The 288,358-nt window shown below is 43.3% G+C and overlaps 2 protein-coding genes and 1 long non-coding RNA gene across 3 annotated transcripts; all 3 read right to left on the bottom strand.

Moving 5' to 3' along the window:
* Positions 1–35,729: 35,729 nt before the first annotated feature.
* On the bottom strand, positions 35,730–38,121 carry LOC146079540 (uncharacterized). The gene is made up of 3 exons (XR_014474597.1): positions 38,098–38,121; positions 36,337–36,447; positions 35,730–35,974 (listed from the first exon to the last, which is right to left on the bottom strand). It is a non-coding gene; the product is annotated as an uncharacterized LOC146079540 (long non-coding RNA).
* A 4,448-nt stretch (positions 38,122–42,569) lies between these two features.
* NRN1 (neuritin 1) lies at positions 42,570–51,134 on the bottom strand. The gene is made up of 3 exons (XM_083187985.1): positions 50,852–51,134; positions 46,305–46,449; positions 42,570–43,780 (listed from the first exon to the last, which is right to left on the bottom strand). Exons 1-3 carry the CDS (start codon positions 50,904–50,906, stop codon positions 43,546–43,548), a joined length of 435 nt encoding a protein of 144 aa, XP_083044111.1. The 5' UTR covers positions 50,907–51,134; the 3' UTR covers positions 42,570–43,545.
* Positions 51,135–118,120: 66,986 nt separating this feature from the next.
* On the bottom strand, positions 118,121–260,619 carry F13A1 (coagulation factor XIII A chain). The gene is made up of 15 exons (XM_083187984.1): positions 260,587–260,619; positions 254,604–254,774; positions 251,601–251,789; positions 228,259–228,510; positions 225,285–225,403; positions 220,243–220,350; positions 217,399–217,573; positions 211,908–212,046; positions 205,548–205,651; positions 199,849–199,937; positions 186,255–186,408; positions 144,523–144,810; positions 132,513–132,673; positions 122,535–122,671; positions 118,121–119,489 (listed from the first exon to the last, which is right to left on the bottom strand). The coding sequence occupies exons 2-15, from the start codon at positions 254,761–254,763 to the stop codon at positions 119,339–119,341; spliced, it is 2,226 nt and encodes a 741-aa protein (XP_083044110.1). The 5' UTR covers positions 254,764–254,774; positions 260,587–260,619; the 3' UTR covers positions 118,121–119,338.
* Between the last annotated feature and the right edge of the window lie 27,739 nt (positions 260,620–288,358).

The following is a 288,358-nucleotide window of genomic DNA, read 5'->3' as shown; positions in this document are numbered from 1 at the left end:
GCATACTAGGGCTGCTTCTGTGTCATTCAAAAGCAGCCCCCATTAGCAATCATTTTACTTCTAGCAAAATCGGAGTCCTTGTCCTTGATGTGGTTTTTGATCATTTCGGGTGATCCTTAAATTATTATTGCAAAAAGCACTGTAAATTATAATTATTGGAGCTAAAATCTAATAGGCACCATTTTTCTTCACATTCCGGATCACTGATCCTCAGATGCCAGGCACTTCTCGGGGTTATTCAGACTTGATCGCTGCTGTGCGAAATTGCAATGGCCTGCGATGTCTGCACATTCAATGATTTTGACCCTTCCAAAACTCAACGACAGATACAGGCTGATCAAGGCTGATCAAGGCTGGAGCGGAGGTCACACACCTTCCCTCTAAGTGATTGGGCCTGCCTTAGTTTTTCCTGAGACTCCCTGAAGACGGCAAGTTACCACCCACAAATGAAGACTTCTTGTCAATCAAACTGTGGCCAGTTTGGGACTAAAAACAAATCACTGAATTGTGTTGCTGTTTGGCGTTGTGGTTGCGTGCTAAGTTCCATACGAGCCATTCGATCATTGATCCACTTTCGAAAATTTTCACAACAGCGAACAGCTCTGAATTACCCTCCTCTTGAGCCTTAACTATTGAAAGAAATTATAAGTATGGCTAAATGCAAGATTAAAACATATTCTTCTCCTTTAAATAATGAATAATTGAGGTTTTTATTTTTTCTTCAAATGTTCTGTCCCTTAAAATGCTAAGCAACTGCACATAAATAAACATGGAGAACTTAAAGCAGTAGGGTGCACACAGCATTATTTGGTTTCCATTTGCAACAATTTGTTACAAATACAAAGGATTTATATGGAAAAATACACACTGTGCTCCAATTCACATCAGGAACCCGAACATAGCAATCTAAAAATGCAAATAGACCTGCTGTAGTTTATTAATCACAGCAATAACAAATGGTATTTCTGTTCTAGTTAATCTTGGTCATAGCCACTAGAAATGATGTTCTAAGCGAATAAATTGACAGATCTCGCTTGTCAGTAGAATAAACTTGTTTATTTTTACATCTACCTGGCAATACTTGTATATCTTCTGTAAACTGATTTAAATGTTCTGAGCTCTATCAATTGATAATCAGAATGTCTCTATTGGAGACATTGGGGCAGTATACTGGAACAGCAGGGGTTAAATTGGGCTGCAATGGGGCAGAATTGCGTTGTGTCAGTTGTTTTTGGAAGCAGAACACTTTCTGGCTCTGCTGGCCCACCTTGCCAGGCCACAGCACTTCAATCAGTGCTGTAGCTGCCTGATTGAAGGAGAGGAAGGGGTAAAAGCTGTGTTGGGGAAGAGCTGCATTAGGGAAACATGTGAGGGAAGAGCTGTGTTAGAGGGCAGAGCTGCATGAGGGATAAGATGTGTGAGGGAAGCTGTGGCAGGAGGAAGAGCTGTGTGAGAAAGAAGATGTTAGAGCAGTGGTTCCCAAACTTTTTGAATCACGGCACCCTAGAGCATCAAAATATTTCCAAGGCACCCCTAGGCCAAATGTTTCTTAGAGAAATTCAGAAAAAAAATATTAAATTAAGTGCATTGTGTGTATATGTCACAGTTATCTGGTGAGGGACAGGATTTGCTTCTGTTTGTCCACATATATTATGATTGGCAGCCACAAGCACTGGTTTTGCCTGGTACATTGACCATAAATATTATGACTTGATCTTGGTCCACCAACCCAAGGCACCCCTGCATGTGTCCTGAGGCACCCCAGGGTGCCTAGGCACACAGTTTGGGAACATTTAGGTAAGAGCTGTGTCAAAGGGAAGGGCTGTATCGGAGAAGAGCTGCTTGAGGGAAACTTGTGTGAGAGAAGAGATGTATCAGGTGAAAAGCTGCGAGAGGAAGAGCTGTGTAAGCAGAGCCGGCCCTAGCCAATTTTATGCTCTAAGCAAGATTTTGGTGTAGGGTGCTATGGAGGGAGTAGTGAGATGCAGGGCACTTGGGAGGATGTAGTGTGTTGCAGGGCGCTAGGAAGAATGCAGTGAGACGCAGGGTGCGGAGGGAAGATGTAGGGGGTTAGTGAGGAAGTAGTGAGACGCAGGGCACAAGGGAGGATGTAGTGAGGCACAGGGCATTAGACAGATGTAATGAGATGCAGGGTGCTGGGGCAGATGTAATGAAATGCAGGGGGTGGGAGTAGTGAGACACAGGGTTCTAGGGAGGGCACAGTGAGACTCTTGGTGCTATAGAGAGCACAATAAAATGAAAGGGGCAGGGAAGGGCACATTGAGATGCAGGGTTCTAGGGAGGGTGTAATAAGATGCAGGGCACTAGGGATGGCTTAGTGAGACACAAGGAGCAAGGGAGGGGAAGTGAGATGCAGGTCGCTAGGGAGTTTGGTCTTTTATGCAAGATAAGATATTTGTTTTCTGTTTGTTATTATTGGAGAAAGAATGTGGGTGCAGCCCAATGTGGGTTGCAGGCAGGACGTGGCATTCAGAGGAGTGAGGTGGCAGCAGCAAGGAGGTGTGGGTGTATTAGGCATTAGGGGGTGCTGGCACCCCCCTGTAAATGCCTATTATTTGGAACTGAAAAAAGGGGCCCAGTGTGACAAAAGGGGTATGGGTATGACCTCTCTAAATAGGTTGTATGAACTCCTAAACCTGCAATCACACATGGACCTTCCACAATATTAAACACTTTGACCCACACAGCAAAAACTTTAAACACATTGCCCCACATAGGATAAAAAAATCTCAAACACATTGGGCCACACAGTAAAACTTTCAAACACAGTCTTGAAACTCCCAATGGAAATGCTTCTGTACCACTGTGCTGATTGATTACAGCTGTGCAAGTAGCTTCCTGGCATCCACTGGCTGCACATCACTGCTGACCTGTGACAGGGTCCTCACATCAGTACTTGGAATGCTGAGGCCTCTGATGCTGTCAGAGGCTTATTACAGGGACACTTGTTCTTAAGTTGGTCACGATCAACCAGTTGGTGTTCTGCGAGCTAACGGTAGACTATGTTTAATGTTTTGGCATGGTCTGGTCAAAATAGAATTCATGGATGCACAAATTGCACTAGTTCCTGGCTCTAGGTAAAAAGGAAACAGGGAGTATGTGACAGGTAAGTAAATAGCTGGGGCCTGGTAGGGGCATAAGCTAGATGATAACAGTACAAATGTCCTCCCTTATAGCACGCTGTTCCTGTTAATGGTGCAGCACATACAGGGCCTCCGACGGGGGGTCTGGGGGTACTTGAGTCCTGGGCTCCGTCGCTCTGACAGAGGGTAGGGCCCGGGCAGCTCTATCCCCAGCACCCCGCCCCTTCACTTGCCTTCTACATTGCTGCTGAGCAGCGGCTGGCCACACCCACACCCCCTCATTCATCCACCATTCATTGCGGCACACAGGAAGCCGGGACTCAGAGCCAGACCACACAAGAAGCTGCCCTCCCCACTGCGCGCAGCATTCACGATCTTTGCCACAACCTGGAGTGAGAGGAGCTCATATATCCACTGCCCACCAATATATATATATATATATATTTTTTTTTTATTTATCCACTGGCCACCAATATATATATATTTTTATATATCCACTGCCCACCCATGTATATATTTTTATATATCCACTGCCCACCAATGTATATAATTTTCTATGCCCACTGCCCACCAATGTATATATTTTTATATGCCCACTGCCCACCAATGTATATATTTTTATATGCCCACTGCCCGGCACCAATGTATATCATTTTCTATGCCCACTGCTCACCAATATTTATATATTTATATGCCCACTGCCTACCAATGTTTATTAATAATAGGTGGTAATGTATAGATTACTGGCGCAGCCCAGCATTGTATATGTTACCGCCTATTATTAATAACCATTGGTGGGCAGTGGTGTTTAAATAAATATACATTGGTGGCAGTGGGTATATATATATATATATATATATATATATATATATATATATATATATATATATATACATTTTGGTGGCCAGTGGGCATATACAAATATATACTTTGCTGGGTTGTGGGCATAGAAAAATATATACATTGGTGGGCATAGAAAGATATACACATTGGTGGGCCAAAATATCTGACTAAAATATATATATATTTTTAACAATAGGGGGGCCTTCCTGTTTTATCAGTCCTGGGACCCACAATTTCTGATGGCAGCCCTGAGCACATACTCTAATGTTCCCCCCCCCCCCCCCCTGATGAAGTCCAGACATTACAAAACGGGTTGGGCATGGTTCCAGCATCGACGCACAGAAGCTTGGTCCTGTTCCAGGAGATACCAACAGCACATTTAGGACTGGTCCAGTTCTCCTCTTGCTCTTGTGGTGGATACTCCGGACGACATTGTATGCTGGCAAGCTGTACAGATATAACCTTGCATATATGTGAGCATATTAACTTAGTGAAGGTTGTCTGTATCATTTCTTATTGTGCAATTTTCTTTCTTTTTTCCACACAGTTTCGGTATTTGGAGGCCGTGGATGAAGCAGTATTACATGTTTCATTAAGGACAGATAGACATAGTCATACCCTATGACTGTGCGGAATCGAACTGTAAGTATTTCTTTATATATTTATGGTACTTGTGTATTAGCAGGGCGCCCACTAAGCTATTTGCTTAGTGGACTATTCTGCGTAGTGAAATCGCATCGCATGCAACTTTTCTGTGCAATGCGATGCGATGTAATGTGATTTTTCATTGTATAATATGCACCCATGCACACCCTCACTATCCACGTCACCCGGAAGCGTGGCGAGTGGACGCGGTTACGCATCCTCCCGACATTTTCATAACCCCACTATCCACGTCGGCGTGGAGTTGATTTTATAAAGTGTGGCGAGTGCAGCGAGGGGACGCGTAATACATGTAAAGTAATCCATGTTCCCTCATGGGGCTTGCTGCGCTCGCCACGCTCCGGGCTCGGTGGCTCGCTGCGCTTGCCACACTTTCTAAAGTCAACTCCACGCCGACGTGGATAGTGGGGGTATCAAAAGGTCGGGAGGACGCGCAACCGCGTGTGCTCGCCACGCTTCGGGGTGACGTGGATAGTGGGGGTGTGCATGGGTGCTTTTAAAATGAAGTAACATCACATCTCATGATATGGGTGCTTATACAATGAAAAATCGCATCGCATTGCACAGAAAAATAGCATGCAATGCGATGAGATTTTCCTACGGTGCCATACGTATGTAAATTGGGCGCCCTGCAAATACACAAGTACCATATTTTTATATAAAATCCAGCAGTCGGCACTCAATAGTTACGGTATATTGGCTAGGTGCTCTCTGTGAACTCCATGATCAAACACAGAGTTAATGTACAAGCATAGTAGACCTTCGGCTTATGGCTTGAAAAAACCCCCACTGTATTAAAACATTGAAACGTTGCATTAAATTGCTAATGAGGAGGTGTGGGAATATCTTTCTCTCTATATACTGTATATATATAATATATATAATACATCATAAAAGTACAGTCAGGAACTTGGCCCGCCCCTCCCTTCCAGGGAATGAGGCCCACCGGCTAGTCCATCTCTGGCTACAGGGGCGGTGTTAGTTTCTGGCTCCAGGCTGCCGGTGATTGCTAGCACTCTTCTAGGTTCTGGCTGCAGCTAGATGATAATTACTGGTACAGTACAACATTAGTTCCTTGCTGTGAGCAGCTGATAAGATAAAATTAAGCAATACAGTTAACTTCTATCTAGAATTATGTAAATGTTCCTGACTGCCTGGACATTTTATCAAGAACACTAATATTTACTGGGTATGTATGTAAGGAAAGTTCTCATTATGCAGTCAGAATGTATAGAAAAATATGCTACAGCCATCATTACTGTCTAACAATTATCACCTACTGCTGTATGGCTCATTACTGCACACTTTGAAACTGCACAGCGTTACCGTGGCATCAAATAGACCTCTATCCCAATGCTGAATACTAGACTATATAATGGATGAGGAGAGGCAGTAGCTCAGGAAAGAGACACAGGGTGTTTATTTAAGATGGACAGGTCAAACGGGTTGGGATCATTTGGTCTATTGCATTATGGTAGAAAGTCATTAGGTCGAATCCATTAGGTCGACATGCTAAAAGGTCGACATGATTCTAGGTCGACATGGGAAAAGGTCGACATGATTCTAGGTCGAAAGGTCATTAGTTCGACAGGTCATTAGTTCGACAAGGTCATTAGTTCGACATTGTCTATGTCGACATTCACAAGGTCGACATGGGGTTTTTCACTGTTTTTTTACCTGAATGTCAACACAATCGACATGGACACAGTTTAAAGTGCACTGCATCCCCTCGCATCGCTCGCTGCGCTCGCTATGCGTCGGGCACGGTGCCTCGCTACGCTCGGCACACTATTTTATTCTCCCACCACGCCCTAGTGGATGGTAGGGCATGAAATACCGCCTGTCGGCACATGTTGGCTCAAAAAACAGTGAAAAACTCCATGTCGACCTTGTGAATGTCGACATAGACAATGTCGAACTAATGACCTTGTCGAACTAATGACCTGTCGAAATAATGACCTTTCGACCTAGAATCATGTCGACCTTTTCCCATGTCGACCTAGAGTCATGTCGACCTTTTAGCATGTCGACCTAATGGATTCGACCTAATGACTGTCTACCATAATGCAGTAGACCAAATGACCGCATCCCGATTTCCTCACTGTCTGCGGGCTCCAGCATAGAAACAAAGACTTTAATGCCAGATAAGAACAACTTGGTCCATCTGCCAAACCTTCTCCTTCCCTCCATCACCACCTCATAACAGCTGGGACTTGCAGTCCACACATGGGACACAGAGCAGGGTACAAGGGGACACCGCTAAAAAATCCCCTTAAGGATTTGCATGAGATTCACTGATATGGTAATGGCATACATCCCAACTGTTCCTATTTATTGTGGGACAGTCATGATTTTTTGTGACTGTCCAGTGGCCCACTCGGGGCCAGCAATATTCCGTGGTAATGGGGGCAGTTTGGAGTACATCCTGCTACCCGCATCACTGGCCATGCACCAACAGCGGCAAAAACAGGACATGGCCTCGCGGGACTCAGAGTGCTGCGATAATAGGCCATACCCTCTTACAGCTAGGCCACACAACCTATTTTTGGGCACGTGCCGGCGGCACATGCATGTCTCTCTATTTCTCTTACCACAAAGTTGGGAGGTATGCATTGGCAATCAACATCTAATGGGAAACCCTAAAAACCATAGTACTGTTAGTACAGAAGGCTCTGAGAGCCCATGAAATCTAGCAGATAAACAAAATATTGATATCTGAATATTGAGCTATCTAACAATGTAATAAAAAGTGTGTATTCACACCTTTTTCACAATATTTTCGTATAATCTGAATATACTGCAGTAAAGGGCTTTTGGAGCAGTTTTTGTGAAAAAAATGCTCCAAACCCTTTAATCCGCATCTTTTTTAATAACCAGATCGCATTTTCCATTCTTAGAATGTCTGGCTGAATTTATTTATGAAACAAATTGTAAAATAAATACCTTTGTGAACCCTGGACACGGGGATGGGCATATATTCTGATATCCACTTTACACACAGGCTGATTAGAGTGTAAAAAAAATTATATTCACCTACTAAAGCAGGGCTGGGCAATTGCGGCCCTCCAGATGTTAATGAACTACACATCCCAGGATGCTTTGCATTAGTTTTGCTACGTGGCCATGCTGAAACTGATGCAAGGCATGCTGGGATGTGTAGTTCATCAACATATGGAGGGCCGCAAATGCCCAGCCCTGTACTAAAGTATCAGTGAGGGCTACCAGTTATCAGGGCTCCCTCCTAGACCTGTGATGCTGCAAAACAGGAGCTCACTTTAAAGCACCAGAGGTCACAGCAGCAGGGAGCTCCAATGATCCAATGATCAGCAACTCTCCAGGAGCTCCGATCACCGATCCACAGTGTAGGGTTGTTGTGGCAGGGAGGGGGGGGGGGGGGGGACATCGTTGGTGGTGGTAGCTGTGCTGACGTTGGATGGTGACGCAATCACTGCATGTAATCGGGTATTTTTTTCGGGAAAAATACAGCAATTTGGCTGTGGTGAGGAATCGCATGGACAGAGCTTTCTCGCAAGCTATGTCCCTGCATGCGATAATTAATAAATGTGATGGGTGCTGATGGTGCTAAATCAGCCCTGTAGTCACTTTTTAATTGATGTAAGGTATTAAATATTTTTCGTTTATATGCTCTTGTGCTTTGCTCTCCTTTGTGGTTTTCTGCTAGTGCATATAGTGAAATGGTTAAACACGCTGGCTCTTTACAGAGTGATATTGTGTATGAGTCATTAGGCACAATAACATTACATGCCTGTGTTATTGTGCATGAATAATTCACCGAATTAACATAATTTACCTAATTACATTTAAATTTAATAATGTATAAATAAAATACTTTTCTTCAACCTAAAGGTCAAGCTGATTAGAACGCTAATGCATTTTGTTTACTTGCCTCTATAAAAAGGTCTTAAAATGTGTCCAAGCCTATCGCAGTGTTATTGGAGCATCAGAGTGCTGTATGGCTATACATTGTACAACACTGTACAGGTTAAATTGATACCTTATCATTGACTCCTATTTATCATCTATGAACTTTAGTGTTTATCTTCAATAAAACCTACTTTGGTTTGGAGTTATCTTGTGGACTTTTCATTCTGGAAAAATGCCCAGTGCCTTTGGCTGAGATCAAGGATTGCCACTACAAGTTATTTATTTATTTAAACTCCACACAGACTTAGGCATTCATCCACACTCACCCCACTTATCTAAGAAATAAAGACGCGTACAACTGAATGGGCTTAAAGGGGACGGCTTATTTATTTTGAGCAGGGGCGGCCTATTTGAATCTAACTAAAATTTATGTCCCTGCTCTAACTAAGGTGGCGGGCAAAGAACGGCATGCAAAATAAATAACATTGCTGGAAAATAACAAAGTAATAAAAATAACAAACTCCGGATCTAAGGGCCAATTGCCCTTAATTGCCAAGGACCGGCCACCTGCCAGCGTCCAAGACAACGGCTCAATTATGAAGCGGACTTTTCAAAAGGGGCCAATTGCCCTTAAGGCCAGGGGGTTGATCTTCTGCTTCTGACCCTGACCTCGCAAATAGCACTAAGGCAGAGCTCACCACTCTGCCCGAGTCATCAAAAAATTGGGCCATCTGCCCTAAACTACAAATGTCCGCAAGAATTTATGCTATCCGAAGTAGATGATCGTTAAGGTCCAGATGTGGGCCCACCTGGATCGGTGATGCCCACATCCCGACATCAACCACCAGCTAAGTGTACATACAGCTCTAATTTAATTACCGTTCTTTCCGCCAAGACAAAATAAGCCGACAACAACTAAACGAATAATGCAGACTACTTCTCAACAACTAATTCTGACTAATAATTGGGGCGGGCGGGAGGGCAACGTTTCCTGAAGCAAGAGGCAGAATCTTCTGGAAGCAAGAACATCACCCCATCAATCTCCACCTCTGACCTCAACCAGCCTATCCTGAACCGTCATTCAAATCAGCCAACCCGTCAATCAAGACAAGCCGAACCCCCAGGCCCAGATCAAGTGTGTGAGCTAAGAATTCCTGCCAATAGCCAGGTGAGTTTATGCTGTTTTCAGCCAGACAAGCTGGCTTCTACAGTCTATTTATTTATTAACAGTTTCTTATATAGCGCACACATATTCCGCAGCGCTTTTCAGAGAATATTTGAACATCCCCATCAGTCCCTGCCCCAGTGGAGCTTACAATCGATGTTCCCTACCACATGTGCACGCACTCACAGACATTCTAGGGTTAATTTGTTGGGAGCCAATTAGCCTACCAGTATATTTGACAGGCGGTATTTCATGACCTACCATGCACTAGGGTGTGGGTGAAGAATAACATAGTGTGTCCGAAGCATGGCGAGCCATGTGAGGGGACGCGGTGCTACGTTTCAGTGACCATGTCGACTGTGTTGAAATTCGGGACAAACAAAATGTGAAAACCCCCATGTCGACCTTTTGACAGTCGACCTTCCCCATGTCGACCTAATGTTTGTGTCAAACTAATGACACTTTAGACCTAACCCATGTCGACCTTATTGCATGACGACATAATGGTGTCGACCATCATGCTGTCTACCCAATGATCCATACCCCCCTGCACTCAGTTGCCATTTTAAGAGAGAAGTAATTCTCTAACACAGCAGACAGGTAATGATGTCTATATGAATTCTGAATTCCTGCTCTTCTAGAGACCCCAGGCAGCTTCATCTCCGCTGAGCTTCCAGCCACCTGGGGCTTTCCGTGTAAATTGTTATAAAAAGAAAAACACAGCGCTGTTGGATAAAGTGTAATTGTTACTTTTAAATAAATGAATAATGAAGAACTGTTGATAAAGATCTTGCATATAAAAATATATAAATAGATATAAGCAACTTATTCTTCTAAGAAATATTAATTAATTATAAAAAATGAAGAGTGAATATGTACTTTTGTTCAGTAGTACTTTCTTTTACTAGTATATACATATTACAGTAGCAGTGTGTGTGTGTGTGTGTGTGTGTGTGTGTGTGTGTAGATATATATATATCTCTACAAACACACACACGCACTGCTGGAGCGGTCCAGAACGCTGTTCCTGAAGTTCAAATGAAAAATCACGGCTTGCGAATCGGCGGCTAATGGGAGACGGCCGTGGTGAGCCAATCAGCACTCGGCTCAGCTCCCGGTGTCTGACATCAGACGCCGCCGAGAGGATGCAGAAGAGGACAGCACCCAGTCTGCGGAGTGCAGGAGCGCTCTGAAGGCAGCAGACAACACGGCAAGAGGAAGGAGACGGCGGTGGTGGAATTTAGAGTTCCGGTGGCCGCTGGCCAGAAGACGCCAGGATCGCCTTCTGGAGATAGAATGGAAACGGCACCGCCACTGGCCAGGATGGGCCAACAGCAGAAGAAGAAATATAGCGTCTGCCTCTGGAGAGGCCAGCGGTGGTGAAAAGAATTAGAGCTGATGAAGCTCCCCCTTGTGGCCTCTCCCAATGTCAGGTAGGTGGCCTCAGTACCACCTACCCCTTACCCTAGATCACTGGGTATTCGGGCATTAGGCCCATGGGCAGAGTCAGGCCATTCCGGCCTGTGGGCACTTTAGTTGGTCCCTCCTGGCCCATGGCCACTTGATTGTTGGGCCCTTTTGGCCTGTGGCTATTGTAGGTGGGCCACTTCTGGCCCCATGGCTCCCCAATGCCCTTTTTGTCAGGAATAAGGCCTGAGACCCAGCATCCAAGTGCTAGGCCCATGTCACAGTAGGTCAGGCACTAGGCCTGTGGATTAATTAGCAAAGCTTTAGGCATGAGGCCCCTTTAGGTCAGGCTCTAGGCCTGTGGGCTATATTTTCAGGCACTAGGATTTAGGCCTGGGAGGATTGTAAGTGACTCAGGCACTAGGCCAAAGTCTCTTGTGTGGTTATAGGCAGGCACTAGGCCTGAGGCTGCAGACCAGGAATTAGGCCTGCCGGTGATTAGGGGGTTCTAGGCCCAGAATTGTGATTCCTCCCATAGTAAAAAGTTTCCCATGGATGGTTGGGGTAGGAGGTAGACAAGCTGTGTGGCTGTCACTTCTCTGGTCCACAAGTAGGTAATGGGAATATTTACATTTGTGTAAGAGCTGGCTAGCTCTAGGTAGGGGTGTATAAAGGCAGCATTATAAAGGGAGGATCCGTCACTTTTGCTTGCACTGTGATTGTTATTGTGTATGTTATGTTCTGTGCAGGGTATCCTTGTTGTAGTACTGACAGTCTGTGTTGCACAACACACATAGTCAGTTTGAGGTCTATATGATGTAGTTAGTTAGTTCCGTGCCACACTGGTGAGTTTAGGCCCTGCACAGCATTGTTTTTGTTGTTGTTGCTTCTGTACAGAACCCTGTAAGGGCCATCATGGAGATGTAAGTTTAGTGCCGGCAGGGCTGGACTGGCCATCTGGCACTTCTGGCAAATGCCAGAGGGGCTGATGGTCAGCTGGGATGATTTCTTCTTGCAAGGTGGAGGCTCTGCCTCCCGATCGGCGCACAGAGAGAACCACTGGACTCTCTGTGTCGCCGCTGAGGTCCTGGAGAGAGGACGGAGGGAGCAGGATGGAGGGTGCATTGGTCTGTGCTAAGGAGGAACTGCACTCACCACCTCTCCTTCCTAATAGGTGTTCGTATCCGGGTGCCGGAGTTTACCAGGACCATGGTTCATCATGGCCTGAAGGTGAGAGGGTGCGATGCCAGGTAAGTGGTCAGGATACACCTACACGGCAGAAGGCATCACACCGCACTACCACCACCTCTCTCCATTCTTTTACATTTCTCCTTGGTTGCCCTCATGCATCTTTCACAGTATACTTTTTCTTAATTATCCAGGAATGACACATTTATATGTTTTTTAAATTATATAATTGACTACTATAAAGTCTCATTGGTACATTAAATATTCATGCAGAGACAGTATACCCTTTTCTCTGCAGGCCATCCATTCAGAATGATTTCTTTTATCACTTTCATTGTTTCATGCATTTCTTTTCTGATATGCTCTTGTCATATAAGATATACTGGGAGAGAAGCTACCGATCAATAATGTATGCTTCTATCTCTGTCTATCTGATTTCTTCAACTTTTGTCTACAATACGAGAAAGCAGCTTGGCAATATCAATGTATGTGTAAGGACAGAACAGCCATTGAACACTATTTCTATAGTGATAAGCATCATCTGGCGTGTAGTCAGATTCCACTGAGCATGCTTTACCACACACACACATTGTAAATAATGTTCACATGCATAAGTAATTGTTAGTAGCACTTCGGATATCTGGGCTTCACCTGTTTCAGCAGTATGTCAATGTTCTAGTAGTTCTTTATGTCGCAGGCTGCCATGTTTCATCATGCTCTTGCAGAACCTAGGGTACACTGAAAACTATCTTCCAAAATCTTGGCTACATTTTGCTGGATCAAAGATTATAAATATGTATTGTTTTATAATTACTTGTTTTAAGTTCTTCCAACTTTTTTCTTGTTCATGTGATTATGTATATTTAGCTTGTCCATTAATCATGTACTGTAAGTGCATCTGACTTTTTCTGAGAGTTGGGAAACAAACTTTCCTAAATAAGTGATCATTCCCAGGAAGCTTCAGATGTCAGCTTTATCTTTGGACACTCTGTTCTCACAATGGTTGCTATTTTCCTTGGGTTAGGTTTACCACCTTGATTTGAGACCACTTTGATCATAAAAGTTTTTCTTGCTTGCAAGTTATCCATTTTGAGCTTTAGGTTCACTTTTCTGGTAAGTTCCATCATTTGTCTTAATTTGGAACCATGGTCTTCCTTTATATAACCCCAGATAATGATATTATCCATTATTATTTTAGCACCGGAAGTATGTTTTTGTCACAACTGGGGGTTGGTGAACCCAAGCATGACCTAGGTGGTTAGCTGAATACCAATGAAAATAGTTCACAGAAGCAAGTGAACAGTGAAGGAAGTTTATTCAGACAGTGGTAAATGATGGTACAGGTAAATACTTGAGAAGGGGTGTATACTTTAAGGTCAGAGTTATACTTAAGGCAAAGGGAATACTTTAAAGGAGCCAAAGACGTGATCAGGATACTGGACCGGACTTGGAGAACACAACTGGAGACGGACTTGGAGAACACCACTGGAGATGGACTTGGAGAACCCCACTGGAGACGGACTTGGAGAACACCACTGGAGACGGACTTGGAGAACACCACTGGAGACGGACTTGGAGAACACCACTGGAGACGGACTTGGAGAACACCACTGGAGACCTACTTGGAGAACACCACTGGAGACGGACATGGAGAACACCACAGGAGACAGACTTGGAGAAGATCACTGGAGACGGACTTGGAGAACATCAATGGAGACGGACTTGGAGAGTAACACTGGAACCGGACTTGGAGAGTAACACTGGAACCGGACTTGGAGAGTAACACTGGAACCGGACTTGGAGAATACAGCAGACTTTGAAATGAAGCAGGTAGAGGAGTATGGGTGACTTGTACCTGAGAATGACCAAAGGACTGGACCAGAGACAATAGAGTAATACAGCAGATTGTAGAATGAAGCAGGTAGTGGAGTATGGGTGACTTGAACTGGAGAATGAGCAGAGGACTGGACTGGGGACAATGGAGTAATAAAGCAGACTGTAGAATGAAGTCTTGACACAGCCAAAAGCAGGAGCAGGTGAGAAGGTTCTGGAAACCTGGAAGCTGTGTGGAAGCATGCTCAATCAGCATCAGACCTGATAAGTGACGATGCACAAGGCAATGACTGCTAGTCTGAGCTGGACAGTTAAACCCCTTGGGCTACACTGATTGCAGGGCATGGCAATAGGAAACTGCAAGAACTGGAAAGGATTCAGAATGAAGCAATCAGTGCGAAATAGGAAACTTGCACAATTCCAGCAGCATGATGATAGCAGGTAACTGAATAATTAATGGCAGCAGAAGATCTCACACATCTAGGAATTCCACAGGTGCTAATTATTAGCAATGCACAGTCTCTCAGGAAACATGATGGCAGTTCCTCGCTGTGTAACCCCCACACCGACCGCTCACCCTATTCAACGCCGCAGGGAAATCCTCGCTGTCAGAGGACGGCGAGGATTCCCCAAACAGCCAGGCTTGCAGCTAATGAAGGGAGCCCGCTGCATTTACCCATGAGCCTTGCTGTTTCAGCGGCCACATACGCCATTTCCCCCTCGCTCCAAAAACGTAGCAAGGGGGAAACAGCGTATGCAGGGGGGTCAGTTGATTACTGACCCTACTCGTTGTGACAGCTTGCTCCAAGCATTGAATACACCCCTTAATGGCAATCAAAGGAAACTAGATTAAATGCACGAAATTGGTTTCATCTAGCAAAATTTGTCAAAATCCTGATTTATTTTTTTACTAAATCATTTTGTTACTGTACAGTATGTATTTATTTATTAACAGTTTCTTATATAGCGCAGCATATTCCGTTGCGCTTTACAATTGGAGACAGTGATACAACATACTGGGTGAAATGTAATAGGATGGGAGATTCAGAAAGTGAGAGATTTGGTAAGAAATCTCCAGGGTTTTTTAAAGCGGAAATCATTTACACGGCAAAACCAGTTTGGTTTTGCCGTGTAAATGATTGCCGCTTTAAAAAAACCTGGAGATTTCTTACCAAATCTCTCACTTTCTGAATCTCTCATCCTATTACAATTCACCCACTGGGTATTTACAGTTAGTCAAAAAAGTAGGAGAGCCCTGCTCGCAAGCTTACAATCTATAGAATTGTTCTATAGAATATTTCATCCCTCTTTGATAGTTTAAATTGTTCTCTGTAATAGATTTTTTAAATCTCCTGGACATATCATTAGCTGTAATTTTTTCTTTTCCCAATTATAAATGAAATCTTTTTTCTACCATGCCAAGACCTCCATATGGTTTATTTCCTTGTGTGACCCTGTGAACGGGTTAATAAATCAAATACTTATGTAGAGTCTATAGTTGATAAATACAGTATATGCACGTGTGAGTTAAAAAACCATTTTATGGTCATATATTTACACATAGGTGAAATGAGTGGGTGTGTATAAGAACAAGTATTTATAATTCATATAAGTATAATATAAAGTGCTTTGGGATCTGCGTTCAGCAGGAGGGGATGAGGAAGCAGCAGTCGGGCGGTAAGTAAAGGGAGATGAGGGGCAGGTGGAGGGGCCCGGAGGGGCCCAGATTGGAAATCAGTCCTGTGCCCCAAAATTCCTAATGGCAGCCCTGCTCCTGCATCATACCTATTCTGTCTTGAAATAATGTTCCTGTGTTTGGTATGGTGATATGTTCTAATGGTCTATAGCATCAGTGTCAGCAAGTTGTAATGGGAGGTTAAATACTATGTTCCTGTGTAACATATTTGGTAAATGAAATACTGTTATGCTTTTACATGTTTTTACACATATGTGTATCCTACATTTGGTGAAACATGGATGGAAGGAAGGAAGGAAGATACTGTAGATGTACTACCACAATAAAATAGTACTTGATAAGTATTAGTAAAATGGTGTAAGTGGTGAGTTGTAGACAGTACACCCTTTAGTGTTATATGTTTGTTAGGGTGTTAATATAGTTACAGTATATAATAATATATGAATGGTTTTCCCCAAGTAGGCCTATTTATACTAAATACTTGGGTGGAGGCAGTGGCATTAAATATGTACACCCTTTTTAACATTGATGTAAAGTGATATAAAGAATCAATTATATTTGGCAGCATTAAGGGGGTTATTTTGGTTCACTCTTTCTGACAAAATCCTTCTTAAGGTGCGTACACATGTACAGATTTTTCTGTCTGATCTATCTGGTGGGATCAAAAAACTGGAAATGTATGGGAGCAAATGACAATCAAAAATTGTTTCCAAATGCTTGAAAACAGACAGTGATCAGTCAGACAAATTGTTTAAATCGTTCTGATATAACAAATTTATCAAAGCATAAATTTTTTTCTGTTTTCCTGCATTTGGGTGGAATTTTTTTGATTGTTATTTACTTCCATACATTTCCAGGTTTTTGTCCCCACCAGATAGATCAGACTCAAAAATCTGTACGTGTGTACGCACCTTTAGATGGTAAAATCCAAGTGCACTGTGGGTGGGGCAGATATAACATGTACAGAGAGAATTAGATTTGGGTGAGTTATTTTGTTTCTGTGCAGGGAAAATACTGACTGCATTATTTTAACACTGCAATATAGATCTCTCTTCGAAGTAAAACCCCACCCAAATCTAATTCTCTCTGCACAAGTTACATCTGCCCCACCTGCATTGCACATGGTTTTGTTCATCTAAGAAGGAATTTGTCAGAAAGAGTGAACCAAAATAACCCCATAAGTGAGGTATTTGAAGTAAATAAAAAAAATGGCACAAGTTAAGCTCTTATTGATACTATGAAGCCTGTTTTAAAAGCCACAATTTTGGTTGCAGCTTAAAGCAGAAATGAATATGTATAGCATCATTGTCACTAAGGATAAACAGTTACAGTATTTCACTAAGCTTAGTAGGACCTGCAACATAATATAATTAAAAAAAAAACAATGTAAGGGAGACAAGACAAACTGTTGAAGAAAAGGGTAACCTATGGGTCTAATTTTAATCTAAATGAGGCAATAAAAGTGTAAATATATATATAAAAAATATATATATATAATATGCATTTGAAATGACTAAGGTGAAGTGGTTGTTATTGGTATTGATGCTAACTCATAGCACAATTCTAAAGGTAAGCAAATGTGATCTGAATGGTTATGCTAATATTGGAAGCATTCTGTGTATTCTAATAAGTACCTTTTTAAAATCCACTTCAGCCTTATAGGTAACGTCAAATCTCACTGCAGAGTTTTAACTATCCAAAGCTCTATCAGAAACATTGTTCAATATTTTCAATAATATGCATAGGCAAACGCTGCACAATAGAGCTGCCACCACACCATGCCGTGTAAGGGACAGAGCAGAGCTGCTGCACATGCCCAGTGTACCAGCTTATTCTACCACATTTACTGTATGTGTGGATCTGAGCCCTCAAACATTGCAATGGACCAGGGAGTAGCTACCAGGAGGAAGAGACAGGAGCCTTACCATGAAGTGGGGAATTGTGAGGTTAGTGCAGTACTGGTTCTGTTATGTTTGTGTATGTTATTTATTATAATATATTTAACCTTTTCCTGACCACTTATCTTATTTAAATGTTTGAAACAGCCTATACTATAGACCAGGCGTGGCCCACTGAGTTGTTTTGAGTGGCCCGCTGCTTGCCGCCTGTCATTGCCGTGTAAAAAAAAAACCTTCCGCGCTAGTCCCCTTTGCATGTGGGAAGCGACAGAGGTGGATGTGCAGTGGCTGGGATAGGCGGGACTGTGCGCGGACATGCGCATTGTGTATTTCCTGACGCCGCGCACCCGTCCCTCATGCGCCCTTTCAAGGAAGAGTGACAGCCGCCGCCAGCTCTCTGGCGGAGCTGTTGTGTTTCCTGATACCTCTGCCAGGGACACTGAACATCTTGTGACATTGCAGAAGATTCAGGCAGGTTTCTTAGGGAAGGGGGAAGCTGGCTAAATGCAGTGCTAACTACGGGGGGGGGGGGGGGCTGGCTGCAATGGGGGGTGGGCTGACTGCAATGCTTTGCTGACTATGGGGGGGGGGGGGGTGAGCCGGCTGCAATGTTGTGCTGAACATGGGGTGAGTGGGCTGACTATGAGGGGGGGCTGTGTGGTGCTGACTTTGGGATGGCTGGCAGGCTGTGCAATGTGGTGCTGACTATGGGGGGCAATACTGGGGCATTTTGTGAGGGACACTACTGGTGGCATTTTATCAGGAACACTACTGTTGGCATTTTAGGAGAGGCACTGCTGGGGGCATCATATGTTTAAGCAGGAGTATTGGGGGCATTATAGTGCAATGGGCATCATGGTGTGTGGCATAATGTGTAATGGGCATCATGGTGTGTGGCATAATGTGTATTGGGCATTATGGATAAACAGTCTATATTGATTTAAGTAGCCTGTCATTGTTTGTGATTTGTGAGGCATACTAGGTCACTGTGTGGGCCTTCATGTTTATATGTCACTGTGCGGCCTTTAGCCAGCCAACTTAAGTGTGGAAGGACAACAACCATTCCTGCTGTAACCAATGTCTGGTCATGCAGGTTGCAAAAGTGAAATGTCAGGTAATGGTTTTCCTGCTAGTTCACACTCTTATAATTAGACCGTGCCCCTTATAACTTGGCCACACCCCTTTTGGGGATTTCTTCAATATAATATTATGTATGGGGGAGCTGCATTTTTTTTCTGTTCGCACTGGGACCCTAATTGTCTAGAAATAGCCCTGGTGCTGACTATATATTGGGGGTGGGGTTTATGTGTATGGGCAGCTGTGCCAACTATGCATGCGGAGGCTGTGCTGTCTATCTATAAAGGGCTGTGCTTTATGGGGGCTGTGATGTCTATCTACAAAGGGCTGTGCTAAATTCCACAGTAGAGATTAGTGGCCCTCGGGTTTCGAATTTTTCGTCGTAAAGGTTGAAGACCCCTGCTATAGACCATCTGTACTGATAAACATAGGTGTGCACACATTGAGTGTCAGGGGTGCACAGGCACCCCCTAGTGCTGTACCCCCACCCTTATGAACACCTCTGCTGCTAACAATACCAGCAATACCCTTAACCAAAGACTTTTGCTTTTTAGAACTGTATTCCATTTAAAGAAGCACCCACCAATCAATTATATGTGTGTTTGCATTGTTACTTGTACTAGACCATTGTTATATCACTAAATACCTGCGTCATCCATATATGTTTATGACTGTATTTGCATGTACTGTTACACAGATTAAAACTAAAATAGGCAGGAGATTTTGGTGTGGCTGAGAGACTTTTTATATTGTAGCGAGTGCCAATAGATGATGGAAGACATACCTGATTGGTTGTGTTAAACACGCCCAATAGGTGGAGCTATGCACACTCCATTGAGAATGCACCCCCTAATAAAATGTGCTGCGCACACCTATGCTGATAAATGTTGATACTATATTCCATATATAATCAATATTATATTATATATCAATATTATATATATATCAATATTATATATTAGTGTATAAAAAGACTAACTTTCAGGGCTGTTACCACTCCCCCAAACTCCTGTACTTACTTCAATGCACTGCAGAGTGGGAGATTCTGATATATCTAGTGGAGGAAGGACTAGAAAATAAATAAATATATAACCTATATAATTTCCCCAAAGATGCAAAGGAATAGAAGTAAAATACCCATGGTGGGACAGGGGAGGAGGAGGGGAACAACCAATTAACCCCTTGAGTGGTATGCCCGGAAATTTTCTGGGCTCAGCTGCGCTGCCGCAGACGGCTGTCCCGGAAAATTCCCGGGCATAACACTATGCAGTAGGTGCACGCCAGTGGTGCCTCCATTGGAGCACCACTGGCACACTACCTTTAGGGGTCCCCCCCTCCGTCACACCCCCACCCTCCTGTTGGTCCCCCTGGGTCCCTCTGCTCCAGCTAACCCGGTGATCGTATGCCGAAGCTTCCCCGCTGCCAGCCGCAAAGCCGCCAAGAAACATCCCCGAGCCTGCCACCTGTCTGATGACTGACAGGCGGCAGGGAAGTTTGTCGTACTAACACCGGAGCGAAGGTGAGGGGGGGGGGGGAGCGGCTTCCTATGATCTGTGGTGGGTTTTGCTCGGGCAGGACAAACCTGCCCTGGTAGTTAATATTAGACAGCACAATAGTAGAACACAGAGAGTTATATGGATATTTACATCCTGACTGCCGATATGTCAAATATAAACTGTTTTAAATAAAAGTTGTAAATTGTAGTGTGGAAAAAATATAAAATAACTTTTAAATGTACAATGGCTTTCTAAGGGGGTCATAAGCAGGCCATCCCATGTATTAATCAGGCCAAAATGCCCTGAGACAATAATAAGGAGTATGAAATGAGGCTTCATGTGTCAGTAAGAGTAAGATTCCAGCCAAAAACCTGAAAAAATAAGGCATCCAAAATGAGACCATCTTAACAGTAAAAATGGCAAAGTACAGTATGTAGTTATCAATCAGAGATTGTCTGGCATAAACTATAAGGATCAACCATCAAATTCATAGCTTGGGGGCTACAGAAAAGGAGTAATAGGATCCAGTTTGTCCCCCAAAAGGCCCTGAAGCAGCCCACAAGAGGTCAGTACTGAAATCATCTTCATCTTCATGTTGCAGCTCAATTAATGTGTTAGTAAAGAGGCATGATTTGAGGTTTTCAAATCATCTTCAGAAGAAGATGAGTTCATCCCCCCCAATGATCTCTAAAGAAAGATTGGGTAGCATCAGCGTCACATGGTCAAAGGTCACACTGCATAACATACCGGCCGCACCCTGTACCACCCCCCCCCCCCTCCAAGTGAGTAAATGTGCGGGGTGGCCGGGTTTGGAGGTGGTGTTTTCTTTTTGTAAGGAAGGCCAATCCTGATAATCCCAGCCAGGTGTGTCCTGATGTATTTCGCGGTGTACTTTACATGCAGCTTTACATAGGGATGCTCAGTGCATTTTGTAGGGGGTGCACCATCAAAGGGGTGTGTCTAGTACCACCTATTGGGCATGTCTAAAACTGCCCATTTGGTGTGCCTAACACCACAAATCAGGTATGTCTACCATTATCTATTTATCTTCATTTTTAAATGCTGCTGCTAGGCTGATCTTCCTTGCAAGACGCTCATCGTCTGCTGAGACGCTCTGCCAGTCCCTCCATTGGTTGCCTGTATACTACCGTATTCAATATAAAACACTTCTTCTTGCATATAAAGCTATTAACCATACTGTACCAGCATATATCTCTGCACTTATCACAAAATATCTCCCATCTCGACCACTACGCTCTACACAAGATCTGCGTCTCTCTTCTGCACGGATCACTAGCTCCCATTCACTATTACAGGACTATCATCGGGCTGCTCCCATCCTATGGAATGCCCTTCCACGCACATTAAGACTCTCCACCAGTCTCCAAACTTTCAAGCATTCCCTGAAAACTCACCTCTTCAGGCAAGCCTATCATATTTAAGTTCTACATGCATAACCCTCCGAGGCACTTATGTATTATATAGCTTTTCTTCTGGACTTGCAACTTTGTGGGACTGCTATGCTATTACTGGTGCCTGTCCTTGTGTTTCCCTCCTATGTCCCTATAGATTGTGAGCTTGCAGCAGGGCCCTCCTACCTCCAAGTCTGTTGTTGCCCAGTTTGTCTTATCACTGTTTACTATTGTAAAGCGCAACGGAATCTGCTGCGCTATATAAGAAACTGTAAATAAATAAATAAATAAATAAATGGCACTAGCTACAATATAAAACATCTCTCAGCCACACCATCATCTCCTGCCTATTTCAATTTGAATTTTCTTATTACTCTGTGTAAAAGTACATGCAAATAAAGTCAAAACCATATATGGCTTACACATGTATGTAGTGAAATGACAATGGAAAAACACACATAATTGATTGATTGGCGCCCCTTTTAATGCAATACAGTTCTAAAAAGCTAAAGTCTTGCTGGTATTGCTAGCAGAAGGGAGGTGTTCATAATAGTCTGCACAGCATTAGGGGGTGCCTGTACACACCTAAAGGTGCCCATACACGTTGCGATTATCGCATGCGTTTTGAACTTTTAAAGTTCAAAACACATTGCATGTGGTTATAATCACACTGTGTACCTGCGGGGATGCGATGCGTGTCCCCGCAGGTACAATATTGTATAGTACAAAAAGTATGTGCAGGCAGTACTTTTTGTGCTACATCGCATCGCACAGTACACATTACACATCGCATCGCATACAAGAGGAAAAATCGCACATCACCGTTGTACAGTACAAAACGCACAGCACACAAAATCGCAAGGTGTATGGGCACTTTAACAATCAATGGGCCTGATTCTAGTTCACTTTCAAAAGCAAATTCTCTCTCTAATGGCCAAAACCATGTGCACTTCTAGTGGGGCAGATGTAACATGTGCAAAGAGAGTTAGATTTGGGTGGGGTTTGTACTTCAAACTGATATCTATATTGCAGTGTAAAAATAAAACAGACAGTATTTACCCTGCAAAGAAACCAAAATAACACCCAAATCTAACTTTCTCCGCACATGTTACATCAGCCCCACCTGCAGTGCACATGGTTTTGTCCATTAAAGAGAGAATTTGCTTTTGCGAGTGAACCAGAATAAGGCCCAATGTGCATTTGCCTATACAGCTTTATCCAATTTACTTAATTTCTGCCTCTGAAAATGTAGATATGTTTGTTCTTTTGTCAATAGATGTGCTCAAAAGCTTAATGTGTGCCATACTAAATTTGATGAGCAATGTCTCAATGGGCCTTATTCAGATCTGAGCTCAGTACACATTTGTTCGGAAAATGGGCAAAACCATGTGCACTACAGGTGGAGCAGATGTAACATGTGCAGTGAGAGTTAGATTTGTGTGAGTTATTTTGTTTCTCTGCAGGGTAAATACTGGCTGCATTATTTTTACACTGCCATTTATATTTCAGTTTCAGCACACCCCACCCAAATGTAACTCTCTTTGCACAGGTTACATCTGCTCCACCTGCAGTGCACATGGTTTTGCCCATTTTCCGAACATATGTGTACTGAGCTCAGATCTGAATAAGGCCCAATGTGACATTGTTTTTCAATAGAAACATTCCCAACATTCAAATTTCACACCACACTTTCATACTACAGTAATTGGTATGCTGGTTCAAGATCTATTAGTTTGAACTAATTAATTAGTAACAATTTGATGTTGACCATTTGTCTTTTCTGCATAGCAATCAACCAATGATGTACGTACACAACAATGATGAGTTCATTTTTCTCCTTCCACTTCTAGTACAAGCCATATTCTGTTTTAGAGTGTATAAAGTCATTGTGGTTTTGACACCTGGTGCACTAAATAGCCTGAAAAGGGGACATAGCCTCTCTCTGCCAGTAGGGGCCACATTTTTGTCCCCTACAATGATTCTTTCTATAAATGCATTTACTTTGTAAGGCTCCATATAAATCTCTCCAGCAAACTCACCATTTAAGAAGGCTGAATAAAAGTCCAGTTGTTACAGCCGTAAATCATACCTAGTAGACATAGCAAAGACCATACGTAATTTATCACCAATAGTCAATGAATGCTTTCTGGATGTAAACCTCGGTTAACAAGTCTGGCTTTGTAATGAGCAAGCACTTTCATCTGTGTTCGGCCTGTCTACACTGGTCAATATGTCACTGTCATTTAAGGCTGTAAGTTCCTTGTCTATCACTGATTTCCACTCTTGCCAGTTTCTGCTTGAATTTAATAATAGTATGGTTTGAGGTTGTCTACCTTGGCTTCTCGTAGAGCTCCTGCTCTGTGGCTGATCATTTGCACCTGTAGTCTAAGTTTCAAGGAGATAGACTTGAAATATAACTTGTGTCTTGTTTCTTTAGGGATATGGGCATAGAGATGTGGACACAGAGATTATTTACACTTGGCTTTTTACTAGGCCATGCCTAGTCATACTTGTAACATTCTCTATGATTTTCATGAATTAAAAGTTCCCTCTCATTGACTCCAACTCCATGTCCACTAAATCTAATGGTTCTGTAGCTCTGGACACTGGCTTTAGAAATGGGCAATGAGTTTGCTTACCCTTCATACAACCTCAATACTCTTTTTTACATTTAATGCTGTCTTATTATTTATATAAAACTTGTTCTACATTCTGATCCCTTAAGTCCTACTTTGTGACCCTTGAAGCATTTGTACTTGAGCAATTTAGTTTTAATGCCCTTTGCTAAAAAAATAGAATTCTCAGCATTGGTCTAAACAGGAATGCATTCTTGAAACTGCAGTAGTAGACAATGGGCGGTATTCAATGAGGCTGATTCGCCATGTTTTTATGGCGATTTTGTGCTGTAAGGCGAATTTTTGACTAAAACGGTGAATCACCCTATTCAATGACCAGATGGCAAATACATTTCAAGGTTTTTTTCGCCATGATTCACCGAGTAGCAATCGCTATCTTTTTATGGTGAAGTGGAATGTGAACTTTTAAAATAAAGCGTTTTGTTTTTTACATTTGGTGTCAAAAAATCAGGAATTTTATTCTGCGGAGGGGCATGCTATTTTTATTCATGTGCTGTAAGCACATGAATATATATTTCATTTAAAAAAATGGTACTCTTTACTTAGAAGGGCGCCCACGATTTTGATCGTGGGCATCGTTAGTAAAAAATCTCGGGCATCTCGGGCATTGAATGCACTAAAAAATCGGGTGCGATCAACCGACGAGATGCCCGAGATTTCCCATAGGGAACAATGTTAAATGTCTCAATTGACCCAATTTTCCTGTTCAATGCCTCAATTGACCCGATTTTTCCATAGGAAACAATGTTAAATGGGCCACAGAGGCCAAATAGGCACCCTGAAGTGTATAATGGCCACCCGAATTGTTAACGCCACCCCACGATCAATGTCAACCCGATGCGTGGCGAGCGCAGCGAGCCCGCGAGGGGCGGCGGTACGCGTCCTACGACCTTTTCATACCCCCACTATCCACGTCGGCGTGGAGTTGAGAATAGAAAGTGTGGCGAGCGCAGCGAGCCACCGAGCCCGAAGCGTGGCGAGCGCAGCGAGCCCCGCGAGGGTACGCGGACAGCTGTGAAGCCCACGAGGGGACGCGGATACCTGTGAAGGTATCCGCGTCCCCTCGCGGGGCTCGCTGCGCTCGCCACGCTTCGGGCTCGGTGGCTCGCTGCGCTCGCCACACTTTCTATTCTCAACTCCACGCCGACGTGGATAGTGGGGGTATGAAAAGGTCGTAGGACGCGTACCGCCGCCCCTCGCGGGCTCGCTGCGCTCGCCACGCTTCGGGTTGACGTTGATCGTGGGGTGGCGTTAACAATTCGGGTGCCCATTATTCACTTCAGGGTGCCTATTTGGCCTCTGTGGCCCATTTAACATTGTTTCCTATGGAAAAATCGGGTCAATTGAGGCATTGAACAGGAAAATCGGGTCAATTGAGACATTTAACATTGTTCCCTATGGGAAATCTCGGGCATCTCGTCTGTCGCATCGCACCTGATTTTTTAGTGCATTCAATGCCCGAGATGGCCGAGATGGGCGCCCTTCTAAGTAAAGAGTACCAAAAAAATATATATTTATATATATTTTTTTACACAGACCAGCCAGCAGGGGGCCGGAGCCGAGCCGCTCATTAGATATTCATATATTCACTGCACCCGATCATTACATATGCATGATCGGGTGTATTGAATATACCCGGTCCCCTGCTGGCACCCCCGGGGGGCAGCCTGTGCTGCCTGGCACCCGGGGAGCCCACCTCCCCCCCACAAACGTTCTGGGGCAGGCAGGGAGACTTCCATCTCCCTGCCTGCTGCCGTCCTCGTGCTCCCTGCGGCATCGCCGCAGGAGTTAAAATTCGCCAGTCAGGGGCAGTGAGCCCCTGACTCGTTGAATACTGGAGCCGGCGAGGCTCCGGAACGCAGCGAGCAGTGGCGAATGTGCAGCGAATCCTAAACAGGATTTGCTGCACATCGCCAAAATGCTCATTGAATACTGCCCAATGTCTATTAATAGCTTGGCACTGCATGTCTCCAAAGATACCATTAGAAATTAATCGTCTGTTTTGCTACATCACCATTGCAACCTCCTAATCATTTACTTGGATGCCTACTGATAAACAGCTACCTAGCTAAATATGAGTTCACATTCTTGCTTAGTGACATACAGAGTGCTCCTCAGTTTAATTATTCTTATTATTCTTTTGTCTTAAAAACACAAAGCCACCCACATTGTGTGTGCTGTCAACTTCCCATAAATAAGGGAATACACATACGCTCCTGGTGGCTGATTGCCCATGCGCAGAGTACTACCTGGAAGATTTTGTAATAAAGACAACAGCCTGGACAGTATACTTAGGATATTAGAATATTATGAGAATATGCACCATTTGAACCCTTGAAAAATCCCTAAATGGCACAAAATGCATTGGGATACTATCTTAGAACGTTTAATAGAATTATTTGCAATTTTTAGTATGATGGGATATAATCTCCTACACTGTACAGCCCAAGACTCAATATACAGACAGGCATTTACCAGCATTTTAAGGAATAAAGTATTTGTAGTGTACCTAGTTTCAGTACATATTTCGGTACTTGTGTATTATCACAGAGCCCATCACGTAGTTTGCGTAGTGGTGTATTGAGAATACCAATACACCACTATGCTGGCTACATAAACTACAAAACTTGTTCTGGAGCTGTGATAATACACAATGCTTCATATCCCCACTATCCACGTCATCCACGTCATACTCCCAGTATCCACGTGGGCGTGGAGTTCATTTTATAAAGTTTGGCAAGCACAGCGAGCCACTGTGCTCGAAGCGTGGCGAGCGCAGCGTATCCGCGTATCCTCGTGGGGCTCACTGCGCTCACCACGCTTCGGGCTTGGTGGCTCGCGACACTCGCCACACTTTATAACCATGTGATGCTCCCCCAGCAGCACTACACTGAATTTGAAAATTGCCAAGGGGGACTAATATTGCTCGTTGCCAAAGGGGACTAATATTGCTCGTTGCCAAGACGGGACTAATCTTGCTCATTGCCAAGGCGGGGTAATCTTGCTCGATGCCAAGGGGGACTAATACTGCTCATTGCCAAGGGGGATGAGCTCGTTGCCAAGGGGGACTGATCTTGCTCGTTGCCAAGGGGGACTAATCTTGCCCGTTGCCAAGGGTGACTAATATTGCTCGTTGCCAAGGGGGACTAATCTTGCTCGCTGCCAAAGGGGACTAATCTTTCTCGTTGCAAGGGGGACTAATCTTGCCCGTTGCCAAGGGGGACTAATATTGCTGGTTGCCAAGGGGGACTAACCTTGCTCGTTGCCAATGGGGACTCCCTCCCCCCCCTCCCCACCCGGCCGCCCACTCCCTGCTCTGTCCGGCTGAGCTGCCCCACTGTCCGCAGCTATTTTTACTTAAGTCTCCCACTGGACTGCTAGCCAGTAGGTGCTTACGGTCTAGCAGCCATCAATGCTGCTTCTGATTGGCTGCTGGACCGCAAGCGCCTATTGGCTAGCGGTCCAGCGGCAGACATAATGTGACGGACAGGGATTCTGAGCGAATCCGGGCAGAGCAGGGAGTGGGCAGGGGAGGGAGCAGGGGAGCGGGCTGCATGGCTCCGGTGCCCTTTGATGAGCTCATGCTTCGCCTTCCCTAAATTACAGACCATAGACTACAGGGTTACAGTAAATAGCACACTATTGCCACTAAGATGCATAGGAGAGCACAAGTCTCGACAACATTTATATATTTATACAACATAGTATCCTAGAGCACTATCTGTGCCTGTAATAGAATAGACATGCTGCTCTACAGCTACACCTATGGTCTCAATGATTTTATCTACATCATCTAGGTTTGGGTGCTCCCCAAGAACACTGGTGACCCTTCATAACTTATTTTTTAAATGTATCTGCAAGGTACATTTCCATGTGACATAGGGCCTTATTCTGGTTCACTTCTTCTGGCAAATTCCTCCTTAGATGGACAAAACAATGTGCACTGCAGGGGGGCAGATGTAAAATGTGCAGAGAGAATTAAATTTGGGTGAGTTATTTTGTTTCTGTGCAGGGAAAATACTGATTGCTTTATTTTTACACTGCAATATAGATTTCAATTTGAAGTAAAACCCCACCCAAATCTAATACTCTCTGCACAAATAACATCTACCCCACCTGCAGTGCACATTGTTTTGTCCATCTAAGAAGGAATTTGGCAGAAGGAGTGAACCAGAATAAGGCACATAGTCCTATTAGCCCATTATTTGGGGAAGCCCATACTAGGCCCTACATTACATATTTTCTTAATATGAATAAAGGACTTCATACTTTTGTGCCCCTTTCCCACTGCAGCCTTAAAACGGTATATTGCCGATTTTTGAGGGCAAAATACCATTTAAGGCTGCAGTGGGAAAGCGCCAGAGTTGAAATACCGTTTAAAGTTAAACGGTATTTCAACCCGTTTTCAAAGCAGAGTCCTACATGGCTAAATAACGTTTAAGAGGCAGTGGGAATGCCTCTTAAACGTTATTTAGCCTCCAGGCAGTCCCAGTGCCTGATGAAACCTAGTAGTTCGCACTTTGTGCATGTGTAATGTGTGCACGTGCATACTAATGAGCCGCTAATTACATATGCGCATATGTAATGATCGGCTCATTAGTATGCACGTGCACTCATTACATATGCGCACAGTGAGAACTATTAGTTCTCATCAGGCACTGGGACTGCCTGTACCCTGCATGGACCCTGCAATGACCCCCGCTGCCTCCCCACTGCCCACAGGTAAGTACAAGGGGAGGGGAGGTGGGGGCACAGGGCAGGCAGGTAGGGGGGGGGGGGTTAGGCACTATTTACACTGCGGGGGGATTAGGCACTCTTTACACTGGGGGAAGGGGGGGGGTTAGACACTCTACATTATACACGGTTCACTGCAATGGGAATGGTACTTAAATGGTATTTAAAACGGTAATCTGCTGCAGTGGGAATGCTAATACCGTTTTAAATACCATTTAAGATTACCAGTACTTTAAACTGGTCTGCAGTGGGAAAGCAGCATTATTTACACATATTTTTATTGTGTATTGCTGTAGCTGTTTTCTAATGGTATTGTTATTCTTCACACACCAGTATACACTGTACATCCAGTAGTGGCACTTGCCCTTTAAAAGTGAGCAGTGGTGACACAGTGGTATTGGTGTTGCATTCACTATATACTGTAATACAGTCTGGTGAAATGAGACGCTCAAGGACACGTCCTTTTCTAATGTGGGACAAAGAGAGAATACGTGCAGAGATGGTGCACATGCTCAGTAAATCTCTTTAGTCAAAGGTTGTGTTATGCTATCAGTGCAGAGAGGGACAGGGAGTCGGGTGGAGAGTTTGTGGGCTAAAAACTGTCACAGCTTAAAGTGAAGTAAAAACTGTCACAGCTCAAAGTGAAAGTACATTGCAGAAGCCATCATTTTTAATGGGCTTTTGGTACTCTTTACCTAGCACGGCGCCCATCGCGGCCATCGCGGGCATTGAATGCACTTAAAAATCGGGTGCGACGCGACCGACGCGATGCCCGCGATTTCCCATAGGGAACAATGTTAAATTTCTTAATTGACCCGATTTTTCTGTTCAATGCCTCAATTGACCCGATTTTTCCATAGGAAACAATGTTAAATGGCCTACAGAGGCCAAATAGGCACCCTAAAGTGTGAAATGGCCCCCACAATTGTTAACGCCACCCCACAATCACGATCAACGTGAACCCGAAGCGTGGCGAGCGCAGCGAGCCCGCGAGGGGTGGCGGTACGCGTCCTACGACCTTTTCATACCCCCACTATCCACGTCAGCGTGGAGTTGAGAATAGAATAGTGTGGCGAGCGAGCCAACGAGCCCGAAGCGTGGCGAGCGCACGCGGATACCTGTGAAGCCCGCGAAGGGACGCGGATACCTGTGAAGCCCACGAAGGGACGCGTTTACCTCGCCATGCTTCGGGCTCGCTGCGCTCGCCACACTATTCTATTCTCAACTCCACGCCAACGTGGATAGTGGGGGTATGAAAAGGTCGTAGGACGCGTACCTCCGCCCCTCGCGGGCACGCTGCGCTCGCCACGCTTCGGGTTGACGTTGATCGTGGGGTGGCGTTAACAATTGTGGGGGCCATTTCACACTTCAGGGTGGCTATTTGGCCTCTGTGGGCCATTTAACATTGTTTCCCATGGAAAAATCGGGTCCATTGAACAGTAAAATCGGGTCAATTGAGAAATTTAACATTGATCCCTATGGGAAATTGCGGGCATCGCATCGGTCGCGTCGCACCCGATTTTTACTGCATTCAATGGCCGCGATGCCCGCGATTTTTTTACCTGCGATGCCCACGATCAAAATCGTGGGCGCCGTGCTAGGTAAAGAGTACCGGGCTTTTCACTAGTTCACAACAATGATAAAATATAAAGGATGTTTTTACCACCTAGTCCAACCAATTTGTTATTTAGATAAATAATAATGCAATGTGGAATAGTGCTTTTCAGTCGAGTAACAACCGAATAATATCACTCACAAAGAACAAAACAACTATTTTCAAATGTGTTTGGCTGTGTTATTCTAGTGACCTGTTGACTGCATCACCCAGTCGGAGTCAAATATAGCAACCGTAAACAGAATAATATATCAGGAGCTCAAATTCCCAAGGCAGAAATACATGGATAAAGAGATTAAAAGACAATAATAAAAGTACCTTTCACCTCTGCTGTCTGTGTGGGAACTATTCTACCCTGCAAAGTTAACATGGACATACAAGAAAGGATATGTCATTCAAAACTATTCCTATTAAATGATAAATAATATATTAAACATAAATTCAAATACATGAGCACAATATATTCAGCAATAATTAGTAACATAAGTTTTCTCCTTCCATTTGTAGTTAACAGTCAAAGGTGAATTGGTGAAATGTATTCAAATCTACATTGTTAAATATGATAATATTCCCAGGACAGTTCTGTTTTAAAAACATTAGTGTGTTCTGGTATCCAATATCATCTGAGTACTTAACGATTGAGGGCCAGCTAAATGTTTCACTTGAGACAGCATACAGGATTACAGCATACAGGATTACAGCATACAGGATTACTTCCATTTGTGACTAGTCAAGAGTATGACATTTCAAGGGTTGCAGAATAAGGTTAAAAATTGTTCCTAAGTACAAAGTGCTGTGGTAATACAAAGCTGCGTGGTAGTTTGCATAAGGTGATGGGCACTGTATAACATTATTCTTACCTATTTTAACTTCTCCATTGCGGTAGAAGCATGGAGGTTCAACCTGAATGGAACATCAGGGGATGGCAACGGACCACTAACTTCCATTATGTCAATTTAGCCCCATTCCCTCCTGAGCACCTATAAAAGCTTGTGATTATCTCTTGCCCGCTTTACTAGGGTGTGGGAAGGATGCAGGAGATAAGCCCGCTCTTCTGTGTTTGGAGAGGATGGGGGGGGGTTGCATGAAAATCAGGAGCCTCTGGCAACTTCTGGGAGAGTAGGAAAGTATGCCTATCAACAAACAAACAATTTTTTATAAAGGAGCATGAAATGGCAACGGATGTTTCCTGAAGTTAGGTACTGAACTTGGGGCTAGGCACTAGGGGGATGTTAGGGTTATGCGGCAGCAGGGGTGGGTGAGAGTAAAATTAAGGTTAGGGGTAGTGTAAAAACTTACCATGATGATGCCGATTTACATCATCTATATACTGTATATATGACTAGTATCCGTTTGTGTGTCTCCGAAATACTGTCATCTGTTGGCAGCGAATGAAGCTACATCTCTTTCTCTCTCACACATGCACAAACAAAGAGGCAATCACAAGGTAGCAGACTAGCTTTTGAAGCATTTGCTTCAAGTGGGCGCCCTAGTATTGAGATAATAAGCAAATATCCTGAAATGAATTAAAGTGTGCTTACTGTCAGCCTTAGGTTCAGCTATGGTGAGAAACACAATTTGTCTATGTCACTTCTGACCTGCAGCCTCCCTCACTAACTTTGCTGATCACGTTGACCAGATAAACAGGAAATAAAATTGTGAAGGTAAGAGATGTGAAAAATGATGGAAGAGAGAGAGTGGCTGAAGTAATCAGTGGCTTGCTGGAGCATACAGTATGTGGGAAAAAGAGGGTAAAGAGCTAGTAAGGAAGGAAGAAAGTTTTATTTATATAGCGCACCTTCTCTAACAGAACTCAAGGTACTTTACAGACACCAAAACAACGCACATAGGGGCTGATTCTGGTTGACTCGGTAAGCTGTGAGGATCGCAGCTTACCGAGTGCCAGATAGCCCGGCAAGCCGCCCTGACAAAAAATACCCCTCGCCGCCGTTTCCCCTTGCAACCATGCGAGGGAATGTGCACCAAAGACATATCCCCTCGCATGCGTCCGCTACAGGAGAACTCCTTCGATGGTCGCTGACCATCAAATGATTTCTCCAGGGCTCGTAAATAAAAGTCAGTGGAAATTAAGACGGGGGGGGGGGGGGGGGGGGGCTGATGTCATAGGACAGCCTGTCCTATGACATCAGCTGACTGCCTCCGGCACATATTGACCTGCCCACATTCCCACGGGAACGCCCAGTGTTTTCATAGGGACACCACTGGCAACACCCGACCCCACCACCGCACGAAACCGGCCCTTCCCGCTCCCTGCGAATGGCTCGGCGACTATGCAAGTGGCCGAAGCCGTTCACAAAAGGGGATCCGTACATGCACATAAAAGACCATGCACGTCCCCCCAACCATCAGAATGGGCTGAAGTCGCTCCATTCTGAAAGGATGGGAATGATCCCCATAATACATAGGATTTGGGGAGTACAGCAATAGATAAGTCACATAGACCTAAAAGAAAGCCTTGAAAGCACAGTAGGCACAATGCAGTGTTGGTACAGACATTTTGGATAGTAGCTTCCACAAATTTGTATTCCACTCTCACAAGGTTGCAGGAGAGGCAGCCATCTTGGGTGCACTCTGTAGGATTACCCTGGGTGGAATAGGTTACCCCTAGAAGAAATGACACAAAATGGGGTGATTGCAGTGTAGAGCAGGATCCAAACAAGACAATCAGGTCCATTTATTATTTATCCCATCTAAAAGTGGACCAGATGAGGCGGCCATGTTGGGGACACCACGAAGGTCACACTGTGGGATTTGAGCCATATAAGGATCCAATGCACATATGGGAAAGTGGATGCTTATGAAGTAGTATGATACATCTATGTGAAGAACATCCCGCCCACAGAGGAACCATCCGAGGCAACCAGTTGGATTGCACTGCGTAGTTCACTGCTGGCAGGGTGTGCAATTTGTGGAGGTACACATTACAGGAATAGCACACTGTGAGGTGGAAGTACACTGTTGGAGGGGGAAAAAAGGACATGATAAAAACACCTTTGAGGGGGACCACACAAGGGGGATAATTTGGGAATCATTATTTTGATGAAGTCATAAATGTCCTGGTCTCATGGGAGCAGTACGGGGTGAGAAAGTGGACAGAGCTCTCTGAGGAAGCCACTGTTGTGGAGAAATGCGTTAGGGTTACTGTTGGAGACCCACTTTTATTCTGCTGGTGAAATGTTGTACTTCTTCCACTTACAAACCAGTCTTCAAATTTATGCAAATTTATGCTAACTGGTCGGAAGTCGATTACATATGGGAGACTGGGCCAGGACAGTAGGATTTATGGATATTTGAGAGCCTTACAAAAACTGAGTCTGAATTACTAAATAAAATGGATGGTAACTATATATGCCTTAAATTATACACTAATACTAATCCTTTTTGGAAATGACTAACTTGAGCCATAATTGGATCCATTTTTTTATATTAATTGCATGCAAATAGTGGCTAAATACTAACAAAATTACTGAATTAATCTGCACCTTCATGTTATGTCTGTGAATGTTTTGTTTGCTGCTTATTAATGTCAATTATTTATATGTATATCTATGTTTTATTACATTTTTATCTATTTGGAAAAAAATAAGTAGATTTTCATTCCAAGCGCAGGCTCTCTTCTCTTTTCTTCCATGTTTTTTTCCATGAGGGCAGAGTATCCCCTCAATAGACTGCTGCTTGGTTAGTCAAACCATAAGCGAACCCCCATTCCTTTTCTGTTAATATAATATCAGTACAAAGTCAAACAGTTGCGATAGCCTGCAGTAGTATTCTGAATAGGGTTACCTAATATAATAACAGTACAAACAGCTGCGATAGACTGCAGTAGTATTCTGAATAGGGTTACCTAAAATAATAACAGTACAACAGTTGCGATAGTCTGCAGTCATATTCTGAATAGGGTAACCTGTTGATTAACAGAGAGAAAAGAAGTTAATTCACAATCAATATCCAATTAAGTTATAACATAAAACGCTGGTATAATGCTGCTATTGATTTTAATCTGACCTTTTCTAACTAGACCTGGGCAGTTCAGTCTTTCCCATTGGGCACAATGGGCAGTTGCCCAGGGGGCCAAGGACCTAGGGGCCCAGCCCAATGGGAAAGACGGCAGCCAGGGTCTGGGTGGCGGGGATCCGATCATCCTCGCTGGGGGATCCGGGCAGGGGGATCAGGGGCGGCGGCTAGGAGCCTGAAGCGGCGAAGCGCTATTTGCCAGCGGGGGTGGGAAGCCTACTGAATTTGAAAAGACTGTCCGGAGACTGATTGGCTGAATTCAGCATCCGACCAGTCTGTTCAAATGCATCAGCACTTCCCACCCCATCGGCAAATTGCGCTGCGCTATCACTGTGACCAGTGCAGATCGCACACAGTCAGCCGCCGCCTGATCTGTCACTGCGGACCCAGCAGCTGGTGCTTCACTCCCGGCTGCGGCATGACAGGGTGCTGGCCTCCGGCTATGGCACCAATAAGATGGCTCTGAAGTACCTCAACCAGGACTATGAGACACTGAAGGCGGAGTGCCTCCAACCTGGGACCCTGTACAAGGACATCTCATTCCCGGCCATACACTCCTCCCTGGGGTTCAACGAGCTGGGAAAGAACTCATCCAAAGTCCAGGGGGTGGTGTGGAAGAGACAGACAGTGTCACTGCTACTCGGTGCCTTCCTCTCCATCCCTGCCTCCCTCTCCATCAGTGTACCTGTCAATCAGTGTGTCTCCATCAGTGCCTCCCTCTCTCTATCAATGTGTGCCTCCATCTCTCCCCATCACTGCTTGCAGAAGAAAAGCCAATGACATGCACATTCGAATGAAAATGCAAACCAAACTTGACAGTAATTTAGCAGCTCTCTGCAGTATGATGGCGGACCGCCTACACAGTGGTGTCAAACTCATGGCCCTCCAGTTGTTGTGGAACTACACGTCCCATCATGCCCTGCCACAGTTTTAGAAATCCATTATATAAAATATGTGGCAGGGCATGCTGGGACATGTAGTTCCACAACAGCTGGAGGGCCATGAGTTTGACACCACTGGGCCCTACAGTATTACTTCTCACTAGTGCTGTTCTGTAGCTCACTAGTGTATATTATTTGCATGTTGCACAGTAAATTGATGTCAAGCACTTTAGAGCAGATGAAATACTTTATTGGAGAAAGGTCTGATGGCATTGGCGAGGTCAGAAGTGCTTCTTTCTCCAAACTTTTCCAGTCCTGAAACCAAGCAGTCTTTCATCCAGTGAGGAAGGTACAGGAGCCTGGTCCTTATTGGCTGACTGGCATGTTCTTAGTTATTAAATGTGCTCTGTAGAAGCGATATCACTTTAGAATTAACTTTCATTAGAAAAACATATCTACAATTGGCAAATCTAAATAAAAATTAAAAAGCCATATATTCCATTCATATATCATTATGTTAGCCTGGAAACCTTGTTTAAGCAATAAATATGGAACCTCTCCATAAACCAATTAAAATGGTATTTTCTTCAGAATAACGTACACTGGTATCTCTGCTCAAACAGTTTATCACAGGGTAATAAAAGAATAGTATAGATAACTACTGCACACACTAGGAGCTGCAATAACGGTACAATCAATGAGGTGTCACCTGGCATATAAACTAATCATTACATAACAAAAAACTGTGTGATTTTATTGTAAAGTCACCTTGACAAAGACTTTCATGTTGAACCGCTTTGGTGGATGAGACAGGAGACTCTTTTCTACAGGACTTTGTTCCGCTGGAAGATCTTTTGGGATTATCTGGAATCCTTAAAACTGCAAAGCATGTTATGCTGTTACTCAAATGTGGTACAGTTTGGAGACTGGTTTGTTTGATTTTATACTGTGAAAATAAATCTGAATTCCTATATCTTTATGAATTATCTGGTCTATATATTTAGATACTACTTGCATTCTAGAGTAAAGGTCCAGTTGAATCAAAGGGACATGCAATGCCTCTTTTCACCTATAGAGGTTGAGTGCAATTAAGGAGACTTCCATCACTTATATTTCACAGTACAGGTTGAGTATCCCTTATCCAAATATCCGTTATCCAAATCATTCCAAAAACATAGTGTCCAAAATGTCCTTTTTTTGCTGAAATCATACTGGGTACATCTGTAACTGCCACTACTGGGGAAATGATATGTAACTGGCACATAGGGCCAGATGCGCTAAGCTTCAAAAGTAATAAAATGGAGAGTGATAAACCAACAGCCAATCAGCTCCTGCCTAGCACAGTATGTGACATGTCAGGTAGAAGCTGATTGGCTGGCTGTTTATCACTCTACATTTGATCACTTTTGAAGCTAAGTGCATCTGGTCCTAAATATGTGCAAGAAAATGATTGCTTGGCATTCAAGTTTAGTGTCTGAGATAGTACACCAACTTTTTTTATGTTTTAAAACCGCTTCATGCACAAATAAAATATATTTTGTGTGTATTTCATGTGTTTGATGTGCTTATACAACATAAATAAATAGATACCTCATTCTAATATAAAAATATTCCAAAATACAGAATATTATGTTGTCCAACATGCTTCTGGTCCCGAGCATTTTGGAAAGCGATACTCAACCTGTATTATGCTATGAGACATAGGTCTCTTTCTGTTTACATGTTACAGACTCATTTAATGTAATGCCCCTTTCCCACTGCAGCCTTAAACCGGTATATTGCCGATTTTTGAGGGCAAAATACCGTTTAAGGCTGCAGTGGGAAAGCGCCAGAGTTGAAATACCGTTTAAAGTTAAACGGTATTTCAACCCGTTTTCAAAGCAGTGTTTTAAACGGTAATCTACCGTTTAAGAGGCAATGGGAATGCATCTTAAACGGTATTCTTAATGTAAACAGGCTACAATTCAAGCGATTGGTTGTTTCCTGTGTTGTGACACTCCCCACAACCCTGAAAAGCCCATTAAAGTCACAGGCACTCATTTGTGCTGTAAAAAACGTTTTGAAGAGCTAAAACGTTTTACCTGCAATGGGAATGGTACTTAAATGGCATTTAAAACTGTAATCTGCTGCAGTGGGAATGCTAAATACCGTTTAAGATTACCTGTAACTTAAAACGGGTCTGCAGTGGGAAAGCAGCATAAGTTACTTCTTTCAGTTTATTCCTGTGGCTATATGTGAATGGAGCTCTATAAGTCTTTGTGGCGATTACATATGACCACACATTGGGGGAAATTTACTAAGATGTGTATTCTACTCCACATGTGATGTTGCTATGGGCAACCAATCATAATCTACTTCTTATTTATTGAGCACCCGCTAGAAGATAATAGACAGGATCTGATTGGTTGCCCATAGCATCATTACATGTGAAGTAGAATACACATCTTAGTAAATTTCACCCAATGTGTTTTGTAAAAATAAAGAAGACACTGGTTTGTATTGTTACCACTTTTTTTTATCACACTGTACCGATTTTTACTTTTTCTTTTCCTCATTCATCCCTTCCATGAAACTGGCCACTAAAAAAAAAAGAGTCATATCATCTGTTTTTTTTGTTAACATATGGCAGTGTGCATTTTCAATGTTACTATTATTGTGGGTGCTCACTTTTACATATTAATGGATTCATTTATAAATGGTAAAACTCATTGCGCATGCTAAACCTCATTGTAAAGGATAAATGATGGTCCAGCCAATCAGTCCAGTAACTGTTTTCTGTTCAGCTCCTAACTGCAATGTGCCTGCAAAATTACAGTTTGGTGCTGATTTATCATATGCAAGTTGACGAGTTTTATCAGTAACAATGGGGCAGATGTATTAAGCCTTAACAAGATATAAATGCAAGGGTGATAAGGAGAGATAAACGTCCAGCCAATCACCATGTTACAGGCTGTGTTTAAAAAAAACTAGTAAGGAGCTGATTGGCTGGACGTTTATCTCTCCTTATCACCCTTGCATTTATCTCTTGTTAAGGCTTAATATACTGCCCCAATGTGTTTTATCGCTCATTAACAAATGAGCCCTAAAGTCTGTAAAATCAGAAGATATAGGGGCCCATTTATCAAGCAATATTTGCGGCTAAATCCGCAAATATTAAGAATCACCTAAATGTATAACAGGGGACTAAATGTAAAACAGGGGACCGCAAATATTCGGGGGTTAACCGCAAATATTAAGAATCACCTAAATGTATAACAGGGGACTAAATGTATAACAGGGGACCGCAGCAGGAATCTCCGATCCCTGCTGCAATCCCCCCCCCCCCCTGCAGCGCCGCCGGCCGCATCCCCCATAGGTTTCTATGGGGGATGCGAAGCTGCCTGATGTATCAACATCGGGCAGCCCGGCATCGCAGCCCTGGGCTATCACCATTCTAATGTGGCGATAGCCCGTTGTAGCCTATGGCTACATATCGCACTGCCCGAGCGGCAGTGCAGTCAGCGGGGGGGGGGGGGGTCAGCGCGTAACCGCGCATGCGCAGACCCCCCCCCCCCCGACTTCCGGGTGAGGGCTTCGCAGGGACGGGCTCCTTTCGGAGCCCACTCCCTGGCAGATGATACATTTGGGCGTAATATTCCGCCTAGATCGCATTGTAAATGCGATCAATGATAAATGGGGGCCATAGACATTTATGTTCCCGCTAATGAGTCAGTTCTGGACATAAAACCCCTACAGTGGTGTTTAGATAAAACAAAAGGTTATAATAACATATGAAACATTAAAAGGTGAAAACACATTGTCATAGACTAAACAGATTATAGAAGGAAATGATTACTGGTTGCATTCAGCAGAACGTTATTCACATCATCACATTTTGCAAAGCAATATCTCAAAAGCTAAAAATTGGGTCTTTGCAGATGCAACTCTGCCAACATTTAAGCGATTCAGCTGTCAGCATAATATATAGTATGTGTAAATGTAGTGCCAGCATTACCCATGTGACCTCTCCAGCAGTACTACCCAAGGCAGCAGCTTCAGGGAGGATGGATGACAATGCTGAGCGCCTTTACTCTGTACACAGTAAGATTTTATTTACAGCTGGATATCAGGTCATGTGCAGATGACATGCTGGAATGCATTTTCAAGGACACAACTGAACTACAATAGCTGTGCAAAATGTCAGAACCTGCCTTGACTGGAAATAAATTCAGAAACACGATAACACTCACAAATCTGTAGCCTCATACATTACAATGAGAGAGAGAGAGAGAGAGAGAGAGAGAGAGAGAGAGAGAGAGAGAGAGAGCGAGCAGAAAATGGATAACAGTTGAGTTTTGTAATTGTGAATGGAAACCCCAAATTACTTTCTATTTAAAAAAAAAAAGAAAAAAGGACAGCGAGCCCCTTTCACATTGCAGTTTTAACACGGCATATTGCCGATTTTTAACTGCTTTAAAACGGTACCAGCTGCAATATGAAAGCTCCACAGTCAATTTACCGGTTACAAAATACCGGTATTTTGAAACGTGTTAAAAGCAGGATCCTACACGTTTCAGAGCCTTTTTCCCTGCAGTCTGAACAGCTCAGAAACGGTATTTGCTACAAATGATAACCACACATTATCCCCGCCCACAAGCAGGAAAAAAACATTTAAAATGACATTGTATGGCTTTCTATGGGTGAAACGGGTTGAATCTGAAGGTACAAAAATGGTATTGAAACTGCAATATACCTTTACAACATGCAATATGAAAGGGGTGTAACTGGCTTTTGACCCATTTAAAAAAACGTTTACAAAAACGAGTTGAAAGCAGTTTTTTTGCAATGTGAAACCAGCTTCAGAGGCACATAAACCTGCTTGGAACGTGTTTCATTTCCAGCACAATTAGCACTGTGGGCATGAGAAGTGCAGCTCTAGACTTGCGAGTCCCCTTGTACTGCCTGTAATGAGATCCAGGGTGTGGGAGAAAGGAGGGTGAGAGTACTGTAGCTTGACATGATTCAGCTGAAGCTTCTACTTTGCCTCGGGCTGCCGGCTAAGGAAAGGAGTCTGTAATATTGGCCAACTGCTTCTTTAGAAAAGGAAAGTACTGTAGTGCTTATTGGTTTAGTGGGAAGGTCCCAGAGGACAATGTGCCCTTATTTCTGAGCCCTGCTACTTATATTTAGTTCCGTTATATAGAAGCAAACATATGCACTACAATGGCAAGTATTCTCCAGTTACCACATCTTGCAAACACAAGGAGAGAATATGGCAACAACATATAAATGCATACTAAATTTGTGTTCTATTAAACTGCACTACAATTATTGCTTATATAAGTACAGTACTGTTATTTCGTCCTCGCAACATGGAAATATTTTGTTGTTATACATTTAAAATAATATTTAACAATATGTTAACCAATATAAAAAGTGCATCCATTACAACAACTGCAGAACGACACAGCACTGTCCTGGGAAATAACAGTTCTTATATAGAAGTAATCTTGTTATGTAAAGGTGACTGTGCTTCCCTGTGACTCTGCATTCTGCCTGTGGCTGGGTCTGTGCAGGAACATTCGCCTGGTAATGAGAGTCACATCTGCATTATAACAGTGAGACAAGATTTCCCAGGAGAATATATTTTTTCATTGAACATTTTTTTTTTAAATGCTAACAAGATTGACATTAAAATCGAAACATGCTACAGCCGGGTGTGAAGTAATATGCATTTCACCCTTCGTTTCTGTTAATATTTCATGTAAGGTGGAACATATCCGTGCAGTATCGCTGTGTACAAGATGTGCCTTAAATACTGCATACTGTACGTGAGCTATATTTAGATACATGGGTATCATTAGGGGGATGTGAAATCACATGAGCTCACAGCGTCGTTCTCACTCAGAAACACCCTTTAATGCTGGTATCGCGCAATGTCCCTATAATAGCATTGAATATAAAATAAATAACTATAATGACACATTAAAACCGGTTATCTCATGATTTCATTCGGATTCAGAACGTGCTTGCTCCGAGTATACCAATGTGATACAATACATTGAAAGGTCACCTATAAATATCACAGTATTGAACTAGTGAATCCTTATCTGCTTTAGCGCATAGTGCAGTACAATACAGATATTTGTGTGCATGGTCTTCATCTTACCGACAGTGTCATCTTAAGCTTCCAAAGAGATGGCTTCCTTTGTTATAATGCATTTATGGAACAGAAGCCTCCAGAGAGTTGCCGAATGAAATAATCCTCTTGTACTTGATGTATAGTATGCTAGTTTCCTTTTGAGTACATACATGTGACTTTATAGAAAGAGATGGGATTTATTTTTTGATTGAATAGATGAAAAAAATACAGTTAATGGACATCAAGAAAATTGTAAAGGATCAAATGGCATTTTGTTGGTTCTCTCTGTCTGGTGCTGGCTCTCACTGGTTAAACTCACAAAGGTTTGTGTTGATGCTTTGATGTGTATACACAAGTATACTTCCCCTAGACATCAGAGCCTATAAACAGAAAAGGTTAGAGCATTTTCCTCTGTTAAATCAATAGTGCTAGTCTCCTCGCAAATTCAGCCGAGGTGCCTTATTAATTATGAAACGACTCATCTGATCTCAAGAACTGCCAGTATACTGCTGCACCTTTGCAGACTTGATAGTGGTGACCTTTTGTTCAACAAAAGCTGTTTTCCCCGCACTCTCCCTGTGTTATTGTGCACCCCCCACACTCTTACCCATTTCTCCCTACTTCACTGTCTCTGTCTTGCACACCTTATCTCGGTCTCTGTCCCCCCCCCCCCCCCACCCCTCTCCTCCTTTCCCCAATCTGTCATCCTCTCTCTTCCTACACCATTATACCCTAGTTATATTCTCTGTTGCAGTATCATGGAAAAATCTACTGTCATTATTTAATATCTGCATTCACTGTATATAACAACAAATATCAGCAGTTTTCCATCCATAAATGTCATACATTTTTATAGTAAATATACAATTATAATAAAGGACACGTTTTTGAAACAATAATTTTATTTAATATCTCATACTATACTTTGTAGCAAATATTTTTTTGCTGATTTGGGTTTATAATAAACTTTATTTTAAATTACATTTATTTATTTTAAAATCAAGGCTCTCTTTTTTTTCTGTCAAAATGTTGTACTTTATAACTATTTGTACGATTATACATTTACTCTCCCGTTTGTGGTTTACACTGTAGGATACTTCATAATATGTGTAACACCTAAATCAAGGGGAAAAAAATAAAGGCAGTGAACTTTGAAATATATGTTGGCAACAGCAGGTAAAGCTACACTCCCTCAGCAGTCCATACATCATACCTGCCCCATCAGTAACGCATCCAGCCATTCACTGAGTAACCAATGTATCAGTGTTCCCCTTGATAGATACAACTTATCATTGCTGCAGGTAGAGCTGTTCTTTCCTTCGTTACATCATTGTATTCTGATGAGGAAACCATGATACGGTGTGGAGAGGGGCTATGGTGAACATTAGAGATTGTGATTTGACCATATGTTTCACAAGTGAACATCTACAGCACATCTTCCATATGTGACAGGTACCTTGGCATTTTTCGGCATGTTGTTTATTCAACGATGAGCCCGTTTCCGTTTCTGCCTCTTATTAGTATTATTATTAATATTATTATTATTGTTATTATTATTATTACTGGTTGGCCGAGGGCCTTTCCTGAGTTTCTTTTGCAAAGAAATATAGGGCTCTATTTTGCTGTGTGAAGATGTAAAGCTGAGGTCCGGTTTTGGCTGTTGTTGCTCACTGTTTGGTAACATTTGGCAAACAAAACGCAAATGAAAGAACATTATTTTTCTTTTCCCACAATCCTAGGAGGTTATTTTTGAACGTCATAGAGAACACAACGTCCCCGGACAACGGATAGGTGTTTCCTCTAGAAATCCAGCAGATGGCGAGACTAAAGCGAGGATTCCTGTAGCTTTGGGTCTACTAGAAGAAGATCCAGTTAAGTAGAGCAGATAGAGACACCATGAGCAAAGGCAGGATGGCTGGATGAACTGGTCGAGGGCTGGCTGATCCACTAGATCCACCGCACATTTGGAACAAGCTGCCTTCAAAGTTGAGTTTTTTGGAATCCTTTTTCAGTTTTTCCCACATGTCTGCAGCCCCTTCATGACAATCTGCGAACACGGTGACAGCACAGACATGAAACTCATTCCAGTATCTAGATGAAAAATCATAAATGGACACTATTAGTTTAATGCTGTCCTTCAGTCCTACAGTACATTCAGTGGCTAAAATAATAAAATATGTAGATTTGATCCCTCAAAAAAAATCGTGATGTAAACAGTTTAATCTGAAGTATGTCATGTTGGATAGTGGAACAGAAGAGTGTTTAGCAATGGTTCCCAAACGTTCTTGACCAGGGCGCCATAGAATATCAGCAATTTTTCAAGGCACCCCATGTCAAAAAGTTTCTTACAGCAAATGATGCTTCCCTATCACCCTCAGCTTCAGGTTTATGTGGTTGGGAACAGTACAGATCTAATTGTCCATACATTAAATGATTGGTAGCCACCAGCACTGGTTTTGCCTATCACTTTGAGCATAAACAATTTGTTTTGGTTGCGGACCCCCAACCCTAGTCACCCTTGCAAATATCCTGAGGCACCCCAGGGTGTCTAGGCATGCAGTTTTGGGAACCACAGGTGTATAGGTTAAGTGCAATGCTTGTGTTGAAATCTGAACATACTTAGGTTAACCTTATCCCTACTGGTATAGTAAAGGATTCTGTTGCATAATGTATCTACATACATACAGATAGATAGATAGATAGATAGATAGATAGATAGATAGATAGATAGATAGAGCTATTATCTATATATAATGCACATTCATCAATTGGCTCTGTAATTAATGAGCATCATTGTTTGAAAGTGACATTTCTCAGTAATACATCCTAATTCATGCCAAGCTCTGTTCCTCGTGTAAAATAAAAATATTGGAAGTACAAGATATGTGAAATGGCCATTGTACATATGTACTAGCAAAACCAAGTTACAAATAAGTTTTAATGTGAGTGCTATTAAAACCACATCTGATCATAAATCTCTATGAAATCCGTGTTTATTCACAAATACATCACTACAAGAAAAAAAAAAAACTTTATTAGTCATTCCTCTTCGGGTTTATGTAGAAATAAAAACCCTCGATTAGTTGTCCAAGTGCTCTTCTGAGCTATATCATACCAACTATCCTATCGATTGTATGGCAGCAGAGTCATAGCATCTGCCATTTTCAGCATCTCTCTATTAGACACGTGGCATTCCTTTCAGTTGTGGTTTATCAGCTTAGATCAAATTGCACTGTGTAGAATTATGTTCCAAAACCAATATATCTCAAGGAGTCAATGATATGCACGCGTGTATTCCCACTGGGTAAGAGGTTTAAAATAGCTCTCTGACCCGTGCATCCCTTTATCTACAGATCTGTAATCTCGCCCATGTTTTCCCTCCCCTCTCTTCCTCTTCCACCCTTTCTGCGTGTGCATGAGAGTGTGTTTCTTTCCCTGTCTGTGTACTTTCTCCTTCCATGCCATGATTTATACTTAGCTCCTGTGTGCCTTCATGTAAAATAGTCCCACAGAATCTAATTTATGAGCACTCCAAGTATGATTTAAACCATAATTTTCTACATTCGTAATAAATAATGAGATGTTGAGATGCTAGGGAAGCTTAAAGTGTCCCTGTTACAATATATCGCCTGTAATTGCATTTCCCACAGGAAAACTAGCTCTTCCATAAATTATTTTCAAACACAAAATGAAAAAATGAAAAAAAAAAAAAAAAACCCATCACTAGCTTTGGGCTTTAATATATAATGTTGTAAAAATAATGGTAAAATACATAAATTCGATTTACTATTTTATTTCCATAGTTATGTCAAGCGAGCAACAACAATAATAATATCCTGATTTTTTTTTTAAATCACATTAATGTCTTTTTATACACTAATCAGTGTAAATTTAAAACAGAATACAGTAATTCTAACAATTCTAACCTGTATATCTTGGGTGCGTTTAACATTCATTTAGCTAAATCAATCACTATACTATTTACTATATACAAATATTACCAATAATTGACTTTGAATTTTGTTTTTACGATTCATTTACACAAGTGCAATCGTTCTGGGAACTTGTAACTTTAATTAAAAATATATTAAAAATGAATGAAATATTGCATAATTAGCCTCTCTAGAGTATGATGAATGAATTCTGAAGGACCCCACTAGCGACATATTCTACTAGAAATTGTCCATTTTAGTTTATCTGGTCAGGAGTAGCTCTAAACATCCCTCGGAGGTTAATATAATATGATAATTGTAATATATGTGCATTGAGTGCATGGATTTGGTCGTTTCATGCTTATATGAAATGCGAACTTTCACCGTACAAACGTATTTGAAATGGCAAATCTTGCATTTAGGTTCTGTGGTTGGTGCCTGACTACACACTACCTACTCATTCTAGGGATGTGGGGAAAGGAATTGCAAATTCATTAAGAGGGTAACTTAAAGTCAATAACTGAGTAAGTGTGTGTGTGTGTGTGTGTGTGTGTGTGTGTGTGTGTTGCACTAGAGCCAACTTCAACGTCTGATTTGGGGGCGGCGCCATATAATGTAAGGTACAGCAACTCGTCATTCTTAAACACAATAAAGGGAAATCAAGCTAACATTTGGGAACTTACGAGCAAATGGTGTTGAGGTTTTTCTCTTCGTCCACACCTTGCGAATAGGTTTCCATTTTATCGCCCATCGCGAGCAAACAGTTGGAGAAGCCCTTAAAGACCGCATCGCACTTGTCTGTCGCCCTCACCGCCTGCAGCAGGTATGCTGGGGACAGAGATCAGCACCACGTCAGTAGGACAGCTCCACGCTGAGCACCCAGCTTATACTCAATGACTCGGTCACACATGTATCATGTCATTCAGGCTGTTGCTTATTGTAAGCGTACAACAATTGATTTGCATTCCCCAATTCATGACAAACTTATTTCTAGACATGATTTGAACTTTTGTCCTTTAATTTCAGGTCCCACAGCCATTGTATGTGCAGTAATGTTTCGAACAAGTCTCTAGATATTTGAGCAAATTGCCGCATGCCTAATTGCCACACATTCTATTAAAAATGATAACTAATTATAGTTCGAACAAGAAAGTGTCATACTTTCCATGGGCCAGATGCACTAAAGTGATGAAGTGGAGAGTGATAAACAACCAGCCAATCAGCTCCTAACTACCATGTTACAGGCTGGGTTTGAAAGATGACAGGTAGAAGCTGATTGGCTGGTTGTTTATCACTCTCCACTTTATCACTTTATGAAAATGAATGCATCTGGCTCCTTAAATGATACTTATTTTTGTGCCCTGCAACAATATTCTGTACTGTATCGATATATACTGTAGAGGAATAGGTTACAAAGCGGGGAAGTACATAGTTAAACGCCCTTTATGGAGTGAATCCTTCTCATTTATCTACTGTATATGTAATAGAAACAAATCCGAATCTGCTTAAAAAGAACACACCAGGCATGAATAAATCATTGTCCTTAACATCAAATAACTGCTAAAGGCAGGTGTGTGTGTGTGTGTGTGTGTGTGTGTGTGTGTGTGTGTGTGTGTGTGTGTGTGTGTGTGTACATCTGAAAAGTGAATATTCCCAGCGTCGCGTATTTTATTAAGAGGTGATAAAAGATATTACAAAGATAAATTCCCTTGGATTCTACATAGAGACGCCTGGGCTGTACAATAGATGCTGCAGTGATCAGACAGAGAGCCATCTTTCAGGGGGGCGGGGGTTCTGTTTTTTAGATGCAAGCTATGCTGTGATATTTCTGTGTGTTTGTGTGTGTGGGTCTGTGTGTGTGTGTGTGTGTGTGTGTGTGTGTGTGTGTGTTACCACGAGAGAAACACGAACGTTATACACATACACAATGAACATTTTGCTGAATGTGTAGTGTTTCTAAATATATAACAACAGCACAATATCGATATTAAATTCTAGCTTTTGTTTTCCATTTCCTCTAGCAAATGCACCCAGGCAGCTATCATTAAATATGCATGCACACATTACCACATTCCTTTCATCCTCTGCTCTACCAGACTCCAGCTTCTGTAAAAATCACAGTACTGTAAAAGCAAACTGGTATGGTGATTACGTCCATGGTCTGCAGTGTACACACACCGGACATCCATTGTGCACCCTCTACACAATATATGTGTATAAGATTTAATCTAGTGTTGTCCCTAAAGAATATATATTTTAAAAAGCTCACAAGCTCTGATTCATTAAATGCTTTTAAAACGAGTGTTACTTTAATTAAATCCCCTTATTATAGTGCAAGGTGTCGCAGGTTCGCATTAAGTGGGTCATTAATCTAAGTTTACAGGCCATCCTGGTGCCACACAACTGATCAATAAATAAAAGCCAGGGTGTTTAATTGCTAAAGCGATAGTGTAGTAAATTAGGCGCTAGTTTATGGATACAAATTTGCAGCCACATTATACAGCCATCAGAACTGGGCGTCCAAGACAGAGATAGATATGATCTGTAAATCCATTCTAATAATTCAAATTGGTATCTGCAAGTCTTGGAAACAGACACCCAAATGTGTCAAGATCAAAAAAATCCAGATATAAGAGTGAAGGTGACACCCTCTTCCTATATGTGTGATATAGTGTAGGGAAACTACAGCCCCCTCCCTGTTACACTGCTTGTGTTGCTGAAGTCTGGCTATTGCCATCATGATAGTATGTGACGATGAGTGTGTGAGGATGGCACACTGCAGCTATTCAACCATCAGCCTTAGACCAACAAATCAACAGTCCATGAATATGGATGCAACACAAACAAACAATCTAGATAAACACCAAATGCTCAACCATCATGATGGAGTATTATCCACAGAAAGACTTCTATAAATGTACTGTGTTGTGCGCATGCGCATCTTTATGTAGCATACTAGTTCACTGGACTTCATCGTCTTTCAGACATTTTTTTTTAACTTAGTTAATTCAAAACAAAGATATTTAATGGATCACACCCTATACTGCTAATGGGCAATTGATTAGGCAATTAGGTGGAAAAGAGTACATGCACCTTCAGATTGCACCTGAATTGCGGATATGTCATTGTTTTAGTTGCACACACACCTTGCAGCTAGAGTCAAATTGGCACTTAAGATCGTGCCAGCTAGAACGTTTCTTGCCAATGTAACCAATAATCTTCTTCGGAAACTAGAGGCAAAGGGACTACTTGACATGATGTATATGCCTACATACTGTATGTTGCATTAGGGCTAGTCCAGGAAAAAAATGCATACAATCATTTCTGTTTGGGTTTTACTGTCTGCATAGTGCAAATCTATCCCCTAAAGCAGTACCCTTGTGCAAACCAAGCAATGAATGCGTCAAAAAAAAATCACTTTACAAATCATGAAACGAATACAATAATAACAGTGATGGCAAATTCTGACAATACAACTTCCAATAAGAACGTTAATACTTTAGTTCTCAGAAACACACACAAAGGGCTCCAGATAAGTTTATTTTCCAATACTAGGATTTCCTTTACAAGATAAACATGAGTGCATCATTTCCAAACATTTCACCGAGATATACACAAGAATATCCGTATTCATATAATAATGGATTTTGCATGTTTCAGCCTATTTTAAAAAAATAATTTCGCCCAGAAAAAAGCTTTGCCTTTATAATTGTATATATAAATAGAGTAAATTTGCATATCCTGGTGGGAATAACTCATTTTTAAAACACCAATATTGTTGATTATTAACAATTTGTATTAGAGTATACTGTATAGTGTAACACACCATAAGGAAGCGAAGAAGTGCTCTGATCTGATCTGTTCTCAGATCCCAGGCACTGCTCCTTTTGTGCAATTAGCAAGCATTCTCAAATGTGTTGATGTCGGCATGTATAGTCGCTAATGTCATTACTGGTGTAAAGTCAATTCTGACGCCTCAGATCAAAGTCACAAGGGTGCCTGGATTCAACAGATCAGGATAACAACTGAGGGACGATTCCATCTCCCTTTCACCGCACATCAGCTACCTGCGCTTAATAAACAGCTATTTTTCTCACTTTATTGTCCCTGGGCTCATTAGCCGGGATTATTCTGGGAGACTGTGCGTTGTTAAGCACCCAGGCTGTCTTAATTGTGTCTTCATCTGTATACTTGTTTTTTTTTTTTTACTGGAAGTGCTAATTAAAATTTTTCTTTTCAGTCAGCTGTTCACTAATGTCCAAGGCCGTGTGGCAAAAGAAAACAGGTTCCCTTAACGGCAATGGAGGGGTGCATTGTTGTATTAATGCAAGAGCTTCTGTCAGTGGGGCCCATTTAGCACAGGGTTACAGAGATGTGCCAAGTGCATCCGCTGTCGCAGTGAGGTGACTGAATTTATTCTTGGGCAATGCTTATGGTCCACGGTCACTACAGTACTGTATCTGTGCAAATTACAATGGTCTGTCTGCATCAGCTAGGCTTGCATACAGTATATCCCTACGGCCATATATATATATATATATATATATATATATATATATACATACATACATATAGATGAACAGCTCCTCTATAAATATACGTTAACAATTCGGTACAATGAACACATATTAAGACTGATATATATATATATATATATATATATATATATATATATATATATATATATATATTTAATTCACATGCATATTGTTTAGTCTTAGAAGCACCTTACTGTGCTCTGGTTTACAAGCATGAATTGCTTTAAAGCAAGTACCCAGTATCCAGTATATACATGACAGATAAACAGATTTAGATTTGTATATACCAATTCTCGAAAGTCCAATAGACCATACTTTAATTGTATTGCAATCGTGTAAGCGAATATATATATATATATATATATATATATATATATATATATATATATACACACACACACGACATTCATATATTTTTAAATATGTCGGGTAAAACAAGTAAGAAAGCTTGCAATGTATATGATAATGCACATTGTATTGAAGAATACATTCTACAATTAAATAGTCGCTTCATTGTTATTTCAAACGAATCTTTTCTTGTTATTCTGCAGCTAAATCCATGCTGTCAGATTCATATAACGGAGCGGAACAAATAATGGGTTTATCTGACTGATATTTCTGGGATTCCATTCTAAAGGGATTTTATGGTTATTAGACAAACACAGGACATACAGAACTGAGCAGTCACTTACCTATCTGCACAGCAAGGACCAGTAGAATATATCTTCCGTTCAGATTAACTCCCATCCTACATTGAATAAAACCATTGGAGATTGTAGATTTTAATGTGTTACTTGGGAAATCCTGGGTGGGGATTGAAAACTAGGCATTGCAAACAAGTTCCAGCAGCTGACACTTTGCAGAGCCGGAGAGAGAAGGGAGAGGAAAGGGAGAGAGGAAGGGAAGAGCCTGGGATGGGTCACACCATTTGGAGAGGGGATGATGGCGAACAGCCCACGCCCACTTGCCCTTGCCTGGGACTGACATGAGGAGGCTGGCGAAGAACTACTTGCATTTATATGTGCGATGGAAGAGGATAGCCATTTATAGTCATCGGAGGCTGAGATCCTCCAGATATACCCACATTAATGAGCTGCCAGGGTGAGCACCCACCATACCTTGGACAAAATAGGCCGTCCCACTTGGGTGGAGGATGGGTTAACATTACATATGAGCTATAGAGTATCTGATATTTCCTCATCTTTCTGGATAGTCAAACTCTGATAATTTCACAGTGCTGGATTTACTAATAAGTATATGACAAATGTGTGTGTAGTCATTAATACGGAGATACATAGAGTCATCTTAATAAGATAATTAGGTTACAACTTATTCTGCAGCATCGGGCAACTCGATTTTCTTTCCAATTTTTATGTATATCTAAAAACCAAAGGGTTTAACCAGTTCATTTCAGGGGCATTTTTTAATGCTGCTCTTTAAAAATATATTTTTTTTGTCTGTATCTAGAGATAGTGTTATAATCCCGCTCATCTATCCTACTTTTTAAGTACTTAATATGTATATTATGTGTCGACACCTCCAATTAGCCCAATGTGTAGTAGTCTGCACATAATGCTCTTAGTAAAGGGATCATGTAAAGAGGCAAAGGCGATCAAGGTGTGCTGCAAGTGAGCAGATTACAGGGAACAGGTTGGTGTGATGGGAGCCGGTGCCACTACAGGGAATTGCTGCCAGTGACAACCCTGGCTCTCAGAAGCTCTCAAAGATACCCCCCCCCCCCCCCCTCCTGTCTGGGAGCTGGGAGGAGCTGATGGCAAGATGATGTAATCGATCTCTGAATCCCATCAACTTACTTTATTCCTTCATGTATTTGTACTGCTTAGTCTTTCCTCTCGTCCTTGTGGTGCTGTGACATACTGCGCTTTATCTCGGTGATGGCCAATGTATAATGTAAATCTATATATCTATCGGTCTAGCTGTGTAATTAGCTGTCTGTCTGCGCGTCTAACAATGGAACAAGCTGCCATTATCTCCCTCTGATGACATAAAACAATAATTCATAACTAATTTTAAGAATGTATTACTTAAATGTACTATATATTCCACTTTTGCACTCTATTACCCATATGATCCACAGTGATCTATTTTTCACTCATTCTCTATTCTCAGAGTTCTCCTTGATCCTCCAAAAGTCCCTGGTCCCTCTCCCAGACCTGGCTCAGGCACTTCCCGCACAGAAGCCTCTACTGTGACGTCAGGGAAAGCACCTGCCCAGCATCCTAATGCTGCTTCCAAACTAAGGAGACCTGATGTGGTATACTCGTCTTCTGTTGATCGCTCACTGTCGGGAAAGCTAAAGTGGAGGGGGAGCCTGTGTGGGAGGAGGGGGAGGAGGAGGGAATCCTTCCTGATCAAAATGATAAAGCACTTTGTGCTGCCAGCTTGACGTAAGGATGCAGCACAGGTAATAAGAGTAGAAACAAATGCCCTTGAGCAGTTCGCATCCTCCTACTCTCCTTCCTTAGTCACTGGTCTACAATCTAATATGTTTCCTTTTTCTTACTGCATTCCTTCAAATGTCTAACTATCTGTCCTTGCAGCCCAGATGTATTTATTCTGCATTCTGCATGCAAACCCTCATCTTCCTCCAGTGCCCGTCACTGCTCACGAATCTGATCTTATGTGAATGAAGATTGAATCAAAAGCGCTGACACCATTAGATAATGTCATCATAAAATAACATCTTAAAAATTCCATTATAGTTTAGTATGTTATTCTTTCCATGGCTCTAAATAACGAATTTTGCTATATATCTGTTGTTTGTTTGGTTGCTGTTCCTCGTTTAGCTCTGCTCACATACAGTATGATGTTATCCTAGTACTCATTTGCTTAAACCTCTTGTGTCCTCTAGTCACAGCACATCCCCAAAGCTCCCACTGCCGCATTGTACTAGTCTCGTCCTCTCCCTTCTGGTGCAGTCTAGCTGCTCACAACTAATTAAGTCCCAGGACAGAGCTGCAAGTAGCATCTGTTTCCTCTGGGCTGTCTTCAGATATTCAGGGATCTGTATCCTTATAGGTTTTGGCTTAGAGGTTTTAATCCTATTAAATGATGGTGTAAGTTACCACAACCAGACCATTCTACAGTATAACATGTATGCATTGCTTTGTGGTCACTAATTTCCCCTAAACTTAGTTTAATCTGGAAGACAGGAGTGACATAAGAAAACAGAAATAGCATGCTTGCTAGGCAGGTAGCATATAGTTCTGGTCAGAAAAAGAAATCACAATACGATTAATACATATTGATGTATGAGATCTTTATGCTATCAAAATCAATGTCCAGAAACTGAACCAGGCAAATTATTATGGATTATCTAAAATGGTGCAGCCCATGCGAATGTGAAATACAAAAAGGTTTTTTTTTTTTTAAACAAACACATATTGCTTTGACTGTGCCAGTAACATTAAATGTCCTCTAATTGTTTCGGGCAAAGATTGTTTGTTCTCTAAAAGAGTAATTTTCTAATCCTTGAAAAATGTTGCTTTCCCTATTAGTAACTGATATCACGCACAGGGCAAAATAAACCAACATTACTTACCAATGAATAAGTGCAATATCTTACAGATTATTATTAAGGACTATAAACACATTTCTGATATGGGGTGGATTTAGGAGTCAGATGACATCTTAGGCACATTATTACCCCCCCCCCCCCCCCCATGAAATACTGTCACTGCCTCCATCATTTCAGGGCCATACTGGATTCCTCAAGACCACCAAAGCAGCCCTAACCTAACCTCACTATAATCTCCCGGACCGCAATTTGCCGCCCATTGTCCCAGTCCCACCAGTTGCAAGATAAAGTATTCAAAAGATAAGTCGTAATTGCAAAAAAAATCAATAAAAAAATCAATCACCTAGCCACATTGTCTTGGTGTGCTGCCCCCCAGCGAGTGACACCCCTAGGCACGTGTTTTATGTGTTTAGTGGGAAATCCACCAATGTTTCTGATGCATTCATGCAACAGTACTGGTGGATGCGTAAACTTGTGTGAGTTTCCTCTGTAGTAGGGGTGCCAAACCTTTTTCATCCAAAAGCCACACTGGAAGACTGTACCCGTTGGAAGGGCATGCAATAAATTGTTGCAGAAATGTAAAGTTGTAGAATTGAATACATAGCTTGCTTCCAAGTTATTTCTTACTTTCAATACTATAAAGTTCCCATGGGGATGGGAAGTTACCAAGTTTGTGCAAAAATATGCTTAATAGGGCACAATGTGATGCATTATACAGGATGTACAATGATCCAACACTGTAACACATTTGGATCGCCCCACTCTTATTTAAAGTATTTCTTTCCCCCACGCCTGACCTGTAACATTTATCTATCCTGAGACCCCTTTATTTTTCTGTCTTCTTGTACAAATTCCTGCAATATATTCACTTTCTGGCAGAGGTAGACTGGGATGTACAAGGGCTTATCCTGACCTTAGTCACTTAATATGGTAGACAGAATATGGGGTACTTATGTATTATCTGGGCTCCCATGTTAAATGCACCCCATTTTTTCATACCCCTACTATCCAACTACGCATGGAGTTGATTTTATAAAGTGTGGCGAGCGCAGCGAGCCACCGTGCCTAAAGCGTGGCGAGGGGACGCGGTCTCATAAGAAAAACGGGAGCCCAGATATTACATAAGTACCGAATATGGGATTGGGCAATTCATTTCTGTGTACACAGTACTATAAAATTGCTATTCAGTTCAATTAAAGTTGAGACCTTTATTAAAGTAATACGATGACTCTGGGGATCAGCAGCACTGTATATTTCACAGACTGTGGTGGTGGATTAACCGCTAGGTGACCTAGGTGGCTGCTTAGGGTCCATTTGTTTTAGCTTACAGCAGGGCCATCTTAATGCATGGGCTTACTGGCCTGCTGCCTAAGGGCCCCACAATTCTAGGGGCCTTCGAGCAGGGGTTTGCTGCTGAGTTTCCTGTGAGGTTAGTAGAGATTGCTGCCCAGCTGTAATTATTATGAATTACACAAACTCAAAGCTGCTGGGCAACACTCTCTACTGGCCTGCAGCCAAACAGTTAATTACTTTCATCATGCTAATTGCTGGATGCTCATAGTAGGTGAAGAGAAACTGCAGGAAGTTATGATTTTTTTTACTTTAGTAGGTGGCACAGTGCATTGCTTTCCTAGGGCCCACAATGCCGTTAAGATGGCTCTGCTTACCAGTGTTAAATTAAATATTAGCTAGCCTATTAGGTGTTAGTGGGAGGGGTTTTAGAGAGTGTATAATTAGACTGGTAGAACTTTCGTCTCCCTTTTCTCTAGTTGTGATCCCAGAAGATCAGGCCAGCTAAGTGGCACACAGAGTTGCTTCTGTCATGTAGGATTGCTTTTCTTAATTCAATTCTGTTTCATGGACTTCCTCTTCTTCTGTTCAACAGTCATAATTTAGCATGTCAGCCATCCCTTGCCGGTTTTTCCACCCTACCTTTTCCCTGACTATAGGTCCCTTGTCCCTGCTGCCACCCACCTTATTGCTTGGTAGAGGCCATTTTAGAATCCATAGATAATGGCTGCTGTATCTCTGCTTTTTCCACCATGTGAGGCATTGAGGGGCAGCTTCTGGATGCTAATGTACACACTGCTGCTCCTGACAATAGGCAGGGGGCAGCTGTGTCTCTCAGTTTGGCCCTATTTCCTGTGTCCTTCAGGAACCCCAACTTATTTTCATTTTAAGAAACCCAACATATTTTCATTTTAAGAAACTTTCCCAATGTCTGCAGCCTCCCTTCCATGGCTTCAGTGGCTGGAGAAGGGGGAAGCCCTTTAATAACCCTGTTTACTCTGCTGCTAGGTTGGATACTACTGCACCCAGTCCTACCCAGTCCTTTCCTCTTTTTGCATTCATTTATATATTAAATTAATGTAATTATTTATGTAATATATAAAATGTAATACATTTGCTGTTTAGATTTTTTTTGTGTATATATTTTTTTTAAATTGTATGTATATATGTCAACAGGCAGGCTTAATGTTGATGGGCTGGATTTTCGATAGATAGATTGACAGAGAGACAGACAGAAAAAAGAGAGTCACTAGGGATAATTCAATTGTTTAATGGGCACAGAACAGAACTATTACATTTTTGGGATTCCCCACTATTTTTACGTACACAGTGTGTCTATGTATGTATGTATGTATGTATGTATGTATGTATGTATGTATGTACATACCATATTCACTTATGCAAAGAACTAGTCAGTCAATCCTGTGGCAGCAACTTAATGCACAAAAGCAAGCAGGCATGTCGAAGAGGTTCAGTTGTTGTTCATATAAACTTATATATATCTAGATCTAAGTGACTTTAGCTGATTGTTGGTGCGAGACTGTTTTTTTTTTGAATTCCACAGAACCTGATGCAAGCTTGTGATTTTGGTACACAACAGTCTATAAAGTTTACAAAGGTTCATAAACATTGCAAAATTGTTAATAAAAGAGATCAGAAGACATTTGTCAGACTGGTTGACACTGATAATAAGATGACAGTAACTTAGATAACCATGTGTTACGACAGTGGTATATAGAAGAGTATTGTCATGCCTGAAGGTTTTGTCTGACCTGGTCCAGCGTGTAATCCCCGGAGGCCTGATAAGATTCCTCCACATTCATAAGAGACAATCAATGGGAGAATGTGAGCGTGGAGCTAGAAGGTGCAGCGCAATGATAGGTCACAGTCTTTGAGAATAGAACTCCAGTGACCGTCTGGAACTAGAACAGATTCTGGGAATTGTCTACAACTGAATAGAGATGCAGAAATCGTCTTGTACCAAATGGAAATCTAGTAATGGCTGCAACTGAATGGGGATGAGTTATTGTCTAGAACCGATGGTGACTAATGATAGGGAGGCTCCATTGGATGTCTGTAGACAAGAGAAGGTGCTGAGTACTGCTGCTGGGAACCAATGTTGGTTAGTACAGATTTTACTGTACTAATCGCTGTTGCTGAGTACTGCTGCTGGGAACCGATGCTGGTTAGTATGGATTTTGAACCAATGTTGGTAGGTACCAATGATGAACGCCATGAGTAGTAGATACTGAGGTGGTACATCGATATATCAAGTACTGAGGTGGATTGCAGAAGTAACAAGTACCAATGGTGGAGGCCAATGTTGAATAGCATTGATGTTAGAAGTATATCATCTGGTACAGGTGGAAGTTAGGAACTGGAACTGAAGAAATCAGGTGGTGCAGGATGGAAACTTGCATAAAGTTCTCTGCAAAGATGAAGCAGGTTAACATTCTATCAAGTATAGCACAAGACACCCTGGGCTTCGGGAATACGGGTAACTCAATCAGCAGCTTCTGCAGGTATATGGCCATCTTGTAAGTTGGGGCCGGCCTGTTCAGACAGGTAGCTGTTGGCATCAGAAGCAGAAGTGAAATCTTTGGTGGTGTCACCTTCAAAGAGCCTTAGAAATGCTGGGTAAACAATGCAAATTTCCTTTTGGATCTAAACAGCATGGCACAAAATCTCCTTACGGGCATGCGTCACCTCAGCCGAATAAATCTTGAAAAAGAAATATCTTAGCGTTATCTAAAAATGAGGTCACGTTGCCTCCTGGAGGCCGCCCATATAGCTTCCTTGTGCAAGAAGTTAATGCATCTGAAAAGTACTCCCTGGGTCTGCTCCCACATGCTGCACGTGCTGGGCACAGGCGATGAGCCTGTTTAACAATCATATCCTGGCACTGATATGAAATCTGTAGCATTTCAGGTAGGGAAATTTTGAAGGAATGTATATAAATCTGGCCCTTTAAGGGATTCAGCCAAACCTACAACCCGCAGGTTGTTCCTTTTTGACCTGTTCTCCAAATCGTCAATCCTCTTCTGTAAGTCATGATATGAAGTTTGGAGGTGAGAAGAGGTGGTTTTAAGTGTGGAAACATCATGGAAAAGTTCCCCCACTCTGCACTCAGTGGTGTGTTGTGCTTGACATCCTGTATAGCAAGATTAAACTTAGCTGCCAGCGCATCCATTAATTGTGCAATAGTCTCCTGGATGGCTTTTACCACCTTCCCATAGGTGAGTGGAGGGTCCTCTGTGCTCACACGGGAAGTGGGCGGAGAGAAAAGTGAGAGAAAAGTACCTGTGTGATTTACTGGGACAGCGGCGCGGTGGCCATGTTGGATTTAGTCTGTAGTTTGGCAGCACGGCTTTTCTGTGTCTCCCATGGCATCTGTGGGGAGAGCAACCTCTCAATCTACCACAGGAGCTGTACCAGAATGCGAGGAGCAAGGTGCGCCGGGCCTTGGAGAGGTGTGTGATGCTGGAGAGTCGGCAGGAACCGGAGCTGCAGTGGAGGTCACTAGTACCGCGGTCTCCTACATCGGCACCGGAACCGTAAGTCAGGAGAAATATTGTTAAATCAACTTACTGTAATGTTTTTTTTTCTCAGAACACTGTAGAACAGGGGCTCTCAAACTATTTGCTCTGGGACCCCATCAGACAATAAAATATATTACAGAACCACAGCAAGTTCCTGCAGAATGGTCACAACACACGTGTGGTCTGAGACTGCACAAGCATGGCAGCATATGGAGGCACAAAATGGGTATATGGTCATTAGGTCGACATAATTTTGGTCAACATGCATTGGGTCAACCATCGAAGGTCGACAGGCCTTAGGTCGACACATGCAAAAGGCCGACATGGCTAAGTTTGACAGGGTCAAAAGGTCAACATAAGCATTAGGCCAATAATGGGAAGATCGACATGAGTTATTCACTTTTTTTTGAGCTGACAAGCGATACAGTATGTCATGACCATATGTGGGATGTGGAAGGAGAATAGAATAGTGCCCGAAGCATGGCTAGCGCAGTGGGCCATGCGAGGGGCTGCGGTGCACCGATACAGTGTCCATATTGACTATGTTGACATTCGGGGCAAAAAGTGAAAAACACATGTCGACATTTTGACGGCTGACCTTCCCATTGTTGATGTAATGCTTATGTCAACCGTTTTAAACCCTGTCGACTGTATCCATGTTGACCTTTTGCATGTGTCGACCTTCAGTGGCAACCCAATGCATGTGGACCTTAATTTGGTCCCAATGACCCATACGCCCCCAATATGATGTGAGGAGTCTGAAGTAACAGACAATTCAACTGATTTTTTAGACACCTTGTATCACTGACTGAGATATTAGAGTCATTGTCATCGTCAGCCTGACTGTCAGCAGCATGTAGTTGGGACCCCATGCTGATATGGTTGTGACCTACTTTGGGGTCATTACCCACAGTTTGAGAACCTCTGCTCTAGAGAATAGAGCCAATCTCCTCGACCGCATCTCTCCTGCATTTAATATACAGTATATTAGAATATAATTTATTGTATGGAATTGGTCACACAGTGTACCCTAGACTGATGAACCCATCCTTTAATATCTAAGATAGAGCAGTATGTCTTGGACAGAAGAGGCAACATCAAAGATTATTTTTGGCTCAAGGTCCCATGGGGGTCTTAAGATGACTCTGGCTAGAATAATGGTGGTGCTTCAAGTTCAAACAGGCTTAACTTCAGGTTACAGGATGTTCAGAATGTACTTCTGTTTTGACTCCAGTAGAGAAATCTTTTATAAAATTAATGGTGCTCCTCACAGTGACATGATAGCTGCATGCCCATTTCCATGTCTGTATGTATACAGGGTTGCCTACTTTTAAAGTCTCCTCTCTGGGAGAAGCTGGAGAGGAGACTGTCAGCAGCACTAAGGGGGGTGGGGCCTGATGTAGATGTCATCAAGGTGCACCCTCCAGTACTGCAAATCCCGCAATTTGCGGGTCTTCGAGGGGGGGGGGGGGGAGTCTAAACGATGCGATTTGTATCTTTAGCCCTGCCCCTTCCCCTGAAAAGCCGCGAATCGCAGTCATTTTGCCGCCCTGGGAGGGTTTCCCACCTTTCTAGGGGGGCTGGAAGGGGGATCCTCCCGGAATGGCATTAAGGGTAGACAACCCTGGTGTATTATTACAGAACACAAGTCACTTGTTTTCTTTTTTTCTTTTTTGGGCTTTACAACTTTCTGTGTAATAGATTTCCAAATAGGAGATTTCACAGCAATGCCTATAATTCTTTGTAATTTATTCCCAGCAGCATGTTAAAAACTGCAGTCCACAGCAAGACATTTGCTAGGATGAATTATAATTATTGTTATTAGATTTAGTCTACTGAGCAGTAGCCGTATACATAACACTCCATGTAAAAATAAGAAAAAAATAATTTATTCAGTACTGTATGTACAGTAAGTATAGTTTTAAATAAACCATCATCATGGGGTTCAAAAGATGATTATTTAAAATGAATATTTCCCTCTAGGCATTTATTAACTGGGCATAGGCTGTCTTCTGCTATCACTCTCCTGTGTGGTGCTCCAAACGGTGATTAGAATATAAAAAGGAAGAAGTTGATGATTTGTATATGAAATGAAATCAGCTGAGTCTCATTTTCCTTACTGTGCTCATTGTAAAAAAAAAATATTGGATACATTTGTAAACTAAAACTCAGAAAATAATAGATTAAATACAAATAATAGAGGCTTATGGTTTATAAACATTTAAACTGTTCAACATCTGTGCAGTATAAATGTCTGATTTTGTATTTGTTTTTGTATTTGTATCTTAGTATCTTGTCTAGTTACTTGCTATAAAGCATCAGAAGAAATGGGTATGGGTCATAGGGTTGACAAGAGGAAGGTCGACATGTATTAGGTTGATCACTGGCTGTTGACATGCATCAAGGTCTATATGTCTAAAGGTCGACATGGGGTTAGGTCAACAGGGTCATTAGGTTGACATATGCATTAGGTCAACATGAGCAAGGTCAACAGTCACCTTGGGGTTTTTCACTTTGATTTATCCTGAATGTCGACACAGTCAACATGGTCACTAAAAAAGTGCATCCCCTCGCATGGCTCACTGCGCTCGCTATGCTTCAGGCACTATTTTATTCTCCCGCCACACCCTAGTGGATGGTAGTGCATGAAAGACCGCCTGTCGGCACATGTCAGCTCAACAAAAAGTGGAAAACCTCATGTTGACCTTTTGACTGTTGACGTAGCCCATGTCAATCTAATGCATGTGTCAACCTAATGACCCCATCAACCTAACCCAATGTCGACCTTCAGACATGTCGACCTTTATGCATGTCCACCTTCCTCTTGTTGACCTGTTGACATTGAAATAAATAATAGTGATTATTTATGACATTTTCAGGAGTAGTTTTTAGAACCTTTTGGATATTAAGGTGGGTATTTATTTATCAAAGCTTGGAGACAGATACACTTGTATCAACCAATCATCTCTAAACTATCATTTTTTAAACACTCTGTAAAATGTAAGGCTGAAGCTGATTGGATAGTACTTTATCTCTCAAATATTATATCTCCTGGAGCTTTCATAAATAACCCCATTAATATTTAAAACAGAGGAGGTTGAAAGTACACAATATTATATTGAGTCTTTCTCTAACAGACTTATTTATCGTCTTGTATTTTGTACCATCTGTGGCAATCCACTCTGAGTGCCCCTGTGCCCTCAAAAAGGCTTAATGGCAGCCAATGCTGCTATTAGGAAAGACTGCAGCTTCATAGACACTGCAGGGATGTGAGGGGTTAACAGACCCAGCTCACATCCACGTGCAGAGAACCTGACATTCCCCTGATTGGCTGCCCTGGAGTGTGTGAAGACAGGAAGCTGAGAGGTCAGGGGTCAGCCAGCAGAACGGGACAGAGAAAACTTGCTGCAGTGGAGAGAAGGCAGAGATTGTGCACAGAGAGAGAGAGTGAGAAGACATGCTTGGAGCAGGGAGAGGCTCAGGCAGAGAGAGGAGAAAGCCCAGCAGCGTGTGTGCAGTGAATGGAGAAGCTGTTCCCCTGTCCTGCACTGAAGAGGAGATCAGGTGCTGCTGATAGGTGCCAGGCAGAGTGAGACCCAGAGAGGAGTGAGAGACCCTGAAGAGTCATGACCAGCAGGAGCTGGCATCTGCAGCTGAGAGTTAAGGTACAGGAGCTCCCCTACCCCCAGACTGGCCTGCACCCCACATTGGCCCACTTTACCCAGCTATTGAAGTGGCTCTCCACTGCATAGGGGACAACTGTTATTGGGGTGCTGATCACCCTGCGACATTACCAGCCCAGAGACACCTGCAACGCCCCTCTGGCTGCATGCCAGATTTGCCACCACTGCCAAGCCTATATCTACAGCCTGTGTTGTATGTCTAGCAGGGAGTTGCCCTAGGTAACGGGGACTCGCCTGTACCCCGCTATAGGGGACCATTAATATTTTCTGGCCTTTATATAGTAGTGTGCACACTAAGGTAGGGCCTACCCTTGTACTTGTGAGGATCTTCCTGCGTGGGACCGTTTCTTCATTGACTGTTTTCCTTGCACCAGGGACTATAGTTCAGTATAGTGTTGTATGTGCAGTATAGTGTTATATGTGCAGTATTGTGTTATATGTGCGGTATAGTATTCTAGTGATGTCATATTATTGTCTTTAATATTGCTCTGTTTGATGTCATTGTCTTTGTGTTTTTTTTATCTTTCTTATTGATGTTTGCATATGTGTACGAGTATATCACAGCGACTAGTGCAGTTGTTTTCCTTTAATAAATATTTGTCGCTGCTAACCGAAGTAGCGTTGTCTTTTGTGGGTCCCTTGGGTTGTGCCGTTCCCTGCCACAGGTTCTCCAGCAGAAGCCGCAAAGAATCCAGAAGCCGCCGCCGTCACCAGCTCCAGATTAAGGTACGCCATCTTGCACCACACCGAACAGGGGCACTGTCACACTTGGCGTCTACGAACAGGATTGCACAAGACCCCTGTGAACGGCAAGATGTGGCGATCGCAGTACACAGAACCGCAGGAGATGCGAAGAACCGCCACTCCACCAGCCCAAGCCAATCAGAACTCGATTGGGGCCATCATCGGAGCGATGACCGAAATGACCAGGATGATCCGTGAGATGCGTCAGGAATGGGCGGAGGATGAAAAGGAAAGACAGCAACGTGAATGTGGCGGAAGGCGCAGACAGAAGCGGAATCCCACATGGAGGTCAGGACAACTACCCACTGACCGAACCAATGTATGCCCACAGACCGTGAGAAGACACAGGACAGGAGGTCCACCGGCAGTGTTTCAGAACACGGCAAGAGCATCCGGTGTGATATCGTCGAGGGGTAGACCACGAGCCAGCCCAAGAAGAATTGCAGGTCGTGTCCTGTGGTTTGATGTACCACGCGGGTATGGCTTCATTAAACGCGCAGATACCGGCCGTAGCGTGTATGTGCACTATACCGCCATCCAGCATGCCGATCCCCAAAATAGCTTCCGGAGCCTGAGCAACGGTGAGGCTGTAGAATTCGAATTGACAAGCGGGAAGAAAGGCACCAAGGCCGCCAACGTGACCGGGCCAGATGGCACACCAGTGCAACGTAACAGACGCGCTCCAGAGCACTATCCACACCATCGAGAGCCTCCACCGTACTATCAGCAAGAGTACAGCCATGGTGGAAGTAGAGCCGAACCAAGGGAGATCAAGTGTGAGAATGAAAGGGTTAGCGTCAAACGCCCTCGACCAGGACAGATGCCCCGCCCACCAGAACCTGAGATCACAAGGACAAGCGAGAAACCGGTCATGTGGAGTGAGGCAGTTCACCAGAGGCAGCAAGCAGTGACTAGGCCTCAACTTGCAGAGCCAACAAGAGAGTACGTCCCTAGAATGGATGATGCCGGTTACCGAGCGGCGAACCTAGGGCCAAGAAATGTCAGAATGGCTGAACCGGAGAGAAACTCCAAAATTGTGGTCCATATGGCTGTGACAGAGACCGTGGAGCCATCAGAAGTGGAACCAGCTATACCGTTGGCTGAACCCAAGGCCAAGATAGAACCAGCAGAGAGAGTTGAAAAGGCTGAGACCTGTTTCATCAATGGGAAGCCTGTAACGGACGGCGAGTACACGACCATCTCCGGGGAAGAATTTGCCTTCCAGATACAGCAGGCGATTCTGCGATCCAAGAAGCAAGATCGAGAGGCGAGACGTGCCTAAAGCTGAGTGCAAGTCGTGAGAGTGGGCGCCATCCGTTGACAGCAGTGGAGAAGCTGGACCGCAGAGGGATGGAGTCCTGTGGCGGAGGGATGGTTGACCCGGGGAGCCCACATTGGATATCAGGTGATAGGGAGGCAGTAATTTGTATTTGTGGTGAATGTATGTGTACTCACCTGTTTTCTTTCTCGCCGTTAAATGTCTTGTCATGGACATTGAGAGGTTTTTGGCAGGAACCTACTGACCCAGGTTAAGTTGCCTGCGGACAGGCAAATTTCCAGCAGGGAGGTATGTGGCAATCCACTCTGAGTGCCCCTGTGCCCTCAAAAAGGCTTAATGGCAGCCAATGCTGCTATTAGGAAAGACTGCAGCTTCATAGACACTGCAGGGATGTGAGGGGTTAACAGACCCAGCTCACATCCACGTGCAGAGAACCTGACATTCCCCTGATTGGCTGCCCTGGAGTGTGTGAAGACAGGAAGCTGAGAGGTCAGGGGTCAGCCAGCAGAACGGGACAGAGAAAACTTGCTGCAGTGGAGAGAAGGCAGAGATTGTGCACAGAGAGAGAGAGTGAGAAGACATGCTTGGAGCAGGGAGAGGCTCAGGCAGAGAGAGGAGAAAGCCCAGCAGCGTGTGTGCAGTGAATGGAGAAGCTGTTCCCCTGTCCTGCACTGAAGAGGAGATCAGGTGCTGCTGATAGGTGCCAGGCAGAGTGAGACCCAGAGAGGAGTGAGAGACCCTGAAGAGTCATGACCAGCAGGAGCTGGCATCTGCAGCTGAGAGTTAAGGTACAGGAGCTCCCCTACCCCCAGGCTGGCCTGCACCCCACATTGGCCCACTTTACCCAGCTATTGAAGTGGCTCTCCACTGCATAGGGGACAACTGTTATTGGGGTGCTGATCACCCTGCGACATTACCAGCCCAGAGACACCTGCAACGCCCCTCTGGCTGCATGCCAGATTTGCCACCACTGCCAAGCCTATATCTACAGCCTGTGTTGTATGTCTAGCAGGGAGTTGCCCTAGGTAACGGGGACTCGCCTGTACCCCGCTATAGGGGACCATTAATATTTTCTGGCCTTTATATAGTAGTGTGCACACTAAGGTAGGGCCTACCCTTGTACTTGTGAGGATCTTCCTGCGTGGGACCGTTTCTTCATTGACTGTTTTCCTTGCACCAGGGACTATAGTTCAGTATAGTGTTGTATGTGCAGTATAGTGTTATATGTGCAGTATTGTGTTATATGTGCGGTATAGTATTCTAGTGATGTCATATTATTGTCTTTAATATTGCTCTGTTTGATGTCATTGTCTTTGTGTTTTTTTTATCTTTCTTATTGATGTTTGCATATGTGTACGAGTATATCACAGCGACTAGTGCAGTTGTTTTCCTTTAATAAATATTTGTCGCTGCTAACCGAAGTAGCGTTGTCTTTTGTGGGTCCCTTGGGTTGTGCCGTTCCCTGCCACAGGTTCTCCAGCAGAAGCCGCAAAGAATCCAGAAGCCGCCGCCGTCACCAGCTCCAGATTAAGGTACGCCATCTTGCACCACACCGAACAGGGGCACTGTCACACATCACCTGACAGAGCCTTATGTTTTATGCCAAGGGATATCTTTTGTCCCTCTTTTGCCCTGCCTTTTTTCTACATGTTGTATCCTGTCTCTAATACTTCTGCCTTCTCTGTCTCCCTTAACCCCAAAGGATGCATTTTCTCCATTAGCTTATTGTCCCTCATTGATGACAGTGTTAGCTGAAAACAGGGGTGCACTGGAAGACTCTGCGCACATCCTCATCAGGGGTGGCAACTGTAGTGTGCAGTCACAGATCACCCAGGCCTGGGTTTGTTGGAGGGTCAGCAGCTGAGGGGTCACAGATGCAGGCACACGTAGAATTTTTTCTTTTGTCCTGAGTATTATTCAGCTCTGTCAATTCCTAACTGTTCATTCTATAAAACATGTTTATTATGCCTATTTAACAAAAAAAAAAATGTTGCCAAGATAGCTGTTCAATATTTGACAGAAATTTTCTGCTTCACTAACCAGTCTGGTCCCTTTGGCACTTTGCACTGGATGTCTAGATGTGAAATATGTAGAAAATAAAAGGAAAAAAATATTTAACAAAAGAAGAAAATGCTTTGATAAATACCATCATCCATCATTTTGGAGTATGGTTCTCTCAGAAGAAATGAATGACTGTCTTACACTTACTGTACAAAATATAAACAATGGCGGTTATTCAGACCTGATCACATGGGCCCTTATTCTGATTGACGCGTACTTTTCCGCATACTTTCGGATCGCGTCTTTACGGCGTCTGCGCATGCGTGGAGAACGCAACGCGCATGTGCCACGCCTTGACTCCGTACCTGTTCGGGCAAATCCCGTACAAAACTGTTCACCGCAATCAGTCGGGAAATATGGGCGTATTATGGGCGTCATGCGGAATGACACATGGGCGTAGTTTCAAAGTGGGCAAAACGGGGCGGAAACATGGGCGGACACGGGGGAGTACACTTATGTTGGGGGGCGTGCATTCGGATACCACTCCGAATGCACGCGAACAAAAAGGGAAGAAATGTGCGGTGTCCAAAAGGCTACTATTGCTTTGCGGACACCACTCGTTCCTGCGGTAGGCGAACGGACCGCCTAATGACTACAAGCATTAACACCTGAACCCAATAGAATCGACTCCTTTACTCATTACTCACTAATAGGACGCTTGTCAGTGCTTTAATTGAAAACATTGCTGCTTCAAGGAAACCTTACTAATCACCCACATATGCTGTACTTGTCACACACTTTAAACCTGCTAACAATGGACATGACTGAATATTAATACTAGCAATACACATGTGTATTCGACATGTACTAATGAAACCACACAATTTTTGTAAAGTAAATAAATTTATTTATATACATTTCACAGTCAATGCCACTGTGATGCAATGACAAAAAAATAAAATAACCCCCCAAAAAAAACCATGGCAGGAATGTACCAAAATAAATTATAATACAAAACAAATATAATTGCACACAGATGGACTCCAGCACCTCCTATGTGCCACTGCACATGCAGCCAGTGGGAAATGAGGAGGCTGCTGGCCCTTCTACAGCAGGGCAACCTGCACCTGACCATTCTACAGCAGGCCAACCTGCACCTGGCCCTTCTGCAGCAGGGCAACCTGCAGCTGCCTCATATGCACCATCAGCAGAATCATTTGGAACACAACCGGGGACTTAGCAACATCACTTCAAGTACAGCTGACAGTAATGGCAGGCAAAAGAGGGCAACAGGGGAACCAAAAAGGACATTTGAAGCAAGGGCTCATCTGGTTACCCTCAGCACGTGATTGGACACAAGAAGCTGACACACACAGCACAATGGAAGAGTTGGGATGACATAACGGTGGAGATTAATGCAGCCACAAGTTCATTTGCGACCACGTTTGGCCTTGGTAGGCTCCTTGGCCTGTGCAGCAGCTCTTCGGCCACGGACAGATGCTGGGGCAGGTGGAGCAGATGCTGGTGAGGGGTTGGCTGGTCTACCCCTCCTGCCAGCAGGGAGTGTTGCTGGTGGTAATGCACCAGAAACGGATGACATTAGGACCCTGTTGCTGTTAACTAGCTCCACCATAAGCTCATTATGGTGGAGGAGGAGATCATTTTGGCGGGTGGCTTGCTCGGCCAGCACCTGAGCACTTGCAGCCATGGCCTGATGCGCCTCAGCCATGGCCTGCATGCTCCCAGCGATGGCCTGCTGGGTGCTGACCAAGCTCGCTATGATCTCCTCGGTCCTACGCATCCGTTCTGATGCCAACTCTCCCTGCTGGTTTATGTCCCCAAGCATCTGGGCCAAGGTGGCAAAATCGGCTTGGGCCGATGGCTGCTGCTGCACAGGCCTACCACTGGGGCCAGGTGGCACGGACTCCTCCACCTCCTGAGCAGAGTCGTCACCAAGCAGTGGGGTGTCTGTGGAAAATGATAAACACAATTAGGACACATTCTACGATAATTACTTGCACAAGCTTATGGCATGACAAATATTTACCTTCAATAAAAGACGCAAACACTTCAGCTGGGGCCTCGCTATCCATCGTGCTCACCCCCCTGACCTCCTCAACTGATACACAGCTCTCGGCCATCAACTCCAGGGGGGTGAACTCTAGCCCTGATGGCATGGGCCCGGCCCCAGATCTCTGGCTGTGTTCCCACCGCTTGGTCATCTTCCTCTTCAGGTTGGTTTTGAAGTCCTGCCACCTGCAATGTAAGTTCACAAAATAATACATGTCACTCCAGATGTTTGCTGTTGCAGCCATTGCTCTGTGCTCCATATTACGACATGTGCTTAATGTCAAAAAGATAACATTACATGCAACTATGATATCAACCGTTACAATACACATTCACAATCACCCTACTCTAACTCACAACTAAATAACATGTCAATAATGTCTGTGTATCGTAACAACCTCACCGGCCATTTGCAAAATCCATCTAAGCATGAATTCAATCATTACTTGTCTATTACTGGGCACATGTATCACAAAACAACTTGCCTCTTCTTGACATGGTCCGCCTCACGAACTTGTGGCGCAACTTCATTAATCTCTGCCGTTATGTCTTCCCAAATCTTCCATCTGCGTGTGTGTGTCAGCCTCTCCGATGGACACTCAATCCAATCACGTGCTCGGGGAACCAGGATGGCAAGCTCCTGTGCTTCATATGCCTTATTTCTTGTACTTGGTTCCTCTGTTGCCCTCGTTCTCCCCTTGCCACGCCCACGCCTACTGGCACGTGTCGCTGTACTTGAAGTGCTGGCCATGGTACTATCTTGTGAAGTCCCCGGTTGTGTTCCAAATGATTCTGCTGATGGTGCATATGAGCCAGCTGCAGGTTGCCCTGCTGCAGAAGGGCCAGGTGCAGGTTGCCCTGCTGTAGAATGGTCAGGTGCAGGTTGCCCTGCTGTAGAAGGGCCAGCAGCCTCCTCATTTCCCACTGGCCGCATGTGCAGTGGCACATAGGAGGTGCTGGAGTCCATGTGGTCAAATAGTTGCTGCAGCTCCTGGTCCACCTCTGATTGTGATCCAGACATGTTAGCAACAACATTGTCACATTCTAATACACCTTTATATACTGTTTGTGTATCCTGTTTGGCGGACATCAGCGGCAGCTGCGTTCCGTGCGCGAGCGTACGTCGCTGTTTTTTCGCGCCGCATACGTGGCGGAAATTCCATTGTGTAAAACCTGGCGAAACTTCGACATGAAATACTGGTCACCAATTCTAACATTGCATAGAATCTTCTGATACACCTGTGACTATCGCACAATACACATGCTATTTGCTAGCATGACATGACATTTGGTTCATGACTACTGTGGTATTGTGGAGTTTGATTGCAAGCTAAAAGTAGCCCAATCCCTTAGAAAATCCAGGCCACAAGTCATGCAATACTCATCACTACTGTTATAGACCACACATGTGAGAGGCCTATAAATAGTGAGTTGCTGCTAGAATCATTTGTCTCCAGATCTGGACTTGTCAGGGTCTAAGGTAAGCTCTTCCATGGTCCTTGTAGATATGATATCCATTAACAATGTAAGTGTATGAATGTATGCACCATTGCCTCACTGACTACAGATTGTTGGGCCAGCAAAGTCTTTGTAGCATTATTGCAACATGTCACATGTTCACTATTTCACTCACAGGTCTTAAACCTGTGTGTGTTCATCTATTGCAGGACAACATGTCCCAGCAATAGCTGAAATGTCTCATAGTACATGATGTCGGCAACAAATGCAGACACCTTTGATACTCAAGTAGTGTTTAGTAGTTCGATGTTGTAAGCATCTGTGTGTTTAGGACGGTGTGTATTGAGTTCATATTATTGTTACATCATTATAGAGTCAAATGGATCTTCGCAATTTGACGGGGCGCCCATCTATTGTACGTATTGAAGGCTACAAATCTATTTGTAGTCGGATATGGCCATTATGTGCATAGGTGCATCAGTATTTATGTTCATTTCTTTATAGGTTGCTGAAGCAATGATGGCGTACATGGAAAGGAGGCTAAGGGCACTTGCGGCTCTCCCCACTCGTCGCCCAAGGAGGCCAGGACGTGCTAGAATCTATCGCACACGGGTGACTCTGTTTGCTATGCCCGATGATGAGGTACTTACTAGGTACCGGTTACCGCCACATGTAATTCTGGATCTGCTCTCGTTAATTGAGAGTGATCTGGAACCTCTACACGGGATCACGACAGCAATTCCGCCTCACACACAGCTGCTGCCGGTGTTGCATTTCTGCGCCTCAGGATCATTCCAACAAGTAGTGGCAGTACTTGCTGGAATATCTCAGCCGGCCTTCTGCCGAATCCTGAGGCGTGTGACGTCGGCCATGTTCAGGCGCAAGGGGCACTTCATGGCCATGACATTTGCCACCGAGACCCTGCGCAGAAGCCAGCAGGCCTTCCATCAAATTGCTGGCTTCCCTAATGTGATAGGGGCTGTGGATGGCACCCATGTACCATTTGTGCCTCCATCTCGAAGTGAGAAGATATATAGGAACCGCAAATTGTTCCACTCACTGAACGTGATGGTGGTATGTGGCCCATCCATGGAAATTCTCGCCTTCAACTCGAAGTTTCCCGGAAGTGCCCATGACTCTCATGTCATCCGACAAACCGGGATATGGCAAAGACTACAAGAGCTGGAAGGCCGTGATGCGTGGGTTCTGGGTGACTCCGGTTACCCATGTACGCCCTGGCTACTTACGCCGTACAGCTACCCAGAACCGGGCCCACAGGAGGCATTCAATCGGGCGCATGTTGCCACCAGGCAAGTGGTGGAGCGCTCAATTGGCCTTTTAAAGGGTCGATTTAGAGTGCTCCACCGCACTGGTGGTGACTTACAGTATGCGCCTCAAATGGTGTCGAGGATCGTGGGCCTGTGTATATTTTTCCATAACATTGCTGTGCGGCGTGAGATACCCTTTGATGAGTGGGAGGTTCCATCTGAGCCGCAAGATCCGCCCATGCGCCCATCCCGCGCCCCTGAATGCCGGAGGGGATACCAGCTGCGGGACTCTGTGGCGCTAAGATTCTTCAGGTACATTTTATCTAGTTGACCAGAACACACCAATTGTGGTAAAAATCACCCCTTCAAATAAGTACAGTGTGGTAGTTGTCAGTGTTACAAAACGACAATTAGCCAGCCTGCCCTCCTAATGGCAAATAAATAGTAGATATTTATCATATGTGCTTAGTTTTGGGGGAAGTACAATATAGGTGCTCATTATTATACTTTGTACAAGGGATCTTATTTGTTTGTTATATCTTCATTATTGTAGTTGATACTATCCCTGATGTCTGGTGAGTACATTGATTTATTCTCTAATGTGGTGGGGACTTTTTTCTGTGTTGATGTATGATTTGTTTGCAGATATATAGATATATATATATATATATATATATATATATATATATATATGATATTGGGATTTATTAACATGTTTAAATATTTCAAGGAGCAGGCAGGCAGGCAGCCAGGCAGGCAGGCAGGCAGGCAGCCAGGCAGGCAGGCAGGCAGCGCTGGTGTATAATGCTGGACTCAGGATACCTGCAAGTATGTGTATGTGTCTTTTAAACATAAATGTACGCATACACATAGATGCATAGAGTAAGTAATGCTAAGTACAGCTATGCGTTGCTAAGCTATAGCACGCGTTGCTTGGCGGAGCGAGGCGTTATTGGATTTGCTAAGTGCATACACACTGTGTTTTATATATATCAGATTTGTTCATTGCCATACATCAGCACTACTGTTTTGAAGGCATGCGAATTTGTCACCATTTGTGTTGGCGCAGAGACGCTGTTCATGTAAAGATGAACAATAAAGTTATTAACACAAATAACTGTGATAAACCAATGCCACCACATGATTGGTTGATTGATGCCATTGTTAACATGGCGGAGACACGCAGGGCAGAGCCGTTTTCGCCTGCGGAACTGAGGGCTCTGGTCTCCGTCATGGAGACAAGGCTGGGCCGTGCGGGGCCCTTTATCACTAATGGCCAGAAGCGCCGGGCCTATGCTGCGGCAGGGCGCCGGATTTTCGCCCGCACTCGGGTGCGGAGGACCATCGGCCAGCTAGAGAGGCGGTGGTCGGACCTCCGCAGGCGCCAGCCCCAGCTTCTACAGCAGATTAGGAGCGAGATAGCTGATTGTGAGTATTTTAGCTATGAAATTTCGCACTTACATCATAGCATATATAAACAATAAAATGTGTCTCATGATAAGTGGGTGTCCATGGGTTTAAAAGTCCATAGACTGTTATGTGTGCTTCTTCCTGGTTAACATGCAGTCATGTGGCTTTTATATGTAATTACATAGCATTCATGATTCTGATGCATACAATGTGCCAGATCTAATATGTGTTAAACATTGATAAATGCCAGGGTTGTAATGATTGAACAAATTACTAACAATCACATCATAACTTAAATGTCACATTTTGGAGTCCATTAACAGTAAGGAGCTACTTTCAAGCATCGTTTGCCAACATTATCACCCTTCCATGTATGTCTTGTTATGGATTAATACATGTGCCCCAATGACCCTACATTGACCATGATTTTGTTTTCTACCACACAGCACGAGCCCGAGCACAACAGGCACGGGAACAGCCCGAAGCAGCCCAGGCCGAGGAGGAGGTCCAAGAGCCTGATGAGGAGGTGCCGGCGAGGGTGGAGGAGGAGCAAGTGGAGGAGGAGGAGGAAATGGTGGAGGAGATGGTGGAGGAGGTGGAGGAGATGGTGGAGGAGGAGTATGTGGTGGAGGAGGTGGTGGAGGAGGAGGAGGTGCCTGAGGAGGTGGTGGTGGAGGAGGTGGAAGAGGAGTTGGTGGCGGAGGAGGAGGTGTTGGTGGCGGAGGAGGAGGAGGTGGAGGAGGTGGTGGTGGTGGAGGAGGTGGTGGTGGCGGATGAGGAGGTGGAGGAGGTAATGGTGGCGGAGGAGGTGGCGGAGGAGCTGGCAGAGGAGGTGGCTGAGGAGGCCACGGTTGCCCCGGAGTTGTCTGAATCCGAGGGGGAGGAGGCGTGTCAGGCGCCGGAGGCCCAACAGATCGGTATGTATACATAATGCATCATTCATGAAGTAGTTGTACTGGTATTTGTTATGTAGCACTGGTGATGATAAATTTTGTTACAATACTATTAATACAGAACCCAAAGTGGGTAGCTACAGATACAGGTACGGGTTAGATGGGGTGTCCAAGGCATCCCTTTCATCCAGGACACCTCTGAATTACACAGGTTTGTGGGATGGCTTGGAGCACCAGTTTGACTGCCACATAACCGTTGTAGTTAAACAGGATCCTGGAGTAAAGGGATGAGTGGATCATTTGTGGATTAAATTCACCTGCTGCAAGCCTCGATTCTGACCCATCATATAGTGGAATCTATCTTTTTGTTGAATGTTATTTATAAACTATGATGTATGCTATAAATGGAGTATGGGCCGGCCTACCTTGGAATGGAGTCACAAGTTGCCAGTGTCCCTGGAGCCTCCTCTACCTAAACACCCCCTGTAGTTCAGATTGTTTTTTGGCCCTCACAGAATTGTAGGTTGGTTTAGACTGAATTATGATTTTGAGGATGTGTACTGTGCATTCCTGACATTTGCATAACTCCCATGCCATGAACCATCACTGAACTTAGACTGAGGAGATTGTGACAAGTTCTTATTGACGGAGGCCATGACATGCTTGTCATTGGTTAGTCATGGGTGGGTTGTGAATGAGAAGAAACACTATGACTGTTATGTCTTCTGCAGAGTAAACGGTAGAGGGAAAAAAACACAGTATGTAGTAAATAAGTTTGCATGTATGTATATATGTATGTGTCATATCTATTTATCTATGTGTGTCTCTATCTCTCTCCATATATATATATATATATATATATATATATATATATATATATATATATATATATATATATATATATATATATATATATATATATATATACACATGTCACCTTGCATTTCTTCGATTTATGTAGCAGTATGTGAAATGTATGCATGAATATCATGACTAATTTTTGCCCCTTTGACATGCCCACAGATGCCACAACACCGGCAGATGAGGGGGTTCGTGGGGCCCTCCTGCGGATGGGCCACCATTTGCGCCTATTAATAGCCGATCTCCAGGACCTGCGAGATTTACTACTGTAATTTATTATTTTATAGTTTTATATTTAAATGTTAATTTTTCCAGCAAATAAATGGTTTATGCAAGTTCACAGTTGTTGGTTTTATTTGCACATTAAACAGTATATGTGTAGATTGTTTATAATATTTTACACAGGGTCTAATACAAACCATTGCACTTCAATTGCTGTAAGGGTTAATGTGTGCAATGCATGTGTTAGGCATGCTTGTAAGGATATATTGGCATCTAATTGATTCCAATTCCAAATAAGCATTTTTGTATGAGGTGAGGTAATTGAATAAGTGGGTCATGTGATGTATTGCAGAATAGACATAATAGTGGGTTGTTTGGCGAAAATACTCCGCTTACGTGCGGAAGCACCGCTTGACTCCCGTTCGGATGCGGTATTCCCGTGCATACTCTGTAATACTCTGTAATACCGTGCAGAATCGGAGTGTTTCTCCCGCACACGCATGGTTTGTATGTCGTCCGTAAACACGCCCTGTTCTTAAAGAGTGACTCCGTCCGAATGCGGAGGACACGTGGGCGTTTCTACGGACGATGGCCGCACGCGGCAGCACACCGTGGCGTGCGGACCGCACCGTAAGAATTCGGGAATATCCGCACCGATCAGAATAAGGGCCATGGCGATTATTAATAGACTGCGCATGTGAACAGATCATAGTAGGGATGCACAAGGCCATACTGCAATAAAATCCTGCTTTTTATCGCTGGCTGTACACAAGTTGATTGACAGAAATCCGGCATTTTGGATGATAACCGCCCTTTTTCTGGGAGTGTCTGGGAAAATGCAGGTGTATCCATGCGTTTGAGGGGAAGTCATGTGACACCAGCTCTGGCCCCGAACCAACTGTTTCTATGGCAGCCGCTGAGTAAGTACACACTGGAAAAATCATTTATATGGTGAGCATCTTGAGAATGGATTTGAATCCCCGTTCCAGCTACTTTTTGCAAGCCATGCTAAGTGCTAAATCATGCCACAGCACTCAGGTCTGAATAACCCAAACTATTTCTGTTATATATAGCACAATCTGGAATTATGATATTATGTAAGTGGCGGCTCTTACCAGTATGGAGGAGGGGGACTGCTGCAATGCTAGCCCTCCCACCTCCGCTGCTGCCGTCCCCAGCGACAACCACACTCCCCAGGCCACCACGCTCCTGAGTCCCTTGCATGGGGCAGTAACATCATACATACTGTTCATGCGCTGGCCCAAGCCTCCGGGGGCTGCCTTTGCACCAGCCCCCGGAGACTTGATCAGGTTCCCGGGTCCGGTGCATGAGCAGAATGGTCCTTTTTACTGCATATGTGCAGAACCCATTGTGCGCATAGAGAGGCATCCCAAAGGGAGGGAACACCTCCAATGGGACTGCCTTGAGAGACTGGCAGGTCAGACTTCCAATAGGACTGCATCTGGCTTCACTTTAGGCACAGACAGTGGCAGATTTTACCCGGGGGGGGGGGGGGCTGCAGCCCTGCAGCCCATAGGTAAAAACCACCATTGACAGCACGGCCATATTGGGAAATAGTTACCTACCCTCCTGCATTCTCCAGGAGACTTTCTGAAATATCAGCAATCTCCCTCTCTCCCTAATTAGTATAGCAATCTCCCTCATGTGTCTAGCCCACATTATGTAACACCGGGGCAGATGTATGAACCAGCGTTAAGTGCAAAAATGCACTTAACGCTGGTTAACTGGGGGGATTACGATTTTGCTAATGTATTACTAGCGCACCTAACGTGCGCTAGTGACAGCCCGCCGAGTTACGCTCGGCGGGGCTGTCCCCTGCAATCCCCCCCAGGGATTAACGGCCGGGGCAATGTATTAACAGCCTTCAAGGCGTTAATTCGCCCCGGCCGCTTCGCCAGCTCAGGGCTAGCGTTGTCCTATCCCCCACTATGGGGACAACGCTAGCCCTGCGTCTGGCTTGGGCTGCGCTGGAGATCTCGCGGTTTTTGCGAGATCTCGCGCATGCCCAGTGCGGCCGGCCGGGGGACAGGAGATAGCGCATCAGTATTAACTGATGCGCTATCTCCAGAAAGGGACATCGCCGAAGGGGGGAGTTAACGCTCCCCCGCTTCGGCAGACAAGATGTTAATAAATCTTGTCGATGTCCCTTCCTGCTTCGCCTCGCTATTGAGGCGAAGCAGGAAGTATCATAGCGGCGCGATAAGCGCTGCTATGATACATCTGCCCCAATAATTGGGAAAAATAGGAATGAGAGTTAGATACATTTATATTAAATTATCAGCACCATTTCCCAGCATTGGTGATAAAACACAATGGGGCAGATGTATTAAGCTTTAACAAGAGATAAATCCAAGGGTGATAAGCAGAGATAAACGTCCAGCCAATCACCTGCTAACTGCCATGTTACAGCCTGTGTTTGAAAAAAGTCAGTAAGGAGCTGATTGGCTGGACATTTATCTCTCCTTATCACCCTTGTATTTATCTCTTGTTAAGGCTTAATACATCTGCCCCAATGATCCCTATGGCTACATGCATGTCGTGTGCACTTTTATATGGAACACATGTAAAAACAATAGATGGACAATCCCTGACGGGATGCAGTTACAATCCCGGCGGTTGGGATCCCGGCGTTCAGAACTCCGACGCCGGAATCCCGACCGCCGAAATGCCGACACATTCTCCCTCCGTGGGTGTCCACGACACCCCTGGAGGGAGAATAAATTAGTGTGCCGAGCGTAGCGAGGCACCGGGCCCGCTGCGTGGCTAGCGCAGCGAGCCCGCAAGGGGGGGCGATCAGGGCCGGTGTAAGGTTTCACAGCACCCTAGGCAAAACTTCAACTTACTGCACCCCCTCCCCCATACTGTCACCAATACCCACTTTCCATCCCCTTAGGCAGGGAGGCTCCAAAAAAATTGGATGGTTCTCCCAGCCTCACCTTGGGAAGATGGGCAAGTCCTCTACTTTCCCTGGAGGCCCCCCTTTGCCACTCACAAAAGAGTACAAGGAGGAGGGGCAGCAAAGTAGGGAAGTATGCCTCAAGGGAAAGTATGGAAGTGAGGTTTTAGAAATTCTGCAGCAGCCACCTGCATTAAGTACAAAAAGGATCCTCGTAGACATCCTTAATTTTTGATAGGCAGACTTGTTGGTGCCCCACCAGAGCCTGGCGCCCTAGGCAGCTGCCTAAAGCTGCCTAATGGTAGAGCCGGCCCTGGGGGCGATCCACGTCCCCCCCTTGTTGGCATTTCGGCTGTCGGGATTCCGGCGTCGGGATTCTGAACGCCGGGATCCCGACCGCCGGGATTCAATACTGAATCCTCCCTGACGCATGACTTTTCTTCACCAAGTATAGTAGCTCTGACTAACTGCTTTGTGGCTCATCTACATTTGTATATGTAATTTTAAAAGATTCCTTTCAGATGTAGCAGTACACACCAACACTTCTAGGTGCCACATTCACAATCTATTTTCACAATCTCTCCATATATGGACTAATCACGCCCTTTGGGTGGAGCATGACACTCCCCCTCAATGGGGCGCTGTGCAAAATTCTACTACCAATTATAATCTCCTGAAACTAGTTTTCAAAAGTAGGCAAGTATGTAATGGGATTGTTTATGATTTAACATGACCTTAAAGTAGAACTGCTCATTCTTCTTAACCATAATGTGATATTGATGTGTGTGGCACAGTACGCAGACCGAGCTATAGATAATCACTACTATTTGAATTCTGTAGAAAGCAATACTATAGTATTATGAATAACTGGCAATGCATCACAGTAACCCATTGCATCAAGACAAAACACAGACCTTGCAGTATGTGGAGCCAAATGAATTCCTTATATATATATATATATATATATATATATATATATATATATATATATATATATATATATATACACGATGGTAGAGCTGGCACTCTTCCAATAGAGACAACTTGGCCCCGGTACCTACGAATCCCTGCAGCGCTAGGGATCAACTATACCAAACATATGCAGTGGCACTCGGGTCTTCAACAATAATGACACAAGTCAGGAATGGTCTAACGATGTTTCATTTCACAAACGGAAATTTCTTCAGGTTACAAACAAACAGAAGTAGAAGTGCTCACCTTATACCCCTCCGGCGGTCCCAGGGCAGCGTCATCCAGGGGCGTCATCCCGTCCGTCCGGCAGCGTGCGTCGCCGGTCTCTGACGTCACCAAGCACTATGCGCTGTGTAGTGGTGTCGATCACATGACCTCACCACGTTCTCAGCGCTGTCTGATGGCGTCACCGCGCTAGGCAACCGCTCCTTGATGTTGATTGGATCCTGCGCCTGGCGTGCTGTTTTCCTGTAACCATGGAGACAAAAATAAATACATAAATACAAATACAGACAGACTACAGTTATACAGAAAATTGCAAATAATCCTGCTAAATAATTACGTATCAATAAAGGCATCAATACTCAGCATATTAGTCAATCACTATTTCTGGCATATACATGCATATGATGCATCAATAAGAACACATAATGGGTGACATTCTATGGGGTGAGATAAATAGACTTTTGCGAATTTTTTCGCAAAAACAGCTGAAATCGCATTTTTTTCCATTTTCGCATATTTAATGAGCTCCGAAAATGTAAAAAAAGTATGATTTTTGCCAACAAGTTGGACACACTGGAAATGCGATGGCTGCTTTTCGCAGCACATCGCATCCAGATGTTTTCACATGGAAAAGTATACAAATCGCATATTTAATGGTATGCGATTTGTATAAAGTGTGTCTATAATTCGCCCAAAATTCAGACCAGGTTCTGATGGGCGAATTAGCCAGAACCCTGCACAGATCGCAATGTTCTGTGCAGGGTTCTGTTGTAAAAAAATAAATAAACAGTTAAAATAAAAAAAAACGAGCGCGGGGTCCCCCGCCAGAGCATAACCAGCCCCGGGCTCATTGAGCCGGTGCTGGTGACATAAAATCAGGGTCCCCGACAAATAGGGGTCCCCTTGATTTAATGAAACCAGCACCAGGCTCAAGGTCCGGCGCTGGTTTCCAAAATACAGGGGACAAAATGACTAGGGGTCCCCCGTATTTTAAGAACCAGCACCGGACCCAACCAGCCAGCAGGGTAATGCCACAGCCGGGGGACACTTATTATATAAGGTCCCGCGGCCAAAGCATTATCCCCGTGGCTGGTCAGCATATGCAGGGGTCCTGGGGAAGTGGGGACCCCCCAATGAAGGGGTCCCCCCCTCCAGGACTTACCAGCCCATGCTGAAAGTCCGGGGCTGTCCCCGATGCCCCTGGGCGGTGGGCATCGGGCTGATGGATTGTGTAAAAAAAAGAAGATAAATTATTGTTTTCTACTGGCGAACTATGAGTCCCAGCAAGCCTACCCCGCATGCTGGGACTTGGAGAACCACAAGTCCCAGCATGCGGGGCATTAAAGGGCCCGCTGGCACTTGTAGTTCTACAGTACAAAAAATAGTTAAATAAAACACACTGACACCCTGAAAAATAAAAGTTTAATACACACATAACACACACATACTTACCTACCTTGAGCCCGTAGGTCGGTCCCTGGATCCTGGGTCCGGGCTCCGGGGCTCCAGGGCTGAAGAGTCCGGTTCTCCAAGTCCCAGCATGCGGGGTAGGCTTGCTGGGACTCATAGTTCGCCAGTAGAAAACAATAGAAACATAGAAACATAGAATTTGACGGCAGATAAGAACCACTTGGCCCATCTAGTCTGCCCCTTTTTTAAACATGTTACCTCAAACCATATTTGATCCTTATTTTTTTGTAAGGATATTAATATGCCTATCCCAAGCATGTTTAAATTGTACTACTGTATTTGCCTCTACCACCTCTGATGGGAGGCTATTCCACTTATCTACTACTCTTTCTGTGAAGTAATTCTTCCTCAAATTTCCCCTGAATCTTCCTCCCTCTAGTTTCAGTGCATGTCCTCGTGTTCTGCTGCTCCTCTTCCTGTGAAGAATGTCTCTCACCTGTACCTTGTTAAAACCCTTGATATATTTTAAAGTTTCTATCATGTCCCCCCTTTCCCTTCTCTGCTCTAAAGTATACATATTAAGATCTTTTAGTCTTTCCTGGTACGTTTTGTGATGTAGGCCATGCACCATTTTAGTTGCCCTTCTTTGTACAGTCTCTAATGTATTTATATCCTTCTGGAGATATGGCCTCCAGAACTGAACACAATACTCTAGATGAGGTCGTACCAATGACCTATACAGTGGCATTATTACTTCTTTCTTTCTACTGCTGATACCTCTCCCTATGCAACCAAGCATCTGACTTGCCTTCTTCATTGCTTTGTTACATTGCCTACCTGCCTTTAAGTCCCCTGAAATAGTGACACCTAGATCCCTCTCTTCCTCAGTAGTTTCCATTATAGTGCCATTTATACTATATTTAGTCTTTGGATTTTTGCAACCCAAGTGCATGATTTTGCATTTTTTGGCATTAAACTGTAGTTGCCATGCTCTTGACCATTCCTCTAATCTACCTAGATCATCAATCATTTGTTTTACCCCTCCTGGTGTGTCTACCCTGTTGCATACCTTTGTGTCATCTGCAAAAAGGCACATTTTACCCTCAATTCCATTTGCAATATCACCAATAAAGATATTAAAAAGCACTGGTCCAAGTACAGATCCCTGGGGTACTCCACTTGTAACCTTTCCCTCCTTTGACTGTACTCCGTTTACTACAACTCTCTGTTTTCTGTCCTGCAACCATGCTTTTATCCATTCAACTATCTTAGAATCCAATCCCAAGCTTTCAAGTTTATTTAACAGTCTGCGATGTGGGACAGTGTCAAAAGCCTTACTAAAGTCAAGATAAGCTACATCTACAGTTCCACCTTGATCTATTACTTTAGTCACCAGGTCAAAAAAGTCAATAAGATTTGTTTGACATGCTGTTTTGGATCCTGTAAATTGCTGGTTTTGAGATATTCTACAACTCTTTTTTTTAAGAGTGTTTCCATCAATTTCCCTACTACTGATATAAGGCTCACTGGTCGATAGTTGCTTACCTCTTCTTTGCTTCCACTTTTGTGCAGTGGGACTACATTCGCTGTTTTCCAGTCCTCTGGGATTACTCCAGTAGCTAGTGACTGGTTGAATAATTCTGTTATTGGTTTTACCAGCTCCCCTTTGAGCTCTTTTAGTATCCTTGGATGTATCCCATCTGGCCCCATTGATTTATCCACTTTCAGTTTTGAGAGTTCTGTGAGGACTTTCTCCTCTGTAAATGTACTTGTTTCTTCCTCAGTTTTCTGACTATACTTGCAACTAAATTGTGGCCCCTTCCCCTCTCTTTCAGCAGTGAATACTGAGCAGAAATAATTAATAATATTATCTGCTATTACATTGTCCCCCTCAAGAAAACTTCCACTCTCTGTCTTTAGTCTTATTATTCCACTTTTTGTTTTTCTCCTTTCACTTATATACCTAAAAAAAGTTTTCCCCCCTTTACCCACTGATTGGGCCAATTTCTCTTCAGCCTGTGCTTTTGCACATCTGATTACCTTCTTAGCCTCCTTCTGTCTAACAAGATACACCTCTTTGTCCTCATTCTTCTGCGTCTTCTTAAATTTCTTAAAGGCCAACTTTTTTGCTTTCACAATACTTGCTACTTCTTTTGCAAACCACAATGGCTTCCTTTTTGGTGTGTTTTTCCTAACTCTTTTGACACAAAGTTCTGTTGCTTTTAGAATTGCACTTTTTAATTTTTCCCACTTATCCTGCACTCCTTCCAAGTTCCTCCACTCTGCCAAAGAATCATCTTTTTTTTACACAATCCATCAGCCCGATGCCCACCGCCCAGGGGCATCGGGGACAGCCCCGGACTTTCAGCATGGGCTGGTAAGTCCTGGAGTGGGGAGACCCCTTCATTGGGGGGGTCCCCACTTCCCCAGGACCCCTGCCCATGCTGACCACCCCCGGCTGTGGCATTACCCTGCTGGCTGGTTGGGTCTGGTGCTGGTTCTTAAAATACGGGGGACCCCTAGTCATTATGTCCCCCGTATTTTGGGAACCAGCGCCGGACCTTGAGCCTGGTGCCGGTTTCATTAAATCAAGGAGACCCCTATTTGTCTGGGACCCTGATTTTATGTCACCAGCACCGGCTCAATGAGCCCGGGGCTGGTTATGCTCTGGCGGGGGACCCCGCGCTCGTTTTTTTTTTAATTTGCGCTTTCCTGCAAACGTGCGATTTCAGACATCGCACCACCTCGCACCTATTCCCACTATTTGGCCCGTTTTTCGCATCTCATTAAATATGCGAAAAACGGGCCAATCTTGCGATTTGCAAAAGTGCGAAGTGGTGCGATAAAAAAAAGCGATTTTATCTCATCACATAGAATGTCACCCAATGTGTCACACCGATGCTGCTGTATCCAACACACAATTTTTTAAATGACAGTTTTTAAACAGTTTTAAACACCTATAATAATGTTTATGTCATTAGCAAAAACATGATAATGGAACCCGCGGTCCCCCAAAAAACGATCAACCAGAAGGGGTGGCCAGTGGAGGCGTCAAAGGCAATACAAAAAAACACCAATCTCAAGCAAGAATAATTGATATTCAACTTGTCTAGCCATGAACTGTCAGCACCAGAAAAATCTTTGTTGTCTAAAGGTCTGTCGTTTATACCGACACATGCATTTGATGACCTACGCTGGCAGGTGGAGAAAAATCAGTTACAACGGAAGCTAAAATTAAAAGAATATTTTAATAATAAAGTTGAAACCAATTTACCAAAACCACAGATACCAGAGAAGTTAAAACAATTTAAATCTCCATCGTATTTCGATCCCTTATCAAATAACGCCAGTATCAAAACATACATGAGGTAGATCGATAAAGAAACCAAGGAGATCCAAGAAACAAATGTGGAATACCATCACAATTTATCGCTAGCAGAACGTAAAGCTCTGACTGCTCTTTGTAAAAATACCTCCCTGATCATCCGCCCGGCGGACAAGGGAGGAGCCATTGTGCTACAAAATGTCACAGATTATAGAAGAGAAATTCAAAGGCAACTCGCTGAACCTGGGGTGTATGTGAAGCTAAAGGGTGATCCAACACCTAGTTTCACCAAAGAACTTAGAGAAATCCTGATTCTGGCTAGAGATGCATCTGTTATCAGTGATGACATTTTTGATGTGTTAATCCCACAGTTCCCTCTGGTACCATTGATATACACCTTACCAAAGGTCCACAAGGGCCTACCACCTCCGGGCAGGCCAATAATATCAGCACGTGGATCCCTCTTCCAACCATCCTCTGTTTTTTTGGATTCCATATTACAACCGCTAATTGAAACCCATCCGAACTTTCTATTGGACACCACATCACTGCTGTTGAAACTACAAAATCTCACTAATCTACCAAGTGACCTATGGCTAATTACCGCTGATGTATCAAGCCTCTACACAATAATCAATCATGTAGAGGGTTTATCAGCAGTACGCAGATTACTGATCTCATCCAGTGGCTTTGACACAGAATCCATCAATATCATTTTACATTTATTTTCTCTTTAAAGATGAATTCTTCCTCCAATCTCGGGGTTGTGCTATGGGGTCATCAGTAGCACCCACATATGCAAACATCTTCATGTTCGGGGTAGAGGAGGACCTCTTTTTGATAGTAATATCTCAAATAATATTAAATTTTTCACACGTTATATTGACAACTTATTGATCTTCTGGAGTGGTACAAGAGAGTAATTTAAAAGGATTATGGAGACCCACAATAACAGCACCAGTCCGGTTAAATTTACTTTCCAGATGCACCAACAATTTATAGACTTCTTGGACGTAAGAATATCGATTGGTATAGGAGGCATCGAGACAACTGTGTTCTCTAAGGACACTGACCGGAACACCTTCCTGCATAATCGCAGCTTTCACCCAACAAAATTCAAATCGAGTCTGCCATATTCCCAGATGCTGAGGATACTTCGTATTAACACCAATATAATAACAGCAACACAACAAATCGATGATTTAATTGCCCGTTTTATCGAGCGTGGTTACTACTGGCGTGACCTTCTGAATACCAAAGCCAAAGCCCTATCTAAAACCGGCTCCTGTTTGGCCGCTAGGCGGCTCCTGATTGGCCAGAATTCATTCTTAGTGCAGACGCCGAGGAGGAAACATCTCTCCTCAGTGCGATGCGGAGACAGCGGGGACCGGCGACAGCATGAACATTACCTGGATTACGGCGGACCAAGAGAAGACTTCTTCAGCACAGGACCAGGTGAGTAGGATTTCCTTCCACAGCTCCAACATGGATTTCTTCGGACCCGGACACCGCCATGGACCTGGAGGACGACACGGACCGCCGACATGGACCTGGAGGACGACATGACCGCCGACATGGACCTGGAGGACGACACAGGACATCAGGACCAGGGCTACCTACGGGATCAAGAAAGGTAAGTATCAGTATGTGTGTAATGTATGTATTAAACTTTTATTTTCATTGTGTCAGTGTGTTTATTGTACTATTTTTTTAACTGTGGAACTACAAGTGCCAGCGGGCCCTTTAATGCCCAGCAGGCTGGGACTTGTGGTTCTCCAAGTCCCAGCTTGCTGGGGAGGCTTGCTGGCACTTGTAGTGCCACAGTAAAAAACAATAGTTTAATCTTTTTTTTTACACTTAATCAGCCCGATGCCCACCGCCCAGGGGCATCGGGGACAGTACCAGGCTTCAGCCTGGTCAGGTAAGTCCTGGAGGGGGGGGACCCCTTCATTGGGGGGGTCCCCACTCCCCCAGGGCCCCTGGCCAGGCTGACTGGTCGGTAGGGTTAATGCTTTGGCCGGGGGGACTTGTATAAAAAGTCTCCCCCCGGCTGTGGCATTACCCTGCTGGCTGGTTTTGCCTGGGGCTGGTTCTTAAAATACGGGGGACCCCTAGTCATTTTGTCCCCCGAATTTTGGGAACCAGCCCCAGAGCAGGAGCCTGGGGCTGGTTGTTAAAAATCGGGGAACCCCTATTTGTCGGGTTCCCTGATTTTTAATTACCGGCCCCGGCTCCTTCAGCCTGGTGCTGGTTTCGGCTGTGGGGGGGACCCCACGCCATTTTTTTTTAATATTTATTTATTTTTCTATTTTTTTTTACAATACAAATGTAACACAATCGGTATACACCACAGTGCGCACAAAAGCTGCTGGGATGGTTCTATCTCACGGGTATTCCTTCTTTACCCAAAAAAGACCATAATATGTAAAAAGAGTAGGGATAGATCCTCAACCAGCGCTAATATAATAAATAGAAAACACTTCCCTTATCGGGGTTATCCTTGAATAATTTTTCACCCTTGATAGTCACAGGGGCGTCTCCACATCAGATGAGAATATATGTGAAAATATAAGTATAGAAAAATATCATCGCATAAAACTGTATTTAATTTTCACAATTCTTTAAAACATGGGAATACAATATTTCAAAAATAATAGAAAAAGATAGGAGAAGGCCAGAATATACTTCCATTGAAAGGCATTACCCTAAACGTAGAGAAATAATTAAAAATACCACCCCACAAAAAGTGCATTTTAGGAGAGAGAGCGCCAAAATAAGAAAAGTGCATGTCAGCAATCAAAAATTTGATAATCATAGGGTGAGATATGAGAACTATGATCACTTTAAAAAGGACGATTATTTTAGTAATAATACCCATCAACGAGAAAATAGAAATCGTCAAACATGGCGAGATGAGAGACCGCATCAGAGAGATAGATACAATCATTCAGAGTGGAGAAAGGGAAATACAAATAGATATTCCCCCCTCAGAAATCAGGAATCCACTCATTTTTTAGAGAAACGAGATGGATATCGCCTCAGATAAATAGTAAAAAAATTACACATAGGGGCACACGGGGAGGTAAAAGAAAAATAGAGACTAAACGCAAAAATAGAAACAAGAAAAAGAAGCAAAAAGAAAGGAAGGAGCCAAATCAAACACCAAAAATTATTAGCAAGGTCAAAATTTTTAATCTTAGCAGCCACATTTTGTCAAAGGAAGAAATCAGCATTCTAGAGAAAGGACTAAAATATGCACCAACGGCCAATATTAACAAATTTCAAACATTTGTAGATATAAACAAATTTGTCCGTAAAATATGTTTAAAAAAATTCTTCTTAGGACAAGAATCATCTAATACAGAAGAAGTCCAAACAGACCAAAAATCACATTTTAAACCAAAGTCCATTTTTTTCCCGTCCCATGTAAAGGGGAGCTGGGTGGAAACGTTCAGCATCTCCGTACAGGAAGACATAAGAAGGATGGAAACTACAGGAACTAAATACAACCTAACACGGAAGGAGAGAGATAGTCTAAAAATTCTAAAAGAGAATAGCACCATCACCATCAAACCCGCCGACAAGGGGGGGGGGTGGTGGTGATGGACACAGAAAAATATGAGATAGAAGTGTATAGGCAGCTAGGGGATACTGAGACGTATCAGAAATTGAGATCAGACCCCACTAAAAAGACAATGGAAAATTTAAAGATTCTCTTAGACATCTTCCAAAGAAATGGCACTTTAACAGAGAAAGAAGCTAGTTTTTTATGGATAGCGGAACCCATGACTCCAGTATTTTATGTATTACCTAAAATACATAAGGACCCCCTGGTACCACCGGGGCGTCCGATTGTATCCGGGATAGAGTCAATCACATCAAACCTATCAGAGTTTATAGATTTTTACTTACAGCCCCTGGTCCTTTTAAATAAATCACATTTAAAGGACACAAAAGACTTACTCCAAAAGATTCCCCACTATGATTGGGAAGAGGGGTATTTTTTAGTGACGGCGGACGTCAAATCATTATATACTGTGAATTACCATCAACATGGAACTGAAGCTATCACTAATGCACTTAAGAACAGCACTTTAAACTCTACTCTACAGGAATTTTTAATCAAAGGAGTCCATTTTATCCTTAATAATAATTATTTTATGTTTAAAGGAGACTTTTATTTGCAGCGGGTCGGGACTGCAATGGGCACCAGGTTCGCTCCGAGCTACGCTAATTTATTTATGGGACAATGGGAGTCCGACTATATATGGTCGGATACCCCATTCGGAGCGAACCTGGTGTCCTGGGCCCGTTACATAGATGACGTTTTGTTTTTATGGAAAGGAAGCCGTGCCCTTTTAGACGATTTTTGTATTTTTCTTAACGACAACCCTTTTAATATTGAATTCAGTTTTAATATAAGCAATACGTCTGTGGATTTTTTAGACATAACTATTTATGAAGAAGGAGGTGTTTTAAAAACAAAAACTTTTAATAAACCCACAGACTCACAAAGCTATATCCACTTAAACAGTTGCCATCACAAAAACTGGCTTAATTGCATCCCTCAAGGACAATTCAAACGCCTGAAACGAAATTGTACAGACGAAAATATTTACAAAGAACAGGCGAAGATAATGGCCGAGAAATTTGTGGAGAGTGGATATACAAAGGATATTGTGAAAAAAGAAATGGAGAAAGTAGACATCATAGAAAGATCTAATCTACTCAAAAATAAAAGTGATAATCCTACAATAGAGAAAAAGGACGATAAGAAATGGGCCTTCATTACAGATTATAACAGCCAACATAAAAAAATTGAATGCTCAATAAAAAAACATTGGCACCTTTTAAAGAAGGACCCTTTGATTGGAAGTGAGATACCAACAAATCCTTCATTTATTTATAGAAAAGCACCTAACTTAGCTAATAAGTTGACCCGGAGCATGCATCCTAATAATACCCTAAGGAGGGGAATCCGCACAAGAGGCTTTCATAGATGCGGAGCATGTAAAGCGTGCATCAACATTAAGGGTGAGAAAAAGGTAGAAAAAGTGAACATTAACGGCAAAGAACAAAAAATAGAAGAATTCATAACTTGTAATGTTAAAAACGTCATCTATTTGATCGGATGCTCATGTGAGAAGTATTACATTGGCAGGACATCACGCCCATTAAAAGTGCGCATGAGTGAACATTTACGTAATATTGAAAAGGGTGTGGAAACACACTCCCTTTCACAACATTTTAAAACCACTCATGCGTGCTCCATCAAACATATCAAATTATTCATGGGTATCAAATATGTGGAGGGAAATAGCAGAAGAAGAGATCTGAGCACGCAACTTGCAAAAACAGAAATGCAAATGATCTATAATTTTAATACGCTCAAACCAAACGGCATTAATGCAGATTTTGAGCTAAAATGGTTTTTATAAAGATTTTATGATGTTTTAACCTTCTGCTTGTGTACATTATATATACCCATATTTGCTGCTATTTTTTATTTGTGTCTTTTACTGTGTTTTTCTCACTGTTATATATACTTATTTATAGAGATGCTGGATTCCTATTGGCTATGTATGGACTTTTAAAGGACAGATGTGTGGGCAAAATCTGTTGCCCTTAGAAGCGCTGATCACGTGAGCGCATCAGGTTTGGACTCGTTACCGGAAGTAGCATGAACGCTACATACACCTTTTGCCTGGCTTCATCTACACCTAACAGGACTAAAGACAGGAAACGGAAGTGCGCGCCGCGCTTATCCAGCTCCCCGCAGCGTGTACTATATTCTTTTGGTCCTAGACGAAACCGGAAGTGACGCGAACGTCACTCCAGGTTGCTTGTACCCGGAAGTGACGCGAGCGTCACTGTAGAGGATCTACACCCGGAAGCCGGCCTCAATTACACCCGCAAAAGAGCGGGAAAACGGACGTTTTTCATAGGCTGTTTATGGTATAAATAGAGACGCTGATACACTAGTAAGCATACACCTTGACAAAGGATCCAGTGGGATCTGAAACGTGTTGGTGGACACAGGGCCAGACAGACGCCCAGGAGAGGAGATTACCCCTGACTGAGAGCACCTGCGTGACCCGGGATCCGTATGTGATCTATCATATGTCCATTTGAACTGTTTTTTTCGCTAAACAGTTCCTATCCATCTGGTAATTACCTTTCCAGGCCTAAGTCTGTGACCCAGTGCACTTTGTATGCTTAATCCAGATGTCGTGAAAGAACCCCCCCTTTTTTTGAAATATTGTATTCCCATGTTTTAAAGAATTGTGAAAATTAAATACAGTTTTATGCGATGATATTTTTCTATACTTATATTTTCACATATATTCTCATCTGATGTGGAGACGCCCCTGTGACTATCAAGGGTGAAAAATTATTCAAGGATAACCCCGATAAGGGAAGTGTTTTCTATTTATTATATTAGCGCTGGTTGAGGATCTATCCCTACTCTTTTTACATATTTTTTTTTACACTCTGCAGCCTGCACGGATCTGACTGATCCGTGCAGACTGCTAGAAAAATTCGTATTAGCGGCCGTATATATGGCCAGCTAATACGAATTGTTACACCATCGGAGGGTTACAAAGCAGTCGTACATGACTCCGGAACACGACTTTGCATACGACTAAAACAGTCGTATGCAGCCGTAGGGGAAATACCAATACGAAAAACTAGGTTTTTCATATTGGTAAATTTCCCCCATTATGTGTTCTTATTGATGCATCATATACATGTATATGCCAGAAATAGTGATTGACTAATATGCTGAGTATTGATGCCTTTATTGATACGTAATTATTCAGCAGAATTATTTTAAATTTTCTGTATAACTGTAGTCTGTCTGTATTTGTATTTATGTATTTATTTTTGTCTCCATGGTTACAGGAAAACAGCAGACCAGGCGCAGGATCCAATCAACATCAAGGAGCAGTTGCCTAGCGCGGTGACGCCATCAGACAGCGCTGAGAACGTGGTGAGGTCATGTGATCGACACCACTACACAGCGCATAGTGCGTGGTGACGTCAGAGACCAGCGACGCACGCTGCCAGACGGACGGGATGACGCCCCTGGATGACGCTGCCCTGGGACCGCCGGAGGGGTATAAGGTGAGCACTTCTACGTCTGTTTGTTTGTAACCTGAAGAAATTTCCGTTTGTGAAATGAAACGTCGTTAGACCATTCCTGACTTGTGTCATTATTGTTGGAGACCCGAGTGCCACTGCATATGTTTGGTATATATATATATATATATATATATATATATATATATATATGTTATGGAAGTCGAGTTACACGCACGCCATTTTAGGATAGTATGGCCGCCATTTTGGTTCGCAGAGTTGCGCAAATAAAGTTTCCATACCTGAGTATGTGTGACAAAGTGGACCAGAAGAGTAGCCATACTATCACACATAAATTCATAAATACATACTGACACTAAGTAAAATGTAGTTAAAGGTTTAGAATGCCACACATAGCTTAGTTAGCCCTGCATACATCTGTCTGTATCATGTTTAGTACCGTTCCGTTCCGTTCATTGTGCAAAGTATTCCGGTCATTGCGAATATTTCGCAATATACACGGCTCGATAGTTATGGACATAATCCATATTCCAGGGACAGTTTCTGTTAAAAGAATGTAACAAAGGAATCTAGATGAAACCGGTTCTTATCACTGCTGACGCCGAAACCACCAAACAAAGGACTCTTAAAGTTCACTCCCCTGGACCTAGCCAAACCAGGTGTATCATCTTACCCCCCAATCACAGCTGACCTGACATTCGACCTCTGACCAATGAGAACGGCCTTTGACCTCCCCTTTCTGACCCTATAAGAGAGGCGACCCAGAGCAGCCAAAGTCTCTTCGGCACATCTACCTTTCCCTGACTTACCACCGGACTATAGTTCATCCCTGAACGATAGTGAGCTCTGACCGGACTGCGCTTCGCATATTTGATGAGAACGGTAACGGTTGCATTAACGGTATTTATCCTTATTGTATTGATTGGCTGATTGTGTCTTGTATCTGTTTTCTTTCCCCCTAGCAGAGTCTGTTTAGTATTCATTGTTAGTATATTGTATCACTTGTTATACCTGTTTATTCTTATTTCTGTAACCCCCTTTTGTCCATTAGGGACTTAAATACAACCTTTTTACGGAGTTCTTATCTCCTTATTTCTATACAGTGGTCGTGTCTGTTTATTCGCATAATAGCGATAAGGTATATTACGGACACTGTCCTTTAAGGTATATTCGCAGATTAGAGACAAAGTCCTGCGAAGGAATCTCTGATTAAGGTATTGGTTCTTGGTATACATAATACAATAAAAGGTACGCTACGCTTTGTTCGCACGTAGTTAGGTATAAAGGGTACGTTGGTTGCGGACTTATTACGTAACCAGCGCTTTTCACTTATTGTCTCTCTGGTCATATTTAATCTACATTAACAATTGAGGGCTCGTCCGTCCGCTCCACATTCCGGAACTCAGTACCAGGCGTGCGACCCGACCTATACCAGCAAAAGGGTGGAAGTATTTATTTGTTTCCATTGCTGGATAGGCCGAGTCCGCGGCGGTGCGGGGTTCGGGAAGTGCTAGCGCTGAACCCGGAGTACAATAAGTGAAAGCCACGTGTTTTAAAACATATATTAAGTGTTTAGTAAACTGTACTTCTGCCTGCCGCAAGTAGTTAAACGGGGTATAGTGTTTTGAGTTGCTTGTTCATTATAGTATATGTACCACGTGCGATAAGGTTCGCACACGTGGAGTCTGTGTTTATTATAGTACATAGAGGATCCCCTCTGTGCAAAACTATAACTTTTATTGTTAGTTACTGCAAAACCAAAGACTCCGCCACGTGGCGACAAGCCCTGGGCCTTTTGCAGTAACGTAAAGCGTCTATTGTATATTACGCAAGGTGCGCGTGCACGTGCCCATATCGGGAAAGTTTCGCATCTTTGTACGTGATTTACGGATTAAGTGCGGGATTTATTTCGCATCTTGATACGTAACTTTCGGACGGAGTTAAGGGATTTATTCCACATTTAGGCGCAATTACTGCGTATAGCGAAACCCGAGCGCAACCTTGCAAATACACTATAGAACACGTGGGTGGCCGATTCATCGGCGGCCTGTGAGCAACGCACGTACACAAGTGGCTGTTCATTGGTACTGCACATGCAGCACACATAGGAACTCAAAGGTGAACTGTATTAAACCACTAGCCTTATTTAAAACAGTATAGTAATATACTGTGGATGGGGCGGTGATTTAATAAAGAGAAAATAAGTTTTTTTCTTTTGTTCATTTTCTCATAAGCAAGCAACTCAAGCATTATTTTAATAGATTCCTATAGCGTATTATAAGGGATTTATACCTGCATAAGTATCTAGTGAAAAGCTACCAGCCTGGGAAGATTTTCTGTACAGAAATATTTCAAATATATGCATAAGACCAAGGTGTAACCAGCGCCCAGTGTGAAAAATAACTGAGGCGAACGGGTGTGTGACGGCACGACTCAAGCGCAGTGTAGTCCAGTGTAGGACAGTCCAGTTAGGACAGGGTGTACGTGACGACGTGCCCATAGGAACTGCCCCTTCAGTGGAATTGATTCCGCTAGGAGGGTACAAGAAGATACATCGGAACGCACTTGTTTCCGATTAGCTACTTTAGAAATCCAATTTTTGGGGGTATAGGAAAACAAGTTTGTTATACCCTGGAAAAATTGTGCCGCACCAAGCAAGTTGGCTAGAAGTTCGCTGCTAGTTGAAAGACTTGGTGATTGAGTATCGTACCTCGTATCCTTCGCACCTGCTTGACTGTGGGATGTTCTAGGAAGCTGTAGAAGTGAGTGTTTGGGGAGCTCTCAGACAATTAATAACCCACCGATATCTATTAAGCTGTGAACGTTTATTCCTGTAATTATGGGTAATAACGGGTCACGCTGTGATAACGTGCATGTTAGGGAGGAAGCAAGCCAGCCAAAAGGATCGGCTGCTTTTATTATGTGCAGGAAGCACGGTGAACGCGCAGTTGTTTACCAAAATAAATGGAGAAAAATGACACAAGGCAGCAAGTTAGAAGTTCCCAGTGTTGGTAGCTTCGATCCGGAAATCTTATCGGCAGTAAAAGATGAAATATGCCTACTCTCCAGTCGTAAGGAGAGAGTGAAGCATATAGATATTCTTAAATTGTGGCAGAAGGAAGGACAGGAACAATGGGGAATCAGAGGTCTGGCAATACCAGACGCAATCAGCCACAATATAAATGCAACCGCTGCCACAATAGAATCAGCTCCCCCACCCCCATATGTGCCGAAGGGGTTAATGACTCATAAGAAAGGCATAAGTAATAATGTATCCGTTGCTAACCTGTACCCTGTCTTATCCCCTTACAAGGAAACCCGAGAGGAAAACGAGCAGCTGTTGGCACTGGCCGTCTCTCATGCAATTAATATGATTGAGGGAAAAGCTCAACCCGCTGTTGAGGCCCCAGCACAGGAGGAGGAGACGGCTGATGCCAACAGCATAGTATTGGACTCAGGTAATGATGCACCACACAGCACAGACACGGACGACTCCCAAGCAGGTCCCAGTAATGCGAATGTGGTACAAACATATCCTATGCGCACACTGGAGGTTCCCTATGGTAAGGCAGACAGAGAGGGTGTGATACCTACCAGAAAGATGACCATGCTAAACCCATGGACACGGTTAGAGCTGCGGTCCATCATTTCAGATTTCCCTGATCCTAGGAAAGATCTAGCATTGTGCCGGAAATTTGTAAGGGATCTGGGAAACTCTGATGAGCCCACCAACAAGGATTGGAGAATCATGTTGAGGGCCTGTCTCCCCACTCACATAGACATCCCGAAATTCATTCAGGATAGTGGACTGAAAGTGGACAAGGAGATAAATGATGAGATCAACCAGGAAAATATACGCCTAATCAACTTACAATTGGGAGTATATTTTCCTGCGGCAGTGGAATATAGCAAGATTTTCACCATCAAACAAAAGGATGGCGAAACTGCTGCTGATTATTTCACTAAGGCCTTACTGGAGGTATCAAAATACACTGGTGTCTCCCAGCCTAAGGACGACCCCCACCTGAGGGAGATGATTGTCTCTGTGCTGGTGGAAGGGCTTAGAGCCAGAGTCCAAACTTCTTTCCCAAACTGGCGTGGAATGACAGTGGATGCCCTACGGGAATCTGCTGTGGACCACGACCGCAACATTAAGAAGCACAGGGAACTGCAAACTGACAAACTGATGATGGTTAGCATCCAAGCCCTTACTAATGCCCCAAACAAAACTGCAAACCAACGAAACACCAGGGACACAGGTAGAAAACAAATTATCTGTTACAACTGCAATGGGGAAGGTCACTACTCAGCTCATTGTAGGTTAGGAAACCCCAGGAATTATCAGACACATAAGCGAGAATGGGAATCTCACAAAGGTGAGACACGGAGATACCCAGCCCCTAGACAATGGGAGGAGACAGACAGGTCACGCAACATGCCTTCTCCCCATCTGATGGCTGACACTGTGCTAAGGGCAACCCAGGTCAGACAATAGGAAACAGGTCATACCTGTATCCTACAGCCAGTTAGATTAACTCAACACCTTAGAGAGGAACCTCAGGTGAAGGTTGATATAGCTGGAGTAAGGCAAACCTTTTTGGTTGATACAGGGGCGGCCAGATCTGTTCTCAACACTCCTCTTCACTTGGGTTTCACTGACAAATCAGTAGCAGCAATTGGGGTAACAGGAAAAATACAACATTACTCACTGACGAAACCAGCGGAGGTTACAATCGGGCCTTTGCATACCAAACATTCTTTCCTGTTGGCTGCAGCGGCCCCGACTAACCTCCTGGGTAGAGATTTACTATGCAAAATGGGATGTGTCATCTATTGCACCCCCGATGGGGTATTTCTGGACACTCCTAGAAATCTTACACAAGAAGTGCAAGATATGCTGGACAGTCCTCAGAGGCTAATGTTGTATTCCACTGTTGTAGAATCAAATCCATCTAGGGTAGCTGAAATTACAGCACAAATACCGAGTTCCCTTTGGACTAAAGATGGACAGGACGCTGGGCTAATGGCAAATGTAGCTCCAGTAGAAATCCGCTTAAAAGAAGGCAGGATAGCCCCAAAAATACCGCAGTACCCTTTAAAACCTGAAGTTGAGCTAGGAGTATTCCCAGTGATCCAACGATTGCTCCAACAGGAAATCCTAGTTAGAACTTCCAGCACGGCCAATAGTCCCATCTTTCCTGTGAAAAAGAGCGGGGGGAGGGGCTACAGACTAGTGCAGGATTTAAGAGGGGTAAACAAAGTAGTTGAGAGCCAATTCCCCGTAGTGCCAAACCCAGCTGTCATCCTAATGCAAATCCCACCTCACTGTACTCATTTCACAGTCATTGATTTGTGTTCAGCGTTCTTCTCCGTCCCTTTGCACCCTGACAGCCAGTACCTGTTCGCCTTTACTTACAGAGGAGTACAGTATACCTGGACACGACTCCCCCAAGGATTCATAGACAGCCCCAGCATCTTCTCCCAGGCCTTGCATGATTGTTTACAATCCTTTCAACCCATGAGTGGTTCGATACTGATACAATATGTCGATGACTTGTTGCTGTGTTCTGAGTCACTGGAGTCATCAGTGGATGACACTAGACAGCTGCTGATGCATCTCTCAGAGACAGGACATAAAGTATCAAAGGATAAGCTACAATTATGCCAGACCAGGGTTAAGTATCTGGGCCACTGCCTTACCCAAGGGCTGAGACACCTCACCGACGACAGAATCCAAGCGATTCAGAACATGGTACTGCCACAGACCCAGCATCAGATCCGTACGTTCCTAGGCATGTGTGGATACTGTCGCAATTGGATCCCAGGATTCTCTATTCTGGCATTACTACTACAAGAGATGGTTTCCTCAACTAAGCCAGATCGGGTCTCTCATACTGAGGAATCTGAGCTGGCTTTCGAGGAACTAAAGGTGAGCCTAACAAAGGCCCCAGCACTGGGAATGCCAGATTATGGGAAACCCTTTGAACTGTACAGAACTGAATCAGGTGGGTGTGCGGCAGGAGTACTTGTACAAAAACATGGTGATGCCAACCGACCAATAGCGTACTACAGTGGCCAGCTGGACACAGTAGCACGCTCACTCCCAACTTGCTTACGAAGTGTGGCTGCAATAGCACAACTAGTAAGTAAGAGTGAGGACGTAGTGTTAGGACACGATTTAACTGTTCATGCTCCCCATGCTGTCTCTGCCCTCCTAAATTCTGCCCAAACACGTCATGTGTCCTCAGCACGGTTCACTAAGTGGGAACTGGCGCTGATGGCCCCAGTAAATATTACCATCAAAAGATGCAACACACTAAACCCAGCCACATTCCTTCCTCATGTGCCCTCCAAGGCACAAAGGGTGGAGGGTGATGGGAATGTTGCTGAATATGGTAAAGCAGAGTTTAGTGAGAGTGAGGACAAACATGATTGCATGACCTATCTGAATCAGACTTTCACAGCACGTCCTGACATAAGCGACAGCCCATTAAGTGAGGTAGACATAACCTTATTCACAGATGGTAGCTGTCATAGACAGACGGACACGGGAGAGCTGTGCACAGGCTACGCGGTAGTAGATGGAGAAGGTATTGTGGAAGCTGAACCCTTGGGACCACCTCACTCAGCACAAGTAGCGGAACTGGTGGCACTGACCAGAGCATGTGAACTGGCCCAGGGAAAAGCAGTTAACATATATACCGACTCCAGATATGCTTTCGGAGTAGTGCATGATTTTGGAGCCCTATGGCGCCTCCGAAATTTCATGACGGCGGCTGGCACACCAGTGGCGCATGCGACATACATTAGGAGACTTCTGGGAGCTATTCAGCTTCCAGACAGAGTGGCTGTTATCAAGTGCAAAGCTCACACATCAGAGAAGGACCCAGTGTCACTTGGTAACAGCCGCGCTGATGAGGCAGCGAAAAGGGCTGCATGCCCTGTAAATATTTTCACCCATCCTACCAACCTTTGTACACTGAACATGGTATCCACATCCAAACTGATAGACATGCAGAATTTGTGTTCCCCACAGGAAAGAGCAGTATGGAAGTCGAAGGGATGTGGCCAAGAGTCTACCGGACTTTGGAGAGATGGACACGGGAAACCAGTGGCCCCCAGGGCATACCTTCCTAGTCTAGCCGAGGCGGCCCATGGGCTGACACATCTTGGGAAGGAAGGTATGTGCAAGCTGGTAAAGGCCTACTGGTGTGCACCAGGGTTCGCTTCTCAAGCAGGTAGAGTGGCAATGTCATGCCTCACCTGTTTGAGGAAGAACGTTGGAAAAGCCATCCCAACAGAGCCATCCCACATCCCTCCTACAGAAGGCCCTTTCCAGGTAATACAAATCGACTTCATACAGTTACCACCCTGTAGAAATTTGAAATATGTATTAGTTTGTGTTGACATGTTTTCCAGCTGGGTGGAGGCTTTCCCCGCTGCCTCCAACACTGCTACATTTACAGCAAAGAAAATATGTCAGGAGTTTGTCTGTAGATATGGTATCCCAAAGGTCATTGAGAGTGACAGAGGCACTCATTTCACAGGAGAGGTCTTCCAAATCATGTGTAAACTCCTGGGGATTAATAGTAAACTTCATACTCCATATCGTCCCCAGGCGAGCGCCAAAGTTGAGAGAATGAATGGTACTATTAAGAACAAATTGGGTAAAGTTATGGCTGAAACAGGGTTGTTATGGCCAGAGGCACTGCCTATTGTGTTGTATAGCATTAGGACCACTCCCAGGACTCCGCTCAACTTGTCCCCCTTCGAGATATTGTTTGGTCGGCAGCCACACATCATGATAGACCCACAGGATGATCTCAAATGTAACAATGAGCTAACTGTACAGTATATCCTAAAGCTAAACAAACAGCTAAGGGAGCAACAAAAGCAGCTGAATTTACTGAACCCTGATATGCCTACCGAGAATTGTCATAATCTTAAACCAGGAGACGTTGTTATGATCCGAAATTTTTTACGCTCAGGTTGTTTGATAGACCGTTGGGAAGGACCGTACCAAGTTTTGTTGACCAGCACTACATCGATTAAAGTCGCAGAGAGAGAGACTTGGATACATTCGTCCCACTGCAAGAAAGCCAGTAACCCAGAGTCCCAGTGTGCAGAGAGCGAAAGAGAAGAAACGTCGCTAGAAGCATTGTTTCGGGAACACTGAGAAGCAGCCAAGGTCGAGCAACCTGAGCGAACAAAGGTCTAAGAGCAGAGCAAAATAAAAGTCCCCTGGTAGAGATGATGGAAGGACTCCAAGCAACAGGTTCACAGTTATGCATATATGTCTTTGTTTTCTTTCTGTGTTCATTTCTTCATCCAAAGATACTCGGTGGCTGCCACATTCTAGAGCGATCGGAGCGGAGTTCTGACAGTGTAATAATGGATCCAGATATGAGTGAGGTAGAATCCCTAAACCAGCTTGACACTTTGCCCATGACAGGAGAAGGTAAAAGGTATGAGGGAAACGTAGTTCAAGGGCTATGTGATGAGTTATTGTCTGGTGAGTACTGTGTCTGTAGATATTGTCAACCTAAAATGGAAGAAGAATGCATCCAGCGATGTCAGTCGACAAGGAAGGCAAATACAGGCCGACATCCTTTGAGTGATTACCACTCACTAGTGGGTAAGGTCTTAAACCAAACAGAATGCTGGGTGTGTTCACAAGTGTTACATAAAAGGAGTAGTGTAGGCCTAGTCCCATACCCGCTTAATATTTCAGAGATAAGCGTATTAAATAAGGGGAGGCCATTGGATAAGAGATACCTGTATACCAGGTCCCCTAGTCTTAAATTACACCCATACCAAGTGGATAAATCCCTGGTATGTATGAACTTCTCGAGTTCCAGAGCGATTGGTACTTGGGAAGTGACATGGCATAACCAGACAATAACTTACTCCCAGCGTCCAGATGGAGAGCCTATTGATAAAGAATTGTTGTTAAAAATCCGAACCAGTGGGAGACACTATAAATATGTCTACACGGTGAAGAAAAGTAAAATGATGGCCGGCAGAGTATCAGCCGGCTACTGTAATATGACCCTACAGCCAGAAACTTGTGAGGAACAAGTCAGGGAGCAGGGGACGGGAATGTTCTTATGGATAATGTGTGACAAGATTATGAAATACTCTGTCCCTTATTTTCTCCATGACGATGTTTATTATATCTGTGGTAGAAGGGCGTACAAATAGCTCTCCATGAACTACGTTGGAATTTGTTACCTAGGTAGAGTGTTACCTGAAGTGATGACCCTCACCCATGATGAGATGGTGAGCATACACAGAGGCATACCTCCTCCTTACACTCATACCCATTATGATCAAATCCATAAAAGGGATTTAACAATCAGGAAAGAACCCCTAGCTTCTGAAATACACGAGTCATTCGGTATCCAACTTCTCATTGCATTAGATATCACCCATACCGCCAGAGGAGTCATAAATTTTAAATATATACAGGCATTAGCCAGCTTGGTAGATAACATCACTGAGATTTATGATGACACCTTTAGATACACTGGGAAGGAGTTGCAAGCATATAAAAGAGAGCTAGTCCAACATCGGATGGTGCTGAACTATCTGACAGCTATGACAGGAGGATATTGTGTCACCCTCTCTACACAGTTTGGGGTGAAATGTTGTACATATATCACCAACAATACTGAAGACCCAGAAGAAATCATCGATCATCGGATGGATGAGATTCTTCAGCTTAAATGGGAATTTAGAAGGGAACATAATATCAGCCTGGCAGAAATAGGTAACAAAGTTAGCGAATGGACCTCCTGGTTGAATCCAATGCACTGGTTCTCTGGTTTAGGAGAATGGGCGCAAGGGATTATAGCTAGCATAGGAAAACTCCTTCTCTGTATCGGTGGTGCCATCCTAGTCTTTGTGTTATTGTTCAAATGTTTAAAGGTGGTGACCCGGGGAAAGACAAAACGTACCGAAATCATGAGTGTAAGAACGAGAGATACAGAGGAAGACCAGGGTTTGGTATATGACCCTAGAATCGAAACCACCTCCCTTTGAAGAAACCATATTTGTGAACGTGTATATGTTGTAACCACCCTTGTTTTTATTTTTATCCCAAAATTGTACATTATCCTTCGTGACCCTGAGTAGATTGTTCGATAAATGCGGCCCATCGTTTATCCGTGATCCCGGATCGGCCAAGAGCAGATGGTTTACTCCCCTTATATGTTTAATTCATGGATCCCAATTTCTTTGTTAGGATTATGAATTTCTGTATTATCGTGTGAAATGTTTTGTATTGTAACAGTTTTATATTTACTGTTAAAGGGTGGACTATGGAAGTCGAGTTACACACACGCCATTTTAGGATAGTATGGCCGCCATTTTGGTTCGCAGAGTTGCGCAAATAAAGTTTCCATACCCGAGTATGTGTGACAAAGTGGACCAGAAGAGTAGCCATACTATCACACATAAATTCATAAATACATACTGACACTAAGTAAAATGTAGTTAAAGGTTTAGAACGCCACACATAGCTTAGTTAGCCCTGCATACATCTGTCTGTATCATGTTTAGTACCGTTCCGTTCCGTTCATTGTGCAAAGTATTCCGGTCATTGCGAATATTTCGCAATATACACGGCTCGATAGTTATGGACATAATCCATATTCCAGGGACAGTTTCTGTTAAAAGAATGTAACAAAGGAATCTAGATGAAACCGGTTCTTATCACTGCTGACGCCGAAACCACCAAACAAAGGACTCTTAAAGTTCACTCCCCTGGACCTAGCCAAACCAGGTGTATCATCTTACCCCCCAATCACAGCTGACCTGACATTCGACCTCTGACCAATGAGAACGGCCTTTGACCTACCCTTTCTGACCCTATAAGAGAGGCGACCCAGAGCAGCCAAAGTCTCTTCGGCACATCTGCCTTTCCCTGACTTACCACCGGACTATAGTTCATCCCTGAACGATAGTGAGCTCTGACCGGACTGCGCTTCGCATATTTGATGAGAACGGTAACGGTTGCATTAACGGTATTTATCCTTATTGTATTGATTGGCTGATTGTGTCTTGTATCTGTTTTCTTTCCCCCTAGCAGAGTCTGTTTAGTATTCATTGTTAGTATATTGTATCACTTGTTATACCTGTTTATTCTTATTTCTGTAACCCCCTTTTGTCCATTAGGGACTTAAATACAACCTTTTTACGGAGTTCTTATCTCCTTATTTCTATACAGTGGTCGTGTCTGTTTATTCGCATAATAGCGATAAGGTATATTACGGACACTGTCCTTTAAGGTATATTCGCAGATTAGAGACAAAGTCCTGCGAAGGAATCTCTGATTAAGGTATTGGTTCTTGGTATACATAATACAATAAAAGGTACGCTACGCTGCGCTACGCTTTGTTCGCACGTAGTTACATATAAAGGGTACGTTGGTTGCGGACTTATTACGTAACCAGCGCTTTTCACTTATTGTCTCTCTGGTCATATTTAATCTACATTAACAATGTTTTGTGCATTAGTTAGCTAGATAGGTAAAAGGCACAAAACATTGGCACTGTTTTCTGATGTGACGGCATCTCGTGTACTTAGCAGCATATGCTGCCTGCAATTTGATATGTGGACATTAAATTAATTAAACAGATGTTTATAATGATTATTCTTAATAATAGCAGCAAAACAATGACCTAGATAATAGTGATGTCATGTTTTTCTTAATAATATTATTCTGATTGCATTTTACTTTTAAATCCAAGAGCCAGCTTTTAATTTATGAAGTGATCAGCAGATCTGCAGTGGAATATTGGACAATCACATTTTGTGGTGCAACAGGAAACTTTTCTGCGAAGCAATGAATTACCATTTTTGAGTTTTAGCTTCAATATTTTGTGAGATGGATTTCCACCCTGTAATTGTAATTCTTATAAACAACATGTTGCAGACTTTGTGAATAGAACTACGATGAGAGCATCATTTTTTTTTTTTTACTATTTATTAAGCCTTAAACTATGTGTGGATCAGGCATAATTGCATATATTTTAGTATAGAGGAGAAAGAATCAATACAGGAGATACCAGAGATGAGTTCTATGTTCAGCTATGTAATACAGCATGCTGAACCTCCCGTAATTCTCAGCAGGGACTGCAGTGTGGAGCTATTAATCTCCCCACAATTTCCTAACCTTTCCAGGCAGGTTGGAGTGCATTTATCTATTTCTATGCTGTGCAATTGAAATTAAAATACCAGTGTGTAAATGTAATAGATTGCAACTTGCAGATATTGGCCCTCATTCAGGGTGGCTCGGTAAGCTGCGAACATCACAGCTTACTGAGCACCTGAGATGCTGCCTACTGCCTGGCCGAACAACCGCCCCCCGCCGCCGAATCTCCTTGGAAACATGCGAGGAGAATGTGTATGAGAACACATTACCTTGCATGACCCGCTAGAGGGTGATACCATTTCATGGTTGCTGACCATCTAATGATTTCTCCTGCCTTCGCAAATAGAAGTCAGTTTCAACTGACTTTTATTTGCAAGCGCCGGGATGAAGACGCGGCAGGCGGGTGGCATTGGCCCATCTGTGTACCCATGGGAATGCCCAACATGTTCATGGGGGCATCCATAAAATGCTGGGCATTCTCATGGTCCAGAAACGTCACCACTCCCAGTCCACCTCTGGTCCTCCTTCCCCACTGCAAACAGCCCGTGAGTGTGTTGCTGTCGGTGTTTGCACATGCCCAGAAATGGCCGAATTCAGATAACTGCGAGTGATCCTGAATCGTTCCCATTGTGAGATCCTGGCGGGTCTGGCCAGTGTTTTACAGTGGCAACCATTTAAAAGGCAAACCAACACTGTAACACTAATGTAACAAAGTGTTAAAACTCTTTATTCCATTAAGGTACGCACACATTATGTGATAATCATTAACAATCTGCATAACGATATCATTAAGGATATTATTTTGCATATCGGCTAATGTGTACGCACTATATCATTAACGATGCACGCTCTCACATGCCGTTAATGCCCCCCCTCATTTGCTTCTCATACAGTAAAATCCTGACTATATTGTCACGGCTGCATTAACATGGGGACGCCCTTGAAATGCCGGGTCTTCCCATGTCGGAGCGCTGCCAACCCCACCCCCTCCCTGTGCGAGTGTCAAGCCGACAGTGCAGGTCAGCGGAGGCACCCACACAGAAGCCCTGCAAATGTGCATATAAAGATATGCCCATGTGCAGGGCAGAAACATCGGTCCCCTGTGCAAACACGCGGGGGACCGATGTAATTAGAATCAGGGCCAAAGTGTATGGTTAGAAGTGTTCAGACCACTACAACTCCTCTGATAACAGTCAGCTGCAGTTTTCAGCTCATAAATATATGCCATTTCTGCAGCAGATAGCAACAGACAAGTTAAAGATTAATTGCAAACAGTTACAGATCCATTATTTAGATACAAATAAAGATACATATGACTACAATAAATCTTGTCTTAATAATGTTTACAAATCACAAATATCCTTCACTGAAGAGTGAAAATAGATGCCAGACGCTTTTGTGAAGTCATGGTGCACTGCGCACTGTATTTCTGTGTATATCTAGGTATGGGCATATTAACACCTTAGGGCCCAGTGTGCAGAAGGGTGGTAGCAGTAAAGGAGGGAGGGGGTGGCAATCAGCAGGCTCTATATAGCAGTGCAGCAACAAGGACGAGGAGAAAAAGGAGACTGCCGCTGCTCAGCCTGATCCAGACCCAGTTGCTGGGTTTTGCATTTGCACCTCAAGCAATTATCGAACGACCACACATGTCCACAGTATGCAGTGTACATGCGCAGGGTCCTCCTGCGAATGAAGCCAGCAAGGTGATTGACAGCGGCTGTTTGTGGACAGCACCCTAGTGTTTTCTAGAAGTGCCCCGGAAAACTGCGATCAAGGGGAAATCTGTTTGATAAATAAATAAATAAAATGGTGTGTACACTATAAACAGAATGCATTTGCACGGCTGCAAGGGGGTGGTATCTGGCAGGGCGGCATTTACCTGATTTCTGGGCTGCGAAGATTCACAGCCCAGCGCCCATGTCTGAAACAGGCCCAGAGTCCCCCTACTGGTAGTGTGGGGATCCTGTCCCTATTATGAAAACTCCTATCCATGTATGTATCTAATACCCCTTTCACATTGCAGCTCTAACACGGTATATTGCCGTTTTTTTAGTGCTTTAAAATGGTTCCAGCTGCAATGTGAAAGCTACATTGTCAATTTACCGGTTACAGAAAACCGGTATTTTGACACGTGTTAAAAGCAGGATCCTACACGTTTCTGAGCCGTTTTCCCTGCAGTCTGAACAGCTCAGAAACGGTATTTGCTACAAATGATAACAACACTTGATCCCCGCCCACAAGCAGGAAAAGAACATTTAAAATGACATTGTATGGCTTTCTATGGGTGAAACGGGTTGAATCTGAAAGGTACAAAACGGTATTTAAACTGCAATATACCTTTACACCATGCAATATGAAAGGGGTTTAACTGGCTTTTGACCAGTTTTAAGACACGTTTAGAAAAACGGGTTGAAAGCAGGTTTTTGCAATGTGAAAGTGGTATGAGATACAATGCGTTTCATACATCCTACATCTTTCAGGCTCTACCCACATTGTTGCATTGTTATAAACTTTGAAGGAAACATTGGCAAAAACTGCAATCCTACATTATGCCAAGGGGACCAGTTTAACTAGCACACAGAGACAAATCCCAGCTTTGGCAGAAAGACATAGGATACACACAGTAGCTATAGGAGCAGATGGGGAAGTAGAATGGTGTTTCCATATGACACATATCCCAGAGGTACATTGCATCAGTCAACTCCTGAAGGTGAAGTATACATGTATAGTATTGTAGGCTTTCATAATATGATCTACACGTTGGCTTGCTGAGATAGGGAGGGAGATGCTGACTGCTGCTTTCCATGTGCAAAATCGCATTTAGTGACTCAATGTAACATACTGTATATGGGAATGAGAATGAGAAAATCAATCAAATTGGAAAATGAATCCTAATTCATTCGATGTACTGGGGCGGGAACATAACAGCCTGAAAAATGCAGCCATTGGTGAGATTCCAGCAAGTCTGCCCAATGTTTTAAATACCAATTGAAAAGCTGTATATATAGTATTTGTGTGTGTGTGTGTGTGTGTCTAGTGTCTTTGAGTCTCCGAAACTCTGCAATCTGTTGGCAGACAGTGTAAGTACGTGAACTGTACTGTACTAATCATTGCAAATAGTAGTAATCTAAATATTTCAGCTGGGAAAGAGCCGGGAGAAAAATGTCAGTCTTGTCTGATATCTTAATCTATTAGGTTTGACAACAAGGAAGCAGTATAGCAATGCCAATCTGATTATTGCAGTAACTAAGGATCTTTCTGTGCATTTTTTATGTACAGAATGGCTGGATTTAATACATTATTGTGAATTCAATATATATATACATATATATATATATATATATATATATATATATATATATATATATATATATATATAAATTCCAACAGGTGGCACTCGGTTCCCCCAATAAGCACACAGAGGCAGTGGTCACATCAACGTTTCAATTCTTATTCGAATTTTCGTCAGGATACAAAAATACAGAGACAGAAGCTTACCTTTATACCTAGTTGATTAGACAGGTGCTGTTGCGTCCCGCAGCGTCCTCCGTCGCGCCATCGTCATGCGTCGCTCATCTGCGGCGTCATCACGCAGCCGGCATGCTGTGATGACGTCATCGCGTCAGTGCGTCCGTCCACTCTGCGCTGACGGGGCACCAGTCGGGGCGTACGCGTCCTGTAACCATGACAACAATAATACAAACAATTAACACCAGATAAACAGTGCATAGAATATTTAAATCACAAAAAAGCGCAGCACAAACAATATATCATGATTATACTGTAAATAAGACATAAAAATATATATTATGAACAGAAATATGTACAAGACACATGTAAATAAACACATGCTGCACGTAAAGACCACACATACATAAATAAACAAATTATCCAAGAATAAAACAGTTACACTAAAGTATGACACAGATAGATTACTAGCAGGCATTTAGGAAAAGCATGACAGGGGTACCATCTCGTTCAGGCCTTTAGGATGGATCACATTTAAACGGTGTATCCATTTGGCCTCACACCTAAGGAGAGCAGCATATATACAGTTCGTGAGTGGCACTCCCACTGTGGCTAACTCGTCAATATTCGTGTATGGTGGTAAATGGGTGCCCTCCAATATGCAGCACTGACGCTGCTGTACATACAGTCTTGGGGGATGGTGGCACTCCAATAAAAACTGTCCACACTCTGGTAGGAAACCAACGTTTCTGGGCTATTGCACGTTCTTCGTTGCACCTTGATAAAGGGGCTGCAATAGCCCAGAAACGTTGGTTTTCTACCAGAGTGTGGACATATTTTATTGGAGTGCCGCCATCCCCCAAGACTGTATATATAAAAATTAAACAAAAATTCATCTCCAAAGATCGCTGTTTTCTATATTTCTTTTTTTTGTTGTTCTTATATGATTTGGCCCTTTTTTACATTATTTTGACCCATTGGGATCCATAATCCTGTAAAAAGTGCCATATCGTATGTGTTTTACCTTTGAATCCGAACTGATGCCCACTCTTATGGCATTGGTTTGGATCCAGATATCGCCATGGCTGCCACATGGATTTGTTGTATCCTGTAGCAGTCAATGGCATCATATATGATACATCATATGCAAAAGGAGCACAGACGGTGTATCATTTGTGATCCTGCCTCCCGGGAGCCTGGTGGCTCCCTGACAGGATATTGGCTGGGTTAGCCCATGCAAGGTACGCATGCAATAGCTTGCAGTAGTGGATGGGGGCCTTTTACTGCCGCTCATGACCACATCCAGCCTATAGCTTTGCTCTACACATCAATGGGTTCCAGAAGTGCTATCACAGGAAGCTAATTAACAAGTTATGTGGTAGCATTTGTACTGCAGCACAACTTATTCTGTTATCACCTACTTGTTCTGTTGTCACCTACTTGTTCTGTTGTCACCTACTTGTTCTGTTGTCACCTGCTGAGGACGGTATTAAGAAAGGAAAATTATTGCAAAACAATGTATATGTTTTTTATTATTAGTGCCTAAAGTTTTAACATTTTTTTTATACTTTTTTTCCATTCTAAACTTTTTTGTTTTGACAAGTTCAACTCAGTCTGTGCTTTCGCTGTGCGCAAACCACCTCGTTAACCATTCATTTCTTAATATTAATATTAATATTTCTTAATATTATTGATATTGTTGATATGGTTGACATGTGTGACTGTAGTATAGCCATGTATAGTATATATCTGTAATGCATCGGGGTGACTGAGCATCTGTGTAGTGATGCAGCTCAGCACAGATTGCTCAGCACAGAGCGATGCACCAGCAATGTGTGCTGAGTGATCTGTCACAGCCAGTGTTCTCTTTAGAGAGAACATTGGCACTCAGTATCTATATCTATCTATATCTAGTGAGGCGGTAGCAACGTGCAGGACTGCGAAACGCCGCTGCCAGTGATCCATGCTTCGGTTGTAAACAATCTAGTCAGATCGATTTGAAATGGGGCTTTAATTGCCCCTGTGTATGTACCATAAGTCTCTATGACTGAGTTACAAATGTTCTATGTGTGAGACTTTGTCATCGTAAAAACTCTCATCCTAGCTGTGATATTTCCTATTACATATCCATGTAAGTACTTTGACTATATCTATAATATTTTGATTTACATAAAACGTCAACCTTTTCATGCGGCAATCATTGTCATGATGAGTTTTTGTTTGTGTTGACCTTTTGTCAATGTCAACTTAGTGCATGTTGAACTTTTGGTGTCGATCTATTGACTGTCTACCTAGACATTGGACCTTATTCTGGTCAATGTGCATGGGTGCGTAATGTTTCTTTACTGCGAATAGAGTATTCGCTGGCCAGTTGCACCCAACAGTGTGGGTGGGTGGGGTGGGGGAAGGGGGGGGGGGAATGGGGAGATGGGGGGTAGTCGTGCCCATGGGAATTCCCAGCATTTCATGGGTGTTCCCATGAAACGCTGGGCATTCTCTTAGATTTGCGTGTGCGCACCATATCATTCAATGGTCGGCAATCATCGAATGATGTAGGTGTTTCCTCATAGGCTGTGAATGGATGTTTATGCAAATTCACCCTGCAAAGGGGGGGGGGGCAGCAGCATGTGCAAATGGCAGGAGGGCTTAAAATAACATGCAGCGCTGCAAACTTTGCAGCGCTACATGTCAACCTGAATCCCCCCTATTGCCAGTGGGATAATTCACACACCACCACTACACTAGTATATAAGTATTTACAGGAATAAATGTTAAAAGAACAAAAAACAAAAATACTGGAAAATGTCCTTGAATATATATCTATGTTATGCTAATCATCTCAATGAATGGATACCATTACTTAGGATCATTCACATTTTTTCAGTTGAATAGTTCCACTATCTCATAGTCTCATTTGACCACACAAAATGCTGGTGCTAATGAAAGATAGTAATTTCCACACTGATCTTTTGCAGGCCCAGTAAGGTGAAGAGGTGGTTCTGCATCACAATGAACCTAATTGAACAGAGAAATTTCATTGATTTCCTATTCAGCTTTCTCCAGAGCCCACAGCACTGGTACACTGTAACTCCTCATCCTTGCTGACTAGCAGACAGATAAAGTGGAAAACAAATGTAACCGTTTTAACCTGTGTGTGTATTAGAACTTCACCTAATCCCTGCTGGCCAGTCGGCTGCAACTGCTCATGTCAATTAGGAAGCTTTCTCTCCAGTCTTAGATTGCAGCTGGTAATACAGTAGCATGGAGCCATGAAAAATTTCAGAAGGGAAGTGTCAGGGCCCCAATTTAGGCATATCTGAGTGCCAGTAAACCTGGCAACACACTCTGCAATATTAGCAGCAAGATCAGGCAATTAACCTGATTTCACAAACGCCTGGTACTGAATTATTACCCAGCCAAAATCCATTGGGTTGTTATTGGGCTGTAAGTGCACATATACATCCTGATGTGAACCGGGAGAGATCCCGCAGTACATGCTGAGCAGATGGGCTTTGTGCATCCTCGGGTACTGATCCTGTGTCTCAGGATAAACGGGATTTTCTTGTATGGCTAGCACAGAACATACTAACAATATTTGCATTACACAAAGCATTTAAGTAATTTGTAAATTATACATACATACTTGGGCATATGGGATAATGTCCGAGTTTGATGTTTTGGCCGTGTCAAAATTTGTGATTGTTAACATCATCACGAACAGTAATACAAGATAGATACCAGCTACTTTTGCATGTAGCCCACAAATGCTGGATGACTTTATTTTTACTCTGTGATTTAGTTTTGAGTTAGTACAAGCTCCTATGCTCCTCTCAAATGTAAGCGGCCTACTGTATGTATTACATGCAATGATCATTATCAGTCCTTACCAGTGGCGACTCCAGAGGAGCTGCAGCACAGTTCAAAATTCAAAAAGGAGAACCAAACCAACTGCCAGTGATACAGTTTTGGATGGCAGTTGGTGGCAGTGGGTGTGGCTCCCCTATTTGAATTTTGAACTGTTCTGCAGCAAACCCCCCTCTGGATCTGACACTGGTCCTTATTGTGATGGACTTTTTAATTTGTTATAGAAGTTTCCCCAATATGTAATACAATTTACTCGCAGGCACAGCAGTAATGATCCTGACCACATTAGAAGACTCTTTTACATTTTTCAAAAGTATTACACACACCTATATCATTAATATTATCTAGAGATACCGGATCTTACACCTAAATTGTAATATATTTATAAATTCAAGAGTAAAACATCCATTCTTCTTTGATATTATTGATCAACTTCCATCAGGTTGGACATTAGATAGAGACGGTTAATGAAAACAATCCTCCAATCCTGATTCACAATGAGACTTAGGTCTGACCTATCACATCTCTTGCAGGAATGGTATTGATGTTGACTATACTTATAGGATTTGCTAATACCCTAAGACATGGGTCTTCAAACTGCGGCCCTCCAGATGTTGTGAAACTACAAATCCCAGCATGCCTTGCCACAGTTTTGCTATAAGGGCGTGTTAAAACTATGGCAAGGCATGCTAGGATTTGTAGTTTCACAACATCTGGAGGGCCGCAGTTTGAAGACCCATGCCCTAATGCAGGGTGGTTTTCAACCCTCAAGGGGGTTTGGGCTTTGCTGTGCCCAATATGCAGGTTGCAGACCCTCCCTGATTGAAGCTCCTCCCTCCATAAAAGTGGTGAGGGCAAACCAAAGCAGCTACTCATTCATATGTTAGGATTTTATTTGTGGATTTTAGTTCTGCTGATAGACCACAAGTAGTAAAACTTGGTAAACTCACCTCGGGTGAGGTTATGTTTAGTACAGGCGTGCCACAGGGATGCATTTTGAGTCCGCTGTTATATTCCTTGTTTACATATGATTATGTGTTTCAAAATCTGTAAAGATAGGGCAGTATTCAATGTGAAAGTTCTCCGTGCATGGAGAGCGTTTTATTTCGCTCTCCATGCACTCTCCGTGTTTTAGCGGAGATTCTCCGTGTTCCGGAGCCTCCTGCTCCCACTATTCAATGTGGCTGATGCTCGCCGCCACTCGCGGCGAGTCTTAACCCCTGTAGCGGACGAGAGTCCGCAGCAGGGAGCTTTCAGGGAGCCGGGGGACGGAAGAGAGATTAAAGTCTCCCTGGCTGCTCCAGAGGAATGTGGAGGGTAGGGGGGCTCCCCTGGACCCAGGCAGCACAGGCTGCCCCCCCCCTATAGCCAGCGGGGGACCCAGTATTCCCTGCACCCGATCGTGCATATTAACGATCGGGTGCAGTGAATATATGAATATCTAATGAGCGGCTCGAGCGCTCCGGCCCCCTGCTGGCTTCCCTTATTTAAAAAAAAAAAAAAAAAAAATTAAAAATTTTTTTTTTTTTTTAAATTAAATATATATTCATGTGCTATAAGCACATGAATAAAAATAACATGCCCCTTCACAGAAAAAAAAACCTGATTTCTTTACACCAAAATTAAAAAAAAAACCCTTTTAGTTTAAAAGTTCACATTCCAGATCTCCATCAAAAGATGGAGAATTGCTACACGGAGAGAGACGGAGAGAGACAGAGAAAATCACTTAGAAAGACGGAGAATATTTCACATTGAATAGGGTTGCTCGCTTTTGGAGAGCAAAATGCTCCGTCCAAGGCGAACAAAGCACAAATTCTCCATAAAACACGGAGAACTTTTCTCATTGAATACTGCCCATAGTGAAGTTTGCGGACGATTCCGTTGTGGTTGGCCTGATAACCGAAAACGATGAGGCAGCATATAGGTTTGAGGTCTCTAGACTACTTGTATGGAGTAAACAAAATGGCTTGCTCCTAAACACAAATAAAACCAAGGAGATGATAATAGATTTTAGGCGACTTTGTGGTAGGCCAGTACTTCCCATATTCATGGAAGGTATGCCTATTGAGGGGGTGTTTTTTTTTTAATTTTTAGGTTTATACATCTCTGATGACTTAACCTGGTCTCTAAATTGCAGCTCTATGATTATGAAGGCCCAACAACACCTCTTCTTCTTAAGAAAAAATTATTGGGGTGTCTTTGCCACGCACCCGAGAATTGTATAACAATAGAGTGTTGAAGAAAGCTAATTGTATTTTACAAGACCCAAGTAATCCAAATTATGAGGTTTTTGATATTTTGCCATCGAAAAAATGGCTCCGTAGTGTCCCAACACGTACAAAGCACATGCTAAACAGTTTTTTCCAACTGCTGTTCGTATGCTAAACAACAAACACTGAAATGGGTAATGTTTTTTTTGGTGCTTCTTTTCTTGTGCAAGTACTTGTATGTCATTTTCGTTGACAGTGCATTGTTGTAGTGTATTGTTAATGACAATAAATGTTTCTTCTTCTTGTTCTACTCCATTAGTACTCCTGCTCATGCAGGTAGAAGTGGTATGTTGGCAGTAAGGTCCCAAAAGGAAGCCTGAAAGCTTCACTTTAATAGGAACTGAGAGCTAATCTGGCCATTTTGCTTTACAGCAAAGGTCCCTCGGCTCTCCAAGCGTGGTACTTGTGTAAGAAAATTAGATCACAGTCCATTTTTGGATTTGTGCAGCTGAGTGGCCATAGATGTGTGGTAATGGGGCGTCCACATGTACAGATTGAGCTGTTCTCCTTCAGTCCGCCAGCTGGCCATATCACAAAAAGCTGTCGGACAGCGGGGCCTGGGATGCGCGAGCATCTCACACACTTGTGCGCCCCATTGCCGCAAATGGGGAACGTGTGCATCTCGTGCGCGCGGGCCTCATTCTTGGTGCACAGCGGACATATCGCATGGAGTGGCTCCATCTGTATGTTAGGGTTAGTGAGGGCTTGTCATTTATTTTAAAGCTATATGTGACCCCCATGTTTTGGGTCTATTTAATCAAGGTATGGCAAAACCACCCTCAAGTTTTGGTTTGGATTCAGTTTTTGGTTCTGATTTGGATTATTTTCAAATCAATAACTATTGATACCTACGTAAAGAATACCATACATGCCATAGCAGGCAATAGCAATTCGTTTTTTGTGCTATAAATATTGGTTCTGTCCAATAGGCTGTATCCTCCTGATGAAGTCCAGCTCCATATTAGTGGGTATAAGTGACACAACACATTGCACTGCACCGGCACTTTCTCTGTTTTGCTCTGCGGATAAAAGTAATTACTTTTTTACTATTGTTTTTGTCTTATATGTGGTTTGTGTACATTTAAAATTCAGAGCCATTACACTAGAGGAGTGAATACTTTATGTACCCACAAGACAAATAAACATTGGATGGGTGACTACTAAGATAGGAAGCGATCAGACAGAGGTTCCAGTTAACCCTTGGATGCTTGGGAGACAATCTTCCTGTTGTGTAAATACCCTTTGATAAGCACATAGCACATACAATGGTTTGCATATTTCAGGAAAACTGAACCGAACATGTCTAATATATGTGTAGTGGTCATATTTCTGGGCAGTGCCGAGTTGCTTGTACATTAATATGTCTTGCTTCAGGTATAGGGCTGGTGTAGATGCCTACTGCTAATCATGACGCATGGAAATGAATGGATGACCACAACTCAGTATGGGTAAATATCTGTACATAGATACATACATTTATTGTTAGTACAACTGCAGCCAAATTGCATGCAAATCCATTTATACCAGGAAATGAAAAAAAAATGAGAAAAGGGTGGGCCCGTGACTTGTTCTTATACTGACACCACTGCTACTTAAATCATCAGTCCAAATGCATTAGCCATGACTATTACCCCAATTGCATGGTCTCTTTGGTACCTTCTGGCACTACAAACCCTCCCCTACTCCTACCACCCCCATAGAGTTCTCCATGCGCTTCTGGTGAATGAGTGAGGGTGGATGAAATAAACAGGCAGTGACAATTGCTTCAGACTCCAGCATTGAGGAAGATTAGACATCTTAGTAAGTCAGGTTGTTACTCTGGGATGTGGTGTGAGAATCAGACAATTCATATTACACATATTAATAAATAACTTTTTTCTAGCCACTGTATACCAAATTACTTGTAATATGGCTTACCTGCTTTATGATTTTACTGACACTGAAATTACTGATTTCACGTTTACCTGTAGGCTAAGATATACATTTTCTGGTGATTGAGGACCCACCTGAATTATGGCTCCCCTGGCAGAGGTTCCCTTTCATAGCAACCATCTCTGGTCGCTGATGAAAAGGAGACACTGAGCAATATATCGCCTCCGTACGTACACAGCTTTAAGCACAATCCTCCCTCATGAATACCAACAGCAAGTTTTACTCTATGCCTCTGTTCTGGGTCTTAGCCCTCCTAAAGTATGGGCAAGCATCCACAATCCATCTGTGAGTTGTGACATATGATAAGCAAAAACAAAGAATTTCTGCCCATCAGGTCCAAAACTGTAAGTCTCGTCCATTTATTTTAGGCCCTCTAGTTGTCAATGATATCAGATCTGATTTCCTGCATGTGTTGGTACCAAAACCATTTCCCAGTTTTCATTTTTGAGTTGAGTTTTGCTCTTCCAAATTGTTTCTGTAACTACGCCACCTGTCTTCAAACACAGGTACTTATTGATCCACCCTCGTATTTCTAGGTTTTACAATCAACAATTAAATGGTTAAGCATGAGACTTAAGGGGGTATTCAATCCCGGGTCACGACTGTCGTTACGCCCCGACAGCCATGACCCTGGCCCATTTTTGTTTTGCTCAACCACAAATCGCCAGGAGGGATTCAATGTCCCACCTGCCGATTGGTGAAAAAAGGGCAGGTCCACATAAATGGCCTTGGATTGTCAAGATTGTCGGATTGTCAAGATCGTGACAATTCCCGACTGTTCTCGGCAAAACGGGAGCCATTCTGTCGATCTGCTTCGATCTGCTTCTTCAATGCAAAACGGGAGCCATTCTGTCGATCTGCTTCTTCAATGAGCATTCTTAGGGGGGTATTGCATACCCCCCTAAGAATGCTCATGATCTGGTTTGAGTAGGGCCTCATAGTACACCATGCTATTATCGATATTCAGAACCTATTATCGATATTCAGAACCATATGTCAACCTTTTGGGAACTCGGGAATGTAAGAACAAATAGAATTTAAAAAAAAAGGTCTAAATAACAGTTGTCTTATCTTCAATCATTGATAAATCTACATGCATACACCTTTCTGTAGAACAACTGAAAAAGACCAAAGAAACCTCTTCAAAGATAATTTCATTTAAAAAAATGGTGTTTTGAAGTTGCGGTAAGATAACTATGGGCGTTATTCTGTTTGGTGCGGTCCGTACAGAATTCTTTTGGAGGGCGCTTTTTAGCTATCTACGCATGTGTAGGCAAAGCAATGCGCATGTGCAATGCAGTGTCTTCGCACTCGTTCTCAGCAATACCGTCTACAAATGTGCACCGGACTCCCTCAGGAAATATGGGCATAATATGGTCCTCATGTGGGCGTACACAAGGGCGCGGTTTCAAAGTGGGCAAAACTGGGTGTAAATCTGGGCGTACACATGGGAGTGCACGAACAGTGGTAGGTGTGCATTTGGACCGGACACCCAGTGCGAGCGAACCAACACGGCAGAAATTTGCCAGTCCATAAGCAAGTATCAGTTCTCGGAGAGCACTCGTTCATGCGCTAGGCATTAGGATGGCCCAATTAGTACGCCCGCACCTTAAACACTCGCAGCTGAGCACAATACAATCCACTCCTCTACTCATTAGTGATTAATTACACTCTTTTCACAGGTTCAATTGGAAGCATTGCTGGCTAAATGGGCCATTAAAAAATACTAGAATATATGTTGAAAACACAACTGGATTGTTGCTATCTGACCCACATTTAAACTGCAAGCAATGGACATAACTCTGTTAACCAAAGAGAGAGGTTTGCGGAAATACACCAACTCGATGCGTACGGTCAGCTTCCCGTCCGTTCGGACGCAGTAAGACAGTGCAGATTCTTTGAGTTCCTACCGCCCACGCACATTTGGATGCAGTCTGAACACTCCCTCTTCTTAGAGAATCCGTCCGAACGGATGCGGACGACCTGTGGGCGTGTGTTCTTAGAATGTCCGCCGTGCGTGGCGTTCGGTCATTTCCGAAAGAACGCGCATCCCAAAGAACCAAACAGAATAAGGCCCTATGTTTTGTCAATCATTTTCTTTATTCAATCTGTTATAAGTAGTATCATGCTTTTAAATTGGTCATATGTAAATCATACTTGCGTACTTTTGAAAACTAATTTCAGGGTCATTATAGTTGGTAGTAGAATTTTGCCACAGTGGCCCACTGAGGGGGCACGTCATGCTCCACCCAAAGGCCGTGTTGAGTTCCATATATGGTGGAAATATGGAAAGAGATTGTAAACGTGGCACCTAGAATCATTGGTGTGTATTGCTACATCTGAGAGAAATCTTTTAAAATAAATTATATACAAAGGTAGATGAGTCCCAAAGCAGATAGGAAGAGATACTATACTCTCTAAAGTGCTTGGAAATGGCCCTGATTATTTAATGTAAAGGTAAATTCCCCAAAAATTTAACAGTGTAATGTGGGCTATGTGAAATGAGGGAGATTGCTAGACTAATGAGGGAGAGAGGGAGATTGCTGCTATTTCAGGGAGTCTCCTGCAGAATGCAGGTAATGCTGCAGGGAGAAGGGGGGGTCCAGTTGCTTGATAACCCCTTCCCCACAGCCTGGCCAGTGGCCACTACACACAGTATAAAGGGTAGAATGGAGCTGCTGCACATGTCCATTGGCAGCAGATTTTCCTACTAAGTCCTACAGTACATATGTGGATCTGAGTGCTCAATTATCACACCTTCTGTGTGACATTAAGCACATACTGTACATTTTTAAATTACATTTAAATTTACAATTTGATATTCATGGGGTCAATACAAATCTAAGCACTAGATATTGTTGTTTCAGCATGCACATTGTGTAGTCAATGCTTAGTTTATTCAATTGCACTTCTACAATGTCAATGTTCATTATTAGAATGCATTAGTCGGACATCTCAAAATTGCAGTTACAAATAAACTGCCCAGAATTTGTGTGCTACATGTACACAAGGGGGGCCCTGGCCCTAAAAAAGCTTAACTGCAAAGCGCATGCCGGCTAGCGGTGCGCAGGCAGTTTGTTGCTGTTTTGTTATTTTTCTTATACTGCATTTTGATTATGTGTATCTACAGTGTGATGTCTTGGAAGCCCTTATAAGGGCTCGAACTCACATGCGTGCTCCAGTAAGAACACCCTGTACCTGGGTCTCTTACACCTACTGACACCCCACCTTTTTGGTGATCTCTGGGGGTTGTGGTCTCTCTTATTTCTATACAGGGAGACAACCTACTCCAGTGACTCCACCAGTAGCAGATTTTATTATCACTGTTCATTGGTTTTTCAGGGTTGAGGTCCCTCTGGTATATACACAGAGAAGACACCCCGTAATAGTAAGACCTGTCATAAGCTACTTGGTGACTGTGATTTATTATGCACAGTGCCCCATAATCAAGTGCCAGTGTTATTTACACCGCCAGAGATTATACATTCTGTCACGCTCTGGGTTTTTTTGACATTCTGAGCGACTAGAGGTCTGCTGACCCAGTCCCTCATGGCACCCACTATAAGGTTCTGCTAGCAGGGACAGATTGGATCTCTTGCAGATCACGATCTACCGCAACAGATCCGTGTAGCCACACACTACAATCACAATACGTGAACAATTAATCATTATTAAAGCAACATCTGCCTGCCACCTTTGTTTTAATGTGTGTAACCCCACCTTTGTATGTTTAATGTACTTTTTAATATTTTTGCAGCCTTTTAGAATGTACTAATAAAGGTTATATTTTATTATTCTTTCGGAGGTGCACCCCCATAAGGACACTCTCTTCTATGAAAGCTAATCTGAAAGCTAATCTGTTCCCTTGTGATTGCCTCTGTGTTTGTGCATGTGTGAGAGAGAAAGAGATGAAGTTTCACCGCTGCCAACAGATGGCAGTGTTTCGGAGACAGGCAAAGGGATACTTGACATTTATATAGATGATTTGATTTTGTGATAGTATTTTCCATTGACAAAACTAAAGAGCAATAGCATTCATAAAGAAAAATCAAACTGTACCAAGTAAGTGTACTGAAGTATTCTTTATTAGTGCTGTTAAAAGGCATATAAAATAGTTAAAAGCAAATGAAAAAGTTACTATTTCCAATAAAAACCCAGAGCACTGTCACTAATGCATGAATATAAAAACTGCTAAAGGTTACATAAAAGTTTTCAGAAAAATATTTTAGACTACTGTATTTGAAGAAGAATTCATTATTAATTCACTGATTAACAGAAAGCTGACCCACTGCTAGATACTTGCATTTTGGCATAAATGAGGCTTGCTGCATGGGGAACATATCGTATTCCCATTTCCACATGACTTTAAGAGTGATAGGTGCATTTGGGTGCTGGATGACTCCTGACAGTCGGGATTCCAACAGTAATTACACCGGCGTATGAATCCCGACAGTTTAAACCCTGACAGTTAGGATCCCGACTGACATCTACTATTCTCCCTCACGACCCTTATAGAGAGAGAATAGAATAGGTGGCGAGCGTAGTGAGCACCGAGCCCGCAGCATGGTGAGCTCAGCAAGCCTGCAAGAGGCTTTGTTGCGCTCGCCCTGCTGTCTAAATCGGACTAATAAATGTTGGAATCCTGACTATTAGCACGCTATACCTCACCCGTGCATATTTTGTCCCTTACTCCCAATGAGCATAAAGTTTAATGTGCTGTTTATTTATCTGTTCTCACATCCTATGACGTTATACATTGTACAATGAAACAATATTCTAGAACGGTATTTCTGAACTCACTGTTACTCCTGTGTGTCTAGGTTGCAAGGTTTTCCTACAAAAGTAATTTTTAGGAAAAATTTGATTTAACTGTTTACAGACACATACCTCACATGCCTAGTGGGAAACCCACCACTGTATGGATGGCCTACACTAGCCTGTACATACAAACTAGCCAGTAGGACCTCCATCTGTCAATGATGCCCAGTGCAGTTTTAACCTAAATGGCATGGCAGTGATCCCAACAAATGTACAGAGAATTCCAGTATTGGCAATGGGACTTGACCATGCCCAGCAGTACTTCGTCCCCAAGTTGTTTTAGTAATAAAAAGTTAGAGGAACAGGGACATATTCCCAGTGGAAATATGCTTCATAATATAAATGTATAATATTATGAATTCATAATTCATTGAGGATTTCAGACCCTGTAATTGTATATAGATGTGTTATAACAGTAATAGTAGTAATGAGTTTCTAAGTAAAACCCTAATAGCAGAACTTCTTCATTAATAGTCTGCACTCAATATTTCTATGTTCAGCTCTCCATACACATGGCGAAGGGTCTCCGAGTCGAGAGTTGCTATCACTTTTCTTGAACCTGCTCTGCTCGGGGTGCACTTCTCCTCCCAGCTCACTGACTGGTTTCCAGGGATTTCTCTGAAAAATAAATCACACTCATGAAAGTTACCCCATGGTCATACAAATATGTGAACAAAATGGCTCTGTAAGAGAGCCCACAGTACCAACACCAACGTTCCTTCATTGCCACATTAATGTTCAAAACTGTATTTCCAGCATTAATTACTATGACAAAATAAGTTCACTAAGGTTAAAATACAGGGCCAAAAGCGTAGCTAAAGCCCACTCATCAACGAGTTTTCATGATGTACGCTAGCTTCCTGGGCCGATCATGAAATAAACAAAGCCCGCAAGGGCACTTTGCTGCAAAAATTGCAATTAGAAGGAGCAAAATGCTTCTCATTGAAAGTACAAGGCTATGGATTGGCTCCTAGCACACCAAGAGAACTCAAGGGCTTCCTGAGGAGAAAAAGTATGTGTACCTTCCTATAATTCTAAATGACGATCACCCCCCATTAGCACATGCAAATGATAAATGCATTTTTCCCAAATCAATATAGATTTCACTAGTCTATCAGCAATGGGATTTCTGGGGGCAACCTGCTTGACTATTTAGTGTTAGATGGCAATAGGGTCTGACTATGGTAATTTTTCTTTATTTTCTTTGTCAATTAGAATAGCTCTAAAAAAAATGACAATTTTAAGTAGGCCCATTTCCTGGAAGTACCAATGGCTGGTTTGAGCTCAGACAGCAACAGGCGGAGGATTCAGCAGGACTAAAGTCCAATGAGGCTGTTGTCCTCCATGACCACCTTCATGAAGCTGAGAGCAAGACTCTCTTCACAGTTATGAGAGCAACTGTACGCACTACATGCAGATAATGGACTTGATGATTCACTCTCCCTAAGTGTGGGCCACTACTACTGCGTTCCTGGGGGATACTAATCTGTCCAAGTAATTCACATGTAAAAAAATGGCACATCAAGTGCCAAATCTTATCAAGCTCCCCCGGGGAGCTGCCAGGGAAGCTCAGGGGAAATCGGGGCTGACTTGTCCTTAGGACAAGTCGCCCTAGTGTATGGGGGCCTTAACACTGATACACTGTCAGGACTTGCTGCTACTGCACTTTGAACTTCAGTTCTAACCAGCACTCAAGCATCCCTGAAATACAGAGGAGGCATCAGTAAAGATGAACTGAAATAAGTAACAAAAAGTAAGCTGAAGATAAGAGGAAAAATATAATAAATTATTTTCATTTTTTAAGAAAGTGGATTAACTTAAAATAATTCTTTTTTCCCTGGGAGAAAATATGGTGACGCATGCTTCTAAATAATATGCTGAGCCATCAGAAGACAGATGTTATTTATCATCTTGAATACCTACTCACAAATGGGATTATGATTTAACTACTATCCTTTGCTTCTTCCATTGCATTGAAAGGCCTGCAGCTTTATGTAAACTAGAGAACATCAAACGGATCCTGAACTATAGATTCAACAGATTTTAAGTGAATTGAGACACAGCGAGGAGGATACATCAGAGACATTACCCAAATTCCTTGCCAACATACTGAGCTACTATGGTCATATGTCAAAGCTTAGTACAGCAACTCATCTCATTATTTTAATATTGTAGTTTATTATATATATATATATATATACACATATACATGTTTAGCTTCTCTGTATTAATATATATATATATATATATATATATATATTGTTTTTTTTAACTATTATGTTATACAATACAAAAATACGCTTATGAATTATTACAAAGTTATTACACACACAAGAAGTTTGCAAGTATTGGTGGGGAAAAATGTATGTGAATGGAATTTGATAGTTCTACAAGTGAAGCTAAGTGGCTATGTGCAGGTGGGTAACTATTGTTATGCTGTATACACTTGGTGAGATTTTGATTAGCAATTTTTGAGTATATAGTCAAAATCTCATAGCAAATAGTCAAAATCATACCTGTACCCGATCGTGATTCGATCCTAATGTGTGACCCCACCGCATCAGAATTGAAAGGAGAAATAGACTGTGCAACACAGTCTATGTCTACTATCTCGGAACGATAGCCATGCTGCTCAATCCAGCATGGCCGCCGCTCCCCCTCCCTCGATGCCATCCCTCTCTCCCTGCCAGCAGATGCCGGACCGGCCCTGTGTACACAACATATGTCCATTGGGTTATGGTTACCATGTGATGTTATTGCATTTAAATGCAGAATGTTTGTAGACACTCCTCTTACTTATGTGAGTAAGCTTGAATCTTCAGTGACTGTCCCTAGGACCATGGGGTATGCTAGGCCACTTTCCAGCACCTGACACATGATGTTGAGCACAGGTGAGACTGTGTTTCTCCTCCCAGTAGTCACTGTGCCAGTCAGTGAGTACGGTGTGTGAAGTGGAAGGATGAGGATTATGAATGATAGGGCAATGGAGTAGCTGAGCCACCAGCTTAAGAGGTGCGTGTCTTGGGGCTCATTGTGAACCCCTCATTTCTTAAACACAATTGTGGGATGGAAAAGGCTAGGGTGGACACTAGCACACTGTGCCAATATACAGTGATAGCATAGCCTGAGGACAAGAAAAATACAAACTTGAAATGATAATTGTGTCTCAGTACCCTGAAATGGTGTTCGGCCTTACATTTAACATTCCTTTTTTTGGAAGAACTAGATGTGAGAGTTTCATGGTAAACATATGTTTTTACATAAAAGGAAGGATCCTAGTAGGATGAGCTTTCAGAGATATGTCAACAGTAATCAGCAACCAGAAACTGGGCTGATTGGTGGGTTGTATTATGTTTAGCATACTGTATGAGAGACCTTATTAGCAAGTGTAGTATGGATCCTTCTAAAGTAATTATAGACTTAGAATTTGACGGCAGATAAAAACCACTTGCCCCATCTAGTCTGACCCATTTTTATCCATTAGGTATAATCTCCTTATTCTTATCTATAGTTCTTAGTTATAATATACGAGACCAACTAGAGTTCAGCCAACAAGTCATATGAGCAATGATGGCATAAATAGAAACTTAAAGTAATATGCAATTCCATATACTGTATACTAGACTTAAACGTTAAAATCGATCTATACAGTAACGTCCTTACCTGAAAATTTGAGTTTTGGTTTTCATAACACCTGGCCCACCAAGTCGCAGGATAACATTCTGGAGTTTCTTCTTAAGCGGATTAGTGAATTCCACTACGATGGTCATTTCCTTTCCCACCATCTTCTCCCCAATAGTCTAAAGTATTTATTTGAAAAAAACACACATTTTTTTTTTATCATCCATGTATCTAATCATATTAAAATACAAATATTAAGTATTTTGCCCTTAAGAATCCAAATGAAATGAGTGATTTAAGTACACTATAACTGTACCAGTTCAGAATATTGTAGCCGTACTTATTAGCATTTTAATTATTCATCACATTAAGCTGATCTTGCTTGGAATTTTCTAATTATCTTTTCTCATAACTTGCTTCTGATAAATGTAGGATACTGACATTTAAGTCTCTACACTGAATACCATCTGGCCTCATGCTGACCATGTCATTAATGTGTGCACAGGCGCCTTTGTTTTGGTTTAAACAATTGATAAAAATCGATAAAAAACAGCTAAAACCATGTAATTTGGAACTGTTGGTATATGTAATTATATTAACTTATATTAGTTTCCAGTCAATTTTGATGATGTCCCATACACTGTCCTGAGTTCCGAACTCAAAGGAAGATTTGGTCTACTTGGATCCCCAAAGCTAGGGTGTGTTCAGTCTTCAACATATATGGGTACATTTACTAAAGTTTCTAAAAATGAAAAGAACAACCGTATTTCGTATGTGATTTTCTTAGATGCAATAGAGAAATGATAGACAGAATCTGGTTGGTTGCTAAGGGCAACATCACCCCTTTCTATTTTCAGAAGCTTTAGTAAATATTAGGGATGTGCATCGGCCACTTTTCATGTTTTGTGTTTTGGTTCTGATCACCTTCAGGTTTTGGGTTCTAATGGGTTTTGTCAAAACACCCCCTAAACGTTTTGTTGGATTTTTGGGTTTTGGGTTCTGATTAAAAAAAACAAAAAAAAGCATAAAAACTGCGAAAATCGCAGAATTTTTTTTTTTGCTCCTACGCTATTATTAACCTCAATAGAATTCATAGCCACTCATTTCCAGTCTATCCTGAACTCCTCACACATCACAATATTATTTTTAGGCCAAAAGGTTGCACGGAAGTAGTTGGATAGCGACACAAGTGGGCGGCACAACACTAGACTGATACGGCACACTTAATAGCACCCCTAGACTGATATGGCACACTTAGCATCACCCCCGGACTGATATGGCACACTTAGCATCACCCCTGGACTAATACAGCACACTTGGCAGCACCCCATGAATTATACGGCAGACTTGGCTCACCCCAGGAATGATTTGGCAGACTTGGCTCACCCCTGGACTGATATGGCACACTTAGCATCACCCCTAGACTAATACAGCACACTTGGCAGCACCCCATGAATTATACGGCAGACTTGACTTACCCCAGGAATTATACACCCCTGACCTGATACAGCACACATGATGGCACACATAGTATTATACGGCACAGATGGCGGAACCCCTGGACTGACACAGCACACATGGAATTATACGGCACAAATAGTGACACTCCTGCAGTAAAAAGATTTATTATTTTAATAAAAAAATGGCAGCACCCCCGGATTGATATAGCAGACTTAGATGCACCCCATAAATTATACAGCACACTTGGCTCACCCCTGGACTGATACGGCACACTTAGCATCACCCCTGGACTGTGACGGCACTTTTAGCAGCACCCCATGAATTATACAGCAGACTTTGCAGCAACACATGAATTATATGACACACTTGGCTCACCCCAGGAATTATGCGTCACACATGGGCATCCCTGACCTGATACAGCACACATGGAATTATACGGCACAGATGGCGGCACCCCTGGACTGATACTGCACACATGGTGGCAGGCATGGAATTATATGGCAGACAAATTCCTGCAGTAAAACTAAAAATTTGTATTTTTTTAATTATAAAAAAGAGCAGCACACCTGGAATTATACGGCAGACTTAGCAACACCCCATGAATTATACAGCACTCTTGGCTCACCCCTGGACTACAGCGCATTTAACAGCCCTTGCAGTAAAAAAAAAAAAACACCTTGGGCGAAATGTAACAGGGTGCATTTTTTCCGTCAGAAAAAATCGCACCAAATCGCACCTTTAAAAATCGTGGTTTTTGCCGCGAATTATGTAATGAGATGCGAATTTGCGGCAGAAAATGCGATATAGTGCATTTTCGGGCGAATTTTAGTCATGAAAATGCGCGCATTTTCAGTCATGAAAATGTGCGCATTTTCAAACATGCGATTTTGTGTTAAAAAAACCCCCAAAAAACGGGGTACCTGTGGAGAGAAAACATACTCACCGGACGTCTTCAGCGCTTCTCCGGGTGCCCTGCAGCACTGTAATCACGGTCCGGTCTTGTTTACATCTGGGGCTCCGCCTCCAGACCGGGACTTAGCCCCGCCCACCAGCCAATCATGGTCCAGCATGGGGGTTTTCCTGGACCATGATTGGCTGGTGGGCGGGGCTAAGTCCCGGTCTGGATGCGGAGCCCCAGATGTAAACACAACACCGGGCCGTGATTAAAGTGCTGCAGGGCACCCGGAGAAGCGCTGAAGATGTCCGGTGAGTATGTTTTCTCTCCACAGGTACCCCAGTGGATTCTACTGGAGAAGGGGACCGATCCTTCGTGGCAACATACAGTAGGTAGTAGTAGTAGTAGTAGTATGTTTATTTATAAGGCGCCGCAAAGTGTCCGCAGCACTGTACATAGCAAACAAAAAACAAATGACAGGGTAACGTACAGGGTGTGTTGAAAAATACAGTATAAATAGGGGTATAGCTGGTAGAAATAAAATCAGCATCAGTTCAGAAGTAGGTGTCAAAATTGTCGAGGAGACTGAAGATGAAGTAGAGGAAGGGAAGAACAGGACAGGAGGACAGGTGAGGTAAAGAGGTAGGGTGAGTACGTGAGGCAGGAGGACCCTACTCATAAGAGTTAACATACTAAAAATAGGTGTGTGGACGAACGAAAAACAACAGGATAAGTAGGAACGGAGGGGAACGGAGGCAGGATAGGAGGATCAAAAGAGGTTTAGGAGGAGGGATAGGCTAGTCTAAAAAAGTGGGTTTTGAGGGAGCGCTTGAAGGAGGTAAGGGAATCAGAAAGCCTGATGGGTGGCGGGAGGTTGTTCCAGTGCAGGGGGGCAGCGCGAAAGAAGTCTTGGACACGGGAGTGGGAGGAGGTGATTAGGTGAGAGGTCAGACGGCGGTCAGTGAGTATGGTGAGTATGGATGAATGGGCTCCGTGTGTAATAAAGTTGTACTGTACGTGTGTTTGTGTATTTATTTAACTATTTGTGCTACTGTGGGACTACAAGTCCCAGCGGGCCCTTTATTGCCCCACATGCTGGGACTTGTGGTTCTCCAAGTCCCTGCATGTGGTGCAGGCTTGCTGGGACTCATAGTGCCACAGCAGTATACAATAGTTGTTCTATTTTTTACACAATCATCAGCTCGATGCCCACAGCCCAGGGGCATCAAGGACAGCCCCGGGCTTCAGCATGGGCAGGTAAGTTCTGGAGGAGGGGGACCCCTTCTTTGGGGGGCTCCCCACTTCCCCAGGACCCCTGCCCATGCTGACCGGTCAGGGGGTGAATGCTTTGGCCGGGGGGACTTGTATAAAAAGTCTCCCCCCGGCTGTGGCATTACCCTGCTGGCTGGTTGGGCCCGGTGCTGTTTCTTGAAATACGGGGGACCCCTAGTCATTCTGTCCCCCATATTTTGGGAACCAGGACCGGCCCTTGAGCCTGGTGCTGGTTTTATAAAATCCACAGAACCCCGACTTGCTTGTTTCTGTGATTTTATGAAACCTCTTTCAGCCCGGGGCTGGTTATGCTCAGGAGGGGGGACCCCACGCATTTTTTTTTCAATTTTTTATTTTTTAAAGTGCGCTTTTTTCCCCGCAAATCGCACCCTATTACATGTGCGATTTTTGGAAAATGGCCTATTTTGACCAAAAATCACACATGTCTAAAAATCGCACCCTATTACATTTCGCCCCTGATTTTTATTTTCATTAAAAAAAGGGCAGCTCCCCTGGTCTGATACGGGACACATGGGGGCACCCCTGGAATTATATGACACACATGCGGGCACCCCTGGACTGATAGGGGACACATGGGGGCACCCATAGAATTATATGGCACACATGTGGGCACCCCTGGACTGATACAGCACACATGTGGGCACCCCTGGATGGATATAGTACACGTGTGGGCACCCCTGGACTGATGCAGCACACATGCGGGCACCCTGGGCACTGGCAGCAGTAATTTAAAAACAAAAATGTTGCTTTGAATTTTTTTTTTATTAAAATAATGCAGCCCCCTCTGTAGCACTAGCAGCCCCCTCTATGCATTAATCATCCCCCTCCCCCAGCAGGTTTCCCCCTCACACCCCTCAGCAGACAGCACAGACACATCCGTGCTGTCTGAAATCACCAGCCTGTTTGAAAATGGCGCCGACCTATATATAGTAACTATATATCCCCAGGTCTCGCGAGAATACGACTCGGGATGATGACGTTTTAGCCTCGATTTGGACTCGGAAAGATGGCGGGAACCGGCAAACTCCTCGGATCCGGCCACGGATCAGGTAAGTTCGTGGGGGTTCGGATCCGAACCCGCTCATCTCTTGTAAATATACCAATAATCTCAAATTATTATATACATTCTGAAAGTAATTTGTGTGGTACAAAAGGGCAAATGATCTTTTATGACATTATTGGGGAAATTTACTAAGATGTGAATTCTACTTCACATGTGATGTTGCAATGGGCAACCAATCAGAATCTACTTCCGAATTTACTCTACAAGATAGTAGAAAGGATCTGATTGGTTGCCCATAGCAACATCACATGTGAAGTAGAATTCACATCTTAGTAAATTTCCCTCTAAGTTTTTACTTTAGGGTAAATATGCTTAGCTTATATGGCTTACCATACACAGTATAAAGTCAGAGAAACTCTCTTTGTTGGCAACAGACTGTGTTGTACAAAACTACAGTGCATATGCTTCCATATTCTAGGACATAATTAGGGATAATATTGTGTACATGTGTTTGGCATGGCTTAAAGCATGTTTTCAATGTGTACATTTCAACTCTCAGATATGTCGCATGCCCCAGTCAGGTTGACAATTAAGGCTAACTGTATTTTAAAAAATAAAACAAAAATATTAACACCTGTGGTGAGTTAATTTAGCTGTATACCATATTTGTCTTCCATTTTATTCAATGGCAAGGAACACACCAAATTCAATCTTGCCTCCAGGTGACTGGATGAACCTATACCCATAATTGTCTGTATGTAGATGGGGGACAGCTCAGAGACTCATAAAATGTAAACTGGAAGAAAGCAATGCAAACACCTACACATTAATAGCCGCTACATCTCTCGTAAGTGAGAACTGAATAAGTACGTTTTTGACAAATGAAATAAATTGTAAAGTCTACACAGCTAAAACAATTCAGACTACTGCTGTAGCAGTGTGCAGTCTACACTGAGGGGTAGATATTTGTCCATTTTTAAACCCAGCCTGTAACTTAGTAGTCAGGAGCTGATTGGCTGGTGATAAAGTACCAGGCCCTTTATCACTTCTCCTCCCTTATCACTGCTTCATACCGATGGAGCCCCTCTCGTTCAGTGCCGGCGCTCACCAGCACTTACCCTCTGGCGAGCTCCGGCGGAGAGGGACTCCATTAAAACTGGGACGCGTGTGCCTCTCACGAGCATCCCAGTCTTCAACGGCGGGGCAGCAGCATCCTGCCCGTCTCCGGTTCAGGGAGAAGGGCAGGGTTAGGGGGTGGGTCGGGCGGCGAGGGGGACCAGCGGCGGCCAGGACCCGGGGCAAGCTCCGTTGACACAGGGCACGAAAGTATCGCCAGCCCCTGCAAAGATGAAGCTGGCTTCATCTGTACATCTACCCCTGTGTATGATAAACAGTCTACAGTGAGGGTCATAAATAAAAGCACTGCAGTTAAGAGACAAAGGGGTAAATTTGGATGGGAGTTCTATTGGAGATGTGATGTTGCCCATAGCAACCAATCAGATTCTACTTATTTATGTAGCAAATTCCAGAAGAGATTAGACAGATTATGATTGGTTGCTATGGGCAACACCCAATTTTCAATTGAACTCCCATTTTAGTAAATTTACCCCAAAATCTAAAATTAATGGACTGTTGTATTTGTGCAATTTTTCTGTATTACTGGGAGATTTAAGGTGTGTACACGCTATGCAATATTTTTAAACAATATGCATGATAACAATATTGTTAATGATACTATCCTGCATATCATCTAGTGTGTATGCACTACATCATTGGGGATGCGCCCTCATTGACAAACTTTGATTATGATTATATCGCTAACGACAGCATGTTCAGCAAGGAGGGGGGGGGGGGGTAATGCGACTGGACGATATTGTTAGCTATAATTGTATGCACTAGATCAGGGGTCCTTAAACTTTTTTGCTCTGGGATCCCATTAGACAATAAAAATAATTACGGGACCCCAACAAGTTACTGCAGAAGGTCATCACATCACATGTGTAGTCAGCAGACAGCACATATGGCAGCATTGTGGAGGCACAACCTGATGGGAGGAGGCTAAATAACAGACAATTCAACAGATATTTCAGACTCCTTCAATCACTGACTGAAACTAGAAAAGTCATCAGCCTGATGGTCAGCAACATGGAGTCGAAACCCCATGCTGAGGAGGCCGGGACCCACTTTGGGGTCAGGACCCACAGATTGAGAACCGCTGCACTAGATTGGGAGCTCTGATGATATTATTAATGATGTTGCTTATGGAGCAAATTGTGTCGTGTGGCGTGTACACATTGGGCACGATTTTTAAATGATATGCTTAATAACGATATTGTTAACGATATTCTTGTGCATATCATCTAATGTGTATGACGACACTCCCATGTGTCGTTATAGATGTCCTCTGTCGTCTGTGCATGCTGTAGAATCCTGACTATATCGTCAACGACAACATGTTCCTGGATGCCACACCGACACCGACCATATCATTTGTGATATCGTTTAATGTTTATGCTATTGTGATATTGTTTGTCAAGGAAAACAGCCAGTTCAAGGGAAATCATTGATGACATGGCAACGTTTGCGGTGTCGTCTAAAGTGTACCCAGCTTTAGGTTGTAAGCTGATGACACTTATGAGCATACTGTAGGTCTCTCCTTGCATTACAAAGGATAACTTTTATTTCCTTATTTGTACAGTATTAAGATAATTACTTTCTGTAATATCAATGCTAATTGCATGTACAGTAATGGTGTCTTTACTAAATTGTGTTCCATTAGGTCTGCAAAATGTATAATATAGGACTCTAGTGCACAGCAAAGAATGAAATAATCATTTCAACTATAATTACTACAATAAGAATATGCATCTGCTTCACTGTTTGCATCCTACTACACTCAGATGCATTAGATCATTACTAGCAGGCAGCTAATGTCCTGCTCCTATTGAATGACAGCTGCGTCCATCAGTCTTACAGTTTTAGCTGCATTATGTTACCTATGGGTATTTTTTCCAAAGTCAATGTAAAATGATGAAATCCTGCAACAGTTGGGTCATGTGTCTATGAAATATCAGAAAACACATTTTCTTGTCAATCCAGTCCAAGATGTGCGTAATAATTTATACACATAAATAGATTGATATTGTATATATATATATAACTACATGTAGTATTGTATTTCTAATGCACATGTAATAGAGTGGTGGGTGAAAACAAATCATTGAACACAATGGGTGTAATTTATTAGGATGAGAGAATCAAAAAGTGGGACATTTGGTAAGAAATCTCCAGTTTTTTTAAAGCAACAATCATTTACACTGCAAAACCGAACTGGTTTTGCAGTGTAAATGATTGGCGCTTAAAAAAACGGTACTTGTTTCCTAGCACGGTGCCAGCGATAAAAATTGTATCCATCGGGACCCCAAAAATCGCGTTGACCACATCGCATGCAACCAAATCGCATGCGATGCGATCAACGCGATTTTTTAATTGGAATCAATGTAAAATGGTCCCTGAGACCCGATTTTACATTGGCCCCAATGTTAAATGCCCCCCAGACCCCAATTTTCATTGTTTCCCAACCCTGATCGGTCAATGCCCCCCATTGTTAACGCCACCCCACGATGAACGCCAACCCGAAGAGTGGCGAGTGCAGCGAGCCCGCGAGGGATGGAGGTACGCATCCTCCGACCTTTTGATACCCCCACTATCCACGTCGGCGTGGAGTTGATTTCATATAGTGTGGTGAGCGCAGCGAGCCACCGAGCCCGAAGCATGGGGAGCGCATCACTTCACAGATATTACGTGTCCGCTCGCCACGCTTCGGGCTCGGTGGCTCACTGCGCTTGCCACACTATATAATATCAAATCCACGCCGACGTGGATAGTGGGGGTATGAAAAGGTCGGAGGACGCGTACCGCCAACCCTCGCGGGCTCGCTGCGCTCGCCACGCTTCGGGTTGGCGTTCATCGTGGGGTGGCGTTAACAATGGGGGGGCATTTGTCATGTAAAATACCCATAAGGGTGGGTATACAATGAAAAATCAGGTCCATTGGCCATTTAATATTGTTCCCTATGTAAAATCGGGTCCATCGCATCGGTCGCATTGCATGCCTTAACTTAAGGCATGCGATGGACGCGTTTTTTTCATTGTCGGGGGAAAAGGCTAAAAATAGCCCTAAAATCGCGTCGGTCGCGTCCATCGCATACCTTAAGTTAAAGGATGCGATCACCTACGACGGGCGCCGTGCTAGGAAACAAGTACCAAAAAACCCACTTTCTGAATCTCTCATCCTAATAAATGTCACCCTATGGGTGGTATTCAGTTGTTATGTGGCTCCCAATCTCCCGTCTAAAATTATTGGAAATCATAAGGCGTTATTCAATTGATTTTTTTCCCTCCCATATTGCACTCATTAAAGTCAGGTTTAGCCATGCAATCGCGCATTTCTGTTCACCACCCTGGGGATAGCAAGCTGAAAATCTGGTGAAAAACAATTGAATATTGTCCTATACAGTATGTGATGTGTGTGCATACAGGTAAATAACAGCTGAGAATATGAGTTCACCTTTTATTACTGGCTCACCTCTGTGTATAAATTCACCAACCCAACACAGTTTATTTTTGCAAGGCAAGTCTATCTATCTATCTATCTATCTATCTATCTATCTATCTATCTATCTATCTATCTATCTATCTATCTATCTATCTATCTATCTATCTATCTATCTATGTAGCTATCTATCTAGTATATATATATATATATATATATATATACAGTATATATATACACATATATATATATATATATATATATATATTATATATATATATACACACACACAGTAGGCTAACAACTCCTCACCTCTATGAGGTGAAGTACTACCAGTGACCACTAGAGGCCACTCGATGGATGAAATCACTCCTTATGCACTAAAAGATGTCATAAGAGAAAGTGAAAGCAATTTTTGCAGGGACACTGATCTGTTTCAAGCTTGCTGGATATAGTGAGAGGGAGCTGTGCAGACAGAGATTGGAGATAGGACAAGATAGGGACTGGGGTGGGGTGGAGAGTTTGTGGGCTTAAAACTGTTAAAGTGAAATTAAAATCTGTTACAGCTCAAAATGAACATATATTGTCTTTTAACTAGTATTATTTATCTCATTACTATACAGCCCTTGATAAATATTAATTTCAAAATTTGGCGTTACTTAAAATGAATACTTAGGTATCAATTAGTATGGAAGGGTTTAGGATACAGTGGGGTAAATTTACTGTTTCACATGGGATGTTGCTATGGGCAACCAATCAGAATCCCGCAGTGTCTCTAACTGTACATTTGTTTTCTGTTTGATATGGCTCTGACCTTAATAGACAGCTCAGGAACATGCAATACAACAATCTTCTGTTTGGCCATTATCTTCTTTGTTTCATTGACCCGAGCAGTGACAAAGAAATGTAGAGATGCCTGTTCCACAAGATGGCTCATGTACTCACTGGCTTTTATTTGAACTTCTGCCATTTTAGCTAATAGAAAAATGAAATGAAAGAGAGAACATGCAATTTACATTCTGAAGTGGTCACTGGAAAGATATTCCTGAGTATCACATACTATACATCACTCATCATGTTTGTTGCAAGTAAGTAAATGGTAATTTGGACAATTCCACCTACTCAATACACAGACAAGGTTATCTGTTCTGGATTTAAGCATCTCTTGTCTGTAGCTCTTTGCAGCATTCATTCACGCAATCTGCAGTTAATAAATAGACTTTAATGTAAATCACTTGAAGGCTGTGTTGGAAACATTGTGGAGTAGTTGAAAGGACTATATAAGAGGATATGGCTTCTCCATGATGGAAATCCAATTTCCAATTTGTATTTTATTATATTACACACATAATATAAATTGTATTATTTTACATTTGCTCTTTAGCAGTTTTACATCAAGTCTGCAATTCTAGATTTTTCTTACAAATAAATCTTAATGTGCCCATACACTACTGCAATGTATCGTAGCAGTATGTGGCTGCCAGACCCCCTCCCAGGGTGGCAGGATCGCATGTGATACATCGCGTGCTGTCCTTTCACATGCAACCCCATCCCCTGCTGCAGGGAGGGGGGCCAAATCAGAGGTCGGACGTAGAACAGGTCCAACCTCCGGCTCAGGTCCAATGCGCACAGGACCTCGCATCGGACCCGAGGGGGACATCAAACACCTCCGATTTGGCACAATTTTTTGGGCCCAATCCATCAGGATCAGTTGAAATCGTCTCATATTGGACAAGTGTATGGGCACCTTCAAACACTGAGCATTTTCTTTATACAAAGTTGTATTATTAGTCAAGGGCCCATTTGTTTTATTCACTGAATGCCCATATTTTGTTATTCTATTATTCAATGTCACTGTACGTAATCTAGTAGTATCAATGGCTTTTCTTTGTAGTTTGTAGATATATTTAGTTATAATGGGGCTGATGTATTAAGCCTGGTAAAATGATAAAGCGGTTCATTATCACCTTCCGCCTTATAACTGCTTTATCACCATTTTATCACTTTACCAGGCTTAATACATCCACCCCAATGTCTCCTATGGGCTAGACATAAAGTACAGGGGCCGCCAACTGTTTAACTTTAAGGTGAAATTTAATAGGATGAGAGAATCAGAAAGTGAGAGAGTTGGTGACATTTCCAGTTTTTTTTTAAAGCGGCAATCATTTACACTTCAAAATCAAACTGGTTTTGCCGTGTAAATGATTGCCGCTTTAAAAAAACGAGATTTGTTACCAAATCTCTCACTTTCTGAATCTCTCATCCTATTAAATTCCCCCCTCTGTTCCTTAAATATTTACAGCAATATGGAGGTTATTCTGGTTGGTGCGGTCCGTTCAGAATTCTTTCGGAGAGGACCGCACGCCACACTGTCCTCCGCATTCGGACGGACTCACACTTTAAGAACAGGGCATGTTTACGGACGACATCCAAACCTTGCGTGTGCGGTGGACACACACATATTCTGCACGGTCTTACAGCGTCTGCACGGTCTTACCGCGTCAGAACGGACGGGAACCTGCCCGTACGCACCGATGCGGTGTAAGTATCGCAAAACTCACCACTATTATCTGAACTCAGAAATCGGTCACATGACCCACTTATGCAATTAGGCAACCTCATTAAAAAGTGTTTGTTTGGAATTGGAATGAATTAAATCCTAATAGATACTTAAACACATTACTACCACATTCATTACAGACATTAACCCTTACATCATGTGAAGTGCTATTTATTCATTGTCACCCCTGTTATGGTAACTTTAATTTTTGGCATGTGCCAAAGAACATGCTCTTAAAATTTTAGGTACTTGTGTAGTTTCACGGCGCCAGCATGGCGCCGTGCGTCTGAGTCCCCTCGCCCATATCTCCCGAGTGAATGCGGTGCACATTTCTGTATGGTATTAGTAAGAACGAGTACGGAGACCGTTCGTGGCACATGCGCATAGCGTTGCCCACGCATGCGCAGACGGCTAAAAAACGCCATCCGAAAGAATTCGGAAAATTAGGAATAAGGCCCTATATGTGACATCTGAGTTTTTTCTTCATTTGACACATTTCTTTTCTAGGAACAGACTATTAAAGCAAAGTACTTTCACTCCCTCACTGTGTCGCCAGCATTTCAAATACCACTCAATCATTATGGCAGCACCCAGTTGGCAAAAGCTGAACAAATAGAATTCATGTACAGTAATATAAACTATCAGTTGGTAGAACTGCAAAGTTCACCTACTGTAGGATGACTCTGGGAGTAATTAAGTAGGACGCTGACACAAGTTACAGAATGATTGACAAGGCATGCTATAATTTTATCCAAGATCATCATCTGATATGGCAGATTATGCTGACTTACCATACTGTAAATCTTTCCAGGTTTAAATTATAAGAGTTGATCCTATGGTTAAGCATGTCAGAAACATATTTTAGCTCTTGTTTTTTTGTCTAACTTACAATGGGCCTAATTCAGACATGATCGCAGGACACATTTGTTCTCAAAATGGGCAAAACCATGTGCACTGCATGTGAGTTAAATGTATTATGTGAAAACACTCGGAGCTTCAATCCTAACTGGGTAACTGGTATATACCCAATATACACTTCTCTAGACAATTCAACAAACTTTATTTTACATAGTCAGGAAAGTGCTCACAACAAACACGTCCTAAATCAGCGCATTGAAGGGGTATCCTTTTTTTCCATCTAAGTTATGTTGAAACCTTCTTTACATCCACCCCTCAGAAATGGCTGTAGTGTTCTCTTTCCTTGAAATGTATTGTGTTCGGACACACATTAAAGGGGAAAAGATAAACGATAATGGTATAGATAGTCTTATACTATGAGACACTCTGGATGACATTCTATGGGATGCGATTTGGCTTTTTTTGCGGTAATTAGACCACAAAATGGCGATATTGCATTTTCCCATTAAATCGTTAATTTAATGGGATGCGCTAAGGGACTGAAATCGCATATTATGTGCGTTAAGGTATGCTGAATAAAATTGCGAGATTAATTCGCATTTTTATCGCATCCAGATGTTTTCGTATAGAAAAGTATACAAGTCGCTTATTTAATGCAATGCGCATTTGCACATCGCATTATTTAGGTGCCTAATTTTCGCACTAATTTCAGACCAGGGTCTGTTTGGCGAATTAGCCAGAACCCTGCACAGATCGCAATGTTCTGTGCAGGGTTCTGCTGTAAAAAATAAAATAAAGGGTTAAAATAAAAAAAAAACGAGCGCGGGGTCCCCCGCCAGAGTATAACCAGCCCCGGGCTCACTGAGCCGGTGCTGGTGACATAAAATCAGGGTCCCCGACAAATAGGGGTCCCCTTGATTTCATGAAACCAGCACCAGGCTCAAGGTCCGGCGCTGGTTCCCAAAATACGGGGGACAAAATGACTAGGGGTCCCCCGTATTTTAAGAACCAGCACCGGACACAACCAGCCAGCAGGGTAATGCCACAGCCGGGGGAAACTTATTATATAAGCTCCCGCGGCCAAAGCATTAACCCCCAGGCTGGTCAGCATGGGCAGGGGTCCTGGGGAAGTGGGGACCCCCCCAATGAAGGGGTCCCCCCCCTCCAGGACTTACCAGCCCATGCTGATAGTCCGGGGCTGTCCCCGATGCCCCTGGGCGGTGGGCATCGGGCTGATGGCTTGTGTAAAAAAAAGAAGTACAACTATTGTTTTATACTGGCGAACTATGAGTCCCAGCAAGCCTACCCCGCATGCTGGGACTTGGAGAACCACAAGTCCCAGCATGCGGGGCATTAAAGGGCCTGCTGGCACTTGTAGTTCTGCAGTACAAAAAATAGTTAACAAAATCACACTGACACACTGTAAAATAAAAGTTTAATACACACAAAACACACACACACTGATACTTACCTACCTTGAGCCCGTAGGTCGGTCCCTGGATCCTGGGTCCGTCCTCCGGGGCTCCAGGGCAGAAGAGTCCGGTTCCGGGGCCTTGGTCCTGGTTCCGGGGCTGGACCTGGGGTTCCGGGGCTCCTGGGCTGCAGAATCCGGGGTCCGGGATCCGAGGTAGTCCCCAGGGGTACCTAAGGAAGAAAATCCAACTCACCTGGTCCCCGGCGACGACCTCGGAATCCTCTCCGGTGACAGCGCTGCTCCCATCTGGTAGCCGGCTCGCAGGACTTTGACAGGCGCAAAGATGTTTCCTCCTCGGCATCTCTGCACAGAATGATTTCTTGGCCAATCAGGAGCCGAGAAAGTCGGCTCCTGATTGGCCAGAAATCATTCTAACTAGAGACGCCGAGGAGGAAACATCTCTGCTCTAGATGCGCTGAGATGTTACTTCCTCTGCGTCTGTATTCAGAATGATTTCTGGCCAATCAGGAGCCGACTTTCTTGGCTCCTGATTGGCCAAGAAATCATTCTGTGCAGAGATGCCGAGGAGGAAACATCTCTGCGCCTGTCAAAGTCCTGCGAGCCGGCTACCAGATGGGAGCAGCGCTGTCACCGGAGAGGATTCCGAGGTCGTCGCCGGGGACCAGGTGAGTTGGATTTGCTTCCTTAGGTACCCCTGGGGACTACCTCGGATCCCGGACCCCGGATTCTGCAGCCCAGGAGCCCCGGAACCCCAGGACCAGCCCCGGAACCAGGACCAAGGCCCCGGAACCGGACTCTTCTGCCCTGGAGCCCCGGAGGACGGACCCAGGATCCAGGGACCGACCTACGGGCTCAAGGTAGGTAAGTATCAGTGTGTGTGTGTTTTGTGTGTATTAAACTTTTATTTTTCAGTGTGTCAGTGTGATTTTGTTAACTATTTTTTGTACTGCAGAACTACAAGTGCCAGCGGGCCCTTTAATGCCCCGCATGCTTGGACTTGTGGTTCTCCAAGTCCCAGCATGCGGGGTAGGCTTGCTGGGACTCATAGTTCGCCAGTATAAAACAATAGTTGTACTTCTTTTTTTTACACAAGCCATCAGCCCGATGCCCACCGCCCAGGGGCATCGGGGACAGCCCCGGACTATCAGCATGGGCTGGTAAGTCCTGGAGGGGGGGGGACCCCTTCATTGGGGGGGTCCCCACTTCCCCAGGACCCCTGCCCATGCTGACCAGCCAGGGGGTTAATGCTTTTGCCGCGGGAGCTTATATAATAAGTTTCCCCCGGCTGTGGCATTACCCTGCTGGCTGGTTGTGTCCGGTGCTGGTTCTTAAAATACGGGGGACCCCTAGTCATTTTGTCCCCCGTATTTTGGGAACCAGCGCCGGACCTTGAGCCTGGTGCTGGTTTCATGAAATCAAGGGGACCCCTATTTGTCGGGGACCCTGATTTTATGTCACCAGCACCGGCTCAGTGAGCCCGGGGCTGGTTATGCTCGGGCGGGGGACCCCGCGCTCGTTTTTTTTTTTTTAACTTTGCGCTGTCCTGCAAATGTGCGATTTTCAGACATGAAAATCGCACATTTTCAGGACTAAATACAGCGCACCACTTCGCCGCAAATCGCCCCTCTTCGCACTTTTCAGCCTCCAATGCGCATCACATTAAATATGCGCATTTTGACTGAAAAGTGCGATTTGTAAAAGTGCGATTTGCGGCGATGTGGTGCGCGAATAAAACATGCGCATTTAGCGCATCCCATAGAATGTCACCCTCTGTCTCCAATATTCTCACTGGAGGAATTTTTGAGTTAGTATCCGTGTACCATACTCACACCCAAGTGTGGAGTGTCACATGCCTAAAGGTATCTTTATAGTGTGAAGTGGGAGTGGGTTATCCTATATGGTACACTGTTCTCCCACCCTTAGTGAAAATGATAAGACCTAACTTACAGTTATAGTAGCTGTGTGATTCACATAAAGGTTTCTTTTTCGTCAGACCCCAGTAAATTCCTCTGTGGTGGTTTTCTCGTGAGTATATCAGCCCCAGAAATAAACAAATCTGGAAGGATTTTATATATATGAGATAATAAGGGACACAACACAATTAGTGCTCACTGGGGTATCGTACTCACACCTAAGTGTATAGTGTAATGTTCATGAAGGTATCTTTTGTGGTGATATATATATGCTGTGAATATTCTTGTCATCAATCATCCACACATGATAACTCCAACCACACATGATAACTCCAACCATGAGGCATAACTAACTTACACAGCTCTCAATGGTACATTTCATATGGGGTTTCTTTAGGGGGATCGGTGTCTCTCGTATACAAGGTGGATTGTAGGCCTTATAGGTATCACATGTCCTGATATCCATCCACAAGTCGCTGTCTCTCTCTCTGCCAACGTGTTTCAACTGGGAGGTCTTCCTCAGGGCATATGTGCAGAGAGAGTTCGATTTGGGTGAATTCATATGTTTTCATGCAGGGTAAAATTGGCTGCTTTATTTTTACACTGCAAATTTACAGTAACTCTCTGCACATGTTACATCTTCCCCACCTGCAGTGCACATGGTTTTGCCCATTTTGAAAACAAATTTGTCCTGCGATCAAGTCTGTATTAGGTCTGTATTTTTCAATTGGAAAATTAAACAATTGTTAACTGCAGTTATATACAGTATGAAGAGAACTGTGTCTGACAACACGAAAATATTGATTATATTAACCCTTTAAGTGCCAAAATTGCTGTGAGTGATCCTTAAAATATCAGCTAAAAATGCCAGCATCGCTCTTGATGGCTTTCGGAATGCGACCTTCCTTTCAAGAGCACGCAGATATCTCAGAGCTTTAGAAATGACTGCAGACGGTCTCTTTCAAACAGGTTTATTCACACAACCTCCTTAGCTCGTTGGTCATATACTTATACCATGAAACACAAATAATTCCTCCCCCTTATGGGAGGGGATATTACCAAATACATACATATTCACATGCAACACTCCCCTAGTGTGGAGTTACAAAGTCTATAATTGGTTTGACGTAACTTCACTATGCCATCTCCGATGACATAGCAGAGTGTATTTCCCCATATGGGTGTCATTAGTAACCTTGAATTATCTACAGAAGCTGAAACTCAGAAGGAATATATCTTTTAACCCATTCAGCTTCCTGTACACAAGATAAGTATATATAATGCTAGTACATATGGGTCTTTATAATACTCTGTACTGACAAGAATTATGCTATGGTATAAGTAATATAATGTTGAGTAAGATAAACTCTATCACTCTTTTAGCATATAAAATTAAAATTCAGCCAAGTCACTTCATTGAAGTTTAGTTAAATATTGCACCCAAAAAAAGAACAGTCGCTTTAAGCGATGCTGGCATTTATAGCAGATATTTTAAAACTAAAATTGAAAAAAAACTTTCAAAACTATGGTAAAGTTTTCACTCTTTGTGAGTATTTGAATGCAAATTTAATACAACTGTTTCCTATCATGTGGCCTCTTTATACACTACTCCTAAATTGACAAATACATTTTGGAATATTTTTCTGCTGTTTTTCTTTATTATTCTTGACAAGATAATTATTACAGAAATAGTTATTGATAATTTAGAGCACGAAAATCTGTTTTTCTGGTGAAGGTGGGTATTTTTACTCCCGTTTTTGTTGTTGCATATTAGTAGGTGTTAGGGAGAGCAATTATATAATTATAAACAGTCACTATACCAATAGTATTCAGCATGTCAATAAAGATGTCCCCATAATATTGCATTTATCAGACTTTTTACTCTAAGTATTGCAGCAGTATTTGAAACATTATCTTTTCTGATAATGTCATGAATGCAAACATATATTTTCTGGGGTTTACAAGGTGAATATAAAAAAACTTAAAAAAACTAAATAATCTAATGTATATTTTAATATATAAATATTTTTCTTACGGTTAACATTTCACATTGTATTTATATTTTTATTTAGCCTTTTGAGTGCCAAGTGAATTTGCAAAATAGGTGTGAATATTGCAAAGCAAGCATTTTTATTCATCATAATGACCTGTAATATTTACCTTGTATAGGAAATATAATCTTCTTTTGCACAGAATTTTTAATTTAAATTTATGTAACAAATGTCAGTGATGCCAGAATTTTTTACGGATATTTTGATCTCTTACAGAGATGTTGGCAATCAAAGGGTTAAATGCAAAAAATTGATTGGTAGGTAAACTGACTCCAGTCAAACAGTAATACTAGGTAATATGTGTGTGTACACAGGTAGGGAATTTGGTACTTGTTTCTTATCACAGCCACAATCGCGGGCATCCTGTCCCTTAACTTTAAGGCACACGATGCCCGCGATTTCCTTTGAAAAAAACAGTACTCGGGTACATCGCGTCGGTCGTGTGCGATAGCCCACGATTTCCCCATAGGCTTCAATGTTAAAATATTTAACATTGAAGCCTATGCGATGGACCCGATTTGTCCATAGGCTTCAATGTTAAATTATTTTAACATTGAAACTGAGTCCATTTAACATAGTAAAAAATGGGAAAAGGCCGAATAAGGGCCATTTCTCATTGGCTATGGCCCCGTCATGTGTGTAAAAAATAATGGCCCCCCATTGTGGCCGCCACCCCCACGATTAACGAGAACCCGAAGCGTGGCGAGCGCAGCGAGCCTGTGAGGGGCGGCGGTGCGCGTCCTCCGACCTTTTCATTCCCCTACTATCCACGTCGGCGTGGAGTTGAGAATAGATTAGTGTGGCGAGCGCAGCGAGCCACCGAGCCCGAAGCGTGGCGAGCGCAGCGAGCCCCGTGAGGGGACGCTGATACCTGTGAAGCCCGCGAGGGGACGCAGGGATCAGCGCCGACGTGGATAGTAGGGGAATGAAAAGGTTGGAGGATGCGCACCGCCGCCCCTCGCGGGCTCGCTGCGCTCACCACGCTTCGGGTTCGCGTCAATCGTGGGGGTGGCGGCCACAATGGGGGGCCATTATTTTTTACACACATGACGGGGCCATACCCAATGAGAAATGGCCCATATTGGCCCTTTTACCATTTTTTACTATGTTAAATGGACTCAGTTTCAATGTTAAAAAAATTTAACATTGAAGCCTATGGACACGATGGACCCAATTTCTCCATAGGCTTCAATGTTAAAATAATTTAACATTGAAGCCTATGGACACGATGTACCCGATTTCTCCATAGGCTTCAATGTTAAATTATTTTAACATTGAAGCCTATGGAGAAATCGGGTACAGCGCGTTGGTCGCGTCGTGTGCGTTTTGGTATGCACCCGACGCGACCGACACGATTTTTTCCGACACGACCACCACGATAGAAATCGTGGTGGCCATGCTAGGAAACAAGTACCGGGAATTTAGATTAAAGACTCCACTGGGGCAGGGACTGATGTGAATCTCAAAATATACTCTGTGAAAGCATTGCAAACCATGTGTGCTTTATATAAAACGTGCTATTATATAAATCATGCTTTAGTAGAGGAACTGGAAATAGAAAACAAGTTTACAGTTCCATGCATGCGCCGGAACTAGGGTGGCCAATCCCGGGATTGGGATCGTCGGGATCCCGAGATTTGGCCCTAAAAACGCTGGGATTTGAATCCAATCCCAGGATTCCGGGATTGGCCTGCGCATGCGCAAATCTAATGTCGGGCAGCGCTGAGACCAGCTCAGGCGCTGCCCGGCTTCTCCCAAACCCCAGCGCGCTGCTCTGCGGCTGTGTGCAGCGTGACCTGATGTCAGAGGTCATGCTGCGCAGCCTGGCGGCAGCTCCGTGCCCGCCCACCACTCGGTACCCGTGCCATCACTGCCGCCCGGCTACTCCAACGTCCGCCTCCAGACCACCGCTGCCCGGCTCCCGCACATCTGCCCGCCTCCAGACCACCCGCACACGGCCCCCAATCAAAGCCACCGGCCTCTGAACATCACTGCCCGGCTCCCGCAGCAATGGCCGGGTGAGTTAGACTGGGTTTGGGGGGGACTAAAGTTTGTCATTATATTGACAAACTCAATCCCAGGTATCCCGGGAATCCCGGGATTAGGCATTTTTCAATCCCGAATTCCAGGGATTGAAAAATAGCCCCGGGATTGGCATCCCTAGCAGGAACCTAAAATAGGATTACCACAAAGACAAGTAACCACATGACTCTGGAAAGTGTTTGCTATGGCAGTTAAGTAGCCCTGCAGGCTCACAGACACACTGTGGGCTAACCCACTCATGGGACATGTACTATCTATTCTCCCTGTCTATACCCCTACTGGGATTTGCAATATCTCCACTCACCCCACACCAACATACCTAAACTAGCCTAACTCTGGATAAACTACCCGCCAACCCCACTTCCAGTCATACACTCACTTGAAGCTCATGTTTGTCTACTCATTGCTGGTGCAGGCTACCAGAAAAAAAGACAACCTTGTTTTCACTCCAAGATAGCCAGTATTAAACTAGTTGCCATCTTGGATTCAAGGGGCTGCCTAATGGGTTGTTCTTCTAGCACAGGAATGGGGAACCTTTGGCTCCCAACTGTTGTTGAACTACACAGGTTTAATATGGCCATATAATAAAACTGTAGCAGGACATGCTGGGATGTGTAGTTCAACAACAGCTGGTAGCCAAAAGTTCCCCATCCCTGTTCTAGCACATCCTACATATATGAATATAAAGAGATAAAATAGCAGTGATACTGCCAGTAAAAGTTATAAAGATAATTTAAGCTGTATCTACATTTGTGTGTGAATTATTGCACCACAAACTGACCATATGTTTCCTATTGTAACGGAGGTACAGGTGTAGGAGGCTCATGGACAGCAGGCACAGTGGGCAGTGCCGATAAAGGGGGAGAGCCCACAGCTCGATATATTTGTGAAATCTATATGATCAATATGTTTTCATTTGATATATCAACACAATGAACTCTACCTCTATACTAATACAACAAGATATGTTTATACTCCTGGACATATAATATCTTGCAATATGTTACTGGATGATTCTCTCAATCCCGAATGGCGCCTTCGGATGACTGAGATGGCACAGGTATAGATTGGAGGTATTTAGCAAATCCGAGGAGGGACTCTAACCATATGTACTTTATGTGCGCATTTGTACCTTCTTATCTCCTTGTCTTGTTATGCCATATGATTCCTTCTTGCATGTGTCAGCTAATGAAATTTATTTTGATTTTCTTTATCTTTATGGTATTTGTTTTTGTATTAACAAATAAAAAAGTACTGCATTTAAAAAAAGGGTGGAGAGCCCCCCTTGACTTAAGACCACTGGGCCCTCCTAAGGCCCTTAGCTTGTGAACTGAATGCCTTGAAATAAGCTAGATGGAAAGGTAGGCACACCTGCTGGCATAAATAAAGCATAAAGTGTCGGCATGTTTTGCCATTTTGTAAATGACTCCGCATTTCTTGAATTCTGCTACATTCAGTTCTCACACTTCCTTGGCATGTCATCGATAATTTACAACATATATAGTAGCTTGGTGAAACTGAATGAATGAAACATGCCAGGATTTGCTATAAACCCTGAAATACCTGCCACTAACCCTGTGTCCCTAAGGTAATCAGAAAAGGGATTTTGTATGACAGACATTGATGGTCATGACGAGAGAGTACTATTTACTATATCTGAAGCATGCCTACATGTTGTGCTTTGAGGAAGGCAGCACACTATACTCTAGAAGGAGGTCAATGTTTCCTTCGTAAACCTTAATTCTATTCTTGCATGGCTTCCTTAAATGACTAAATGACGTGAGCATAGAAGTAGATCTATCATCTAATGATTGCCTGAAGCATTGAAAAATAAACCAGCAAACAATTAGAACCATTGCACATAATATTGATTTCTAACTAATCATATTACATTATTTCTATGCATAATAAAACAAGTTATTCAATATTACACTATATATTTATACCATTTTTGTACAACTTACTGGATGATGGAGCCAAATTAACTTCAAGTTTTTTGCTTTTGAACTCTGCTTTCAGTACCCCAGTATAGAATACTACATGTCCAGTTAGAAAGGCTGACACTGTATAAAGATTTGAGCTTTGGTTCTTGAATGTTAAAGTGACTTTGAAGTCACTGCCAAATACTGCATTATCTTCCTGAAATTCCATTGTAGTGTCAATCGAAGATGGTAGCTGTTCCTCTTCTCGGATTTCCTTTTTGACACCATACATAAGAGCAGCCTCGAGCGCCAGTCTCTCTTCCTCAGTGCCTGTCACAAAACAGAAGTACAAACACATTTTCAGGTCAAAACTATTATGTCTAGAAAATGTATACATAATAATTTAGCTGCAATATTAAGAAGAGTTACAGTATAAAGAAAATTATTCAAATTCAACCAGAGCTACAAGCTGACTTGTGACGGTATGCTTGTTGGGTGTAGTTGGATTTAGTACAGGTTGAGTATCCCGTATCCAAAATGCTCGGGACCAGAAGAATTTTGGATAACGGATTATTCCGTATTTCGGAATATTTTAATATTTCAATTATGTATTTTAAAGTATCTTGCATGTATGCTGTATAAACACATAAAATACACACAAATCTATTTTATTACCACATAAAATACACACAAATATATTTTATTTGTTCAAAAAACAAGGTTTCAAAACATGAAACAAAGTTTGTGTACTATCTCAGATATTGAATTTGAATGCCAAGCAATCATTTTCTTGCATAGTGCCAGTTACATATCATGTCACCAGTAGTGCTGTTACAAATGTCCCCAGTGAATTTTTAGCAAAAAATATATATTTTTTTCACTTTCTGGAATGTATGGTTTTCAGAATAATTCGGATAATGGATACTCGGATACGAGATACTCAACCTGTACAGTGTGCAGGACTGGACCAGGTTAAAAATATATGGTAAATTGTCATTTTCACCCATATACTACCAGATTTTTGTTCCAACTAGTCACATTGGTCAGTTTATGTTATGTTTTAAAATGTAGTTACCATTGTGAATACGTTTCGTCATGCCATTGTTTCCATTAAGAAATGTCTCAGGTCAAAATGATTTGAAACAATTGGCATTTAACAAAGTCTTTGGCATATTCCGATAATCTGTGAAAGCATAATGTTTTGTAAAGTGGTCAGTAAGGCAACCCCTCGCTAGCATGAAGGGGGATATTCACACTTGATTGCTTCTCTGCTAAGTTGCAGGGCCCTGCGATCAGATAGCTGCTGCCCCACCAGACTGAAATACCACCCTGTGCAAGGCTGCGAATAGCATGCAAAAATATTGCCAATCCTCATACAGCTGCAAATCCATTCCCAAATTGAATGATTTTTCCAGTGTGTGTAGTCTGCGCGTAACCCAGAAGCTACTCGACTAGTGCAATCGAAACAGGCTGATCGGGTCCAGAGCTGACATCACACACCCTCATTGAAAACACTTGGGCATCTGGCCATGTGATATTCACAAACACTCTGTTTTGTTAATCAATTAGAATCTTGATGGATCTTGATGGACTCATGTATAGATGCTACGATCTCTATGCAAGCACAGTCATTCGATAATCATCCGGCCTGTGAATTTGCAGCCCAGTGATCATCGTTTTGGATTCAGCGTCCCGCCAGCCGGGGAGCGAGAAGGGGGCGTGGCCGCGAGTTGCGGTCGTGAAGAGGCGAGCTACAGCCAACAGCTCATCACTTCCTGGCCCTTCTCGGCAGAACGAACCCGACAGCTAGTGATGTCGGTCTCATTCTGCTGAGATACCCTGCTCAATGCTGTTGGGGAAGACAGCATTGAATAGGGCCAGGCGGGCATCTCCCCGACGGGAGATGCTCGCCAGTAATTGAATATCCCCCTTAAGCTGTGTACACACGGTGCAATATATTGCTCAGTGTCCAGCAGGAGACTCTGCCGGGGGAGCTGCAGAGGGAAACAGCTAAGCTCCTGCGACCATTAGGAGGCAGAACATGGGAGCGCGCACCTGGCTGCAGCACAAACAAATCGCTGGCAATATGGTCACTCAGCGACCATATTGCCAGCGATATTGCACCGTGTGTACACAGCTTTAGGCCTAAAAAGAAAATCCATGAAACATGTAAGACCTAGTCCCAACATAAACAAAAAAACCTCTTAAATAAAGTATCTAAACGCTGACATAAACAGTATAAAAAAATATTATGGAAAATGAAGTCTTTGCCACTTATGTCATACATGTAACAAAAGGAAGGAATTTGGATGCAATTATCATTCTCTACCATTTCCACATGCTCTCAATATATTTCCTTTTTCCCTCTGACCAGACACAATATTAATATTCCACATTACATGGCACAGTATTTATTATGAACTGGGATTTTCTATGACAGTTGCTGCTTTCTTGTTGGATGTCATTGCTCTACTCTCTTGTTAACTGCTTTCATTCTACAACCTTTCCTCACATCCATCCTCTTGGGACCCAGTAGCTAAGCAACCACACAGTACTCACACTACAAATCTCCCAGGGATTGCATGGCAAATAGACCTCCCATTAAATATTGAAAAACTCTAATGGTGAATACTGACATGCTTTCTTTTCCAATTTTTCCAATTTCCTTTTCCTTTTCCTTTCATTTCAAAATTGCAATAAATGCTAAAATATTTACTAAACCATCGTTTTACAGAAGCTTGTTTGTTCTGAATTATTTTTAGCAATATAAGAACAGATGTGTTATGATAGATCTGTATATTTTGAGATGCAAAGCCTGCAGTCTTTTAGCTAAAATAATACACTTTGCTAGTCATTAAAACAGATTTCTGCCGCATAGACAACACAATGGAACTTTCATACAAGTAAAACATTCCCAGTAACAAATAGATTTACACAGCTTTCCTTTGGTTTTGATAAGCAACCTTTTTATGTCTAGTTTAGTATTTATAGCAATTGCTTACCAACTTGATTCATTTGGGAAACTGCAGTTACATTTATCCACCCTGCAGCTGGATAAATATAAGTATATTAAGTTAAATTCTGGCCCTAACTAACATTAGTGAACTGACACTCAGCTTCTAACTGCCATGTTACAGGCTGGGTTTGAAAAATGACAGGTAGGAGCTGACTGGTTGGTTGTTTATCACTCTCCACATTATCACTTTTGAAGCTTGATACATCTAGCCCTATATTATTAATAACTTGGGAAGGTGTGCAACCTCAGGGCTTACTCATATGAGGGGAAAAAAGTGATTCGCAGCCATAAATTGTGTTGTTATTTTTTTAATGCATGTGGGTATATTTTCACATGTGACTAAGATACAGGACCACTGCCGCAGCTGAAACCCTCAAGGTAAAAAAAAATGATGGTAAATAATATTCCTGGTGGATGGAAATGGTGTATCATGCTGCAGAGTGTGGCATTTGTCTTCTGCAGCTGGTATACAGTATGCCTCGATTGGTGACAATACCAATAGGCCAGGATTGAGCTAACATGGACAGGCAGATGAGGGTTCATGGTGTGCATATACGTGCAGTGAGCGAGCAGACCCAGTGTAACCCTCAGTAATGGGTAATTATATACTAGTAGCGAAGTGCCTCCACCTAAACTTGTTTATAGTGTAGCTTAGGAAATCACTGTTAACTTATTTTAGTAATCAGACTGACTACCCTACCTCTCTCTTCTTTTACAGCTTTATAGGACTTAGATTCCACGGATACGGATGCAGTGTGAAAGTAAGTATGCTAACAAGGTTTAATCATTTAAATTCATATACACATATTCTATAGTTCCTATACACAACATCATATATTCTACAAACACATTAATAGCATTTCAAGGATTCTGATAACATTAGTTTCATATACAATACAATCACCTTCTTACACTCTAATTATACCCTAACTATTCACCTTCCTATTGCAGACACCTAAAGTCCCCTTCCCTTCCTAGTCATTATAACTATAATACCCAATTCCCCATAACATAGCCTTATTCAAGTAAGCTAATATCTTATTCTCTATACCTTATATCTGGCCAGATATATAACACTCTGATACATATATCATTCTGATACACAGTCTTAAGTGTGAGCTCATATGTTGGCGCGCGTTGGGGCCCGTGTCCAGTATTTATAGTGAGCGATTACTCTGATCCAGTTAAATTGTCAATGTAGATAGCTTGGATAGTCCCAGAGTGATCGCCTCTACAGTAAATGGTGTATAGGAGTCTATCCGTGTGGGCGTATAAAATAGTAGGATGTAAAGTTATGCACTACATTAGCTCTCACCGGTTAGTTGTCCAGTCTCTATCCGGGCTGTCTCTATCCGGGCTGTGAGGGGTTAACGGTTAGCTATGCTATCCAGCAGGGTTTCTCAATGCTGCCTCGTGATTGGTACACTCATGTCCGCTAGTAGCAGTCACAGTGGCAGAGCAGCGTCTGAGTTACTTTCCTCGCGGCTTGGGCTCAGGGACCACACTCTGGCTTCTAGCTTACAGGTGCGCTGTCGGGTCTTTACAGTGGCAGAGCAGCGTCTGAGTTACTTTCGGCGGCTTGGGCTCTGGGACCACACTCTGACTTCTAGCTTACAGGTGCGCTGTCGGGTCTTTATCTGGCTCTGGGCACGTGAGGTGGCGGCAAAGCTGGACTCCGCTTCCCCCACGATGGGAGGGTAAGCTACCAGCCTCAGGTCTAAGCGGCTCCCAGTCCCTCGCCTATAGGGATGTTCCGCTAGAGACCTGGCTGCTATCGCCGCTGCCGCTGCTGCAGGTCACTCTCTCCGTGCCACCGCTGCGTTGCCTCTCGTCACTCCTGCTATCACCGCTACCCCGCTGTCCGCTGTCGCTGCTCCAAAAACCCGGTGAGGTATGTCCAACCACCAACCCTTCTCCGCTGTGTCCAGTATCTTCCCGTGCGACCTTAACGGCATCCTCTCAGCCAGTATCAGCATCATCCCTGACTCGTGCATTAATACTGTGCAACTAGCTCCAATGTCTATCATCTCGCCCATAAGCACGTTACATATTACATTACATGGCCAACAAAATCATACAACACTTTATCTCTATGTAACAATGAGCATATGGTTACATTCTTGGATATAAGGTTACATTCTCTTCCCCTGGTGATTAGGAAAGAGCTTGCTTCCAAATCACCATCTTCATTTATTTATTCTATGCAGATAGGAAATAAGGCCATGCATAAATGGCCAAAGGGTATATTACGGCGGGTATCACACTAGGTTCTCCCAATTTATCATATGTTAGAATTGAGGGCGGCATGCGCATCCTCTGTGGTCTCATATTTATGGTGGCACTAGCAGGACTACCTTGTTCACCCATATCATCTCTAAATCGTTGTTCTCTGACCACATCGCTACCACCCTCTTCCAAATCTGCATATCCCGAGGTATTCTCCCAGGACTTGTTGACGTTACTGTCAGTATCAGAACTAACCTCGTCTTTATAATAATGTCCAGGACAACATTCATCAAACATTTCTTCCTCTCTTTCCCCATCAACAGCATGAGTCAAATTATTATAATCAGTTAGATGTCTGTCTTGCTTTTCCTGGGTATTCCTCCCCAGGTGAAGCCCTTCCATTCTAACTTCTTTACCAATAGGTAACAGGTGCTGTCTATGGTAAGTTAACATTTTTTCTCCCCCCTCCTCAGGTTTTATCTTATATACTGGCAGATCATATAACTTTTCGACTATTATAAACGGATCTTCTCTCCATCTATTGGAGATTTTCACACCTCTGGTCCCAAATTTCCTCAGCAACACCCTGTCTCCAGGGCTAAGCTCCTGTTCCCTTACTTTACTATCATACATCCTCTTATTTTTTAACCCCAATTTTCTTGCAGTTTCTGAGGCCAATTGGTACGCCTCCTGCAATTCTTCCCTTAACCTCTCTATATACTTGCTGTGTGGTAACGCTGAGCTATTCTTACTTTCTGGTTTTACATTCAGGCTAACATCTATAGGGAGCTTAGCTTCCCTTCCAAACATGAGAAAGTAGGGGGAATATCTAGTCGATTCATTCATAGTGCAATTGTAAGCATGTACTAATCGCTCTACATGTCTCTTCCAATGTTTCTTATCTAGCGGGTTGAGTGTCCCCAGCATATTCAACAAAGTCCTATTAAACCGTTCTGGTTGTGGGTCCCCTTGAGGGTGATATGGGGTAGTCTTGGATTTCACAATCCCACACAATAAACAGATTTCTCTAATCAGTCGGCTTTCGAATTCCCTACCTCGGTCTGAATGTAGTCTATTGGGTAGACCATAATGGACAAAAAACTTATTCCATAAAGTATTGGCTACGGTCATTGCTTTTTGATTAGGGGTCACGTATGCCTGAGCGTAACGAGTAAAGTGGTCAGTCACCACTAATATGTGACATTTCTTCCCATCTCCTACATCTAGTGTCAAGAAATCCATACACACAATATCCATGGGTCCACTACTTTTGAAAGACACCATGGGGGCATGTTGGGTAGCCACTGTTTTTCTTACTACACAACTTCCACAGTTGCGGCAGTAATCTTCTACATCCCTTCTCATTCCAGGCCAGTAAAATCTCTGGGACATCAGTCCTACAGTCTTTTCGACACCCAGATGCCCATGATCGTCATGTAGAGTCTGCAGTGCTATGGGTCTAAATCTTTCTGGTAAGACCAATTGGTAGCTAGTTTCTCCATTGGTCCTCTCTATCTTTTTATAAAGTACCCCGTCTCTTATCTCTAGCCACTTCTCTTGTCTCTTCAAGAGTTTGGCCTTTTCTGAGAGTGATAGCGAGGTTGTTCTTCCAGGTGAGCGTTTTTTTTCTAGTATTAGATAATATACGTCTCTAATGTTACGGTCAGCCAGTTGCGCCCTCTTCATTTGCACTGGCCGAATCATGGGCAACCCCTCCATCTCTAACCGTCCCAACCAACAATAAGACAGGGGTAAAGCCTTTGGGGTGGCACCTAGGGAGCCTATAGCACCAGTACCACTCAAGTACTCACTCACGAGTAATGTATCCTTTTGATTTCTTATTTGCCGACACATTCCTTTTATATCTCCCATTGGAATCTCCACCCAGTCTTCATCCTCACTTGTCGGCTCTGGACGCCCTGGTATTCTAGACAGTGCATCGGCATCAATATTACTCACTCCCGGTCTGTATTTAATAGAAAAGTTGTACAGTGCTAAGGCTGCCAGCCACCTATGTCCGGTCGCGTCTAACTTTGCAGTGGTGAGGATATATGTTAGGGGGTTGTTGTCAGTGTGAATTTCAAATTGCACCCCATATAAATACTCATGGAACTTCTCTACCACACACCATTTTAAAGCTAGAAATTCCAATTTGTGGGTTGGGTAATTCTTTTCACTGCTGGTTAACCCCCTACTGGCGAAAGAAACAGGTCTATTCTTTTTACTGGTTGGGCAAGCCTGGTATAATACTCCCCCTATTCCTTCTTGAGAAGCATCAACATGAAGTATATATGGGTCATTAGGGTTCGCATAAGCGAGCACAGGGGTGTGGGTGAGTTCCTCTTTCAGCCGAATAAAGGATACCTCGCACGGCGGGGTCCACCTTTCCCCAAATAACTCCTCAGGCCTATACAACTTCTGTTCTTTATTGTTATTGTTCCGATTAGGGTTCTTTTTTTTGTTAGGAGGTGGATATCCCTTAGTTAATTCAGTAAGGGGCTTCGCTATTTGCGAATAATTTGGGACGAATCGCCGGTAGTATCCGCAAAACCCCAGAAAAGACCTCAGCTCTTTGAGCTTGGTGGGTCTTGGCCAGGCTCTAACAGCCTCCACCTTTTCCGGATCGGTGGCTATCCCTTCCCGACTCACCACATGACCTAGGTATTTTACCGATGCTTGACACAGAATACATTTATCTATTGATAATTTCAGGCCCCACTCAATAAGCCGGTCAATCACTTTCAAAAGACGGTCATTGTGCTCTGTTAATGTTTTCCCAAAAACAATTATATCGTCAAGATACACTAGTACCTCCCGATAGTTCATGTCGCCTATAGCCTTCTCCATAGTCCTTTGGAACGTGGCTGGTGCCCCTTTAATCCCCTGAGGCATCTTCAAAAATTCGAAAAAACCCAAAGGACATATGAACGCCGTTTTTTCTTGATCCTCCTTCCTCATAGGGATCTGATAAAACCCATTCCTTAAATCTAGAACAGAAAACCAACCACTCCCTTGTAAACAGTCTAAGGCTTCATCAATCCGAGGCACGGTGTATTGGTCAGGTACGGTGCGAGAATTTAAGGTTCTATAATCTACGCACATCCTTATCTTTCCCGTCTTTTTTCTGGCTACCACTATGGGAGAGGCGTACGGACTTCTGGACTCAACAATCATTTGATTTTCTAATAACCCTTTAAGGTGTAACCTAACGTCTTCGAAATCAGCAGGGGCTATTCTGCGAGAGCGTTCCCTAAATGGACTATCGTTGGTGAGATTTATTTGATGCTCCACCCCTACGGCTACCCCCAGGTCCCACTCCCCTTTTGAGAAACCAGACTCCTTTTCTTTTAATGCTTCTATGAGTTCTTTCTTTTCTTCCCCAGTAATGTCACTTCCGGTGAAGCACGACTCGAATTGGCTTTGTCCTACAGTCACATTGAGTGACCTACCATATTCATAACTATCGTCTCTACAAGTCTGTGTCTGTGTCTCATTACCCTCCTCTGCTAAACACCACTTAGACAATTCCCTATACAATCTGGTATTGGTACCTATAATAATAGGCAGTTCGTTGGCATCTCTTCCCATCTCGGGACATATAAGGGCGACAACAGGGACTGTTAAACCACTCTCTCCGTCTCCTCCCAGCCTTATCTCCACCTCCACATATCCTAAGTATGGGTATTTTTCTACACTTAGTCCCCATATAACTAATCCATTTAAGGGTCTTATAGGAACCTCGGGTATGTACTTCTGATACCATGGCTCAAATATAATGGATACCTGCGATCCACTATCCAACAGTACCATACATCTCATTCCATTTATTTCTGCGGTTACCGATGGTATGGGTCCTAAAAGTCCTTCCGGGATCGAACCATTTCCATTCCACCAAATTTTCCCCATTACCTCTACTTCATTCCTGGGGGGAACTGAGAGGGGCTCACAGTTCTCCCCTACTCGTTTCCCTGATCAGATTCAGGGCTGGCCTGGCCGCCATTATCGTAGTCTGTGGGAGTTGGAAGATTATTCCTGTTCCTGTTAAACTGACCATTGATACACTCAAATGCCCGATGCCCTAGTCTGCCACATTCAAAACATCTCCTATTCACACCTCTATAACCTCTCCCCATGCCTCGGACGGTCAATTCAGAGTCCCGCTTAGCATGGTTATTTTGTACAGTCAATACTTGTTCTATCTTTTTGTTTTGCTCTTCTATTAACTTCAATATTTTATCCTCAAAAGCATCTTTCTCAATGATGGGCTTTACCACTTTCACCTTCTTAACCGTCCTGTCTCTCATTTCTATCAATACTTCTTCCTGTTTAATTTCTTTGAGCAATTCGTTGAACGTGGGTGGAGTATCTCTCAATACTGAACACCTTAATTTCTGTGCTACAAAGTCAGTTGTCTGAGCCCCTCGAAGCAGTTGTCTTATTCTGCTCTTATCTACGTCTCCTCTCTCTATCCCACTCTTTTCAACTATCTTATATAACAGCTTATCTAACCGTATTACATAAGTACTGAGTTTTTCCCCCACTTCTTGAAAAGTATGTTGGAACCTAGCCAGTAGTTCCCCCACGTCTTCTAGTGTCCCATATGCGTAATCTAGAGCCTCTAAATATGTCTCAAGTGTGGCTTGTGGGTTGCTTCTCCTAGCGGCTTGTACCACCCCCATCGCTGGCCCCCTTAGACTTTCGACTATTCTCTGCCGTTTAATCTTATCGGGCACTGCCATTCTTCTGCCTGCTGTACTGCGGCCTCCTTCCAAGCCTCGTATGTTTCTTCCCCAATAGGAACAGGGCTTATACCAGAGAATAACCTCAGTCTCCTATAACTCCCCTCATAATGCCATCTCTCCAACTGGGAAACTACTCTATCTATGATGGTCTCGAACTTAGCTCCCTTTGTACTAGCTTCAGCGTCTTCAGCGGCATCACCGTCTCTATCTCCCTTATCATTACTGTCTTCAGTAAATACAGGGAAACTTGCCGTCTCTCCGTCATTTATCGGCCATATGACCTGCCATCGTCTCCCTGTCTCCTCATCAGCTACCACCATGGACGGGAGCAAACAGCTATCAAGGTCTTTTTCATTCTCAATGAGGAAAGCGACTACCTTCCCCATGTCTCCTCTCCATCTATCTATAATCTTAGGTCGCACTATCCCATACAACTTATCGATGCACGTGATGACATCTCGATCTGAGAATTCTGTGAAGTTTCCCCCTACAGCTAAACACCTCTTCACGCTCCTCCCCTTCCTGATGCACCATTCATATATATCCTTTTCCGACAAAATACCCCTATGCTCCATCTCAGCAGTGCCTCCACTTGTAACCCTCAGTAATGGGTAATTATATACTAGTAGCGAAGTGCCTCCACCTAAACTTGTTTATAGTGTAGCTTAGGAAATCACTGTTAACTTATTTTAGTAATCAGACTGACTACCCTACCTCTCTCTTCTTTTACAGCTTTATAGGACTTAGATTCCACGGATACGGATGCAGTGTGAAAGTAAGTATGCTAACAAGGTTTAATCATTTAAATTCATATACACATATTCTATAGTTCCTATACACAACATCATATATTCTACAAACACATTAATAGCATTTCAAGGATTCTGATAACATTAGTTTCATATACAATACAATCACCTTCTTACACTCTAATTATACCCTAACTATTCACCTTCCTATTGCAGACACCTAAAGTCCCCTTCCCTTCCTAGTCATTATAACTATAATACCCAATTCCCCATAACATAGCCTTATTCAAGTAAGCTAATATCTTATTCTCTATACCTTATATCTGGCCAGATATATAACACTCTGATACATATATCATTCTGATACACAGTCTTAAGTGTGAGCTCATATGTTGGCGCGCGTTGGGGCCCGTGTCCAGTATTTATAGTGAGCGATTACTCTGATCCAGTTAAATTGTCAATGTAGATAGCTTGGATAGTCCCAGAGTGATCGCCTCTACAGTAAATGGTGTATAGGAGTCTATCCGTGTGGGCGTATAAAATAGTAGGATGTAAAGTTATGCACTACATTAGCTCTCACCGGTTAGTTGTCCAGTCTCTATCCGGGCTGTCTCTATCCGGGCTGTGAGGGGTTAACGGTTAGCTATGCTATCCAGCAGGGTTTCTCAATGCTGCCTCGTGATTGGTACACTCATGTCCGCTAGTAGCAGTCACAGTGGCAGAGCAGCGTCTGAGTTACTTTCCTCGCGGCTTGGGCTCAGGGACCACACTCTGGCTTCTAGCTTACAGGTGCGCTGTCGGGTCTTTACAGTGGCAGAGCAGCGTCTGAGTTACTTTCGGCGGCTTGGGCTCTGGGACCACACTCTGACTTCTAGCTTACAGGTGCGCTGTCGGGTCTTTATCTGGCTCTGGGCACGTGAGGTGGCGGCAAAGCTGGACTCCGCTTCCCCCACGATGGGAGGGTAAGCTACCAGCCTCAGGTCTAAGCGGCTCCCAGTCCCTCGCCTATAGGGATGTTCCGCTAGAGACCTGGCTGCTATCGCCGCTGCCGCTGCTGCAGGTCACTCTCTCCGTGCCACCGCTGCGTTGCCTCTCGTCACTCCTGCTATCACCGCTACCCCGCTGTCCGCTGTCGCTGCTCCAAAAACCCGGTGAGGTATGTCCAACCACCAACCCTTCTCCGCTGTGTCCAGTATCTTCCCGTGCGACCTTAACGGCATCCTCTCAGCCAGTATCAGCATCATCCCTGACTCGTGCATTAATACTGTGCAACTAGCTCCAATGTCTATCATCTCGCCCATAAGCACGTTACATATTACATTACATGGCCAACAAAATCATACAACACTTTATCTCTATGTAACAATGAGCATATGGTTACATTCTTGGATATAAGGTTACACCAGTCAAAAGTAACACACAGTAACAATGCGGTGAGGGCAAGAGGTATGAACCAAAAGGGCAGCAAAGAGTGGCAAAGGCCTCAGAAGCATAAATAATTTCATAACTACCATGAATAAAAATACTGATGGATTATAATAGAGAGTAGTTGCCTGGGGTCACTGGAAAATCAGATCCTGCTGTTTTTGCCCCACTAACAGAGGAGACCCATCAGTACATGCTGCACCTCTCTGTTTGTTTGTGGTTTAGTTTTTCCACTTTTTAAATGATTAGTTAGCTGGCATTAGTGGAAACCTCTGGTACAAAGGTACAATCTAGTGGCTAACGTATCCTAAGTGGAAAAATGTAAATGTCAAAATTCCTGCTTTATTGCAGTGTGGATACCAATATAATTTAGGATCTTTTGGGTGCCCTTGATGCATTTCAGTAGCATGTGGGTGCCATTGGTTTAATATGGAGCCTCTAGTGTTGTGGCAGCTATTGTTGGCTTTCCACAATAAAAATAGCATTTATTTATTTTTCATCCAGCTTCCCAACTTCAGCAACTGAACTAAGACAGGTAGTTAACAATGCAGTATTTAGATGTGAATTGTATTGCACATATTCAGGTGTTGATTGGGTCAGTCCTAAGGGCAGTTATGATGAGATATACCACTTTGGTAATCTGCTTTTGAGGAGGAAGGTGCTTGAATTTAGCTGAGGTTCTCTCCAGGACTAGATTATATGGAGAACAATAAGGGATGACAACACTTAAGCTAAAACCCTTCATTTGGCCTTGCTGCCCACACTACTACACCATTGGCTTTTGCATTTTGATTAATATCTTATATTGACTGAATTAATATGTGTACAAATTGTTTAAGTAATATGATATTAATGACATTCTTATGGTAATGTTTCAAATGCACAGCTTGTCATTTACTCCCGCTAATTATTTTGACACCTTCCAGTGGTCACTAGAATACTTAAAAATTGGTAGGAAATTGAGGTTGAAAGAATACTTTGATGACAAGATAAAATCACAAATTGTAAAATCTTTTAATTTTTACCCTATCTAAATTTTTGAGAGTGATAGCATGGAGCATGGAGCACTCACATAAGATGTATGATCATTTAATTTACTATGATAGAGTGGCATTGCAGACACTACAGGCAGATAGCTTGATATCTAGAATACTCCACCAGTGGGGACGCCTTTGTGGTCCTTTATCTGAATGTGGCTGCACGGATTGGCTGCGCCTTGGGACTATTTCACTTTCTTTTCCCTGTTTAAGATAGCTTGATAGTAATTTGTAATGTCGATAAAGGAGGTGCAATTGTCCTACAAGATTTCAAAGATTGCTATAGAAAAATAAGACAACTCCATGATAGGGGATATTCAATCCCGGATCACGACTGTCGGGCTGGCCTGACAGCCGTGATGCTGTCCTGTTATCGGCCGACTCGACTAGTAATCTGCAGACGGGAATCAATATCCTGCCGGCTGAAAGTCAAAAAGGGGGCATGGCTGTAAGATACGGCCGTGGATCATCGAGGTGTGGCCAGGCGCTCGATAATCCATGGCTGTATGGGCCTGAATGCTTCTAAAGTCGGGCCCATTCTGCCAAGATCCCTGTTCAATGCTGTCGGGAAAGACAGCATTGAATAGTGTCCTGCTGCTATTTCCCCGATCGGAAATAGCAGCAGGAGATAGAATACCCCCCATAGTGTAACTTTGACAAGGTTTATGACAAGAACTAATGATTTATTATTAAAAATAATATTATAGCAGAATATAGTAAATATATTTTTTGATAATTCCTTCATTGAACCTGAAACTCTTATTCCAGAGTAGTGCACATGTATCAACTGGCAAAGGGTCATACTTGTATAGAGAGGACAGATTTGGTCGGTTTAGGGGGTCCCGGAAGGGGTCCTAGTCAGAGGTTGGACCTGCAGCAGGTCCAACTCCAACTCCGATGTATACGGGAACTCACTTCAGATTGGATGTCAAACACATCCGATTTTTCCAGTTTTCACCCGATTTCTCAGCTTGATCCATCGGAAGCGGTTCAAATCTGGCCGAATCGAAATAGTGTATGCGAGCCTTTAGATTTGGGTGAGTTATTTTGTTTCTGTGTAGGGTAAATGCTGGCTGCTTTATTCTTACACTGCAATTTAGATTTCAGTTTGAACACACCCGGCCTTTAGTGCAGCATGGTTTTACCCATCTGCAAAAATTGCAGCCATACTAAAGGGTTTGAATTAGGCCCGAGGTTTGTACCTAACCCAGCTTCTAACTCTGGTTTTAACTTAATATCCATAATTTATGTACAATTTTTATAGGCAAGCTAAGTGGACTTATATAGCAGCTAGAGATGAATCAGCAGCAACAAGCAGGGAGTAGTTCACAATCAGCAGAACACTGCAGTTCATGGAAGGAATCTGTGCAGTGTTTTACCAAGTGCATACAAAATAGGTTTGATAAAGTAAGGTGTCCTGCAAAGGAGCCATGGCATAAAGATGTATTCATAAAATATGAATACATATATAGTATTTAAGTCTCCACCTACCTATGTTTAGAGATATGCAATGCAGGAGGTTTTTAAATACACATCATATTCAAATTTTTTGCCACCTTTTAGGTGTTTTTTTAGGCGGTTTGACATGAAGTTTTACAAACAGCGGTAGACAGCTGTTTGGAACTACATATACAAAAAAGCCCTGCCACAGTTTTGATCTTAGGGTATGCTAAAACTGTGTCAGGGCTTCCTGGATGTTTAGTTTGGAGAGCCACAGGTTGCTTAGCCCTGACTTAACACTTTGTTTTTCAGCTCACTTGGATTCACAGCACAAAAAAATTAGTTTTTTCAATTAGTGACAAAAATGGGGGTTGCAACATTGGGCCTTGCCCCTCTGCCAGGGGCTACTCCCACCTCACATGTAGCTCCACCCCCTTCTTGGGCCAACTACCTCAAGTCCTGATTACTACAGGACAAAAGTCGGGAGATATGTAAAAGTAAAAATATAGTCCATTTTTATGAGACTATGGGGGAGGATTATCACATTTTGGAGAGCTAAAGTGAAGAGAGATAATGGGGTCTATGTGCTAAGGGGTGAAAAGGGGGGAAGAGGCAGAGAAACTCTCATTGCATACCGTGTCTTATAAAGGCAATATCTCTGCAGCCTACTAGTGCTCAGTGCAGGCTACAATATTTCACTGCACCTGGGTCACTAATACTGACATGTTACTTTGAGGAGAGATCACTTATCATCAACTGTATCTATCTACTGTAGTCAATACAGGTGCAGCTTTTCCCCATAGCAATTGGACCCCAATGTACCAACCAGTCAGCTCCTAACTCATGTTGCAGGCTATGAGTGGGATGTTCTAACATCTGCCACCTGTTTTCACCCTCCCCCCCTCCGCCGACTACTGCATCGATATTATCACATATGCGATTCTGATTAGTAAGGCAAAGGACAACACTTGCGATAAGAGCTGTCCCTTGCGATGCGGTGTCGTCCCTGGTCTTCTAGGTCTGAGACCTGGGAGTCCCTTTGCACATGCGTAGAGTAAAGGTTACCAATTTACTAGGGAAAAGAGCAGATCAGTTTCCCAAAAACACGAGTGGTTGGTTTTGGAAGCTGCACATATGCAGTTGTGGGGTGTCCATTTAGGAGAGGAAAGGGTCAGAAGCCGGGTCACTCCCGGGTTGGCGTAATGCTTGTTGTATGTACTATATGTATGCTGTTTTATTTATATATATATATATATATAAGTCGTGTGACGAAACGCGTTGGGGTGTGGTCACCTGACGTATCAGATCCCTGCTTCCAGTCCGTCCATGGTCTGAGTGTGGAGAACACCGCTGCCGCCACCGATCCATCTGTGCCGGTTCTGTTGGATGTCCTCTGGTTCCCATGCTACAGGCTGGTCAAGCAAGCGGTGAATACTCCCCATCCCGACTACAGTATATTGAATTGTATGTGAGCCTACACTTTTTTAGTGAATACTGGTCATCTCTTTGCTCATTTGTGCGCTCCTGGGTGATATATATCCCCCACTTATGGTATGGCCCTATTAAAAACGGAAAACAGTGAAGCCAACAACGTATATTCATCCCGAACTTATTTATTAATCTTCAAGTTGTCAATGGAAACATGTGTTTCATCAGGGGAAACAATGTATAAGTCTTCAATGGGTAAATTGTGTGTGCCAGATGCTTCTGGACAAAAGGTTGGTGTCTCCTATTGATTATTAGGAGATGATCCAATATCACAGGGCTGGGCAATTGCGGCCCTCCAGATGTTGATGAACTACACATCCCAGGATGCTTTGCATTAGTTTTGCTATGTGGCCATGCTGAAACTGATGCAAGGCATGCTGGTATGTGTAGTTCATCAACATCTGGAGGGCCGCAATTGCCCAGCCCTGCAATATCGTGTGTAGTGAATTATTTTGTGTAGTAGTCGATGTGCATTCGATCATATGTTGATGCAATACCAGGACTACGGGGGAGGATAAGCTTTCCCTAATTTTTTATTGGTATCGCAACGACATATGATCGAATGCACATCGACTACTACACAAAATAATTCACTACACACGATATTGGATCATCTCCTAATAATCAATAGGAGACACCAACCTTTTGTCCAGAAGCATCTGGCACACACAATTTACCCATTGAAGACTTATACATTGTTTCCCCTGATGAAGTCTTGATTGACGAAACGCGTTGGGATGTATAACACATGTTTCCAGTGACAACTTGAAGATTAATAAACAAGTTCTGGATGAATATACGTTGTTGGCTTCACTTGACATTGGACAAGTAGAAACGACAGCGACTTTATTCCAACATGTTTCGGGGATAGATCCTACACCTTGACAAAGGGGCGCAGCCCCGAAACATTGGATGGTTTGTTCCACTGTTTAATACACATTGTTAACCAGACCCCTGAGTGCCAGCCTATTTTTTCAACTATCTGCATCAATAGGAAGGGCACCGGGGCGGCTGCCCACACAGGGTGAGTGCCGGACCGTACGACTGCTATATATATATATATATATATATATATATATATATATCCAAATGTTCTGGCACTCTCTAAAATCAGCAGGTAACTGCTCCTGTTGCCATCCGCAAAGTGGGACTACACGAACCGTGTCTCCTCATACAAAACAGAATTGTCGGAGGCACTCAGGAAAAGAAATACACGACACACAGCCTGGTCTTTGCCAACGTTTCAATGCTGGTGCATTTTCGTCAGGGCGATGCACCAGCATTGAAACGTTGGCAAAGACCAGGCTGTGTGTTGTGTATTTCTTTTCCTGAGTGCCGCCGACAATTCTGTTATATATATATATATATATATATATATATATATATATATATATAGCAGGGTTTTCTTATACAAATTCATGTACAAGAAGGAGGCGGCACTCGATTGGATTTGAAAAAGTGCTTTTAAATATTCAGGTTAGATGCATATGACGACAACGTTTCAAGACATTTACAGTCTTTTCATCAGGTCATTTCATAATCGCAATGAAAGTGCAATGTGCAAAAGCATAAACAGTGTCTTACCTTCTCTTGAGACAATATATAGGTGTATATGCAGCGTGAGACAGTGATGCCGGGTTGTCAGGACTTCCGGGAGGCCGGTCTCTCAGGGACGCCCCCTGGGAGTTACCTCGAGTACGTCACCACACGCCGGGCATCACGCTCTAAAAGTACAACAAATAGTGATGAATACAGTGCAAAATATCAACATCGAAAACAAGTGTCATGAACAGTGTAAAAAACTAGTACTAGTGCTGAAAACAAAGATATAAATGGATTAAAACGCTAACAGGATCCCACCCGGTTGCGCAATGGCTTGATGCATTTTTACAGCCATTATTGATCCAGGAAAAAACCTTCTTGAAGGACACGACTCACTTATTGAGTAAATTGGGAGCCCTACCAGCGATACCAACTGGTCTTGTGATGTGCACACTGGATGTGAAAAATTTATATTCAGTTATACCCCATGCTAGTGGGTTGAAAGCGGTTGAGACGTTTTTATACAGAAAAAAGTTTGATGCAATTCCTATCCCTCTCTTCATGGAACTATTACAGTATACCCTGTCCCACAACTACTTTATGCACAACGGACAGTTCTTCATACAAATGACCGGGTGTGCAATGGGATCCCCGGTGGCCCCGGCACTGGCGAACATATATATGTTCGAACAGGAACAGACATTCTTTTTTAACGATGCGATAATATCTGACAAAATCTTCCTATATACACGGTATATAGATGACTTGATCATCTTTTGGACTGATACGACAGAGCAATTAATGGCCGTCATCACGTCTATTAATATGCAAGATACTCCAATAAAATTCACCCATCAAATGGACCTTAAGGTCATAAATTATTTGGATGTACTAATCAGCTTGGAAGATAACCGCATCCATACGTCTGTATATAATAAACCTACAGACAGGAACACGTTCCTGTTAAAGTCCAGTTGCCATCCACCGGCACTAATCCGTGGTCTACCCAGATCTCAAATGCTACGGGCAGCCCGTATCTCCAGCAATCATACATCTTTATCAACTTCCTTGGATGACATGATCAACAAGTTTGTCATCCGTGGATATGCATACAAAGATCGAATCCAACAGAAATATGAGATAATGCAAATACCCAGGGAATCATTGCTGCAGAAATCTACACGGGATGCAACCGGCCACAGAATTCCTTTTGTCACAAAATATACGCCTATATGCGATACATTGTCGCAACAAACAAAAAAATTATGGCCGATTGTCACCAGTGACAAGGAATTACCATGTCTGAAAGACAAACGCCTGATGCCAGCATATCGCTGTGGCCGAAGCATTAGAGACATACTGGTAAAAACGAACTTGACCCCAATCATAAAAGAAACATTCCTACCAATTCGTAACCGCGGATGTGTGAGATGCCCGACATGTACTACATGTAGCTACATGGAACCCGGCACATATGTGAAGAACCCTCACTCCGGTGAGAAGTATAAGATCAAACAGACCTTGACCTGTACTACCACGTTCATAATTTACACCATTACATGTCCGTGTGGGCTAGTATACGTGGGCCAAACATCTCGCGATCTAAGAACAAGAATGGCGCAACATCGATCATCCATTCGGGCATCGCTGGAGGGAAAGGACCCAAAGGGAATTGAGCAACCCGTTGCAAAACATTTCAGACTCGCAGGACATTCTCTAGCAAGCCTGCGTTGTAAAGTAATAGACCACATTCCACAGCCTGTCCGCGGTGGAGACCGACAAAAGAAATTATCACAGTGTGAATCCAAGTGGATTCACACTTTAAATACCCTAGTCCCCAATGGACTGAACGATAAATTTACTTGGAACATTTTCCTCTGAATTCATTTGTTGTGATTTAGAATATTACATACACCCAGATGTCGCATATTCATTGTTAATATTATGTTGTGGTATATACCACTCTATGTCGTTTTGACAAATATGTACATATAGATACATTGCTATCACCATAAGCGACACAGTATTCACCTTGAATCCCCTCCAGATACATGGAGTTATCCATTAGCCAGCGTGGACCCACATATATATTTATAAAAAGGCAATTCCAAGTAGTCGACATGTGACACATGCTGACACTTGGATTCCCGTAACGCCGACAGTCTGACGCTCCACAGCGGGTCTGTGGAGTGCAGCGCGGCAGTAATACATCACACACGATCCCTGATCCTGTCAGTAATACATCACACACGATCCCTGATCCTGTTAGCGTTTTAATCCATTTATATCTTTGTTTTCAGCACTAGTACTAGTTTTTTACACTGTTCATGACACTTGTTTTCGATGTTGATATTTTGCACTGTATTCATCACTATTTGTTGTACTTTTAGAGCGTGATGCCCGGCGTGTGGTGACGTACTCGAGGTAACTCCCAGGGGGCGTCCCTGAGAGACCGGCCTCCCGGAAGTCCTGACAACCCGGCATCACTGTCTCACGCTGCATATACACCTATATATTGTCTCAAGAGAAGGTAAGACACTGTTTATGCTTTTGCACATTGCACTTTCATTGCGATTATGAAATGACCTGATGAAAAGACTGTAAATGTCTTGAAACGTTGTCGTCATATGCATCTAACCTGAATATTTAAAAGCACTTTTTCAAATCCAATCGAGTGCCGCCTCCTTCTTGTACATGAATTTGTATAAGAAAACCCTGCTATACTATACCGTGGATGGCACCGTGGTAATTATCTCCTTGTCCGGAGTGCCGAACAAAGCATACAATCTATATATATATATATATATATATACTTCATACATACATACTGAAGGGTTAAAATTTTGAACCCATGTAGCATATAAGAATTTGCACGTAGAACTGTTCTCATTATGGTTTTTCTATGGCTACATTACAAGGTCATACTGTAAGCCTAAGCGTGTCTTATCTAAGTTTCTACTACTCCCCCTTTTGTGGTTTCGTATGCAGCGTGCACCTGCATAAACTCCCTTATAATGAAAACCCCCCTCTCTCACCCATTCTCTTGTGTATAATATCTTGTATGTCTCCTGTTTAATCTGCCCAGCAACTGTTAAACAGCCAATAACAAAGTACCATACATTTGTCCACACCCATGTATCATGTCTTTTAACCTACTGTTAAACTCTTAATAAACCAGAATGTTTCTTGACTCGCCACCGTGTGTTTGGTGTGTAGGGTTAAATCACATTCTCACGGGTACCTAAGGGGCCACCAGGTCGAGGGGCTACACATTTATCCTTACAATTTGAGGGCTTCGTCTGGGATTCAGCCGGCCGTCCCCTCCACGGGATTGCGGCCACCTGCTGAATTTGAGAATCTGAACTCACTCCGTGTTCCGGGAACACGTGACAAGGTAATATTTAAGTCCGGGACTTAATATTACGTAATTGTATGTAAGGAAATTTATGACGCCATAAATGTATCAGGGATACAAGGACCAGGGGTCCACGTCATAAAAAAGGACCTGGGGTCCACGTAAAGGTAATTCAAGTCCGGGACTTGAGATTACGAAACAGGTATCCGGGATACCGCAATTGAACCAGGGGTTCACAGAGAAAGCCTCCTCGATCTGATCGCCTAAATATATGTATGTACATGTTTGTCTGTTAATGTTGCAACTGTGTATTTGTTTGGGACACTCAGTGGACGGGTGGTAAGTGCACGTACGCTGAAGTGTTCTGTCTGTCTTATATACAATTGTGTTGTATATTTTGTATTAAGGATACTCAGTGAACGGGTGGTAAGTGTACGGCCACTGAGTGTTATTGCTGTTTAAAGTGATCCTAAGTAGATTTGCAAAGTGATTTGGCTACTGAATGTCATTTTGTTTAAAGTAATTTTAAGTACAATTGCGACTTGACTTGTGACAGATATTATTGTGACCATATTGACTGACATACTGTTATATTATGGGATTATATTAGAGTAAAGAAACAGAATATTCCCCGCTTTTACCAGGAGAGACATGTAAAGAATATGTTGCCCGTGTCTCCCCCACAAATTACTATTTTATTAACCCTTGGGTAGACAATTTAGCGGGATAGATAGGATAATTAAAAAAAATTGTCCCAAACCAATAATAACACCAATAGGATGTATAATATATTTAAAGAAAGCATGCAAAGGACGCAGTTTTACCCAAGGAGATATGAGACTCATTGTTAATGATATAATTGACCATTACAATAAATGAGACTGGGAAAAAGTTCCACTTATCAGTGTACCCTCAGTCACACAAACAGCTGTAGGTTACCCACTTAACACACAAGAAGGCATAGATGCTATGTGGGATCAACTTGCTGCACATATGAATGAAGTGTTTAAAGCACGCTCATCTCTCCCCATAGCTGTAAGTTGTAAACAGAGACAGGCTACAAATTTCTGGAACAGATTCAAGAAGTGCTGGACCGAGGAAGCAGGTCTGCCGCTTCTGCATAATGATAATTTACTTGTTTCTACTTTCATTAATAATCTGCTGCCGACTGTTTCAACTTGGACCTCTGACACAGTGAAGGATTTTGAAAAACATTTGTATAAAAAAAAGGAAGCAGCAGGTTGTTTTGAAGTTAAAAGAAACACTGTCACACCATCACATACCCCGTTCACACGCTTGCAAAATCAAAACAATCCTAGGAGACAGAATAAACCATTCCGTCCTCCTAGAGACAGACTACCTCAGAGGGCTCCTGCGGGACCCCCACCCAACAGGCAGACAAGCTGCTATAACTGTGAAAGGGATAGCCATTGGGCTAGAGACTGTCCGTTCCCTTCAAACAAACCCCGACAGGTCAGTAACCCCATGCAGCCCAGCCAACCCAGACCTAGAGACAACCCCAGATTTCAGATTGACTGGCAGGGACAGACCTTAAAGGGCCATGACATAGGAAAACATGAATTTACTGTAATACCTGACTGCCCAATCAATTTGCTAGGCAGAGATCTTCTCTCTGTGCTAGAAATCACAATTAGTCCATCAGAAGCAGGAAAGGGAATTGATGTTTCATCACCACACTTGCTCATGACTGACAGTTCTGACCCAAACACAGAATTAGACACTGTAAATCCTCAGATATGGTCAACAGGACCTCAGAGCAATAAACCAATTAATTGTTCCCATTGCACCCACTGTACCTGATATAAACTCACTCATCTCAGCCATCCCTGTAGATGCCGCCTACTTCTCAGTAACTGATTTGAAAAAAATATATTTTTTAGCATACCTGTGGACACCCAGACACAACTGTTATTTGCATTTTCTTTGAGGCCAGCAGTTAACATGATGCAGGCTGCCACAGGAGTATATTGACTCCCCTGTTGTGTGCAGCATCGTGCTCCAAGCCACATTCCCTGGCACCCCCCCCTATGGTTCAGTCCTGCTACAGTATGCAGATGATCTGCTTATCTGTAGTTCAACAAAGGAGGCATGCCGAGAGGATGGTATATCACTGTTAAACTGGCTCTGTGAATGTGGGCACAAAGTGTCAAAAAGCAAAAATGCAATGGTGCAAAAAGAATGTTAATTATTTAGGTTTTGTCTTGACAAAAGGGGAAAGGAAAGTCAGCCCACAACGCATACAGTCTGTACTGGGTCTGGTCCGCCCAAACACTATTATTGCAGACAGTGGATTTCTGACTGTTCCTACTATGATAACATTTTGAGACAAGCCACACTCAATGACAAACCTAAACAGATACAATGGTCACAAGAAATGTTAAATGCATATGAAAGCCTTAAAAATGTATGTTGATGAAAAGTCTGGCATTGACCCTCCCAAACTATGTACAACCATTTCATTTATATGCAAGGGACAAAATGTAAAACCATGGCGGGTGTGCTGACACAAAAACATGGAGGTAAGCTGCGCCCCGTGGCATTCTTTTCCAAAGTGATGCCGGTGTCGGTCCAAGGTATGCCTGCCTGTCTTCGGGCACTGGCGGCCTGTGCAATGGTAGCTGAGATGGCAACCACACTCACCCTAGGCTCACCCACTGTTCTCCATACCACACATAATGTTGTAGCATTACTTAAAGGGCTACACACACAACATGTCAGCCCAGCGTCTTAGTGGAGATAAGGTTCTGTTGCTAGGAAGCCCCTCACTCACCATTAAGTATGCAAACGCATCCTCAGGCCCCGCACCCATTCTAAATGCACTTTTAGGGCCCCCAGGATGACATTCCTGACGATCATGACTGTTCTGCATCAATAGAGTCAGAGACCTCCCCTAGACTTGACATTTCCCCTGTACCAATACCAGGTTTCTGACCATGTATTTGTGGATGGTTCTTGTAGTAGACCCAATGACTCGACATATCAGGCAGGCTACGCAGTGGTACGCCTCCCAAATGACATTTTAGAAGCGAGACCCATTCCATATCAATCAGCACAAGCTGCAGAACTCATAGCGCTCACAAGAGCTTGCCAAATGTAGAAAGATAAACCTGATCACTGAACTACAAAGCTCAGCATCACAAAAAGACTTGGATGACCGGTTATTTCCAATATTGCAGAAAAATCCTATAACAGGATTGATCTGCAAAGAGGGGAGACCATGCATACCACAATCAAGCGCCCCATTGTTCATTGCTCACTACCATGGGGTAGGACATTATAGCAAAATCACCACAGCTATACTTTTAAACAAAGACTTTTACATCACAGATGCTAAAACATTGGTAGATTAGTACATTAGCAGATGTATTACCTGTCTGCGCAACAACCCTAATAACCCAATGAAAGCAAAGCATCAACACCCGGAGTACCCAACTACTCCTTTCACACATTTGCAAATTGATTTTACACACATACATTTCAAGGTACAAAACAGGAGTATGCTCTGGTCATAGTAGATATGTTTTCCAGATGGCCAGAGGCATTTCCCACAAAAGCAGAAGATGCAAAAACAGTTGCACGCATACTGACACAAGAAATCATCCCTAGATGGGGATGCCCGCTCCAAATAGATAGCGACAAAGGCACTGCCTTTACAGCAAAAAATCACACAAGCTTTAGTGAGAGCATTTCAAATAGAGAGGAAATTTCACATTCCCTATCATTCTCAAAGTTCAGGGATAGTGGAGAAAAGGATAAACTTAGGAAAGCAACAGGAGGAACATTTAATAAATGGAAACAAACCCTCCCCATAGTCCTAGCAGAAATTAGAATGACCCCCCCAACAGACTCTGGGTTATTCACCCTTTGAAATTTTAATAGGAAGACCTTTCCCCACGCCCTGGGCTAAGAAACCATTAGTAGTCCAGGAGGGAGACCTAGAACAGATTAGAGAAGAGTATGTTAGGTCCCTCATCACCAGACTTAGTGAAATTGAACATAGTGTTATTTGTAAAAATCTTTTTAATCCACAGGAATCAACACATCCTTTCCAGGTCGGAGACAAGGTCGTTGTGAAGGTTCTCCCCAGGAATAAAGGTCCAGGAGATTTCACCTATGGTCCAGAAACAGAGATCGTAGCAGTAACCAGGACGGCTGTCCTTACAGAAGAGAGTCCAGTGTGGATACACGCATCCAGGGTAAAGAGAATCCCAAGTAACGTCCCGGATAGAGAACAGATCGAGGAAGGGGTGCTAACGAGAGTAGACAACTCTGACCCCCAACAAGGCGAGGTACTAATGGGGGCAGACAGCCCTAACCTCCTACATGATGGAGAAGACGACTCACCAGCAGATGAGGTCATTCTAGAATTCTGGACGATGGTGGATAACGTATATTATTCTATTGATTCTTGTTTGCCAGATACCTTTGCACAAAAACTGAAGTGGACATGACTGAAAAGGCAGGCGTATACATTTTCTGGTACAATTCTTTCAGCACCGAGGTAGCCGCCTACCAGATAGACTTTTGCACCATTAACCCCTGTGTCTCCAAACGATGGACATAGGGATGTAATAAGAATGGTCACCCAAATGGTATAGAACAGGCCCTTGTTCAATTAGCAATCTATATATTGATTATTCTTACTATTATCTGTATTGTTGTATTTTGCATTATACCATGTTGTAGAAAACTTGCTACCAAAGGTATTGAAAATACTCTTATGTATGAATCCATTGCCCCTGCACACGCAAATTCCCCTGAAGGCTACAAACAATATCTTGCTAAGCACAGAAATAAGGAATTCCGTAAGAAGAATCATATCATCTAAATTCATGATTCTAAGAGGGGATTGAAGGGTTAAAATTTTGAACCCATGTAGCATATAAGAATTTGCACGTAGAACTGTTCTCATTATGGTTTTTCTATGGCTACATTACAAGGTCATACTGTAAGCCTAAGCGTGTCTTATCTAAGTTTCTACTACTCCCCCTTTTGTGGTTTCGTATGCAGCGTGCACCTGCATAAACTCCCTTATAATGAAAACCCCCCTCTCTCACCCATTCTCTTGTGTATAATATCTTGTATGTCTCCTGTTTAATCTGCCCAGCAACTGTTAAACAGCCAATAACAAAGTACCATACATTTGTCCACACCCATGTATCATGTCTTTTAACCTACTGTTAAACTCTTAATAAACCAGAATGTTTCTTGACTCGCCACCGTGTGTTTGGTGTGTAGGGTTAAATCACATTCTCACGGGTACCTAAGGGGCCACCAGGTCGAGGGGCTACACATTTATCCTTACACATACATACATAAATCCCCATAAAATTCCTAAATTTGCCCCTGACCCTTTATTCAAATAGAGAGAGACTACGCAGGTCTGCACCTAAGCTAGAATACACAGGCAATGGTTGAACACAATAGCTCCTCTGCTGTTTACAATACATATCCAAGCAAAGGAGATTTTTACAGCTACTAATTATTAGAGCAGCAGAAACAATAAAGTATCAAACGTGAGATCCACGGTTGAGCGATACAGTATGTCCAGTTTGCAAAGAAATCTAATGTAGAGAGCAAAGTGGTAAAAAAACAGGGACTCCAGCAAAGCACAAGTGGAATTAACAGCAGTTAGTGCACATATCTCTTAAATATACTAGGAACAGGGACTAAATGACAAGACTCCAAAATTACACTATAACCAGCACAGGAACATAGGGCTGACTACCCTATAACAACCAATAAGAAGGACAGAAAAGCCCAGGCCAGCCCTACACAATAGTAGTAGTAGTTGTTTGTTTATTTATAAGGCGCCACAAAGTGTCCGCAGCACCATACATAGCAAACAAAAAAACAAATTACAAGGTAACGTACAGGGTGTGTTGATAAAATAAAGCATAAATAGGGGTATAGCTGAAGGAGGTCTGTGAACGGCGTGCATCGCTGTGTCTCTGCGGCGGATGGGCAGTAAGCAGCGGGGTCCCTGTTGTGGATGGGAACTAGTAGCGCTTCCCATCCGCCACAGTGACCCCGCCGCTGACTGCCCATCTGCCGCAGGGACCCCGTGACTGCAGGGGGGAGTTACACCTTTGTGTGTGTCTAACAGCCTCCCCTTGACAACGAACAATGCCCCCCCGGCAATAAGCAATTTCACCCCCCATGGCAACCAGCAATCCCCCCCCAAACATTTTCACCCCCTCCCCTTGGCAATGAAGCAAACCCCCCGGCAACAAGCCATCCCCCCCTGGCAATTTCACCCCCCTTGGCATTGAGCAATCCCCTCACTTGGCAACAAGCAACCCCCCCTTGGCAATGAGCAATTTCACCCCCCTTGGCAACGAGCAATTTCACCCCCCTTGGCTATGAGCAATCCCCCCCTTGGAAACAAGCAATCCCCCCCTGGCAATGAGCAATTTCACCCCCCTTGGCAATGAGCAATTACGCCCCCCCATGGCAACCAGCAATCCCCGTGAACATTTTCACCCCCCTTGGCAATGAAGCAACACCCCCCTGGCAACAAGCAATCCCCCCTTGGCAATTTCACCCCCCTTGGCATTGAGCAATCCCCTCACTTGGCAACAAGCAACCCCCCCCCCCTGGCAATGAGCAATTTCACCCCCCTTGGCAACCAGCAATCCCCCCGAACATTTTCACCCCCCTTGGCAATGAAGCAAACACCCCCCCCAGCAACAAGCAATACCCCCCTTGGCAATTTGATCCCCATTGGCATTGAGCAATCCCCTCGCTTGGCAACAAGCAACCCCCCCCCCTTGGCAATGAGCAATTTCACATCCCTTGGCAACGAGCAATTTCACCCCCCTTGGCATTGAGCAATTCCCTCACTTGGCAACAAGCAATCCCACCCCCTTGGCAATGAGCAATTTCACCCCCATGGCAACGCGCAATTTCACCCCCCTTGGCAACGAGCAATCTCCCCCTTGGCAACAAGCAATCCCCCCACTTGGCAACGAGCAATCCCCTCCTATTGGCGACAAGCAATTTTACCCCCTTGGCAACGAGCAATCCCCTCCCTTGGCAACAAGCAATCCCCCCCATGGCAATGAGCAATTTCTCCCCCTTGGCGGTCCGCAGGTTCGGATTCCCCCCATTGGTGTAAACAGGAGCCAGGTCGGATGACCCGGCGTACCCGTTTTCACTGCCCTCTACCCAGGTCCTAGCCGTGTTCAACCCAGGTCAGCATCTGGGTAGAAGTTCCGTGTAAAGGTACACGGCGTGACCCATTTACACCCCGATGACTCGGGTTTTTACGGTGGTGTAAAAGGAGTATTACATAGCACTTGGACTGCTGTCTGCTGTACTCTGCAGGCAGCAGCAGAGGAGGTGAAAGGATGCCTATGTGCTGCATCCATTCACCTCGCGGATGGGAGTTGGACGGTGCACGGGGGCTGCCCAGCAGCTTACCTTGGTGCTGGGCTTGCCCCCAGCGCGATGATCCAGGGCCCGACGCAGAGTTCGGCGGTCCCGGCACTTGTCATCTCCAAGCGCCGTGGGAACCGCTTCTGACGGGAGGGGGTCGCATGCAGGAGGGGCAGTCGCTGCCGGTCGCAACCTGGTTGAAGTAGGGTCCAAAAATCCGGGTGCTACCTGGCGTTTTGGTGTAAAAGGGGTATAAATGGGGTATGAAGCTGGGTCCGACCCTGGAAACTCCAGTTTTCAATACCAGGGTCCAACCAGGGATTTTGGTGTAAAAAAGGTATTAGTCGCCTGACAACGATCAGGCCTTGTGCTGAGGGTGAGCCACATTCGTGGCTCTTAACAATAATCCCATTTCCCATTCAGAGTGGAATCCCGACACCCAAACATATCTGAGGTGAACTTAAAGAAAAAAAATCAAATATAAAATCACTGGGTGCCTCTTCTTTTTAAGAGATCTTGATTCAACTAAAGGAAGTAAAAATACAGTGTCAGACAATCAAGCAATGGAGCTTCACAGCTTTCTTTGTAGACTAGAACATTTCAAAGGAAATAGGAAATAATGTGAAGCATAAAAGAAACACATCATAGGACAGGAAGAACTAGAAGACTGAGTATTGATAGAACACTTGGCAGGCTGGGCGGACAATGATTTCAGAGGACCAGAATCTTCAGGGTCTGTTGTATGGAGAACACAGTGGCGGGATGCGGTCATTTGGTCTACAGCATGATGGTCGACAGTCATTAGGTCGACACCTTTAGGTTGACATGGGGAAAGGTCGACATGGGTCTAGCGGGACATGGGAAAAAGGTCAAAAGGTCATTAGTTCGACAGTGTCTAGGTCAACAGTCAAAAGGTCGACATGGGGGTTTTCACTGTTTTTTGAACCGACATACAGGTGGTATTTCTTGCCCTATTATCCACTAGGGCGTGGTTTGAGAATAAAATAGTGTGCCCGATGCATTGCGAGCACAGCGAGCGATACAAGGGGATGTGGCGCACTTTAAACTGTGCCCATGTTGACTGTGTTGACATTCGTGTAAAAAAACAGTGAAAACCCCCATGTCGACCTTTTGACTGTTGACCTACACAGTCGAAATAATGACCTGTTGAACCAACGACCTTTCGACCTAGAACCATGTCGACCTAGAACCATGTCGACCTTTTCCTATGTCGACCTAATGGTGTCGACCTAATGACTGTCGACCATCATGCTGTAGACCAAATGATCCCAACCCCACAGTGGCATGGGGAAGACCGTGGCAATATAGCCAACTATTGTTTTCCTGGTGTGTTGCTTTCAGGCTTGATTTTGAATTGATGCAGTATTGTGGGATTTGAAATCCATAGTGTTTTGGTTAATCAAATCTTGGCTGTCCTCAGCAATAGGAGATTTCTTGGCCAACAGGGTAGGACACACTGGAGATCCCAATATAATTGTCCCTGCATCATCAAATATTTTAACAATTGCTTCACTGAAGCAGGGCCATCTTAACAACATTCTAGGCTCTGGCAAAGCAATGCATTTGGGGCCCCTCCACACCCATTCATGACAAAAAAAATTGAAAAATTTCTCCACTTGCTTCCACATATTGCATGACTGTCAGCACTCTGATTGGTGGATAGCTCCAGCAATCTACCATTCACTGTATGGCTTCAGGCAAGGAGGCAGGTAGTGAATGATGAACCCTGGCAGCATTCCCTACTGCTTCTCATGAAGCTCAGGGGGGCAGATGCCCACAACTCAATCCTCCCTAGCTCAAAGGCTTCTAGAATTAGGGGGCCCTTGGGCAGCTGCACATTGATCCCAGTTAAGATGGCTTAACACTGAAGGCCTGCATATTTAGAAGTATATGATTCCAGACGTAATAAACAGCTCAGCCCATTCTAAGGCCTCCCCTCTGAAGAACATGAGCACGCATAATACAGCTTGAGAGTTAAAAAGTGTAGCTACATTTTGTCATTAAAGCATCAGATCATGAAATTGGCATAGTTTTCAACGTCCTTCAAAACAAGAACATAACACTTTGACCTGCTGGCTTCTGTTAATAAGCACTGTGCACATGTGATTACTGTAGGTTTATTTCCTTGTCATATCTGCATACCTCCCAATTTCTTGGGAGACGGAGGAGGGTCAGAGAGATGCGCGCTGTAGGCCGTTTTGACGCTATGGGGGCATGACCCAGAGGCTCTGTGAGCCTCTAGCCATGCCCCCAGCCCCCTGGCTGCGGGAATAGATGCTGTGCGTGTGCACAGCGTTTATTAACTGCTGCTCAGCAGCCGACAGCGGGGGACTCCCAACAGCCCTCCCCTCGCCACTGGACACTGCCGGCCTCGGGAGGGATGCGGGAATGTCCCCAAAAAACGGGACATTCCCACGGTAGTCAGGACTGTTGGGTGGTATGTATCTGAGAGATGTGTAATATCTATATGAGGTATATAGTAGGCCCTAACAGGAAAGGAAGTCGTGTGAGGAGCTGCCATGAATGTGCCATGGGGGCGGTATTATTTGATACTAGCATTTAACTGTGGCTTTGCTCATGTAAATGTCTGTATCGGTGGAACTATCATGATATGCCAAGTGTAAAGTCGCTGTTTTTATATTCATTACTCCTCTCCATGATGTCCTACTTAATAAATTATCAACCCTAGGTCCCCTCCCTAATGGAGCCATCCTTGCCACCATGGATGTGGAATCCTTATATTCCAATATCCCCCATGAAGATGGACTGACAGCATGCCAGATATATCTTGAGTCCAATGGGATTGCTCCTGGTCCTGCAATACAGCTTACAAAATTCATCCTTACACACAATTATTTTTCCTTTGGCAAAGAAATATTTCTACAGCGCACCGGGACCGCCATGGGCAGTAAAATGGCACCGCAATACGCCAATCTGTTCATGGCAAAACTCGAGAGTGACTTCTTGGCATCCTGCTCAATCAAACCCTTGGCTTACTTCCGCTACATCGATGATATCCTGATCATCTGGACTGATTCTGAACAAGAACTCATACATTTCCATGAAAAATTTAACAGATTTCATCCAACAATAAACCTGACAATGAATTACTCATATACCGAGATAAACTTCCTTGACACCACTATAACAATTCAAAACAACGCAATACAGACAACCCTATACCGAAAACCCGTGGATCGGCCTTCATACCTCATATGTTGGAGAAACAGGACAAAAACTTAAGGCAAGGATGAGGTCCCATCGCCACACAATAAAGGAAAAAAAGACACACTTTCCTGTGGCCAAACATTTCTGCAGCCCAGGACACAATCAGGATCATATGAAAGTGATTATACTAAAAGGAAATTTCAAATCACAAAGAGACAGGAGGGTCTGGGAATACAAATTAATGACAACGTTTGACACCCTTAACACAGGACTGAATCTATCCGAGGGATTTATGGCCCACTACAACATCTGAGGAATCTGGCCCAGAGAGAGTGAGGGCATTGGAGCTCTAACTCTGGTCTGTCATCAACTTAGAGACAATAAAACTTTCACACTACTTATCTACAAACTAATTAAGGACTCAATTTACAAGCTCATTCTGTTATTTTGTTTTGTTTTGATCTTAAGAATGTCCATCTATCACATCTTGTTCCTACTCTGCTGTGTATATATATGTGGTTCTTCACACACCTTGTTATACCATGCCTGAGGAAGAGACCTAAGAAGTCTCGAAAGCTTGCATTTTAACAACATTTATTTTTGTTAGCCATTAAAATGTATCATATTTACTAGATTGCTATTTTGTTTTTCTCACTGAGGAACAATAAAACTTTTCCTCTCCATGATGTCACATCAAGATAATATATAACTGTTTCTTTCTGGGGGCCTAATTCAGTACTGTTCACAAAAGCAGGAACCATTCTGCGCATGTTCAGAACGGGTCTTGCCATCGCATCTCAAAAATGTGAGTGCTTCTGTCTGAATAAAAAGCAGAGAAGGAGGGTGTCACACCCCCATTTTCCAGAGAGTGGTGAGGCCAAAGACTGCATCGCTTATTCAGTTTCCATTGCCTCACAATGCCCCCTGTGACTGCAAGTCTGAGTAAGGTCAGACATATCCAAGTTTGCAGTTGCAGAAGCACATTGTGATTGATGGTCGCAATGTTCATCTAGAAATGTGGTCACATTGCAGCATTAGTAATCACAAATGGAGGCAGTAGGTGGTATGGACCTCCTCCTGTATTTGTATTGGTAAGTATTGCATATACTAAGCTGCTGAGAGCAGCTTAGCATATACAATCCATAGTCAATCAAGCCCTAGGTCATAAAGCTATGCAATAGTGCAACCAATTAGGGATGTGCACCGGCCACTTTTCATGTTATGGGTTTTGGGTTCTACAAACCTTGGGGTTTGGGGTTCTAATGGGTTTTGCCAAAACACCCCCTCAAGGTTTTTTTTTTTTTTAAAAGCATAAAAACTATGGGCCTTATTTTGGTTCATTCTTTCTGACAAAATCCTTCTTAGATGGGCAAAACCATGTGCACTGCAGGTGGGGCAGATGTAACATGTGCAGAGAGAATTAGATTTGGGTGGGGTTTTACTTCAAAGTGAGATCTTTATTGCAGTGTAAAAATAAAGCAGTCAGTATTATACCCTGCACAGAAACAAAATGACTCACCCAAATCTAATTCTCTCTGCACATGTTACGGTACATCTGCCCCCCTGCAGTGCACATGGTTTTGTCCATCTAAGAAGGATTTTGTCAGAAAGAGTGAACCAAAATAAGGCCCTATGTTATTATTGACCTCAATAACATTCATTTCCACTCATTTCCAGTCTATTCTGAACACCTCACAATATTGTTTTTAGGCCAAAAGGTTGCACTGAGGTAGCTGGATAACTATGATAAATGACACAAGTGGGTGGCATAAACACGTGGCCCATCTAGGAGTGGCACTGCAGTGGCAGACAGGATGTCAGTTTGAAAAACTAGGCCCCCAAAGAGCACATAATGCAAAGAAAAAAAAGAGGTGCAAGATGGAATTGTCCATGGACCCTCCTACCCACCCTTACGAAACCTGCCAGGGAAATGAGAGAGCCTGATCTACATGCACCACATGGGATGCATGACAGTACCCTACAGGCCATTAAACGGGCAGTTGAGGATGAAGACACAGACTATGTTGTCATAGTTTCAGCCTATGCTTGGTCTGTCATAGTTTCAGCCTATGCTTGGTCCTGCAATTCAACATCTACTGAGCCAGAAAGTCCTGAGCTTAGGTGCAGTGGGACCAGTGGTGCAAGTAGAATTTTTTTCTTGGTGGTACTGATAGCCTCCACCAAAAATGGGCATGGTCATGTGTCATCAGGGGGCGTGGTCACACAAAGCTAGAGGAGTGACTAAATGACAATAGTGGCGTGGCATCAGGAGACAGGGAATGAGAAACAGGGAATGACTGGGGGTGGGTTGGCTCTTGCTTGGGGGAGAGCCAGGCAGCTTGTGCTAACAATGGTGGAGCCTGCTCTTCATGCTGTCGGCGCTGCTGATGCCTCTCAGTGTGACAGGCTAAATCAGCAGTAGCCGGTAGCTGCATACAGCACCAATCATAACGCTGGGTGGGCGGGCTGCGGATGCATTATATTTAGACTTAAAATGAAAATAGAAATGATAGTGGATCAGGGGTAAGTGGTACTGCGTACCTGCAACATATTTCTTACAGGTACTCCGTACCACGCCGTACCCCCTTACTTGCAACACTGAGTGGGACTGAACTTGTGATGCCATGGAAAGTTGTGCTGGCTGCAGGTGGCTACGAAAAGATGCATTTATCTTTTTGATGTCCTTCTCTTGGGGCCTGGAGTTTTCAGAAACGGGCTACAAATGGTGCTTGACCAAAGCATTCTAAAGGTGGTCCATGACTGTCGTTGGCTGGGGGATGTCTTTTCCCAACAATATGGGGTGGTTCTTAGCAATGTCTTGGATACACAGGTTTGTATACCTGTTGTTCATGGAAACTGGGGGCTTCCTTCCTAATTGTGTTCACTTAAGGAATGTTTGACTCAACATCTCAACATGCCGTCTTCACAAGTTTCATTCCTGATTTACAAACAAAGTTTAACAAACGATAACCCCACTATGTGGCTTGATTGTCCAATGTCTACACATTTGCTGACAGATTTGGCTCTGAAAGTCTTACACTGCTTGGCTCTGCGCCTAGCAATGTTGGATGCCATGTTAGCTGATTTTACATCAATGGTTGATGGGTATTTAAAATAGTATGTATAGCCAAGTTGCAGCAGATTATTTGGGCAGCACTGAGATCTGCTCAGGGCTTCCAAAAAAAAAGAGGTGAAATATGGAATTGTCCTTGGGCCCTCCCACCCACCCTTATGTTGCGGGAATTGAACATGCACACTTTAACAAACCAATCATTTCAGCGACAGGGCCTAGAACTGTGGCTGAAATAATTGTTTTGTTTGGACCCCACACAAAAAAAGCAAGTCATCTCTCCCTGTACAAACTACCTCTACAGAGGCAAGATGTCCTCTTCCACTGATTCCTCGCTCCCTTCAGTGTGTACTTCCTTATCTTCACAGATTATCAATTTGTACTCTCTGGAGGCAATTGCTGGTCTTCGTGGAAGAATTAATCATTCATTTTGATGAACATCATCTTCTTCACATTTTTTGGAAGCAACCTCCTTCACCGCTCACTGACCAGGTTCCCTGCTGCACTAATAACTCTTTTCAGAGTACACACTGGAGGGGGAAAAACTCAGGTAAAATAGAGCCAGTTTGTACAGGGGCCTCCAAACTTCCTTTTTTTTCTGCCAGTACACGTAAGGACTGTCTGACAGGTCTACTTGGATGCTGTCACCAAAGTAATCCTCCACCATTCTTTCAATGGTGACAGCATGCAATGCAGCGGGTCGTTTAGGAAATCTCAGCTGTTTCTTCGCAGTCAGAGGTGTAGGAGAAAATAAAGAAGGAGCTGTGGCCGTGTCACAGTCCCCTTCAGTTGACAATCTTCTGACCAGCAGGTCTTTGCACCTTTGTAGACTTGTGTCCGCCGGAAATAGAGAGACAACATATGCTTTAAACCGAGGATCGAGCACGGTGGCCAGAATGTATTCCTATGACTTTAACAGACTGACCACCCTCGTATCCTGGCAAAGCGTATGGAGGGCTTCATCCACAATAGCTACATGCTTTGTGGAATCGCAACGCTTTAGCTCCTCCTTCTCTTTCTCCAGCTGCTTCTGCAACAGCCTGATCAGAATCAGCTTTATTGGCCAGGTATACTTGGGTATACTAGGAATTTGTTTTCGGTTCACTGTGCAGCAGCCAGGTGGGTAACAAGTTAACAGCATACAGTATAAACAATAAACAATATAAACAGGTGGAGGAACATGTACAGTCATATAGAAAGTTATTCCGAGGGGGCACAGTGTTAGATTATGTGCAAAGGGTTATGGCGCGACTAGACAGTGAGGAGTTCATGAGTTCATGTGTCAACAGGTGAACTGCTTAAGAAAAGGAAAGAAACTTTTTAGGCTTCTGGTGGACCTGGTGGGAATAGCCCTGTAGCGTCTGCCTGATGGCAGCAGGTTAAACAAGCCATGGCCAGGATGTAGTTGGTCCTTGACTATCTTCGTTGCCCGCTTTTTTGCTCTGGACAGGTACAGGTCCTGGACAGAGGGAAGGTCTGTCCCGATTATCTTCTCTGCAGTTCTGACTGCCTTTTGGAGTCTGCATTTGTCTCTCTCACTGGCAGAGCCGTACCAGACCAGTGTTGAGGAGCACAGTACAGACTCCGCAATTGTGGAGTAGAAGAGGAGCAGAAGCTTCTGTGGGATGTTGAACTTCCTCAGTGGCCTAAGAAAGAATAGCCTCTGCTGCACTTTTCCAACAATAGTATCAGTGTTGGGCCCTTATTTAAGGTCCTGGGAGATTGTGGTTCCTAGGAACTTGAAAGAGTCCACTAGCGACACCACACTGTCAGCAATTGTTAGCGGAGGAACACCAACAGCCTTCTTCCTAAAGTCCACTACCATCTCAACGGTTTTGAGAGGGTTGAGTTCTAGAGGGTTGCTGCTGCACCACCGGGCCAATCCGTCCACTTCTTGTCTGTAGACCGATTCGTCCCCATCCTTGATAAGACAAATTTGATTATCTTTACTAATTGCACCTCTGAGGTGCAGTCAATGGTGTACAGGGGTGAGAGTAGACAGCCCTGGGAGGCTCCTGTGCTGATGGACTGCACTTGGGAGGTGAATTCCCCCGCTTTCACAACTTGTTTTCTATCATTCAGAAAGACCACAATCCAAGAACACGTAGCTTCAGGGACTCCTAGGCGGAGTAGTTTGGGGTGGAGGATGATTGTGTTGAATGCCGAGCTGAAGTAGACAAACAGGACCCTTGCATAGGTACCAGGCATATCCAGGTGCTACAAAATGTAGTGCAGGCCCAGGTTGACTGCGTCCTCAACGCATCGATTAGATCGGTAGGCGAACTAGAGGGGGTCAAGCTGGTGGCCAGTCACAGCTTTCAGGTGGTTCAGTACCAGGCGCTCGAATGTTTTCATGATCACAGACTTCAGAGCTATCGTCCGGTAGTCATTCAAATTTGTAATAGTTGATTTCTTGGGGACTGGAACAATAGTGGAGCTTTTGAGGCAGTAGGGAACCTTGCGTAGCTCCAGTGATTTGTTAAAGATCCTGGTTAATATGAGGGCAAGTTGACCCGCGCATACTCTGAGGGCAGATGGTGACACCCTGTAAGGACCTGGTGCTTTCCTTGGTTTGGCCCTCTTAAACATCTCCTCCACCTCTACTTGGGTGACCTGGAGTGACTGGAGTTGGCTGTCAACATTTGGGGCAGCACAGAGGGTATGGTTTGGTTCATAGTGGACTACTTTTTCAAACCTGCAATAGAAGTTGTTCAGCTCATCAGCTAGGTCTTGGTACATGGCGGTGGGTTTGGGTGTTTTCTTGTTGTAGCTGGTTATAGATTGCATCAGGGGAATCACCTGACTAAAGCTGGCAGTATCAAAGCTGACTTCACGTGTGGCAAGTTCAAACGGGTGGAGAACCTTGCACAAATCAGCATCCACTGCGCTTGAGTCAGGTGCATCCCCACTCCTCTGCCTATGTTGTAGGTGGCTGTGTAGGTTTGAATGGCCTTTTGCTGCTCCTCCATCCTCTGCAGCATATACTGTAGAGAGTGGAGTTCCAGTGCCTCACAACCTCTTGTTTGAGGAGATGCCAGGGCAGGTTGAGGAGTTTTTTCTTTTGCTACAGCCTTCGGCAAGCAGTGGCAGAATGCTGAATGTGTCAGGAAATTTTGCGGGCCACCGCAAGTATCTCCTGCATGCTCCTGTCACTTCTGATGAAATTCTGCACCACCAAATTTATTGTGTGGGCAAAACATGGCACATGCTGGAAATTGCCCATATGTAATGCCCGCACAATGCTACTGGCATTGTCCGACACCACAAATCCCCTGGAGAGTCTAAGTGGGGTAAGCCACTGCAAGATGATTTCCCTCAGTTTCTCTAAGCGGTTATCTGCGTTGTGCCTCTTACTGAAACCGGTGATACACAGCTTAGCCTGCCTTGGAAGGAGCTGGCATTTCAGAGATGCTGCTGCTGTTGCTGTGGAAGGCGATGCATCAACCCAGTGGGCTGTCACAGTCATATACAGTAGTCCTTAGTTTGCCCTGAATCACTTGTCCACATGTTCATGGTTAGGTGGACAGTGGGTACAACCACATTTTTCAGGGCACTGAGGACACTTTTTCGTACTTCTCTGTACATCCCGGGTATCGCATGCCTAGTGAAGTGGAATCTAAAAGGGATTTGGTACCGGGGACACAATACATCCATCAACCATCTATATCCCACTCTACTGATGGTGTACACCGGATCACATCTAACACCAACATAGCTGTCAAGGCCACAGTTATCCGCTTTGCAATGGTCAATTGCTTAGTGGTCTTACGGCTTCCCTTCTGGGAAGATGACCAGCTCCCAGCAGCAATAGCAGCAGTGGCAGCAGTAGGAGTAGTGCTGCAAGATCCTCCGGAAGAATCCCGGATAGAAGAGGTGTCAGTAATGCCGGTGACATGGCCTGCAGGACTACCTCCCATACAGATCGAGGAGGAAATTGACGAGGAGGGAGTTGCTGGTGTGGTTTTTTCAGGCACTTGGATACATCTGGACCAAGGTATTCCAGTGTCCCTGGACTGTTGAGGGTCTTAGCCACAGTTTCTGAAGTAAACACTGATTTATGAAGGATCTTCAGGTGACGTAAAAGGGATGATGTCCCTAGGTGGCTAACATCCTTACCCCTGCTTATTGCAGATTTACATAAGCTACATATGGCAATACATTTGTTGTCTGGAAAATATTCCAGACCAAAGAGGTGGATTTATTGGTCCTCTGCCCCAGCATGACGATGGGATTTTTCATCCCATGGACAATAACTGTTTCCCCCCTGGTGCCTCATTTAAGCAAACCACATCAGCATGCTCCTCGTCAACTTCCTCCTCAATGCCAGCTACATCAATATCCTCCTCCTAGTGTACAACATTGACACATTCATTATAAAAATCTTGAACTGGACTGTCGGTGATCCTTCCAGCATATGCAGAGGGCGTCCTGCAAATGGTGGAAGGAGCCACCTCTTCCTGTACAGTGATGGGAAGAGTGATGGGAAGGTCAGGCATTGCAAACACCCATGGAGTCTCCTTGGGGATTTGTGATAACATGACTTTAGAAGGCAGAGTTGATTGCTGTGTTTTTGTCGAAGACAGCCTAAATTTTCTAGGGGGGGGGGGGGGACGTGATCATCACGTGAAGGTGAACCACGTGATGAGGTGAGCCATTCCTTGCCACTCTGTGTCGTAAATGGCACATTGGCAAGTTTACGTTTCTCCTCCAACGATTTACATTTATTATTTATGGTCCTTTTAGTGAACTTTGGCTTTTTGGATATAACAGGCCCTCTACTTTGACCCTGGGCATCGGCCTTGGCAGATGACGTTGATGGAATTTCATTGTCTATGTCATCATGACTAGTGGCTGCAGCTTCACAACTAGGAGGAAGCGATCCCTCATCTTTCCCTATTTATTTTATCCTCCATATTTTGGATATCCATTATATTTGTGGAGTTATGCCACAGGACAGCACCACTGGAGTGCAATTATATACGTCGGTAGGTAGGCCCCAGCAGACAGGAATTATATGTCAGTAGGCAAGGTAGGCACTAGCAGACTGCTATTATACATGTCAGTAGGTAGGCTCCAGCAGACAGCAAGTGTTACTGATTAATTTTTAATATGATTAATTTGATTATGCACTAAGTTCAGTGTGTGGCACGACTGGTTCCAAGCAGAATATACAGCAGAGGTAGGCAGTGTAGGCTGTATAGTCCACCAGTGGACTATACAGCAGAGGAAGGCAGTGGGTACCAGCGGTCTATACAGCATAGATAGGCCCCAGCAGACTACAAGTGTTACTGATTAATAATAAAATTATTAATTTGAGTATGCACTGAGTGCAGTGTATGGCACGACTGGCACCAGCAGACTATACAGTAGAGGTAGGCAGTTGGCACCAGCGGTCTATATAGCACAGGTAGGCCCCAGAAGACTGCAAGTGTTACTGTTTAATTAAGAATATGGACTAAGTGCAGTGTGTGGCATGACTGGTACCAGCAGAATATACAGCAGAGGCAGGCAGTGGGAAGTGGAACCAGCGGACTATACAGCACAGGTAGGCCCCAGCAGACAGCAAGTGTTATTGTTTAATTAAGAATATGGACTGAGTGCAGTGTGTGGCACGACTAGCACCAGCAGACTATACAGCAGAGCTAGGCAGTGGGCACCAGCGGTCTATACAGCACAGGTATGCCCCAGCAGACTACAAGTGTTACTGTTTAAGAATATGGAATGAGTGCAGTGTGTGGCACGACTGGTACCAGCAGAATATACAGCAGAGGCAGGCAGTGGGAAGTGGAACCAGCAGACTATACAGCACAGGTAGGCCCCAGCAGACAGCAAATGTTATTGTTTAATTAAGAATATGGACTGAGTGCAGTGTGTGGCAAGACTGGCACCAGCAGAATATACAGCAGAGCTAGGCAGTGGTCACCAGTGGTCTATACAGCACAGGTATGCCCCATCAGACTGCAAGTGTTACTGTCACACACTGAGTGCAGTGTGTGGCACTACTGGCACCAACAGAACATAAATATATATATATATATATATATACAGCAGAGCTAGGCAGTGGGCACCAGCGGTCTATACAGCACAGGTATGCCCCAGCTGACTACAAGTGTTACTGCCACACACTGAGTGCAGTGTGTGGCACTACTGGCACAGCAGAATATATACAGCAGAGCTAGGCAGTGGGCACCAGCAGATATACAGCAGAGGTAGGCAGTTCACCAGTGGACTATACAGCAGAGGTAGGCCCCAACTTGCAGAGGAGGAGAGACACACACAACACAACCATCCCACCCAATTTCCAAGAGTGGAATGAAGATGGCGGTGCGGGGCGCGGTATTTATGTATATTCGGATCTGGCGTCGGGCGATGACGTTTTGCCCGTGCGCGCGGGTCCGATTTAGGCAGGAAGCTCCTGAACTCTGCTCGATCCGATCTCTGTATAGATTTAGTTGAACACATACAGCGTACCTGCTTGTCCTTATATTCCATACCCTACAGTCATCCAGGGTTTGTAATGCACATGTGTCCCTCCTGTAAGTGCAGATCCTGTTCCCCAACCTACACAGCAAAGAAACCTACTCTAATCGATTCAAGCAACCTTCAATTAGCCATACACAGAGACTCTTCTTAGCAGTGGGTGGTGCTTTTCTGTAAAGCCAACCACAACTGTGGTCAGGCTTTGTATAAGATTAGATACTCATGCTGTGTCTTCAGAGAGACATTAGGTTTGGTGGCCATCATTAGAAAGGTCCAGAAATAGGGATCATAGTAAGCACTGTAATAATCCATGAAGGGGACAATGGCTGAGGTGTCGGACCATGAAGACTGAGCTACAGTATAAGAGATGCATCTTTTTCTAGTTAAAGTACAAGTCACTGGCTTTTTCTACTGTAAGCCCCTGTGTATGTTTATTAGAGCTGAAAATGTTAAAACTATATAGATACCAGTAATAATAACAACTGAATATAATCTAGGCTACCAAGTACAACTTCCCCCAGAAGTCGCACTTACAAATGCATACATTGTACTTAAATCTTTTGTAAATTATGAAATGCACAGGCAACGGTACTTCAGAGCGCAGCATAATAAATTACCTTCTGAGAACTTGTAAAGGTCAGTTATGTCATGTCGCCCATCCCCTCCTATTTCCTTAGTTAATATTTTTTGTCCGACGTGGGATTTATCAACATTCCGAATCACTTTTGATCCATCTTTCTTTACGTTGTAATAAACGATGTCGCTGTTCACCTGTAACAACAAATCATCAGCAGGTTGTGATTCCTTCAAAATCCATTTTTTATTTCTAATATAGATTTAAGATTTGAAAGGTTCTCTTAATGACTAGCAGTTTTCACAGACAATTCCTCCTTAAAATTCCAATATGAAAGGGACAGATTGTAATAAGTCCTTGGATACCCGGGTCCACATAAGATGATGCTGTCATGTAATTACCAATAGCTTCCTCTCAAAATTTTTTTTTTTTTAATGATCAATGGGAAACTCTAATGGCAAAATAGCATCACTACACTACTGCAGATGCAAGGCTGCAAACCCTGGTCCTATGCACATGGGTAGGCCCAAATGGGGTAAAACAACACCCAATGATGTTTAACTCATTGATGGCCATCCCTAGCTAGACTGTGCTAGAGATCCAAGTCGACTAACTATTATCACAAGCAAGTGCAACAGTTGCATTGAATAACATCATAAACAATCATGATTTGTTGTGTTGCAATTGCACACACATTGCCCACCACAAGATGGGCATAACTTTTAAAAGTCGTGGCACAATATTTCAGCCTTTTTCTTTCACCATCCTGGACCTTTACAGATCCACACATGCTCTCTAAAATATACCTCAGAACTGACTGATATCAAGCTAAAGGCCCTCATACACTGCCTATATATCTATATTCTTTATTTTTTCTTTTTTTTTCTTTATTTTTGTATATATATATATATATATATATATATATATATATAATGAAGCAGATGACACACTGGTTTGAGTGCATTCAAACCAGTGTGTCATTCCGGAGTGCCACTGACATATCATATATTTTGTTGGGAACGCCCTGCAAGTGCCAGCATTGCAAAAATATATACTAGTAAGCCCGATCAAAGAATAAGTTTAGAAAGCTGGTCTCCTACCTTCTGTGTTTGTGCATGTGCGAGAAAGGGATGTAGTTTCGCTCTCTACCAGCAGATGGCAGTATTTCGGAGACTCACGGACACTGGACATACAGTATATATACCTAAATACTGGTAATGTAAGGGGGCTAATATATATTGGGACTATTGGGAACATTAGAAATGTTTAAAAACCTCAATTCCCTGATCCTGAATGAAAACTTATTGTGATTATTGATGGCAAATTGAGGAAACAGGTTCCCGATGTATGGGAGCCTTATGATTATTCAGCGATATCTAGCAATAAGCTAAGAAAACCAACTGTATAACCCACTGGCTTATTTATAACTGAACTTTTCTTGTGTTTGTGTGAAATATACATGCAAAATCAAGAGCAGATGAGGTACAGTAAGGGTGGCCATACGCTGCTGTGATGTCTCACAGCAGTGTACGGCCAGCTGATACCCCGCGAGCCACCCAGGACCTTCTCGGGTGGCAGGGAATCCAAGGTAATCCATCACAATTTGTTGTGATGGATCACATGCGACCCTGCTCCCTGCCCGTCCCGCTGCCGGGAGGGAGGTCGGGTGGTCGGACAGCCAGCAGGTCCGACCACTGACTCGTGCACGGGGCCATGCATCGCACCTAGGGAAGCCAATCCCAGGGCATTTTTTAATCCCGGGATTCGGGATTGAAAAATGCTCAATCCCGGGATTCCTGGGATTGGCTTTCCTAATAAAAAAACACCCTGCCTGCCCCACATTTACCTTCATTTGAGGGTGCAGCAGGGTTGCCAGGAGCCCGGTTGCTGGGTGGGGGGATGGGTCGTCCATGCTCCTTGCTGGGTGCGGGCTGGCGTGCTGGCGCGCTGGCTAGGTGGGCGGGTGGATTTGCTGGCTGGGCGGGTGGGCTTGCTGGGCGGGGGGCGTGTGGGCTTGCAGGGCGGGCGGGTTCCTTGCTGGCTGGGCGGGAGGCGCGGCATCACACTGCCGGACGCGACCTCTGCCTGCGCAGCGTGACCTCTGATCTCGTCACGCTGCGCAGTGCTGCCGGGAGAAGTCGGGCAACGTCTGAGTGATGCATGCGCAGTCTAATCCCGAAATCCCGGGATTGAAATCCCGGCGTTTTGGGTGCCAAATCCCGGGATCCCGCCGATCCCGATCCCGGGATTGGTCACCCTAATCGCACCTGAGAGGACAGCAAACTGACCCAATTTGGGCCAATTTGACAGCCCGATTCATCGGAATTGGACGAAATTGGTCCAGTGTATTGGGGCCTTAAGGTTTTTTTCAGTTCAGCAAGCAATTTTACATCAATTTCTACATCATTGAGTCCCAATTCCTGCAGTATCCAATATAAAAAAATGGTATCCATTTTTACAGCAAAAACTCAGTGTGTGTTTGTTTGTTAGGTGTGTGTGTGTGTGTGTGTGTGTGTGTGTGTGTGGTGGGGGATTATTTTTAAATCAGCCTATAACTGCCCCCCCCCCAAAAAAAAAAAAAAAAAATAATCACCTTAATCATACCTCCGAACATTTAGCTGTCAGGAGGAGGGACATATGAGTGCGCCTTTGGCGTGTGCACAAAATTAGGGGGTAGGGCCACCCCCCCTGTTTTCACCAATGTTGGGGGCATAAGCAACTCTGTAAGAGGCGCTGACCATGCCCCCGTCCCTCTCTTCAGTGACTAGACGCTGTGCACATGCACACAGTGTCTATTACCCACTGCTCTCGGGTGACAGGGAGTGACTCCCAACTGCCCACCCACTGCGGGACACTGCTGGCCCTGGGTGGGATGCAGGTAGGACAGTCACCAAAAAAACAGGACCATTCTGCAAAATTTGGTAGGCTTTAATTATATTTTAAGCACTAGCTGTAGTTAGACAGGTGGTGTGTGCTTCAGGAGTATTGCTGGAGACTGTACTGGGGGGGGGGGGGGGGACCTCCATGCGAAAGTGGAAGCGTAGAACTCCCCAAGCAGATGCTGCAGGCAAAAGCACTCAGGACTCCTGCCAACTCTGTCTCGATACATAAGACATAAGGGGAGACAGGAGAACTAGGCATAAGAGGAGCATGACAGACTGTCAGAACAAGAGTAAGCCTGGCTTCCCTCTAACTTTCTCTTATTGGCACACCACCGCCACCAAGATCAGTGCAGATATGTATACTTCCCAACAATGTCATTAGTTACAGTGAGACATATGCGCATTCCTGCATTCTGGGGGTGTGGCCTATGATCGCAGTACTCTTGCAAGACCATTCCCTGTATTCCCAGCTGTGGAGGTCATGGCCAGCACTCTGTGAGCTGCTGGCCATGCCCCCAGTCCCTCTGTGTCTTTGAATAGACGCTGTTAACAACAGTGGTGTATTCATTTGGTGAAGTATATTTTTAATAATTTGGTAAAGTTACAATTACTTTATGTTTGTGTGGGTGTAGTACGATGTCATCAAGCAGTAACTACAGTAATAGACTGCTTACAGTATTACTGTATGTATAGCTGCAAGGATTTTGTGTTAATAAATGGTAACATGGATTGGTGTAAGAGTTTGTAAAAATAGCACAGGGGCAGATTTATTAAGCTCAATGAAGAGATGAAGGGGGAAATTTACTAAGATGATGTTGTACACAAAAGTCGTATTTTTCACGAGAAATGTGTATTTTTGTGTCGTATTCGTATTTTCATGATTCACTAATGATCAAATTCGTGTTTTCGTGTTTGGCGTATAGTCGTAATATTCTGTTTTCGTTGTGTTTTTCGTATTTTTTCACCAATATCCGACTCTCTACGAATGTCTACACCATCGATAGAAATCATGTGATTTTTTCATTGCTAAGCCGTATTTTCTCTATTTATGAAAAAGTCGTATTCGTACAATAGGCATTTACGAGTCGTAAAAAGTTACGATTCGTACCAAATAGTGTAAAAAAAAATACACTTTAATTTTAAGGTGTATTTTGATGTTCATTACACAAAATTAAGTGGAACACATGTGTGTACAGTGTAAAAGTACAGCACAAACAATAGTAAACTCTAATGTGTGCCTTACACTTACAATCTGCACCTAAAAACATGACACACTTTAGCATTTCAGGTTTTTAACCATATCACAGTCTTGCAATGTGTCCTTTCAGACACCTATGCCCTGTCACTGGAAACAAATAAGATGCTGCCATCAATAATCTAAGCATGTTCACCAGGTACAGCAGGTATCCCCGAAGGTGCTTATGTCTTGATTTGGTATTGTGTGTTTCTGCATAGACACATAGCTGGATGATGTGGTTAGATAGATGATCTGCCTTAATTGTTTAAACATTCTCCCTCTCTATAATGTCATTACACTGGATCTAGATCCTGCAACTGTACACTCATGTGCAGTTTCACACTTGCACAAACTTTTGTGTGTGTTGTAGTTTCTGCTGTACCGCACTTGTCAACACATAACTGCCAGAGACAGTGCCATATGTCATGCCACACTGTCCATGTACCTCACCCAGCTGCATCAAGTCCTTGTGCCACATATAGATCTAACAATATTTTTCCCAATCCAGGAGACAGAGTGCCATCATGTTCGGCTACCATTGCATGGCCCTGCATGCATGGCCAATGTTCTCGTACCAAAAAGCTGCATCAACATTCTGGACACACGACCTTCCAATACTGGTTGTTACTATTATAACTAACATGGAAGTTGAAGTTCCAGTGGCCATGTGACTAGTGATGTCACTTTGATATCATGAGTGTGTTTGCAGCCTACACGGGCTCATGTCATGACTACTATATTCTCTGCCACTCAGTCCTGTTTGGTGACTTCCAAGGCACATTAACCACTTAAGTGCTATGGGTCGTATTTGTCCTGCCTAAGCTAAACTGCTGGTGCAGTGGGCTGTCCCTGACAATTTCCAGTCATACCACTATGTAGGTGTGAGACAGTGGGGTCTCCATTGGAGCACCACTGGCACAGTACCTTAGGGGTACCCTCCTCACTCCCCCCCCCCCGGGTCTGTCTGCTCCGGCGTATACGCTGATCGTACACCGGAGCTGGCCCCTGGCAGGCGGCAATCATGTGACCTGTAGTGATGTAGGCGCCAGGCTTGGGGATGTTTTGGGTGGCTTGGGGGGTCTTGGGACAGTTCAGTAACCCAAGTCTGGCCAAGCCCCAAACATCCCCCAGGCTGGTACCAACGTCACTGCAGAATGTGACAGGTGGCTGAGTAGAGCGGTGAGAGCAGCAGCAGGGAAGGTCTGGTGTACTAAAGCCGGAGGGGAGGGGTTGTTTTGCTGGGGCAGGATAAACCTGGCCTGGTCGGTTTGTCGTGCCTCACCAAAACCCAACACTCAAGGTGTTATTGCCAGAGGGCTGGCTAGTGGGTAAGTATGTAGTACTGTGACACGTGACACATGCTTTTGGCTAAATGTTTTAATTTTCTTTGAACTGAAAAAATAACAATGGTTGCCAAACAGTGGTAAAGATTAATTATGGCGACCACGCTTGGTGCCTGTAGACTCCTTCACGCTGCCATTGTCGGAGTGACTTGATTTTTGACGATGAGATCGCCGTGGGGGGATGGTATGGGTGTGGATAGTGGTGTTGCTGTGCTGCCTTGTGAGGGTGTGTTGGCTCTTGCAGCTAAAATATTGCGCTCCTTTTGAGACAACGAAATGTCCTCCACAAATCTGGTAAGTGCACCATGATGTTGGCACAACCCCTCCATGATTGACATCATCCGGGTTTCATAGTGGAGTCGTTCCACCCGACTCTCCACAATTAACTTTGTTAATGTACGGCTCTCCTTGTACATGAGGGACATGGTATGGTTTGCTCGGGACATCTCCTTGGTCACCTCTTTCAACTGTTCGGCCTGCTGCTTGAATGCCTCCTCGCAGCGTGCTTGGTGAGCTGCCCAATTAGTGAAGAAATCGGCAGCCCCAAGTTCCTTTGGATTGGGGCTGAAATGTGCCGGTGGGGTGTGCTCTATTAGTGGCTGGGGTGAATGATACTGGCTGAAAGGGGGCCAGTCACCAAGAGTGGCAGTGTCACCATCCTCTGGCATGTCAGCACCTACAATAGTAAGAGATGACAGAAACATTAGTTATATTGATTTGGACACAACTGCATATTTAACCATTCCATTGGTCCCTTAGTAATACCAATCTGCTGTTATTTTGGATGAAGTTGCCAATGTGACACACCCATAGCGTGTACTATATTATTTACCAACAACGTGCAACCTTTGCACCTCCAGGTGATGTCATAGATCACATACCTGGATGCCTTGGCATCCATCCAATATTCCAACAATGCAAACATATGTACAGTCTGCATGGCCAATGCACTTACGCTATTCAAGGGCAGGGTATATTGAGTTTTGGTCCAAGTTGCTATGATGTTTGAAGTAATATAATTGTGTTACCTGTGGTTCATGTGTGTGGAATGTGCTAACTCAATAATTGAACTCTTCAACACAGGTGATGATAATTCTACATGATTCGGAATTGCTGACTGTCAGCATTGTGACTAGGGTGGCCAATCCCGGGATCGGGATCGGCGGGATCCCGGGATTTGGGCTAAAAAACGCTGGGATTTGAATCCCGGGATTGGATCTTCCAATCCCGGGATTTCGGGATTATATCTAATGCCGGGCAGCGGCTGAGCGAGTGCTCGGACACTACCCAGGAGTTCCTGATTCCCAGACTGCAGTCTGGAGCTGGTATGGGCTGTCCGACCTGCGCAGCGTGACCTCTGACCATCACGCTGCACAGGTCGGACTGCCCATACCCACTCCAGAATCATCTCTGACCTGGACAGCGTCGGCCACTCGCTCTGCTGCCCGCCCGCTGGACCGGACCTGGCAGCATCAGCCGTCGGCTCTGCTGCTGCTGCTACCGCCGCCGACGCCTCCCGCTCCTGTCTGCCCTGCTCCCGGCCGCCGGTGTAAGTAAATGAATGTGAGGGGCGGCTGGAGCACGGGGGGACGACTGGGACTGGGGTTCTTGCTTTATTGTAGCGTGTTTTTTGGCCAAAACTGACTTAGAGATGCCAATCCCGGGATCCCGGGAATCCCGGGATTGAGCATTTTTCAATCCCGATTCCCGGGATTGAAAAAATGCCCCGGGATTGGCATCCCTAATTGTGACCCTCCTGGAGCGCACAATGTTGTATGGAATGTGTGAAATGACAAATTTGTATTAATTCTCACCTTTTTCTGGTTGAGCCTGATGTGGAAGGGGACGAGGTGGGGTCAGCACTGGTGGCCGAATTCGCATGGGAACCAATGGAGGTGGAGAATGAGGGGCACATGCAGGTGCTAAATGATTTTGAAATGTAACAACGATTAAACTAAGTTTCAGTAAGAATACGTGCACTTATTCAACATTACTTGCACAAATGTGTTCAGAAAGATTTACCTGTATCAATGTCCACATCAGTCTCAGGTGGTGGCACAGAAATTGTTGCTGATGCCCGTGTTCTCCGCACAGGGACAGCTTGAGCAGCAGAACGTGATGCTGTTAAGATGTATGGATAATGAATAACACATATTTCATGTTATATATATATATATCTGTATGTATGTATGTATGTATGTATATATGTATGTATATATATATATATGTATATATATATATATACATATATATACATAGATACATACATACATACATACATACATACACACACTGTTTTGACAAAGACACATAAGGAAATAGCAAAGTACCTGTGTCAATATCAAAGAAGCTGAAACTGTCAGAAGCAACAGGAGCGGATGAGGTCACACGGCCTTTGGAGGCAGGAGCAGTTGATGACGGACGCCCTTTGGGGGCAGGAGCAGTTGATGACAGACGCCCTTTGGGGGCAGGAACAGGTGATGAAGGACGCCCTTTGGGGGCAGGAGCAGTTGATGACGGACGCCCTTTGGGGGCAGGAACAGGTGATGAAGGACGCCCTTTGGGGGCAGGAGCAGTTGATGACGGACGCCCTTTGGGGGCAGGAGCACTTTTGCCCACAGAATGTGATTCTGTAAGGGGGGAAGAAAAATGAAAAAATTTATGCAATTTATTTACCAACCAACAAACAATATAGAGTGTGTGTAAACACACATGAGGACACAAACATGTACCTGTCTGAACATGTAACAACTCAGATTCAGGAGCGGCATCCAAAACAGTAGCCGAGGGACGGCCTTTGCGGCCAGGGACACTTTCACCATCATAGCATATTTGCTTTTGCTGCCGCTGGGACCTTGGTGTAGGTGACGAACTCAAATCCTCTCCTTCACGTGCGGCTGTAATCATAAAAAACACAAAACATATTTAAAAACACTTGCATTCCAATGTGCAGCACTCAATTAACATATAATGCAGTAAACATCATGACAAGATGACACCTTCATTTATAAAGCACACCAATACCTGTCCCAAATATTGTGAATCAGATATATTGGTCAGGTTGGTTACGGCTTAAACAAGAGATACATGCAAGGGTGATAGGGGGCCACATTGTGTAAGCTTCACATGTGATAAAATGGAGAGTGATAAACAGGCAGCCAATCAGCTCCAGCCTGACATTTTACACAATCTATGACATGGCAGTTAGCAGGTGATTGGCTTGAATTTACTTGCACTTTATAATCCTTGCATGTATGTGTTGTTAATGCTTCAGACATCTACCGCATTCAATCAGTCATGAATTTATTGTAATATATGCTCTATTAACAATTAAAACACACAGAAATGATTACAACACACACTTCTAGATCTGCGTCATGATAGTATCAACCAAAAGTCCCTCCTTAACATTGGTATATGTCGTTTCTCAACAAAACACTGTTGTTGCTATGGGATACAACCACCATTGGGTGACATAAATACATTATTCACACATGCACTATCCTACAATTTTGATGGAGTGCTGCATACAATGTAAGACTCATTTGAAAAATAGTGTATGAAGCACCCATAACAGTTTAGAATCAAAATGACATTGAAGCATTCATCCAAATGGTTTCACAGTGCCACACCCTACACAGGAAATATGATTAGGTGATACCATTACATGCTTCACATTACAAGTAGTAATCCCCAACATCTGTACCCTTCTCATAAGCCAGGTATATTCCTTTTTTACATAAAACATTTGGAGACTCACATACACATTAGAAACAAACTGGTAGATGTTTATAACAAACAACAATGTTAAACCCACATTTTGATTACTTTATCTCTCACCATTTTTATTCTCTTTGTGAACATGACTACATAGGCCACAGAACCTGCTAAGTTTGTACTTGAACATGGTGAAGTAAACAGTTTTTAGGAAAGCATTACGCAAGATGTGTGTTGCAGACACCTATGTCGACAAGCATGATGTCAACAGTTGAAGGTGCAATGGCATGATAGTGACATGGGGGGTTTACAGTGTTTATGCACACAAAACATGTGTTACTGTTCGCTAATGGTTCAAGTGTGTGCTGCACAATCACCAAATCCACTACACATGGTGCCATTACATGTGACTCCCTTAAAATGTCAACATAATGCTTGTGTCTACTAAATGTTAAGATACAATATGGTCACCATAAAGCATAAAAAGCTGTCATTTACTGCATGTGCACATTAGAATGACCATCAAATGATTGTGTGCCTTATTTGTGAGTTATAAATGGAAGATCTTCATAATTATGCAAAACATTTGTGTGCACTATGTAAAATAAATACATAATACAACTCACCAACATGTCGGCCATCTGTATCCATCACTCCAGGAGGGTTAATGACTTCGTCCGGAATGAGCCTGGCCACGTCCCGCTCGTAGCTCTTCCAGTTAACACGGGAGGGCACTTTGCCTTTACACTTGCGCTGATGTTTGGCCTCCTTTGCCATCTTCTCCTTAACCAGCCGGCGAATGTCATAAAATCGTTTGTGACAGTTAGCCAGATCCCGGACAAGGATGCCCTCCGCATTCACCGCTTCCACTGCCCGCTTCCAGATTGCCAACTTGCGTGATGCCGAGACAGGACGAAAAAATAGCTGGTCCCTGTACTTCAGAATACACCGCACAAGGGCACAGCTCTCAGCATGGTTAAACATCGCCATCTTCTTTGGCTTCTTATTTGAAAGGGTTTTTAACCCCTTCTTAGAGGCTGCAACATCCACATCCTCACCATCATCAAGCTCACCCGCAACACCCTCAGCCACATATTCCTCCTCCTCCTCCTCACCCATCATCACATGAGCCACCTCCTCAACCTCACCCATCTCCACAACACTCCCACCACTCTCAGACATCACTAAACACTAACAACACAACAAAGAAATTAAACAAACAACACAAAACACACTCCTACTCCTTCCCTCACACACACACACACACACAAGCACACACAAATATAGACTTTGGGACAAAACCAAAAAAACACAAGACTATAATGAGACAAACTTAGAAATGGACAAGACTCACAGAAACACAAGACTACTTACACTCACAATACACACTCAGCAATCTCCAAAAATCTCTCCTCCACAAACCACTCTCCAGACCAACTCCAAATCTCTCCTCCACACTCCAAACTACACCCACAATGATTTTGGGCGCGTTCACGAATTATATATGGGTGTGTGAACCCTCCCAACTGACCAAACACCAATCAGTGAAGTACTTTCATTTTCGTAGTGACGCATGTGAAATAATTTACGATTTTTCGTATTTTTGCCACGACTTCACGAATATATGGACAAAGGGCCAGGATGAAATACGACAATACGACTAAACGGAAACATGATTCTACGAAAAAATACACCATCGAAGATTACGATTTTTAAAAATACGACAACATAATAAATGACCCTCCGGAACACAACTTTTTCTACAACAGCAGAAGTCGTATTCATTCGTACAAGTACGAATACGAAATACGAATACGAGTTTTTTCTATTGTAATCTTAGTAAATGTCCCCCGAAGTGTCTGGTTTTTATCACCGGCCAATCAGCTCTTACCTGTGAAGTTACAGGCTTGGTTTGAAAAATGAAAGGTAGGAGCTGATTGGCCGGTGATAAAAACCAGACACTTTATAATTTCACCGAGCTTAATAAATCTGCCCCACAGTTACATGTGGAAAACGGTGTGAATAATTAATAATGTATGCCAAACCACGATGGGGGTGGAGCCTTGGTGATGGAATGGGGAAAGCGGAGAATTGGATTGTACATATATACACACAACCAACAATTTTAAATCAGAATCTAGGTACACGATACGCAATGTGTGTACCAGGTGATATTTGCGGCATCGGGGACACACTTGCCAATTATGGAGAGAGGGAGCGATGGAGGGTGGAGTGGTGGGCAGAGCAGGGGCAATGCTGCATTCTGTAGCATGACCCTTGTTAACGATGCAAATTAGGAATAGGTGTGACTGTGCTTTTGTTTGAGCTGCTCTAATTAATTCAGGTAAAATAGAAATATATAAAAGAGCGATTGAAAATTATGTGGTGTGTAAGTTGTACCAAAAAAGTGGTTGATCAAACATATACCTGTAAAAAATGAATAAAGTAATGTTATATAGGCTTTTTAAGATTGAGGGGCAGATTTATTAAGCTTGGAGAAGAGATAAACTGGAGATAAAGTGGAGAAAAGGTAAAAGGAGATAAAGCACCAGCCAATCAGCTGTGTTTGAAAAAGACAGTTGGGAGTTGATTGGCTGGTGCTTTATCTCCTTTTAACTTTTCTCCGCTTTATCTCCAGTTTATCTCTTCTCCAAGCTTAATAAATCTGCCCCTAAGGGAGTTGGTGCTGGGATTTGCGGGATAAAGGTCCATGGATACTGCAGAGGGTCCTGTAGAAAGTTTATGTACTGTTACATACAGCACGATTTACTTTTAACTGCAGGCTTCTCAGAGGTAACACAATCTCAGTTGCGAGATGTAAAACTCACTCATCTTTTCTGCAATCATGAATATTTGGTACTTATTTCCTAGAACGGCGCCCATCGCGGGCATCGCATGTACATCGCACGCCATTATAATGGCATGCGATGCGACCGATGCGATGTCTGCGATTTTACATAGAAATGCATGGTAAAATGTAAATTGCGTCAGTCGCATCGCATGCGGCCAAAAAATCGCATGCGATGCGACCGACGCTATTACCGCGATTTTACATAGGGAACAATGTTAAATGGCCCAATTGACCCGATTTCACATAGGGAACAATGTTAAATGGCCCACAGACCCGAAATAGCCACCCTGAAGTGTGAAATGGCCCCCCCAATTGTTAACGCCACCCCACGATCAACGTCAACCCGAAGCGTGGCGAGCCCGCGAGGGGCGGCGGTACGCGTCCTCCGACCTTTTCATTCCCCCACTGTCCAGTGGGGAGAATAGAAAGTGTGGCGAGCGCAGCAAGCCACCGAGCCCGAAGCGTGGCAAGCACAGCGAGCCCCGCAAGGGGATGCGGATACCAGTGAAGCCCGCAAGGGGACGAGTATAGCTGTGAAGGTATCCGCGTCCCCTCGCTGCGCTCGCCACACTTTCTATTCTCAACTCCACGCCAACGTGGATAGTGGGGGTATGAAAAGGTCAGAGGACGCGTACCGCCGCCCCTCGTGGGCTCGCTGCGCTTGCCATGCTTCGGGTTGACGTTGATCGTGGGGTGGCGTTAACAATTGGGGGGGCCATTTCACACTTCAGGGTGGGTATTTGGGGTCTGTGGGCTATTTAACATTGTTCCCTATGTGAAATCGGGTCAATTGGGCCATTTAACATTGTTCCCTATGTAAAATTGCTGTAATTGCGTCGGTCGCATCACATGCGATTTTTTGGCCGCATGCGATGCGACCGACGTGATTTTTTTCCTTGCGATGCCTAAGATCAATATCGTGGGCACCGTTCTAGGAAACAAGTACCAAATATTTTGTGGATGCCACGTATACCCAACAGCCAGGGCCAGTGTAAGGCTTCTCAGCACCCTAGGCAAAATTTCAACCTACTGCCCCCCCCATACTGCCACCAATACCCACTTTCCAACCCCTTAAGGCATACTAACATTCTGGAATGGCAGGGAGGCTACCTTGAAACGGGAGGTCCTCCCAGTCCCTCGGGAAGGTGGGCAAGTCCCCTGGTTTCCCTGGGGGCCCCCCCTTTGCCACCCACAACAGAGTACAAGGAGGAGGGGACAGCAAAGTATGGAAATATGCCCCAAGGGAAAGTATGGAAGTGAGATTTTAGAAGTTCCACAGCCGCCACCTGCTTTAAGTACAACAAGGATCCGCATAGATATCATTGATTTTTTTGATAGACAGACTTGGTGGTGCCCCCCAGATCCCGGTACCCTAGGTGACTGCCTAAAGCTGCCTAATGGTAGAGCTGGCCCTGCCAACGGCAAATTTCATGTATGACATGATAGAGGCTCAGTAATTGTATTCATATATTTCAACAGCAATGTTTCTTGAAGACTTGCTACTGTAGATATTAATGATAGAATAAAGGAGTACCATGCAAATATCTTTGTCTTAGCATTGTGGCTTTAGATTTTACACTTATGATGAGATGAAAGTAAATTCATACCTCAGAGAATAGGAAGGGTGTATCAAACTGGAAGCAGACATGACCATGCTTAATGGCTTGAACAGATGCAGGCCCACATCTATACATACCTGAAAAATATGGTCAATATTATACATTAGCTGAGGATAAATGCCAACACTGTATTTGTAAAAAAAAAAGGTTATTCTTCAATGACGCATAGTCTGGCTGCTGCTATATACTATTGCTATTAGCTGTAACTTATTATTAATAAAGTGCATCATTTTTATATCAATAATTTATATTGCAATATAATAGCATAATTAATGAAATGCAGTAATTATGTATGAAGCCAAATGCCATCTGAAAAGGTTTCCAGATTGTAGTCAAACATATTGCAGACTAATCAACAAATGTACAGTTATGGGCCCCATACATCAGCAATTAATTGTGACAATCCTCCGTTCTGGAGATGATTGCCACAATTAATCTTTAATGTGTGGGCTCCCCCTTTTGGCAATCCCAATCAAAAATGAATAGGGATCGCCAATCGATTGCTGAATCAGATTTTTAAACAAGGAGGATTGTCACAATTAATTGCTGATGTATGGGGCCCATTATTTTGCACAGGGGGATAATATTTATGAAGTACGTATTTGTAAATTATACCAGTTGATATTAATACTTTCCCAGCAAAACATAAGGGTGTACACATGGTGCAGTGTTCTTTCTATTCAATCCCGATTCAAGCCTGATCGAATTGGGATCGAATTGCACAGCATTGTGTACACATTAGATTTGGACTATATAGTACAGATCTGTATAGTCACACCTGCATAGTCTATGGGTAAAATTATATAGGATGAGTGATTCAGAAAGTGAGAGATTTGGTAAGAAATCTCCAGTTTATTTAAAGCGGCAATCATTTACACTGCAAAACCAGTTTAATTTTTATGTGTAAATGATTGATGATTTAATAAAACTGGAGATTTCTTACCAAAACTCTCACTTCCTGAATCTATCACCCTATTAATTTTTCTTCTATTTCTCTATTCGATTTCAACGCCGCAGGGCCACGCATCAGGATCAAATCTAAATTGTATGTGCCCGATTCTGTTTCATTTACAAAATTGTACTGTGTGTACACCCTAATTCAAGTGGAAAAGATTTTAAATGTAAAGAAATGTGTCTGCTTAGTCCATTCATATAAATATGTAATGTCTTGGTTTAAGAAATTGCCCCGAGAAAATCAACTTTTTATGACTAAATGTAACTTCTGCACACATGTATATTAACATGGCAGAAAGTCGGTGCAATAACTAGTCAAATGCATGCACCCCAGCGCTAACTCAGAAAGGGCTTCATCTGTGTACTTGTGTAGCTAGTCCCATTAGTAGACGTACAGCTGTGTACACTGCAGGATCATACACACCGTCTATACTAAAGGAAACTCTACTCAACTGCATCTGCTCCAAGCAATTTATTTAATGATGTACAACTTTTGTTTATTGTCATAATGATGAGGAGAAAATGCCAGATGCAGTAAAATTAATGAATGACATCAAAGCACCCAAGGAAGCTAAAGTCACTGAAATGATGCAACTGCTTATCCCACTTGTTACAAATACCATCACAAGCAACATTTGCAATAAAAAATAGGGCTATAATTTTTACATGTAGAGCATACTTGCCTACCTGACCCTCTCCATGAGGGAGAAAATGCTCTGTTCCTGGACTTCCCTGGTAATGTAGGATTGTCATCACCTGTGTTGAGCTGGTTAATTGATCAGAAAGGCATTTCACCACAGGTGATGGCAATCATACCTTACCAGGGAAGTCCAGGACAGAAGATTTTCTCACTGAAGGAGAGGGTCAGGAAGGCAAGTATGATGTAGAGCAGCGGTTCTCAACTTCGGCCCTCAGGACCCCACACAGTTCACGTTTTCCAGGTCTCCACACAGAATCACAGGTGGAATAATTATCTCCACCTGTGATCTTTTAAAATGTGTCAGTGAATAATGAGTGCACCCGTGTACCTGCCAGAAGACCTGGAACACGTGCACTGTTGGGGGTACTGGAGGACTGAGGTTGAGAAGCACTGATGTAGAGTCCCTCAAACAGTTCCATTACTGACTTTGCCTATAAATTCACTGGATGACCTTGTAGATGGCCTTCCGGCCTTTCTTTTAATTTCATTGGATAGCTTTTTACCCTTGAATATATACATACTGTATTCAGAAAACACCTCAATTCCTTGTGATATTATTTGAACAATTTGTAAAATGCTTTTTTATTTTTGGACACATGGTCTAGTGAAATTATATAACTAACCATTTAAGGATATCTTGGTTTATTAACCACCTAAATAGTATTATTTGTGCTTTTTTCATTTATATTAATAGTGTATAGTTGAAACAAGATGATGATAGAACTTCCTATGAACTTGGAATATTTACTCCTAACTATTAAATAAGAGTGGATTGTCTCAAAGCATGGAGGTAAAAGTACCTAACTTCAATATAACATGTAGTTTCCAATCTATGGGTCTGATTCAGAGTCAGTTGTAGTTTAGCGAGGATTCACTAAACTACAACTGCCAATGCTAGGCTGTGAGGTGCTACCCAGCACAGGGCAAGGCCTCACCAATCACTGGGTCCCTCCCCACGATGTGCCCACAAAGTGTGAGCATCGCTAAAGTGTGAGCACTTTGCTACACAGCAAAGGACTTGCACATTACCAGCTGCCCCCTGGTTGTGCAGCCTAGTTGTGAATGGATGTTGTACATATACAGCCATTCATTCGATGGTCGCTGACCATCAAATGAGTTTTCCCCTGCTCGCAAATCTAGGTCAGTCTTTACTGACTTAGATTTGCACCATCTGGGTACAAGAACTGAAGGCAGCTGCCCACCTGCACTTGCATGGAGACACTCAACGTTTTCCTGGGGACACCCAACGTTTTTGTGGGAATGCCCAAGAAACGCTGTGTGTCCCTATGTGCCAGCCACCTGGCCGCCTCCATCCCGCCCCCCTTGTGCGAGCGCCACAGCAACTATGCAAGTCATCGAAGGTGCCCGCGCAGAAATCCTGCTCATGCGCATATGCTTTTATGTGCATGCGCAGCATATAAACATCGGTCCCGATTGTGAAGTCTCCGGGTACTGAAAGATTTAGAATCACCCCCTTTATTACATCCCGCCCTCTTTCTGAGTTCTATGAACTCTCCAGAAATCACCTGTCTGTGCATTAAAAGAGGACACTTTTCAATATACTGTAACATTTCTTTTATTTTTCACTCCTTTATGAAAGTCCAATGTTAATGCCAAGTCTTCGGTCAATCTGATGAATGCACTTTTATGTGCAGATCTTTAATAAATCACATGATTTATGAATTACCTATAAGTCAGATAAAAACCGGTGGTTTGCTAAAACTCACTTTAGCAACCTTTTCATAGGAGTTAATGGTTCTCTGATTCCTTCTAACTCAGTGTTTCCCAAACTGGATGATTAGGGCACCCTAACAGTCCAGGTTTTAAGGATACCCATACTTGAGCACAGGTGGCTTCTTTAGTACCTCAGTCAATTTGATTAAACCATCTGTTCTCATGCTTGGATATCCTTAAAACATGGACTGTTAAGGTGCCTTAAGGACAGAGTTTGGGTTCCACTGTTCTAACAAGGAACCTTATTCAGGTCCGTTTGTTCAGACCCCTTCATGCAGACGCAAGGTGCGTGTGGCCAGGGCGAACAGCACCCTCGATGGGCATTCCTATGCAAATTGCCTGGTGATGTGGATGGGGGGGGCGGGCAACTGACCAGATGTCAGCTGCCTGCCCCACTTCCTCCCAAGGGTGCACACATATTTAAGTGACTATAGAGTCACTTTAGATATGTGTGAACCTTCACCATCATTCAATGGTTGGTAACCATCGAATTATAGGGGTGGTTACCCCTAACCGGCGAACCCGTGCTGCGAGGGCGACCCATCATTCGCCGGGCAGGGTTTGGTAGACTTGCAAGGCTGTGAATCCGCAGCCTTGCAAATCAACCAGAATAACCCCTAAAATTTACATAGTTACATAGTTACATAGTGGGCGAGGCTGAATAAAGACTTGCATCCATCTAGTTCAACCTATTTGTAGTGGGTTAATGTTTCTTCTTTATTTAAAATCTTTGTTTTATGCAACAGTTTTCCTATATTGGAATAAACAAGAATGCTGGGTACATTTTTGGTGTGATGTAAAAGCGTCTGCTTGCCCTTTAAAAAAAAGCTCTGGGCTAGTTTTCCTCGTCCCCTCGCAGGGCCTGCCACCCTTCTGGTTCGGTGGCTCGCTGCGCTCGCCACACTTTATAAAACCTACTCCACACCAACGTGGATAATGGAGGTATGACCAGGTTGCGCATGCAACGCTCACCACGCTTCGGGCTAATGTGTGTAGTGGAGGTGTGCTAAATCGCATCGTGGAATGAATCGTATGCAAATCGTATGCAAATATTACATGCGATTTTCATATGATTTGCTTAGGTACTTATGTAGTAACTGGGCTGCCGATTTTGAAATCGGGTCCATCGCATCGCATCGCACCCGACCATATCGCATGCGATGCGATGCGATGCGATGGACCCGATTTTTCCATAGGATTCAATGTTAAAATGGACTGAGTCCATTTTAACATAGAATTCAATGGGAAAAGGGGTCCTTTTCATACCCCTACTATCCAAGTGGGCATGGAGTTGGGTATAAACCTGTGGCGAGCGTAGCGAGCCACCGAGCCCGAAGCGTGGCGAGCGTAGCGAGCCCCGCGAGGGGACACAGAATACCGTCCCCTCGTGGGGCTCGCTTCGCTCGCCACGCTTCGGGCTCGGTGGCTCGCTACGCTCGCCACAGGTTTATATCCAACTCCATGCCCACTTGGATAGTAGGGGTATGAAAAGGACCCCTTTTTCCCATTGAATTCCATGTTAAAATGGACTCAGTCCATTTTAACATTGAATCCTATGGATAAATCGGGTCATCGCATCGCATCGCATCGCATGGTCGTATGCGATGCGATGCGATATCGCATCGCATCGCATCTGATTGTATGCCTTAACTTAAGGCATACAATCAAAAAATCGGCAGCCCAGATACTACATAAGTACCTTTGCTTACAATGCGATTTACAGGGAAGTGCCGCAGTGAAACTACACAAGTACCGGCTTCCCATACCATTCCTTTGCACCAATAAACTCATGGATTACATAGGTTCTATTGCTGATTAAAGTCATCTGAAATGTAAGCATGAAGTCAGCCAGTCACAGAACCTGTGTAATTCACACAGTTTAAAGGGAAGCCTAATGACATTTCTGGTAATGTTAATACTGCCGGTGAAAATACACAAATGGTCTTCACTAATCCATAGCACAACAAATAAATAATTATATGGAACTGCTTCATAACTGTTAAATAATAATGGTCATTTTGGGGCAGATGTATTAAGTCTTAACAAGATATAAATCCAAGGGCGATAAAGAGAGATAAACGTCCAGCCAATCACATCCTAACTGCCATGATACAGGCTGTGTTTGAAAAAAGTCAGTAAGGAGCTGATTGGCTGGACGTTTATCTCTCCTTATCACCCTTGCATGTATCTCTTGTTAAGGCTTAATACATCTGCCTCATTGTATGATACTTGTGATAGTTCTGTTGTGGAAGGATATAACACATCAAGAAGACCTGAAAAAAACTAATGAAGTTCTCACCATCGCTGGTCTCCTGAGGTGTTGAATCAACTGCCTGCCATCCTCCAAAACCAACTGGAAGGTCTGGTCGGCTCATCCAGGCTTCATTCCAGCAATGATAGTTCCTTGTTACAAGAACAAAGTGTTCACTTAAAAAGTGTTGCTTTTAAACATAGTGTATATATATATATATATATATATATATATATATATATATATATATATATATATATATTTATAAAAAATATGTCATTAGTTCTAAATTGTCCAGCACCTTAGATTGTCCATTTTGTGTTTCTTCCCTTTGTGTGTTGCTGTCTTACCCTTGCCCTCGCTTGTTTTACCAATTCCACCATTGCTTTTGTTAGTATCTGTAGGCCTTATTTAGCACCAGTGCATTGTCCCCACTGTGTTGGTTACATCATACAGTACATTGAATTCATCATACTCAAGTTTTATCCAAGGTTTAATGTTTTATTATATTGATCATATGGTATATTGGACCCATTATTTATTGGATTGCTATGTTTTATGCAGATATTTTTCCTCCTCTGTCTTAATCCTCTGTCTTCCCCAGTCTCTTTCTTTCTGTTCCTCAATTTTATCTCCCCCCCCCCCCCCCCCCCCACCAAAAAAAAAAAAAAACATTCTGTGTCTTTCTCTTTCATCCTCCTTCACCCACTGGGATATTTTAGACTGAAATAAAGTATTACTTTAAAAATCAGGGGGTATTTTTTAGGTTGAAAAATTGCTTCTTTGTGAGAAATAACAGAAGGGATCAAGTATAAGTTCCTGGACCCATGTTGTTTTTGTTTTAGCTCAGAAGGGCTGGGATTATGCTCCTGATGTACAGTATAATCCCGGATAATAATTCCACCATCAGGGAAAGAGTCATCCAGCATCATAAATTACCAATGCTAATGGGAAATCCCCCAGAGAGCTAACATGGAACGAGTTCTTATACAAAGTTATAATAATCCAAAATAACTATATATTTTCAGAAGGTATAAGAATATTATTAAATAAATGAATAAAAAACAGACAGTTCCATTTCAATTATTTAAAAATAAACGTAACTCCTGCCACCCAGCAAGGCGGCGCGGCAATGAGTACAATTGTTCTATGATTGATGCTGATCCTCACATTTATAATTGGAAGGTAGTTTACATTCTCTTGGACCTTTGTTCTTGATTTTTTCAGTATAAATTGTATTGTTTTCTTGACATTGTATTGACTGCATTCTGTTTACTTACTTTTGTATTTTATGGGTTAGCTAGTAGTGGGAAGGATATCATTTCTTGTTTGTTATATTGCAACTTAAACATTTTGAAAAAATAACAATGTGATACCTCAACATTAGTATGAGGAATATTAATAGCTGTAATAAAAAGTTGATGAAACTCATTTTTTAAAGTTTGTCACCTAAATGTCTTCATTCAGAATACATCAAATGTCTGCAATATTCCATTACAAGTATCTGGTTCATTTTGCTTTTTAAATGATCTGCACCCAGCCAAGTGTTACGAAACTGATTTAATTCAAGTACCCACTTATGTATTCCTCATCTGTAAGATTGTATCAGTAATAAAAATGTCAGTAAGAAAAAAAACGGAATAGTTAAACTCTGACCATTTCATTAATAATGGGTAAAAACAGAAAGCAGAAGAGGCTGGGAGGATCTAAAGCTTGTCTAACAAGTCATTTCAAAGTAAGAATAACATTTTGGATCAAGGAAAACTTGTCAATGGAGAAATATAATGAGGCACAAGAATATGAAGAGATTTATTCAAGGAAGCCTATCTACAAATCTTGAATTTTTTAAACAGTGCAAGAATGCATTATCCAGAGATGACTCTTGGGCAGGCATGATAAAATACGAAAGGATGTTACTCACTGAGGTGTAGAATCATATTTTATTGCAGGTAAAATGTTAAAACTATGTACACAATTAAATTTTTTAAAGCATTAAAAAATCATTGTATTTATAAGTGTGATTAATATGATTCTAGGTGTATTTACTTTTGGAAATGATGTGTGTACATGTGCTTATATTGCAGATCTATGTAGGCGCAAACCAATGGATGACTCAATGACTCAAACTATGATTGATAAATAGCAGGTACAGTCATCCTCAGGGCCATCAAGAGAAGGGGGAGTGGGTACTAATTACCCAGGTCCAGGCTTGCTGGAGGGGCCCAGCTGGGGCCCTGGTCCAACCCCCCCATACCTTCCCCCTCCGTCCCACCCAGGCAGCAGCAGCAGCAGCACACACCTACAGCATGTGATGTGCTGACAGCAGGCTCAGCATGAGCGTCTCATTGACAGCGTGAGAATTCATGCTTGACCCACCTTAAACATTTTGGGGGTGGTCACGCCTCCCATGATTAGGCCACGCCCCAGCATTTTATCCGGCCCGGCATACCTTTCGGCTGCCCTGGCCATCCTCACTGTTACATGTACACAGGTGATGAAGAGGGTGCCAGACGCGGTCCCAACAGTCGGGATCCCGACAGTATTTACCCAACGTCGGGATCCTGACTGTCAAAACGCCGACAGACAGGTGCCCGACGGCCACCCGCTATTTTCCCTCGTGGGGATCCACGACCCCCATAGAGGGAGAATAGAATAGGTGGCGAGTGTAGCGAGCCACCGTGCCCACAAGGGGCTTTGTTGCGCTCACCATGCTGTCTGAGTCCAGGCAGTCGGGATCCCGACGTCGGGCTAATGACTGTCGGGATCCCGACTGTCGGAACCCTATACCACACCCGATGAAGCAAAGTGTGGTTTCATAAGGTTTACTAGCCGGTGATTGTATACTGAATATGGGTAGTGGTGTAGGGGTGCCTTACAGCCTACATCGAATTTATGGACAGATTAGAACCACCTGGCCCATCTAGACTCCACTTTGTTTTTAAAATAATTGTTACCTCAAACCCTATTTGATCCTTAGTTCTTAATAAGGATATCCTTATGTGTATCCCATGTTTGTTTCAATTGCTCTACTGCAGGCATGTCCAAACTATGGCCCTCCAGCTGTTGTGAAACTACATACATACACTAATAGTAAAACTGTGGCGAGGCATGATGGGACTTGTAGTTTCACAACAGCTGGAGGGCCATAGTTTGAACATGCCTGCTCTACTGTCTCAGCCTTTACCACCTCTGATGGGAGGCTAATACACTTGCCCACTACCATTTTCGTGATGTCATTTATCCTCAGGTTTCCCATGAACCTCCCTCCCTCCAGTTTCAGTGCATGTCCTGTGTTCTCATACTTATTTTCTTTTGAAAACTCCTGTGATATATTTGAAATTTTGTGATAGGCAGACTTGGTGGCTCCCCCCCAGATCCTGCCCAAATACAGAATGCCTCATGGTAGAGCTGGCCCTGGCTGAGTCCCCAGTGAATACTTTATTTGACTCTTAAAGGGCTGACATTAATATACACAGACACAAAAAATAAAACTATATTTAAAAAAACACATCATAGAAGTAGTAATACTGAAACATAATAAAGTAGTAATGCGAGTAAGCAATATTTAAAGCTGTCCTGGGAACACAGAGAAAATCCTTGGCAAGCCATAACCTTATATTATATGTAAGGTAACAAATCCACATGCCAGTGCAGAGCTAAAACCATGTCCTATTTGCCAATACATAACCGGTTTTAGTTTTTTTATTCTTAGCTTGCTTATGCACCTTTCACTACCTAAAAACATAACAAATGCTCCACAATGCTTAGTCAGCTTTCCTAACTGGGCGGTGGGCATACAGCAGCTGGGCGGCCATGCGTACAGCAGACATTAATCAGCCAGACGGGCAACAGACAGCAGGTGGCTTAGTGGTGCAGTGGGTGGCAGGCATTGTGGCAGTCAGGCATGGAAGGGAAATACACCTCTTGCCTTCTCTCCCACGTAGCTACTGTGGCTGTGTCTCCGCCTCCTTCAGTGGAGCTTTACAAACACAGCCGTCACAGCCCGTACCGGCTTTTGTAGTGCTGGCGGCTGTGATGAGGAAGCAGTGCCGTCGATGTGACTGCTAATACAGATCCCATGGAGGCTGTAGTGAAGCTAGTGGCACACTGGGGCGGGGGGTTTGCTATTCAATAAACAATCATGGAGGGGGCAGGGAAATATGTGGCGCTCTCCTGCTGTGTGCTATGGTGAGGGTTTTTTTCACTGAACGGTGCACACTGTCAGTTCTGTGCGTACCAGCACTGCTTACTTTAAATTATGTCTATCACAATACCTGAGTGCCAGCTGGGCTGGTTACACTGGTTGGCTGCTTCATCACTGCTCCTCGTCTCTTAAGGAAGAGGAGGAGATGAACTGACAGAATAACAGAACAATGTTGTGGCAGCGTGCAATGCCGCCCTCCAGTGGTCAGCACCCAAAGGCAATTGCCTAAGGCTACCTAGTGGTAGCGCCAGCCCTGCCTAAGTAGAAGACCACTATCTCCCTCCACGTCACTCTGCACAGTTAAGAAGGCCCCTGCACATGCTTAGCAGGTTTGTGGAAGGGTTAAGGTGGCCATACATCAGAAAGACCTGCTTACAATCATGATTGTGTCCAACTTTCCCTTCAACTCCCCGCCAGTCCTTGGTAGTTTTTGGACACACAATGTCTCACAATCATACAATCCATTGTACAATCCAGCTGCTTCATACGACCGGTTGTGTCACAATCGATTGTATAAACCTAAACTACCTGTAAACTGCCACTCAAATAACGCCGGTTGTATGTGCCATCAATTACCACACATTGCATGTGTGTAAAAGCACATTCAATCAGCTCCTAATCCCAACTGATCGTCTGATGCAGCACGTCTGATCAGAGGACTAATCCTCCAACCTGCGGGACCACACATTGTACGATAGTGCACACAATGTGCGCACAATCTGAGTACAATCCATCATACAATCCCTCAAGATTGTATGATTGGGTGCAAAGTCTTTCAGGTGTATAGAGGCCTTCAGACTTAAGGTGGCCATGCATCAGAAAGACCTGTTTACAATCATGATTGTGTCCAACTCTCCCTTCAACTCCCCGGCAGTCCTTGTTGGTGTTTGGACACATAATTTACTCACAAGCCGTCATACAATCCAGTGTACAATCCAGCTGCTGCATAAGACCAGTCGCCTCACAATCGATTGTATGCACCTAAACTGCCTGAAAACTGCCACTGAAATGACACCGGTTGTATAAGCAATCAAACGACCAATTGCATGTGCAATCGTCTCCCAATCCCAACTGATCAACTGATGCAGCACGTCTGATCATAGGACCAATCCTCCAACCTGCGGGACCGTGCATTGCGCAATTGTGTGCACACAATGTGCACACAATCTGCATACAGTTCATCATACAAGCCCTCAAGATTGTATGATTGGGTGCAAGGTCTTTCAGGTGTATGGGGGCCTTTACTAACATTTGCACAGACTAGGAAAATCATTAAAAGCACATGGCGGATTTTCTTTTTGTTTGTGCGGTGGCTAGCCACTCACATTCATCTGCAACTGTGCAAATGAGTGATCAGATCTGAATCAGGCACCCTATCAACATACAATAATATGGCACCCTTGATTCGTGAAGCTGCAAAAATGCTAAATTCTTGGAGCTTGACATGGAGAACCTTCACCATCATCATTTAGTGCCTACTTCTGTACCATTCAGGTTGCGATCCCTGTGCCCCTGCTCAGATTTCCACCTCAGCTGTCAGGAGAGGAGGGAGGGGGGGCTTCCTATTTTATCAGTTCTGGGCCCCACAATTTCTGATGGCAGCCCAGATGCTGAGTGTGCATGTATGCTGTATGCATGTATACTGTGTGTGTATTTATATTTGTGTGTGTATGTATGCTATGGGCATGTATACTGTCTGTGTTTTTATATCGTGTGCATGTATACTGTGTGTGTCTATGCTGTGTACATGTTTACTACATGTATACTGTATGCATGTGCTGTATGTATGCTGTACACATGTATACTGTTTGTGCATGTATGTATGTATGTATGTATGTATGCTGTGTGTTTGTCATTGCATTATAATTTATATCGTTATCGACTAGTGTGTATGGGGCTTAAGTACTTGTTAGTCTCTGACCTTCTTACTAGTAATAAATAATCCTCTCTATTGCTAAACAGTTTTTTTTCTGATGTTCAGTATGTGCATTGCCAGCCAAGCATTAGCGTAACAGGACATTTCTGCATATATCAGAATGAAAATCAATGCACCAATACAGCTCATAACCTGTATGAGTCTAACAATGTACACTGTTGTCTGACCAGTTCTCAGATTCAAAACACGTATTTTATGTGATAACTATTTGACAAATTCTCACATGAAAGAAATATAAGAAAAGAAGCATAATTAATCCATAACGTACCAGATGGAGTCCTTAGTGAGTGTGGTGTTAATTGTATCATCATCATCCAGAAAGAAATCAGTTTGTAGATTGGCATCATTGTCATGGGCAGAAAAATAATTGGTAACAAGTCGTGCAGGAATTCCAAGACATCGCAAAACTGCAAGCAGAAAAATATAAAACTTTTTTTTTTATTATTTTACTATAAATGAGATCTTCAGAGATGTGACCTTATTCTACTTGCATATCAGAAAAGTTAGTTATTAGATGTTATTTATTGGAATAGTTTATTCTATTTTAATGCTAATGTTTTGAGTTAAGTTTTGTACTGTATCAGACTGGGAGGGGCCCTCCAGGGAAATGCAGAGGTTTGGGCCCATGCATAGGGTTGTAGCCAGTATTGAGAAGGTGTGGTCAGCCGCAATTGTGTTATGATTCAGAGTGTTACCCAGCAGCAGTGACCGCTGTTTAGGATGGCCACAGCGAACCCTACACTACCTCTGTTGATTTGCCCGAAGAATGGGCAGTACCTGCAGAAGCTAAGGTTTCACCTATAATAACCACATTTGTAAGGGCGAATTAAGTCCACCCCAACTCCGGTGCAACCAGGTCTTACGGCTGGACAAAGCACTGGGAAACTAAAAGGAAAAACTGGCTAACAGGGCCTGACTGGGGATTACACTATCGGCTCCTGAGCCAATACCAGGGAAAACAAAACAAAGTACCTACGCGACCTAGTTGCAAACCTAGGACGACCTAGTCGTAAACAAGAAGAATGCGTCACACAAAAAACACTATAAACACCACACAACAAAACACTGCAAACAACAAACAAAGGTACAGAATGTACCATAAGGAAAATTACCCCAATGGGGGCAATCGCCAATGACTGGTGCAGAACCTGCGGCCAATGCTACTATAAAGAGCAACCACATGCAACGCAATGAAATAAATAAATTTGGCCTATTAGTTCTGTCACCCACAATATAGGCTCTGACTGTTCGAATTACACAAGGTACCATGACTAAACCAAAAATATTAAACAATCTACAAATAAGCATGCTCTGTTTTAACTACCTATTAATCACTGAAATGCTCTTATTTACCGTGTTTCAGTGCCTGATTCAGGTTGGCTTGATAGGCAGCATATATGTATATATATATATATATATATACTGTCCTGCTGAATGGCCGCCCACGCCCCCAACCCCGACGCCTGAATCCCTTCACTAGCATGCAACAGGATGTGTTCGCTATCACATCCACTCACATGTGGGCGCTAGCAGGAGAAATTATTTGATGGTCGCCGACCATCGAATGATTTTTCCTGCCTTTGGTAATAAAAGTCAGAGTAAAAAGGGGGTGGTGCTGATGTCATATTACATCAGCCGTCCGCACCACATAGGCACTGGCCCACCTGCATTCCCAGGGGATTGCCCAGTGTTTTCACAGGGACAACCATAAAATGCTGGGCATTCCCCTGCAGCCACCCCCTGCCCACCCCTAAGTGTATGAATGCCTCAGCGAGTCTGATACTCGCCAAAGCCGTTTGCACAAGGGGTCTGCACATGTGCAAAATATGCCCATACCCCCCACCATCGGAACGGGGAGGAATTCTGACCCGGCAAAACTTGTCTGAATCGGCTCCTCATACCCCTCTAATAGCAGAACGATGTAGGATCTTTAGGTTTCAAAACCAACAGCCCTAATTCTCCTAAAATATTCTGAATGCTATTAACTACAGTATGTTACTGAAATTGTTATAGTCTTACACCTCCTCCATCTTCCATATACAACAACATTGCCACACACCCTCCCTCCACTCTTCCTCACTAACATTTATTTCCCAATCTAGCTTCAGGTTTTCTCCCGTACTTTTTTCAATCTGTAACGCCCTCCATCAAACTTTTGCCTAAGCTCCAAGCGATCTATTGTGCTTTTAATATTGCATTTTTCCTTTCAATCACACTACCCCTTCTTCCTAATTCTCCAGTGTCTGTACCGCACACTGCTGCTCCCCTCTCCTTCCTTGTGTCCTACTATATTATTGCGAGATTATAAACTCTCATGAGCTGGGACCTCTCCTCTGTGGTCTCCTCCATGTGATCCAGAAATTATTAGGATTAAATAATTATGTTAATCTGTCATTTTGTGTAGTACGCCCAAGACCGCTGCTGGTGCGCATCTGGAACCTTTTATGGTTGGAATATATAACCCGTAGAAGTGTATTACTCAAAATGTCTGCACCAACCCCACAGTACTGTATGCTTATTCTGCTCTCTATGTTACGTCATTAACTATCTCTGTTTTTCAACTGCAATTCTAATGCCTTTGTTCAATGTACCATGGTTTTGATGTATTTTAAGCGACTTTGAGTACTATGGGAGAAAAGCGCTATATAAATAGAGTAATAATAATTATTATTACCGGTATATTAAAAACTAATTTGTGTCTTCTATTGTAATTTCTTTTATATTATACTAGCCTCGCCCTGGCTTTGCACAGGAACAATTCTTGATTTACGGCAACCACCTAGATCAAGCTTTCTGAACCGTGGTCCCAAAGGCACACTAAGGCCCTGATTCTAATTTGTTCGCTCCCCTGTACGTTCGCACAGGGGAGCGATTTTTAGAGACTACGCATAAGTATTTAGGTGCATGTGAAGCCTCTGTGTACGAACGGGTATGGCGAATTGATAATTCTCCATCTGCTCACACACAACAGTGCAGGTGGAGGGTGTGGGACAGCAGGCCGTGGTCGCGCCATGCAAACGCCCAACGTTTCATGGGCGTTCCCATAAAAACGCTGGGCGTTCTCATGATATTTCACCAGTGATGCGGGTGGGGGTGCGGGGTGGTCATCTGATGTCGGTCCGCCCTCTTTCCATACAGTGTGCAGCAGATCTTAGGCCAGCAGAGATTGACTTAGATCTGCGAGGGCTGGTGAAATCATTAGATGGTCGGCGACCATCAAATGATTTTGCCGCCGCAAGCAATCTGCGAATGGATGTTTATGCAAAACATCCATGTGCATGCATGTGGAGAGATTTGCGGTACATGCGGCATTTGAATGACTTGCAAAGCTGCAAAATTCTCAGCTTTACGAGTCAACTAGAGTCACCCCTTAAAGGTGCATGAACACTTGACAATTCTCTCCATGGGCCTAATTTAGCGTGGATCACTGGATATAGAAGAAGCAGTTGACAACGATCAAAAAGTTGCCGGCCAGAGAAAATGAATGGTCCTTGAAAAATTTTAGAGTTGATTAGGAATTCTATGATTAGCGATTCATGCTGAATTAGGCCCCATGAGCAATGTCATCAACTATTTCCCGTGAAACTCCTGGCGAATGATATACACACTTAACGATATTGCTGCTATATTGTTGAGTGACGTCCCTCAGTCCCACTTTGTACATGCAGTCATTTGACGATTTGCCAAATGGAGTCGCATTCATAGATGACGGGGTGATTTAACAACCCACGGCAGCACACATTGGGGTTTATTTACTAAGAGAGGGAGTTCTATTGAAGATGGGATGTTGCTTTAGGCAACCAATCACATTCAATCTTTTATCTTCTAGAAGGTTCTTAATAAATAAGAAGTATAATCTGATTGGTTGCTATAGTCAACATCCCATTTTCAATAAGACTCCCATCTTATTAAATAAACCCCACTGTTCGTTATTCATTCATTACCTGAAGTTATCCCTCAGCGGGAAGTACATATGTGTGTGTGCAGAATAGCAGGGAGGAGAGCCAGACCTAGGAGTGACGGTGTGAGGTCCGGGTTCACCCACACTCCTCCTACTGCTCAACCTGACTGGTACCTGTTACATCCTGCTAGGCAAGTTCTGTGCAGAGAATTGGGGGGGCATATGTGTATACAGGCATTGATTAATGTGGGGCATATGTAAGAGGCATTGGGCCAGATGTATTAAGCTTAAAAAGTGATAAAATGGAGAGTGATAAATCACCAGCCAATCATCTCCTAACTGTCATGCCACATGCTGTGCTTAAAAAATGACAGATAGGAGCTGATTGGTTGGTGGTTTATCACTCTCCATTTTATCACTTTTCAAGGCTTAGTAAAACTCGGCCATTATGTGTGTCAATATGTATAAGGGAATTTAATAAAGTGGGGAAAGTGCATTTAATAATGTGGGACATGCGTAATTAGCGTTATGTGTGTCATTATGTGTATAAGGACATTTAATAATGTGGGTGATATGTGCAAGGGTTCGGCAGCTGAGCAGGATGCCCGACGATCTTAGACTTTTTTTTAAAGAGTCTGGGGGAGATTCTCTAAGAATCTCCGCCTACCTTCGCCGCCCATTGCATATTTAATTATCGCATATGTTGTAACATATGCGATAATTAAGGCAAAGGAAAACTCTTGCGTTAAGAGCTGTCCTTTGCGGTGAGAGTCGCCGGGTCCCAGCAGGTCCCGGCGGCTCCCCCCTCCCTCACACACCCGGCGCTGCTGCTGCGCCGGGCTCTCCTCCTCCCTGCAACCGGAAGAGGATCAGTGCAGGGAGGAGGTCACAGGTCCGGGCAGCAGAGCTCTGTGCTGCCCGGACACAGGTCAGGGGGCGATGCGGGGCGGCGGGGGGTCGGCGCGGGGCGGCGGAGGGTTGCGGTAGAAGCCCATTGGCTTCTATGGGGCATCGCCAGATTTTTCTGGCGATGCCCCCCGCCGCGGTAACCTTGCTTACAGCATCCCAAAATGTGGTAAAAACCCCGATAACGGGGTTTTTACCACATTTTTCGCTTAGAGTATCTCCCCCACAATCACTTTCAAGGCAAAACCATGCCTTGTAAGTGATTGCCCCCTCAGAAAAACTTCTGAGACGCACAGCCGCCTAAGGGCTGCTTCACATGCTCCTGCCGGGAGGCAAAACACCGCATGGACAAAAGCCGTGACGTACACAGTAGTTAATAATGGACAGGATCGTGTCCATTCACAAGGGACGGCCACGGCCCAGCCGCCTGGTTACAGCCGGATGTCACCACTGGAAAGGAGGGCTGCCGGGCTGTGGCCATCCGAACCATTGTAAACTTCTGTGCACGGCTACTTGACAGGGTTTTGCTGCCCTGTATCAGCCGGAGTGTGTGAAAGCGCCCTTACTCGGAGGCTATTACATTTGGCTGCAAAAGTCTTCCTTGTGTGACAGCCTAACAATGTTTCCAAATGACCTCAATTAGTTTAATCTGTCATTTCCTCTATTCTGTAATGCCAGTTTGTCATAGCTGTATGGTAGAATTTAACAACCTTCTTGGGAGCATCAAGCGTTGGAGCTGCAGTGTCCAGGCCACACTGATATTCAGTAAGACAGTCACATTCACTAGGACCCCTAAAATGTGTGTACCACACCAGGTATAATAATAGTTTAAATAATGTATCTGCTATCCAGTTTTATTCAGCTAGATTATTCCCATGAAACAAATACAAAATGGATTAAAACACTGAAAATCCTGTGGTGACATAAAGCTTGATTCGTTTTCAATGCTTACATGTAGTAAATACACCAGCAAAGACCCAGCACTGTCCATATTTCACTGGTAATCCAGAGCTGAAGTATTCCAGTAGGATTTCCACACTTCCAGTCCAGGCAGACGGAGATACTCCAAAAGAATAATCCTTACCCCAGCTTCCGACAATCACACCATTGTCATCTTTGGCATTTAACTAAACAACAGAAGAACATAGTATAATTTTTATATCCTAATTGCTGGCTTCCTGCATATACATTCTGACAGGACTTATATCCCAAACCTGTCACATTTGGAAATGTCTTGTTTATTTCTATTTCTGTGAACTTGCAATTTATTACACATCTAAACACATATATACAGTACAGCGTTTGAAGATATTTTACCTGTTACCAAAATGCTATTGGATTGCCTGTCAGCTCCATAGTTATACTATAATAGCAAGATTTTAGGAGAACTAACTCACCCCTTATATATTTTCTAGCAAGATTTTAGGAGACCTCACTCACCCCTTATATATTTTCTAGTTTATTAATAAAGTTTAGAATTTAGCGAGCATGTTGTGTGACCCATCTTTTTTACCAACAGAGAAGTAATAGTGAGGTAGATGTATGAAGCATTGACAAGGGAGGAGAAGTGCCCAATGGAAACCAATCAGCACTGAAGTAACATCTATGATTTACATAATATAACATTATACAGAGCAGCTAATTGGCTGCCATGGGCCACTTCTCCCTCGGCTCCCTTATCAATGCTTCAAACATCTACCCCAGTTTTCTGTAATTGAGAGTTCACATAAAGACTGAGGAAGGTATAGTATACACTCTTTACTAGATATATTTCGGTTACTCTTTAGTTGGTATACAGTAAGTGACCTTTATTATACAAAGTACTAGATATGATAAAGAATGTAAAACACAAAAGGCCTATTGTGTAGATGGATGTCAAAGATAACTGTGAATGATTATGTTAACATTGTAGTTGACTATATAACTCTTCTCTTATTCTATGACAGTCATAGTTCCTCCCAATCAGTTTAATTTTTTTATGCTATCTACTACTATTATATTCTACCATTTTACATGCTTTTGAAACAATGTTAAAATGTTACCTTCAATTAGGTCTCAAGTCAAGTTTGCCGGCATCCCTAGAGCTGCTCTGTGGCTTTGATGCCATGGGCAATTACACTTTGTTATTGTTCAGTCAATGACTATAAATGCCTTATTGCTGAACATGAGATATTGACCTGCCAGTTTCCATCACACCGGATTAAAAGCATAATAACATGGTTCTTCTCATAAGGAAAGGAGTTCTTTGAAACTCATAATTTTCTACATGCTGTGCAGTTTTCTGTTCCACAATATCTAGGGAAAGTACTGGAGAAAACTTCAAGCTATTTTCTTTACTAAAAAACAATACAGGTTGAGTATCCCAAATGCTTCAGACTAGAAGTATTTTTTATTTTTCCGTATTTTGGAAGATTTGGATATCATTTGGCATGAAATATTTTGGGGATTTCTGAATATCGTGTATATTGGATATTTGGATATGAGAAACTTAAACTGTAAAATGTGAGAGGATAATTCTAGAACCTGTTTTTAGATAAGAAAACATTTTTAGATAAAAGCTTATTTGTTAATGACTATAGATCCTATATCCTCCTCTTAGATAATTTCTATCTGGCTCTGATAATCCCAGTAGCATAGTGTAATAGAAAAATGTTGATTACATAATACACATTTTTGATACTCAGTGTTTAGGAATGATTCTGAAATCACAAGAAAACAGATGAATCCATTCTTATTTTCACACCTGCACAATTAGCAGGGCCACATTATAGGTGTTGTGGGCAGGGCCCCTACACTGCAGCAAACATACTGTTCCTACCTGGCCAGCTACCAGCAGCAGTGCAGTGCCACAATTCAGTTAATGGATAAGGGGCATTGCCACCATCAGAGACCTGTGCTGTATTCTGTATCCTAGTGTCACTCTCACAATTGCTCTCTAGCTCTACCCCTCGCCCCCTCTCTGATACCATCTTTTCCTCTTTTGCTTGCTCCCCCTCCTTCTCTCTTTACCACACACTCTCTCTCTCCATCTCTCTTCCTCTCCTCTCTGTGTCTGTCTCCCTCCCAGTCACCCTCTCTCTCTACACTCCCTTAACTGCTTCTCTCTCTCTTTGACATCTTTCTCTCTCTCTCCCTCTCTCCCTCTTGCTCTCAATTGCTTTCTGTCTCTCCTACTTGTTCACCCTCCGGTCTTTCTCTCCCATCTTTCGCCCTGAAATATTCTCTCTCTTTCTCCCATCTCTCTCCTTTCTATACTGTCTCTCTCTCTCTCTCTCTGCTTGATACCTTGTCTCTCTCCCAATAAACTCTCTCCCTGTTTCTCTTCCTCCCTTCTTTCCCCCTCTCTTCTCTGATACCCTCCCTCTCTCTTATTCTCTCCATGACACCCTCTCTCTCATTCTCTTTCAGATAAACGCTCTCTCCGTGGCACCCTCTTTCACCCTCTCTCTCTCTCCCTTTCTAACTCCCTTTCTCTTGTCCTGACACCCTCTCTCTATCTCAACCTAATTCATCCCTCTCTCTTTTTCCCTGACGTCCTCGCTCTCTCTCTCTTCCTAATATCATCCCTCCCTATTACACTCTCTTCATGGCACCCCTGTCTCTTACTCTCTTTCCCTTACACCCTCTTTGTCTCTCACTTCCCTTACTCTCTTCCTGCTCTCTAAAGGAATATCGTAGTGAAAGCAACAGTAGAGTTCATTTTATGTGTGGAGCCCCCGATACCTTCCTGGGCCCGCACTAGCCTCAATCTGGTGATGTAACAGACTGCTTGTAACAAATAACATATTGCACATACCATTGCAGATCCAACACGGCTGATTTTCACTGGATTGCCTCTTCCAGAGAGATCAAGTTCAGCTTTATCCATTAGAAAAAGGCAAGCGTCAAGTATCCTCTCTTCAAACTAAAAATTACAAAATTACATTACAAGGAATTTTGTTATTCTTATTAGATACCCTGAATTAATAAACAGTATAATTCCTTCCAAATTTACTATCAAGAATTTGACAACAATGTGAATACATTGAAACGTTGCTGACACTAAACCATAACGGGTGGTCTGATTATTTGACTTAAAAGTCTGCAGCCAGAAGAAAAACCAGCAAGCCACTACCTCACTAAAAAAAACAGGCAACTACCGGTGCCTTGGTTGCGCTACATGCAATTTTTGGAACAGGGAGATATTTTCTCCCACCCACATTCCGGTAAAATCTACTGGATTAAGCAGATTTATACTTGCAATTCTTGTTGAGTATAAAGCAGTGCTTGTGGTGTTATTAGATGACACATTTGTTAGCTTAACCAGGAAATAAGGGTAGAATCCACTATGTGCTCTCCTATTGCAATGTATGTAATGTAACAGAAATTAAGAAATGAGCAGATTTTTGTCAGTGAAGGAAGGTTGCTTTATTTGCAAAAAGGTGATAGTTACCTGAACTTTCATATGATCTGATAGGTTCCCATAGGGCAGTACGGATGGTGTAATGGTTAGCATTACTGCCTCACAGCACTGAGGTCATGGGTTCAACTCCTACCATGGCTCTAACTGTGCAGAGTTTGTATATTCTTCCCGTACTTGCGTTTGGGATGCGGTCATTTGGTCTACTGCATTATGGTCGACAGTCATTAGGTCGAATCCATTAGGTCGACATGCTAAAAGGTCGACATGACTCTAGGTCGACATGGGAAAAGGTCGACATGATTCTAGTTCGAAAGGTCATTAGTTCGACAGGTCATTAGTTCGACAAGGTCATTAGTTCGACATTGTCTATGTCGACATTCACAAGGTCGACATGGAGTTTTTCACTGTTTTTTGAGCCAACATGTGCCGACAGGCGGTATTTCATGCCCTACCATCCACTAGGGCGTGGTGGGAGAATAAAATAGTGTGCCGAGCGTAGCGAGGCACCGTGCCCGACGCATTGCGAGCGCACTTTAAACTGTGTCCATGTCGACTGTGTTGACATTCAGGTAAAAAAAACAGTGAAAAACCCCATGTCGACCTTGTGAATGTCGACATAGACAATGTCGAACTAATGACCTTGTCGAACTAATGACCTGTCGAACTAATGACCTTTCGACCTAGAAATATGTCGACCTTTTCCCATGTCGACCTAGAGTCATGTCGACCTTTTAGCATGTCGACCTAATGGATTCGACCTAATGACTTTCAACCATAATTCAATAGACCAAATGATCCCAACCCCTTGCGTTTGTATATTCTCCCTGTACTTGCGAGTACTCTGGTTTCCTCCGACAATCCGACATGTGTGTACATGTAGATGTGGTAGGGAATATAGATTGTAAGCTCCACTGGGGCAGGGACTGATGTGAATGTTCAAATATTCTCTGTAAAGCGCTGCGGAATATGTGTGCACTATATAAGAAACTGTTAATACATAAATAAATAAGCTGGAACCTATGGTCAGCCACAGGTGACTGAGGCGGAATTTTGGGGCCTTGTTCTGGGGAGGGGCATTGAACTGGTTGCTAGTTCATCACATTAAAATGCTGAGTGCCGCAGCATGTTCTTATATATATATATATATATATATATATATATATAGATAGATAGATAGATAGATAGATAGATAGCGTCCGGGGGGATGGCGGCACTTGAATATCAAAACACCACACACAGGTAGTTAAAACAAAGTTTCTGGGCCTCGGTGGCCCCTTTATCAAGGTGCAGGAAGAACCACCAATTCTGCATTTATTAATTAATTAACCAACCAATATTTATCTAAAAGGAAAAATGACAGATTAGGGCTTAAAAATTTCCATTACGGTCCTTTTCCTGAATGGATCACAAATAGTATAGTTATAAGTGAAAGTTCATGGAGCACCTTCCAAAGGAATCAATGACTACGACCTTAATGAAATGTTCTTCAGAGAACACCAGAAAAAACATTAGCCACTTAATTAGGTTTTCGTGAAATTGTTTACTTCATATTGTATGTAAAATTCAGCAATAACACATAAAAACAATAAAATGTAAAGACTCTTCTTTTCATCCTTAGGCTGTGCGACTCTTTGACTCATTATTGGAATTTCTGGTTACATCTTTATATATGTACACATTTGATAGATTTATTTATTGTTTCTTATATAGTGCAGCAGATTCCGTTGCGTTGTAAAAGAGATAAAACAAACTGGGTAACAACAGACAGACTTGGAGGTAGGAGGGCCCTGCTGCAAGTACAATCTATAGGGATATAGGAGGGAAACACAAGGACAGGCATCAGTAATAGCATAGCTTGTAGGTCCAGAAGGGAAGCTATATAATACATAAGTGCCTTAGAGGGTTATGCGTATGGAAGTTAAATTTGATAGGCTTGCCTGAAGAGGTGAGTTTTCAGGGAATGCTTTAAAGTTTGGAGGCTATTGGAGAGTCTTATTGTGCATGGGGTGGGAGCAGCCCAATGGAAGTTCCGTAATAGTGAATGGGAGCTAGTGATCTGTGCAATAGAGAGATGCAGATCTTGTGTAGGGCGGAGTGGTCGAGATGGGAGATATATTGAGATAAGTAAAGAGATATAAGCTGGTGCAGTATGGTTAATAGCTTTATATGCTAGCAGAAGGGTTTTATATTGAATAAGGTAAAACACAGATAACCAATGGAGGAACTGGCAGAGCGGATCAGCAGACGATGAGCATCTTGCTAGGAAGATCAGCATAGCAGCAGCATTTTGAATGGATTGCAGTGATGAGAGTCTGTTCTTGGGAAGACCAGTTCGGAGACTATTGCAATAATCAATGCGGGATATAATGAGTGCATGGATAAGAGATTTAGTTGTGTCTTGTGTGAGATAGGGTCGTATTTTGGATATGTTTTTTAGATGCATGTAACATGATTTGGTGACAGATTGAATGTGGGGATCAAAGGAAAGTTCACAGAGCTTGTGGGGCAGGGTAAATTGTCGAGTTATCAACAGTGATAGAGATATCAGGATGGTAACTGTTCCTAGCTGGTGGGAGTATAAGTAATTCCATTTTGGAAATATTGAGTTTGAGGTGGCGAGAAGACATCCAAGATCAGATGGCAGAGAGGCATTCAGAGACTCGGCCCAAAACCACTGGTGACAACTCTGGGATTGATAGATAGATTTGAGTATCATTCGCATATAAATGATACTGAAATCCGAAAAAGCTGATGAGTTTGCCAAGAGAGGAAGTATAGATTGAGAAAAGCAGAGGACCTAAGACTGAGCCTTGCGGAACTCCATCTGACAGAGGTAGTGAAGAGGAAGTAGAGTCAGAGAAGCGAACACTGAAAGAGTGATCAGATAGGTAAGATGTGAACCAGGAAAGGGCTGTATCATTAAGACCTAGGGAGTGCAGTGTTTGTATGAGAAGAGTATGATCAACAGTGTCAAATGCAGCAGAAAAATCTAGAAGAATAAGTAGTGAGTAATGGACTTTAGACTTGGCAGTTACCAGATCATTCACCACTTTAGTCAGTGCTGTCTCAGTGGAGTGTTGGTAATGAAAGCCTGACTGAATTGGGTCTAATAGGGTGTAAGAGTTAGAAAAGTGTGTGAGGAGAGAGTAGACAAGTCTCTCCAGTAGCTTGGAGAAGCATGGGAGCTGAGAGATAGGACAATAGTTAGAGAGAGAGTTACATAATACATAGAGGGTAACATAATACATAATAATAACAGGAGGCATGATTTTTTAGATCCATCGTGTGATCGGATCGTGACACCTCCCCCTTCAAATTGGCACACAAGGGCGGTGACCCATGTCACCGTCTCATCAGTGCGCTATTCACTACATTGCTTGGATGGGTAGCAGTGGTCTCCCTGCTGAGACAGACTGCCACAGTTCCCATGTTAGGATAAGCGCTACAGGTGTGACCCATGAACTTTAGGACTCGTGTACCACCCCTAGGCTCTGCATCTCACCCACCTGGTTACCTGTACTACCCCCAATGTGCCACTGCCTGCTGACTGTCCCAGGGGTGTTACGTGACCTGTATCTTCCTGGTGGGTACCTAGGTGCATTTTCCCCACCCTTCCTGCAAAGCAGGTTTGGTACCGGTGTCCGACCACTGATTCTGCTGAATCTTTACTAACATTTCCCTATGCTTGGCATCTGTCAGGATACCACCTGATGCCTCAGTCGCAGCTAGGGGGGGCAAGGGGACTGGTTCCTGCTCCTCTCCCAGGAGACGGCAAATGACAGGCACACAGGTGTCCCTGCCCCATTAGTCGGTGAGCACACTAATATAGTGGAAGCTGTGTCCCTTTTTGCCATATAGATAGATAGATATAAAGCAGTAGCTGGCACTTACTGCCAACTCCAAGTTTAATACCCAGGTTCCTCCAATCAATAGTGAGATACATTTACATTTTTCAATAAATGTTGACTGCTTTTAAAGGATGTCTCCTGGTGGATGACGCTGTGCGTCTTTATGAAAGACTGATTAACGAAAGTCCTGTAAGTGCTGCAACATGATATAATTGTACTTTTCCTTATTGGCTATCCAAAACACATGACAGCCAGAAAGCCAATAAAATGCCTTTTGAGATCAGAGATCCACTGAGTAATTCCGATCCCACCCATCTCTAGAAACAATTCTAGTGATACAGGGCTGCACCACATGTTGTGGGCAGTGCAGTGTAGAGGGCAGTACTTGTTGTGAGATTATAACTAAATATGGCACATTTATACAGGCATGCCCTTTTTGCCTGGGGTGGCATACATTATTTCATTTTCATTATTTTATTTTGTACCAGCTCAGAGCTTGTGTTCTTAAATCACAATTTTTACGATCATTTGATGAAGTGATGGGGTTATTAATACAGGATAATCTGCTTATAAACTAAGAATTCTCACCTGTCCATACTCCCAGCTTCTTTTCTTAATATTAGTAATTTCTCCATTAAATATGACGCCAACATCATTCATGACATATTCTTCTATTTCGTTCTCGTCATCCATGTAAACAGCATCTTCTACTCATATTAACACAGGTGTTAGTGTAAAGCATTTGCCGTTTCTATTCATAAACATATATTTGCAGAGCGATGAAGGCTTTTCACAGCTTCTATTCTTAACCAGAACCCTTCAGTTGCTTTATAAAATACAAGCAATTAGCAGATCACTAAAAAAATACATACAAGGTAGAACTCACAAATAGGGAGGATTCATTTGTTTAATGGGCGCCCACCATGATGGCAAGAAGAAATGTACAAAACATGACCCGGGACTTTTTGCCTCAAGCCCAGAACTTTAATTGGATTTAACCACTTAATGCTGCTAAACCCAGCACATCTGGGCATGAACGGTGCAGCAAAAAGAAAAAGAAAAACAATTGAGGTGGGAAATTGGGTGCACCGTGATGTGCATAAATAATTCCCACCCACTTCATTACATTTTGCTACTATACTATAATTCACTCCCTTTTATTTATATAGACTTTTCAGCTGCCTCCCTCGGAGGAGGTGAAAAATGGCAGCTGTAAGTAGTAAAGAGAGTCTTGTATGTTGACCTAATAAGGACGGCTTCTACATCATAAAAACATCTATGGACTAACAATGGGCCTAATTCAGATGTGATTTGATGTTCCCTATTTTGCCCATGCACTGGACCCTTACTGCGAATGTGCAGTATGAGTCTTGCATGTAAGATGCAGATCAGCAGCAGCAGCAGTGATTTACAGTCTGCTGTCATTTGAGGGAAGGGAGGAGGTGGCAATGGCCTTTGCTTGCAAAAATGGAGGAGTGTTGGCACCATTGTGAGGGAGTGGCAAGGCCAGCATCTCCATTGAAAAATTAAGATTTTTATGGCTCCTTTGTTAGATCTGTGGTAACCATCTTTGACGACCCAATAAAGTAATACATTGTCTGAAATACAGTAGCTCAAAACATATACTTTGTAATCGGGTCTTCTAAGTAAAGATTTCACAAGACTGTATAGTCGTTTAACATTTCAGTCTTACATCCTCTATCAAGTACACGGGTAAGATCAAACCGTTGATCAACATGGAGGCATGTTTGCACAATTGTGAATTTACAGGATGTAGACAGGTATGATGGTGATGCCAGAAGTAGCAAACTGCTGACACTGAAAGGTGCTTTGTTTGTTGTCAATGGCTATAATGAGTTTTTGTGTCCACTTCATCTAACTGTATCAGCCTCTTTATATGTCTTTTAGCAAACCTTAAGGAACCAAACTTGGTGGTGCTATGAGAGATACTTATGTTCCCATTACATTAATGATTTCATGCACTGTAATATATGGCTAATTATTGTGGCTGGCTTAATTAATTTTCCATATTCCTCATTTTTATTAGCAAGCCTTAATACATCACTGGACATTGTTCAACTACAATTGGCACTAAAAGCAATATGTGAAATGCATGCTTTTCAGTGTCAAAATAAATTTGTGTTAGGATTCACCCAGTAATTCTACTGTAAATTTAACTTTATTAAAGCAAATAATTAGAAATAAACATAAATTTAAATAGCAATATAAACAGTTGATCGGTAAATTGATTCATATATATATATATATATTAAAGCTGTTCTGTGTAAAAGTACTACTTCATATTAAATGTAAAGAGTGCTGGCCAATGCTGCTTACCTTTGCACCAGGGATTAAAGAGAATATATGTGTCTGTGTTAGAGTTCCTGGGTGTCCTCCGAATCTCATAAGAAGCTAACACAGCAATATACATGCGGAATTTGCCTATGATGCAGTCAGGTGCAGATAATATAGACAAAGTAATAGAGTTGTCTTCTTCAAGAATGACTTTTGCTCCCCATTTTCCAACTTCTAGGTTTTCCACAATAGGGATTGGTATGTATGTGCCTTTGCTTTGTTGAGTCTTGAGTATGAGTCTTGCATGTAAGATGCAGATCAGCAGCAGCAGCAGTGATTTACAGTCTGCTGTCATTTGAGGGAAGGGAGGAGGTGGCAATGGCCTTTGCTTGCAAAAATGGAGGAGTGTTGGCACCATTGTGAGGGAGTGGCAAGGCCAGCATCTCCATTGAAAAATTAAGATTTTTATGGCTCCTTTGTTAGATCTGTGGTAACCATCTTTGACGACCCAATAAAGTAATACATTGTCTGAAATACAGTAGCTCAAAACATATACTTTGTAATCGGGTCTTCTAAGTAAAGATTTCACAAGACTGTATAGTCGTTTAACATTTCAGTCTTACATCCTCTATCAAGTACACGGGTAAGATCAAACCGTTGATCAACATGGAGGCATGTTTGCACAATTGTGAATTTACAGGATGTAGACAGGTATGATGGTGATGCCAGAAGTAGCAAACTGCTGACACTGAAAGGTGCTTTGTTTGTTGTCAATGGCTATAATGAGTTTTTGTGTCCACTTCATCTAACTGTATCAGCCTCTTTATATGTCTTTTAGCAAACCTTAAGGAACCAAACTTGGTGGTGCTATGAGAGATACTTATGTTCCCATTACATTAATGATTTCATGCACTGTAATATATGGCTAATTATTGTGGCTGGCTTAATTAATTTTCCATATTCCTCATTTTTATTAGCAAGCCTTAATACATCACTGGACATTGTTCAACTACAATTGGCACTAAAAGCAATATGTGAAATGCATGCTTTTCAGTGTCAAAATAAATTTGTGTTAGGATTCACCCAGTAATTCTACTGTAAATTTAACTTTATTAAAGCAAATAATTAGAAATAAACATAAATTTAAATAGCAATATAAACAGTTGATCGGTAAATTGATTCATATATATATATATATATTAAAGCTGTTCTGTGTAAAAGTACTACTTCATATTAAATGTAAAGAGTGCTGGCCAATGCTGCTTACCTTTGCACCAGGGATTAAAGAGAATATATGTGTCTGTGTTAGAGTTCCTGGGTGTCCTCCGAATCTCATAAGAAGCTAACACAGCAATATACATGCGGAATTTGCCTATGATGCAGTCAGGTGCAGATAATATAGACAAAGTAATAGAGTTGTCTTCTTCAAGAATGACTTTTGCTCCCCATTTTCCAACTTCTAGGTTTTCCACAATAGGGATTGGTATGTATGTGCCTTTGCTTTGTTGAGGGTAGCGACCTAAACAGGACAAAAGCATGAAAACAATTAGGTATTATATAATGTGTTAAATGGGAAATGTACTCAAAATATATAGTAATAAAGTTGAACCTGACATCTATTGTTCAATTTCTCTATGACCTTAGCAAATATCACATTGGCTTAACCATAGGATATTTATATGACATTGCAATTGTTATTGTGTTAATCTGTTTGATCCCAGTATTTTTGTTCATACAAGTTTGCATCTCTCTTCCAAACAAGTAAAGGTAGCATCGGAATAGGTTAGTTACTGTACATAATAAATCATAAAACATTTAAATTCCAGAATGGAAAAATGATGTGGACATGTTTTCAAAGAGCCTGAAGTCTTATATCCAATCAGCTGTAGGGAAGGATATAATATTTAACATGCCATCCAGGGTTCTTGATTTTGATGGTTTGATGGTTTATTTAATATTTAATTAAATACATTGGGGCAGATGTATTAAGCCTGGCGAAGAGATAAACTGGAGATAAAGTGAAAGGAGATAATGCACCGGCCAATCAACTTCCAACTGTCATATTTCAAACACAGCTGATTGTGCGTTATCGCCTTCCACTTTATCTCCAGTTTATCTCTTCACCAGGCTTTAAATACATCTGCCCCATTGTGTGCTGCACCTGATAAATGAGCCAGAGCATGTTCAGGACCACCTAAGGAGAAGGTGTCACTGGTTGTTTCAGTTGTCGCTAGCTGATTAGTGCCAACCAAAGACATACTGTAAGTCAGTCTGATTAGGATATCATGATGGCACAAGGCTGTAGAGCACCGGGGTGGCAAGAAAAAAATGCTTCAAAGAAAATAAGACATCTGTTAATATTAAGATAACTTGCTATTTGATCTCTAATGGAAGACCAAAACCCTAACACTCTTAGGCCCTTACAATATATGTAGAAACAAATAATACCCGAGTATCCCCTTCAATAAGGGTCAGCCAGAGATGACGGAGCTTATGTTGCCTAAAAGGCACATACAGTAGCACCACCCGGGTCAGTCAGAGATGATGGAGCTCATGTTGCCTAAAAGGCACATACAGTAGCACCACCCGGGTCAGTCAGAGATGATGGAGCTCATGTTACCTAAAAGGCACATACAGTAGCACCACCTCTAAGCTTCTAAGCTTATTTCCATTTTCCTTTATTTAGGCACAAATGGAGCACTTTGCTGTTTTTCTTCACTCCATATCTAAAGTCTCCACCAGCCCTGCATCACATTTTAGCATTTTAGCTCATAAGGATCCTTGGACAACGAGCCTGGGACTGTTAGGGGTTATTTAAGAAGAATTGGGTTGCAAAAGCGGTCACCTCTGAGCATGTTTAAAAAGGCAATGTTTTTACCAGCTGTGTCTGGCTAATTAATATTCTTATTATAAATAATAATAATAATAATAATATTAACAACTAGTCAGACACAGCTAGTTAAAACTTTAACTTTTTAAACATGCTCAGAGGTGACCAATATTATATTATATTATTATTATATTATATAATAATATTGCAATATTGATAATAATAATAATAATAATAATAATAATAATAATTATGCCATAGATATATACATTCACCTTTAGGAACCTATGCGAATAGGTATTTCTCCTGGCGACATTTTTTATATTTTCAGGCACTAGTTTCATATTTATGATTGTATGTAACAGTACATACTTAAGTGTAGGGAAAATGTATTGGGTTACATTCAATACTCAAAGTATTTTTAGCAGCACATCACAGTGACTCTACATGGTCTGCACTGCACTATATCATTTGCCATTAGATTTGGTAAATTAGCAAATGTACATGACCCTGATCAATAATAATACATAATGTAACCTAAAAATAGCTTACTACCTTATATATAACACCGCCTCCCAAAACCATCATTATGAATTAGATTAAATAGACAATTTGTGGATGATGGATGGGAAAGAAATATGATATTGCTGCATGAAACAGGCTGATTTTGTGAAGACTACAAGATATTAAACTGACAAACATACAAACTTTTATGGGGCCGATTCAGTGCTGCTTGGTGAGCAGCGAATTTGGCTCTATTTCGATGGTGGGGGAGTGTGCATGCACATAGTCGCTCATGCGCAGGTGTACACCATAGGGGTGAACGTCTTTGGCGAGTTGTACACTCGCCGTGGCATTTGCAAAAAGATGGACCAGCAGGGGACGGTGGCTGGGGCAGCATTTCATGGGCGTGCCTACGAAACAGTGAGCGCCCTCATAAAAACGCTGGGTATACCCCTGAGAAGTCTGAGTTCTGCGAAGGGAGGAAAAATCATTCGATGGTAAGCGACTATCGAATGATTTTTCCCCTGTGCGGCTGCATGTAAGCATGCACAACCACTTGCATTGTATCGTGGGGATTGAGTATGATAAATGGTGCTCCAGCCAATCAACTCCTAAGTGTAATTTTTCAAACACATGACAGTTAGGAACACAATGACTGTAGCACCATATATCATACACAACTAGATTTAAAACATGGTAAAGCTCATCGATAAATAAGCCCCAAAGTTATGTACATATGTCAGGTTTATACAGAATGTTTGGATATCATACTTCGGTATAATACAATGCAGTATTTTGTTATTTTACCAAGCACCCTTGATGCCTTTTGTTCATGTTAATTGAGTCTTCTTTAACTAGTTGACTTAATAAAATTGGATGCAGTACATATCATTTTAGCCATTTGATAGGCCATTATTATATTTATATAATATATAATAGCAGCAGAGAAGCAAATCGGCACTCAGTTAGAATTAGTCTTACGTAACGGTGCAAGGTCAATAGAGAAATAATAGCAGCAATTACCCAACCTTTGGAACAGAACAGCACTCGTAGTTAAGGTGAAAAAAACGTTTATATTCAAGTTTACAGCTGGTAAATAGTAGATACATCAAGGCTGACCCGACAGCCGTGTCAACTGGAGCTTATTCAGTTTTCGTTAAGAGTCCTGCACTCAAAAAGACTGAACCCAGCATCCCGATATGGAGAATCCCGACAGGGATATATATGCTGTTGGGAGTGGTATATCTTGTTGTCTGATGTAATACTAACAATGCAGAAATGTTTTTAGTATGCTTATTTATGTTGCAGTTTTATTTCTTTCTTTTGTTTTACAACAGGGATCATTTAACATGGTATAGCTTAGGAATGACAAATCTGCCAGATGTAATTGGTAGTGTCAGGCAGTGTTACCTGTATACTAAGCATACCAGGAAGGTTATTTTACCGAGATTTTATTCTGCGGCTACAGAAAGAAAATATGCATCTTATTAAATGTATTATTTTAGCATTCAAGAACAGTGTTACAAGAAGATAATGAATTGGGAATCACAGAGAACAGAAAATAGAAATGAGAATTATCGCATCATTGGGCAAGGAAAATATCCAGAAATGTCTATATTTGTACATTATTAGTTTTATATATAGAATATACTTAGGAAAGTGGTTCCCAAACTGCGTGTGTTGGCACCCTTGAGACTCTTGCAGGGGTGCCTCAGGATGGTGGTCTAGGAACAAAGGGATAGGCAAAACCAGTGCTGGTGGCTTCCAATTCGTATTCGGTCCATGGGTTGACAATGTCTAGGTCGACAGTCACTAGGTGGACTACTAATGATCGACAGTGAGTGCGGTGTATATAGTTCCTATTGCTGTGTAAGTATCAGGTGGAAGGATATAACAGATCTTATTTTCTTGTGTGTAAGTTGGCGTATGAATATCTGTAATCTATGTATCTATCTGTAAGTTCCTTCCCTGCAGTTTATGAGTAAAGAAGCATGCTGAACTTCTTGTGTCCTCCTTCATGTAGGTTTGATGTCATATAATTCACAGACTTAACAGTGAGTAGGTCGACAACTTAAAATAGTCAACATACCAAAGGTCGGATTGACAGAAGGTCGACACACGCTTAAGGTCAAAATAGACATGTCGACACTCAAAAGGTTGACTTGAGTTTTTAATGTGTTTTTTTTTGTGTAGTAGACCGACTTGGATTATACTTTACTATCCAAATGGGCATAGAATGAGAAAATAATAGTTTGCCAAACACAGCGAGGCACCATGCCTGACGCAAGGTGAGCGCAGCGAGCCATGCAAGAGGACACGGTACTGTTACACGGTGTCCATACCAACACATGTCAACATATACAACAAAAACCCGTGAAATTCTTGTGTCAACAGTTTGAGTGTCAACCATGTCCATGTTGACATTAAGCTTGTGTTGACCTTTTGTCAATGTTTACCTATGGTATGTTGACCATGTCGAAGTATTTACTGTAAACCATTAGTTGTTCGCGTGTCAAATTCCGACGGAGCTCCCAGCCGGTCCCTGTCACTTCCCTGACGGTCTCCGTCAATTGCGGCCGTGGGTTGGGGGGTGGAGGAAGGGGGCCCAAATTAGACAGATAAGTACAAAATAGAATAAATTGTACAGAGAAGTACAAAAAAGTGTCCTCAGTGCTCTGAAAGATACGGGTGTACCCACTGTCCACTTAACCATGGACATGTGGACAAGTGGTTCAGGGCAAACTAAGGACTATATGACTGTGACAGCCCACTGGGTAGATGCATTGCCTTCGGCAGCAGCAGCATCTCCTGCACACCAACTCCTTCCAAGGCAGGCTACGCTGTGTATCTCCGGTTTTAGTAAGTGGCACAACGCCGACAACCTCTTAGAGAAACTGAGGGAAATCATCTCGCAGTGGCTTACCCCACTTAGAATCTCCTGGGGATTTGTGGTGTCGGACAACGGCAGTAACATTGTGCTGGCATTACACATGGGCAATTTCCAGCACATGCCATGTTTTGCCCACGCAATAAACTGGTGGTGCAGCATTTCATCAGAAGTGACAGGAGCATGCAGGAGATGCTTACAGTGGCCTGCAAAATTGCCAGACACTTTCGGCATTCTGCCACTGCCTGCAGAAGGCTGGAGCGGCAGCACAAACTCCTCAACCTGCCCTGCCATCACCTTAAACAAGAGGTTGTGACGTGCTGGAACTCCACACTCTATATGCTGCAGATGATGGAGGTGCAGCAAAAGGCCATTCAAGCCTACATAGCCACCTATGACATAGGCAGAGGAGCTGGGATGCACCAATGACATAGGCAGAGGAGCGGGGATGCACCTGACTCCAGCTGTTTGAACTTGCCACACGTAAAGTCAGTTCCGACACTGCCAGCTTGAGTCAGGCGATTCCCCTGAAGCAAAGCATTTAGCTCTTTTGGATGAAGTCCTCCATACGCTTTGCCAGGATACGAGGGTGGTCCGTCTGTTAAAGTCAGAGGACTAAATTCTGGCCACTGTGCTTGATCCTCGGTTTAAAGCGTATGTTGTGTCTCTGATTCCAGCGGACACAAGTCTAAAAAAGTGCAAAGACCTGCTGATCAGGAGATTATCATCTGAAAGGGACCGTGACATGGCAACAGCTCCTTCTTCATTTTCTCCTACACCTCTGGCTGCGAAGAAACAGCTGAGATTTCCTAAACGACCTGTTGCATTGGATGCTGTCACCATTGAAAGAATGTTGGAGGATTACTTTGGTGACAGGATCCAAGTAGACATGTCAGACAGTCCTTAAGTGTACTGGCAGAAAAAAAAGGCCACAGCTCCTCCTTCATTTTCTCCCACACCTGGGGCAGCGAGGAAACAGCTGCAATTTCCCACACAACCCCCTGGCGGGGATGCAGGGCAGGCAGGAGGGAGTTTGGATTTGGACATATGGTCAGGACTAAGGGACCTGCCAATGATTGCTGATGTGTCTACTGTCGCTGCATTGGATGTTGTCACCATTGAAAAAATGGTGGAGGATTTCTTTTGGTGACAGCATCCAAGTAGACAGGGCAGACAGTCCTCATCTGTACTGGCAGGATAAAAGGCAGTTTGGAAGCCCTTTACAAACTGGCTCTATTTTACCTGAGTTGTCCCCCCCTCCAGTGTGTACTTCGAAAGACTTTTTAGTGCAGTGGCGAACCTGGTCAGTGAGCGGCAAAGCAGGTTGCTTCTGCAAAATGTGGAGAAGATGATGTTCATAAAATAAATTATCAATTATTCAATTAAGACCAGCAATTGCCTCCAGAGACTAAAGAGGGACCTGTGATTGTGCACAGAGCACATTGTGCCGGGCCCTGGTAAAATTTTGGGGTCGTGGCCTAAGTGTGGGCGGTGTGGCCACCTCCCTCGCTTAGGTCACACCCCAAAACTCTAAATACTCTAAACTCAGCAGCAGCAGCACACACCTACAGCATGTGCTGCACTGACAGAAGGCTCAGCATGAGCTGTCACGCTGTCAGTGAGATGCTCATGCTGAGCCTGCTGTCAGCACAGCACATGCTGTAGAAGTATGTGCTGCTGTTGCTGCCTGGGAGGGATGGAGGGGGAAGGGAGGGGTCGGACCAGGGCCCCTCCTGCGGGCCCCTCCAGCAAGCCCGGGCCTGGGTAATTAGTATTTTTGTGTGGGGGCTCAAACAAGCCAATCATTTCAGCTACAGTTTTGTAGGCCCTGTCACTGAAATGATTGGTTTGTTAAAGTGTTCATGTCCTAAGGGTGGGTGGGAGGGCCCAAGGACATTTCCATCTTGCAACTCTTTTTTTTCTGTGCCGGCTTGTTTTATGGGGGTCCAAACGAACAAATCATTTCAGCCACAGTTTTGTAGACCCTGTCGCTGAAATTATTGGTTTGTGATAGTGTGCATGTCCTATTTCCGAAACATAAGGGTGGGTGGGAGGGCCCAAGTACAATTCCATCATGAACCTCTTTTTTTGCTTTGTATTATATGCTCTTTGGGGCCTAGTTCCCGTGTTTGTGCCACCCACTTGTGCCCCTCATCATAGTCATCCAGCTACCTTGGTGCAACCTTTTGGCCTAAAAACAATATTGTGAAGTGTTCAGAATAGACTGGAAATGAGTAGAAATGAATGTTATTGAGGTTAATAATAGCGTAGAAGCAAAAAAAAATTTAAAATCAGAACCCAAAACGTTGAGGGGAGTGTTTTGGCAAAACCCATTAGAACCCAAAACCTGAAGGTAATCAGAACCCAAAACCCAAAACGCGAAAAATGGCCGGTGCACATCCCTAAATTTGACAGCACATCACAGGTAGATGTCATGCCGGTACTCTTTACCTAGCACGGCGCCCATCGCGACCATCGCGACCATCGCATGCACTAAAAAACGGGTGCGATGCGATGCCCGCGATGGCCGCGATTTCCCATAGGGACCAATGTTAAAAATCAGATTGGTCGCGATTTTAGTGTTAAAAGTCAGATTGGTCGCGATTTTTACATAGGAATCAATGTTAAATGGGCCACAGAGCCCTAATAGTCCCCCTGAAGTGTGAAATGGCCCCCACAATTTTTAACGCCACCCCACGATCAGCGTGAACCCGAAGCGTGGCGAGCGCAGCGAGCCCGCGAGGGGCGGCGGTACGCGTCCTCCGACCTTTTCATACCCCCACTATCCACGTCGGCGTGGAGTTGAGAATAGAATAGTGTGGCGAGCGCAGCGAGCCACCGAGCCCGAAGCGTGGCGAGCGCAGCGAGCCCCGCGAGGGGACGCGGATACCTTCACAGGTAAACGCGTCCCCTCGCGGGCTTCACAGGTGTCCGCGTCGCCACGGACACCTGTGAAGCCCGTGAGGGGACGCGTATAACTGTGAAGGTATCCGCGTCCCCTCGCGGGGCGCGCTGCGCTCGCCACGCTTCGGGCTCGGTGGCTCGCTGCGCTCGCCACACTATTCTATTCTCAACTCCACGCCGACGTGGATAGTGGGGGTATGAAAAGGTCGGAGGACGCGTACCGCCGCCCCTCGCGGGCTCGCTGCGCTCGCCACGCTTCGGGTTCACGTTGATCGTGGGGTGGCGTTAAAAATTGTGGGGGCCATTTCACACTTCAGGGGGACTATTAGGGCTCTGTGGCCCATTTAACATTGTTTCCTATGTAAAAATCGCGGGCATTGAGCCAATTAACGCTAAAATCGCGACCAATCTGTCTTTTAACATTGATCCCTATGGGAAAATCGCGGGCATCGCGGGCATCGCGTCGCACCCGTTTTTGATTTACCCGCGATGCCCGCGATTTTTTACCCCCGACGCCCGCGATTGTAATCGCGGGTGCCGTGCTAGGTAAAGAGTACCGTCATGCCATTCTTAAACATACAATGAAAGCTTACAGCCATCCATAACCTTACTACAGTATGTAAGACTACGGTGTCTATTTACTAAGCCTTTGAGAGAGATATTGTGGGAGAGATAAAGTACCAGTCAATCTGCTCAAAAATGTCATGTTAAAGGCTGTGCTTGAAAAAATGACAGTTATGAGCTAATTCACTGGTACTTTGTCTATGTCCGCTTTATCTCTCTCCCTAAGGCTCAGTGAATAGAACCCTACCTGTGCAGTACAGTCTCTAGTTCATGTTTCACAATGTAATTTATTGTAAACTTTTAGCTTGAACCCTATATTGCACAGCAATGGATAATAATATTTACCGTATATACTCGAGTATAAGTCGACCCAATTATAAGCCGAGGCACCTAATTTTACGACGAAAAACTGGGAAAACGTATTGACTCAAGTGGGACCATCACTCGAGTATAAGCCAAGGTGGGGTTTTTCAGCATAAAAACTGTTCTGAAAATGTAGGCTTATACTCGAGTATATATGGTAATAAGAGATATTGTTCATTTTGGGGAAAATAATTCAAAGTTAATAATGAGGTTTCCTTCGTAACTGTAAACACATAGTTGAATGGAAACGTCTTTTACAGTTTTGATAAATAATAGTATTGAGGTTCTATGTACACATTACGCCTACATGGTTTTCTGTGTGTTTGATGTGATGCAGTCTGTCACTCTGAGTCACATTTCTTACAGAGAAATAGGAGAGATCTTTGAACTTGCATTTTCATTCAAGGTTTTGCAGCTATTACTAAGAATCAACTGGGGATGTGCAATGGATGCTTAAGGATACAGGAATGAGAAGATTAATGGTAATGTATTTCTAGCCTCTAGTACACCACGCCACCAAGAGGCTTTCACTACTACACTGGCTTTGGAGAGAATGCCAACACTAGTAATCATGAGGTGACACAAATGGCAAATATCTTCAGACAAGTTCTATTTATTATTTATAAAATGAAAATAGTCAGTCACCAAAATTAGGGATAGGTCTGGTTTTCTCCACTGGGCCAGGACATGCAATAGGGGACAAATAGGGTTGCTGCGGAGACATAATTGATTTCTACACCTGTGAGGCAAAAGCCATACTCCTAAATGGCCACAACTCCCTACGACTGATGCCCAGCTGAACCTTTTCTGTGCCATTATGCAATCTATCAACAGTTCAAGCATATTGGATGTCTCAAATGAGTATGGAAATCTTGGTCCAGAAAGAATGATCCAAAAATGTACCTGATTTTAATATAAACAATTAGCATAAATAACAACCTCTGTTACTCATTATCTTTCTGTCACCTCAATTTTACTAAATCTCACTTTGGGCCTAATTCAGGCCTGCTCACTTAGCAGCATTCTTTTGCTGCTTAGCGAGCAGGTAAACTCTGCCCGCAGGGGCGAGCAAATGCATGCCCCCCATTGCCGTCGCACAAATGCCTGTGGTTTCATTTTAATGGATGTGTACGCATACACATCCATTCGCATGCGGCCATACAGGCGATAAATCATTCAATGGTTGCCGGTCATTGAATTATTTTTTTCCCCGTTCCTAAGAATTACATTTATTTGCCTCGGTGCGTCAGCCACCTGCCCCATGCAGACTTCTCCACACCTGCGTTTGCATGGGGACACCTAGCGTTTTTCTGGGTGCACCCACCATTTTCGTGGGCTTGCCCAGGAAACAGTTGGCATCCCCAATGCCCCTTGCCCGCCTCAATGACTGTGATCATCGCTGAAGGCATTTGCACATACAGTATGCACATGGGTATATTCAATGATACGCATGCGCAGATCCACATCATCGGTCCACGCCGCGAATTTGCCGCTTACCAAGTGGGTCTTAATTAGAGCCTTTATAATTTTCATTACATTATTTAAAATCTATATTTTCTGGATAGAAGTAAAACAATTGTTAAAGAGCTTAGAAAATAGGAAACAATAGCAAACAAAAATTTTTATTGTTTCCCAGTGGTTCACTGCAACTAATTAAATCTTTAAAACATCTATGTGCCTAAAACAGCAGGTAACTGGATTGTGACAGGTACTTTGAAAGCAGCAAGGGAAAAAACGCTGCATTTTCTATGCATTTAAGAAAAGACCCAATTTCATATTCTGAGCTGAACAGAGATCCTAGACCACTTTTTATGATTTGTTTACTGAGCATACTGCATCATAATCCAAGAATCAAAGTTTAAACCTTGGAATATTGGGGAATGAAACTCAGATAAGTACTGTGCAAAGCTGTGGGCCTTAGAACATTCTCATTTATTATTGAGCATAAAGCAAAGCTGAACTGACTGATAAAATCAGTGAACCATTCTAAAATCCCATCAGTGTTAATGTAATATGCTAAAAACAGTCAAACTAAAATATTGATGGAGTATTATTAATTTTGGTTCAATACTGCAGGGTCTACTTTGTTTACTTGTGCTAAGTTAAGTCAGTATTAAAATGAATTATTTTTATGAAGTTAAAAAAAGAATAATAGGCAATTATATATTTGGTTCTATTTAAACACTGAGTGGCCTGTTATGTTTTCTCGTAACTGTATGATTGAAATGTGAAATCAGGAAGCATACAGCACATATCTGTGCAGCCAACATAGACAGATTGCCATCTGTTCCATGACTGGCCAATGATTTGTGTACATATCCAAATTTTTGGGTTCTGCATATGAGCAGCTTTCAATCAGCAAGATCGAGATCACACGTATAGATGGAGCCTACTTCAACTAGCCTTCTCTGGAGAGCCATGGCTCACCAAGGCCTATTGTTCTTAGCTGCAATACAATACATAGAACAATACAGTAGGGGAGAATTTATCTAGTTTTGATTTAAATTAATTAACAGTAGTCGCTGTAATCACCCCCACCAGTAATGAGTTCCAGAATTGTACTGCTCTAATGGCGAAGAATCCTCTTCTTAATTCAGTATGGAATTTATTTTCCTCCAGCCTCAGTACATGCCCACGTGTCTTAAGTATAGACATGCTAGTGAACAAATCATCCCTCAGTTCCTTAAGATTTCTGATTCTGTATTTGAACATACTAATCATATCTCCTCTCAACCTTCTTTCTCCAGTGAAAACATATTCAGCCTGGTTAGCCTATCTTTGTATTCTATTGATTCAAGACCTTTTACTAGTTTAGTCGTCCTTCTCTATACCTGTTCCAATTCATTCATGTCCTTTTTAAGTTGCGGTACCCAGAACTGAACACAGTATTCCAAGTGTGGTCTCACCAATGCCTTGTAAAGAGGCACTACCACATTGGCATCCCTTGAATTTATTCACCTTTTAATGCATGCCAGTGTACTGTTTGCTTTTGCTGCTGCACTTGAACAGTGTGCACTATTACTCAATTTATTATCTATGATGACTCCTAAATCCTTCTCTACTGCAGAATTTACTATATTAACTCTGTTGAGCCTATAAGTAGCTTGTTCATTTTTGTTCCCATAATGAATAACTTTATATTTTTCAACATTAAACTGCATTTTCCACATTTCCAGTTTAATTAAGTCACTTTGTAGTGTATCTATATCCTCTCCTGAGTAAATTTTTTACTCACTTTCGTGTCGTCCACAAATATTGCAATCTAACTCACTGTGTCATTACCTATATCATTAATGAATATAATAAACAAGGTGGGTCCCAATATCGAACCTTGTGGGACTCCACTTTGGAGCTTACCCAAGATGTAATGTAGGTCATTTAATACCTCTCTCTGTATCAGATTATGCAACCAGTTTATAATCCATTTACAAATTTTATCTCCTACACCTAAGTTACCTAATTTTAGTAATAACCTTTTATGAGGCACCAAAATCAAGAAATATTACAGCAATAGATTTCCCTAAATCCACACATTTAGACTTCCTCATAGAAGCTAATTAAATTAGTCTGGCACGATCTATTTTTGATGAACTCATGCTGAGCCTTACTTATAACCTTCTCCTGATTTAAGAAATGATGGATAATGAGAAATGATGATCTTGTTATTCCTTCTAATATATTCGCCACAATGAATGTGAGGCTGTCCAGTCTATAATTTTCAGGGTTAGTTTTACTACATTTCTTCCATATTGGTACTACATTAGCTATACGCCAGTTTCTTGGTACCGTCCCTGCGTTTATTGATTCATTGAATATCAGATATAATGGTAGTGCTATGACACAGCTCAATTATTTAAGTATCATTGGGTGTATTTCATCCGGGCTGGGAGATTTGTTCCTATTTAGGTTCTGTCATCTATTTTTGACCATTTCCTCACTCAAACAAACAGTTTGGGAGCGATCTAGAGCTGAGCATTCAATCTGTGGGAGATTCTCTGAAGATTCTTAAAAAAATAATTAAATAATTCCGCTTTTTCTTCTGTAACCAGGGTACCCTGTTAATTTTTTAGTGGGGCAATATTTTCCTTCCTTAACTGTTTCCCATTTATCTGTAGAATTTTTTGGAATAAGATTTGCAATCTGCTGCTATTATTCATTCTGTCTCTAATTTAGCCATCTTGAATGTATTTTTACATTTCTTATTACATTCTTTAAATGCTGTAAATGATTTGAGTGTCTTGTTTAAACTCTTTAAATGCCCTCCTTTTTTTAGCCATTTTGAATTTGACTAGGAATAAATGTATCAGTGCCCTCCTTAGAAGTTTGTCAAATTTTTGTAGTATCCATACCTCTAAATAATTCCTCAAACTTACCAAAGTTTGCATTTCTGAAATATAAGTACTTAGTTGCTCTAATATAATTATCTTTGTTAAAATTTAAATTGAACGTGACCATATTGTGATCACTGCTCCCCAGAGTCTCTCTTATGTTACACAGAATGTCCCCATTATTGCTTATCAGGAGATCCAGGATATTATTATTTCTAATTGGACTTTCAATAATTTGATACAAATATTGGTCATTCAGGGCATCCAATAAATTATTACCTTTAGTGTAATACTTGATCCATCTTTCCAATCTATTTCTGGGTAGTTAAAGTTGCCCATAATAATAATAACGTCACCTAGGCTTATTAATATATTTATATTATTTGTAAGACAATTCTGCCATGCCTTTAGTGTTGATAGCTCAATACAGCCTACATGTGGGCACTTTTTGGGGGGAGACTGATCCGAATTCACGGCTACTGCACATATGTACAGGCTGAGTCATACTTTCGTACTCTCCCAGAAGCTGCAGTAGGCTACCAATTTTTGTGGTAGTCCCCCACATCCATAGAAGAGTAGGCAGCTAGTGAAGTGGGCAGGATTTTATATTACTTACCGGCAATTGCAGGAGCTGCTGAAAAAGGGCCGACCACTGGATGACATTTTTTTAGCTCTGCACCCTCAACACCAACGCACATATCACAGATGATTCCATATGTTGGGGGAAAGGCATAATGACCAGACCATTTAGCCCCGCCCCCTGAGGTGCATGGCTTCTTCCAGAGAGGAGAAATACAAAGTAGGTAAGTATGAGCTGAGTCTGAGCCTGGAAGTAAAGTGTTCAGATAAGCAACTTTACTTTTTAGCCTTCGCTGGTACGGGCTTTTTTCATATCCTGGTGTGCCAATGTTGAATAGTCCCAAAAGTTAATTACAAAGTAACACAATATACAGCGATGAGGAATGTTACTTTTCAGTGTTTGCCTTCTATATTTGTTAATTAAGCCACCCATAGAGATGAGGGATGATAAAGGGATTTTTGTAAGAACTTACCATTTTAATTCCTTTCTCTGATTCTATCCTGGTGACGCAGCTGAGATGCAGCTGACCTTGGGATGTAGTAGGGTCCAAAAGGAGCCAGGCACCTATGCTAAATATTTGAAGATGGCAGGCTCCTCCCTCACTGCATCCCATCATGCCTCAGTTTAACTTCCAGAGCACACTAGGATACAATAACTCAGCACAATGCCTGAACATATTACATGCACAATCAATTCATTAAACCATTATAACATGACAGTACATGAAAACGGTATTACTTACTGAGCGTAAGGGAGGGATCACTGCATCAGCAGGATAGAATCAGAGAAAGGGATTCGAACGGTTCTTAAAAAATCCCTTTTTCTTCTTCATCTATCCTGGTGATGCAGCTGACCTTGGGACGTTCAAGAGCCGGTCCTTTGGAAGGGTACGCTCAGGGTGGCAGATTTCATCACTGCTCGCCCGAATGACGCGTCCTCCGACGCAAACTCATGGAACCTGTAAAATTTGGTAAATGTGTGAACAGATGACCAAGTGGCAGCCCTGCATACTTGTTCAGCTGTAGCCCCATGGCGCACCGCCCAAGAGGTAGCCACCGACCTGGTGGTATGAGCATTGATCCTTGAAGGCACTGGTCTGCCCACTTTGGTATAGGCAAAGGCAATAACCGATCTCAACCACCTAGCAATGGTCTGCTTAGAAGCAGGCCAGCCCAATTTGTACACATCAAACAACACCAAGAGAGAATCCATTTTCCTGATACTCTTCACTCTGCCCACATAAACGCACAATTCGCGCACCACATCCACATTTCTTAATCTGTCCCTTTTCCTACTTTCCTCCTGAGGAGTAAACACCGGAAGAACAATTTCTTGGTTTAAGTGAAACGCAGAAACAACTTTAGGCAAAAATCTCGGAACTGTTCTAAGCACAGCCCGGTCTTCATGAAAACTTAAAAACGGAGCCTTACAGGACAACGCTCCTAACTCCAAAACATGCCTGGCCGAGGCGATTGCCAACAAAAAGGTTAATTTCCAAACGAGAAATTTAAGGTCAGCCGACCTCAACGGTTCAAACGGAAGTTTCTGTAAGACGGACAACACCAAGGACAAATCCCAAGGTGCTACCGGCTGTTTAAAAGGAGGTTTCAATCTAGTAACCCCTTGCAAAAATGTCTGCACCTCTGAAATCAGAGCCACTTTCTTTTGAAAGTAAATAGACAAAGCCGAAACTTGGACCTTCAGAGACTGAAGGCTCAGCCCACCCGAAAATCCATCTTGCAAAAATTCCAACAATCTAGAAACTTTGAACTGGTAAATGTGAACCCTCTGGCGTTCACACCATCTAATGTAGATCTTCCAGACCCTGTGATAGTTCCTTGATGACACTGGTTTTCTGGCACTAATCATGGTTGCAATGACCATCTCTGAAAACCCTTTCTTCTTAAAGATAGTGGACTCAAAAGCCAAGCCGTCAAACTCAGCGGAGCAAGGTCCTGATGATAAAACGGACCTTGACGGAGGAGATCTGTGTCATCAACCTCCAAATGCTGGAAAACCAAGATCTCCTTGGCCAATCCGGTGCTATCAGTATCACGGTAATCCCCTGTGACCGTACTCTCCTTACCACACGAGGGATCATTGAAAATGGGGGGAACACATAAGCCAGTTTGAACCTCCAAGGAATCGTCATGGCATCTCTGCCCAAGCCAGAGGATCCCCGGGAACAGCACAAAACTTGGGAACCTGGAAATTGTGTCTGGATGCCATCAAATCCAAGTCTGAGAGCCCCCCACCGGGCCACAATTTCCTGAAAAACTTGGGGATGCAATGCCCATTCTCCTTTCAGGAGCTTCTCCCTGCTCAGGAAATCTGCCTCCATGTTCCTGACACCTGGGATGAATACAGCAGAAATGGCCGGAACATTGACCTCTGCCCACTGAAAAATCCTTGACACCTTCATAATTGCTAACTGACTGTGCATGCCCCTTTGGTGGTTCAAGTAAGCTACAGACATGGCATTGTCTGACTGAATGCGAATCGGAAAACCTCTCAGTCTCTCTTCTGCCTGTGTCAGCGTCTGCCACATGGCCCTCAACTCCAGCACATTTATCGGACGTACCGACTGCTACTGACCATAAGCCTTGCAGTCTCAAGTCCAGAGCTACTGCTCCCCAGCCCCTGAGACTGGCGTCGGTGGTTACCACCAGCCAATCCCAAAACTAGAGAGAGCGACCCCACTGGAGAGAGTCCACATCTGTCCACCAAAGTAACTCCGTTCTTGTTTCCACAGACAAAATTACTTTCTGATTTCATGGTCTGCGTGTCTCCAAACCAACAGGCCAGAATGTTCCATTGAAACTGACGCAAGTGAAATCTTGCATACTGCATCATCTCGAAAGATGCCACCATCTTCCTAAATAACTTCAGGCACTGCCAAACTGATGGGCCCGGTGACCTCAGAATCAACCAAACCAACTGACAGATGTCTTTGGCTTTCACCTCCGGGAGGAATACCTGATGGAGGTGAGTATCCAGGATAACTCCCAGAAACTGTAGTCTCTGAGTTGGTTCCAAATGAGACTTTTGGAGATTCAGAATCCAACAGTGGTTCTGTAAAAAACTGAATTGCCACTGATAAATTTTGATGTAATTTCTCAGCTGACTCTACCTTGAATAACAGATCGTTCAAATATGGGATGACCACTATACCCTGCAACCACAGGGCAGCTGCCATTACTGCCATTATCTTTGTGAACACACGTGGTGCCATGGCCAGTCCAAAAGGAAGTGCTTGAAACTGCAAGTGACAATCTCAGATTGCAAAACGCAGTAAAGACTGATGATCTTCGTGAATAGGAATGTGTAAATACGCATCGTGAATGTCCATGGACCCCAGAAATTCCCCTGGTTCCAGGCTCAGCAACACCGACTTCAGAGACTCCATCCTGAAATGGTCCACCCATAAATGGAGGTTCAGCGACTTTAGATTCAGAATAGGATGGAATGTCCCATCCGGCTTTGGTACCAGGAAAAGAATAGAGTAAAAACCCTTCTTCCTTTCCCCTTGTGGTACCGGGATTACCACTCCCTTCTCCAAAAGAGATCTCGCCGCCCCCAAAAGGGCAGTTCTTAAGCGAGGCTCTCTGGGCAACGGAGTGGGCAAAAACATTCTTGGGGCAACACCCCTCAGGTTTATCCTGTACCCATGGGACACAACCCTGAGGACTCAAGTATCCTGTCCCAACAAGGTCCAGGCTTCCCGATATTGCAAAAGGCGACCCCTCACGCTGAGGAGTCACCGAACCGTCATGCTGAGAGCTTCTCCTCCCCCTTTGTCGCCTGTTTCTTAGTAAAGGCTCTGAAGCAGGAGGTTGGAGCTTTCCCCTTTCCTGTAGCAAATTGTCCTCTACTGGATTGGCCCCTTGAAGAGGCTCATCCTCGAAAGGACGGCTTAAAGGTACGAAAAGCAGCAAACCTGGATGAACCTCGTTTTGCTGCAGGAGTATGAAGAAAGGTACTCTTACCTCCTGTTGCCTGCTTAATAATTTCTTCCAATTCAGATCCAAACAGAAATTCCCCTTTAAAGGCTAAAGCCTCCAGGGCTTTCTTGGACTCAATATCAGCTTCCCATGCATTAAGCCACAACACTCTGCGAGCATGTTCTGACACCGCTGATACCTTAGAAAGCATCTTAACTGCCTCTTCACCAGCTTCGCAGGTATATTCCGCAGCAGCCTTTAATTTCTCGGCCCTGAGAAATCTGGTCTGGTGTTAAATCAAGCCCACAAACTCTGCAGGGACTTAAGAAGGCCATCACTTCCTCCCCCATACCAGCAGAATACTTTTCAGTCATGATAAATAAATCACAGTACACAATGTCAGGCAATAGTACTGAGATAAAGTATGCCAGTGCACTTAGCGGTCTGAAGGTGGACCCTCTGGTCAGTGGGGGTAGCGATGCCCAGGATCAGTTTGCCTCTCTGTATATACAGTCTTCAGCTCTGCAGTACTGTGCTCCCAAAGGCGCCAAACAGAGGACAAGGAAGAGACCATTGTCCCTGCTTCAGCGGGGTCCGCGGCTATTTGGCGCTATCTACCCACTGAGAGCCGTCCTACTATTGCTGGTCCTATCCCTAGTGCCTCCCACTCTGCTGGGGATCACATGGGATTGCCCATGTCCGGGCTCCTGTAATAGGCTGTGCCCTCCGTGAAGGAGTCCAGCCCATAAGCTCAAATGGCGGCCGCCATCTTGGGGGATCCTTCACCTACGATCCCCCCCCCCTGCGGGGACTCCTGTGGGCACCTAAAATGAACTGGGGCATGATAGGATGCAGTGAGGGAGGAGCGTACCGTCTTCATTGGACCCTACTACATCCCACGGTTAGCTGCGTCACCAGGATAGATGAAGAAGAAAGCCTCTCTGAATCATGCCGTATGTTCTGAATGGGGTATAAAACATTGCAGGTGTCAGAGCAGCACTCTCTTTCCATTGTATAATGTGGGTGTATCACTCTGGTTTTTGCTAGCCTTAGTTTACAGAAAGCCAGAGTAGGGATCATTTTGTTGCATACAGCTGGTCAGCATTCAGTTGAGATGGACAAGTCTTAAAGTATTACTTAGGGAATTTGCTAGAGCTCCAATTGCACTGCACTTCCTCTGGCTACTGGCATCCTATTACAGAGCAGTTCTGCAGACAAAACAAAACATAAAACCTTCCAGAGAATCTTTCCTTCTGTAAAAGCCTATTGAATTATGGGAATGTACGAATGAGTAAGTGGTTTTGGTAGCTAAGAAAATAATTATATTCTGTGTGGTGTGTTCACCTGTCCTGCAGATTTATGCAGATGCTCTATATAACATTAGCTTAAGACTATGGCAAAGGAACTCAGCAGTTGAATCACTAATATGCATTTGGAGGATACTGTCACCAGAACAGAGATAAATGGCTACATTACCAGATCTAATCACACGGTTTGATCATTATCATCATTAGACTATGGTATCCAATGTAATATATCTAATCGTTAGCTGTGTAGAAATAGATTATTTGACAATATTAGTCACTTATATAACTTGATTTAATACTTGGAAATTTGCAGCTTGATAAAAGCAATGTACAAAACATAATTTTATTTATAGATTTTGCAATTTAATACATGACATCTATTTACTCCAGGCAGGGTGACTTATTAAACAAAACTGTACTTGTTAATACAGATGCTCTCATCTACCGGCTATGCCGACACACATTATGGGAAGGCATTCATATATCAGCAAGCAATAAAAAACATCATGTAATATATAAGCAAAATGACCACAAATGGGAACCTCTGACCTGGGGATCTCAGAAGTGTGTAGCACTTGCCAAAATGAGAGCGGAATTAGAAGCAATCAGTAGGACAAAAGATTTTGGAGACATAACTGCGGCTAAATTATGTTGATTTCAATCCCAGACTCAAGGTCACAAATCACCAATGAAAAGACTGGCAAAGCTCTAGAATGAATTGTAAACTCCATTTAGCCTCACCATTATAATCAAAATAATTATTAAATATACATTAAAAAGGGAGTAATCATATACTGTAAACAAGAATAACTGATGGAATTGTTATTGGAAAAGATGCCAACTTTTCGCCCGGTTGAGTTGGCAGAGTAACATGAACCTGTCTAAGTCGACAGTCAAAAGGTCGACATGGGGTTTTTCACTGATTTTTTGAGCCGACATGTGCCGACAGGCAGTATTTCATGCCCTACCATCCACTAGGGCATGGTGGGAGATTAAAATAGTGTGCCCGATGCATGGCGAGCGATGCGAGGGGATGCGGTGACCCGGGGGAAGCGGGACGCGCATGCCTCTCGTGCGCGCGCGTCCCCTTCTCTTTATACAGATGGCGGCTGGCGGGGGATGGCGGCTGGCATCGCCATCGCCATCCCCTGCAAAGATGAGCCTTGCCTTATCTGTATATATATATATATATATGTATCCCATCCCCCATTGTGTGCTACAACCCCCCATACTGCACACCTGACCCTATCCCCCACACTGTATCTGATCCCCCTCCCTGTACACTTGTCCCCCATCCCCCACACTGTACACCTGACCTCATCCCCCTCACTGTGTATCCCATCCCCCACCCTGGACACCTGACCCCATTCCCCACACTGTTCCCCTGACTCTATCCCACACACTCTACATCTGACCCAATCACCCACAGTATACACCTGACCCCATCCCCCCAAACTGTACACCTGACCCCACCCAACACACTGTGTATCCCATCCCCCACACTGTGTATCCCATTCCCCACCCCACACACTGTGGTCCCCAGCACTGCCCATTTATGTTGCACTCACCTACAACAATGGCAGCCAGAAAGGGGAATGAGGCGAGTGCTGTATTCTGTCTTCACAACTTGCTAGCAGATGGTTCCTCTGAGGCTGAGAGATGGGATGAGTCATCATGAGGCAGCAGGCGCTCTCTGGAAGCCCCGGCAGTGTCAGGCAGCATTTAAAAGCAGCATTTAAAAGCCCTGTCAACCTTTCTACTGTTGACCAGTTTCCAGTCGATGCCTTCCTCCCTTGAACCTGGCATCACTGCCTATCTAAACGCCGACAACCAAGTTTAGGCATCTAACCCCTAGTGGTTGCCAATGGTCAAACGGGTTTAGGTCGATAATACCATGGTATCAGACAGGGAGGGTATTTATTTATTATTACTATTTTATTTATTAAGAGTTTCTTATATAGCGCACACATATTCCGCAGCACTTTACAGAGAATATTTGAACATTCAGTCGCTGTTCCAATGAAGCTTACAATCTATGTTCCCTACCACATGTACACGCACACACATTCGCTCTAGGGTTAATTTAGTTGTGCGCCTACCAGTATATTTTTGGATTGTGGGAGGAAACCGGAGTACCTGGAGGAAACCCACACAAGCACAGGAAGAATATACAAACTCCACACAGTTATGGCCATGATGGGAATTGAACCCGTGACCTCAGTGCTGTGAGGCAGTAATGCTAACAATTACACCATCCATGCTGCCCTGCTGTGATATCTGATATCCCTCCCAGTGTTTGTCTTTCATGCACCCAGCTGCCATTATGGGGGTAATGTTTCAAACAAAAAGTGTAGATTTGCACAAGTGGAGTAGTTGCCCATAGCAACCAGTTAAAAAGTATATTTTATAAAATGATAGGTATATTATTTGCTATGATCAAATTTGTCACTTGCACAATCCTCCATCCTGTTGATTATGTGATACATTTCCTATGTCTTATTCATTCATATGTCTCTGTGTCTTGTGCATTCATATGATTCAAGGCTTAACACATCTGCCACCGTATCCCTGTTCTCGTCTTTTTTTCTTAACACTTCCTTGTTTATGCACCTGTCTTGCTTCTCTGACCTCCCATTGGGCCTTATTCTGATCTAAGCTCAGTACAAATATGTTCGGAAAATGGGCAAAACCATGTGCACTGCAGGTGGAGCATATGCAACCTGTGCAAAGAGAGTTAAATTTGGGTGGGGTGTGCTGAAACTGAAATCTAAATTGCAGTGTAAAAATAATGCAGCCAGTATTTACCCTGCACAGAAACAAAACAAATCACCCAAATCTAACTCTCTCTGCAGATGTTACATCTGCCCTACCTGCAGTGCACATGGTTTTGCCCATTTTCCAAACAAATTTGTACTGAGCTCAGATCAGAATAAGGCCCATTGGGTGAGCTGTACTAATCATTGAAAAGTAATAAAGTGAAGGAAAATGACCAACCAATCAGCTCCTCTTATTTTTCAAACACAGCCTATAACAGGAGCTGATTGGATGGAAGATTATTACTCTCCATTTTATTCCTTTTTAAGCTTAGTACATCTGGTCCTATGACTCTTGACAGTTTTCAGCACCCACATGGTACTTTATGATTTGAGTATCAGAAACCTCTTAAGCTCAGCCCACCTGTGCTGTCATTGAGAAAAAGCCTGCCAAGGCCAGTCCATTGTTTATCATTTGGAGAGGAATCCATTCTGGTAGTATAGATCTTTCCTGCATTGGACACATACTGCACAACCCTTATAACAAGTCATCTGCTTCTTTTTAAGTGGCAGGGGACACACTGCATTGGATGCCCACTATGGTCCAGGCAAACCTTGGGCAAAATTAACCCCGGCACAGCCTCAATCAGACACATTGTCCAAAAGGACTAATAGTAAATTGCCCCATTAAGACATCTGTAATTGCTGTGAATAGCAAAAATTAATAAGTCAATAATAAATTGGCTCCTATGTCCCTTCTGTTCTCTTTGTTCTTTTTGTTTTTGTTATAAAGAACTCTTCTGCTACCTTGCTCCAGTCCCAATTTAATGATACCTAACAGACTGACTTGTAATATAAATAAACATAAAGGAATTGTTTACAACCTGTGCATGTTTTTGAATGTCATAAACATTAGAAGCTAACTATCATAAGCCCAGCTGTCTTTGAGTTTGATTTTTTCGGCTTTCAAATTTGGGCTACTTCACTAGTGCAGTGACTTCCACAACATTTACTGCGTACTTGGACATTGTCCTGAAAATGCTTCTATTTATTTATACTGTTTTATTTTCTGGATGGAATTATCTGATCTAATCCTGGCTGGTGGGCACTGTTTAAAAAAGGATTCATAGATGAGAGGAAACTGTATTTTGTTTATATCATAATTTTGTAAAGTGTAATGCTTTAAAAGGATGTTGATAGCTTCTGCAAAGCCAGACATGTTTCTTAAAATTAATTTCTCTGTTAAGTCAGTAAACATTCCATGCATATGCCACTATGTATCCCGACGGTCAGAATCCCAACATCGGAATCCCGACTGCCGGTGCTCCAACATGGGGGTGATCATGCAGAAGCTGGCTTGCTCGGTGGCTCGTTTCATTCCTATTCTCCCTCTATGAGGGTCGTGGACCCCCACAAGGGAGAATAGCCCTTGTCAGTCCGGATCCCCCCTGTCGAGCATTTAAACAGTCGGGATTCTGATGTTGGAGTACTGACCGTCGGAGTCCCGACTGTTGGACAGTCATCTGACACCCTTTAAAGACATCTTTACTTCACCAAAGGTTTTACTGGATCAATGAGAATTCTCATTTTAACATTATAGTTTAAAAATCGTAATCCTTTTATTTCATTATATTTCTCTAAACCTTACCTATAACATATTCCACCCAGAATTGGTCTTTTTCTGGATTATATGGACGGTTAAAGTCGATCCTAATGTCGAAAGTCTGTCCACGGCGGATGATCAGTTTGTTGTTGAAGAATCTATCGGTATGATGCTCTTTCTTATTTTTCTCATGATGTTGCTTGTACAGCTCGACATTGTCAACTGTCAGATAATCTGTACAAATCAAATAAACACAATGTAACTTTGTCAACAGATTTCTGCTGCTGCTAGGTCATACATGGGCACTTTGTAGCACTACAGCTGTTACTGGGAAAAAAAGCATTGTCTGTGTAGCACTGCAATGGCTGACTATGCGATATAGGGAATCATTTATAGCACTTGTGCAGCCCAAACATAAGCATTAACTAATGGGGTCCATACTTCAGCAATCAACAGGGTCTGAAATTTATAGATGATTGTGTAAACAAATCACTAATGCATGCTGTTAATCCATTGCTGATTCAAAACCTGAGCAGGTGAAGCAGGTTGTCCAGATTTCACCCAGAAATTGAGGCTTAATGTTGGTAGTGTATAATAACGATCAGCCAGTTTGCAGATCATTAGTAAAATAAGCACTTTCATAATTTGCAGATGTGGTCTGTGAATGAAAAATCTACGGCCCACTGTAAAGAATCAGCAATGTTTGGGTGCATAATGGAGTATTGGAGAATCATTTAAAAAATGCAGAATTGATTAATTGTTTGATTTTTTTGATTGCTGATGTAATATTTCATTTGTATTCGAAGGTTGCACACATCTTAACATACAATTTTCATTGCTGCTGTTAACCAAAAAATAAATGAAGATAGCAATGACCACTTATTTGAAGTTGTTTTCCACTTGCAAACGTGACAACCAAACCCAGGTTATGCCAGGCCGGATTGGCCAAGCTATAACAGGTGAGCCAGTCCCATCGCCAGTTAAACAAAATGGACCCCCATTTACTTTTCCACTCAGGTCTGTGATGAATATTAGATAAGAATTTATTTTGAAATAGGATTGAAGGTGAGGATTCAGTGACCATAATCCTATTTATTGTAGGTATCCTAATAGGTTATTACATTATTAAATGCCATGATCCATAACTATAATAGCAAGGAGTAGCTTGTATCAGGTGCGTAAATACAAGAGACAATGGGAAGCAGTCGCATTCAGGCACCAGCCATGTCATGGGCACCCTGACTTTTTTCATTGATCTAAGTTTTGGTTTATTTGACATGCTCCTCCCTCTCATAGGGCCCTCATTCCAAAGTCTAGCCCCATGTATGAGTGTGAATGTGTAGGTATATGTTTGTGACTGTATATATGTATGTGTGTATGTATGTGTGTCAGTAGCGCACGCAGGGGGGGGGGGGGGTTATGAGTACCCAGAAACCCCCCAGTAATCTATGTTCCCTAGTCTGAAAGCTGAGGGTCCCCTCTTTCCATGGGTACAGAATTTTAAAATCGTCCCTGGGGAACCGGAGATATCTGACTTCAAAGGAGTGGTCCCCATCCAAGCCTGTTAATTGCTCTTCCGAGTCAGATATTTCAGGTTCTGTCTAGCTTAGAGTTTTGTGAGGGTATATTCCAAAAGCTAGGACTCTCCCCCTTTGAAAGATACTAGAAGCTTGTCTCTACTATTCCCAGAACCAGAGATATCAGCCTTCCAGCAGCTGGTTACTGCTCCAGCTCCACATACCTGGTATGTAGTTTTATATACTCGTTGGCAGATTGCTTTGCCTCCTGAAATCTGATCCCCTACTCCCCAGTAGGTACTGTAGGTGTGATTCTCTAGTTTTTAATTCCATTAAAAGCTAAGAAATTTAGTTCCAGGAACTGGAGATATCTGCAGTCAAGCAAGCTGTCCTCCCACCAGAAAATTCTGAATAATAAGCCCACTCCACTATACACCCCTCCTCTGCATATTAAACATCCTCTATCACCCTGGAAGTTATGCATCATGGCCCCTTCATTCAGCCCAATGCCCCCTTCTCCCACCCCATCTCCCACCATCTGTGCAGTAAAGGGGTAATTAGTGGAAATTACTGATCCAGGCCCTACATGCTGAGCGGTTGATATAATACCCCCTACCACCTGCGGGACATCAAAGCTTCCCCCACCCCTACCGCTTGAGGATTGGTAGGGGCCCCAATACATTGCTATGCCCAGGGGTCTACACTGCTGTTAAATATATATATATTATTATTTATATACATTTGGTCTATCTATAATACTTTAACTGACTCGGCATATACTGGGGCACCTAAGTGTCCATCTCCGTGCTTTGCTCCGCCCCCTCTGTAAACCCCCTTCTGAAAATCCTGCGTTTGCCCCTGTGTGTGTGAGCCAAGTGAATTTATCAAAACTGGTGTGAAAATTGCCAAGCAAACATATTTATTCATCCTAATGACCTGTGATGTTCACCTTATATAGGAAATATAATCTTTTTTTTAAACAACATTTTTTATTTGAATTTATATAACAAATGTGAGCGACACTGGCATTTATAGCAGATATTTTGAACATCTCTCACAGAGATGCTGGCATTTTTAGGAGATATTTTGCGCATCTCTCACATGATGTTGGCACTCGAAGGGTTAAGACACCATAAAATAATGCAAAATGAAGTCACAAACAGGTTTTCAACATTTCCATCTTACTGGATTGTCATCAAGTAAAGAATACATGTATGTAGCTAAGCATTATCCCCGCCACCTTACGTTTAGATAACAACTGTATCTTTACATGGCAGCATTCTGTTTTCCCTTCCCCAAGATTGCAGCATCATGATTGTCACTGCTAGATTAGACAAATGCTGATGCTCTTTGAAATGAACAGAAGTGCTAGTGGTGAGCTGGATGATGACTCAATGCATTGGTATTCTGTCATTCAGGAATCCTTCCAAATATCAACTTGTTAGAAATTGCATGGCTAAGCTTTTTTTTGTGTCTAGAATTGATAAACCTTTAGCCTGCCCTGTAGATTTAGAGTGGCAATGCTTTTTACCTGTCGTATCAACACCCCTTGGGATGAGACCAAAGGTATCCTTGAGGGGAATTTCATCTTCTTCAGCATTGGAAACATTTGGCGGGATAGATCTACGCCCTGTATAGCCTGGAGCTGGAGACTTCTTTTTGTCCACATTAGTTGCTTTTGGCTCTGACATTATGACAGTCACTGGAAAAAAAAACACTTTGGTCATAAAGTGAATGTGTAATAACCAGGGCTATTTTTCAGCAGGCTCCAGCAGGAACTGAGTCCCTTATTCTAGTTCACTCTTTCTGACAAAATCCTTCTTAGATGGACAAAACCATGTGCACTGCAGGGGGGCAGATGTAAAATGTGCAGAGAGAATTAGATTTGGGTGAGTCATTTTGTTTCTGTGCAGGGTAAATACTGGCTGCTTTATTTTTACACTGCAATATAGATCTCACTTTGAAGTAAAACCCCCCACCCAAATCTAATTCTCTCTGCACATGTTACATCTGCCCCACCTGCAGTGCACATGGTTTTGTCCATCTAAGAAGGAGTTTGTCAGAAAGAGTGAACTAGAATAAGGCCCTCAGTTCCTGCTGGAGCCTGCTGAAAAATAGCACTGGTAATAATAATATAGTAGTAACTGGTAACAGTAACATAGGTATACATTACACAGGGCTAAAACGCTGTTTTGCAGCAGAATCTCATGTGTACATTGAGTGCATAGAGCTTTGCAATGGGCCTGATTCATGCTCGTTCGGAGGGCTGTGAATATGCAGCCTTTTTAAACATCGATAAACTGCGCATGCAGACGTTACGCTGTGCACATTTGCGGGGTCCCCTTGCGTATGGCTTTACTGGCCATGCACCAGGTGACTGGCGTACCAGGATGGACCCCTGGCGTTTTATGGGCATGCCTACACAAAACTGCATCACACACAACAGCTTTATACAATAACAAAAGGTGGGTATTGTGAAAAATAGACGCGCTCTAAATCAGTGCAGCCCAAGTATTAGTGCTAGGGTATTCTCAGTACCCAATGGTTAATAGATCAAGCAAGGGAAATGTGCACAGAAAACTTTTGGCGCACCGTATTCTACCACACAAATAATTTATTAAAAAGGAAATAAACACTTAAAAATGGAATCGCACAGATTAAAAAGCATGGGAGATATACTACCAGGGAATGGTGGTGAATGTCAAAGCGATGGTGAGAATAAATATAAGGAACCAATGACTATTTCTATTTCTCAGTCATCATAGTCCAATATCACCAAAGTAAATTCTTTAGAATATAACAAATGAAAAAGTGAGAATCCTACCAAAAAGTTGTGGCGAGCGTAGGAATGGATGGTGAACAAAATAGGCAGTCTGCAGTCTCTCCCTATTTCCAGGCTGAATGGCAGTAGATCAGTGAGTCCAAGGTCTTAATAACAGCATGCAGTGTGGTCCAACACGTTTCGGGTATATGTGCTCTTTGTCAAGCAAGCTTTATGCAATGCTCGCACTAAGGCTAGTGTCCAAGGCTATCACGCATTGCACTTTTGTCACATTAGCATACCTCCTAACTGTCCCGATTTTTGCAGGACAGTCTTGTTCTTCTAAGACTTTTTCACTGTCAAACCCATGGGCTGCTGTGTCCCGCATGGGGGGGGGTGGGGGCATGGGGGGTTGGGTGCAGTTGTGAGTCCTCTGATCACTCACTACTCTTAGTTGAGCAGCTGTGAATAAATATTGTGCGTATATGCACAGTGTCTATTCACATGATGCAAAGGGTCTGGGGGCATGCCAGGAGTTAACTGAGCTCTGGGCATCCCTGACAGTTATGAAAATGGAAAGCATGGCTCTCAATCATAACATTCCAGTAAAGCCATGCACACTATTACAGAGATCATGCCCTCTTTTCGGTCAGGAATCCCAATAAACCATTGGAAATGTTGGGAGGTATGCATTAGTGAGGGAAATGAGATGCATATTTGGTAGAAGAGTGTGTGGCTGTTTGGCACTGTTCGACGATTGGTGTATGTGTACACCTCAGTATCCATGCTGGTAGCTATTATGGTCTATTCTGTATAAATGAAACAAACTTAAATTTCCTTCATAAAAGCAAGATAAATGCCGTATTTACATCTTGGACAGACATTTATATGTCTTTTTCATTCACGTACTTCTCCCCTTGCAGTTTCTACATCTGCCTTCATCTGATAAAGTTGTTTCCATGCAGTAAAAAGCAGTAGCTAATCTCTTGTAAAACAATGATCACACACTGTAGTAAGCTGCACACTTTTTAAAAGAACACTGGAGAAATTGTGTAAACAGGGAGTAAAATAAACAGAGCTATATAAAGTACAATATACATTCTAAAATTCTTACAATGGGGTCTATTCATGAAGCATTGAAAACAGTGTAGAAGTGAGCCAGTGGAGTAGTTGGCCATGGCAACCAATCAGCTTTGAGCTAACATTTATCACATGCCTTCTATGACATTATACAGAGCAGCTGATTGGTTGCCATGGCCAACTTCTCCAATGGCCTACTTCTCCACTCTTTTCATTGTTTCATACATTTACCCCTGTGATTTTATCTGGATCTATACCACAGAACAGATCTTCTTATTCTGGGGTGCCGGACGGCTCCCCGACAGTCGGGATTCCGACAGTCATTACTCCAACGTCGGAATCCCGACTGCTCCCTCGTGGGGGTCCACGACCCCCATAGAGGGAGAATAAAATAGGTGGTGAGCGCAGCGCGCCCACAGCGTGGCGAGCGCAGTGAGCCCGCATGGGGCTTCATTGTGCTCCCCCCGCTGTGCAGTCGGGATTCCGACGTCTGAGTAATGACTGTCGGAATCCCGACTGTCGGGTAATTATATCACACCCCTTATTCTGTCCCCTCACATTCCAATACATTAAAATGGTAATATATTATAAATTATACTACATAATGTTATAAAATGAGAGATGTACAGTATAAACAGATATTTGTTGGGTGAAAACTTTGCATTCTGATGAAAATAACCGGTACTTATATAGTATCTGGGCGTCCGATTTTGTGATTGTATGCCTTACCTTAAGGCATACAATCAGATGCAATGCGATGCGATTCGATGCGATTTTGCATAGGATTCAATGTTAAGAAGGTCCTGTTCATTTCCCCACTATCCAAGTGGGCATATAGTTGATTTTATATAGAGTGGCGAGCGCAGCGAGCCACCGAGCCCGAAGCGTGGCGAGCGAAGCGAGCCCCGCCAGGGGACGCATATTTCTTAAAAAGTATTCTGTGTCCCCTCGCGGGGCTCGCTACGCTCGCCACACTTCGGGCTCGGTGGCTCGCTACGCTCGCCACAGGTTTATATCCAACTCCATGCCCACTTGGATAGTGGGGAAAGGAAAAGGACCCCTTTTTCCCATTGAATTTTATGTTAAAATGGACTCAGACCATTTTAACATTGAATCCTATGGAAAAATCTTGACCATCGCATACGATTTGGTCGCATGTGATGCGATGCGATGCGATCCGATCCGATTTCTAAATCGGATGCCCAGATACTACATAAGTACCAAATAACCTACTACTGTACATAAAATAACTCGACATGCAGTAAGTAAAAAAGTTTTCTCAATGTGGATCAGAAAAGTATTGGTACCTATTTGTATAAATGGCCAGACGATCTTTCAAGGTTGGTTTCACTAAAAAATATCTGTAAATTGCCCGCAATGGGGGTAAATGTACTTACATTTTACTGTAATATTTACAGATGTAGCACCGCTCATCTTTGCAGGGGCTGGTGGTGGATCCGCCATGCGCCAGCCCCCGCCAGCCTTCAAAAAGGGACGCGCGTGCATCCCCTTGCAACGGGGCTCCCCCAGGATCCCCGCCACCTCACCGCCGGCCCACGCCGCATTCTCCCACATCCATGCTCCCCCCTAACCCTGCCCATCTCCCTGAAGTGGAGACGGGCAGGGTTCCCATCCGGGAAACTTGGACGCCCGCGTGGGATGCCAGCGGGGGGTGGTCTGGTGAGCCATGGCACTGGATGAGCGGCGCTACATCTGTACCTGTGTTCATGTGCAATGCTACCCTTTTCTATTTTAATGTTGCTGGTAAATGTGTTCTGAAGGTTTTGATTAAATACATTGAAGCTTTGCAGCTAAGACTTTTTTTAGTTTAATTTTTGTGAAGACAATGGCATGAACGCTCACTACTTGTTACATGTCACAAATTGATAGAACTGCAAAAGGTCCTTTCCTTGGCCTTACACTCCTGCATGCCTTCAAAAGACTGCTGTATACTGTCAGCAGATTTATCTTTCTTTCCCTGATTACAAAAGACATCAACATGAGACATTTTATAAATCATAGAGAACACAAGGGGGTTTATTTACTAAGATGGGTGTTCTAATGAAGATGGGATGTTGCCTGCAGCAGCCAATCAGAGTCTACTTATTATTTATTTAACACCTTCTAGAAGATAACAGATACACTCTGATTGGTTGCCCATAGCAACAACCCATCTGAAATAGAAGTTCCATCTTAATAAATAAACCCCAAGGAGCAGAGGTGCTTTAAGAGAGGAGGAGGCCCAGGTGCAGCCTCCTCCATTCAGACCCACTCCTCTCTCCCGGCCAGCACTGCTGTAGTGCACAGCTCAGTAGAGTCTGGGCACTAGAGGGGTCAGACTCAGGGCCGGTGCTAGGCACCGGAGCGCCCCAGGCGGGTGGGGTGCCCCGGCGCTCAACTGCTGGGGGGTGGGTGCGCATGGTCTCTGCCCGGCCACCGGGGGGAGGTTCACGGTGTCTCTGCCCGGCCGGGGGCGGTGCGCGGTGTGTCTTGCTGCGGAGGGGGGGGGGAGAGAGTGTGTTCACTCACAGAACACTGCTTCTCCCTCCAGCATTCCTGCTCCGCGGTGTGTTTGTGTGTGTGTGGGGGGGGGGGTGCGATATGGTCGCCATGCTGCTGGGGGGGGGGGGGGGAGTGTTCACTCACCGAACACCTGCTTCTCCCTCCGGCTCTTCTGCTCCGCTGCTGCTGCGGTGGTAGAGCTTTCCAGCTCACTACCGCCCTCCAGTGGCCGGCGCCCTAGGCAAATGCCTAGACCTGCCTAGTGGTGGCGCCGGCCCTGGTCAGACTCTAATGTGCAGGTGCACAACTGCCTTCATAGCGGGACTCCGGAGGGGTAAGTATTAAAAATGAGGGCAGTGTGTGCACTGTGGGCCCCCCAGGGACCCAGGGGCCTGGGTGCACCGTGCACATCACACCCATTATAGATGCATCACTGCCAAGGAAAATAATGTCTCAAATAACCAACTTTTTTCATGGTGCTCCCATGAGTCAGATATGTACATTAATACAGAATGCCCCAGCAAAATAATCTACTTCTCTCTTTCCCTGTATAAATGTTATAAAACATGTCAGTATCTTACCAGCCCATAGCATGAAGAACCATAGCAGATAACCTGTTACAAATAGCACATTGCTGTCCCTGTTATTATGAATTCAGGGATAGATGTATGAAGCAGTGATAGGGAGGAGAAGTGATAAGGTGTCTGGTAGTTTATCACCAGCCAATCAGCTCCTGACTGTTAAGTTACAGGCTGGGTTTAAAAAAGGACAGCTAGGAGCTGATTGGTTGGTGATAAAGTGCCAGGCACTTTATCACTTCTCCCTTATCACTGCTTCATACACCTACCCCTTAGTTACATATGCTGTAATTTTTGTGACAATAGCAAAATATTTGGTGATTTACAGAGCACAGACAATCATTTCATACACATTATTCTGATTAGCAGTATTTGTGTTTAAAACTCATGGTGCAATGTCCAATCTCACTAAAAGTTTGCACCAGGAAGACATGTATACAGTACATGTAGTCAATAGCTAATAGATGCATTAATAAAAAATGTGTGTATACAAATAAATAGCTTGCAAAGTTCTATTTATCAATACAATATGTGATCATTTAGTAAAAGAAAGCTGATGACTATATGTAGCAATAGTATATGTGTATTAGTACCTTTTCCTCTTGTGATTGCTTGTGATGGTTTCTTTCGTCAGAATTAAGACAGCCTTGTGACATTCTCTTTTTCCAGAGACAACCCACTTGGCCCCACCCCCTTTTTACCACCATGGCCTCATTGGTTTAACTTCCCTTTGATTGCCACCCATTCGGATGGTTAATTGTTATCACATTGCACTCAATGCCTTCAAAGTAGCCTTCTTTGAATAATGTGGTGCGTGTCTGTAAAGAGGAACCATATGACAGTTGTGGTTTTAAACAAGGCAACTTTTGTTGTTTTGGCAAATACTTTTAAAATATGTGTTTAATGGAATACAGCAACATGACATGTTTGCATGCCTTTGCAATACGTATTATACTGTGCAAATAAATAACGCAGAAATAGCATACAGTTAAAGAAATAGTAATATAAAAACATTCTAATGATCGTAAAGGAACTTTTATTTTAACACAAAATGAAATCTACAATATACTTGCAAATCACAAGTTTTGCAAGATATGTACTAACAGAAATACTGTATGCATTCAAAATTAAAGTTAATACATTTATAATTGAATATGTTTTAGATAAAGCTGCAACATATGTTGACTGAAGTATTAAGAATAAAAATCATTTATTTTATGTGATCACGTTTCACCTGAAATGAAAACAAACTTTAAAATCGGAATTCACTGTAAATTGTCAGAAATTGAAAACTTCTTTATTAAAATTCCAATGTGTTAAGATTATTCCAAGGTATATTTCGCTACTGAATGGAGAGCATGTTTTTAATGCTAATCGTTGTTTCTACAGTATAAATGATAGAGCTGTTGGCATTTTCACAACTGGAATGAGAAATCGTAAATTCTACAGCGGGACAATTTAACACATGGCTGCTACTTTTTACCATAATGTTAGCTAACAGCCTGCTACTGTGGAATTTCTAGTTATACAGTGTGGTGGTGCGCACCATTGTTCTTATTCTGTAAAATAAAATATAACTAAAAGTACAAGATTTGTAAAAGGTGGATGTAAAATTGCCTGTGTATTTTTACAGCTCCAATGATGAAGGCTGCCATCCTAGTCTGCAAGGTTTAGGAGAAGTTAAGGGCAGTTGATTTAACCCCTTCCATCTAGTTATTTTTTGTTTGTTTGTTTTTTAAACTTTGTCATTAGTTCAGTTTCTTGGCAAAATTAAGTAATTTGTGTGGTGGTTACGTAACATAAAAAAATCAGTTTTTTTTACACGAAAATGGATTCAATTAATATTTCAACCATTTTTTATATAACAAACTATTTATTTAATAGCATATGGGACATGTTTAATTAGCTGTGGTGTTTAACATCTGGAGCTAATTCGTTTTTAAGCCCATTTCCTATGGTAACCCAAGGCTAATGTGATTTAACCCATGGCGCCTGTGTTAAGAATCCAGGGTTAACACGCTAAGGACAAAAAGCTTTACATACCATGGGTTTCTCTTTGCAGCTCTGGAGGGTCTAAAATAGAAATTCACAGCATTTGAGTAGCTCTTGGCACTGAAACAAGCCATGGTAACCCCTATGGCTAATTAAGTATGCCCCTACAATTGAGACAATTAAAACTGCTCTGGACATGCTGTAAATATATGGAATTTCAGTAATAACAGGATGTGTTATGTCTCAGCTAAGATATATGCAATCATGGGTTATTCCATGGTAACAAACGTTATATTTTTGACTAAATAGATGATATAAATATATTTTTTGAGCATGTGTTTTGATTATTTTGTGCAACATAAATGTTGTTTGTGTGGTACATAATATGCTTTAATTTTAAAGCAAAGCTTGTCATGAAAACTGGTAACAAACGTTACACGAAAGGACATTTTCATGGAATGACCCTCATGCCTAATAAAAATAAATGCATGGTTTTGTATTGTATGCATTGTTGAAGGTTCAGGGGGTATTCAATCCCGTGTCCCGACTGTCGGTATGTCCCAGCAGTTGGGACCCTGACCCGTTTTATTCCCTCCTGCCGATTGACGAAAAGGTGGCGTGCCTGCAAAATCGGCTGTAGATTGTCGAGATCCGGCCATAATCTTGACAATCCATGGCAGTTTTCAGGTCCGTTTTGTCTCTTCAATGCTGTCCGGAACGATAGCATTGAAAAGACGCCCACTGCTATTTACACTGCTGGAAATAGTGGCAGGGATTGAATACCCCCCTCATACTCTCAATACTATAAATGCACGGAGAGAGATAAAATTGTGACATCTAAAGTACTAGTCAGTCAGCATCCATCTCACATTTTACAGACTGTGTATGAAAAATGACAGGAACAATTTGGTTGGAACTTTATTTCTCATAATTGTATCTCTCACCCAGCTTTGATAAATACCTACCTTTGTCACCCGATTATAATAATAACCACTATTTTTGTAAACCAATGATTGACTCATAAATGCTATTGATAGTTTAAGGGGGGTATTCAATGTCAGGGGCACGGCTGTCGAGCAAGCTCGACAGCCGTGCCCCTGTCCCGTTCTCGTTTTGCTCGCCTGGAGCTCGGCAGTCAGGATTCAATGTCCCGGCCGCCGAGCGTCGAGAAGGGGGCGTTGCCGCGAGTTGATGACGAAAATAGACGAGCTCCGGCCAGGAGCTCGCCTATTTCCGGCTTTTCTCGGCAGAACGAGCCTGACAGCTTGTGCTGTCAGGCTCGTTCTGCGCAAAACCCCTGATCAATGCTGTCGGGGAAGACAGCATTGAATAGGGCCCCGCAGCCATCTCCCCCGTGCTGCGGGTGCACGACAAAGATTGAATACCCCCCTAAATGTAGCAACCACTTGTTATTTATATTGTTATCCTAGTGAGGACATTTGTTGGACTCAGTAAGTATTCATTATCACCAGCACAAGAGAAGTCTGTCTTCTGTGGTTCTCCACATATTATACCAAACATACAGTATAGGAAGGAAATTGATAAAGAAGTGTTAAGGAAGTAATTATAATAACTAGACAGAACAGACCTCTTACCGATTTGACCACAATGGAAAAGCATGTGCCTGCGATAGATATCAAACAAAACAGAAATAGAAATACAGGGAAAAACTGAATTATTGTTCCCTTCAAATAAATAAATAATTACAATTCAAACACTTAAGTTAAATGCAATTTTGCAGCCTTGTAAGGCACTCCATAGTATTGATATAGAATATGATTTGGTCATGTTTTGCTATGTCTTAAGGTGCGTACCCACGGTAAGATATAGTGCAAAATCTAGCACACTATCTAGCTGGTTTCGAATAGCATGCTAGATAGTGCACTATATCTTACCGTGTGTACGCACTATCCGACGTACGATGTGCGCTCCTGCTGATCGTCTGGCAGGGAGCTGGTCGGGTGAGCATGCAACTGAATTTTGGCTAGAAAGCATAAGATACAGTGCATATCGTACGGCACACTGTATCGTATGCTTTCTAGCAAGCAATGCGCGTCATCAGCGGCACGCCCTGGCCACTTCCTGGACACTGCCCAGACACTCCCCATCAGCCATTCCGCGGCGCACACGCACCCAGAGGAGGCCCGAGGAGCTGGAGCAAGGGAAAAAAACCACGACGCACGCACACACCCAGAGGAGGCACGAGGAGCTGGAGACAGGCACAAAAAGCAAGTACATTTTGTCATGGGTGTTTCAGCTGCGGTGTGGGTGCGTGCAAGAAAATGGTGCTCGTTTGGGAGGGGTCGCCTGCATACATCAAGGGGTAGGTGTGGGTGCGTGCATGAAAATGGTGCTTGGTTGGGAGGGGTCGCCTGCATACATCAAGGGGTAGGTGGGGGTGCCTGCATGAAAATGGTGCTTGGTAGGGAGGGGTCGCCTGCATACATCAAGGGGTAGGTGGGGGAGCCTGCATGAAAATGGTGCTTGGTAGGGAGGGGTCGCCTGCATACATCAAGGGGTAGGTGGGGGTGCCTGCATGAAAATGGTGCTTGGTAGGGAGGGGTCGCCTGCATACATCAAGGGGTAGGTGGGGGTGCCTGCATGAAAATGGTGCTTGGTAGGGAGGGGTCGCCTGCATACATCAAGGGGTAGGTGGGGGAGCCTGCATGAAAATGGTGCTTGGTAGGGAGGGGTCGCCTGCATACATCAAGGGGTAGGTGGGGGTGCGTGCATGAAAATGGTGCTTGGTAGGGAGGGGTCGCCTGCATACATCAAGGGGTAGGTGGGGGTGCCTGCATGAAAATGGTGCTTGGTTGGGAGGGGTCGCCTGCATACATCAAGGGGTAGGTGGGGGTGCCTGCATGAAAATGGTGCTTGGTAGGGAGGGGTCGCCTGCATACATCAAGGGGTAGGTGGGGGAGCCTGCATGAAAATGGTGCTTGGTAGCGAGGGGTCGCCTGCATACATCAAGGGGTAGGTGGGGGTGCCTGCATGAAAATGGTGCTTGGTAGGGAGGGGTCGCCTGCATACATCAAGGGGTAGGTGGGGGTGCCTGCATGAAAATGGTGCTTGGTAGGGAGGGGTCGCCTGCATACATCAAGGGGTAGGTGGGGGTGCCTGCACGAAAATGGTGCTTGGTTGGGGATGGGAGACCTGGCTGCATGAAGGGGATGGAGGGTGACGCTGCATTATCACAGGGGATGGAGGGGGAGGCTGCATTATCACAGGGGATGGAGGCTGAGGCTGCATTATCACAGGGGATGGAGGGTGAGGCTGCATTATCACAGGGGATGGAGAGCTGCGTGAAGAAAGTGCTTTATTACAGTATATGTGATGTCAGTGTTGTGTTGATATTAAATTATTATTTTTTTTTTTTTTAAGAAATGGCAACCCCAAACCAGGAATTTTGGACAGGATTTCTGGACATGTATGAGGCGAATGAGTGTCTGTGGCGGGTCAAGGACAAAAATTATGCTAATAAGGAGAAACGCAACAAGGCACTGCAGGAAATGCTGACATACGTCAAAGGCATAAATGCTTCTGCCGACATAAAGTTTGTGAAAAAGAAGATTCAAAATTTCCGTACAGTATACTTAAAAGAACGCAAGAAATATGAGGATTCCAAACGCTCTGGAGCCGGGGTAGAGGAGATTGAAAAACCATCTTTATGGTACTATGATCAGCTCCATTTCCTACAGGATCAAGACCCCCTAAGTCAGTCACAGTGTTCAATGATGGAAGTCTCTCCTGGGCTATTGCCAGAGGAGGAAACAGATAATAGCAACGTGGTGAGTGTATACATAATATTATTTACTGTGTTATTTAGCTTGATGTAATTTGTTATTGACAGTTTATTTTTGTGCACATTCAAGGTCACTCTTTCGGATGCGGAGACAGAGCCACCCAACACCCAACAATCCGAAGCCGAGCAGACTGCTGTGGTGGTGGAAAGCACACCTCCGTCAAGACCCAAGAGGACCCTCACCACAATCAAGTCTAGAGCTTCCTCAAGTTCAGCACCAAACCGTGCCGAGCGGTTTCTCCAAAGTGCAGAGGAGGTTCTGCATAAGTTACCCAATGAATTCAATGCTTTTGGTACACATGTTGCACAGGAATTGGAGGCAATGGTACCAGACCAGCGCATCCATTTCAAGAGGATTGTATATGATCTGATGATACGGGGTCGCAGTGGCGAATTAAGGCATGATATTAACCTTGCATCATCAGCATCATATACAACGCAGCAAGGCCAACGTCCTCCCCCTAACCAATACCCATCTCGCACATCATACCCACCACCAAGTTTTACTGAACATACAAGCCCACCCTTGTATTGTAGCCCAAGTGCTACCTCATCACAGCCCCAATATCAAACTTCCACTCCCGGCCCGAGTGGTACCCCCTCTGTATGGGTGGGTGCACAGGCCACTCTCCTTTGTGAGCCTGATCTGTACAAGTTGTAAATGTTATAATATATGCAGTCCCTTTGGGTAGTTAAGATATCTCTGTTCCTGATATCTAGAAGTTAATGCTGAGCCGTTAGGAAGTAGTGATATGTGGCTTGATGGAAAGTTCTTGTAACACATTACTTTGAAGTATAGTTTTTATGATCCGAAAACAAATCATACCTCATTTTTTTTGGTAAAGAAAAAATCTACATTGCCTGGTTGCAATTTTTTGTGGAAAGGACCACATTTTATTTTGTAAAGAAAAAATCTACATTGCCTGGTTGCAATTTTTTGTGGAAAGGGCAATAAATATTGTTTTCTGCAAAACTTTGTTGTTCTCATAAATTACTGCTTTCCCCAAAGGTATTGATAACTACGTCACAATCTGTGTACACTACCATTCAGCTATCACAGTTGGGTTTTCAATAAAAACAATATACATTTGGGTAACATACAATAAACTTTATAAAATAGTAAGCTAAACTTATTTAATACTTGAAACATAGCATTTGTTCCAAAAATACAACACATGCAAATTTTTTGGACATTGCAGTCAAAGTAATGTATCTTAAACAAATATGTACAAATAGCAGGTTCAGTATCAGGCAATTGCTTGAAGCTTTATTCAAAAGGTGGTGGGGGATCGTCACAGGCTCAAGTATGGATTTATTTAAGTAACAAGAATTCTGAATACCAACATAAGATCAATGTTTAGACAATAATTGTCGTAGGTACTCGGTTGGTGGTGCTCCCAAAGAGGTTCAGCAACAAAGCTGTATAGAGTGTAAATGTCCAAAAGAGGGGACAAAGGAAGAACAAGACAGGGTTTTGGGGCACGCTTAAATGAAAATTAGAAAAATAAGGTAAATGGCAATAGAATTAATATATAACTTTTAATAGATTTCACTTAAAATACGTATGCACGTCAAAACGGCGGCGTCAAGAATATGAGACTTGTAGACAACAGACGATATGTCAGGACTACAAGACAAAAACAAAAACAATAAATGTTTAATAACAATAAAATATTATTAAATTATTTACTATAATAGTAAGTAATGATCTCTGCTGGTTGGCGAAGATTCTTAACACCTGGGGGACCACCCCCAATTTGGTGGGACGTCAGAAAATAGAATAGTATGGTATAATGCTCGTATATCTCACTGATTGATGTGAATTAGTAGTAGGTAGTCGGAGAGGGAATAAAGGGAGGAGAAAGAAGAATAGGACAGTGGTCCTTACTGGGGTGCCTGATGTTGTATAATCACCTGATGCTGATACGACACCAAATATTCCCCATCAGTCCCCCAATGGGTACTGATCTGGCCAATGACTGTTTAGCTGCTGAGATCAGACGAGATCAGGCGGCTCAGTGATGTATGGTCGTATACTCTATCTGGCGGAGCAACACAGGGATTGCATGTTGGACCGACAGACACTTCTGCTTTCCAGGGGCAGCTAAAAACCACAGCCTGTTACGTGAAGTATTGCAGGATGGGTCTAGTCTTGACCATGGATGAGAGAGTGATGAATAATGGAGATGACAGGTATTGAGAGTATTGCAATTTAACAGGTCCTTCTGCTATCCTCCATCATATGATAATATCAGATGGGGGTTGAGAGTGATGACCTGGTAGTGCTCAGCTCAAGAAAATAGAAGATCAAGAGGTTGGTAGGTAATGGAGGGAGGAATGTGCCCCCCCTATCCGGACGGTCTAACTGGTGACATGAAGGAGTTACATGAACACCAGAGTAGATTTGGGGGTTGTGTTGTACAATTCTGTAATTATTCAGTCACTGAGGGACAATAAGGTATAACTGAGTCCCAAAGCAAAAGCACTGATGGTAACACATATATGATGAAAAAATATCACAGATGCTGGTATAAGAAGATTTGAGTTCACGGTAAGGAATTACCAGTAAATTATTGTAACAGAAAACAACAGTCACAGATAACTCGTAGGTAGTGTGTTGTTAGATACACAAGTTAAGTTAACTTGTGTATCTAACTTAACTTGTGTAACTTAAGTTAAGTTAACTTGTGTATCTAACAACACACTACCTACGAGTTATCTGTGACTGTTGTTTTCTGTTACAATAATTTACTGGTAATTCCTTACCGTGAACTCAAATCTTCTTATACCAGCATCTGTGATATTTTTTCATCATATATGTGTTACCATCAGTGCTTTTGCTTTGGGACTCAGTTATACCTTATTGTCCCTCAGTGACTGAATAATTACAGAATTGTACAACACAACCCCCAAATCTACTCTGGTGTTCATGTAACTCCTTCATGTCACCAGTTAGACCGTCCGGATAGGGGGGGCACATTCCTCCCTCCATTACCTACCAACCTCTTGATCTTCTATTTTCTTGAGCTGAGCACTACCAGGTCATCACTCTCAACCCCCATCTGATATTATCATATGATGGAGGATAGCAGAAGGACCTGTTAAATTGCAATACTCTTAATACCTGTCATCTCCATTATTCATCACTCTCTCATCCATGGTCAAGACTAGACCCATCCTGCAATACTTCACGTAACAGGCTGTGGTTTTTAGCTGCCCCTGGAAAGCAGAAGTGTCTGTCGGTCCAACATGCAATCCCTGTGTTGCTCCGCCAGATAGAGTATACGACCATACATCACTGAGCCGCCTGATCTCGTCTGATCTCAGCAGCTAAACAGTCATTGGCCAGATCAGTACCCATTGGGGGACTGATGGGGAATATTTGGTGTCGTATCAGCATCAGGTGATTATACAACATCAGGCACCCCAGTAAGGACCACTGTCCTATTCTTCTTTCTCCTCCCTTTATTCCCTCTCCGACTACCTACTACTAATTCACATCAATCAGTGAGATATACGAGCATTATACCATACTATTCTATTTTCTGACGTCCCACCAAATTGGGGGTGGTCCCCCAGGTGTTAAGAATCTTCGCCAACCAGCAGAGATCATTACTTACTATTATAGTAAATAATTTAATAATATTTTATTGTTATTAAACATTTATTGTTTTTGTTTTTGTCTTGTAGTCCTGACATATCGTCTGTTGTCTACAAGTCTCATATTCTTGACGCCGCCGTTTTGACGTGCATACGTATTTTAAGTGAAATCTATTAAAAGTTATATATTAATTCTATTGCCATTTACCTTATTTTTCTAATTTTCATTTAAGCGTGCCCCAAAACCCTGTCTTGTTCTTCCTTTGTCCCCTCTTTTGGACAATTGCTTGAAGCTGCCAGTCCAATGCACCCTCTCCATTGAAGTAGGCCAGGTATTGGTCTCTGACCTGCTTTGCACGCTGTGATGAGCCATGTGCCAGTGGGTTTGCATTAAGGGAGGTCCACCCATCGATGTCCTGAGACTGCTGTGCTGGTTCCGGTTCTGACACTACAGGTAATTCGTGTCTTGATTTGCGCCTCAAAAAATTATGCAGGGCACAACTTGCAAGCACTATCCATTGGATTTTGTCGATGCGCATATTGATTGCACTGTGGAAAATCCTGAACTTGTTGCTCATTATGCCGAAGGCATTTTCCACAGTGCGTCGCGCCCTGCAAAGCCTGTAATTAAAAATACGACGCTCCTGATTAAGCACTCTCTGAGGATAGGGACGCATGATGTGCTCATGGAGTGCGAATGCCTCGTCAGCTAGGAAAACAAAATTTAGTCCATTTTGGCAATCATCACTAGAAGGGAGGTTTAGGCGCTTTGTGGCAAGGTGCTGGTAAAAAAGAGTGTCTTTCAGTGAACCTCCATCTGATGCCCTGCCATTTTTACCCACATCCACATAAACAAATTCATAATTGGCGTCCACTATCGCCAGCAGTACTACACTAAAAAACCCTTTATAGTTATAGTACAAGGAACCAGATTTGGGTGGCTGTGTAATGCGGACATGCTTCCCATCGATGGCCCCTCCGCAGTTTGGAAAGTTCCATCTGGTCTCAAAATCGGCCGCAATACCCTGCCATTCCTCACGGGTAGTAGGAAACTAGAAAAAAAGGTTGAAGAAAAATGATTTTCATTTGAGGTTTATATTTACATCACTTTATAGCATATTTCATTGTTGATGCTCACAATTGAGCCTTCCCAAGGAGGACAATTGATTGGCAGTACACACTTCTAGACATAATTATACTTTGCAAACCATGTATGATATATATTAAGGATGGACAGATGTTGCCAAACTACAAATGCGACCATGCCTTGCCACAGTTTAAACACTACCTTTCTTTATTGCTGAACTGTGGCAAGGCATGATGTGATTTGTAGTTGCACAACATCTTGAGAGGCAGCGGTTGGCCAGGCCTGTATTAAGCCCATGCTTGTTGTGTTTTACTGGGGTACAACAAACCAACCTGGGCAGATTTCTCCTGCCCCATAAAAAAGCCACCACACAGTTACGGGCCACCCCACCCCAACTCTCCCCCTCCTCGTCTCCGTAAGCCTTGCCGCTGGGGTGGTCAGCAATCTTAAGCGGTGTCTGGTTTAATTCAGATTTTACAACATTAAACAATGTATTTGGTGTGTGCTCATTTCTCTAGGTATATGTCTGCTGCTGCTTTCAGAGCATGCGGGGAGCACACATAGAGAACAAAGGACACTTCAAATAAAGCAATTAAGTGGGAACACAATGGGACCATGTGCATTAGCATATACTCTACGGAGGATGCTGTGAATACATATTTACAACTAATGTGACTTTTAAATTGTCCTTACCTTCAAGTATTGTGGCTTGAGGACAGCATATAGGGCCCTGCAGGTTTCAGGAATTATACGGCCCAAAGCCTGAGGAGAAATCAAGGACCCAAACTTCAGATCCGCTAGGGATCTACCTGTTGCCAGGAAACGCAGAGTGACGATCAGCCTGTCCTCTGCAGGTATTGCCCTCCGCATGGTGGTATCCTGTCTTTGGATATAGGGCCTCACCAGTCCCAGCAGTTCCTGGAATGTACTGTCATCCATCCGCAGGTAGTTACGGTAGTCTACTGGGTTGTTTTCACGAATCTGGACAAGTAGTGGCATATGAGAGAGAGTTTCCCTCTGTAAAAGCCAATGCTTGGTCCAGCAGGATCGCCTTGCCCTATTGGGGCCTTTTCCTCTCTCATCATTAGAGCTCTCCCTTTCTGCTATCACAGCAGCTCCTGCATATGCTGCCAGCATATTGCAATGAAAAGTATCCATTATTGACCTTGGAAAAGGTTGATTAGCACACTAGCTGCAATAACCTGATGAGGAAATACAAACTAGTCACTCTGCACAAATGCAATAATTTTAAAATGGCTGCTGAGCCTTTATACAACCCTGCAAACACCCACTTCTACAGCCTGCCAATGAGGGGTTTGTTATTTTTTTGAAATCCCTGCCCATTATGCAAACACTGTGATCGTCCAGGATCTAGCCAAGTAGCTGTGACGTCAGATCGTATACCATATCGTTTGCAGATCGTACATTATTTTCAGTCCAAATCTGATGGTTTTTAGCCTATAGTGCGTTCCCGTGACATCGCATACGATATCGGACGAAACATGAATCGTACCGTGGGTACGCACCTTTAGAATTGTTCCTTGAGTAACATGATTGGAGCAAATATTTCCAAAATCTAGTCCGAGGATGTACCCAAAAACGTAGGTGTTTGCCCCATAGCAACCTTTCATACTCTTCAATCATTTATTTTTATGGGCCAACAGCCAACCTCCAATATGATGCCTGCCAATATGTGTACTGGGACATGAGCATCCCTTTTTCTCAAAGCAAAATAGAATTTGGAGTCCCTTAATGGTGGTTAGCATGCATGGCTTTCTGGGACATCGATTAATTGTGGTCACATACAGTAGCAGGTATCTCATTAAATGCAGATATTGCAATATTCTTTAATCACAGTGCTTAGTGGAGATGGCAGAGGGTAACAAGGCCTAACCAGGGTCGGCTCTATCACTAGGCAGCTTTAGGTAGCTGCCTAGGGTGCCAGGATCTAGGGGGTGCCACCGAGTCTGAATCCTGGGATAGAGCCAGTTAACTATGCAGGAGCACCCCATAGCTCCAGTGGAAGAGCAGTGATCACACTTGGATCCCGCTGTGAACCACACAGGTGCTGCTGTACATGCAGGTGCCTCTTCAATGCCTGAGCATGTTTTGAAAGATAACGTGGTGCTTCACTTGGGGATCGGCCTGTCTGGGTATACTGAGATCTATCCCTCCTTAAATAAGCAATACAAGTTTGAGGTGATACACAGAATATGAGTGCTCCTTTTTGAACACACAAGACAGTAAATGAGACAAATACTCACCTATAGATGTTGATACACTGAACACTGGCGATACCTGGGGGGGATGATCCAGCACATGTATGTATGTGCCTAGCAATCCCCCCTCCATGATATAATCACTGAGCTGCTTTGCTTGGACAACATTAATTTGAGCAAATTACCTTTGTCCTACCTTGTCATTTTTTGTGACCAGGGGCGGATCTACTGTGAAATTAATTACGCTTAGTCTTCAAGGCTTTTTCTTAATGAGTGAATTTTCAACAAAATTTATGGAGTTTTTTAAGTCTGTCATAAAAGTAATATTATTTTAGTGATAGAATCATCACTCATCTCCATTGTGCATTAAAACACCAAAAATCTGATTTTCACCTCTTGTATTATGTACTGTATGGTAATAGCTCATCACCAATAACACTTGGTAACACAATAACACAGCTGCTATTACAGATTGGATATGTGTCGCTTAGTACCGCAGGAGCTGCTGGGAGTTGTAGTCTAGCTCTGTTATCTGCACTCTGTAAATAGTGTGAAATGTGTTTCCATTTTAAACTACAATTCCCAACAGCCTGCAGAACTCTGTGTAACATTCCCAGGCCTTGCAAGGACAGCAAGGCCCTATAGACCTTGTTGGATGTTACTCTACTGTTGCTAGATGCGAAGGGGCCACAAAAAAAAAAAAAAACAGTTCTTTTTTTTATATAGATATAATATAGATAATGTAGCTCAGATTTGCATTTGTGTTCATATTTAAGATTCATTTTCAAACTATTATAAGTGTTTTTGGTACTTGTGTATTATCTATAACCCCCAAGTCTGTCTGTTGTTACCCAGTTTGATTTATCACTGTCTACTATTGTAAAGCGCAATGGAATCTGCTGCGCTATATAAGAAACTGTAAATAAATAAATAATAAAATACCTTAATTAGGGGTATGCAATACGATGGGCGTCCAGATAATACACGAGTACCGTGTTTTTAAATTATAATGCTCACTTCCGGCTACCAGGCCGTTGATACTTACCTCTGGCTCCTGGGCCGTCAGCAACCATCCCCAGCTCTCAGGCCAATGCCTCCTGTCATCACCGGCTCCAGGCCAATGACCATTGATACCCTCAGTCCTTAGACTTAAGGTGCCCATATACTAGTGAGATTTATCTTCAGATCTGGCTGGTTGGAAAAAAACATCATGGTTATGGATGAGTGAAAGTTTGTCAGTTTTCCAGCATTTCCAAGCAAATGATCAACTGTCATTTGCTCTCATCCATAACCGTGTGTTTGTTCCAACCAGCCAGATATGAAGATAAATCTGCGTGTGTAGGGCCACCTAAGTCTAAAGGTGGCCATACACACGCAGATTTATCTGCAGATCTGTCTGGTTGGAACAAAAACCTGGTTATGGATGAGAGCAAATTAGAGTTGACCATTTGCTTGGAAATGCTGGAAAACTGTCAAACGGTCACTCATCCATAACCATGTTTTTGTTCCAACCACCCAGATCTGAAGATAAATCTTACTAGTGTATGTGCACCTTAAGTCTTTCTCAAGATCCCTAGTATACACTCCCCAGAGTCCTCTGTCACCAGTTAGCTAAGTTCTAGGACCAGGGCAGGGGTCTGTGACCTGCTCATCGGGCGCAGCTAAGTCCAAAGCTCCTTGCGGGGCTCCCTAGACTCTGCACCCCTGTTCCTGGTCTCTGCCAATCCTCTGTTTCAGCTATACATTGATGTCCCAGTGTATGTCCTTCTAATACATAAAACAACCCTGTTTCCAGCTCCCTCCACTGGCCCACCCAGGTCACAGCCAGGAACACAGAAAACCCCGGTGCTAACAACTTGGTCCAGACCTAATCACTGCTGTGTGAATTTGCAAGACAGCTGATTATCAAAGAACTGCACATGCATACAGATCATAGCACACATGTGGGAGCCCAAACAGTGACAAAATCAAGCGTCTTAGCTGATTGCTCGCCATTCGCAAGTTGATTGACAGGAAGCTGCCTTTTATGGTTGTCATCCGGCCGTTTTCTGGGGGTGTCAGGAAAAACACATGGAGGTTGTGTGACATCAGCTCCGGCCTCAATCAGCCTATTACTATCGCACAGTTAGAGTAGGTTCTGGGTTACACACAGACTGCACAGACTGGGAAAATCATTTGATGGTGAGTTGCATGTGGATTTGCAGATAGCTGCCAATCGGCGTGACTTTAGCAAGGCTTTCACAGACTTGTCCAGTGCAGGATTTTACTCTGTCTTGGCGATGGCTGTTTGCAGGGCTCTGCTGAATCGTCCAGCAGTGATCAGGTTTGAATAACCCCAAGTGTTTTTGCCATCGCTGGCAGAAAATCGGATGGTTCCCCACCATAAATGGGCCCAATGATTTTTCAGTTAACACTTGCACTGTGACTGCTCTACTTCAGTTGCACTGCAGTGCAAAGCTACTAGGCTACCAATCAACAGCTCTGTCCCATATACCTCTGCTGGCTTACAGACCTAAAATACAGTACACTGTGGGACAAAAAAGAAAATAACTCTTTTTGGGGGCACTAACTTTTTCAGTATTTAAAATATCATAGTAATAAAAACAACATAAATGTGAATAGTATAGTAAAAGCTTTCCAGTGATAGTATGCGAAAATACTGTACATTTTTATTCATGTCTATATAGGATGACAGATTCATCCTAATATTGGTCAATTTTTTTAAATATGACCAGATTTCAAATGCTGGGCCAGCAGTGATGTGCTGTTGTCAGCGATGTGGTGACATGCTGCTGTCAGTGAGGTAGCAATGCGCAGCTATTAGTGAGGCGAAGGTGTGCTGCTGTCAGTGAAGTTGTGATGTGCTGCTGTAAGTAATGCAGGGATGTGCTGCTTTCAGTGAGGAGGTTGTGATGTGCTGCTGTAAATGAGGCAGGGATGTGCTGATGTCAGTGACACAGGGATGTGCTGCTGTCAGTGAGGCAGTGAAGGGCTGCTGTTAGCGATGTTATGCTGTGCTGATGTCGGTGATGTTGTGATGTGCTGCTGTCAGTGAGGGCAAGGCAAGATTGTGCTGCTGCCAGTGAGGCTACAAAATGCTGTCAGTGAGATAGTGGTATGCTGCTGTCAGTAGGGCATTGATATGCTGCTGTCAGGGAGGTAAGGGTGTGCTGCTGTCAGCAGGGCTGCAATGTCCAGCTGTCAGGGAGGTAGGGATGTGCTGCTAAGCAGGCAGAGTACCCTTCACCAGCGCTTCAAAATATAAATAAATCAAGATACTTCCCCTTTTGTATTTCGGGGGGGGGGGGGGGGGGGGGGGGGAGGGTTCCTCCTTAGTAGTGGAATGATGTTATATCCATATGTGGAAGAAGAATATGGTCATAGCGTAATACAGTTTTTTAATGGCACATATATTTTAAAATACAATTTTTTTTTTTAAATAATTTTTCAAAAATAATTTTTCACATAAAAATCCATACAAATAGGTATTGCACACAAAACATAAAGTGTCTCCGATCGTCAAATAGATAGCTGGCAAACTATTACCGGAGATGGTGGAACTGAATGATTAGAGACAGTTCAGAAAAGAGATTGTCACACAGAGTGGCAGCCCGGGCAGCTCGTTTCTGGAGGCAATCCCCTGGTATTGTGGTCAGCAGTCTATTCTCCCATCAGGGTCACGCCAACACGTTTCAACCAAAGGTCTGGTCTTTATCAAGGCTCCTGAATGGTTTGTGTGCTGTCTCCAGTGGGGTTTAACCCCTTCCCGACATTGCCTTTTAAGGTAATTTTTTTTTTTTTTTCCTCCTTGTGTTCAAATAAGCGTAACTTTTTTAATTTTCCGGCTATATAGACACATGAGGGCTTTTTTTTTGCGGGACAAGTTGTACTTTCTAATGGTACCATTTACTATACCGTATAATATTCTGGGGAATCAGGAAATAATTCAATGTGGGGTAAAAAAAAAAAAAAACGCAATTCCACAATTTTGCGCTGGTTACGGTTTTTTTGGAGTTCATAGTTCGTTTAAAATGATGGGTTATCTTTATTCTATGGGTCGTTACGATTCCGGTAATACCAAACTTATATAGTTTTCGTTACATTTTACCACTAAAAAAAAAAATAGAAAATGTTACGGTTTTTCGAATTTGCGTCGCGTCGCCATGTTCTGCGGCTTATAACTTTTTTATTTTTCCACCTACGGACCTGGGTGAGGGCTCATTTTTTGCGGGCTGAAGTGTACTTTTTAATTAATACCATTATGGGATATGGGCGACTTTCTGATCTCTTTTAGCTATTTTTTTTTGGGTACGCGATGCGACCAAAAAGCGTAGTTTTGGCGTTGGGGATTATTTTCCGTTTACGCCTTTAACCGTGCGGGATAACTAATGTTATATTTTAATAGATCGGACTTTTAGGAACGCGGCGATACCAAATATGTTTATTTTTTTTATTATTTATTTATTTTTATTTGGGAAATGGGGAAAGGGGGGTGATTTGAACTTTTAATATTTTATTATTTTTTTTTTATTTTTAAACTTTATTTTTTTTTTTTTTTTACTTTTACTACAAGGCCCCCTAGTGTACTTGACCACTAGGGGGCGCGATCGCCTGTACTAGGTTCAGCCATAGAGCTCTATGGCTGAACGTAGTGATTTTTTGCACTTCCTATTACATCCTGCCTGAGGCAGGATGTAATAGGTATGAATACACGGACAGCACAGGGGTCTACATTAGACCCCTGGCTACCATGGCAACCGATCGGCACCCTCCGATCGCGCTGCGGGGGGCCCCGATCGGCGCCGGAGGGGGGCGCCCCCCCTCCGATCAGCTATTTAAGCACTGCGGGCGCTTTGCCCGCGGCGCTTAAAGGGTTAAACGGCCGCGATCGGCGAACTCGCCGCTCGTGGCCGTGAGAGCAGGGACATGGCTGTAATATACAGCCATTACCTGCTCTCTATCAAGCCAGCTCACTCCGTGAGCTGGCTTGATTCACCCCCAACCGACATATGACGTAAATGTACGTCATATGTCGGGAAGGGGTTAAATATCCGCTGTCTGAGTCTCACTTCCGTTCCATACGTAGGACCGGAAGTTTACAGTCACCATAGTTACCGTCTTAAAACGTGTCCATCCATAAATGTTTCCTCCCTATGCTGCCTGTCAGGGCAGCCGCTTGATACACTGTTCTGGAGCAATCACGTCAGTGCTGAGGGTCCCGGCTGGACCGCCGATCACCCGGAGCACATACGCTTCCCACTTCCGCCCTTACTGTGATCCTGGTTGTTATACAGGCTTCCGCCCTTAGTGTCCATATTATCTTTAAATTATTAGAAGAAAAAAGCAGCATTAAATATCGATATGGGAGCATAAATTAATACAACATAAGGGGGACATATAAAAAGCATAAGCATTTAAAATATCATAAAAAACATTTTAATTCAAAATCGGCATTTAAGCCGTGCGGTTTCAGTGTATTAAAATCGTAGATGAGTCTCATCTCTGTTTTTGCCAATTGGGTATCTGTGTCTCTTCTACTTCTATCACCTTCTACCAACTTGAACCCCAAACATTTTTTTATATGGGAAGGGGAACAATTGTGCTTAATTTTAAAATGTTGGGAGAGGGAGTGGGTATCCAGGCAATCTCTTTTCTGAACTGTCTCTAATCATTCAGTTCCACCATCTCCGGTAATAGTTTGCCAGCTATCTATTTGACCATCGGAGACACTTTATGTTTTGTGTGCAATACCTATTTGTATGGATTTTTATGTGAAAAATTATTTTTGAAAAATTATTTAAAAAAATAAAAAATTATATTTTAAAATATATGTGCCATTAAAAAACTGTATTACGCTATGACCATATTCTTCTTCCACATATGGATATAACATCATTCCACTACTAAGGAGGAACCCCCCCCCCCCGAAATACAAAAGGGGAAGTATCTTGATTTATTTATATTTTGAAGCGCTGCTGAAGGGTACTCTGCCTGCTTTGTGTGTATATGTGTTTGGGGTGAGGAAGAACACCCCCATAGAGTGCACGTCCCAGCTGCCTCCTTTTGCGCAGATCCTGTTTCATTCACATTTGTGTATATCCAAGGGATGTGCTGCTGTCCGTGAGGCTGGGAGGGGCTGTGGACAGTGAGGCAGGGATGTGCTGCTGTAAGAGAGGCAAGGAGGGGCTGTGGTTAGTGAGGCAGGGATGTGCTGCTGTCAGTGAGGCCGGGAGGGGCTGTGGTCAGTGAGGCAGGGATGTGCTGCTGTCAGTGAGGCCGGGAGGGGCTGTGGTCAGTGAGGCAGGGATTTGCTGCTGTTAGAGAGGCAGGGAGAGGCTGTGTTCAGTGAGGCTGGGATGTGCTTCTTTTTTTGAGTAGTGTCTCTGCGAATTATGCTACTGTTGTGCTACAGTTGTGAAGTGATACAGTGTGGCTCTGTGAGGGGGTTTTGGTGAGAGTTGGAAGTATATCAGGTGTGCGATTGTTGGGAAAATATACACGGTCATTCTGTCATTATAACACACCCACTGCCCACAGCCCGATCCTTCAAACTTTCGTGAATTACCTGCTTAACCCAGTCCCCACCCCTTATGTTTCTCCAGTCTCATTCTCCCTGTGTTTCTCCAGCCACATGCCTCACTGTGTCTCCTCATCCTCAATCCACATTTTCCTTGCCTCATGTCAAACGTGCCTCTCCAACCTTATGCTCCACCCCCCCCCCCCCCCCCGCCATGTTTCTTACATCTTTGTCCCCATCTGTCTTGATCTGTCATCTCTTTTGTCCCCTGCCACTCTAATCTCTGGCCTACTCCCGTATCTTCCTCTCTCCCACCTCTTGGATGGGTGTTTGTTTGTGAGTCCAGGGGAGTTATTTCTCATTGGAGGCATTGTGATTTCGGGTGCATTTGGATGAAGGCTACAGACTTCAGGCAATGAGGGGTTTATAGAACTCCCATCTTAGTAATTGAACCCAAGTGGTGTCTTACCACAACTTCCTACCACTGGTCCCACCTTTCATCTTGGTACCCCCTTTCTCTGTTGTATCTACTGTACTTCCTCCTCTCCATCTTTCATCACTCCCAACCTCTCTGTTTCATTTCTCTCTGCTTCTAACTGGGAGAGGAGGAAGAGGGTAAGATCTTAATGTAGTTCTCTAATGAGCAAAAGTGAGACAGATTTTAGGCTCCATATATAAAAGATAAAAGTCTTTGCAACAAATTGATATGCTTTGTAGTATAAAATATTTCTAATGTGACCAGATACATCCAAATGTGAGTACGCATTCCTGTGGGGTGAATCACAAAATATGGTTCTAATTGTTTTTTATTTCTCTAAGATTTATAATCATGCTATGACTCGTTATTATGTAAGAATTATTTTCATACTTTCTGCTTTCCATAGAGGCTTATACATATGAAATGTTCAGTCATGGAAAAATATGCGTCAGCAGCAGAGTAAGCTGCATAATTGAGAGGCCTTTCCCTCTTCAAGTAGTTTATTAGCTGGTGATTTGCTGTGTGCAGAATATATAGTGTAATGTACAACTCCATGAGAGTCTCTTATCTGCAGGCCTACTGTATCTGACGCTGAACAAGCCTCTTCAACTTATCTCATTTCTGCTTTGCAAGCCTGTGGTAGTCATAGCATGGTTCTCAGAGTCTGTATCCGAAATTGCAGAAACGTTTGAATATTCTGTGCCCTTTTGGGTTTATTTGAAATGACTGTAAGTTTTATAAATAGGAGCAGTCACCCTTAACCTTAACACTATGTGCCTCTCAGATGCCACAGAACATATAACGACAGTTTTTTCATACTGCCCAGGTGTACTTTGCATGGTTACTCAAATGATGTTGATACAAATACATACTAACATCACATGCGCCACCCCAACAGCAAACAACCAAACAGCATTTAAAGTGAAATGTCATAAAAAAAAAAAAATTATTCTAGCTAATTGTGCTGGGTACCACAACATACAGTACATTAATATCTCCTGGTACCTGAGATGTGACTTCTGGCCAATATCATCCCTTGAAGATAAAGGGATTTGTTGTGAATAACTAAAAAAACTCAACAATAGATGGAGCCCCAGGGTGGAATTGTGTCAAAGCTTGGAGACAGATAAAGCACTAAGAACTATTGATATAACCATTGAGGTTATATGATTTTGTATGCTGTGTTTGTAAAATATGGAAAGAGAAAGACTACCAAGAAGGCAGACATGCTTGTTAGTGTTTTTTTCTAAAGCTGCTGCATATAAAGGGACATAGTTGTCCCCTATTAGGCCAATATGCATAAAAATACACAACTGTAAGAAGCAGTGGGAAATATATATATTTAATAAATATATATATATATATATATATATATATATATATATATATATATATATATTAGGGCAGAGTGAGAAAACTGAAATTGAGAAATTCAAAATCGGCTAGTGTGAGAAAGTTGTGACTTGACCTGAATAAGAAACGTGCAAAAGCATTTTGATCTGAGTCAACATCTTCTGTTCTGGCAAGAGGCCTAAAGTTTCACTTTTTAGGTGAAAATAACGAAAACTATGAAGATGCTCCGATCTAGTTAAAATTATGTCTGGATGTCTTAGAGTGGTTCATTAATATACTTTAGCATAGTAACAGAGAGTACGAGATTGTCCTAGTGCAAAGTGACTGACTTTGGTGGGAGAAAATCCCTGATAATTGACCCATTTTCATGGTCACAATTGTGAATATTGTGTGTTTTCTCCTGAACGTGTTTATAATAGAAGAAGCACAAATACTCTAAATGGAATTTCAGTGACACTGTGTGAAATATAACACTGCATAATAGCCCTTAATCAGACCTGATCGCAGTACAAATTTGTTCTCAAAATGGGCAAAACAAATGCTGCACTGCAGGTGGGGCAGATGTAACGTGCTGAGAGAGTTAAATTTGGGTGGGGTGTGTTGAAACTGAAATCTAAATTGCAGTGTAAAAATAATGCAGCAGGTATTTACCCTGCACAGAAACAAAATGACTCAAGACAAATCTAAAGGTGGCCATACATCTACAGATCGATTGTCAGATTGGGCCGGTTGGAACAAACACCTGGTAATATCTGAATGACAGTTTTTGGCAGTTTTCCAGCATTTCAAAGCAAAGTGCTCTCATCCATTACCAGTATTTTGTTCCAAACAGACAGATCGGACAATAAATCTGTAGATGTATGGCCACATTAACTCCCTCTGCACATGTTACATCTGCCCCACCTGCAGCTGCATTACAGCATATAATTATGCCAAAGATAAGCCAATATATTAACAGTTAAATACATTAAAGTGCATTATGCTGTAATAAGTATTGCTGATCAGTCCTGCCTAGCAGGGCCGTCTATTTGTATGGGCTTAATGGGCACTTGCCCAGGGGCCCCAGGCGTATAAGGGCTCTATGTTGATAGCTGAGGATCCCCTTTTTCCAGGGATACCAGAATTTTGAAAATCGGCCCTGGGGAACTGCAGATATCCAACTTCAAAGCAGCAGTCCACATCCGACCTGTTAATTACAATTTCCAGTCATATTTCTCAGGTTCTCTCTGACACTAGCGGCTTGTCTCTATCATGCCCAGAGCCAGAGATATCAGCCTTCCAGCAGCCGGTCCCTGCTCCAGCTCCAAACGTCTGGTGTAGTTTTATATTTTTGTCAATGGATTGCTCTGGCTCCTGATCACTGATACCCAAATTCCCAGCACCTTCTGAAAGTTGGGACTTTAGGTTTTTATACTACTGAAGGCTAAGAAATCTATTTCCAGATAATGGCGATATCTGCAGTCAAACAAGCTGCACTTCCACCGGAAAATGACGAATATTAAGCCCACTCCATTATCCAACCCTCCCCTACGTATAAAACACCCCCTACCTCCCTGGAAGTCATTTACAAGGGACCCTTCATACAGCTCAGTGCCCCCTTCCACATGTTAATGTTCACCCTCCCACCACCTGTGCAGTAAAGGAGTAGTTAGCAGAAGTTACTGCTTCAGGTCCTACATGTTGAATGGAAGATAGAGCACCCCTGCCACCCGTGGGACATCAAAGCTGCTGCTGATACCACCCCCCACCCCTAGGAGGGGAGAATGGGTAAGGGCCCCAGTGCATTGCTTTGCCCAGGTGCCCACACTGCTGTTAAGACGGCCCTGCTGCCTAGAAATGAACACAGTGATTGGCATATATGTACTGCTGGACACCACTCATAGAATGATTAACCTGTTATTTTTTTAATCAATGTTCTTGTTTTTTTTTCCCCTAAACATTAGATGTATTTGTTTATTTATTTATTTACAGTTTCTTATATAGCTCAGCAGATTCCGTTGCGCTTAAGTAGCCTAGTGAATATGTTGCTTGTACTCTTATAACTACATAACGGCCTAGAAATAACTTCACACGTGGACACTTATCTAAAATAAAGACGCGACACCAATAGCTTAGGTTAAACTGTCATACTTATTTATTTAAGAAACTGGTATGACCCCCGATAAAGGGGATGGCAAAGACCAGGCACCTGAGACCAGAGACCGTTCAGGGGTGTTGCCCCGGGCAACGACCAGGTCGTTCCCAAATTCCTAAACACCCCTTACCAAAGGCACAGCCCGCCCTGCGTGGACATCCCCCCGCCTCTAAGGCCTGACGCGAACATATCCGCCTAAATGTTCGTCGCCCCACCGCGCTGAGTCGAGGCCCGTCCGCCCTCCTGGCAAGGAGAGGGGTAATACCACGCAGGGACCACCTGACACCCTTCTAGAATCCTGGTCGAGGGTGCTGTCCCGCCAATTTAAAAAACTTTAGCCAATTGAATCAAATTTTTTGTGAGGCGAAGCCTTTTAGAAAAAGGGAAGGGAGGGTGGGGATCAAAAATCAAAGAGGGAGCATAACCCTGCTACCTGAACCTATATACCCCTGACCTGGGGTGCAACCCCCTTTGCCCCCCATTGGTGGGGGCTTCCCGCCCGGAATTAACCCCTCCTTCTAAGCCCAGTCCATATCAATCAACTTTATTAACACAGCCCAATTCACAGTCTCTTAACTGCACTTGGGCTTATTCAGCCCTCGTTTTACCTAAGTAGCCTAGTGAATATGTTGCTTGTACTCTTATAACTACATAACGGCCTAGAAATAACTTCACACGTGGACACTTATCTAAAATAAAGACGCGACACCAATAGCTTAGGTTAAACTGTCATACTTATTTATTTAAGAAACTGGTATGACCCCCGATAAAGGGGATGGCAAAGACCAGGCACCTGAGACCAGAGACCGTTCAGGGGTGTTGCCCCGGGCAACGACCAGGTCGTTCCCAAATTCCTAAACACCCCTTACCAAAGGCACAGCCCGCCCTGCGTGGACATCCCCCCGCCTCTAAGGCCTGACGCGAACATATCCGCCTAAATGTTCGTCGCCCCACCGCGCTGAGTCGAGGCCCGTCCGCCCTCCTGGCAAGGAGAGGGGTAATACCACGCAGGGACCACCTGACACCCTTCTAGAATCCTGGTCGAGGGTGCTGTCCCGCCACAGCAATGGTACTCTCTACTGCCCTGTGCACCCAGTACCAATGCCCCGCCATACCCTACGACATACACACCAACTATATTGACTGTTTAAAAATATCACCCAGAAAAACCGCCATGCCTTCCTCTGAGAGGTGCACTCCATCTGGCCTGTACATGCCTGGTTTCTCTTTCACAATGTTCGGGTGCCTAACTGCCACTCCCCCTTGCCTTAAGACAAACCTGGTCAAAGCGTGATTCAACTTTTTCCTAGCCTTCTCAATCGCCTCGGGGTTTTTGGCGCCTCTCCAAGAAAAACGTGGTACAATGTCTGACCACACCAGCTTCAAGCCGCTCCAATTACGTAACAAAACCATCAGGTCTTTTTCCATTTTTATCCTTAAAGCAATGCCTGTAGTTTTAGCCAGGTCGTTGCCTCCCAAATGTATAACTAGGGTATCAGGCTTGACAAAACCGTTACTTTTCTTTTCTAAAAACCCCAGTAGGTCCTTCCACAACATGCCTCTAACACCTAACCATCTCACTGATTTCGCCTTCGCTAACACTGGCGAGGTTCTGGCTAGGATGTTTCTTTCCGCCCAGAAAACATATGAGTGACCTACAAACCAAATTACCCCTGTGGGGCCAAAGGGAGGGGGAAGGGCTGAAAAGGAAGCAAAACCTAATGATTAGTATCTATACTTATGCTCTATAGTAACAATTAACGGGTTTTGACTGAGGTCCAAGTGGAGGTGAAAAACTCAAAAACCTCAAGAGGGCTTCTTAGTTTGGGGCCAGATTGAATTAAGCACCTCTTAGAGGAAAAATAAAAAATTCACTCCACACCGACGATTGCGGAACGCTAGCCGTTCCCCAACCGTTTGTAAACGAGACGTTTTTGGACCCGCGCAACAGGCGCATACTATACTTAACTTATAATTAACTTACACTTATATTTTATACTTAAAGCATTTCAACTCTAACGTACTTCTTAAAGCTATTGGATTTCCACCTGCCCACGGCCTTGATTGCGCTCTGTGGCAAGCCTGCCACTGCTGCTGACGTAGCTGCGCCAATTCTGAACGAATGCGTTCCGAACTCCTCAGGTCTTAGCCCTATCGCAGCTAGACCCTTTTTCATTATGGCAGCGAATTGAAACTTCGTTAGCGGCGATCCGTCTGCGTGTGCTAAGAATTGTGCGGCCGCGCCTTGTCTCACTGCTACATACTCGCCAGCTAGAGTAACTGGGCAAATACTCTTGTCTAGGTGTGGTCTTAGCGTAATCCAGGTGCCCCTGCCTTGCTGGTCTGTTTTAGACCTCCTCAGCTTGCATAGCACCTGTTCCTTGCCAACCACCACATCCTCCCAAAGTATGCCCGAGTGTACTTTCTTATTGCGCGCTGTTAGCTCACTAACCCTAAATGCGCCGTGGAAAGCCCAGGCGTAAGCCACCCTAAAGAGTGCCAGCTCCGAGTCATTGTCTGCCACCGATGCTAACACCTGCAATAGCTCTACTAACTTCGCCTCGTCCAAAGGGCGTCTATTATCTGGTTGAACTGGCTGTACCCGAGACCAACCCTTCATCGCTTTACTGAGAATAAAAGACTTCGTTGGGTCTGGCATGCTGAATAAACGGCAATGAAAAGCTATTCCAGCCAATGTCGCCGCCATAGCCGACTTGGACCGGCCACTTTTGTAATTGTCCCACACAAAAGCCAGGAGGCAGTCGTCAACAGACTTACCCCTAGCCTCCTGCAGCTGCTGGTATCTACACCAATCCTCCCAGGCTTTTTCGTATGCCCTACGAGTCGCTGGCGCCAAAGACCGAAATGCCAATTCTGTCATGCCGGCTCTATCACCTGCCAGACAGAATTTGGACAACTTAGGCCGGTCTCGGCTGCTGTTGGAGCTAGGTCGCGGAATCTGGTGAACTGAAATCTTGATAAAGCATCTGCCACCTCATTATCAACCCCTGGTACGTGCTCAGCCCTGAAATTGATATTGTTCTTTAAACAAACAAGGACAAGGTGCCTCAGCAATCTCAATGCTTCCGGTGATGTTGGCCTTTGATTGTTTACCGCGTGGACAACCCCTAAATTATCGCACCAGAAGATTATGTTTCTGTTTGCTAGTTGGCCAGACCATAGCTCCACTGCGACTATAATGGGAAAGAGTTCCAGTAATAACATGTTTACTGTAAACCCTCTGTCAATCCAGGATTGCGGCCACTTCCCGCAGCACCATTCCCCTTGAAAGAAAGCACCAAAACCTGATGATCCCGCAGCGTCTGTAAACAGCTGCAAGTCCCAGTTTGAAGCCGCATCGGACTGCCACATTAGGCGCCTGTTAAAGTTAACCAAGAATTCGGACCATGTCCTCAAATCGTCCTTGATTTCCTTTCCCAAGCGGATTGTGTGGTGTGGATCCCTGACCCCCGCTGTGGCCCTTTCCAGTTTCCTGCAGAAAACCCTGCCCATGGGTATCACCCTACAGGCAAAATTTAAGGAACCCAGCAGGGACTGAACAGTCCGGAGCTGGACCCTTTTTCTGGCCCTGCAATCATCTATCAGCTCCCGCAACTTGTGGACCTTGTCCGCTGGCAGCCTACAGCAACCTTTCCCGGTATCAATTTCGATACCCAAGTACGACAGGACCGTTACGGGTCCCTCTGTTTTGTCGTGGGCTATGGGAACTCCTAAAGAACTGAAAACCCGTAACGCGACTTGCAATGTCTCCCCGCATTCTGCCCGACCTGCTGGTCCTGCTATGAGGAAATCATCCAGATAGTGGGCCACCCCTCTGGAGCCAGCCTCCCTCTGGATGCACGAAAGAGAAAATGAAGTAGCGCTTAACAATGAGGAATAATCAATGTAAAAAACATTTATTATGCATAGAACCATTAAAAATTGATTATAACAACATATACATATACATATGAATAAAAATGGGGGAATGGTATTAAAAACTCTCAAAGGCCCTCTAATTGTGCCACTGTATTGAATAGGATCCTTTCCTATTATGCCGTCTGGGTGGAAAAAGAGTCCCAAAATGGAACGTTGCAGTTCTTTGAACTAGGGGTACATATGGCTATCCACTGGATTCAAAGTACACAATTGGAGATGGGTATAGTTACCACTGAATGTCCCTTTGGAGACTTGTATCCTTGTAGGACTGCTGTTGCTAGCTGTGATCTCCGTTTGAAGGGGTAAAGATGGATGAAAAGACTGTTTACTCCTGTGTCAGAATCACGATGGTTGTGGAGAGCAGGTGGAAATGTCCCGAACATGCAAATGCTCCAGAGTTGGAGGTGAAGACGGCTGGTTGGATCCTGGTTGGCACAATGGGCGATGGCAGTGGGGGGCCTTGAGAGTAAGCAGCTCCAACGCGTTTCACTGCCTCTAGGGGCAGCTTTTTCAAGGGTAACCTTGAAAAAGCTGCCCCTAGAGGCAGTGAAACGCGTTGGAGCTGCTTACTCTCAAGGCCCCCCACTGCCATCGCCCATTGTGCCAACCAGGATCCAACCAGCCGTCTTCACCTCCAACTCTGGAGCATTTGCATGTTCGGGACATTTCCACCTGCTCTCCACAACCATCGTGATTCTGACACAGGAGTAAACAGTCTTTTCATCCATCTTTACCCCTTCAAACGGAGATCACAGCTAGCAACAGCAGTCCTACAAGGATACAAGTCTCCAAAGGGACATTCAGTGGTAACTATACCCATCTCCAATTGTGTACTTTGAATCCAGTGGATAGCCATATGTACCCCTAGTTCAAAGAACTGCAACGTTCCATTTTGGGACTCTTTTTCCACCCAGACGGCATAATAGGAAAGGATCCTATTCAATACAGTGGCACAATTAGAGGGCCTTTGAGAGTTTTTAATACCATTCCCCCATTTTTATTCATATGTATATGTATATGTTGTTATAATCAATTTTTAATGGTTCTATGCATAATAAATGTTTTTTACATTGATTATTCCTCATTGTTAAGCGCTACTTCATTTTCTCTTTCATTCTCCTTTTTTAGGGACCTACTCAGTCCCTTAAAGTAGCAGCTTCCACTTGACATACACCCCATTGACAGCGCCCTCGGACTACCCTAGGGCAGTCCCCTTCTTGCTTCCCTCTGGATGCACCACTGAA

The sequence above is a fragment of the Crinia signifera genome, chromosome 5 (assembly GCF_055691185.1).
Source record: "Crinia signifera chromosome 5, ASM5569118v1, whole genome shotgun sequence".
Taxonomy (NCBI): Eukaryota; Metazoa; Chordata; class Amphibia; order Anura; family Myobatrachidae; genus Crinia; species Crinia signifera.
This window is presented reverse-complemented; position numbering and strand designations above follow the sequence as displayed.

Bases quoted from the DNA above. Each gene is read 5' to 3' on its own strand.
- F13A1 (XM_083187984.1), bottom strand. From the start codon at position 254,763: ATGTCAGAGCCAAAAGCAACTAATGTGGACAAAAAGAAGTCTCCAGCT. The intron at 122,672-132,512 runs GTCAGAGCCATA...TAAATACTTTAG, and splicing joins TTCCTGAGCTGTCTATTAAG to ACTATTGGGGAGAAGATGGT. The intron at 119,490-122,534 runs GTAAGGACGTTA...TTTATTTTTCAG, and splicing joins ACCAAAACTCAAATTTTCAG to AGAAATCCCTGGAAACCAGT.
- NRN1 (XM_083187985.1), bottom strand. From the start codon at position 50,906: ATGGGAGTTAATCTGAACGGAAGATATATTCTACTGGTCCTTGCTGTG. The intron at 46,450-50,851 runs GTAAGTGACTGC...CTCTGTCCCCAG, and splicing joins GGTCCTTGCTGTGCAGATAG to CATACCTGCTGCAGGCGGTG. The intron at 43,781-46,304 runs GTAAGTTCCCAA...TTTTTCATCTAG, and splicing joins AACCTCAACACCATTTGCTC to ATACTGGAATGAGTTTCATG.